The following is a 288358-nucleotide window of genomic DNA, read 5'->3' on the forward strand; positions in this document are numbered from 1 at the left end:
TTTTTGATGGTTTCACGTTGTTATCTTGTCTTCTTTGGTTGTTTTATGTACCTTTTATATCTTTTTGGGGACTAACTTATTGATTCGGTGCCAAGTGCCAGTTCCTGTTTTTTCTGTGTTTTTGACTCTTTTTAGATCTGATTTTGGAACGGAGTCCAAACGGAATAAAAACCCCGAAATGATTTTTTCCCGAACGGAAGAAGACCAGGGGGCCTTTGGGCCAAGCCAGGTGGGCTCCATGCGTTCGTTTCCGCGAGATCTCATCTGGAGACCCTTCCCGGCACCCTACCGAAGGGGACTTTGGAGTTGGAGGGCTTCTTCATCATCATCATCGCCCCTCCAATGACTCCTGAGTAGTTCACTTTAGACCTACGGGTCCGTAGTTAGTTGCTAGATGGCTTCTTCTCTCTCTTGGATCTTCAATACAAAGTTCTCCATGATCTTCATGGAGATCTATCCGATGTAATCTTCTTTGGTGGTGTGTTTGTCGAGATCCGATGAATTGTGGACTTGTGATCAGATTATCTATGATATATATTTGAGTCTTTGCTGATTTCTTATATGCATGATTCGATATCCTTGTAAGTCTCTCCGAATCTTGGGTTTTGTTTGGCCAACTAGATCTATGATTCTTGCAGTGGGAGAAGTGCTTGGTTTTGGCTTCTGCCATGTGGTGACCTTTCCGAGTGAAAGTAGGGGCAGCAAGACACACATCAAGCAGTTGCCATCAAGGGTAAAAAGATGGGGTTTTTATCATTGGTTTGAGATTATCCCTCTACATCATGTCATCTCGCTTAAGGCGTTACTCTATTCTTATGGACTTAATACACTAGATGCATGCTGGATAGCAGTCGACGTGTGGAGTAATAGTAGTAGATGCATAAAGTATCGGTCTACTTGTTTTGGACGTGATGCCTATAGAAATAATCATTGCATAGATATCGTCACGACTCTGCACAGTTCTATCAATTGCTCAACAATAATTTGTTCACCCACCGTCTACTTGCTTTCATGAGAGAAGCCAGTAGTAAACATTACGGCCCCCGTGTCTATTCGCATCCTTCGTTTACATCTCCGCTTTTACTTTGCTTTGTTACTTTGTTGCTTTCAGTTCTCACTTGGCAAACAATCTATAAGGGATTGACAACCCCTTCATAGCGTTGGGTGCAAGCTTTTGTGTTTGTGCAGGATCTTGAGATACTCTTCTACCGGATTGGTACCTTGGTTCTCAAACTGAGGGAAATACTTACCGTCATTGTGCTACATCACCCTTTCCGCTTCGAGGGAACACCAATGCAAGGCTCCAAGGCCACGGGGGAAATCATTTGCATACTTGCCTAGGAAGTCCCTTAAGGCGTAGCCGTAGCTGAAGGAATCCTGGTGCCGTCGACACAACTATTTCTCGCGCCATTGCAAGGGATACACAGCAAAACATCAGAAGTATTTCTGGCGCCGTTGCCGGGGAGGAGAAATCAAGATCTATCCAAGTAGGTCTCACAAACTCTTCTCTTGCATTTACTTTTGTTGCCAGTTGCCTCTCGTTTTCCTCTCCCCCACTTCACATTTGTCGTTTTCATTCGCCTTTCTCCTTCGTCGTTTTCTTTTGCCCTTGCCGTTTTCCTTTGCTGGTTTCTTGCTTGCTTGTGTGCTTGTTTGTTTGTTGAAGACATCATGTCTGAAAACACCAAACTTTGCGACTTCTCGAGCACTAATAATAATGATTTTATTAGTACTCCGATTGCTCGCGCCACTAGTGCGGAATCGTATGAAATCAACGCAGCTCTGATGAATCTTGTTATGAAAGAGCAATTCTCTGGCCTTCCTAGTGAAGATGCCGCATCCCATCTCAATGACTTCATTGAGCTTTGTGATATGCAAAAGAAAAGAGATGTGGATAATGACGTGATTAAGTTGAAACTTTTTCCTTTCTCGTTGGGAGATCACGCAAAAACTTGGTTTTCTTCTTTGCCTAAAAATAGTATCAATTCTTGGGATAGGTGCAAAGATACTTACATATACAAGTATTTTCCGCCGCTAAGATCATCTCCTTACGTAACGATATCATGAATTTCAAGCAACTTGATCATGAACATGTTGCACAATCTTGGGAGAGGATGAAGCTTATGATTAGAAATTGTCCTGCTCATGGCTTGAGTTTGTGGATGATTATACAAATCTTTTACGCTGGCTTGAATTTCGCTTCTCGCAATATCTTGGACTTCGCCTCAGGTGGAACCTTCATGGAAATCACGTTAGGAGACGCTACAAAACTCCTAGACAATATCATGACCAACTACTCTCAGTGGCACACTGAACGGTCGCCTGCTAGCAAAAAGGTGCACGCTATAGAAGAGATTAACTCACTTAGTGCTAAGATGGACGAGTTGATGAATTTGGTTGCTAGTAGAAACGCAACCATAGATCCTAATAACATGCCACTATCTTCTTTGATTGAGAGTAGTAACTCTAGTTTGGATGTGAATTTTGTTGGTAGGAACAATTTTGGCAACAATAATGCTTTTAGAGGAAACTATGTTCCTAGGCCTTTTCCTAGTAACTCCTCTAACAATTATGGCAACACTTATGGAAATCACAACAAATTACCCTCTGATTTAGAGAGTAATATCAAAGAGTTCATCAACTCTCAAAAGATTTTCAATGCGTCCATAGAGGAAAAACTACTCAAAATAGACGATTTGGCTAAGAGCGTTGATAGGATGTCTTGTGATATTGATGCTTTGAAAGTTATATGCGCTCCTCCCAAGATTAACTTGAATGAAACTTTGAAAGCTATGTGTATCTCCATGAATAAGAGCAAAGAAAGAAACGCCCAAATTCGCGCTAGACATCAATGGTTTAAAAGGGTGCTTTCTAGTGATGCAAATCACGAAGATCTTAAAGTGCTTGGTGTGTCTCCTCTTGAATCTTTGTTTTCGCGTGTCAAACCTACTTATGGAGGGGCTGGATATGAATCCACTTTGGTTGAAAAACGCCCCAATGATTCGGAGTCCACTTATCTTGATGATAAAGGTGTGGAGAGTGGAGTAGAAGAAGTCAAAATTTTGGGTAGTAATGAAACTCCCACTTTGGATTTCAAGGAATTCAATTATGATAATTGCTCCTTGTTTGAATGCATTTCTTTGATGCAATCCATTGCAAACTCTCCACATGCTTATAGCCAAAGCAAAGCCTTTACCGCGCATATCGTATATGCTATGGTGAAATCTCTTGAGGAGAAGCTCGAACTAGAAGTCTCTATACCTAGAAAACTTCATGATGAGTGGGAACCTACTATCAAAATCAAGATCAAAAACTATGAGTGCAATGCTTTGTGTGATTTGGGTGCTAGTGTTTCCGCGATTCCAAAGTCTTTATGTGATATTCTTGGTTTTCATGAGATTGAAGAGTGTTCTCTTAATTTGCATCTTGCGGATTCTACCGTCAAGAAGCCCATGGGGAGGATCGATGATGTTCTTACTGTTGCAAATAAGAACTATGTACCCGTGGATTTCATTGTACTTGACATAGATTGCAATCCTTCATGTCCCATTATTCTTGGTAGACCTTTCCTAAGGACTATTGGTGCTATCATCGATATGAAGGAAGGGAATATTAGATTTCAATTTCCCTAAAAAAAGGGCATGGAGCACTTTCCTAGAAAGAAAATAAGATTGACTTATGAATCTATGATGAGGGCTACCTATGGTTTGAGCACCAAAGATGACTATACGTGATTCCATCACTTTCGCCTAGCTAAGGGCGTTAAACAAAAACGCTTGTTGGGAGGCAACCCAACGAATCTATCCTTTTTATTTTTGTTTTGTGTTTTACAAAATTTCATTATTTTGTTATGATTGTGTTTTTTGTGTTTCTTTTTGCGTTTGTGCCAAACAAAACCGTTATGATTAGTCTTGAGGATGATCGTTTGGTCACGCTGGAAAAGACAGAAACTTTCTGCTCACGAAAAGAATTTTCATTTTTTTTTTCTGTAAGAGCTTTTGAGTTCATTCTTTTTGCTGCTGATTTCTACGGAAATTATTAAGACTTTCGTAATTTTTTTGAAGTTTTGAAGTACCAGAGGTATATGAAACATACAGATTGCTACAGACTTGTCTGCTGTTAACAGATTCTGTTTTTGTTGTGTTGGTTGCTTATTTTGATGAAACTATGGATAGTATCAGGGGGTATTAGCCATGGAAGATTGAAAGTACAGTAACGCAACATCAGAACAAGTAGAATTTAAGTTTTCTACAATACCTAAGGAAGTGGTGGTTTGGTTTCTTGTACTAATGTTATCACGAGTTTCTGTTTAAATTTCGTGTTGTGAAGTTTTCAAGTTTTGAGTGAAGTTCTTATGGACAAAAAGATAATGAGTGGCAAGAGCTCAAGATTGGGGATGCCCAAGGCACCCCAAGAGATTCAAGTATGCCGTAAAATCCTAAGCTTGGGGATGCCCCGGGAAGGCATCCCCTCTCTCGTCTTCAATCCATCGGTAACGTTACTTGGGGCTATATTTTTATTCACCACATGTTATGTTTTTTTGCTTGGAGCATCTTGTATCGTAGGAGTCTTTTATTTTTTGTTGTCTCACAATCATCCTTGCTGCACACATAGAGAGAGATACATGCACACACCGTGATTTTGTCGAGCTTCACTTATATCTTTTGGTAGACAATTCAGCTCACATGTGGTTCACTTATATCTTTTGAGCTAGATAATTTTGCTCTATGTGCTTCACTTATATCTTTTAGAGCACAGAGGTGCGTGGCTTGGTATTTGATCTATGCTTTGAAAGTAGTCTCAAAAGGGGTAGTTATCCAAAGGGATAGGAAAGCTTTCACCTTCATGTGTATTGAATAGTTAGAGAAGTTTGATTCATCTCAATTAGTTTTGAGTTGTGGTCATGGTAATATTGAAGTCATGCTAGTAAGGTGTTGTGGATCTAGAAATACTTGTGTTGAAGTTAGTGATTCATGTAGCATGGACGTATGGTGAACCGCTATGTGATGAAATCTTAGCATGATTAGTCTATTGATTGTCATCCTTTGCGTGGCGGTCAGGATCGCGCGATGGTTTATACCTACCAACCCTTCCCCTAGGAGTATGCGTTGAATGCTTTGTTTCGATTACTAATAAAACTTTTGCAACAATTATATGAGTTCTTCATGACTAATGTTGAGTCCATGGTTTAGATGCACTTTCACCTTCCACCATCACTATCTTCTTAGTGCAATGCAACTTTCGCCGGTGCACAAAACCCACCATTAGCCACCCTCAAAACAGCCACCATACCTACCTACTATGGCTTTTTCAAAGTCATTCCGAGATATATTGCCATGCAACTACCACCATGATATGTGCCACCACGTCTACATTTCCTTTGCACGATCGTAAGATAGCTAGCATGATGTTTCCATTGATGTCTATGCCATGCTAGATCATTGCCACGGTACACTACCGAAGGCATTCCATATAGAGTCATAATTGCTCTAAGTTTTGAGTTGAAAGTGTGATGATCATCATTATTGGAGCATTGTCCCATGTGAGTAAATAAAAGAGGCCAAAGAAGCCCACAAAAAACAGAGGCCAAAGAGCCCACCAAAAAAATGAGAGAAAAAGAGAGAAGGGACAATGCTACCACTTTTTCCACACTTGTGCATATTGAGCACCATGATCTTCATGATTGAGAGTCTCTCGTTTTGTCACCACCATATAGCTAGTGGGAAATTTTCATTTTATAACTTGGCTTGTATATTCCAATGATAGGCTTCCTCAAAATTGCCTTAGGTCTTCGTGAGCAAGCAAGTTGGATGCACACCTACTAGTTTTCTTTAAGAGCTTTCACATACTTGTAGCTCTAGTGCATCATTTGTATGGCAAGCCCTACTCATTCACATTTATATATATTGATGAGCATCTCCACAGCTCATTAATATGCCTAGTTAATGTGACTATCTTCTCCTTTTTGTCTTGTAACCTCCACCACATTCCACACCACATATAGTGTTATAACCATGGCTCACGCTCATGTATTGCGTGAGAGTTAAAAATGTTTGACAAAGTAAAGGTGTGAAACAATTACTTGGCCAATACCGGGGTTGTGCATGATTTAAATTCGTTGTGCAATGATGATAGAGCATAGCGAGACTATATGCTTTTGTAGGGATAACTTTCTTTTGGCCTTGTTATTTTGAAAGTTCATAATTACTTTGCTAGTTTGCTTGAATTATTATTGTTTCCACGTCAATAGTAAACTATTGTTTTGAATCTAAAGGATCTGAACATTCACGTTACATAAGATTCTAATGGATCTAGGTAGCATGAAAGCATCAAAAATTCATTCTTATCACTTCCCTACTCGAGAACGAGCAGGAGTTAAGCTTGGGGATGCTTGATACGTCTCAAACGTATCTACAATTTTTGATGGTTTCACGTTGTTATCTTGTCTTCTTTGGTTGTTTTATGTACCTTTTATATCTTTTTGTGACTAACTTATTGATTCAGTGCCAAGTGCCAGTTCCTGTTTTTTCCGTGTTTTTGACTCTTTTCAGATCTGATTTTGGAACGGAATCCAAACGGAATAAAAACCGCGAAATGATTTTTTCCTGAACGAAAGAAGACCAGGGGCCTTTGGGCCAAGCGAGTTGGGCTCCAGGGAGCCCACAAGCTCCCACCACGCCACGAGGGGGGAGGCGGCGGTGGGCATGCTTGTGGCTTCCCTGGCCGCCCCCTGACCTAGGTCTTTGGCCTATAAACTCCCAAACATTCCACAAAAAATTAGGGGAGCCTCGAAACTACTTTTCCGTCGCCGCAAGCTTCCGTTTCCGCGAGATCTCATCTAGAGACCCTTCCCGGCACCCTGTCGGAGGGGACTTTGGAGTTGGAGGGCTTCTTCATCATCATCATCGCCCCTCCAATGACTCGTGAGTAGTTCACTTCAGACCTACGGGTCCGTAGTTAGTAGCTAGATGGCTTCTTCTCTCTCTTGGATCTTCAATACAAAGTTCTCCATGATCTTCATGGAGATCTATCCGATGTAATCTTCTTTGGCGGTGTGTTTGTCGAGATCCGATGAATTGTGGACTTGTGATCAGATTATCTATGATATATATTTGAGTCTTTGCTGATTTCTTATATGCATGATTTGATATCCTTGTAAGTCTCTCCGAGTCTTGGGTTTTGTTTTGCCAACTAGATCTATGATTCTTGCAATGGGAGAAGTGCTTGGTTTTGGGTTCTGCCATGTGGTGACCTTTCCCAATGACAGTAGGGGTAGCAAGGCACACATCAAGCAGTTGCCATCAAGGGTAAAAAGATGGGGTTTTTATCATTGGTTTGAGATTATACCTCTACATCATGTCATCTTGCTTAAGGCGTTACTCTGTTCTTATGGACTTAATACACTAGATGCATGCTCGATAGCGGTCGACGTGTGGAGTAATAGTAGTAGATGCAGAAAGTATTGATCTACTTGTTTCGGACGTGATGCCTATAGAAATAATCATTGCATAGATATCGTCACGACTCTGTACAGTTCTATCAATTGCTCGACAATAATTTGTTAACCCACCATCTACTTGTTTTCATGAGAGAAGCCACTAGTAAACACTACGGCCCCCGGGTCTATTCACATCCATCGTTTACATCTCCGCTTTTACTTTGCTTTGTTACTTTGGTGCTTTCAGTTCTCACTTGGCAAACAATCTATAAGGGATTGACAACCCCTTCATAGCGTTGGGTGCAAGCTTTTGTGTTTGTGCGGGATCTTGAGATATTCTTCCGCCGGATTGATACCTTGGTTCACAAACTGAGGGAAATACTTACCGTCGCTATGCTACATCACCCTTTCCGCTTCGAGGGAACACCGACGCAAGGCTCCAAGGCCACGGGGGAAATCCTTTGCATACTTGCCTAGGAAGTCCCTTAAGGCGTAGCCGTAGCTGAAGGATTCCCGGTGCCGTCGACACAACTATTTCTGGCGCCATTGCAAGGGATACACGGCAAACATCACAACTCAGTTTGCACATATAACTGAAGCTCTTATTTATATCAAAAGATTGACAATCCTCATCACTATACCATCCCAATATTGGTGAAGAAAATTGAATTGTTTCAAATGTACATGCTACAATAAGATGAACTAACCAAACATGCAACATGTCATTTGACATAGAATCGTAACCAAGATTGGAGGTCATATAATGATTAAACATTGTCACAATTATTTTCAAACATATTTGATCGAAATTTGATTTATTACCTTTTGCACATGGTTCTTTCTCAACAATAGTTAATTCATTGGGTGCACTCAAAATTGTTGATATTGTAGTCGTTTGAGCACACGACAAAGTCAAATCATCAATGTAGTTCTCTAAAATAGGTGGTGTGATCAAAGTAATAGGTGGCTCATCACAGTGTACATTGCAATTGACAAGGTATTCATCATACTCATGTGGAGGTGGAAGATAGGCACGTTTTTCATTACCTCTTATGATCAACTCTGATGATGTAGGCACTCTCGATGTCACATGGTGAAGGTGATGTATACCTCACAACAATTGACGTGGATGTCATCGTACGCCCAGTAGTTGAAGGAACAACCATATCAACTCTTGGAATAAACACCTTGTGCTCGTTCTCCTTGTGGGAAATACGTCGTTTTATTTCCTGTTCAACTTTGCAAGCAAGACGAAACAAACGATCCATAGGATAACACTTTTCATGAATTAGTATCTCCTGAATATCATGGTTTAACCCTCCCCAAAATCTATCCATAAAATCTTCTTCACTTTCTTCAAATGAGGAATGCAACAAGGTTGTTGTAAATCATCATAATATTTTGTTACGGTGTCACTACCTTGTTTTAAATGTTGTAGATTTTTAATCATGCCACGAGTATAATAAGTAGGAACGAATGCGTGTCTCATGGCAAGTTTCAAATCATACCAAGTAGTAGGTCTATAATCAGGGTGTAACCGACAATATTCTCTCCACCAAACTAAAGCATAACCGGTGAAAGAACCAACCGCGACCTTAACTTTCTTATGTTCAGCAAAATTATGGGAAGAAAATATATCATTTATTTCAAATTCCCATTCAATATATAAAGCAGGTCTAAAACGGACATTAAATGGTGGTATAGAAACATTAACCTCATGAAGTGCATTTGTATCTCTCTACACCTCTCGTAACCGTTGTTGTGGTGGAACGTCTCCCACGATTGAAGAAGCCCATGAACTGACAACTCTGGATCCTGTGATGACTAGTAGAAACAAGAAACAACAATCCAAGAATATTGTTCCTATGAACTACGAGGATGTGGTGGTAAAACGCTCACAGTAAAACAAATATCAGTGTCTTACAAATTCTTACCATGCAGCAGGAGGTGACCGGCAACCGACGGTGACAATATCTCCGAAGAATGAGTAAAGCGATTACCAGGTAAACATATGTATACACGGTGTAGAAATATGTGCAGCTAGGAAGGCTTAATGTATGGTAGCAAAAGATTAGCAAGAATCAATTCAGAGATGCAATGCTGAATAAATGCTCAACGATGATACTGTGCTGGTCCTAGGCTAGACCGTACTAGAGACGCGAGCCTAGAACACTAATGGAGTCATGCTAATCACAAATAGATGCAATGGATGATATGAAGTAGCTCTGGATAGGAAGATATAAGTGAAGATCACAATGGCAGTAAAGATATTGATGATAAATGACCCCAACCAGGATAAACCAAAACTATCTCTAGAACTTCCCTCTTGAAAATATTATGTGAAACTTCTGTATTTTTTTCTCAAGAATGCTACTGACTCAAGCTTTCGAATGCCAAAAGAATCACTCAATTCCGAGATCGTATGAGGACTCAAACAATTCGAGAACGGACCTGAAAAATATTGACAAACTGTGTTCCTCACGTTCGAAGGGCAAAACGTCCTATTTAGAAGGCTATTTGGAGGTGACAATAATGAACATGCTTGATCAACTATTCAGATGTGGCTCGTCGATAGCTCGAATGTGAGTACTCACACAGCCAAAACGGACATCGTATGAGGAAGATACACCTGTTTTACTGAACGGTGCACAAAAGAGTTTTCAATGCAAATTCACATACGGTATTGACTCTAGATAGATCCAAAATTTGTATTTTTTTCTCTTCTCTCTTTTTTTTCTCTCACTTTTAATTTTTTTTCTCTCTATTTTTCTATCACTTTTTTCTCTTTTTTTTGCTCTCACTTTTTTTCTCTTGTCTCGAACAACCAATTAAGATACAGATTGGATCAAGCAGAGATACGAATGACCTCAAGTATGATAATGACAATGAACAATTGAAGCACGTGGTGAATATTGATGGATGGTGGTGGGTGACAATGGAAGGGATGACGGCGGCGTGGTGGTGGTATATGGCAGCAGCAAAGAGGATGGTGCGACGGCGACGTGACAACTTGTGAACAGAACTCGAAACTCTGAAAGACTAGACGCTAAGACCAGCAACTTGACACGACGATGCAACCGATAATTCAACTATGCAAGCACTCAAAATAAAATTGCAAAGGCTCAGACTGGCTTGGACAAAGGATGACTAGATCTAACTCTTTTTTTTGGGTTTTTTCTAGGTAATAGGTAAGAAAAATAAATCTAATCGAGGGATAACTGGAAATTCTCACCGAGCAACCTGAAAACTGATACCACTTGATAGAATCTTGATATAGGCGATGGTGTCCCGATCTTTCGATGAGAGTGGGGATATCGATTTGTTGGAGACGACTTTGACGATCCGACTACAAACGTGCACGACGTAGCGCCTTAGCAATCGATAAACCAATCTCCAAGAGGTTATTGACCATGTCGGAGCACGATCAACCTGACCACGAAGGTCTATTCCTGCAAGCAATCGAAGAACAAGCAAGAATATGATATTGCAATCTTAATATTGTGAATATAGATGAAGTATTGATAAGGATGGGGATCCGAAAGCGGTCTTAGTGTGGTCGTTGGACACAAAGGAAGTACACGAAATTGCAATGGCTAACTTTTAACTAAACAAATCTCAAGCAAAAAGCTACTAGGTTGATCTACTTATATAGGAGCAAGGGGTGGCAGCCAAGGAGGTGGTAGTACATCCCAAGGAAGCCTAAAACTAACCCTAGATCATACAAGGCCTATGGGCCCAAGTGGAGGTGGTGCAACACCTTTGGACTTGCTGTTTGACTCGGATTCTGGTGCAACTTCATTTTGTTTGGTGTAGATCTCCATTCTCCTAACGAATTTGAAGGTGATTACAATTGGTCCTCAAATCCAGTAAAATCTACTTTGCAGCCCAAAAAGAATCACGCAATTCGGAGTCTCGATGAAAAAGTTGAAGACGTTTTGATACAGGTATGTTTGTGTAGTGTGAATCTGAGTCGAGAACGTGAAATACTTGGACTCTATCTTCTCTTGGGCTAAAAGTGACGTGAGAGAACTTCTTGAACAACAACTAATTATTTTCTTTGACATGAGAGGACCTCTTGAATAGGTAGTCATGTCCTCCTCAACTAATTATTCCCTTGTCATCATACGTGATTCATACAAGTGTTCGGTCATTCTGCATTTAGGCATAAAATAAAAACAGGTGAAGTATTTTTGTTCCAGATAATATAAATAAGTTATTGCATGTGTTTTATCAGAAATCACCTCAAATAAATACGCTTATGCAATGATTATGATAATATCAAAGGTAGTCATGTCCTCATCATCTGGCATAAACATGCACATCACCAGCACGACATAAAACATAAGATGGATTAAATTTGCCGGCTGTGTTGGTAGGAATGGTTTTGTCCTTCTTGACACTACCATCCTCCACCTTGTTCCTGTTCTCCTTCTGAGTCCCTTCGCCCTCTTTGACAAAGATGTCCATGACGGTAGGAGATCGCTGGTTCCTGTTCTTCCTTTTCATTTTCGACTTGGATGTAAGTCCAAGTCCCTCCTTTCCTACAACTCCCTTTTGATTACTCAAAAGGTCGTTTAGGCTCTTCTCACCTTGGATGCATGACACATGGCTCTTCTCAAGTTGATCCTTCAACTTAGCATTTTGCTCCACAAGATGTACATGCTCACAACAAGGGTTAGTTGCACAAGCATTATCAATTATAACAAAAGGAGGATAGGTAGAGATCTCCTTGGTAAGCTTTGCTTGGAGTTGATCATGAGACTCTTTCAGGGAGAAATGAGCACCTTTCAAGACCTTGTGAGCCTTGTCAAGTGTATCAAACTCCTCCTTGAGTCTGTCATGGCGAACCCCAAGTGCAGCCTTTTCAGACTTAAGCACACGTGTAAGGACAATAGCGTGATCTAGCTCCTTTTGTAATTTAGCACAATCATCGTTGTGTGACTCCTCAAGAGCCAAACAAAGAATGCTCTCTTTTTCTAGAGAAATAGATAACTCAGCAATCTCATCGGCATAGTCATGACTATGTCCTTGCAGCTTGGAGATAGTCTCCTCATGAGACTCGATGAGGTCATTAGCCTCACCCAGTTGTTCCAAAAGAGCAACAAAGTGCTTCTTGGATTTTCCTTTGATTTTACACAGAAATTTGTCAAAATCATTCTCATTAAGTTCCACAACATCACTATCATCAACACAGTTTAACAATACAAGAGCAGTAGTGATGGTGGTCTTAATGCTGGGTGTTACCTCATCGATACCTTTGGCCATAAGGCACTTGGCGATGCGGTTATCATTAGGGGCGCCGAAGAGAGACACCTTGGGAGAGGGGGTGTCAATGGCTATAGTAGCCGTTTCCACCATATCATCATCGGGGGTACTCTTCAAGTGCCACCATACCCTTTGGATGGGGTTTCTTGACAAAGTTGTTCTTGTTTGGGAAAGACTTGGCTTTGTCTTTGCGAATGAGCTTGCCTCCGTTGTCTTCCCTCTTCTCATAGGGACACTCTGCCACGAAGTGACTCACATTGTCGCAGTTATAGCATGTCGTCACACACTGCTTGGTCTTGAACCCACTTGAGTTATTCTTGGAGAAATTGGGCCTTGAGTTTCTCTTGTTGCCCCAGAATTTCCTTGACGCAACAGCCATGTGCTCGTGATAAGCATACTTAGTGTCTTCAAGGCAGCCTTCCTCTTCCTCCTCCTCTTCTTCTTTAGAAGCATCCTTGGTTTTTAAGGCAAGGTTGGGTGAAGCTGTCTTTGACCGAACGTGAGCAAGAGCATTATCAGCGGTCTTGTTCATGATAGACATTGCAATGAATTCATCCAACACCTCACTCGAGGACAAGGAGTGGAAATCTGGCCGTTGGCGAATGACGAAAGTCATGGTTTTGTTGAATGGCATGATGGCCTTGAGAAACATGCGCTTGATCCATGTGTCATCCACATCCTTGCTTCCATGATCCTTGAGGGCAACAACAATGGCAGTCACCCTTCAATAGAGATCTCAAGGGTCCTCATCTTCCTTCATCAAAAACTCATCGGCCTCATCAAGAACCACTTCATAGTTGGACCGTTGAATGCTTCAGCTTCCGTTGTACAACACCATAATGTGCTCCCAACAGTCCTTAGCCTGAGTGAAGGGGACTGCTGACTGGAGAATGAATAACGCGGAGTGATTATATTGATTGTCCGCTTCTTCTCTTGGAGTGAGGAAGATCTTCAGGAGGCACCGCAGACTGGAGAATGAATAATGCAGAATGATTATATTGATTGTCCGCTTCTCTTGGAGTGACGTTGCTTGGGTCATGCGGATAGTAGCCTTGCTCAACGATTCTCCATAAGTTTGTTGAGATGTGATTCAAATGAGACTTAATGGAAGACACCTAGTTAGCAAAATCACCCTTAACAAGCTTAGGAGGAGGACCAACATGATTGATACGCGGTGTAGGAACCGGTCCACCATAGACTAGGGGAGGTGGAACCGAGGCATAGGTTCCAGTACCATTATTGTCGAGAGGGGAAGAATGTCGCATACCATTAGCCGCTTCCTTGGAGGAATTTTCCTCCAAATCCGTGTTGGCGGGTTTAACCACCAACGCCGGTTCGGGAGAACTTTTAATCCCCTTAATTAACTCTTTAAGCATGGCCTTGATTTCGTTCGGCAAGGACGTCCTGAGGTTGTCCATAGCCGCATTCAAGTCACCCCTTGTGACCAAAGTCAAGGCCACGGCCTCGTGTGGTCCATGGACTCCACCCTCATCGTCATCCATACTCTTCGGGTGGTGAAACCCTTAATAAAGATACATGGCTCTGTTGCCAAATGAAAGGATCGATAAGGTTGACTAGAGGGGGGTGAATAGGCAACTACCAATTTTTAGCTTTTCTTAACAAGTTAGGGTTAGCAACATAAAGGTTCTCTAAGATAATAACTAGGGGAGCAACCTATATGATACTACCAACTATAACCGCTACAGCATGTAAGAAATACTCTACAACAATAACATACACAATGTAAAGGTAAGAGATGACAACAAGTGGAACCGATGAAGACGAGGATGTGTTACCGAAGCTCCTTCCCTTTGACAAGAAGTACGTCTCCGTTGGAGCGGTGTGGAGGCACAATGCTCGCCAATAAGACACTAGGGCCACCGTATTCTCCTCACGCCCTCACACAATTCAAGGTGCCGTGATTCCACTATAGGTGCCCTTGAAGGCGGCGACCGGACCTTTACAAACAAGGTTGGGGCTATCTCCACACAAAGCTTGAAGGCTCCCAACAAGACCACGGAGCTTCACCACAATAGAATGTGGCTCCGAGGTGACCTCAAACGTCTAGGGTGCTCAAACATCCAAGAGTAACAAGATCCGCAAGGGATTAGTAGGGGGAATCAAATTTCTCTTGGTGGAAGTGTAGATCTTGGTCTTCTCAACCAATCCCTAGGAAATGAACAAGTTTGATTGGCTAGGGAGAGAGATCGGGCACATATGAGCTTAGGGAGCAACAATGGAGTCTTGGAGGGTCAAAGGTAGGGTTTGTGAGGTAGGTGAACCCTTTATATAGTGGGGGAACAAGTCCAACTGTTACCCTCAATGTTAGCACGCCCCTGGCGGTACTACCGCTTGGGAGGAGCGGTACTACCGCTGTCCCCGGAGGTACTACCGCTGTCCCCGGAGGTACTACCGTCAGGAGCAAGTGGTACTACCGCAAGCCCCAGCGGTACTATTGCCAGGACTGAGCGGTACTACCGCTAGGCTGACACAAAGCCACAGTAGTAGAAAAACTACTACCAAGCCTACCACGGCTGGAAAAGTATTTGCAAAAAGTCGGACGAAGTACACCGCTCATAGAGGTACGTACTACCGTCCCCTAGCGGTACTACCACTCGACTGTAGCGGTACTACCACTCAGCTAGCGGTACTACCGCTCATCTGGAGCGGTACTACCGCTAACGAGCAGTACTACCGCTCATCCTGAGCGATACTACCGATGGACCCTTTGCAAAAGCTCCAACAGACCTAGCGGGTGCTCCATGGCCGCAAAGATAAAGTGGTGGAAAGAAAATGTGTGTGTGGGAGAGTTGATTCCACCCAAACCTTTCCAACACGGACCCCCTCTTAATAGTATGGCTTTCCTACAACTCAACACTACCAAAGAGAGCCGTAGGAAACACCGTGCTCCAACAACACCGAGGGGCGGCGAATCATCTTGTGCCTTATGATGTATTATCTGAAATGCTCAATGCACACGATTAGTCCGCAGAGGTGTTGTCATGAATCACCAAAACTACTTAGAACAAAATATGCCGTAACAACTGGTCAAGACGAAGAGATGATTGATAATGACGGTAGAGAAGGGGCCGGACATGGCGGCGGGGAAGAGGCCAGACATGGCGTAGGGGAAGAGGCCGGACATGGCCGCAGAGAAGGGGCCGGACATGGCGGCGGGGAAGAGGGCGCCGGACATGGTGGCGTAGAAGGGGCCGGTCATGGCGGCAGAGAAAACATGGACTCCACGCCACAGAATTCGTCGGTACTAAGTTCAGTCGTGCGGGACCCTCATGTTCAAGCACTGCTTCGTAAGGAGACAAGTACTGAGAGAGCTGCTTCTAGAGAGGAGGCCAAGCTGCAGCAATTGGTGGTAGACTCGAACATTTCATTGTATCATGGTTGCAATCCCGAGGTGACCTGCTTGAGTTTCACGCTCAAACTCCTGAAGAAGAAGGCTAAAAACAAATGGACCGACACTAGTCTCGATGAGCTTCTCATGTACCTAAAGGATGTTCCTCCTGCGGGAATCTATGTCCTACTAGTGTGGATGAGGCCAAGAAGATCGTGTGCCCTCTTGATCTGTCGCACGTTAGATACCATGCAAGCATCAATGATTGCATAATTTATCAGAAGGAGCACGCGGCAAAAATAAGCTGTCTGGTGTGCAATGCTTCTCGATACAAGAAGGCCGGAAAGAAATCTCCCCAGAAAGTTGTACGGTACTTACCGATCACTCCCCGTCTCCAGCGCTATTTTGTATATCCCAAGGAAGCAAAGCTCATGCGCTGGTGATACATCCATTTTGCATCATGCTTTCATGTTGATATTTATTGCTTTTTGGGCTGTTATTACACTTCGAGATACAATACTTATGCCTTTCCTCTCTTATTTTGCAAGGTTTACATGAAGAGGGAGAATGCCGGCAGCTGGAATTCTGGCCTGAAAAAGGAGCAAGTTTGAGATGCCTATTCTGCGCAACTCCAAAAGCCATGAAAATCAACGTGGAATTTTTTGGGAATATATAAAAAATGTTGGGCGGAAGAAGTACTAGAGGGGCGCCACCTAGAGGCCACAAGCCTGCCAGGCCCGGCCTACCCCCCCTGGCCGGGGCTGGAGGGCTTGAGGGCCCCCTGTTGCCCCTCCGACGCTCATCTTTTTCTATATGAAGGGTTTCGTCTGGAAAAAAATCAGAAGGGAGCTTTTTTGTGGATTCGCTGCCACCACGAGGCGAAACTTGAGCAGAACCAATCTAGAGCTCCAGCAGGACGATCCTGCCGGGGAAACTTCCCTCCCGTAGGGGGAAATCGTCATCACCAACACTCCTCTCATCGGAGGGGACTCGTCACCATCAACATATTCATCAGCACCCTCTCATCTCCAAACCCTAGTTCATCACCTGTAACCAATCTCCATCTCACAACTCCGATTGGAACTTGTAAGGTTGCTAGTAGTGTTAATTACTCCTTGTAGTTGATGCTAGTTGGATTATTCGGTGGAACAGTTTATGTTCAGATCCTTGATGCTACTCATTACCTCTCTGATCATGAATATGATTATACTTTGTGAGTAGTTACTTTTGTTCCTGAGGACATGGGATAAGTCATGCTAATAGTAGTCATGTGAATTTGGTATTCGTTCGATATTTTCATGTGTTGTATGTTGTTTTTCCTCTGGTGGTGCTATGTGAACGTAGACTACATAACACTTCACCATTATTTGGGCCTAGAGGAAGGCATTGGGAAGTAGTAAGTAGATGACGGGTTGCTAGAGTGACATAAGCTTAAACCCTAGTTTATGTGTTGCTTCGTAAGGGGCTGATTTGGATCCACTAGTTTAATGCTATGGTTAGACTTTGTCTTAATTCTTCTTTCGTATTTGCGGATGCCTACGAGAGGGGTTAATCATAAGTGGGATTCTTGTCCAACTAAAGGCAGTACCCAAGCGCCGATCCACCCACATATCAAACTATCAAAGTAACGAACGCGAATAATATGAACATGATGAAAACTAGCATGACAGAAATTCATGTGTGTCCTCGGGAGCGTTTTTCCTCGTATAAGAATTTATCCCGGCTTGTCCCTTGCTAAAAAAGGGGTTGGGCTACTTTGCTGCACCATTGCTACTTTTGTTACTTGTTGCTCGCTACGGATCATCTCACCATACAATCACTTGTTACCGATAATTTCAGTGCTTGTAGATATTACCTTGTTGAAAACCACTTCTCAGATCCTTCTACTCCTCGTTGGGTTCGACACTCTCACTTATAGAAAGGTCTACGATTGATCCCCTATACTTGTGGGTCATCAAGACTCTTTTCTGGCGCCGTTGCCGGGGAGTGAAGCGCCTTTGGTAAGTGGAACTTGGTAAGGAAACCTTCATATAGTGTGCTGAAATTTATTGTCACTTGTCACTATGGATACTAATCCTTTGAGGGGCTTGTTCGAGGTATCTTCACCTTGAACGGAAGCACAAATAGTTTATCCTCAACCTGCTGCACCTACTAAAAATATTTACTTTGAATTTCCTTCGGGTATGCTTGAGAAACTGCTGGCTAATCCTTTTACAGAAGATGGAACATCACATATGTAGATGAGGTTTGTGGTTTATTTAAGCTTGCAGGTTTGCCCAAGGATGAGGTCAAGAAGAAGGGCTTTCCTTTATCTTTGAAGGATAAGGCGTTGACATGGTATAGTCTATGTGATGATACTGGATCATGGGACTACAATCGGTTGAAATTGGAATTTCATCAAAAGTTTTATCCTATGCATTTAGTAAATCATGATCGGAATTATAATTATAATTTTTGGCCTCGTGACAGATAAAGCATCGCTCAAGCTTGGGAGAGGCTTAAATCAATGTTATATTCATGCCCCAATCATGAGCTTTTGAGAGAAATTATCATTCAGAACTTTTATGCCCGGCTTTCTCATGATGATCGCACCATGCTTGATACTTCTTGTACCGGTTCTTTTATGAGAGAGATATTGACTTCAAATGGAATTTATTGGAGAGAATTAAACGCAACTCTGAAGATTGGGAGCTTGAAGAAGGTAAGGAGTCAGGTATGAATTTCTAGTTTGATTGTGTTAAATCCTTTGTTGAAACAAATACTTTTTTGTGACTTTAGCGCTAAGTATGGACTTGACTCTGAGATAGTAGCTTCATTGTGTGAATCATTAACTGCTCATGTTGCTATCCCCAAAGAGAAGTGGTTTAAATATCATCCTCCTTTAGAAGTCAATGTTGTTAAACCCAATCCAGTTGAAGAGAGAGTCATTGCCTATAATGATCATGTTGTTCCCAGTGCTTACATTGAGAAACCACCTTTCCCTGTTAGGATAAAGGATCATTCTAAAGCTTCAACTGTGATACATAGAGGCTACATTAGAACACCTACACCCACTGAGCAAATTAGAGTTGAACCTAGCATTGCTATTATCAAAGATCTTTTGTCCAACGATGTTGAGGGACATAGTATTCACTTCTGTGAAGATGCTGCTAGAATTGCTAAACCTCACGCTAGAGACAAACATAGGCCTGTTGTTGGCACGCCTGTTGTTTCTGTTAAGATATCAGATCATTGCTATCATGGTTTATGTGACGTGTGTGCTAGTGTTAGTGGACTACCTCAATCCTTATATGATGAAATCAAAGATGAGATTGCACCTATTGACATAGAGCCGATTGATGTCACTATTCATCTTGCCAATAGAAATACTATCTGCCCTATGGGAATTGTTAGGGATGTTGAAGTCTTGTGTGGTAAAACGAAGTATCCTGCTGATGTCCTCGTTCTTGCTACCACCCAAGATAGCTTTTGTCCCATCATATTTGGCAGACCCTTCCTCAATACCGTCAATGCTCATATTGATTGTGAGAAGCAAACTGTCACTGTTGGCTTTGAAGGTGTGTCACATGAGTTCAATTTCTCCAAGTTTGGTAGACAACCTCATGAAAAGGAGTTGCCTAGTAAGGATGAAACTATTGCCTTAACTTCTATTGTTGTGCCTCCTACTGATCCCTTAGAGCAATACTTGCTTGAGCATGAAAATGATATGCATATGGATGAAAGGGATGAGATAGATAGAGTTGTCTTAGAACAATATCCTATCCTTAAGAATAATCTGCATATTGAACTGCTTAGGGATCCACCCCCACCAAAGGGTGATCCTGTGTTCGAGCTTAAACAGTTAACTGATACTCTTAAGTATGCTTATCTTGATGAAAAAGAGATATATCATGTCATAATTAGTGCTAGCCTCTCAGAGCATGAAGAAAAGAAATTACTAAAAACTCTGAGGAAGCACCGTGCTGCTATTGGATATACTCTTGATGATCTTAAGGGCATTAGTCCCACTCTATGCTAGCACAAGATTAAAACTGTTCCTGATTCCAAACCAGTTGCTAATCATCAAAGGAGATTGAATCCTAAGATGAAAGAAGTAGTAAGAAAATAAATACTAAAGCTCCTGGAGGGAGGTATTATTTATCCTGTTGCTCATAGCGATTGGGTGAGTCCGGTGCATTGCGTCCCTAAGAAGGGAGGCATTACCGTTGTCCCTAATGATAAGGATGAATTGATCCCGCAGAGGATTATTACTGGCTATAGGATGGTGATCGATTTTAGGAAATTGAATAAAGCCACTAGGAAAGATCATTACCCTTTACCTTTTATCGACCAAATGCTAGAAAGACTGTCTAAACACACACACTTCTGCTTTCTAGACGGTTATTTTGGTTTCTCCCAAATACCAGTTGCACAATCTGATCAGGAGAAAACCACTTTCACCTGCCCTTTTGGTACCTTTGCTTATAGACGTATGCCTTTTGGCTTATGTAATGCACCTGCCACCTTTCAAAGATGTACGATGGCTATATTCTGTGACTTTTGTGAAAATATTGTTGAGGTTTTCATGGATGACTTTTCCATTTACGGGTCTTCTTTTGATGATTGCCTCAGAAACCTTGATCAAGTCTTGCAGAGATGTAAAGACACCAATCTTGTCTTGAATTGGGAGAAGTGCCAATTTATGGTCAATGAAGGCATCGTCTTAGGACATAAAATTTCTGAAACAGGTATTGAAATCGATAAGTCTAAGGTTGATGCAATCGAGAAAATGCCATACCCCACAGATATCAAAGGTATAAGAAGTTTCCTTGGTCATGCTGGTTTCTATAGAAGGTTCATTAAAGACTTCTATAAGATTTCTAGGCCTCTTACCAATCTCTTGAAAAAGGATATTCCTTTTGTTTTTGATGATGATTGTGAGGAAGCCCTCGAAATACTTAAGAGGGCTTTGATAACTGCACCTATTGTTCAACCACCTGATTGGAACTTGCCTTTTGAAATCATGTGTGACGCTAGTGATTACGTTGTTGGTGCTGTCCTAGGGCAAAGAGTTGATAAGAAGTTGAATGTTATTCACTACGCTAGTAAAACTCTAGACAGTGCCCAAAGAAACTATGCTACTAGGGAAAAGGAATTTTTAGCAGCCGTGTTTGCATGTGAAAAGTTCAGGTCTTACATAGTTGATTCCAAAGTCACTATTCACACTGATCATGCTGCTATTAAGTACCTCATGGAGAAGAAATACGCTAATTCTAGACTTATCAGATGGGTTCTCTTTCACAAGAATTTGATTTGCACGTTGTCGACAGGAAGGGTGCTGATAACCCAGTAGCAAATAACTTGTCTAGGTTGGAGAACGTTCTTGATGACCCACAACCTATTGATGATAGCTTTCCTGATGAGCAACTGAAAGTCATCAATGCTTCACGTAGTGCACCGTGGTATGCCGATTATGCAAACTATATCGTTGCCAAATATATACCACCTAGTTTCACTTACCAGCAAAAGAAGAAATTCTTCTTTGACTTGAGACATTACGTTTGGGATGATCCTCACCTTTATAAGGAAGGAGTGGATGGTGTTATTAGACGTTGTGTACCTGAACATGAACAGGGACAGATCCTACAGAAGTGTCACCCCGAGGCCTACGGAGGACACCATGCGGGAGATAGAACTGCACACAAGGTATTGCAATCAAGTTTCTATTGGCCCACTCTCTTCAAGGATGCCCGTAAGTTTGTCTTGTCTTGTGACGAATGTCAAAGAATAGGCAATATTAGTAAATGTGAGGAAATGCCTATGAACTATTCACTTGTTAGTGAACCATTTGATGTTTGGGGCTTTGATTATATGGGACCTTTTCCAAAATCCAACGGGTATACTCATATCCTAGTTGTTGTTGATTATGTCACTAAGTGGGTAGAAGCTATCCCCGCTAGTAGTGCTGATTAGAACACCTCTATCAGGATGCTTAAGGAAGTTATCTTCCCTAGATTTGGAGTCCCTAGATATCTAATGACCAACGGTGGTTCACACTTCATTCATGGTGCTTTCCGTAAAACGCTTGCTAAGTATGATGTCAACCATAAAATTGCGTCTCCCTATCACCCTCAGTCCAGTGGTCAAGTAGAGCTAAGCAATAGAGAGATTAAACTGATTCTGCAAAAGACTGTCAACAGGTCTAGAAATAATTGGTCTAAGAAGTTGGATGATGCACTGTGGGCTTATAGAACTGCCTATAAGAATCCCATGGGCATGTCTCCGTACAAAATGGTGTACGGTAAAGCATGTCATCTACCTCTTGAGTTAGAGCATAAAGCTTATTGGGCAATCGAAGAGCTTAACTTTGATTTCAAACTTGCTGGTGAGAAGAGGTTATTTGACATTAGCTCGCTTGATGAATGGAGAACTCAGGCATACCAAAATGCCAAGTTATTCAAAGAAAAGGTTAAGAGGTGGCATGATAAGAGGATACAAAAGCGTGAGTTCAATGTAGGTGATTATGTCTTGCTATACAATTCTCGTTTATGATTTTTTGCAGACAAGCTTCTCTCTAAATGCAAAGGTCCCTATATTGTTGAGGAAGTATATCGTTCCGGTGCTATCAAAATCAACAACATGGAAGGTAATTGTCCGAGAGAGGTAAACGGGCAAAGAATCAAGCATTACATCTCAGGTACTCCCATAAATGTTGAGAGCAACATTATCAATACCATAACTCCGAAGGAGTACATATGGGATACTTATCAGCCTGTTTCAGACTCCGAAAACGAGGTGGTATGTGATTCGGTAAGTAAACCGACTCCAAAACTTTTCCCGTAGCAATTTTCCTCCGTTTTGCAATATTTGAAAAAATAGAAAATTTTAAAGCAATCCGGAAAGTGCCCGAGGAGGCAACAAGCCTCCTAGGCCCGGCCTACCCCCTAGCCGGGGCTGGAGGGCTTGTGGCCACCTCGTGCGCCTCCCGGACTCCGTTTTCGTGCGGAGTACTCCTTCTGGTTAGGAAAAATCATTATATATTCTCTCGAAAGGTCTGACCTCTGTATCACGCAAATTCCCTCTGTTTTCGTTTTGAGCTTGTTTCTGCTGCACATCTAGATCGCTATGACGTCCCCAAAAGCTCCGAAGGACAAGATCTTCGAGAAGGTCATCAATCCTTACCTGGCAGGAGTGCTGCAACACCCTCAATCTATCGAGATGCGTGAGGGGATGTTGCACATCCGTGATGTTGAGGGGCCCAAGAAGACCGGAAGCATGGAGACGAGGCTCGAAGCAATGGAGCAACAAGTCTTCAAGTGCCAAGGGATGGTGGAGTGTGGACTCAACGCCAACCATATGATGATCACAGAGTTCACCAACAAGCACATGATTGGTGCCAATGACATTGGGAAGCACCTCTCCAGGCTCTATGACATGATTGATCAACTCCAGGCCCAAGTCTATGACATGCAGAACCATAACTGTGAGTATGAGTATAGATTTAAATCAATACGGTTGGTTGCAGATTTGAGGATTCCGGATACTCGTTCATCTTTCCATGATGGAGCACCTATGCCTTGGAAGACGCAAGCTCAAGACCTCTTCAACAACTCCACCACCATCACCTCCAAAGGAAGACCACTGAGCATGGGTATGGGCAATCCCCTTGGCTTGTGCCAAGCTTGGGGGAGTTGCCCCGGTATCGTATCACCATCATATATTTTTTCCTTTACCTTTGTTTTAGTTTGTTCCTTTTCAGTTTTCTCTTTCTCTAGTAGAATAAAGGTCTTAGTGTTTTAGTCTTGAGTTTTGCTTTGTGTCACCCCCGATGTATTTGAGCTCGTGAGCCATATAATAAAGAGTATCTTAGTTGAAGGGCTTTGCCTCTTGCCATGATCAAAAGATCGAGGAAGAACAAAAGCATGAAAGAATGATCGAGAAAGTAGTGATCTTATGGGAAGTGATGGCTTCACATATAAAAAGGATGATGATTGAAACTTGTTGAGGGTAGACAAACGTAGACCTTGGTCATTGTTGCAATTAACAGGAAGTGATAAAGAAGGAGAGGTTCACATATAAATATATCATCCTTGACACCATCTATGATTGTGAACACTCACTAAACTATTACATGCCTAGAAGTAGATGTTGGACAAGGAAGACAACATAATGAATTGTGTTTGCTTGGTTTCGAACAATGTTATATGATTAGAGATCCCTTAGCATGTGACGATTGCTTCCACCTCATATTAGCCAAAACTCCCGCACAAAGTAGAGATACTACTTGTGCATCCATAAACCTTCAACCTAGTTTTGCCATGAGAGTCCACCATACCTACCTATGGATTGAATAAGATCCCGCAAGTAAGTTGTCTTCGGTGCAAGCAATAAAAATTGCCCTTAATATGTATGATCTATTAGTGTGTGGAAAATAAGCTTTGTACGAACCTGTGATGATGAAGACATAAAAGCGACAGGCCGCATAATAAAGTTATTTATCACAGGAGGCAATATAAAGTGATGTTCCTCCGCACTAAGAGGACACGCATCCAAACCTCAAAAGCGCATGACAACCTCTGCTTCCCTCTACGAAGGGCCTATCTTGTAACTTTAATTTTTGCCCTTGAAAGAGTCATGGTGATCTTCACCAATTCCTTGTTTCGCCTTTATCTTGGCTAACGTCACATGCTAGGGAAAGATCTATATTTATATGTCAACTTGGAGGTAAGTATTCATGAATTATTATTGTTGACATTACCCTTGAGGGAAGCAGTTGGGAGGCAAAACTATAAGCCCCTATCTTTCTCTGTGTCGAGCTGAAACTTTGATCTCCTGAGTACCACGTGAGTACTAGAAATTGTAGAGAATGAAAAGATGATTGAATATGTGGATTTGCTTTACAAGCTCTCATTTTACTCTTTCTGATGTTGTGATAAATTGCAATTGCTTCAATGAGTAAAGGCTATCGATTGTTGATTCTCGGCAAGGTTCTTGATCCATGCTTTACTTTGTGAAGAATTTGTCACTTTAGCCTGAGAGATTATATGTTGGTATTGCTGTTCTAATCTTGGTGATGATGCATGCATGTTTGTATCTTGTTTTGTCGACACCTCTCTCCCTAAACATGTGGACATATTTATTGAGCTAGGCTTTCGCTTGAGGACAAGCGAGGTCTAAGCTTGGGGGAGTTGATACATCCATTTTGCATCATGCTTTCATGTTGATATTTATTTCTTTTTGGGCTGTTATTACACTTCGAGGTACAATACTTATGCATTTTCTCTATTATTTTGCAAGGTTTACATGAAGAGGGAGAATGCCGGCAGCTGCAATTCTGGCTTGAAAAAGGAGCAAGTTTGAGATGCCTATTCTGCGCAACTCCAAAAGCCGTGAAAATCAACATGGAATTTTTTGCGAATATATAAAAAATACTAGGCGGAAGAAGTACCAGAGGGGCGCCACCTGGAGGCCACAAGCCTGCCAGGCCCGGCCTACCCCCCTGGCCGGGGCTGGAGGGCTTGTGGGCCCCATGTTGCCCCTCCGACACTCATCTTTTGCTATATGAAGGGTTTCGTCTGGAAAAAATTCAGAAGGTAGCTTTTTCGTGTATTCGCCGCTGCCACGAGGCGGAACTTGAGCAGAACCAATCTAGAGCTCTGGCAGGACGATCCTGCCGGGGAAACTTCCCTCCCGGAGGGGGAAATCGTTGCCACGTCATCACCAACACTCCTCTCATCGGAGTGGACTCGTCACCATCAACATCTTCTTCTGCACCCTCTGATCTCCAAACCCTAGTTCATCACTTGTAACCACTCTCCGTCTCACGACTCCGATTGGTACTTGAAAGGTTGCTAGTAGTGTTAATTACTCCTTGTAGTTGATGCTAGTTGAATTATTTGGTGGAAGACTTTATGTTCAGATCCTTGATGCTACTCATTACCTCTCTGGTCATGAATATGATTATGCTTTGTGAGTAGTTACTTTTATTCCTGAGGACATGGGATAAGTCATGCTAATAGTAGTCATGTGAATTTGGTATTCGTTTGATATTTTGATGTGTTGTATGTTGTTTTTCCTCTAGTGGTGTTATGTGAACGTCGAATACATAACACTTCACCATTATTTGGGCCTAAAGGAAGGCATTGGGAAGTAGTAAGTAGATGATGGGTTGCTAGAGTGACAGAAGCTTAAACCCTAGTTTATGTGTTGCTTCGTAAGGGGCTGATTTGGATCCACTAGTTTAACGGTATGGTTAGACTTTGTCTTAATTCTTCTTTCGTAGTTGCGGATGCTTGCGAGAGGGGTTAATCGTAAGTGGGATGCTTGTCCAAGTAAGGGCAGTACCCAAGCGCCGGTCCACCCACGTATCAAACTATCAAAGTAACGAACGCGAATCATATGAACATGATGAAAACTAGCATGACAGAAATTCCCGTGTGTCCTCGGGAGCGTTTTTCCTCCTATAAGACTTTGTCCAGGCTTGTCCTTTGCTACAAAAGGGATTGGGCCACTTTGCTGCATCGTTGCTACTTTTGTTACTTGTTGCTCGCTACGAATCATCTCACCATACAATCACTTGTTACCGATAATTTTAGTGCTTGCAGATATTACCTTGCTGAAAACCACTTGTCAGATCCTTCTGCTCCTCGTTGGGTTCGACACTCTTACTTATCGAAAGGACTATGATTGATCCCCTATACTTGTGGGTCATCAGCTCGCATGCGGAGAGGAAGAAGCCCGACAATGGAGATGATCCGAAGCTAAGACACGTCGTGGATGGAAGCCAGTGGAGAGCGTTCAACGACGAATATCGGTATTTCTTGTGTGATGCAAGGAACATTGTGCTCGGTGCGTGTACCGATGGCATGAATCCGTTTGGAAACAAGAACACCAACCATAGCACATGGCCCGTGTTTGTATGGATGTACAACCTCCTCCCTGGTTGTGCATGAAGTCGAAGTACATACACATGAGCATGTTGCTTCAAGGGCCGAAACAACCGGGAAATAATATTAATCTGTATCCGGGGCTACTTCAAGAGGAGTTAGACACGTTATGGAAAACACCGGCCAAGACATGGGACGCTAGCAAAGGCGAGTATTTCTATATGAGAGCCGCGTTAATCACGACGGTGCACGACTATCTCGGTTATGGATATGTCGCAGGACAGGTGTGCCATGGATATTGCGGATGCACGCGATGCATGGATGATACAACGTCTCAGCAGCGAACGTTAAGGAAAGATGGCGGGTCTCGGAAAATCGTGTACATGGGGCATCGAAGATGGCTCGAGAAGGACGACCCGTGGAGAAACCATGGAGATCTATTCAATGGCGAGGTTGAGCATCGAGGGCCCCCATGTAAGCGGAGCAGCGCCGAAATCGATGAGTTGTTGAAAAATTGGAAACAGTGCCCCGCACCGAGAAAGACGATGAGAAAGGCGTTGGAGCCGCTACTGAATGTATGGAAGACGAGATCTGTTTTCTCGGAGTTGGAGTACTGGCACAAACTTGACACGCCTCATTGCCTTGATCAAATGCATATCTGTAAGAATGTCCTTGAGAGCTTGGTTGCGACACTGATGAACAAGCTGGATAAGACCAAGGATCGAGTGAAGGCAAGAAAAGACTTGCAAGATTTGGAGATCAGGGCAGATCTGCACATGCCGCCCCGTAAAAAGTCAGAGGAGATAGAGACGGATACAAAGGCGTGGGAGAAGAAGGGCAAAAAAGTACAGGAAGAGGATTATTTCCCCCCTTCTTGCTTCACCTTAAGTCCGGCTGAGGTCGATCAATTCTTCAAGTGCCTTACCGGAATCAAAGTTAGTTCCGGTTACTGTGGCAAGATAAGCAGATATCCGGACACGGAGAAGAAAAGGTACGGCAAGATGAAGTCACATGACTGTCATGTGATGATGACGCATATACTACCTATTGACCTTAGAGGGATAATGGACAAGCACGTCCGTGATACGCTTATTGGTCTTTGCAACATTTCCGACGTCATCTCTCGAAAGTCTATTAGTGTGAAACAGCTCTGAAGGCTACAGGAAGATATCATTGTCATACTAAAGGAGCTTGAGTTGTACTTCCCGCCCACGTTCTTTGACGTCATGGTGCATTTGTGTGTCCATATTGTGGATGACATAATAGACATGGGCTTGTCATTCCTGCACAACATGATGCCGTTTGAGAGGATGAATGGGATCATCGAAGGATTCGTTCGTAACATGTCCCGTCCGGATGGAAGCATCGTCCAGGGCTATGTGACACAAGAGTGCATCTCTTTCTGCGAGAATTTCTATATGGCATAGACCGGCCGCCTGGTGTTGGTTTGCCCATTAACAAGCACGGTGGAAGGCTCGAAGGAGAAGGTCACTCCAACGGTCATAGGGAACTGCATGTGGCCTACTCAGATCGACGCAACGACTTTGACAGAGAAAATTGGTAGTGCTACAACACCTACACCAGGTAGATCCTTTCACGACACTGCACAAAGAAACTATCGCAAAGAAGTATCGTGACCGGGGGGTATGTAGGACAGACGCCGAAGTTACTAGAGAGCACAACTCCACTTTCCTGCATTGGTTCAAAGAGTATATTATTGCTAATCCCCTAGAAGAGGGTTCTAAGGACGAATTGCTCATATACGCCTTAGCACATGGCCCCTCGCCCAACCTCCTCACCTATCAGGCATACAATATCAACGAATACACGTTCTACACGGAGGCCAAAGATATGGACACTGATGTTCAGAACTCAGGGGTGATGATGGAATGCATGACCGACATCGACAATGGCGCAACTGAGAGATTTTACTGAAGGGTCGGGGAGATCTGGGAGCTTGACTACTCTGTACTGCACAACGCGATGATGTTCCGTGTCACATGGGCTAAGAATGTTGAAAGAGAAAACTGGTATTTCACTACCAAGACTATACCCGACGCCAAGAGCGGTACCGTTAACGCTATCGCAAAAAGCGAGCCATGGGTACACGCTAAGCACGTGACACAATGCTTCTTCATAACCGACCCGTGCAATCCCAGCCGTGTTGTCGTGAGGAGAGGGAAAAGGAACATCATTCGAATGGATGGAGTCGCCAACGAGGAAGACTACGACTAGTACGGCAACCCAATGAGGGAAGATGATGATCACGATGAAGTATACGTCAAAAGAAGAATCAATACTACATTACCTAAGAAAGATCGCACTCCATGGAAAAGGAAAATTCACAATGAGGGGCTCAATTATTCTTCAACGAACAAGAAGGGAAAGAAGCTCACTAAAAAATGAAAATGTCGATGCTGAGGAATCGTTATCAGTCAAATGATGTAATATATATGTTCATATTTTGTGTACACACTTAACCGTTATGCATGGGTAAAATGATGTAATCTATATGTTCCTATTTTGTATACATACTTAATGGTCAAATGATGCAATATATATCGCCTTACTTATATACATTGTTTCACCCTCCCTTCGTTCCTGCTCTTGGAAAAAAGGAAATGAAAAAGAAGAAAAGAAAAGGAAGAGAAAATAAAGGAAAAAACAATAAAAGAAACAAACAGGAAAACTGCTATAGGTACTGGTTATAGCAGTAGCACTTTTCCGAGAAACCCACTATAGCTACCTATGGTAGTAGTAGTGCTTCTTCGATAAATGCGCTAGTGCTATGTTGACTTAACCCCCAAATCTACGTCCTGCCTCTGTGATACGTCTCAAACGTATCTATAATTTTTGATGGTTTCATGTTGTTATCTTGTCATCTTTGGATGTTTTATGTACCTTTTATATCTTTTTTGGGACTAACTTATTAATTTAGTGCCAAGTGCCAGTTCCTGTTTTTCTGTGTTTTTGGCTCTTTTCAGATGTGATTTTGGAACAGAGTCCAAACGGAATAAAATCCCCGAAATAAATTTTTCCCGAACAGAAGAAGATCATGGGACTTGAGGGCCAAGCCAGGAGAGCTACAGGGGGCCCACCAGCCCTGTAGCCGCCAGAAGGGGGCGGCTAGCAGGCTTGTGGCCTCCCTGGCGCCCCCCTGACCTAGCTCCTTCGCCTATATATTCCCTAAAATACAGAAAAAAAATCAGGGAATTCACGAAAACAATTTTTCGCCGCAGCAAGCTTCCGTTTCCACGACATCTCATCTGGAGACCCTTCCCGGTGCCCTGCCGGAGGGGACTTTGGAGTTGGAGGGCTTCTACATCAACATCATCGCCCCTCCAATGACTCGTGAGTAGTTCACTTCAGACCTACTGGTCCGTAGTTAGTAGCTAGATGGCTTCTTCTCTCTCTTGGATCTTCAATACAAAGTTCTCCATGATCTTCATGGAGATCTATCCGATGTAATCCTCTTTGGCGGTGTGTTTGTCGAGATCCGATGAATTGTGGATTTGTGATCAGATTATCTATGATATATATTTGAGTCTTTGCTGATTTCTTATATGCATGATTTGATATCCTTGTAAGTCTCTCCGAGTCTTGAGTTTTGTTTGGCCAACTAGATCTATGATTCTTGCAATGGGAGAAGTGCTTGGTTTTGGGTTCATACCGTGTGGTGACCTTTCCCAGTGACAGTAGGGGCAGCAAGGCACGCATCATGTTGTTGCCATCAAGGGTAACAATATGGGCTTTTATCGTAGATATGACATTGTCCATCTACATCATGTCATCTTGCTTAAGGCGTTACTCTGTTCTTTTGGACGTAATACACTAGATGCATGCTGGATAGCGGTCGACGTGTGGAGTAATAGTAGTAGATGCAAAAAGTATCGGTCTACTTGTTTTGGACGTGATGCCTATAGATATAATCATTGCCATAGATGACGTCATGACTTTGCGTGGTTCTATCAATTGCTCGACAGTAATTTGTTCACCCACCGTCTACTTGCTTTCATGAGAGAAGCCACTAGTGAATACTACGGCCCGCGGGTCTATTCACACCTATCGTTTCCACTTTCGCTTTTCCTTTGCTTTATTACTTTGTTGCTTTCAGTTCTCACTTGGCAAACAATCTATAAGGGATTGAAAACCCCTTCATAGCGTTGGGAGCAAGATTTTTGTGTTTGTGCAGGTACTTGTGATACTCCTTCACTGGATCGATACCTTGGTTCTCAAAACTGAGGGAAATACTTACCACCACTGCGCTACATCGCCCTTTCCGCTTCGAGGGAAGACCAACGCAAGGCTGCAAGGCCACGGGGGAAATCCTTTGCATATTTGCCTAGGAAGTCCCTTAAGGCGTAGCCATAGCAAAATAATTCCTGGTGCCATTGCTAAGGAGTATCAAGACAAGAACAGTCTCCCATCAGCACATGTTTCTGGCACCGTTGGAAGGTCTTTTGTTGCAGTAGCAGAAGTATTTCTAGCGCCGTTGCCGGGGAAGGAGAGATCAAGTCAAGATCTATCTAAGTAGGTGTCGCAAACTCACCTCTTGCATTTACTTTTTTTGCCAGTTGCCTCTCGTTTTCCTCTCCCCCACTTCACATTTGTCGTTTTCATTTGCCTTTCTCCTTTGCCTTTTTCGTTCGCCTTTTCGTTCTCCCTTTTCTCTCATTTGCCTTTCATTTGCTTGTGTGCTATGTGCCTTCAATATGCTTGCATCTTCGCTTGCTGAAAATCTAGTGATATGGATCCTCATCCACTTGCTAATCTCTTTAAGAGATCCAATTATGTTGATCCAATTGCTAGAGAGTTGAGTGCATTTGACTTTCTCTATGGAGTTTTGCTTGAGATGCGTGAATCTGAAAATCATGATAAAGAAATTTATGAAGTGATTCACGAGGGCTCCTTGAATGAAAAGCATGATTGCAATGGTTTCACTATAAATTCTATTAGTGACAATCATGCTAAAAATATGCAAAACCCTAAGCTTGGGGATGCTAGTTTTGCTTTGTCCACTACTTGTTGCAATAATCATGATTAGGGTGATGATCTTTCTTATGATCTTGAAAATTTGTTCAAACCTCATGATGAATATGATATTTGCAACAGTATTGAAAGTGGGATTCGAGAAGTCATGTCTTTATTTGATGATAATCCCACTATTTTTTAAGGGCGTCAACTTTGCATGCATGTGGATCATGAAAAGAATATCCTATGTGAAAGTTACATTGTTGAATTTGAATATGATCCCACATGTAATTGCTTTGAGAGAGGAAAATATTTTGGCAGAAACTTTCATGTTACCAAATTACCTCTCGTTATGTTTAGATTGATATTGTCTCTTTCTTCTTCCTTGCATTTGGTAACTATTGGTTGTCTTGCCAATTTGTTTCCCTATAAAATGCCTATGCATAGGAAGTATGTTAGACTTAGATTCTATCGCTTTTATGCCTAGCTAAGGGCATTAAACAATAGCGCTTGTTGGGAGGCAACCCAACGAATATATCCTTTTTATTTCTGTTTTGTGTTTTCCACACTTTCATAATTCTGTTATGATTGTGTTTTTTGTGTTTCTTTTTGCGTTTGTGCCAAGCAAAACCGTTATGATTAGTCTTGGGGATGATCGTTTGGTCATGCTGGAAAAGACAGAAACTTTCTACTCACGAAAATAATTTTCATTTTTTCTGTAAGAGCTTTTGAGTTGATTATTTTTGCTTCTGATTGCTACACAAATTCTTAAGACTGTCTTAAATTGTCAGAATTTTTGAAGTACCAGAAGTATACGACGTGTACAGATTGCTACAGACTAGTCTGCTGTTAACAGATTCTGTTTTTGTTGAGTTGGTTGCTTATTTTGATGAAACTATGGATAGTATCAGGGGGTATTATCCATGGAAGATTGGAAATACAGTAACCCAACATCAACATAAGTATAATTTAAGTTTTCTACAGTACCTAAGGAAGTGGTGGTTTTCTTTCTTATACTAATGTTATCACGAGTTTCTGTTTAAGTTTCGTGTTGTGAAGTTTTCAAGTTTTGGGTGAAGTTCTTATGGACGAAAAGATAAAGAGTGGCAAGAGCTCAAGCTTGGGGATGCCCAATCAGAACGAATTTAGGGGGGCGAGGGGGGCTAGACCCCCCTAACAAATTGGTTCTTCTATTATGATTGTGGTTATTGTAGCCAAAAAATTTCACTTCATATGAACTTTGCCCCCTCCATGAACAAACTTGCCCCCTCTATGCATGAATGTTGGCTCCGTCCCTGTGCCCAATGCACCCCAATATGATTCAAGGATGCCGTAAAAGCCTAAGCTTGGGGATGTCCCGGGAAGGCATCCCCTCTTTCGTCTTCAAATCCATCGGTAACGTTACTTGGGGCTATATTTTTATTCACCACATGTTATGTGTTTTGCTTGGAGCGTCTTGTATCGTAGGAGTCTTTTATTTTTTTTGTGTCACAATCATCCTTGCTGCACATCTAGAGAGAGAGAGACATGCACTCACCGTGATTTTGTCGAGCTTCACTTATATCCTTTGGTAGACAATTCAGATCACATGTGCTTCACTTATATCTTTTGAGCTAGTTGATTTTGCTCTATGTGCTTCACTTATATCTTTTAGAGCATAGATGTGCATGGCTTGGTAGTTGATCTATGCTTTGAAAGTAGTCTCAAAATGGGTAGTTATCCAAAGGGATATGAAAACTTCCACCTTCATGTGCATTGAATAGTTAGAGAAGTTTGATTCATCTCAATTAGTTTTGAGTTGTGGTTGTGGTAATATTGAAGTTATGCTAGTAAGGTGTTGTGGATCTAGAAATACTTGTGTTGAAGTTAGTGATTCCCGTAGCATGCACGTATGGTGAACCGCTATGTGATGAAGCCTGAGCATGATTAGTCTATTGATTGTCATCCTTTGTGTGGCGGTCGGGATCGCGCGATGGTTTATACCTACCAACCCTTCCCCTAGGAGTATGCGTTGAATGCTTTGTTTCGATTACTAATAAAAAATTTGCAACAAGTATATGAGTTCTTCATGACTAATGTTGAGTCCATGGTTTAGATGCACTTTCACCTTCCACCATCACTATCTTCTTAGTGTCGTGCAACTTTCGCCGGTACACAAAACCCACCATTAGCCTCCCTCAAAACAGCCACCATACCTACCTACTATGGCTTTTTCAAAGTCATCACGAGATATATTGCCATGAAACTACCACCATGACATGTGCCACCACTTCTACATTGCCATTGCATGATCGTAAGATAGCTAGCATGATGTTTCCATTAATGTTTATGCCATGCTAGATCATTGTCACGGTACACTACCGAAGGCATTCCATATAGAGTCATCGTTGCTCTAAGTTTTGAGTTGAAAGTGTAATGATCATCATTGATGGAGCATTGTCCCATGTGAAAAAAAAGAGGCCAAAGAGCCCACCAAAAAAATAAAAAAATGATGATGAGAGAAAAAGAGAGAAGGGACAATGCTACTATCCTTCCACACTTGTGCTTATTAAGCACCATGATCTTCATGATTGAGAGTCTCTCGTTTTATCTCCGCCATATAGCTAGTGGGAAATTTTCATTACATAACTTGGCTTGTATATTCCAATGATAGGCTTCCTCCAAATTGCCTTAGGTCTTCGTGAGCAAGCAAGTTGGATGCACACCCACTAGTTTTCTTTAAGAGCTTTCACATACTCTTAGCTCTAGTGCATCATCTGTATGGCAATCCCTACTCATTCACATTGATATCTATTGATGAGCATCTCCACAACTCATTGATATGCCTAGTTTATGTGACCATCTTCTTCTTGTTTTTCTTGCAACCTCCACCACACTACACACTACTTATAGTGCTAAAACCATGGCTCACGCTCATGTATTGCGTGAGAGTTGAAAAGGTTTGAGAAAGTAAAGGTGTGAAAACAATTACTTGGCCAATAACGGGGTTGTGCATGATTTAAATTCGTTGTGCAATGATGATAGAGCATAGCCAGACTATATGCTTTTGTAGGGATAACTTTCTTTTGGCCTTGTTATTTTGAAAGTTCATGATTACCTTGCTAGTTTGCTTGAAGTATTATTGTTTCCACGACAATAGAAAACTATTGTTTTGAATCTAATGGATCTGAGCATTCACGTCACATAAGAGGAGTTACAAAAGACATCTATGCTAGGTAGCATGAAAGCATCAAAAAATTCAATCTTTATCACTTCCCTACTCGAGGACGAGTAGGAGTTAAGCTTGGGGATGCCTGATACGTCTCAAACGTATCTATAATTTTTGATGGTTTCATGTTGTTATCTTGTCATCTTTGGATGTTTTATGTATCTTTTATATCTTTTTGCGACTAACTTATTAATTCAGTGCCAAGTGCTAGTTCCTGTTTTCTGTGTTTTTGGCTCTTTTCCGATCTAATTTTGGAACGGAGTCCAACCGGAATAAAATCCCCGAAATAAATTTTTCCCGAACGGAAGAAGATCAGGGGGCTTGAGGGCCAAGCAAGGAGAGCTACATGGGGCCCACAAGCCTTGTAGCCGCCACCAGCGGTGGGGCGGCGGCTAGCAGGCTTGTGGCCTCCCTGGCGCCCCCCTGACCTAGCTCCTTCGCCTATATATTCCCTAAAATACAGAAAAAAATCAGGGAATCCACGAAAACACTTTTCCGCCGCCGCTAGCTTCCGTTTCCGCGGGATCTCATCAGGAGACCCTTCCCGGTGCCCTGCCGGAGGGGACTTTGGAGTTGGAGGGCTTCTACATCAAAATCATCGCCCCTCCAATGACTCGTGAGTAGTTCACTTCAGACCTACGGGTCCGTAGTTAGTAGCTAGATGGCTTCTTCTCTCTCTTGGATCTTCAATACAAAGTTCTCCATGATCTTCATGGAGATCTATCCGATGTAATCCTCTTTGGCGGTGTGTTTGTTGAGATCTGATGAATTGTGGATTTGTGATCAGATTATCTATGATATATATTTGAGTCTTTGCTGATTTCTTATATGCATGATTTGATATCCTTGTAAGTCTCTCCGAGTCTTGGGTTTTGTTTGGCCAACTAGATCTATGATTCTTGCAATGGGGGAAGTGCTTGGTTTTGGGTTCATACCGGGTGGTGACCTTTCCCAGTGACAGTAGGGGCAGCAAGGCACGCATCGTGTTGTTTCCATCAAGGGTAACAAGATGGGCTTTTATCGTAGATATGACATTGTCCATCTACATCATGTCATCTAGCTTAAGGCGTTACTCTATTCTTTTGGACTTAATACACTAGATGCATGCTGGATAGCGGTCGACGTGTGGAGTAATAATAGTAGATGCAAAAAGCATCGGTCTACTTGTTTTGGATGTGATGCCTATAGATATAATCATTGCCATAGATGACGTCACGACTTTGCGCGGTTCTATCAATTGCTCGACAGTAATTTGTTCACCCACCGTCTACTTGCTTTCATGAGAGAAGCCACTAGTGAATACTACGGCCCCCGGGTCTATTCACACCTCTCATTTCCACTTTCGTTTTTCCTTTGCTTTGTTAGTTTGTTGCTTCCAGTTCTCACTTGGCAAACAATCTATAAGGGATTGACAACCCCTTCATAGCGTTGGGAGCAAGCGTTTTGTGTTTGTGCAGGTACTTGTGATACTCCTTCACTGGATCGATACCTTGGTTCTCAAAACTGAGGGAAATACTTACCACCGTTGCGCTACATCACCCTTTCCACTTCGAGGGAACACCAACGCAAGGCTCCAAGGCCATGGGGGAAATCCTTTGCATATTTGCCTAGGAAGGCCCTTAAGGCGTAGCCGTAGCAGAAGGATTCCTAGTGCCATTGGTTAGGAGTATCAAGACAAGAACAGTCTCCCGTGAGCACATGTTTCTGGCACCGTTGGAAGGTCTTTTGTTGGAGTAGCACTCTGCTTCTTCCCCCAAATCCTCACGCTCTCTTCTCCCCCTCATCGCCGTTGGAGCCCGTGCCCTCGCCCTTGACTTTGCTGCGCCCCTGCCTCAAGCGCCGGAGCCCTGCCCTCGCCCTCGACCTTTCCGGAGTCCTGCCCTCGCCCCAGACTCCAGCGCTCGCCCTCGACCCGAGCACATGCCCCCGACCCCCCACCCCGGCGACCTCGCCCTCGCCCCCGACCCCGGCCCCGGCGCGCCATGCCTCCCTCCTCTTCTTCCTCCCCTCCCAACCTCGGTAGTCGTCCGGCCTGCCTCCTCGCCCATGCACCCTGTTAATTTACTTAGGTTTTAGTTAGGGCAGTAGGTTAATTATGTTATCTATTTAGTTACGAACCCTAGTTATCAAACTAGTAGGTTAATTTGGCTATATTATGAACCCTAGTCAGTATGAACCCTAGTTAGTATGAAACCCTAGTTAGTATGAAACCTAGGACTTCTTGCATTTTTCTTCAAGTTCTATATTTTTCTTCCTTTTAAATGCAAATTTGAAGTGGATATGTGATTTGGACATGTCATATTTGGAATTTGGACATGTCATATTTGGACATGTGATGTTTTGGTCATGTCATATTTGGAAAATGATGATTATGTGAAGGGTAAATGATCCTAGTGGCCTATATTTCACCGGAATGTTGATTTATTTCCGTTCCGGTGAATTTCAGGTGCTCCATATATCCACTTCTTAGCAAAGGTCATGCCAAAAATTTTCGTGAATTTTGGCATGACTTGTGCTAGAAAGTAGGCATATCGAGTGCCGGGATTTTGCTGGGAAACGGCATTCCGGCAAACATAGATATTTTTTATGTCATTTCTCCTTCTTTTTATAGTTTTAGAATTAAACAAGGAGACTTAATCATAGGAAACATGTCGAACAACGAAGAAACTGGGCCTTCTGACCAAGATGCAGATGAGATGGATTATGAGGGTGAACAAGAGGACCTCAAATTTTTGTGTGCTAAGCACAGTCAAGGTTTGCACGTCGGCCTAGATGATGCTACTGACGCCGACATCGACACCGGCGGGGAAGGTACCGACGGGGATCATACCGGCGGGGAAGGTACCGGCGTCGATGCCGCTACCGAAAACAAGAAGCGGAAGAAGCAAAGGATACGAAAACCTAACAAACTCGGCATCGGATGACTGGTGATCACAAAGATGGCCCCTGGAAAGTTTGAGCCATTACAGCCGGAAGAACTTTGCAAGTGCTATGGGAACCAAGTAGGATGCCTCCTACGGGAATGCGCGAGTATCAAGGACGATGACATAAGGGGTAAAGAACATTTGATGCAGTTGCAACTGACGAAGTTGCATAACAGAATCAAGTTCCCCGACCGGGATGACACCGTAGAAAACCCGTGGGATGATAAGAAGATGAAAAAGATTAACAATCACACCCTGGGCCTGTTCAGCAATGATTTGGCCTCCTGGAAAGGGAGGGTGAAACAAGCTATTGAGGCTGAGGAACCCCTGTCCAAGATTCTGGTGGAAAATCCGACACTTACGGAAGAGGAGTTCAAAAAGTTCAAGGACACTTGCGCTACCGAGGCAGCCAAGACTAAGGCTGCGAAATTCAAGAGCCTTCAGCAAAGGAACATGGGGAAGCATCGCCTCGAAGCCGTGGATACCTTGGCAAAAGGCCCACATGGGATAAGGAGGACGCGGAACATGAAGCCGTGGGTCTCCCAGACACATTCGCGAAGTTCACCAACCCCTTGGAACGTGACTTCATCAGGGCCCGCTACAAGTGGGACAAGGAAAAGAAGGTTTTTTACATGGACCAGATCACGAGGAAATTGATTAGAATACTGGTAATTATTCTTTTACCACCTTACATTTAGCTACTGATCAAGTCGACTACACATTCGTAAACGGTTTACGTTCCTTCTGAAGTAGAAGCAACGTCAGCTTGCAGTCGAAAGCCCTACTTAGCCGATGAGGCCCAAGTGGGACACCCCTCACAATTGGACCTTGAACGAACTAAAGGGACTCCCTTTGGGCCAGCGGCCGCAATATGGATGTGTGCATGGCACCGAAGACGTCATCACGTGGAAGGTGTTTTACAACGAGGGGCCGGAGGCCAAGAAGCAGAAAAAGAAGTTTAGTTAGACGGACATCGATGAGAAGGTGAAGCTTGCATTCGAGAAAAAGCAGTTGAGGATGCGGAAAAAGCAGCCGAGGAGAAAAATAAGTTGCTACAACAGGCAGTCGACGCAGCTGTCCGTACCTGCAGAAATGATTTTGCTACTAACTTGATCCCGACTATCATCAACTAGACGAAGGAAAATCCAGACAAGACGGTACATGATTTCCCCATGCCCAGTTTCGTCGGGAGCAACTCGGTGAACAACACCACCACACCATCACCTGCTCACGCAACCGGGCTTGCTCCCACACCTGCACCCGCACCCGCACCCGCTCATAGCAGGCCGTCGTCAGTCTCTGGCGCGCTAGGCGGGCCTCGTCTTTGGCTGAACTCGACGACCTCGTGGTAATTACATGTCACACCAACATATATCTAGAATATTCCATTTTCGTTGCCTTTCGGATGTTTTACACCACAGACATGTGTTTGCAGGCCGACGAAACCCCGTGCACCGTACTCTACTTGATGAAAGGCCATAAGGTGGACGTGGAAAAGGGGGTGATAACGAAGCCCTTGGAACTCACGTTCCACGGCCAGCCGATGCCCGGTGTGCACTTTACGGTTACCTTGTTGAGTGTGAAATCGGGGCACGAGGATTTGCCTCCTCTATTACGGCTAGGGGGAGAGGACGACGAGACCTCGTTGTGGATTGGAAGCTGGAATGGTTGGGTGCTGCTATGGTCGAAGAATCTTCTTCGTATGGAGCTGGCCGAGAACACACCAATAACCACACATCAACAAGAAGGTATGGACACCACTACCCCGCCTACACAATTACCAGCGCCTACAGTGCCGGGTGAGAGCGGCGGACGACATGATGAAGGGGGTCCAATATTGGCTAATGTAATCGCTCCCGTATAACAAAGAATGGATGATGAGATGGAGGAGGACCCTCTTCGGTTCCTGAATACAGGCGCCGGTGACGGTGACTTAGATATGATTAGTCGGACATATGATGACACGGGCTATCAGCATGCTAATGAGGATATGGATGATCTTCCCGGGCAGGAACGTCCTAGCAGGGATTGCAAGAAGATTCTGTTCATGCAATCCTCACAGGACACACTTGAAGATGTAGGGGGTCGTATAGTAGTGCTTAGCCTGAGAACACTAGGTCAGGGGTTAAGGAAGGGTCTGGAAGGTCAGCCCAAGAAAAAGGAGAGGAAGATATCGGAGAAGATAGGCTCAACTGCCTACAAACAAGCCAGAGCACATAGCAGCCAGACGATGGCCATGATCCATGTCATGGGTGAGCCGATGCTACCGCCGAAACCACTGGAGGCAATATACGGGGATCTCAAGGGACTGCATGACCATGTGTTGTCGACCGAGAAAAGCCTACTAGCCTCGATGGATCTAGGATATCCGACATACGCGGCTCGTGTGCCTCAGGGGAAGTGATACGTCGACACACGCCCCGCGGAGGTGGTCTTCTTGCGGTTTGATCATATCTTCGAGATGTTTCTGACAAGGCGGCTCGATTGTACAATCGTTCACCTTTTTATGCTACATATGAGCTCCGTCATGAAGAGAGAAGAAGTCTCGCAAATCTATGTGGCGGATCCATACTACATGCATGAGTCCTTCTTGACTCTTAGCGACTTTGAGCGTAAAACTGCTAGGGAGTACATCAAAAACTTCATGGTATAGAACAAGGACCAGGAAATTGTCCTCCTGCCTTATCATCCAAAGTAAGTCAGTGTCGGACAACCCTTTCGTATGTTTCAATCATTACTTCTCGCTCACATGGAGAATAGTTTGAGGTGTTTTTTCCCCGCAGCAACGGTCGCCCCGTCCTTATTGTTCTTTACCCGTGAGTCTCCCATGTCGTGTATTTCGACCCTACCAGAAACAACGAGAAGAAGGACTACACCCACGTAATTAATACTCTGGATGGTGCTCTCCAAGGTTTCAGCTTCAGGGGTGGCCACATACAGATTAGGAAACAAAGGAACCGCAAGATGGGTTTCTGGCATAAAACCAACTTCTGCTGAATCCGTGTCCCGAAATCAAGTACGAACGATGGATTCTACCTCCTCCATCTCATGATGGAGTTCAGAATTGATCACCAAAAGCTTCACATGTCGGGACCCCGATCCTAAGCCATAGGAATCCAGCTTGTAACACATCGCATCCCTTTGTGGTCTCACGCACGGTTAACTCCACGGCTGCAGCCTTACCTTAGCCGGGACCGTTTGCGTCTTTTGACTCACGTATGCGATAGTGTCGCTAGCAATCCAATGTCAAAGAACCCGGATCGACATGTCTAGTCTTAAACCAAAGTGGCAGTACCGCACAAGGACAGGCATACATGACCCAACAAAGCAGGTGTCGGTCATCGGCGAATGTAGACGAGTCGTAGCAAGCTACAAGGACTCCATTACATCGCGTGACATTTCCCCAAAGGGGACAGACACGGCAGCTAAGAAGGACACATGCCGGTCAACCAATGTGTCCGGAGCAGTAGCGAACTACCAAGGCTCGTTGGATCACAAAGGGGCATTTCCTTGTAAGGAGTGCTACTAAGGTTCACGACTAGGTAATTGAACCCCATACATATCAAGTACGACACACGTACGCATGGCATACCGATATGTATAGATACATCGATGGCATCACAACATAACCATAAACATACAACCTTTATTTAAGAGGCTTGGAAGAGCCACACACATAATATTACACATTAAGGGTCTCACGACCCGTAATAGCAGTCATACAATTACAAGCCAGCGGAAGAGTTATAAACTGTCTGGGTACAGACAAGGCAACTAGAAGGCACATGGCCTGACTATACTACAGAGCCGACGTAGGGCCAGATCGTAGCTGGGACACCAGCTACTCGTCGTCGTCGATGTCTACGAAGAACCCTCCATTAGGGTCATTAGCAACCTCTGCAACATTTATTAAGCAAACATGAGTACGAAGGTACTCATCAAGACTTTAGGATGACTAACTACTCATGCAAGGTATCAAAAGGTATTGTGGGGTTTCATGCGGGAAGCCAGCATTTGACTCGTGGCTAGACAACTTGCATTTTTTAAATGATTTTGACAATTTGATTTCTCGCACACGAGTCCACTAACACCACAACAATACACTATCGTGGAATCATTCCGTCTCCGTACGGAAATGCCGTCCACGACACTCACGCTTATCTTGGCAATTTTATGAGTAGCCATTGAAGTTATCTATGAACAACATATGTCTCCAAGTAGTCCATATCCGCGGACGCGGCTATTCGAATAGATCATAACCCTGCAGGGGTGTACTTCGTCACACACGCTCTCGCCACTTATCGCCATGTGCACGTCATGCACCTCGGCAACCTTCAAGCGGAAGCCCAGCGAGGGAATCGGCCACGACCGTTAAGCACAGTAGTACCTAGTCCAGGTTTATCGCCTATTTGAGAGTAACCCGTACGGAAGTCCGGCCGAGGTTTCCCCCACGGCCTCAAAGGATGTGCACAGGGTTCCCAAGCCCACCATCCGGGTGCCACTTGGTACACCGTGCCACTGCCTACCGCATCACGGCCCACCTCTCAGGTCAGCACCATGCACGGCCTCCAGCATTACTATAAACACCAGAAACTACTTGCAACTCCTGGACCGGGTACTACGCGATTAATAGGCCGAGCGGGGTCATATTTCAGGGCCCAGCATGTGGTAGTATCTAGTCTTGGAATACATACACGGAACTCAGTTCCTAAGGACGGTTCCAATGAAACAACCCGCCATGTACTCCTACATGACCTTTCACCGGTACCTTTACCAACTCAAGTTCAACACACAACCTTTGCTCACCAAACACATTCCACAATTCTGTTCATCTCCCAGATGACAGACCATACACAACTCTAAGCATAGCATGCATAGCAGGATAAGGCACATCACAGCTCAAGCAACTACCTGGTATGCTAGGTTGCAAGGTTTGGCTATTTACTGTGACAAGGTTAAGTCATGCAAAGGAAGTGGGTTCAACTATCGTGGCAAAAGCAGTTGAAGGATTTGATCTTAAATGCAATAATTAGGTGCAGGAGCAAGAACAAGGGATTTATCGGGATGATCAAAAGGGTTGCTTGCCTTGTTGCTCAGAGGAGGAACGATATCCGTCAGACGGATATTCGGTGGAATCCGGGGGTGCGGAGCCTACCGAAATGAATGGCAACATTCAATAACAATCATATGCACTCAAAATGATGCATGAGCATGGCATGAGAATGCAAGGTGATAAGTTATTATTTTCAACATGTATTAGGTTTAGAGTTGATTTGAATCACATTCGAATAGCAATTCAAACGGGTATTCTCGGATACCGGTTTAATTGATTCGACCTGATGCTCAGATCAACTTGATGTCAACATGCATGAAATGTCATGTTATGATACTGATTTGTAATTAGGACAGTGGTGAACATTGTATATATATTGAAATTTGAACATTTTTGCAATTTCCATTTAAAAAGTGATTATAAGAATTGAATTATTCCTTATTCCACAATTTAGGGTTCTGTAACTTTTTCAAACATAGTTGAAAATAGCATAATCAGAATCCTTGAATTTTTCTGATACTTTTTCATATATAAATTATTTTCATTGGAGTTACAGATTAATTTCTATTATTTTTACAAGTTTTAGCAATTTCCTGGAATTAGTTTTATACTGGAAATTCTAATTATTGCATCAGACTGACGTCAGTAGGTCAGCCGACCTGTTCAGGTCAAACCTGACAGGGGGGCCCCACTGGTCAGCCTCTCTAGGACTAATCCCGCGCTGACCAGCCCTAATTGAGGTTTGACTTGGCCTTGGGCCCACTTGTCAGCGAGTGATTAAGTCCTGAGCTGCTGGGTTAGCTTTGCCACGTCGACCCCCACCGGAGGGTGGTCGCCAGCGACCAGGCCCGCGGCGGAGGGCTCGTCGGAGGCGACCTAAGCGGCGCTGCACAACACCAAAACGCACGCGGTTTGCAGCTACGGCACGCTGGCGAAGTGGCCGATCTGGCACGGGCATCAGGGTGGCTAGGGTCGCCGGAAGAGGCGCCGGCGACGAGCCGGAGCGGTGGCCGAAGCTCGGCCTTCTATGAGAGACGGCTCTAGGGCACGGGGAGGGCAGCTGGAGGGCTCGACACGCTCCTGAAGGCTCCAGGAGCTCGAATCCTAGCTCGAGCGCGTGGATCGGACATCACAGCGACGGCGACGACATGACCGGCGGCGAGAAGCTCTCGGCCTTGGTGGGGAACTAGGCTACGATGCACGGGAGAGCGTGGGGCGAGAGGGGAAACGACGACGAGCTCACGGTGGTTCCGATGGTGCTGAAGAGGGGCTCGGGGACGCGCCGGAGGAAGCGAATCGACGGGAGAGGTCCGGCGGCCGGAGGTGGAAGACGACGGCGTTGGGGGCGATGCAGAGCTTGTGGAAGCTCCGGCTTCTGCAGAGATGACCAGGGCGACGAGGCGGAGCTAACAGACTACTCCAAGGCGGGATCCCATGGCTAGAGGTGCTGCGGCTCGAGCTCGAGCTCGGCTCCAATGGCGGCAGCAAGGAGGAGGAAGAGATCCGGGAGGAGGGAGAGAGCCGATGCGGGGAAAGGATAGGGGAGGCCTCAGGGGGCTTATCCCCGGCCTTGCCAGCGCGAGGCGGCGGCCAGGGAGGCGCACAGGTGCGTGGCCGCGCCGGACGAGGCGGCGGCCACCTCCTGCTGCCTACTGGCGCGAGGGAGGGGACGAGCGAGGGAGATGGGCCGGGCCAGGCTAGGCGACAGGTAAGGGTTTTCCCATTTTTTCTGTTTTTGTTTTTCTGTTTTGCTAACTATTGTTTTGCTAATTATTTCAGCTCCAAAACAAAAAGAAAAAACTATTTTAGACCTCCTGAAATATTGTTATAACATTCCCAACCATTTTCAAAGTTTTCAACATTTTTGGAAATTTATAGATTCTGATTTCAAATTTAAAACTTGAAACCAGTAGCCTTTTGCATTTATTTAAAATGCTTAAAGTGTCAAGAAAATAGTTTTCTCCAATGCTCATTTAGTTTCATGATTTAACAGAAAGTTTGAACATTTCTTGAGGCCGTTTTGGGTTCATTGATTTGAACTAGTTTGAGATTTTCTTTAATTGAAATAGTGGCTAGGGTTTTGAGTTTTTCCTTTGCCACTTTGTTGTCTTTGTTGAAACTTCTTAGATGCAAATGCAAAGAAGACATGAGCACAAGACTAACTTGCTTAAGGGTTAGGGATGTGACATCGCATGACAACCAGAAACGATGATCATACCTGCAAGTGGGTAGAATCTCAAGGAGAAGCGGATTATAAACTTAAAGATGACTTCTTTCGCATCGAGAGGGACATTGGGACGATCGTCATGAAAGAAGTTGTCAAAGTGAAGGGGATGTTCCACCACGGCCCTATATCACGAGCTGACATCCGAACTTACATAGGCATGCAATGTCAGGACCTCACGCCGTTCAGGAAGCTAGGGTCCATCCTCGATGATACGGAAGGATGGAAGTTCTAGTGATTTATGATGTCGATGATGATGATATGTGTCGGTTGAACCTATATATACTTTCTATAGCGATGAAACTTTTTGATGTCCACGGTCCCTACCGAACTTGCATAATGCTACTTTGTTAGTTTGTGTATGATGACCTGCGTACCTCTAGTTAATTAGTTTGCGTACGATGAATCTGCGTTGATTATTTATGTTTACTATATGTTGCATCTTGTTGATAACCTTTCTTTTTTGTTTTGCTCAAGTATATTTTGTTGCATATGATTGTACATTCTCTTGATGGAGATGCATCTCTAACAAGGGTACCTAGATTCTTGATGGCGAAGTACCAGTGCTATGTGGTGTACAAAAGGAAAGGTTCCGAGCGTATACGGCGAGTGGTCCCACTGTCAGGCGCAAGTGGAGGGGGTCCCGGACGCCAGCCATAAAGGCTTCAAAAGCAGACAAGAAGCAGAAGCTAGTTACGTGAGGAGGCTCACGTTAGCGCGAGAGAGGGCTCATAACCGTCACCTCATGTACTACATAGTTTCGCTCTCACTCATAGTGATAGTTCTTCCCGAGTATATCATTGTTTAGATGGACGATGATGTAGTTGCAAGTATTCGAGACTTGTATTGCTATATTCGAGATGATGACAAGAGACCACTTTGTGTTGGGTGATGATTATGATAATGAAATGATTTGATGAGACTATTTGTATGTTTATGCTATGATTACATTCGTTGTCTCGCAACCATTTGTATGTGTATGATGATGACATTTGTACGTGCTAAAGATTCTTGTATAAAGCATGTTCATATACAAAACAAATATGAAGAAAAAAACAGAAACTAATAAAGTTAGCAGTAGCGCATGGAGTAAACTTAGCAGCAGTATGCCATTACCAGTAGCGTGGTCTACTACAAGGCGCTACAAATATTAGCAGCAGCGCGCTTCTTGAGCTTGCTACTACTACGCATGTATAGCAGTAGCACGGGCCAACCCACGCTACTGCTACAGGTTAGCTGTAGAGCCATATCAGTAGCGCGGTTTCCTGCACTACCGCTACACATAATACCCGCGCTACTGCTAGGCTTCTCGCTATTAGTGATTGGCTGCATGACCATTGAAGGTATTATGCATGTAAACAAAATAACCATTATTCTCTGACTTAAATGAATAAACACATTACAATAAACATGATATAATCATGTTCATGCTCAATGCAAACGCCAAATAACATTTATTTAGGTTCAACACAAATCCCAAAGGTAGAGGGAGTGTGTGATGGTGATCACATCAACCTTGGAAACACTTCCAACACACATCGTCACCTCACCCTTAGCTAGTCTCCGCTTATTCTATAGCTTTTATTTTGAGTTACCAACATTTAGCAACTGAACTGGTATCTAATACCCACGTGCTAGTAGGAGTACTATTAATATACACATCAATAACACGTATATCTAATATACTTCTGTTGATGTTGCCAACCTTCTTATCTACCAAGTATCTAGGGTAGTCCCGCCTCAGTGACTGCTATGGCAACAAAACTCCTTCCCCTGCAATGGTGCCAGCGATCCTTCTGTCGTCTCTTGAGCTTGCGTTGGTTTTTCCCTTGAAGAGGAAAGGGCGATGCAGCACACGAGTAGTAAGTATTTCCCTCAGTTTGAGAACCAAGGTATCAATCCAGTAGGAGAATCTCGTCAAGTCCAGAGTACCTGCGCAAACACAAAAGAGCTTGCACCCAACGCTATAAAGGGGTTGTCAATCCCTTCAAGATTGATTGCAAAGTGAGATCTGAAGGCGGAAAGTGCAACGAAGTAAAAGTGTAAGGCTGAAAATATGGTGTGGAGTAGACCCGGGGGCCATAGTGTTCACTAGAGGCTTCTCTCAAAATAGCAAGTATCACGGTGGGTGAACAAATTACTGTCGAGCAATTGATAGAACCACACAAAGTCATGACGATATCTAAGGCAATGATCAGACATATAGGCATCACGTCCGAGACAAGTAGACCGATACTTTCTGCATCTACTACTATTACTCCACACATCGACCGCTATCCAGCATGCATCTAGTGTATTGAGTTCATGACGAACAGAGTAACGCCTTAAGCAAGATGACATGATGTAGAGGGATAATCTCAAACCAATGATGAAAACCCCATCTTTTTACCCTTGATGGCAACAACATGATGTGTGCCTCGCTACCCCTTCTATCACTGGGTGAGGTCACCGCACGGTATGAACTCAAAACCAAGCACTTCTCCCATTGCAAGAATCATAGATCTAGTTGGCCAAACAAAACCCACAACTCGAGGAGAATTACAAGGATATGAAATCATGCATAAGAGAGATCAGAAGAAACTCAAATAAGATACATAGATAATCTAATCATAAATCCACAATTCATCGGATCTCGACAAACACACCGCAAAAGAAGATTACATCACATAGATCTCCATGAAGATCATGGAGAACTTTGTGTTGAAGATCCAAGAGAGAGAAGAAGCCATCTAGCTACTAGCTATGGACCCGTAGGTCTATGGTGAACTACTCACGCATCATCGGAGAGGTCATAGTGTTGATGAAGAAGCCCTCCATATCCGAATCCCCCTCCGGCAGGGCACCAGAACGGGCCCCAGATGGGATCTTGCGGAGACAGAAGCTTGCGGTGCCGGAAAAGTATTTTCAATGACCTCTTGATTTTTCTAGGATTTTAGGGAATATACAGGCACAAACCCTAGGGCAGAGGATGTCCACGGGGCCCACAAGCCTGTGGGCCGCGGCCTCCCCTATGGCCGCGGGGTGGGGGCTTGTGGGGCCCCTGGGGCTCCCCTGCCTTGGCTCTCAAGCCTCCTGATCTACTTCCGTTACGGAAAAAATCTTTTCAGGGATTTTCTTCCGTTTGGACTCTGTTTCAAAATCTCCTGTGAAAGGGGTCAAAAACATGGAAAAAACAGGAACTAGCACTTGGCACTGAGTTAATAACTTAGTCCCAAAAAATATATAAAAGGCATGCAAAACATCCAAAGTTTGACAAGATAATATCATGAAACCATCAAAATTTATAGATACGTTGGAGACGTATCAAGCATCCCCAAGATTAACTCCTGCTCGTCCTCGAGTAGGGAAGTGATAAAGAATGAATTTTTGATGTGGAATGCTACCTAGCATAGTTTTCCTTTGCAACTTATTTCACGTGACATGAATGTTTAGATCCGTAAGATTCAAAACAATAGTTTGCTATTGACATGAAAACAATAATACTTCAAGCAAACTAGCAAGGTAATCATGAACTTTCAAAATAACAAGGCCAAGGAAAGTTATCCCTACAAAATCATATAATCTAGCTATGCTCCATCATCCTCACACAACTAATGTAAATCATGCACAACCCCAGTATTGGCCAAGTAATTGTTTTCTCACTCTTACTTTTTCAAACTTTTTATAACTATCATGCAATACATGAGCGTGAGCCATGGATATAGCACTATAGGTGGAATAGAGTGTGGTGGTGGTTGTGAGACAAAAAGGAGGAGATGGTCACATTGACTCGGCGTATCAAAGGGCTATGGAACTGCCCATTGATAGATATCAATGTGAATGAGTAGGGATTGCCATACAAGAGATGCACTAGAGCTATAAGTATGTGAAAGCTCAAAAGGAGAACTAGTGTGTGTGCATCCAACTCGCTTGCTCACGAAGACCTAGGGAAATTTGAGGAAGCCCATCATTGGAATATACAAGCCAAGTTATATAATGAATATTCCCACTAGCATATGATAGTGACAAAGCAAGAAGCTCTCAATCATGAAGAACATGGTGCTACTATGAAGCACAAGTGTGCAAAAAGATAGTAGCATTGTCCTTCTCTCTTTTTCTCTCTTTCCTTTTTTTCATTTGGGCTCTTAGGCCTCTTTTTTTTATTTCTTTTTTATTTTTGGGCCCTTTGGCCTCTTTTTTTTATTTCCTCACATGGGACAATGCTCTAATAATGATGATCATCACACTTTTATTTACTCATAGCTTCAAAGCTCACAATGATGATGACTCTATAGGAAATGCCTCCCGCAGTGTACCGGGGTGTGCAACGATCTAGCTTGGCATATGACGTTGGAAACATCTCGCTAGCTATCTTACGATCATGCAATGAAAATATGAGAATGACGGCACAATTCATGAGACGGAACGGTGGGAGTTGCATGGCAATATATCTCGGAATAGCTATGAAAATGCCATAGTAGGTAGGTATGGTGGCTGTTTTGAGGAAGGCATATGGTGGGTTTGTGCACCGACGAGAATTGCGCGGCACTAAAGAGGCTAGCAATGGTGGAAGGTGAAAGTGCATCTATACCATGGACTCACATTAGTCATGAAGAACTCACATACTTGTTGCGAAAGTTTTTATTAGTAATCGAAACAAAGTGCTAAATGCATACTCCTAGGGGAAGGGTTGGTAGGTGTTAACCATCGCGCGATATCCCGACCTCAACACAAAGGATGACAATCAATAGATCAATTATGCTCCGACTTCCTAACATAGTGGTTCACCATACGTGCATGCTACGAGAATCACTAACTTCAACTCAAGTATTTCTAGATTCACAACACCCTACTAACATAGCTCTTAATATTACCAAATCCACGTCTCAAAACTAATTGAGAGGAATCAAAACTTCTCTTTCTACTCAATGCACATGAAGATGGAGGTTTTTGCATCCTCTTTGGGTACCTATCACATTTGCGACTTCTTTCGTAGCATAAGCCAACTACCAAGTCACGCACCGTCGTGCTCTAAATGATATAAGTGAAGAACATAGAGCGAAAGTATCTAGCTCAAAAGATATAAGTGAAGCACCATGAGCATTGTAGCAAAATCACGATGAGTGCATGTCTCTCTCTCTCAAAAAGGTGTGCAGCGAGGATGATTGTGACACAACAAAAAAAGACTCCTACGATACAAGACTCTCCAAGCAAAACACATATCATGTGGTGAATAAAAATATAGCTCCAAGTAATATTACCGATGGATTGGAGACAAAAGAGGGGATGCCTTCCCGGGGCATCCCCAAGCTTAGGCTTTTTGGTGTCCCTGAATTTGGCTTGGGATGCCTTGGGCATCCCCAAGCTTGAGCTCTTTCCACTCCTTATCTCTTTGTCCATGAGAACATCACCCAATACTTGAAAACTTCACAACACAAAACTTAAACAGAAACTTGTGATAACATTAGCACAAGAAAACAAACTACCACTTCTTTTGGTACTGTAGCAAACTTGAATTCCATCTATATTTGTGTTGGACTACTATATTCTTACTTTTACATGGCTAGTACCCCCGATACTAACCATAGTTTCATCAAAACAAGCAACCAACTCAACAAAAACAGAATCTGTCAAAAACAGACCAGTGTGTAGCAATCTGTATACTTCGTATACTTCTGGTACCTCAAACAATTTCGACTGCCTCGGAAAAAGGCACATCAACCAGCAGCAAAAAGAATCAACTCAAAAGCTCTTTCTGAATAAAAATGAAAAATCATCTCGTGAGAGAAAAGTTTCTGTCTTTTTCCAGCAGGATCGAACAACCATTACCAAGACTAGTCATAAAGGTTTTGCTTGGCTCTAACACAAAAAGAAACACAAAAAACACAATCAAAACAGAATTATGATCGTGCGGACGCTACAAAAAAGAAATAAAAAAGATAAGTTCATTGGGTTGCCTCCCAACAAGCGCTATTGTTTAACGCCCTTAGCTAGGCATTGATAGTTCAATGATGCTCACACAAAAGACAAGAATTGAAGCACAACGAGAGCATCATAAAGCATGTGAAAATCACAAATAAGTCTAACATACTTCCTATGCATAGGCATTTTATAGGAAAACAAATTATCAAGACAAGCAATAACTGCCATATGCAAGGAAGAAGAAAGAGACAAGAGCAATTTGAACATAATGAGAGGTAATTTGGTAACATGAAATTTTCTACCACAATATTTTCCTCTCTCATAGAAATTACATGTGGGATCATAATCAATTTCAACAATATAGCTATCACAAAGGATATTCTTTTCATGATCCACATGCATGCAAAGTTGACGCTCTTCAAAAATAGTGGGATTATCATCAACTAAAGTCATGACTTCTCCAAACCCACTTTCAATATTATTGCAAATATCATTGCAACAAGTAGTGGACATAGCAAAACTAGCATCCCCAAGCTTAGGGTTTTGCATATTTTTAGCATGATTGTCATTAATAGAATTTATAATGAAATCATTCGAATCATGCTTTTCATTCAAGGAGCCCTCATGAATCATTTCATAAATTTCTTCATCACAATTTTCAGATTCACGCATCTCAAGCAAAACTCCATAGAGAAAGTCAAGGGCACTCAACTCACTAGCAATTGGTTCCACATAAGTGGATCTCTTAAAGAGATTAGCAAGTGGGTGAGGATCCATATTACTAGATTTTCAGCAAGCGAAGATGCAAGCATATTGAAGGCACATAGCACTCAAGCAAAGGAAAGGCAAGCGAGAAAAAGGGCAAACAAAAAGGCAAATAGAAAAGGCAAACAAAAAAGGCAAATTGTGAAGTGGGGGAGAGGAAAACGAGAATCAACTGGCAAACAAAGTAAATGCAAGAGATGAGTTTGCGACATCTACTTGGATGAGTTCTTGACTTGATCCTCCTCCCCGGCAACGGCGCCAGATATTCTTCTACTACGGCAACAAAAGTCCTTCCCCGGCAACACCAGGAATTCTTCTTGCTACTTCTCTTGTTTGCGTCGGATTTTCCCTTAAAGAGGACAGGGTGATGCAGCACGGGAGCAGTAAGTATTTCCCTTAGTTTGAGAACCAAGGTATCGATCTAGAAGGACGGTCCCGTCAAGTCTAGACTACCTGCGCAAACAGAAACGAGCTTGCACCCAACGCTTCAAAGGGGTTGTCAATCCCTCCAAGATTTTTTGCAAAATGAGATCTGAAGGCGGAAAGTGCAACAAAGTAAAAAGTGTAAGGCTGGAAATATGGTGTGGAGTAGACCCGGGGGCCATAGTGTTCACTAGAGGCTTCTCTCAAAATAGCATATATCAAGGTGGGTGAACAAATTACTGTCGAGCAATTGATAGAACCGTGCAAAGTCATGACGATATCTAAGGCAATGATCATACATATAGGCATCACGTTCGAGACAAGTAGACCGATACTTTCTGCATCTACTACTATTACTCCACACATCGAACGCTATCCGGCATGCATCTAGTGTATTGAGTTCATGACGAACAGAGTAACACCTTAAGCAAGATGACATGATGTAGAGGGATAAATTCATGCAATAGATATAAACCCCATCTTTTTACCCTTGATGGCAACAACATGATGCGTGCCTCACTACCCCTTCTGTCACTGGGGGAGGTCACCGCACGGTATGAACCCAAAACCAAGCATGTCTCCCATTGCAAGAATCATAGATCTAGTTGGCCAAACAAAACCCACAACTCGAAGAGAATTACAAGGATATGAAATCATGCATAAGAGAGATCAGAAGAAACTTAAATAAGATTCATAGATAATCTGATCATAAATCCACAATTCATCAGATCTCGACAAACACACCGCAAAAGAAGATTACATCGGATAGATCTCCATGAAGATCATGGAGAACTTAAGATCCAAGAGAGAGAAGAGGCCATCTAGTTACTAGCTATGGACCCGTAGGTCTATGGGGAACTACTCACGCATCATCGGAGAGGTCATGGTGTTGATGAAGAAGCCCTCCGTATCCGAAGCCCCCCCTCCGGCAGGGCAGCAGAACGTGCCCCAGATGGGATCTTGCGGAGACAGAAGCTTGCGGCGGCGGAAAAGTACTTTCGATGATCTCATGATTTTTTGTGGAATTTTTGGGGATATATATGCGCAAACCCTAGGGCAGAGGACGTCCATGGGTCCCACAAGCCTGTGGGTCAAGGCCTCCCCCCTGGCCGCGGGGTGGGGGCTTGTGGGGCCCCTGGGGCTCCCCTGCCTTGGCTCTCAAGCCTCGTGATCTTCTTCCGTTAAGGAAAAAATCTTTTCGGGTATTTTCTTCCGTTTGGACTCCATTTCAAAATCTCCTCTGAAAGGGGTCAAAAACATGGAAAAAACAGGAACTGGCACTTGGCACTGAGTTAATAAGTTAGTCCCAAAAAATATATAAAAGGTATGCAAAACATCCAAAGTTTGACAAGAGAATAGCATGAAACCATAAAAAATTATAGATACGTTGGAGAGGTATCAAGGTCTCATACCTCTCAATATGGGCACGAGCCTGAAATCCTAATTTCAGCTCTTGGCACATCTCATATGTTCTGTGACGTTCAAAATATTTGGGAGCCTCAATTCTAAGGCGAAAAGCATATCGCACTGAACTATCATGTAGTCATCAAAACGTGTATGTCAGATGTTCGCAACATTCACAGATGACGCTCGATATAGCACACCGAGCAGTGTATTAAGTACATAAGCCTTTTGTCGTGGTTTTGTCACGACATATGTCCTCGTAAAATGACTTAGTGGTGAGGCCATTGTCGCTGAGTGGCGACTCAAATGGGTTGATTGGGAAATGAGAGACAGATTTACCCAGGTTCAGCCCCTCTAATGGAGGTAAAAGCGTACGTCCTACTTTGTGCTTTTATTGATGGGAATCTCGATTACAAGGGTGAGGAATCGTTAATAGATCTCGAGGGTTCCTTACTTACTCTTTCTATTGTGGGGGTTCCCCTTTATATATAGGTAGAGGCCCCAAGTTTATAGCAGAGTCCTGGTTAAATAAATACATGTATCCTATTACAAATCTACTATATCTTTGCCCCCAAGTTTAGGAAAGCTTCTTGCGTCTTCTACCTTCTTGGCCTAGAGTCATCGTCTTCCGGTGTTGGGCCACCGGGCAGCTTACTGGACGAGTCTTTGAGCCCGTCTTCTTATCTTGCTTTATGGTTTGACCCGACCTCAAGGGGCGGGTTATATTGTGGGATCGTATCCCCGACATTACGCCCCAAGTTGGCTTGAACTTCATTCACGTCAATCTTCCTTTCTTCAAACAATGAGCCATCATTTATTTGCCTTTTATCCATGAAATAAAACTGGATCCGGCTTAAGAGTAATGCCGAGTTATTTCTTCTTCTTCAAAACTTAACACATTCTTAATCTTCATTGATATGACATCATTAGGTTTAAGGTTACCATCCAGGTCATCATGGAGAATATTTTCGAAAACAACACTAAATCCGGTCTGGCGCAAAAAATCTAGGCACAAACCTAGCCGCTCATTTTTTGCGACCATTCCGTTTCAGCCCCTTTTCTTTATAAATAGGCGGACAATCCCCTAGGCTATCCTATTCTCTTTCTTCTTCCTTGTGCTCTCCCCTATTACTGCGCGCTTCAGATCTTCGACTGCGATGAACAAACTTTTCCGAGTGTGTCGCCCGTTCATCAAACTTTCTCCTTCGTCGGTTTGTACAAGGTTGCTAATCTTGGCTTCCAATAGCGGCAGCTACACATGCTCTTCTTCAAGGTTTTTGTGGATCCCTTAATGTGTTCATTGAATCACTATGAGAAGCGTCCATAGATCCATTAACCTGGAGTGGTTATAGTCATGTTGCGGCCTCATTTTGTCTTTCTTTGCATATAGATCTAGACCAAATCTTCTTTAAAACAACTTTGCACAAAGAACGCGAGCATCGATCCCTTCATCAGCTTAGAACACAGATTTTTCCTATTTTCTGCTCAATCATAGATCTGTCGCTATATAGGTCACGCATTGCAGTCTGTTCATGAAGGAATTTTCTGCTATGTCTCTCATGGATTTTTCCTTTCAAACCTTTCCCTGTTTTGCCGGCTTAAACACCCACTATACACCGGCCTGCTTAGAAAGTTCTTGATAGCAGTCCTGGCGACTTTCAGAAATCAATGAGCCTCTCAGTGTCTTATGCTTTAACTTGTGCACTTGCCTCTAGTCACAAATTGCTCCAAAAAATTCCAAGGCTTGCAACTGGGCCCTATCTCAAGAATCTAAACTTACTCTAGATAACCTGGTAAGTTAGGGGCTCCTACCTCCTAGAAAAAAGATAAGTTGGTGAGCTCCCAAAGAAGAGCCTTATCCTCAGCCTCGAGGAGACGAAGTTGTTAATTTTACTGATCACTTGCGAAGAGGTTTTCGTCATCCCGGCTCAAAATTCTTCAGGGACCTTCTGCATTGTTTCAGCCTCAGGCCCCAAGATATTGGTCCGAATTCCATGACCAATAGATGCCAGTTCCACATTTTATAAAAAGTCTATTTCCAAATCGAGCCAACAACAACCATATTGAGGGAATTCTTCTAAGCCAACCGCCAGACCGAGGTGAAAGATGGCTCATCTTGTGAACTTGGTGGAATTTCTTTGCAGAAAAGGAAAAACAATATAATTCTTAAATCAATGTCCACGAGTCATCCCAAAGAGTGGAATAAAACTTGGTTTTATTGCAAGTACACTTCCCCCGCGAATGAAAATCCCTTGCGGGGTTGTAGGCTAGGTAGGATTGACAAGCAGGTGGTGTATCTTGGATGGCCAACAGAGAAAGAAAGAGTTGAGATTTCTCCCATCCGAACAAAGTTACGGGTCTTAGTCACCCATGGCCTGATTGGCATTCATTTGATCTGTTGCTGCCTATAGTGGCGTATTCAGCCAGTTAGCATGAGTCCCAACTTGATGTGCGAGTACTCATGCCCATCATTTGATCCTAACTCTTCTCCAACGACAATATAACCAATGATGTTCTCGTCAAAGAAACGAAGAAATTCTTTTCTGACTCAAAGGAACGGTGTGGTACCTCCGGCTTGAATCCATTTTATTTGTTGAATCCTCCTCCTAGGATATTGATCTTTCCTATTTTCCTTATACACACTTTGTTTCTTTTACTAAACTTTATCTTTGACCCACTTTTTGCCATATTTCTTTGTTATGTAGGAGGGTACTAGCTTTTGGATCGTTACCCCTCAGGCCCATGCCCTTCTGCGGGTCAAGAAGATGATCCGACTCATGATGACATGGGTGCTGGTTCATCTTCAAAGGAATCGTCAAAGGTAGAACTTGACTCGCTTGGTCACTTATTTATTGAAGTTGCTCACAAGCCTCCTTCCCAGGACGAATCTGAAGCCCAGCTGGTCAGTAATGTTGAGGTAATTGCTATTTCTTCGAGTTCTTCATAACAGTTTGTTGCAAGAAAGGAAAAACAATCCGTCTGAAAGGTAAAAATGCCAAATCAAGCTTATTTAGCTACCAATTTTCTCTTGAAGAAGGCACAGTTGGTTGGTCAATCCAAACGCAAGACTCGAAGCGATGCAGATGAATTAGATGTAGGCTTGCCTCTTGTATCCCCGGCTCGTAAGCCCCGTGTTGAGGTAATAAGTTCGTTGATTGTTTTACTCAAGCTGACAATTGGTTCAATACAATCTTCAAAGCTTGAATCTCTTCAATATTTCAGGAATCTCCCCCATCTTCGGTGCCTCATCGACAACTTTACTTCCTGCTTTTGCCGTCAATTGTATGTACTTTTATTAAAGAACAATTTCAAGCTCCCAATAGCTTCGTCATTGGAAAAATCATGTGTGACGAAGCAGTAGTTGAACCATTCTTTGACCCAATATCTTCGGATCCATTGGATTCGGTTCTTGCGGTGTTGGTAACTCTCGTCAGGATCAGACTTGTATCTATCGTATAGGTCTAGTAGAATATCTTTGGTAGTATTCAGACATCGTTGTCTTCCACCTTTCTTTGGAATCTTGTCTGTGGCCATAGTCTTTGAGTTGGTCAAAGGCTTCATAGATTGATTTAGGTTAGAGCTGGCTCCAGGTGAGTGCATATTCATCTACAAGTAGTGTACAAAAAAATTCATACTATGAGATCCAAGTGATTCTGTCGTGAACATATACCTGTGAAAGAATTAGAGATGCAAGGGAATAAACAAGGTCATATGCATTCTAAGAAGATTTTTGAAAATAAAACATGGTGTGAATATATTGACCTCATTCACCGAAGACATTCACTTTCGCTGAAGACAAGGTTGTTTCACATTTCTACAAGTTAAAAAGTTTGCACAAGTGAGAAATCAACCCGGATTTTAAACATAAGTAAAAGCATTGACCAAAAAGAGATGGATTGTTGAGAACTATTGAAACTATTGTGGAAAAACAACTTTCAAAGATATATGATAACTTTTAAGTACAAAGGAGTGGTAAAAATCAGCAATTTGTTTACCACGGTGAAGAACATATGGAACTTTTCGATGAGGCGGAGAAGCCAAGAAGTTCGATCTACACACCCTAGCTTGGTGATGGCGGATGGCTACAATGGCGGCGGATGAGGATGGCCGTGGTCCGCGTGAGTATGTCGACAAAGAAGTCACGGTAGCAAAGCGCTTATTCTCCGGTGATGATGAAAACCAGCGACAACGCTAGCGTTAGGAGCTCGAGGAGGGAGGTGTGGAGGTAAGAGTAATTACTGAGTTTGGGTCTTGTATTTATAAAGTGGGTTTGGAATAGGAATATCCAAAAAAATTGTATGGATTTGCCCCGTACTCTTCTAATTAGTGGGGTGCGTGGCACGGATGCAACACATCTCACAACCCACTACCTCCGATTTGCTGCGCTAGGCGCCAAAATTTTCACGATTTGGGTGGTAAAAAGATAAAATTGAAAATATTTTAAGCGTGTGGTTGGATTTGTCTTCAGCATACAAGGATGCTGCTAAGTCAATCAACATGTGTCAATTACAATGCATAAGTGTGAAACTGAACAGTGTTATGAGAGATAAACATAGATAAGGTGTAAGGGTTCGATCACATTTGCGTAGATAAAATTCAAAGATATAGTTATAGGCAAAATGATGTTGGGGACAGAACTCCCAATTTTCTCATATGACATATTCAAATGACATGTGTTCAAGTTCGAAGACAATCATAAAATCCAAAGACAAACTCAATTTCCTGAATACATATATGAAGATACGAAGATAAAAGTGATGTTTCCAGGAGGGGTTGGTGGCGTTTCCAACCAAATAAGAATGTTTGACCCAGACACGACGCACAATTATCATGGCGCTCTCAAGTCATATTCTTCGTTAATGTATTCACACTTAGGGCGTATGTCTTCATGTGTTGAAGACATACGTTACTTCGTGTGTTGTGCATCAAAGTCATCAACATGCATAAGCATTAGGATGTGTGTCCATTCACTGGACATTTGAGGATTCTAAGATATTTAGCTCACACCTCAACTTGGAAAACCTCTTCTCATCCAGAGGCTTCGTGAAGATATCAGCCAATTGCTCTTCTGACTTCATAGGTTCGATGATGATGTCGCCCTTCAACACATGAACACGAAGAAAATGATGTTCTATATGAATGCACTTTGTCTTCGAGTGTTGTACTGGGTTGTAGGCGATCTTGAAACCACTCTCATTGTCTCAGTAGAGTGGTACTTTCTTCTCGTTGATGTCGTAGTCCTTGAGAGTTCGCTTCATCCATAGAAGTTGTGTACAGCAAGCACCAACAACAATGTATTCGTCTTCAACAGTGGAGAGTGATACACAGTTTGTAACGACCCGACTCAACGAGTCAAGCCTCTGGTGTTTCTGTACCATCCCAAGATCATGCTGGTACACACACAGTACATAATGTATATATTCAAGAGTGCAATCACACAGCTTTATTAATCGAAATCTCATAAAGAGTACTTTATTACAATAAAGGAGTACGATAAAGTGGCTGAAGGCCAACTCATGAGATTATCTAACGAAGACTAAGCGGAAGCATCAGGTAGACGAGTCCATCCGACTCCAAGGGCATGTCGCTGAGCGTAGAATTGTAGCCTCACTCCTGGTCGGAAAAGTACTCTGCAACATGATACGTTGCAGCCGTGTAGGTCAGCATATTGAATATGCTGGCAAATCATCAAGAAAGGGGGGGGGTAAAATAATAATCAACTATCTCTACATGCATATTTGGCCGGTGGAGCTAAGTTTTTGCATAAAGCCAGTTTTATCCTACAACAAAAGGGGTCGAAAGCAAAATATTACTACATAGTTTGTTGTTAACGAGATGGTTCCGCCAACCAGTTCTCGTACCCGAATAGTTGTTAACACCCACATCATTATTAAGTTGTGTCGGGAGTTCAGGGGAAATTCAATGCCTTCGGCTCAAGTTGTCCATGACCGTGGACATGGCTAATCGATTAGGTTGAGTACTCTGCAGAGTTTTGCACACGTTCCCCACAAGATTTGATCGCCTCCGGGTTTGTCCTCGCACTTCAGGGTGTTTGAAGACCGGATGATCAAAACATGGTCTTTCAACGGGATCCTCTGAATCCCTGTCGGTGCCCATCCATTCCTACCGTTCGTCTACATCTGCTAGCACCGCCTGTCCAGAGTCGCCGCGTTGTCCAACCAAGCCAGAGCCCATAATGACTTGTGGCTGTGCAGGTAAGCCTTGAGTCTTGAAGTCTCCGTCCGTCCCTTTGAGCCTGGGTGAAGCTTTCCGCAGGATGACATGGCCTCTCCAGCATCCCGGGCATCCACTGGGTTTTCCGGGGAGCCGATCAACCGTCCTTCACCCAGTGTTGCATTGCGTCCGAGGTCTTCAAAATCTTGTCTTAGTCCGGTCTTGGTTATTATATCAATCTCGCATCTCTCGTGGCATACACTCAACCGATAACCCGTCTACTTAAGCATAGCATGTATAACTTTGTCGTCCCGGGGCCAAGTATCGGGGTGTTGGTGTTCCTACCACATGATACTACACCTATGACTAAAGTTTCCTAGTACCTAGGCAGCATGCAAATAGGGCAAAGAAGGTGATCTACTATGCATTGAAAACATAGGTAAAAATAACATGATCAAAGATGACTTGCCTTGATGATAGTTGTCCTGCTCGAGCTTCTCTAAGTAACACGCTTCGCACTCCGGATGATCTACCGATACAAACACAAAGCACACCATAAGCAATTCAATCATGCCACGAGTAAAAATAACATCACATGCAATGATTTGCAAACGACTACGCAAAAGAATTTATCGCGCGTCGGTAGGACAGAAACTTGTTTCTGTTGAAAACACTAGTAAAATACTTAGAAAATTCTGAACATTATACTACAGTAAGGTTTTATCACTAGAAAACAGTAGCGAAAAGAATCAACTCAATATCATTTTTCAAACTCCTGGAATAGGCAAAACAGTGTTTAAACTAAATCTGCTCTAACTTGTATTTGAAAATTGCCAACACAGAAAAATTATATATTTTTAAAAACTACAGGAAATTTGTGAGCTACTGGATAAAGAATCAATGTCATTGGACGTAGGGATAAAAAGTTGTGATCAAAACAAGATTGAAAGTTTCTGTTTTCGAAATCTGGACAGAAAAATTACAAAACTGCTAGTGCTAAAGAGAGGCACACGTGGCAAGTTCTATTGGCTGTAGTGGCTGTGTGTTTTCTTGGTTTGGAGCAAACGTCCCATGGCTTGCAAAACCACTGGCTAAATCTTAAGTGACCAAAAGAACCGTTGGTTTTCTGGACTAAACCGAAGGTGTATAGGTGATCTAATCCTAGCCATTGCATGGTGTTGCATGGGATCTAAGGGCCGAGATTGAGTGCATGCAAATAGAGAGAGAGAGATGGATAGCTACCTGCTGGCTGTAGCTTGCACCGGCAAGAAAGGAGATGACCGGCGAGGAGGAGGGGTAGCTCCGGGCGGTGGGGCGTCGGGTGGCGGCGGTGAGGTTCCTCCTCCGCGGGGAAGAGGCGGCGGTGGAGAGAGAGTTCGGGGAGGGCTCCTCCTCCGCGGCGAGGCCGATGTGCAGCAGCTTTCGGGCTGCTACCGCTGCTCACGGCGGCGGCTAGGGCAGTGGTGAGGTGAGGCGCCGGCGGCGGCTTGTGGAGGAGGCGGTGGATGAGACGGCGGCTAGGGTTGGGGAGAGGTGACGGTGGGGGGGGGGGGGTTTATATAGGCTTAGGGGAGGAGAGTAAAAGGAAGGAGAGGGAGGACTTTGGGAAGGAGATCATGGGAGAGAAAATAGGAAAGAGAGGGAGAGGTGGCGGTGGAGACAAAAGGAAAAGGAGGGAGTAGAAATAGGAAAGAGAGAAATAAGGAAAGGGAGGGAGTACTCACGTGGGGGAATTGCATGCATGGAAGGTGCATGCGTGCAATGCATGGGGCGGCTGGGCTGAGCCCTTGTGGCTCGGCCTGGCAGTGTTCTATTTTTTTAAACAAACTAACAGCAGCAAAAAAGAAAAGAAAGAAAACCAAAACAGTAAAAAATATATATATATATATATATTCCTAGCTAACAAAAAGTAGGAACTAATATACATATATGCACTAGAACTTAGGAGAAAACAAAATAACATATACAACTAATATATATAATATATATATAGGAATCCTAGTTCCACCTAATGCAACTCAAAGAAAAGTTTTATGCAATTAGATCACACAACGCGATCGAAAAAAAAAACTCGACTAAAATAATTCGGAGTTTGGAAAAATTTGCAAAAGCCAAAAATGGTGACTTTAACTCACAGGGGAGAAGTCATATTATCTCCACTCCGATAAATTGCCCGCAGTCACATAACGATAAAATTTTCAGAGGAACGCAATGATGCATAAAATATGGAATGCAAATGAATGATCTATTAACATCCGAATTTACGAAAATTGGGATGTTACAAACCTACCCACCTTAAGATGAATCTCGCCCTCGAGATTCGGGTTGGCTAGAAAATAGGTGCGGGTGGTCTCGACGAAGGTCCTCTTCTCGTTCCGAGGTGGCTTCTTCCTCGGTGTGGTGGCTCCACAACACCTTGCAGAACTTGATGATCTTGTTGCGGGTAACTCTGTTGGCGGTCTCGAGAATCCGGACGGGTTTCTCCTCATACGTCAGATCGCTGTCAAGCTGTATGGCCTCTAGGGGCACTGTATCTCTCAACGGAACATCGGCCATCTCAGCGTGGCATTTCTTCAACTGGGAAACATGGAAGACATCATGAACTCCGGACAATCCTTCCGGCAGTTCCAGTTTGTATGCAACTTCGCCTCTACGTTCAAGAATTTTGTAGGGGCCAATGAAACGTGGTGCTGGTTTTCCTTTCACACCGAATCTCTTGATTCCTCGAAGTGGAGACACCCGAAGATATGCTCGATCTCCCACTTCGTACATTACTTCCTTGCGTTTGCTGTCAGCATAACTCTTCTCCCTGGACTTAGCTATCTTGAGTCGGTCACGAATAAGCTTGACCTTCTCTTCAGAATCTCGGATGAGGTCGGGACCAAAAAGTTGTCGGTCTCCAACTCCATCCCACATCAACGGTGTTCTGCACCTCCTTCCGTATAGAGCTTCGAAAGGGGCCATCTTCAGACTGGTCTGGTAGCTGTTGTTGTATGAGAACTCGGCATACGGTAAATTGTCATCCCAACTAGACCCATAGTCTAGTGCGCAAGCTCTCAACATGTCCTCCAGAATCTGATTAACTCTCTCGGTCTGTCCATCTGTCTGCGGGTGAAATGTTGTGCTGAACTCCAATCTTGTTCCCAAGGTTTCATGCAGTTGGTGCCAAAATTTTGATGTGAACTGAGTCCCTCTATCAGACACAATGCTCTTTGGTACTCCGTGCAGACATACGATCCTCGTCATATAAATCTTGGCCAGCTTGGCACTCGTGTAGGTAGTCTTCACCGGGATGAAGTGAGCTACCTTGGTCAACCGATCGACCACAACCCAAATAGAATCATAGCCAGAACAGGTCCGAGGTAATCCTGTGATGAAGTCCATACCAAGCTTTTCCCATTTCCATTCGGGTATCGGTAGAGGTTCGAGCAAACTTGCTGGCTTCTGAAGCTCGGCTTTTACTCGCTGACAAACATCGCATATAGCTACGAACTCGGCAATGTCTTTCTTCAATCCCGTCCACCAGAAACTTTCTTTCAGATCCAGATACATCTTGGTGTTACCGGGGTGTATCGAGTACGGGGAATCATGAGCTTCCTGAAGTATCAACTTCCTGAGTTCGGGATCATTGGGCACATAGATGCGATCCTCAAACCATAAAGTTCCGTGTTCATCCTCACGAAAACCTTTAACTTTCGCGTCTTCCATTTTCTGCTTAATCTCAGCTATCTCTTTGTCAGCCTTCTGTGCTTCACGGATCTTTTCCGTCAAAGTAAACTGAATTTCCAGTGTGGCAACAAATCCTCTTGGAACTATCTCCAATCTGAGATCTCGGAGATCATCGACTAACTCCTGGGGTAAACCTCCCGCTGTGAGCGTGTTCACATAACTCTTGCGGCTCAACGCATCGGCTACAACATTTGCCTTGCCTGGGTGATAATGCAATCTCATGTCGTAGTCCTTGATCAACTCTAGCCATCGCCTCTGTCTGAGGTTCAACTCCTTCTGCGTGAAGATATATTTCAGGCTCTTGTGATCAGTGTAAACATCACAACTATTTCCGATCAGGAAATGTCTCCAGGTCTTGAGAGCGTGCACTACGGCTGCTAGTTCCAAGTCATGTGTGGCATAATTCAACTCATGAGGTCTGAGCTGTCTGGATGCATAGGTAACAACATTGCCTTCTTGCATGAGCACTCCTCCGAGTCCTTGACGAGAAGCGTCACAGTAAACCTGGAAATCCTTCTGAATGTTCGGCAATATCAGCACTCGGGCTATAACAAGACGTTTCTTCAGCTCTTGAAAACTGGTTTCACATTCCTCAGTCCAAACATACTTGGATTCCTTCTTCAATAACTCTGTCATGGGCTTGGCAATCTTTGAGAAATTCTCAATGAACCTCCGGTAATATCCGGCAAGTCCGAGGAAACTGCGGATCTCCTTGACTGAAGTGGGTGCTACCCATTCGGTGACTGCTGCGACCTTGGCAGGGTCCACTGCTATTCCTTCTCCTGAGATGACGTGTCCGAGAAATCCGACTTCCTTCAACCAAAACTCACATTTGCTGAACTTTGCATATAGCTTATGCTCTCGAAGCTTCTCCAGAACTAGACGCAGATGTTCCATGTGTTCCTCTTCGTTCTTGGAGAATATCAGTATGTCATCGATGAACACCACGACAAACTTGTCCAAGTATTCCATAAATACTTTGTTCATCAGATTCATAAAATATGCTGGAGCATTAGTCAGTCCAAATGACATGACCGTGTACTCATACAAGCCGTACCGAGTGGTAAAGGCTGTCTTGGGTATATCCTGTTCACGAATCTTCAACTGATGATACCCGGATCGAAGATCGATCTTTGAGAATATGCGAGCTCCAACTAACTGATCAAACAGATCATTGATCATCGGCAAGGGGTACTTGTTCTTGATGGTCACATCGTTCAATGCACGATAATCGACAACCATTCTCAGGGACTTGTCCTTCTTTTCAACTAAGAGCACTAGGGCTCCCCAAGGTGAAGAACTTGGGCAAATATACCCTTTGTCCAATAACTCTTTAATTTGCTTCTTGATTTCTATCAAGTCGTTAGCGGGCATCCGATAAGGTCTCTTGGATATCGGTGCTGTTTCGGGTAATAGCTCAATCAAAAACTCAATCTCTCTATCGGGTGGCATGCTCGGCAATTCCTCCGGAAATACATCTGGATACTCCTGTACGATCGGTACCTCCTCCTGGACTACTCCCGTGAGAGAGTTTACTCGCTTACTCCGTGTCGGGCGCTGAGACACGTACTTAATCCGCTTCTGCTCGGGGGTGGTGAGCAAAATAGACTTAAGGGCACAATCGATATTCCCTTCATACTTGGCCATCCAATCCATGCCTAGGATTACATCCAATCCCTGGGACTCTAATACGATGAGGTCGGTGGGGAAATTATGGTTCCCGATGTTGAGACTCAAAGCATGGCATCCTATCCCGGCTGTCATCATGCCTCCTGGGGAACTGACCTTAATAGGTTGGCTGAGGGTTCTAGTTGGCAAACTATACTTTTCCACAACTACCCTTGATATGAATGAATGCGTTGCACCAGAATCAAAAAGTACCAATACTGGATGTGAATTTAGCAAAAACTTACCAACCATAGTATCGGGATGATCATAGACCTCTTCCACATCAATGTGGTTCACCTGAGCTCGAGGAAAAGGATTGGGCTTCTTTGTTGCAGCGTTGCCGTTGCCGTTTCCATTTCCCTGCTTGTTCTGGGGACAATCAGTGGCATAGTGTCCCTTCTTCTGACACTTGAAGCAAGTGATGTGAGTCAGATCCTTCTGAGCTGAAGCTGAATTCTGCTGAGTGCCAGTACCGCCATTCTTGAAGTTGTTGTTGTTGCGGTGATTCCCATTTCTTCCATGGTTGTGGCCTCCATGGTTGTGCACAGGGTGGTTATGCTGAACATGTCCACCAAACTTACCGGATCCAGTCCGGTATTCCCTGAGTAGGGGGTGTAACGAGGCTTCTGCTGAGTGCCGGAGTTGAACTTTCCAACCCCATACTTTCGCTTGCGGTTCTCCATCTGCTGATGTTTCCCCTCCAAGATGAGGGCCTTATCAACCAGCTCCTGGTAGTTGTTGAAGGTGGCTACCGTCAATTGAATGCTCAGCTCATCATTCAGTCCTTCCAAGAACTTTTCCTGCTTGGCCGCATCATCAACCACATCTCCAGGTGCATAACGGGCGAGCATGCTGAAATCATCAACGTACTGGGCCACAGTGCGACTCCCCTGGCGTAAGTTGCGAAACTCACGCTTCTTCAGACTCATTGCACCAGCTGAGACATGTGCGGTGCGGAAGGCTTGCTTGAATTGCTCCCAAGTGACTCCAGCAATGGGATAAGTGGTAGTGTAGTTCTCCCACCAAGCAGCTGCAGGGCCTTCAAGTTGATGCGCGGCAAAACGCACCTTCTCAGCTTCAGAACAACCAGCAGTGATAAGTTCACGCTCCATCTTGCGAAGCCAATCATCTGCCACAATGGGCTCAATGCTGCTGGAGAAAGTTGGAGGGTTCAACCTCAGAAAACGGGTAAGGTTGTCTGCCTGGGGTGGGGGACGGTTGTTGTTGTTCTGGTTCTGGATGATCAGCTGCATCAGGGTGTTTTGTTGCTGGATCAACTGGGTGAGTTCCGGCGGAAAGTTGGAGGTAGGGGCGCGTCTCGGAGGCATCTGATGTTTGTAGAGGGGTGAGATTAGCATAGAACAATGGTCTAGAGGAATTACACTACCCATATGAATGCAACACACAAGTATCACACCACACATTCCATTCAATCATCACAAAGTTTCACACGGGGATACAAAATCGATAATCCTAAACATCGGCCTAAAACGTAAAACGATAAGTAAATTTGGTGGTCTAGTCTAAGTGTCCTCCTCAGAATAGCATGGTGTCGGGTCCTTCAGTGGAGCTTTCTTCATAATCCTCGTCGTTGCTGATCACTGGGGCTACGTCTCCTTCGGGATGAAGGTTCTCGCCCATGTACAGTTCCTCCTCGAGGTATGCAACTCGAGTCTTCAGCTTCTCGATCCGCTCCAGAAAATCCTTCACTTCCAGCTCATGCTCATAGTGGGCTTCCCGGGCTGCATCTTCAAGCTCAAGCTCGCGGAGTGACAGTTGCTTGATCTTCCGGGCGTCCTTGATCGCGTGATACTCCAGAGTTCCGCTGTGCTTCTCCAAGGTCTGGGCATAAGACAAGAGAGCGTCATTGGTCTTGCTTGAGATAATGTCTCCGTCTTCATTTCTCCGGGATACAGCGAATAGGTCTGGAGAAATAGGGCAGCCTTTGTATTCATCCTTGATACGTCCGAGTGCACAATGAATCGCCATGTCCCTTCCGAGAATCCAGTTGGGTGCGATGAACTTGAAATCCATCGACTCAGTGCGCGGCTCGAATGTCCTTCCGGGAATATGCACCTCGATCCTGTAGCATGAATCCTCCGGGTAAGACGAAGTTGGCTTCCCTGTGATAGTTGGCAGAGCAATCCTCAAATCCTTGGTGATCTCCACCAGCTCTTTTCTTAACGGCATAGTGGTGTCGGGCTGGCAAAACTCCGTGAACTTAACAGGGACGAAGGTGGCCATCTAAACATTGGAAAATCGGAGAGAAGTCAGAAATGATCAGAAGAGGAAATAGAAGATATAAGAGAAAATAGTTTTCTTCCTAAGGCTTTTCCAATCCTAGAGGTTACGTCCTAAGGTCAGCGTGTGCTCTGATACCATTTCTGTAACGACCCGACTCAACGAGTCAAGCCTCTGGTGTTTCTGTACCATCCCAAGATCATGCTGGTACACACACAGTACATAATGTATATATTCAAGAGTGCAATCACACAGCTTTATTAATCGAAATCTCATAAAGAGTACTTTATTACAATAAAGGAGTACAATAAAGTGGCTGAAGGCCAACTCATGAGATTATCTAACGAAGACTAAGCGGAAGCATCAGGTAGACGAGTCCATCCGACTCCAAGGGCATGTCGCTGAGCGTAGAATCGTAGCCTCACTCCTGGTCGGAACAGTACTCTGCAACATGATACGTTGCAGTCGTGTAGGTCAGCATATTGAATATGCTGGCAAATCATCAAGAAAGGGGGGGTAAAATAATAATCAACTATCTCTACATGCATATTTGGCCGGTGGAGCTAAGTTTTTGCATAAAGCCAGTTTTATCCTACAACAAAAGGGGTCGAAAGCAAAATATTACTACATAGTTTGTTGTTAACGAGATGGTTCCGCCAACCAGTTCTCGTACCCGAATAGTTGTTAACGCCCACATCATTATTAAGTTGTGTCGAGAGTTCAGGGGAAATTCAATGCCTTCGGCTCAATTTGTCCATGACCGTGGACACGGCTAATCGATTAGGTTGAGTACTCTGCAGAGTTTTGCACACGTTCCCCACAAGATTTGATCGCCTCCGGGTTTGTCCTCGCACTTCAGGGTGTTTGAAGACCGGATGATCAAAACATGGTCTTTCAACGGGTCCCTCTGAATCCCTGTCAGTGCCCATCCATTCCTACCGTTCGTCTACATCTGCTAGCACCGCCTGTCCGGAGTCGCCGCGTTGTCCAACCAAGCCAGAGCCCATAATGACTTGTGGCTGTGCAGGTAAGCCTTGAGTCTTGAAGTCTCCGTCCGTCCCTTTGAGCCTGGGTGAAGCTTTCCGCAGGATGACATGGCCTCTCCAGCATCCCGGGCATCCACTGGGTTTTCCAGGGAGCCGATCAACCGTCCTTCACCCAGTGTTGCATTGCGTCCGAGGTCTTGAAAATCTTGTCTTAGTCCGGTCTTGGTTATTATATCAATCTCGCATCTCTCGTGGCATACACTCAACCGATAACCCGTCTACTTAAGCATAGCATGTATAACTTTGTCGTCCCGGGGCCAAGTATCGGGGTGTTGGTGTTCCTACCACATGATACTACACCTATGACTAAAGTTTCCAAGTACCTAGGCAGCATGCAAATAGGGCAAAGAAGGTGATCTAGTATGCATTGAAAACATAGGTAAAAATAACATGATCAAAGATGACTTGCCTTGATGATAGTTGTCCTGCTCGAGCGTCTCTAAGTAACACGCTTCGCACTCCGGATGATCTACCGACACAAATACAAAGCACACCATAAGCAATTCAATCATGCCACGAGTAAAAATAACATCACATGCAATGATTTGCAAACGACTACGCAAAAGAATTTATCGCGCGTCGGTAGGACAGAAACTTGTTTCTGTTGAAAACACTACTAAAATACTTGGAAAATTCTGAAAATTCTACTACAGTAAGGTTTTATCACTAGAAAACAGTAGCAAAAAGAATCAACTCAATATCATTTTTCAAACTCCTGGAATAGGCAAAACAGTGTTTAAACTAAATCTGCTCTAAGTTATATTTGAAAATTCCCAACACAGAAAAATTATATATTTTTAAAAACTACAGGAAATTTGTGAGCTACTGGAAAAATAATCAATGTCATTGGACGTAGGGATAAAAAGTTGTGATCAAAACAAGATTGAAAGTTTCTGTTTTCGAAATCTGGACAGAAAAATTACAAAACTGCTAGTGCTAAAGAGAGGCACACGTGGCAAGTTCTATTGGCTGTAGTGGCTGTGTGTTTTCTTGGTTTGGAGCAAACGTCCCATGGCTTGCAAAACCACTGGCTAAATCTTAAGTGACCAAAAGAACCGTTGGTTTTCTGGACTAAACCGAAGGGGTATAGGTGATCTAATCCTAGCCATTGCATGGTGTTGCATGGGATCTAAGGGCCGAGATTGAGTGCATGCAAATAGAGAGAGAGAGATGGATAGCTACCTGCTGGCTGTAGCTTGCACCGGCAAGAAAGGAGATGACCGGCGAGGAGGAGGGGTAGCTCCGGGCGGTGGGGCGTCGGGTGGCGGCGGTGAGGTTCCTCCTCCGCGGGGAAGAGGCGGCGGTGGAGAGAGAGTTCGGGGAGGGCTCCTCCTCCGCGGCGAGGCCGAGGTGCAGCAGCTTTCGGGCTGCTGCCGCTGCTCGCGGCGGCGGCTAGGGCGGCGGTGAGGTGAGGCGCTGGCGGCGGCTTGTGGAGGCGGCGGTGGATGAGACGGCGGCTAGGGTTGGGGAGAGGTGACGGTGGGGGGGTTTATATAGGCTTAGGGGAGGAGAGTAAAAGGAAGGAGAGGGAGGACTTTGGGAAGGAGATCATGGGAGAGAAAATAGGAAAGAGAGGGAGAGGTGGCGGTGGTGACAAAAGGAAAAGGAGGGAGTAGAAATAGGAAAGGGAGGGAGTACTCACGTGGGGGAATTGCATGCATGGAAGGTGCATGCGTGCAATGCATGGGGCGGCTGGGTTGAGCCCTTGTGGCTCGGCCTGGCAGTGTTCTATTTTTTTTTAAACAAACTAACAGCAGCAAGAAAGAAAAGAAAGAAAACCAAAACAGTAAAATATATATATATATATATTCCTAGCTAACAAAAAGTAGGAACTAATATACATATATGCACTAGAACTTAGGAGAAAACAAAATAACATATACAACTAATATATATATAATATATATATAGGAATCCTAGTTCCACCTAATGCAACTCAAAGAAAAGTTTTATGCAATTAGATCACACAACGCGATCGAAAAAAAAACTCGACAAAAATAATTCGGAGTTTGGAAAAATTTGCAAAAGCCAAAAATGGTGACTTTAACTCACAGGGGAGAAGTCATATTATCTCCACTCCGATAAATTGCCCGCAGTCACATAACGATAAAATTTTCAGAGGAATGCAATGATGCATAAAATATGGAATGCAAATGAATGATCTATTAACATCCGAATTTACGAAAATTGGGATGTTACACAGTTCTCCTTCTTCAAAGACCAACATACCAGACATCGACCAAGAAAGTTACAAGTGCCTGATGTAGAGTTGCGATCAACTCTGTCACGACCAAAATCTGAATCTGAATAGCCAATGAGATCAAACTTCAAGCCCTTTGGATATCATAATCCTACCGTTGGGGTGTGAACCAAATATTTAAGTATTCGCTTCACCGTGAGGTGGTACGATTCCTTTGGTGCCGCTTGGAATCGGGCACACATGCAAAGTCTAAGCATTATATCTCGCCTAGATGCACATAAGTATAATAAAGATCCAATCATGCAGCGATATACATTCTATTCAAAATCTTTACCATTTTCGTCAGTGCACAAGTGGCCGTTTATTGGAATTGCCATCTTGTAGCCTTTACAATCTTTCATGCCAAATTTCTTGAGGCAGTCTTCGAGGTACTTCTCTTGTGATTTGAAGATTCCATTCGGTTGCTATCCAATCTAAAGCCCAAGAGAGAACTTCATCTCTCCCATCATAGACATCTGATATTTCTCTTGCATCATGAAGCTAAACTCATCACTATATCGATTGTTAGTACATCCGAAGATAATGTCATCAACATGGACAAACAGTTCACCATCATATGATTTAGTGAAAAGAGTATTATCGAGTGAACCAAAGTTTGAAGCCTTTCTCCTTGAGAATTTCCTTGAGTGTGTCATACCCGGCCCTTGGTGCTTGTTTGAGGCCATGCAATGCCTTGTCAAGCGTGTAGACCATGTCGGGGTGTTTCCGATCTTCAGACCCTGGTGGTTGAGAAACATATACTTCTTCGTTAATCTTACCATTGGGGAATGCACTTTTGGCATCTATTTGGTATAAGCATTTATCATGTTGGTTAGCATAAGAAAGCAATATGCGTATGGATTCAGGTCTACCAACATGTGCAAATGTTTCATCAAAACTAATACCCTCAACCAGTTGTAGCCTTGAGCGACAAGTCGTGCCTTGTTTCTCACCACTTGCTTGCTGCGGTAGATCCACTTTGTGGTGATGATATTGTGCTTTCGTGGATCAAGACGCTTGACTAGCTCCCATACATTGCTGAGCTTGAATTGATGAAGCTCTTCTTGCATGGCTTGAATCCATCCAGATTCCATAAAATCTTAATCTACTTTGGTGGGCTCTAAGATAGACACAAAATCAAAGTGCCCACAAAAGTTAGCCAGTTGTTTATGTCTTGAGCGAGTAAGAGGACCTGGTGCATTGATGTTGTCGAGCATCTTCTTGATTTGAACTTCATTTTCAACTCGAGGATGAGCAGGTCGAAGACTTTGGTCCTACTACTAAGCATTTTATTTGTAACCATGTTCAAAATATCGGACGATATACCGATTTATCGGCCAATTTATTGCTTATCGGGGTCAGGCCGATAAGATAAGTGAATATCTCCGTCATTTACCGGTTTGACTGATAAATCGGTCTAACAACCGATATATCATCGATATTCGCCAATATCTGCGGGACCCAACCAATTTAGCTCTTGATTTTTTTAATTTTGGTTGACTTTTTGTAGTCTCATACATAGTTGATGCCTTCTATTTGTGTAGATGGCAACTTTCGGTACATCTTAGGTCGCTTATGTGGAATATGGATGACATGGCCTACGAGTTTGCCGTGTTGATTGATCCCGATGATACGAAAACATGAGGTTTCTTAAAACCTTGCCAATAAATAATCGACTGATAAAATCAATAAATAGGACGATAAGCCGATTTATCTCTTATCTTGGGTCAACCTATAAGTTAACGAGAAGCGATATCCCAAACATTGATTTGTAAGCAACATTGTCTTCATGAGCATTATTGAGTTCGTGATGGGAAGGTGGAGGAATGATGACTTCCTCAACTTCTGGTTCCTCGGGTATGATTTCACTAGTGCCCAGCATCCTAATAGCTTCACTAGATGCAAGTTCATCTAGCACAAGTGGCAGCTGCTCTCTTTGCGAGCCATTAGCTTCATCAAACCGCACATCTACAATCTCACCAATTTTATTTTAAAAAATGTTGAAGACCGTGTAGGTGTGTGAATCCTTTCCATAACCAAGCATGAAACCCTCATGTGATTTTGGTGCAAACCTAGATGTGTGGCGTGGATCTTGATACGTCCATTTTGCATCATGCTTTTATGTTGTTATTTATCGCTTTATGGGCTGTTATTACACTTCACGGTACAATACTTATGCCTTTTCTCTCTTATTTTGCAAGGTTTACATGAAGAGGGAGAATGCCGGCAACTGGAATTCTGGCCTGAAAAGGGAGCAAGTTTGACATACCTATTATGCACAACTCCAAAAGCTGTGAAAATCAACAAGGAATTATTTTAGAATTTATAAAAAATACTGGGCGGAAGAAGTACCAGAGGGGAGCCACCAGGAGGCCACAAGCCTACTAGGCGTGGCCTACCCCCTGGCCGTGCCTAGGGGGCTTGTGGGCTCCCTGTTGGCCCTCTGGCTCCCCTCTTTTGCTATAAGGAGGGTTTCGTTCCATAAAAAAATCAAGGGTAGGCTTTCGGGAGGAATCGCCGCCGCCACGACTCGGAACTTGAGCAGAACCAATCTAGAGCTCCAGCAGGGTCGTCCTGCCGGGGAAACTTCCCTCCCGGAGGGGGAAATCGTCGCCATCGTCATCACCAACACTCCTCTCATCCGAGGGGACTCATCACCATCAACATCTTCATCAGCACCATATCATCTCCAAACCCTAGTTCATCTCTTTTAACCAATCTCCGTCTCGCGACTCCGATTGCTACTTGTAAGGTTACTAGTAGTGTTAATTACTCTTTGTAGTTGATGCTAGTTGGATCACTTGGTGGAAGATTATATGTTCACATCTTGGATGATATTCAATACCTCTCTGGTCATGAACATAATTATGCTTTGTGAGTAGTCACTTTTGTTCCTGAGGACATGGGATAAGTCTTGCTACAAGTAGTCATGTGAATTTGGTATTCGTTCGATATTTTGATGTGTTGTATGTTGTTTTTCCTCTAGTGGTGTTATGTGAACATCGACTACATAACACTTCACCATTATTTGGGCATAGAGGAAGGCATTGGGAATTAGTAAGTACATGATGGGTTGCTAGAGTGACATAAGCTTAAACCCTAGTTTATGCGTTGCTTCGTAAGGGGCTGATTTGGATCCACTAGTTTAATGCTATGGTTAGACTTTGTCTTAATTCTTATTTCATAGTTGCGGATGCTTGCGAGAGGGGTTAATCATAAGTGGGATGTTTGTACAAGTAAGGGCAGCATCCAAGCACCGGTCCACCCACATATCAAACTATCAAAGTAGCGAACGCGAATCATATGAACATGATGAAAACTAGCTTGACAGAAATTCCCATGTGTCCTCAGAAGCGCTTTACCTCCTAGAAGGGTTTGTACAGGCTTGTCCCTTGCTACAAAAGGGATTGGGCCACTTTGCTGCACCTTTTTTACTTGCTACTTGCTACGAATCATCTTATCACACAACTATCTGTTACCGATAATTTCAGTGCTTGAAGAGAATACCTTGTTGAAAACCACTTGTCGGATCCTCCTGCTCCTCGTTGGGTTTGACACTCTTACTTATCAAAAGGACTACGATAGATCCCCTACACTTGTGGGTCATCAAGACTCTTTTCTGGCGATGTTGCCGGGGAGTGAAGCGCCATTGGTAAGTGGAATTTTGTAAGGAAACATTTATGTAGTGTGCTAAAATTTATTGTCACTTGTCACTATGGAAACTAATCCTTTGAGGAGCTTGTTTGGGGTATCTTCACCTCGAACCGAAGCACAAGGAGTTGCTCCTCAACCTGCTGCATCTACTGAAAATATTTGCTATGAATTTCCTTTTGGTATGCTTGGGAAACTGCTGGCTAATCCTTTTACACGAGATGGAACATCACATCCCAACTTGCATCTAAGCTATGTAGATGAAGTTTGTGGTTTATTTAAGCTTGCAGGTTTGCCCGAGGATGAGGTCAAGAAGAAGGTATTTCCCTTATCTTTGAGGGATAGAGCATTGACATGGTATAGGCTATGTGATGATACTGGATCATGGAACTACAACAGATTGAAATTGGAATTTCATCAATGGTTTTATCCTATGCATTTGGTACATCGTGATCGGAATTATATTTATAATTTTTGGCCTCGTGACAGAGAAAGTATAGCTGAAGCTTGGGGGAGGCTTAAATCAATGTTATATTCATGCCCCAACCATGAGCTCTCGAGAGAAATTATCATTCAGAACCTCTATGCTCGGCTTTCTCATGATAATCGCACCATGCTTGACACTTCTTGTACCAGTTCTTTTATGAAGAGAGATATTGACTTCAAATGGAATTTATTGGAAAGAATTAAACGCAACTTTGAAGATTGGGAGTTTGATGAACGTAAGGAGTCAGGTACGAATTTCAAGTTTGATTGCGTTAAATCCTTTGTCGAAACAAATACTTTTTGTGATTTTAGCGCTAAATATGGACTTGACTCTGAGATAGTAGCTTCATTGTGTGAATCATTTGCTGCTCATATTGACCTCCCTAAAGAGAAGTGGTTTAATATCATCCTCCCTTAGAAGTTAATGTAGTTAAACCCAACACAGTTGAAGAGAAAGTCATCGCTTATAATGATCCTATTGTTGCCGGTGCTTACATTCAGAAACAACCTTTCCCTGTTAGGATAAAGGATCATTCTAAAGCTTCAACTATGATACGTAGGGCTACATTAGAACACCTACACCCCTTGAGAAAATTAGAGTTGAACCTACCATTGCTATTATCAAAGATCTCCTGTCCGACAATGTTGATGGCCATGATATTCACTTCTGTGAAGATGCTACTAGAATTGCTAAACCACATGCTAGAGACAAACATAGGCTTGTTGTTGGCACGCCTGTTGTTTCTGTTAAGATAGGAGATCATTGTTATCAAGGTTTATGTGATGTGGGTGCTAGTGTTAGTGCAATACCTCAATCCTTATATGATGAAATTAAAGACGAGATTGCACCAGTTGAGATTGAACCTATTGATGTCACTATTCAGCTTGCCAATAGAGATATTATATGCCCTTTGGGAATTGTTAGAGATGTTGAAGTCTTGTGTGGTAAAACGAAGTATCCTGCTGATTTTCTCGTTCTTGCTACCACACAAGATAGCTTTTGTCCCATCATATTTGGCTGACCTTTCCTCAATACTGTCAATGCTCATATTGACTGTGAGAAGCAAACTGTCACTGTTGGCTTTGAAGGTGTGTCACATGAGTTCAATTTCTCCAAGTTTGGTAGACAACCTCATGAAAAAGAGTTGCCTAGTAAGGATGAAATTATTGCCCTAGCTTCTATTGATGTGCCTCCTACTAATCCTTTAGAGCAGTACTTGCCTGAGCATGAAAATTATATGCATATGGATGAAAGGAATGAGATAGATAGAGTTATCTTTGAATAACGTCCTATCCTTAAGAATAATTTGCATGTTGAACTGCTTGGAGATCCACCCCCACCAAAGGGTGATCCTGTGTTCGAGCATAAACAGGTGCCTAATATTCTTAAGTATGCTTATCTTGATGAAAAAGAGATATATCATGTTATTATTAGTGCTAGCCTCTCAGAGCATGAAGAAAAGAAGTTACTAAAAACTTTGAGGAAGCACCATGTTGCTATTGGATATACTCTTGATGATCTTAAGGGCATTAGTCCCACTCTATGCCAGCACAAGATTAAAACCGATCCTGATGCCAAATCAGTTGTCGATCATCAACGGAGATTAAATCCTAAGATGAAATAGGTAGTAAGAAAAGAAATACTAAAGCTCCTGGAAGTAGGTATTATCTATCTATTGCTCATAGTGATTGGGTGAGTCCGGTGCATTGCGTCCCAAGAAGGGAGGTATTACTGTTGTCCCTAATGATAAGGATGAATTGATCCCACAGAGGATTATTACTGGCTATAGGATGGTGATCGATTTTAGGAAATTGAATAAAGCGACTAGGAAAGATCATTACCCTTTGCCTTTTATTGACCAAATGATAGAAAAACTGTCTAAACACACACACTTATGCTTTCTAGATGGTTATTCTGGTTTCTCCCAAATACCTGTTGCACAATCTGATTAGGAGAAGACCACTTTCACCTGCTCTTTCGGTACCTTTGCTTACAAACGTATGCCTTTTGGATTATGTAATGCACCTTCTACCTTTCAAAGATGTATGATGGCTATATTCTCTGACTTTTGTGAAAAGATTGTTGAGGTTTTCATGGATGACTTCTCTGTTTACGGGTCTTCTTTTGATGATTTCCTTAGCAACCTTGATCGAGTTTTGCAGAGATGTAAAGATCCAATCTTGTCTTGAATTGGCAGAAGTGTCACTTTATGGTTAATGAAGGCATCGTCTTAGGACATAAAATTTCTGAAAGAGGTATTGAAGTCGATAAGGCTAAGGTCGATGCGATCGAGAAAATTCCATGCCCTACAGATATCAAAGGTATAAGAAGTTTCCTTGGTCATGTTGGTTTCTATAGAAGGTTCATTAAAGACTTCTCTAAGATTTCTAGGCCTCTTACCAATCTCTTGCAGAAGGATATTCCTTTTGTTTTTGACGATGATTGTGAGGATGCCTTCGAAATACTTAAGAAGGCCTTGATAACTGCACCTATTGCTCAACCACCTGATTGGAACTTACCTTTTGAAATTATGTGTGATGCTAGTGATTATGTTGTTGGCACTGTTCTAGGACAAAGAGTTTATAAGAAGTTGAATGTTATTCACTATGCTAGTAAAACTCTAGACAATGCCCAAAGAAACTATGCTACTACTGAAAAGGAATTTTTAGCAGTCGTGTTTGCATGTGAAAAGTTCAGATCTTACATAGTTGATTCCAAAGTCACTATTCACACTGATCACGCTGCTATTAAGTACCTCATGGAAAAGAAAGATGCTAAACCTAGAGTTATAAGATGCGTTCTCTTGCTACAAGAATTTGATTTGCATGTTACCGATAGGAAGGGTGCTGAGAACCCCATAGCAGATAGCATGTCTAGGTTGGAGAATGTTCTTGATGACCCACAACCTATTGATGATAGCTTTCCTGATCAGCAATTGAATGTCATCAATGTTTAACGTAGTACACTGTGGTATGTTGATTATGCAAATTATATCATTGCCAAATATATACCACCTAGTTTCACATACCAGCAAAAGAAGAAATTCTTCTTTGATTTGAGACATTACTTTTGGGATGATCCTCACCTTTATAAGGAAGGAGTGGATGGTGTTATTAGACAATGTGTACCTGAACATGAACAGGGACAGATCCTACAGAAGTGTCACTCCAAGGATTACGGAGGACACCTTGCGGGAGATAGAACTGCACACAAGGTATTGCAATCAGGTTTCTATTGGCCCACTCTCTTCAAGGATGCTCGTAAGTTTGTCTTGTCTTGTAACGAATGTCAAAGAATAGGTAATATCACTAAACGTCAGGAAATGCCTATGAATTATTCACTTGTCATTGAACCATTTGATGTTTAGGGCTTTGATTATATGGGACCTTTTCCAAAATCCAACGGGTATACTCATATCCTAGTTGATATTGATTACATTACTAAGTGGGTAGAAGCTATCGCAACTAGTAGTGTTGATCACAACACCTCTATCAGGATGGTTAAAGAAGTTATTTTCCCTAGATTTGGAGTCCCTAGATATCTAATGACTGATGGTGGTTCACATTTTATTCATGGTGCTTTCCGTAAAACGCTTCCTAAGTACGAGGTCAATCATAGAATTGCATCTCCCTATCATCCTGAATCCAGTGGTCAAGTAGAGTTAAGTAATAGAGAGATTAAACTAATTCTGCAAAAGACTGTGAATAGGTCTAGAAAGAGTTGGTCTACGAAGCTCGATGATGCACTGTGGGCTTATAGAACTGCTTATAAGAATCCCATGGGCATTTCTCCGTACAAAATGGTTTACGGTAAAGCATGTCATTTACCTCTTGAGCTAGAGCATAAGGCTTATTAGGCAATCAAAGAGCTCAACTGTGATTTCAAACTTGCTGGTGAGAAGAGGTTATTTCATATTAGCTCGCTTGATGAATGGAGAGCTCAGGCATATGAAAATGCCAAGTTGTTTAAAGAAAAGGTTAAGAGGTGGCATGATAAAAGGATACAAAAACGTGAGTTCAATGTAGGTGATTATGTCTTCCTATATAATTCTCGTCTAAGATTTTTTGCAGGCAAGCTTCTCTCTAAATGGGAAGGTCCTTACATTGTTGAGGAAGTATATTGTTCTGGTGCCATCAAGATCAACAACACGGAAGGTAATTTTCCGAGAGTGGTAAATGGGCAAAGAATCAAGCATTATATCTCAGGTACTCCCATAAATGTTGAAAGCAATATTATCAATACCATAACTCCGGAGGAGTACATAAGGGATATTTATCAGCCTGTTTCACACTCCGAAAATGAAGAGGTATGTGACTCGGTAAGTAAACCGACTCCAAAACTTTTCCAGTAGGAATTTTTCTCCGTTTTGGAATTTTTAGAAAAATAGAAAATTTTAAAGCAGTTCAAAAAGCGCACGAGGAGGCGACAAGCCTGCCAGGCACGGACCACCCCCTAGCCGCGCCTAGGGGGCTTGTGACCACCTCGTGTGCCTCCCGGACTCTGTTTTCTTGCAGAGTACTCCTTCTCGTTGAAAAAAATCATTATATATTCTCCCGAAAGGTCTGACCCTCGTATCGTGCAAATTTCCTTTGTTTTCGTTTCGAGCTGTTGTGCAGATAGATCTAGATCGCTATGGCGTCCCCAAAACCTCTGAAGGACAAGTTCTTCGAGAAGGTCATCAATCCCTACCTCGCGGGAGTGCTGCAACACCCTCAATCTATTGAGATGCGTGAGGGGGTGTTGCACATCCGTGATGTTGAGGGGGCCCAGAAGACCGGAAGCATGGAGGCGAGGCTCGAAGCAATGGAGCAACAAGTCTTCAAGTGCCAAGGGATGGTGGAACGCGGACTCAACGCCAACCACATGATGATCACGGAGTTCAGCAACAAGCACAAGATCGATGCCAATGACATCGGGAAGCACCTCTCCAGGCTCTATGACAGAATTGATCACCTCCAAGCCCAGATCTGTGACCTGCAGAACCAAAACTGTGAGTATGAGTATAGATTTATCAATACGGTTGGCTGCAGATTTGAGGAGTCCAGAGACTCGATCATCTTTCCATGATGGAGCAGCTATGCCTTGGAAGACGGAGGATCAAACCCAGGTTGCAACAACTCCACCACCATCACCTCCAAAGGAAGACAACCAAGCATGGGTATGGGCAATCCCATTGGCTTGTGCCAAGCTTGGGGGAGTTGCCCCGGTATCGTATCACCATCACATCTTTTACCTTTACCTTTTCTTAGTTCGATCCTTTTTGGTCTTATCTTACACTAGTAGAATAAAGTTCTTAGTGTTATAGGCTTGAGTTTTGCTTTGTGTCACTCCCGATGTATTCGAGTTCATGAGTCATATAATAAAGAGTGTTTTAGTTAAGGGCGTTGCTTCATGCCACGATCTAAAGAAATGATTGATAAAAGAACAAAAGCATGAAAGATCATGTAATAATCTTATGGGAAGTGATGGCTTCACATATAAAAATAATGTTGATTGAAACTTGTTGTGGGTGTACAAACGCATACCTTGGTCATTGCTGCAATTAGTAGGAAGTAATAAAGAAAGAGAGGTTCACATATAAATATATCATCTTGGGCACCATCTATGATTGTGAACACTCACTAAACTATTGCATGCTTAGAAGTAGATGTTGGACAAGGAAGTCAACATAATGAATTATGTTTGCTTGGTTCCGAACAATGATTATATGACTAGAGATCCTTAGCATGTGACCCTTGCTTCCACCTCATATCAGCCAAAACTTCCACACCAAGTAGAGATACTACTTGTGCATCCATAAACCTTCAACCCAGTTTTGCCACGACAGTCCACCATACCCTATGGATTGAATAAGATTCCTCAAGTAAGTTGTCATTGGTGCAAGCAATAAAAATTGCTCCCTAAATATGTATGATCTATTAGTGTGTGGAAAATAAGCTTTGTACGAACTTGTGATGAGGAAGACATAAAAGCGACAGACTGCATAATAAAGTTTTTTATCACATGAGGCAATATAAAGTGACGTTCCTTCACACTAAGAGGTCACATATCCAAACCTCAAAAGCGCATGACAACCTCTGCTTCCCTCTGCGAAGGGCCTATCTTGTACCTTTACTTTTTGTCCTTAAAAGTGTCATGGTGATCTACACCAATTCCTTATTTCGCCTTTATCTTGGCTAACGTCATATGCTAGGGAAAGATCTATATTCATATGTCAACTTGGAAGTAAGTATTCATGAATTATTATTTTTAACATTACCCTTGAGGTAAATGGTTGGGAGGCAAAACTATAAGCCCCTATCTTTCGCTGTGTCCGACTGAAACTTTGATCTCCTGAGTACCATGTGAGTTGTAGCAATTGTAGAAGACGAAAGGATGATTGAGTATGTGGATTTTCTTTACAAGCTCTGATTTGACTCTTTCTGATGTTATGATAAATTGCAGTTGCTTCAACGACTAAAGGCTATTGGTTGCTAATTCTCAATAAGGTTCTTGATCCATAGTTTACTTTGTGAAGGAATTATCACTTTAGCATAAGAGATTATATGATGTATTGTTGTTCTCATTATGATCATGATGCCTGCATGTCCATATCTTATTTTGTCGACACCTCTCTCTCTAAACATGTGGGCATATTTATTGATCTCGGTTTCTGCTTGAGGACAAGCGAAGTTTAAGCTTGGGGGAGTTGATAAGTCCATTTTTCATCATGCTTTTATGTTGTTATTTATCGCTTTATGGGCTGTTATTACACTTCACGGTACAATACTTATGCCTTTTCTCTCTTCTTTTGCAAGGTTTACATGAAGAGGGAGAATCCCGGCAGCTGGAATTCTGGCCTGAAAAGGGAGCAAGTTTGATATACCTATTCTGCGCAATTATTTTGATATTTATAAAAAATACTGGGCGTGAGAAGTACCAGAGGGGAGCCACCAGGAGGCCACAAGCCTGCTAGGCGCGGCCTACCCCCTGGCCGCGCCTAGGGGGCTTGTGGGCTCCCTGTTGGCCCTCTGGCTCCCCTCTTTTGCTATAAGGAGGGTTTCCTTCCAAAAAAATCAAGGGGAGGCTTTTGGGAGGAATCGCCGCCGCCACGAGGCGGAACTTGAGCAGAACCAATCTAGAGCTCCGGCAAGGTCGTCCTGCCGGGGAAACTTCCCTCCCGGAGGGGGAAATCGTCGCCATCGCCATCACCAACACTCCTCTCATCGGAGGGGACTCATCACCATCAACATCTTCATTAGCACCATCTCATCTCCAAACCCTAGTTCATCTCTTGTAACCAATCTCCGTCTTGCGACTCCGATTGGTACTTGTAAGATTACTAGTAGTGTTAATTACTCTTTGTAGTTGATGCTAGTTGGATCACTTGGTGGAAGATTATATGTTCAGATCTTTGATGTTATTCAATACCTCTCTGGTCATGAACATAATTATTCTTTGTGAGTTGTCACTTTTGTTCCTGAGGACATGGGATAAGTCTTGCTATAAGTAGTCATGTGAATTTGGTATTCGTTCGATATTTTGATATGTTGTATGTTGTTTTTCCTCTAGTGGTGTTATGTGAACGTCGACTACATAACAGTTCACCATTATTTTGGCCTTGAGGAAGGCATTGTGAAGTAGTCAGTAGATGATGGGTTGCTAGAGTGACACAAGCTTAAACCCTTGTTTATGCGTTGCTTCATAAGGGGCTGATTTGGATCCACTAGTTTAATGCTATGGTTAGACTTTGTCTTAATTCTTCTTTCGTAGTTGAGGATGCTTGCGAGAGGGGTTAATCATAAGTGGGATGTTTGTCCAAGTAAGGGAAGCACCCAAGCACCGGTCCACCCACATATCAAACTATCAAAGTAGCGAACGCGAATGATATGAACATGATGAAAACTAGCTTGACAGAAATTCCCATGTGTCCTCGGGAGCGCTTTACCTCCTATAAGAGTTTGTCCAGGCTTGTCCGTTGCTACAAAAGGGATTGGGACACTTTTCTGCACCTTTGTTACTTGCTACTTCTTACGAATCATCTTATCACACAACTATCTGTTACCGATAATTTCAGTGCTTGCGGAGAATACCTTGCTGAAAACCACTTGTGAGATCCTTCTGCTCCTCATTGGGTTCGACACTCTTACTTATCGAAAGGACTACGATAGATCCCCTACACTTGTGGGTCATCGTATCTCTAATCCAACATGTTGCATCGAAGACTTTAAATAACTTAAATTGGGTTTCTTAGCAACAATTAGCTCATATGAGGTTTTCTTGAAGAACTTATGAAGATATAATCTATTGATGATATGGCATGCAGTGTTAATGGATTCAGGCTAGTACTTTCGTGGAGTCGTGTACTCATCAATCATGGTGTGAGCCATCTCTATGAGTGTCCTATTCTTGCGCTCTACAACATCATTCTGATGTGGTGTGTATGGAGTAGATAACTCGTGAGTGACACCAACGGAGTCAAGATGGTTACCGAGACTCGTGTTCTTGAACTTTGTTCCATTGTCAATCCTGAAATACTTGATCTTGACGTTGTAGTTGCTCATGCATCTTTTTGCAAATCGCATGAAGACATACTTCACTTCAATCTTATAAAGTAAGATGTGCACCCAGGTATATCTGGAGTAATCGTCAATAATTACGAAGCCAAATAAGATTTGAAGTGATAGAGAAAGTGAAGTAATGAGTAGGGCCGAATAAGTCCATGTAGAGCAGCTCGAAGGGATTGGAAGTCGCCATGATAGTCTTCAAGGGGTGTTTTCCCTAGTCATCTTCCTGGCTTCACACGCACCACGCAAACGATCCTTACCAATCTAGGATGCACAACCCTCAAAAAGGAAATAAATGCGGTAGAACGATGAACTCCTTACTCTTGTGCTTCAAAATATGGTCTCATCAACACTCAATCACTCTCTCATAGATTTGGCATGGGTAGAAGAGATTGATTGAGTGGAAAGAAACTTGGGGGCTAGAGAACAAGTTTCAAATGGATGGAGATCTTAATGTCAAGACATGAGTAGGTGGCTCTCTCTTAGAAAAATGGATATGGCAAGTGTCTGTGTGTTCTCAATGCTTCCTGTGCCAGTGGGAGGTGGTGGAGGGGTATATATAGGCATCTCGAAAAATCCAACCATTACAACATTATTGCCCAACTCGATGAAACCAAAGTTAATCTCGGTGGCACCGATTTGCACAAAATGTGGGAACTTTTGAATTCTCGGTGACACCGATATGGTGACCTAGGGAAGTTTCCATATCTTGGTGAGACCGATTCCAAGACTCGGAAATTCGAATTCTTGGAAATAACACACCAGAAAGTTGGTCACTAATTTTCGGTAGCACCAAAATGGAATTTGGTAGTACCGAGATTCTAGGGTTTCGCAAAGGTTCTGTCTCTGGAAAATCGGAAGGACCGAGTGGAAAATATTGGCGGCACCGATTTTGTTGTTTAGCCTTTTGGACACAGAACTTTGTGGGAGAATGGATCGGTATTTTTGGTGGCTATCTCTAAGTACTTGAGAACCAATTCCTCATAGATACCTCACCCCCTTTTAATACTATTGTCTTTCCTACGGACCCAAATCTGATTTCTCACAAATATAAAATGTAGAGCCTTGTAGCTTGAAGCTTGGCCAATCCTATTGCTTTCCTTGCATCACAGAGTTCTATTGACAATCCTTTAACCAATACATTTTTGAACGTTTTTGAAATATACATGGATAGAACCATTAGTTTAATGACACATATGATATTATTAATTACCAAAACCACCTAAGGCAGCAATTGTGCTTTCAATATCCCCCTTTTTGGTAATTGATGACAACATATAGATCAAAGCTTCGACAAAAGAGATAATCAATGATTAGCATCGTCGCTTTGAGAAGTATGTGAAAAACAAGAGCTCCCCCTAAATTTGTGCATTATTTTAAATTTTCATTTGAATGCAAATGCACAATCGATAAGGATCATGGGTCACTCTTCCATGTCGCATACATCTTGGTGGTGCGCATAAATGATATGAATGAATAGTAATACACATAACACGAACCAAATGAATGAATGATCATCATGTAGATAGTTGAGGGATATAACATAGTATCATCAACAATCAAAGTTTACGATCAAGTACAACGAAGTTTAAGACATCCAAAATACGAAGTGTTTTGAAAAAACAAAAGAGAGGAATAAAAGGCAAAACTCTCTCCCTCGAAGCCCTAATGATCTATACACTTCACCCCCTTTGGAAATAAGTTACCAAAAATTTCAAAGATCTAGAGCTAACCATCGCTTTGGGATTGACCTCCTTCTGTAGAAGTTGATGAAGTCGACAGGAGAGCATTGGCGAAGGCTTCAGCGAATGTCCTCTCAGGTGGAGGTGTTGACACTAGAGGTGTAGGAGCTGGTGGAGGTGAAGGAGCTGAAGGTGTTGATGCTTGGGCTGAGGAAGATGGTCTACCTTCCGGAACTGGCATAGTTGCAGACCTTGTGTGGGTCCGGAACTGGGAAGTTTCAGGAAGAGACGAATCATCATCATCACTCATGGAGCTAGGTGTATGCACTGCATTAAGTTCATGATTTAGCTGGTCAATAGTGGTAGAAAACTCCGTTACTTTGATATCCATGTCATGGAATTTAGTTTCAACGATCCTGTGAAGGATCTTCTGGTTCAGCAAAATTTTAGAGATATTCTTATCCATCCCCTAGATGCGCTGACAAGAAATGACATATGCTCCTCTCTGGTTCTCGGCTTTGGTGTTGGAGCTACTGTGCCTGCCTTTGCCTTTGTTGCTCCCTCTACTTGTTGGCGATCTGTAGCTTAGCTGGATGGCTAAAATCCATCATTACCATATTATCTTTGAACTCTGGTTGAAGGGAAGGGTGTGGACGATCAAGTTGATATGCATACTTCCCAATCTTGCATTGATGAGCATCTGAATGTATGGAGAATATCCACATGATCTCTTCTGACCAGCAGTTGTCCCCCTGACTGTCTCAACTATCAGATCCATCACTCTAATGTCACATCCCTGACACCTTAAACAAGATAGTCTTGTGCTCATGTCTTCTTTGCATTGCATCTAAGAAATTTTCAACAAGAACAAAGAAAGAGGTGAAGGAAAAACTCAAACCCTAGCTACTTCTTTAAATAAAGGAAATCTCAAACTAGTTAAAATCAATGAACCCAAAATGGCCTCAAGAAAAGTTCAAACTTTCTGATAAATCATGAAAGTAAATGAGCAATGAAGAAACCCATTTTCTTGGCACTTTAAGCATTTTAAATAAATGCAAAAAGCTACTGGTTTCAAGTTTTAAATTTGAAATCAGAAACTTTAAACTTTCAAAAATGTTGAAAACTTTAGGAATGGTTGGAAATATTCCAACAAATATTCTAGGGTGCTTAACATAGTTTTTACAATTTATTTGGGAGCTGAACTAAATAGCAAGTTATTGAAATAGTCAAAACAGAAACAAATCAACAAAAATGGAAAACCCTTACCTGTCGCTCACCTCAGCCCGGCCCAGCAACTCCTGTCGTCTTCCTCCCCGCCAGTGGGCAGCAGGAGGTGGCCGCCACGTACTCCGGTGCGGCCACGCACCTGTGCGCCTGCCTGGCCGCTGCTTCGCTCTGGCAAACTCGGGGATAAGCTCCCCGAGGCCGACCCTATCCATTCCCAGCGCCAGTTCCCCCCCCCCCTCCTCTCGGACCTCTCCTCCCTCCTTCTGCCGCCATTGGAGCCCGAGCAGAGCTCGAGCTCGCCGTCGTTCTAGCCTCCCCTCTTTCCTTCTGAGCCACGCATTAGCTCCGCCGCAACTCCCTGAAGCTCCCTAGCCACGAGCCCAACGCCCTGATGCAGTGAAACGACGAGAAGCAGTCGTCTTCTTCCTCGGGTCACCGAAGATCGTCGCCGGCGTTCTCCCTCTCCAGGCCGTCCCCGAGCAAACTAGCGTCACCACTGCACTCCTCGTGAGCTTGCGTGTATTTCCCCTAAGATCTCCCCGTCGATCCCCTCCTCTAGGCCTAGTTCCACCGGAGCCCGACAAGATCTGCCACTGCAGCTCGTCGCCGGTAACCCTCCGGTGATCAGCTCGTCCTTCTGAGGGCACCAGCAGCTTCAGGCCGTCGCGTAGATGTCGTAGGAGCTAAGTCCCATGCGCAACTCCCTCTGTATCGATGACATCGATGACGCCCGAACCTTGGCCACCGCCAAGCTCGTCGCCGGCGTCATCTCCGGCCAGATCAGCCCCGGCTAAGTGCAGAAATGGAACCGCGGGAGAAGTGTCGTTCTTCTGGTGCTCTCCGCGCAGCGTTTGGCCCTCTATGCGCCGTTTCCGAGCCCCCCCCCCCCCCCCGATGTTCTGGTGCTCGCCGGAGGCTCCCCGCCGGCGAGGATGACCTCGCCGCCGGTGGATCTCAGCTGGCCTGAGCCACTGACATGTGGGGCCAGCCTCTGGACAGTTTAGAAATAATAAAAATAAATCAGATAAGTTAATAAGTCACTGACATGTGGGTCCAGTAAGATTAATCAGCTAATTAAGTTTAATCTTAATCTAAAACTGACCAGAGACACTGACCAGTGGGTCCCACTGGTCAGGTTTGACTTTCAACGGCTAGTTGGACCTGCTGATGCAGTAAAAGTATTTTCTAGTATAAAAATAATTCCAGAAATGTTTAAAACTTCAAAAATTCATAGAAATTAAGCTGTAACTCCAATGAAAATAATTTATATATGGAAAAGTATCAGAAAAATTCAAGGAATCTGAATATGCTATTTTCAATCATGTTTGAAAAAGTTACAGAACCCAAACATGTAGATTAATGAATAAGTCAATTCTTATAAATACTTTATAAATGGAATATGAAAAGTATTTAAATTTCTTTTTGTTTGACATGATCAAACATTGTTCTAATAACAAACCAGTACCTTAACATGACATCTCATGCATGCTAACATCAAGTTGATCTGAGCATCAGGTCGAATCAATTAAATCGGTATCCGAGAATGCCTCGTTTGAATTGATATTTGAATGTGATTCAAATCAACTTCAAACCTAATACATGTTGATTATAATAGTATATCACCTTGCATTCTCATGCCATGCTCATGCATCATCTTGATTGCATATGTTTGTTATTGTTTGTTGTCATTCCTTCGGTAGGCTCCCCCCCCGGATTCCACCGAATATCCGTGTGACGGATATTGTCCCTCCTCTGAGCAACAAGGCAAGCAACCCTTTTGATCATCCCGATAAATCCCATGTTCTTGCTCCTGCACTTATTTATTGCATTAGGATCAAATGCTTCAAATGCTTTTGCCATGTTAGTTGAACCCACTTCCTTTGCATGACCTAACCTTGTCACAGTAAATAGCCGAACCTTGCAACCTAGCAAACCTGATAGTTGCTTGAGCTATGTTGTGCCTTATCCTGCTATGCATGCTATGCTTAGAGTTGTGTATGGTCTGTCATCTGGGAGATGAACAGAATTGTGAGAATGTGTTCGGTAAGCAAAGGTTGTGTGTTGAACCTGATTTGGTAAAGGTACCGGTGAAAGGCTGTGTAGGAGTACATGGCGGGTTGTTTCATTGGAACCGTCCTTAGGAACTGAGCTCCGTGTATGTAATCCAAGACTAGATACTACCACATGATGGGCCCTGAAATATGACCCCGCTCGGCCTATTAATCGCTTAGTACTCGTTCCAGGAGTTGCAAGTAGTTTCTGGTGTTTGTAGTAATGCTGGAGGCCGTGCATGGTGCTGACCTGAGAGGTGGGCCGTGATGCGGTAGGCAGTGGCACGGTGTACCAAGTGGCACCCGGATGGCGGGCTTGGGAACCCTGCGCACATCGTTTGAGACCGTGGCGGAAACCTCGGCCGGACTTCCGTACGGGTTACTCTCAGATAGGCGATAAACCTGGACTAGGTACTAGTGTGGTTAACGGTCGTGGCCGACTCCCTCGCTGGGATTCCGCTTGAAGGTTGCTGAGGTGCATGACGTGCACATGGCGATAAGTGGCGAGAGCGTGTGTGACGAAGTACACCCCTGCAGGGTTATGATCTATTTGAATAGCCGCGTCCGCGGATATGGACTACTTGGAGACATATGTTGTTCATAGATAACTTCAATGGCTACTCATAAAATTGTCAAGATAAGCGTGAGTGTCGTGGACGGCAATTCCGAATGGAGACGGAATGATTCCACGATGGTGTATTGTTGTGGTGTTAGTGGACTCGTGTGCGAGAAATCAAGTTGTCAAAATTATTTAAAAATGCAAGTTGTCTAGCCACGAGTCAAATGTTGGCTTCCGCATGAAACCCCACAATACCTTATTGATACCTTGCATGAGTAGTTAGTTATCCTAAAGTCTTGCTGAGTACCTTCGTACTCATGTTTGCTTAATAAATGTTGCAGAGGTTGCTAATGACCCTAATGGAGGGTTCTTCGTAGACATCGACGACGACGAGTAGCTGGTGTCCCAGCTACGATCTGGCCCTACGTTGGGTATGTAGTATAGTCAGGCCATGTGCCTTCTAGTTGCCCTATCTGTACTCAGACAGTTTAAACTCTTCCGCTGGCTTGTAACTGAATGACTGCTATTATGGGTCGTGAGACCTTTAATGTGTAATATTATGTGTGTGGCTCTTCCGAGCCTCTTAAATAAAGCTTGTATGTTTATGGTTATGTTGTGATGCCATCGATGTATCTATACATATCGGTATGCCATGCGTACGTGTGTCATACTTGATATGTATGGGGTTCGATTACCTAGTCGTGAACTTTAGTAGCACTCCTTACAAGGAAATGCCCCTTTGTGATCCAACGAGCCTTGGTAGTTCGCTACTGCTCCGGACACATTGGTTGACCGGCATGTGTCCTTCTTAGCTGCTGTGTCTGTCCCCTTTGGGGAAATATCACGCGATGTAATGGAGTCCTTGTAGCTTGCTACGACTCGTCTACACTCGCTGGTGACCGACACCTGCTTTGTTGGGTCATGTATGCATGTCCTTGTGCGGTACTGCCACTTTGGTTTGTGCCTAGACTTGTCGATCCGGGTTCTTTGACATTGGAATGCTAGCGACACTATTGCATACGTGAGTCAAAAGACGCAAACGGTCCCGGCTAAGGTAAGGCTGCAGCCGTGGAGTTAACCGTGCGTGAGACCGCAAAGAGATGTGATGTGTTACAGGCTGGATTCCTATGACTTAGGATCGGGGTCCCGACATCTAATCCTTGTGCGAGTGTCATGTAACCCCCCAAAAATTGGGTTATCGATTTTTGTGCTATTATTCCTTCCTAGCTTTTCTCTCCCAAATGTTTCCTCTTGAATTTGGTAAATGACCAGGTGAATCCAGTCTATCCTCAACCTCTCAGTGCTTTTCCCATGTCCTTGTGATAGCATGCCCTTGTTGAGTGAACCCCGAACCTCTTTCAAACCCTAGCTCTGAAATATAGGAACTGGGAGTCCTGCCTTTGTGTTTACAAAGGAACTATCATTTCCCTTGCTCTGATAATCCTCCAAAAATTCCCAGAGATCATTCTTCCCTCATAAACCCTAGATATGCAAAAATATTGCCAAGTCCTATGCAATATTTCTCCTCTAGAATTAATTCCTGTTTATGCCTTTCTGAGGAATTAAATCCAACAAAATATCTATCCATCTCCCAAGGTCATGGAGATATTCTTTGTGATCATATGAAGCTCTCATAAAATATTGGCCATCATAACTGGGGAAAATTGACTTTTTCCTATTTAAAGCCAATATTCCATTTTGGGGCCTTTCCAAAGGAACTGCCATTTTGGTAGCTTGGAAATATCCCAAATAATTTGTGGATCTTATCATATCCATAGATTCATCATTTCCATCAAAATATCAAGTTCCCCAATTCATATTTTCTGTTTGCAAAGGAAGTGCTTGATTCCTTGACTCCCTTGAGCTGAAATTTTGCAGGGTAGTTCATTAGGATGAATTATCCTTGTCCACCAAAATTGAGCCAATTCCATCAATCCAATAGTCCTGAGCAATTTATCTAAGTTTGTGCCCAGATTGGAGCACTGTGAAGGAAGTACCATTTATATTTATGCAAATGGTACGAAACTTTTACAGTGACTCCATATGCCTAAATCATCTAGCCAATTGACCCCAACATCAGTTTCTTCATTTCTGGTCAGATTGCCAAGTTACAAAGGAAGTGCTAGTTAGGCATGCTCATTTGAGCTAAAATTTTGCCAGGATAGTGACCTTAGTGAGTGGTCAACCTCACCCAAAGATCAGGCCAAGAGGTGCACTGTGGTGGCCACACCACAGCACAAACACCTTGTTGTTGAATCCTTGTTAGCAAGGAGAGGTCACACCAGAGCTGTAGCATGGAGTTTGATGGGTCAGCTCATCTCAGGGAAGCTTGGAGAACACCCTAGACATGTGTTGGCTGCGTGTGGTGCATGGCAATGCCATGGCCACGTGGTGACCATGGGTAGAGCATGCCAAATGGGAGCTCTGTGCCTTGAGGTCGACGGGACCGCGTCTCCAGCGGGTTCCAGCTTGTCCTCGAGTGCGTGCAAACTCCCCACTGCACTCTTGCACCCTCTAGAGCCCTCTCCCCCTTGGTCCCTAGTTGTGGAAGCACCTACTGCATCCCGAAGCTCCAACCGTCGTCATGGAGCTTCGGCCATCGCCGCAAAGCTTCCTCCCGAACCTATTCAAATGTGCCCCGAGCCTTTACCATGAACCAGCAACCTCCTCGCCCCCTCCCAAGCCCTCGGAGCTCCCCAATGCTCCCATGACTGAAGGCCGCCGCCGTTTCCTCGGGCCAACCCCGCGCACTGACCCTTCCCCCTCCTCCTACTCTGCCCCTGCCCTCACCTAGGTGCGTGTGCACCGCCGCCCCCTCCAATTTCGGGCAGGAGTCGTCATGGCTGCAACCGGCGTTGAGCTTCGTCGTTTCTCTCTGCCTTGCCGAGTCGCCACGTCCCTGGTCCTCCTCATCGTCTGTGCTTGTCTAGGATGGAGGCGGCGCTCTGCCACGATCCCGCCGGTGCCTCCCCCTTGGCCCAAGGTGGCCGAAGCCGTCCTGGCGGATCCCAGCATCGGCGCCCTCTCTCTGCCTCGCGAGCACGAGCACGAGGTAGAAGAAGGTAGGAGGAGGAGAGTGAGATGGGGCAGGGCCCGCCCGCCACAGAGAGAGAGAGAGAGAGCAAGTGGATAAGGCGGGCCGCCCGTCAAAGAGAGAGAGAGGTCAACCCCCGGGCCTGCGCAGTTTAAGTGGAGACGCACTTCGCCAAAAGGCGCTTTCCAGTGCTGAAAGTGTACTCCGCCGGAATACGCTTTCTGTTTTAGCTCCAAAGACATGTTTGTAGTAATTCTTTTTACAGATTGGTCCCTGGTGCTCTAACAAGCGTATCTCCGCAACCGTAGCTCCGATTGAGGTAAAACCAGTGCCCACGCTTTCGTCTCGTCGAGCCCGTTTTGATAGTACAATTTCTATAATGTGTCTGTACAGTTGAAATGACTGTTTTGTCCTTGCCCTCTGATTGAGCCTTTCGAGAGGGAAACCTCTCCCACAAATCTTCCCGACATTTTATCGCGCTTCTTCCTGGAGTATTCATCGACCCCCACGTAAGCCAACCTCTTATCATTAGCTCTCGACTTGCGTGATGACTTTGCTTGCACCTAGTGTGTTTATCTGTATCACCTGTTAGCATGTATTTGCATACACCTAAGATGATATCGGTAGTATCTTCTAGCATTACTTTTTATCTAATGCACTGTCTTGTTTACATATTACCATGCTAACAACAATGTTGATAATAAGTATGTTGACATGATATTACTAGGGTTTGATCTCATGCCATGATTATCAGCACTATTGTTTTGCTACACTATTGTTCAGCATTTATACTCATCAAAGTAATGGTAAAGTGATGGATAAGTTGAGTGAGTTAACAAATGCAACCTAGTTGATTTATCTTGAGTCACCTGTCCGGGCTTACCCGTGCAACCACATTTGTCATTCTGGGATGGCCTTGACTTGGTCTGATCGCGTGCTCTTTCACCGGTACCTCCAAAGAGGAAGGGTTATGCACGCGTGCTACCCTCATCAGGTAGGCAGTGATAACCTTGTGAGCCAGTTGAGTTGTTTGTGTCGGTGTCCCCGTTTGGGACAGTTTAGTTTGGCCACGATGGTGGCAGGTGTCATGAGGACACAGGGCCACCCAGGGCAGGACTCTGGGGGAGGATTTATGTCGGTGGTACGATGGAAGAGTCACGGGTTAGACGAGTTTTGTTGGAGCAACACTGGTCCACCCGAATGGGATCACGAGGTCAGTGCTCCATAGTGTGGGTAAAGTGTGCAACCTCTGCAGAGTGTAAGAATCTATTCGAATAGTCGCGTCCACGGTATTGGACAGCCCGACCAGACCTTAGTAGGTGGTCAACCATATGAGTGTTAGTAATGATGGAAGAACTCATCTTGTGTCGATATAGGAGGATGTCAGGAACATGATATGTTAGCCAAGAGATGGCTATATGATGAGTGGTCGAATGACCATGTGATGAGATTTGAATTCGTTCTGGTTGTATCACGAGTATATCGATAGTTGTGGGATAACCCAGAAGAGAGTAAGTTGATTCGGTAATAGTAAGTAATTTGAGCACTTGTTGTGATCTTGGCCATGCTAGTTAGGTAGCTTACATGCTTGATCCATGTTATGTTGTTTTCCTGTTAATTCCATGCCATGCTTAGAATAATCAGTATATAATTATAGAGCTAGCTTTGTTATCTGCTTGTTTGGATGCTATGTATTTGGTTGTCTTGCGAGTACATTCAAAGTACTCACCTGGCCTTGCACGTGGCCAGTTGCAGGAGAAGACTCGTCGTGTTAGATCGTAACCCAGCCAGTCCTGTGCGTTATGGAGCCCGGCCAGAGACGTCGAGACCGCTGAATCAAGACCTCTGCTCCCATTTAGTTAGCTTTGGAGTTATGTAATATTGTTGTAAGAAACAGTATTGTAATACTTGATTTAATAATAAAGCCATTTATGCCTGGAATTGATGTATCATGTCTTTGGCGTGCGTCCGGTCTTATCCTAGGGACGGGCATACGTCGGCCCTCTATCGGGGTGCGAGAAGACGTGGTAACAAAGCTAGGTTGGTCGTAGGTTACCCTAGCACCATGACCACCTTAGGATCAACCGTTAGCGAGCCCGATATATTTGACCCGTCTCTCGCATCCGATATGGCCAATATTGACCAATAGGCGGTGCAGTCGGAATGGACGTGTCCCTACCCAGTTGTCCGCCCACCCAGCTGATACGTCTCCAACGTATCTATAATTTTTGATGGTTCCATGCTATTATCTTGTCAAACTTTGGATGTTTTGTATGCCTTTTATATCTTTTTGGGGACTAACTTATTAACTCAGTGTCAAGTGCAAGTTCCTGTTTTTCCGTGTTTTTGACCCTTTCCAGAGGAGAATATTAAACGGAGTCCAAACGGAATAAAACTTCCGAAAAGATTTTTTTCCGGAACAGAAGATATGCAGGGGGCGTGACAAGCAAGGCAGAGGCCACCAGGGGAGGCCACAAGCCCCCTAGGCGCAGCCAGGGGGCCGTGCGCCTAGCAGGCTTGTGGGCCTCGTGTGGCTCGTCTGCCCTACTTCTTCCGCCTATAAATCCCCGAAAAATCCAAAACCACGGGGAGATCCACGAAAATACTTTTCCGCCGCCGCAAGCTTCTGTCTCCGCAAGATCCCATCTGGGGCACGTTCAGGTGCCCTCCCGGAGGGGGGATTCGGATACAGAGGGCTTCTTCATCAACACCATTGCCTCTCCGATGATGCGTGAGTAGTTCACCATAGACCTTCGGGTCCATAGCTAGTAGCTAGATGGCTTCTCCTCTCTCTTGGATCTTCAATACAAAGTTCTCCATGATCTTCATGGAGATCTATCCGATGTAATCTTCTTTTGCGGTGTGCTTGTTGAGATCCGATGAAATGTGGATTTATGATCAGATTATCTATGAATCTTATTTGAGTTTCTTCTGATCTCTTATATGCATGATTTCATATCCTTGTAATTCTCTTCGAGTTGTGGGTTTTGTTTGGCCAACTTGATCTATGATTCTTCCAATGGGAGAAGTGCTTCGTTTTGGGTTCATACCGTGCGGTGACCTCACCCAGTGACAGAAGGGGTAGCGAGGCACACATCGTGTTGTTGCCATCAAGGGTAAAAATATGGGGTTTATATCTATTGCATGAATTTATCCCTCTACATCATGTCATCTTGCTTAAGGCGTTACTCTATTCGTCATGAACTCAATACACTATATGCATGCTGGATAGCGGTCGGTGTGTGGAGTAATAGTAGTAGATGCAGAAAGTATCGGTCTACTTGTCTCGGACGTGATGCATATATGTATGATCATGGCCTTGTATATCGTCATGAATTTGCACGGTTCTATCAATTGCTCGACAGTAATTCGTTCACCCACCGTAATATTTGCTATCTTGAGAGAAGCTTCTAGTGAACACTATGACCCCCGGGTCTACTTCACATCATATTTTCAGCCCTATACTCTTACTTTGTTGCACTTTCTGCGTTGAGATATCACCTTGAAATCAATCATGAAGGGATTGACAACCCCTTTGTAGCGCTGGGTGCAAGTTTGCTGTTTTTGCGCAGGTACATCGGTGCTTCATCTTGATACTCCTATTGGATTGATACCTTGGTTCTCAAAACTGAGGGAAATACTTACTGCTACTGTGCTGCATCACCCTTTCCTCTTCAAGGGAAAAATCCAACGCAAGCTCAAGAGGTAGCAAGAAGAATTTCTGGTGCCGTTGCCGGGGAGTATCAAGTTAAGAATAGTCTCCCATCAACGTGCCAATTTCTGGCGCCGTTGCCGCGGAGTATCAGGTCAAGAATAGTCTCCCATCAACGTGCCAATTTCTGGCGCCGTTGCCGGGGACCATCAAGTGAAGCTTATCCAAGTAAGTGTCGCAAACTCATCTCTTGCATTTACTTTTTTGCCTCTCGTTTTCCTCTCCCCCACTTCTGAAAAACAAAAATTTACAAATTTTTTTTGCCTTTTTCGTTCGCCCTTTTCTTTCGCTTGCTTTCTGTTCGCTTGTGTGCTTGTGTGCTTGCTGAAGTCACCATGACTGAAAACACCAAACTTTGTGACTTCTCGAATACTAATAATAATGGTTTTATTAGTACTCCGATTGCTCCCGCCACTAGTGCGGAATCATACGAAATCAATGCTGTTTTGCTGAATCTTGTTATGAAAGACCAATTCTCCGGCCTTCCTAGTGAAGATGCCACATCCCATCTTAATACCTTCATTGAGCTTTGCGATATGCAAAAGAAGAAAGATGTGGATAATGATGTGATTAAATTGAAGCTATTTCCGTTCTCGTTCCGAGATCGAGCAAAAACTTGGTTTTCATCTTTCCCCAAAAATAGTATTGATTCTTGGAACAAGTGCAAAGATGCTTATATATCCAAGTATTTTCCGCCGGCTAAGATTATCTCTCTCTGTAATGATATCATGAATTTTAAGCAACTTGATCATGAACATGTTGCACAATCTTGGGAGAGAATGAAATTGATGATTAGAAATTGTTCCACTCATGGCTTGAGTCTTTGGAGGATTATACAAATCTTCTACGCTGGTTTGAATTTTGCTTCTAGAAATATCTTGGGCTCCGCCTTCGGTGGAACCTTCATGGAAATCACATTAGGAGAAGCCACAAAATTCCTAGACAATATCATGACAAACTATTCTCAGTGGCACACTGAAAGGTCAACTACTAGTAAAAAGGTACACGCTATAGAAGAAATTAACTCGTTGAGTGCTAAGATGGATGAGTTCATGAAATTGTTTGCTAGTAAAGGTGCTCCTTTAGATCCAAATGATATGCCCTTGTCTTACTTGATTGAGAGTAGCAATGAGAGCCTAGACGTTAATTTTGTTGGTAGGAATAATTTTGGCCACAACAATGCTTTTAGAGGAAACTATGTTCCTAGGCCTTTTCCTAGTAATCCCTCTAATAACTTTGGTAAATCCTACAACAATGCTCATGGAAATTATAATAAATTACCCTCTGATCTAGAGAGTAATATCAAAGAGTTTATCAACTCGCAAAATATTTTCAATGCGTCCATAGAAGAAAAAAATACTCAAAATTGATGATTTGGCTAGGAGCGTTGATAGAATGTCTATTGATATTGATGCTTTGAAAGTTAGATGTGCTCCTCCCAAGATCAATATGGATGAAACTTTGAAAGCTATGCGTGTTTCCATGAATGAGAGTAAAGAAAGAACCGCCCAAATTCGTGCTAGACATGAATGGCTTAAAAAGGCGTGTTCTCGTGATGAGAATCACGAAGATCTTAAAGTGCTTGGGGTGACTCCCATTGAATCCCTGTTTTCTAGTGTCAAACCTAATGATGATGGGGCTGGATATGAATCCACCTTGGTTGAAAAAGACCCCAATGATTCGGAGTCTATCTATCTTGATGCTAAAAGCATTGCAAGTGGAGTAGAGGATATCAAAACTTTGAGTAGTAATGAAACTACTACTATGGATTTCAAGTAATTCAATTATGATAGTTGCTCTTTGATTGAATGTATTTCCTTGATGCAATCCATGCTAAACTCTCCACACGCTTATAGCCAAAACAAGGCCTTTACCGATCATATCGTCGATGCTATGATGAAATCTCTTGAAGAGAAACTTGAGTTGGAAGTTTCTATTCCTAGAAAGCTTCATGATGAGTGGGAACCTACTACCAAAATCAAGATCAAAAAGTATGAATGCAATGCTTTGTGTGATTTGGGTGCTAGTGTTTCCGCGATTCCGAAGTCTTTATCTGATGTTCTAGGCTTTAATGAGATTGATGAGTGCTCTCTTAATTTGCATCTTGCGGATTCTACTATCAAGAAACCCAAGGGAAGGATCAATGATGTTCTTATTATTGCAAATAGGAACTATGTACCTGTGGATTTCATTGTGCTTGATATTGATTGCAATCCTACATGTCATATCATTCTTGGTAGACCTTTCCTAAGGACTATCGGTGTTGTCATCGACATGAAGGAAGGGAATATTAGATTTCAATTTCCATTAAAGAAGGGCATGGAACATTTTCCTAGAAAGAAAATAATATTTCCTTATGAATCCATGATGAGGGCTACTTATGGTTTGAGCACCAAAGACGACGATATGTGATTCTATCACCTTATGCCTAGCTAAGGGCGTTAAACAATAGCACTTGTTGGGAGGCAACCCAATGAATTTATCTTTGATTTTTGCTTTATGTTTTTTGCGTCCACACCACCATAATTATGTTATGATTTTATCTTTTGTGTTTCTTTTTGTGTTTGAGCCAAGTAAAACCTTTATGACTAGTTTGGTGATGGTTGTTTGATCCTGCTGGAAAAAGACAGAAACTGTTTGCTCACGAAATTATTTTTCATTTTCGTCCAGAAAGAGCTTTTGAGTTGAATCTTTTTGCTACTGGTTGATATGCCAATTTCCCAAACTGTCGTAATCTTTCAGAATTTTTGAGATACCAGAAGTATACGAAGTATACACATTCCTAGAGACTGGTCTGTTTTTGACAGATTCTGTTTTTGTTGTGTTGATTGCTTATTTTGATGAAACTATGGATAGTATCGGGGGGTATTAGCCATGGAAAAGTGAGAATACAGTAATCTAACACCAATATAAATAGAAATCAAGTTTTCTACAGTAACTAAAGAGGTGGTAGTTTGTTTTCTTGTGCTAATGATACCACGAGTTTCTGTTTAAGTTTTGTGTTGTGAAGTTTTCACGTTTTGGTTGATGTTCTCATGGACAAAGGGATAAAGAGTGGAAAGATCTCAAGCTTGGGCATCCCAAGCCAAATTCAAGGACACCAAAAAGCCTAAGCTTGGGGATGCCCCGCCAAGGCATCCCCTCTTTCGTCTTCAATCCATCGGTAACATTACTTGGAGCTATATTTTTATTCACCACATGATATGTGTTTTGCTTGGAGAGTCTTGTATCGTAGGAGTCTTTTATTTTTGTTGTGTCACAATCATCCTTTCTGCACACATTTTGAGAGAGACATGCACTCATCATGATATTTCTAGGATACTCTTTGAGCTTCGCTTATATCTTTTGAGTTAGGAAATTTAGCTCACATGTGCTTCATTTAGATATTTTAGAGCACAGCAGCATCATATTTTGGAGAAATAAGAACTCTCAATCTTCATTATATCTTTTTGAGAGTGGTCTCTCTGAGTAACTTGGTAGTTGGCTTGTGCTATGAAAGTAGTCCCAAAGGTGATAGGCACCCAAAGAGGATACCATGAAACTTCCATCTTCTTGTGCATTGATTAGAAAGAGAAGTTTGATTCCTCTCAATTAGTTTTGAGACATGGATTTGGTAATATTAAGAGTTATGTTAGTAGGGTGTTGCGAATATAGAAATACTTGTGTTGAAGTTAGTGATTCCCGTAACATGCACGTATGGTGAATTGCTATGTTAGGAAGTCGGAGCATAATTGATCTATTGATTGTCATCCTTTGTGTTGCGGTCGGGATCGTGCGATGGTTAACACCTACTAACCCTTCCCCTAGGAATATGCATTTAGCACTTTGTTTCAATTACTAATAAAAACTTCCGCAATAAGTATGTGAGTTCTTCATGACTAATGTGAGTCCATGGTATAGATGCACTTTCACCTTCCACCTTTGCTAGCCTCTCTAGTGTCGCGCAAGTTTCGCCGGTGCAAAACCCACCATATACCTTCCTCAAAACATCCACCATACCTACCTACTATGGCATTTTCATAGCAATTCCGAGATATATTGCCATGCAACTCAAACCGTTCCGTCTCATGACTTTTGTCATCACTCTCATATTGCCATTGCATGATCGTAAGATAGCTAGCGAGTCATACACCAAGCTAGATCGTTGCACATCCCGGTACACTGCCGGAGGCATTTCCTATAAGAGTCATCATTGTTCTAAGCTTTGAGCTGTGAGTAAATAAAAGTGTGATGATCATCATTATTAGAGCATTGTCCCATGTGAGGAAAAAAATAGGCCAAAGTTTCCTACAAAAAAAAGAGAGAGAGAGATATGGAAAGAGGCCAAAGTGCCCAAAAAAGAGAGAGAAAAAGAGAGAAGGGACAATGCTACTATCTTTTTCCACACTTGTGCTTCATAATAGCACCATGTTCTTCATGATTGAGAGTTTCTTGTTTTGTCACCACCATATTCTAGTGGGAATCTTCATTATATAACTTGGCTTGTATATTCCAATGATGGGCTTCCTCAAAATTGCCCTAGGTCTTCGTGAGCAAGCAAGTTGGATGCACACCCACTAGTTCTCCTTTTGAGCTTTCACATACTTATAGCTCTAAGTGCATCCATTGCATGGTAATCCCTACTCTTTCACATTGATATCTATTAATGGGCATCTCCATAGCCCTTTGATACGCCGAGTTAATGTGACCATCTCCTCCTTTTTGTCTCACAACCTCCACCACACTCTATTCCACCTATAGTGCTATATCCATGGCTCACGCTCATGTATTGCGTGAGCGTTGAAAAAGGTTTGAGAAAGTAAGAGTGCGAAAACAATTACTTGGCCAATACCGGGGTTGTGCATGATTTAAATTAGTTGTGTGGGGATGATGGAGCATAGCCAGACTATATGATTTTGTAGGGATAACTTTCTTTGCCCTTGTTATTTCGAAAGTTCATGATTACCTTGCTAGTTTGCTTGAAGTATTATTGTTTTCATCTCAATAGCAAACTATTGTTTTGAATCTTACGGATCTGAACATTCATGTCACATGAAAGAAGTTAAAAAGGACAAATATGATAGGTAGCATTCCACATCAAAAATTGAGTCTTTATCACTTCCCTACTCGAGGACGAGCAGGAGTTAAGCTTGGGGATGCTTGATACATCTCCAACGTATCTATAATTTTTGATGGTTCCATGCTATTATCTTGTCAAACTTTGGATGTTTTGTATGCCTTTTATATCTTTTTTGGGATTAACTTATTAACGCAGTGCCACTTCCTGTTTTTTCCGTGTTATTTAACCCTTTTCAGAGGAGATTATTAAACGGAGTCCAAACGGAATAAAACTTCCAAAAAGATTTTTTCCGGAACATAAGATACGCATGGGGCGTGAGAACCAAGGCAGAGGCCACCAGGGGAGGCCACAAGCCCCCTAGGCGCGACCAGTGGGGTCTCCGCCTAGCAGGCTTGTGGGCCCCCTGTGGCTCGTCTGCCCTACTTCTTCCGCCTATAAATCCCCGAAAAATCCCAAACCACGAGGGAGATCCATGAAAATACTTTTCCGCCGCCGCAAGCTTCTGTCTCCGCAAGATCCCATCTGGGGCACATTCTGGTGCCCTCCCGGAGGGGGGATTCGGATACAGAGGGCTTCTTCATCAACACCATTGCCTCTCCGATGATGCGTGAGTAGTTCACCATAGACCTTCAGGTCCATAGCTAGTAGCTAGATGGCTTCTCCTCTCTCTTGGATCTTCAATACAAAATTCTCCATGATCTTCATGGAGATCTATCCGATGTAATCTTCTTTTGCGGTGTGTTTGTAGAGATCCAATGAATTGTGGATTTATGATCAGATTATCTACGAATCTTATTTGAGTTTCTTATGATCTCTTATATGCATGATTTCATATCCTTGTAATTCTCTTCGAGTTGTGGGTTTTGTTTGCCAACTTGATCTATGATTCTTGCAATGGGAGAAGTGCTTGGTTTTGGGTTCATACCGTGCGGTGACCTCACCGAGTGACAGAAGAGGTAGCGAGGCACGCATCGTGTTGTTGCCATCAAGGGTAAAAATATGGGGTTTATATCTATTGCATGAATTTATCCCTCTACATCATGCCATCTTGCTTAAGGCGTTACTCTATTCGTCATGAACTCAATACACTAGATGCATGCTGGATACCGGTCGATGTGTGGAGTAATAGTAGTAGATGCAGAATGTATCGGTCTACTTGTCTCGGACGTGATGCCTATATGTATGATCATTGCCTTAGATATCATCATGACTTTGCGCGGTTCTATCAATCGCTCGACAGTAATTCGTTCACCCACCATAATATTTGCTATCTTGAGAGAAGCCTCTAGTGAACACTATTGCCCCGGGTCTACTTCACATCATATTTTCAGCCCTACACTTTTACTTTGTTGCACTTTCCGCCTTCAGATCTCACCTTGCAATCAATCGTCAAGGGATTGACAACCCCTTTGTAGCGTTGGGTGCAAGTTTGTTGTTTTTGTGCAGGTACATCGGTGCTTCATCTTGATACTCCTACTGGATTGATACCTTGGTTCTCAAAATTGAGGGAAATACTTACTGCTACTATGCTGCATCACCCTTTCCTCTTCAAGGGAAAAATCCAACGCAAGCTCAAGAGGTAGCACCAGCCACTCTAGATTGGACACTGACCCTACCCAGTTGTCGGCCGTGCCGGCGTATCTTCTACCCGGCACGAGAAGGATCTACGCCATCCTAATGTGTTCTTGCCCAACTGCCTATTTAAACCCTTCCCACTTGTGAGCCGCAGCCCTCTCCATCCAGTAAGCTAGAACCCTGCAAGAGAACCCAGGCTAGTATCCCCAAACCAGCATGCCTGACCAGTTCTTCCAAAACGCCCACTCTCCGTAGCCGAACCTCAGCCAATGGTTATCCTGGCTTTCCGCCCATCCTTTCGATTATGCTCACCCGAGCCCTTGGCCGTAGTAAGCCCCCAGTTTATTTTGTGTTTCAGTCGGAACCCGTTCCCCATCTTTGCCGATTCTATGCAAAGGTGCATATCAACCCAGGACCAGCAGCGGATGGGAAGCCCATGAATTTTTGGGGCAAACCCATGCCCACCCCTGTGTTCGCTGTCCAGATAGCTGCTACTGAACCCATCACCCGTCTTCGTTTCTAGTTTCCGCAAGTGGCGGAAATGCAGGAGTTTCGCTATTTTCCCTCTGCGTCAGACGCGGGTTGTTATTTCTCCGACATAGTCGAAGACGCTGACCCAACAATAGCTCGAATGATCCAGTATGTTGCTGCCGAGGGATTATTGCTCTCCGGCATTCTTAGAGAGTTTAAAGCCGTGGACCATGACACCACACGGGTTGTTATGGAAGCATACCGTGTGGCCCGTCAAGTTGCTCCCCAGTCCACCCGTTCCCTGTCGCCAAACCCACTGCCACCTTCGCAGCTAGTACCGCCCTTGCAGTCTATGGACCCATATCAACCCGGGAACATCCACCGGAACTCCATTCTAGGAGCTATCAGGCGACTTCGTCGTCAGGATGTGTTCCGTCAAGTTCCCCTTGCAGCTCCAGCAGTTGAGCCCCAACCCATAGAGGTTCCCGATGATCAAGACGGAAGTTGGCTTAGCCTTCGTCCCCAGGAGAGCCCCAGTAAGAGTAGGCCCATTTGTGGCTTCGACAGTGAGGGAAGCCAAGAGATGCTGCGAGCATGTGTGTTGCGAAGACTGTTTCTTTGCCAGCGTCTAGGATTAGGACGATATGACTTGTTGTTATTAGCCGCCCAGTAGGGCTGCGTGTTGTTGTACTGCTTGCATTGCTTGTACCTGGATGCTGTTGTAATGTCATGTATGCCTATTTTCCCTGTGTGCTTGGTTCATCTATCACCCTGTTAAGCAGAAATGTTTAACAGAGCTCGCAGTGGATTCTTAACAAGATCCTAGTCAGTAGAGCACTTACACCTAATAACAACGGACTCGTCTAGAGTTCCTAATAAAATGCGAGCTGGTGTAGGCGTATGTATGCCAGGAGTACATACACCCACTAGCATTAAAACACCTTAGCGTAATCTGCTTGATATGATTCTTTCTTCTGCCTGCATTTTGCCACCATATGCATTTTGCATCAGATTGCATATTAGTTTGAATAAATGGCTTGTGTATCCTATGAGCAATGTCTGCATACTGGTTGCAATCTCGGAGAAATTCTAAGAAATTTTATTGCAGCATACACCGTTACAACCCTTCCAAACCAAGACTTAAACCATAATTTTACCTCCATTACCCACTGTTTGTGGATTCCATTCAGCGAGGAGCAACCAGCGGCATGGTCTCCACACTGATAGATCTCCGCTGACCGCACCACACTAACCCCAGACCCAGCAGCGCCTCTATCACCATCTTGTGTGATGTTGACAGGTCGCCCCTCGCGGCCATCGCTAGCACTTATTCCGCCTGCCTGAGATGGCTTAGTTGACCCCCACCCATCCCTCTAGCAGCAGCATCGCGATGATCATCAAGGATCATCGCGCACAGTAGCAGCGAACCGCCAACCAACATCGCTAGTAGACCATCCAAGAGGATCATCAGGAGCTCCGACCCCACACCCGCCATTAGTGCCTTGCCTCACTCTCCTGCAACCGAAAAGAGAAGAAAGAAGTGAGGTAGGATGCGAGGTAGAAGAGAGAGGAAACCGCGGTCGTTTTATAGCCCCGGCCCGGTGTACGGTGAGCGAGGTCCAGGAGGTCGCGCGCTGCTCGATCACCGGCGTCCGGGAGCGAATCCACGAGCAGTGCCGAGCGGCGTTGGCTCGCGATGGGAATGCTCTCTCCGTCGGCCTTGTGCACGCCGCGCACTACCGTCGTAGGGTGCTTTACGCCTTAGGAGCTAGGTGTGCGCAGTGCCTAGCCGCACTCCGGACGGCGCAAGAGCGAGAGAGAGTGAGAGTCGTTGGCCTAAGAAGAAGAAGAAGTCTGCCAGTGGGCCCTGGTCCCACTTGCCAGTGATAGAGGCCACTGTTCATTGTGGTGCCCCAAGCATTTTCAAGAAAAAGAAAAAAAATATTTTTCTAAAATGAAAGGGCTACCAAGTGACCCCGCGTGTGGAGTAAATCCCATGATATTTGTTTCTCGATCCGGGTGTACCAGTTCTCGTACACTTAACTCGGTTCCTTTCGACCACACGGTTAAGATCCAAGCCCACAGGTTTCCATAGGAGGTGTAGTAGTTTTGTTCTAAGCTAACCCTAGGAATCTAGAGGACGAGATTCTTCTAAGGGGGGAAGGTTTGTAACACCCCAAAAATCGGGTTATAGATTTTTGTGTTGTTATTCCTTCCTAGCTTTTCTCTCCCAAATTTTACCTCTAGAATTTGGCAAATGACCAGGTGAATTCAGTCTATCCTCAACCTCTGAGTGCTTTTCCCATGTCATTGTGCTAGCATGCCCTTGTTGAGTGAACCCCGAACCTCTTTCAAACCCTAGCTCTGAAATATTAGAACTAGGAATCCTCCCTTTGTGTTTACAAAGGAGCTATCATTTCCCTTGCTCTGATAATCCTCCATAAATTCCCAGATATCATTCTTCCCTCATAAACCCTAGATATGCAAAAAATATTGCCAAGTCCTATGCAATATTTCTCCTCTAGAATTAATTCATGTTTATGCCTTTCTTAGGAATTAAATCCAAGAAAATATCCATCCATCTCCCAAGGTCATGAAATCTTGTGGAGATATTCTTTGTGATCATATGAAGCTCTCATAAAATATTGGCCATCACTAAGTGGGGAAAATTGCATTTTTCCTATTTAAAGCCAATATTGCATTTTGGGGCCTTTCCAAAGGAACTACCAATTTGGTACCTAGGAAAAATCCCAAATAATTTGTGGAGCTTCTCATATCCATATATTCATCATTTCCATCAAAATATCAAGTTCCCCAATTCAAAAGTTGAGCACAGCATCCCTTTGCAAATTATGTTCAAATTTTCTGTTTGCAAAGGAAGTGCTTGATTCCTTGATTCCCTTGAGCTGAAATTTTGCAGGGTAGTTCATTAGGATGAATTATCCTGGTCCATCAAAATTGAGCCAATTCCATCAATCCAACATTCCTCATCAATTTACAAAGGAGCTATCATTTCCCTTGCTCTGATAATCCTCCATAAATTCCCAGATATCATTCTTCCCTCATAAACCCTAGATATGCAAAAATATTGCCAAGTCCTATGCAATATTTCTCCTCTAGAATTAATTCCTGTTTATGCCTTTCTTAGGAATTAAATCCAAGAAAATATCTATCCATCTCCCAAGCTCATGAAAACTTGTGGAGATGTTATTTGTTATCATATGAAGCTCTCATAAAATATTGGCCATCACTAAGTGGGGAAAATTGCATTTTTCCTATTTAAAGCCAATATTGCATTTTGGGGCCTTTCCAAAGGAACTACCAATTTGGTAGCTAGGAAAAATCCCAAATAATTTTTGGAGCTTCTCATATCCATATATTCATCATTTCCATCAAAATATCAAGTTCCCCAATTCAAAAGTTGAGCACAACATCCCTTTGCAAATTCTGTTCAAATTTCTGTTTGCAAAGGAAGTGCTTGATTCCTTGATTCCCTTGAGCTGAAATTTTGCACGGTAGTTCATTATGATGAATTATCCTGGTACACCAAAATTGAGCCAATTCTATCAATCCAATATTCCTCGGCAATTTATCTAAGTTTCTGCACAGATTGGAGCACTGTGAAGGAAGTACCATTTATATTTATGCAAATAGTATGAAACTTTTACACTTACTCCATATGCCTAAATCATTGGTCTCCTCCAAGTTTGAGCCATTTTCATATAGCCAATTGACCCCAGCATCAGTTTCTTCATTTCTGGTCATATTGCCAAGTTACAAAGGAAGTACTAGTTAGGCATGCTCATTTGAGCTAAAATTTTGCCACGATAGTGACCTTAGTGAGTGGTCAACCTCAGCCAAAGATCAGGCGAAGAGGTGCACTGGGGTGGCCACACCACAGCACAAACACCTTGCTGTTGAATCCTTGTTGAGCAAGGAGAGGTCACACCAGAGCTGTAGCATGGAGTTTGATGGGTCAGCTCATCTCAGGGAAGCTTGGAGAACACCCTGGACATGTGTTGGCTGCGTGTGTCACGTGGCAATGCCATGGCCTCCTGGTGACCATGAGCAGAGCGTGCCAAATGGGAGCTCTGTGCCTTGAGGTCGACGGGAGTGCGTCTCGAGCGGGTTCCAACTTGTCCTCTAGTGCCTGCAAACTCCCCACTGCACTCTCGCACACTCTAGAGCCCTCTCCCCCTTGTTCCCTAGCCGTGGAAGCACCTGCCGCATCCGCAAGCTCCGGCCGTCGTCATGGAGCTTCAGCCATCGCCGCGAAGCTTCCTCGCCAGCCTATTGAAGCGTGCCCCAAGCCTCTGTCGTGAACCAGCAACCTCCTCGCCCCCTCCCCAAGCCCTCGGAGCTCCCCAATGCTCCCATGGCCGAAGGCCGCCGCCGTTTCCTCGGGCCAACCCCATGCCCTGACCCTTCCCCTCCTCCTACTCTGCCCCTGCCCTCCCCTAGGTGACTGTGCACCATCGCCCCCTCCAATTTCGGGTCGGAGTCGCCGAGGCTGTCACCGGCGTCACGCTCCGCCATTGCACTCTGCCTCGCCGAGCCGTCGCGTCCCTGGTCCTCCTCGGCGTCCGTGCTTGTCTAGGATGGAGGCGGCGCTCTCCCCCGATCCCGCCGGTGCCTTCCCCTCGGCCCAAGGTGGCGGGAGCCGTCCTGGCGGATCCCAGCAACGGCGCCCTCTCTCTGCCTCGCGGGCACGAGCAGGAGCTAGAAGAAGGTAGGAGGAGGAGAGAGAGATGGGGCAAGGCCCACCCGTCAGAGAAAGAGAGAGAGAGAGAGATAGGAAGAGGATAAGGCGGGCCCCGCCCGTCAGAGAAAGAGAGAGGTCAACCCTCGGGACCGCGCAGTTTAAGTGGAGACACACTTTGCCAAAAGGAGATTTCCAATGTTGAAAACGTACTCCGACGGAATACGCTTTCTGTTTTAGCTCCAGGGACTTGTTTGCAGTAATTCATTTTACATATTGGTCCCTCGTGCTATAACAAGTGTATCTCCGCAACCGTAGCTCCGATTGAGGTAAAACCTGTGCCCACGCTTTCGTATCATCGAGCCCGTTTCGATAGTACAATTTCCATAATGTGTTTGCACAGTAGAAATGACTGTTTTGCTCTTGCCCACTGATTGAGCCTTCCGAGAGGGAAACCTCTCCAGCAAATCTTCCTGGCATTTTATTGCGCTTCTTCCCGGAGTATTCGTCGACCCCTAGGCAAGGCAACCTCTTATCATTAGGTCCGGACTTGCGTGACGACTTTGCTTGCACCTTGTGTGCTTATTTGTATCACGTGTTAGCCTGTATTTGCATGCACGTGTGATGATATCGGTAGTAGCTTCTAGCATTACTGTTTATCTAATTCCCTGTCTTGTTTACATATTACCATGCTAACAACAATATTGATAATAAGTATGTTGACATGATAGTACTAGGGTTTGATCTCATGCCATGATTATCAGCACTATTGTTTTGCTACACTATTGTTCAGCACTTATACTCGTCAAAGTAATGGTAAAGTGATGAATAAGTTGAGTGAGTTAACAAATGCAACCTTGTTGATTGATCTTGAGTCACCTGTTCGGGCTTACCCGTGCAACCACATTTGTTGTTGTGGGACGGCCTTGACTTGGTCTAATCGCGTGCTCTCTCACCGGTACCTCCAAAGAGGGAGGGTTAGGCATGCGTGCTACCCTGATCAGGTAGGCAGTGATAACCCCCTGAGCCAGTTGAGTTGTTTGTGACGACGTCCCCGTTTGGGATAGTTTAGTTTGGCCCCGACGGTGGTAGGTGTCATGAGGACACACGACCACCCACGGCAGGACTCCGGGGGAGGATGAATGTCGGTGGTACGATGGAAGAGTCACGGGTTAGACGAGTTTCGTTGGAGCAACACTGGTCCACCTGAATGGGATCACGAGGTCAGTGCTCCATAGTGTGGGTAAAGTGTGCAACCTCTGCAGAGTGTAAGAATCTATTGCAATAGCCGCGTCCACGGTATTAGACAGCCCGACCAGACGTGAGTAGGTGGTCAACCATATGAGTGTTAGTAATGATGGAAGAACTCATCTTGTGTGGATATCACAGGATGTCAGGAACATGATATGTTAGCCAAGAGATGGTTATATGATGAGTGGTCGAATGACCATGTGATGAGATTTCAATTCGTTCAGGTTGTATCACGAGTATATCGATAGTTGTGGGATAACCGAGAAGAGAGTAAGTTGACATTCCATAATAGTAAGTAATTTAAGTACTTGTTGCGATCTTTGCCATGCTAGTTAGGTAGCTTACATGCTTAATCCATGTTATGTTGTTTTTCTGTTAATTCCATGCCATGCTTAGAATAATCAGTATATAATTATAGAGCTAGCTTTGTTATGTGCTTGTTTGGATGTTATGTATTTGGTTGTCTTGAGAGTACATTCAAAGTACTCACGTGGCCTTGCACGTGGCCAGTTGCAGGAGAAGACTCGTCGTGCTAGATCATAACCCAGCTAGTCATGTGCGTTATGGAGCCCAGCCAGGGGCGTCGAGACCGTTGAATCAAGACCTTTGCTGCCATTTATTTAGCTTTGGATTTATGTAATATTGTTGAAAGCGATAGTATTGTAATACTCCATTATATTAATAAATCCCACTATAAGAAATATGTCAATACACGACGCTATATTTTCGTCGCTACATCGTCACGGTTTTTAATTTACGATGATCTTACGACAAAAAACCAAACGTCGAAAACGAAGCGTCAAAAACTGACAGCAACGACGTTTTGATCGAAATCGTCGTATATTTTACGACGATTCCTGGATCGTCGTAATCTTTACGACGATCATAAATCGTCGTTGACAATCTAACCTAGTCCTATGTGGCAGTCCTACGTGACAAAATTACGACGAAATCAAAACTTCATGGTTAAAATTAGCCCAACCCATTTCAATTATTTGTCTTATTGGGCTGGTTTTTATTTTTTGGGGCTTCTTCTTATTGGGCTTATTTTCGAGCCTTATCTTATTTACAAGCACTTCTAGTATTTCTTCAAAAAAATTTTATATCATTATAATTTGAGCCCTGACATTTTAGTGCCCAAATACATTTGATCCAGTTTCAGTTTTGACCTTTTTCATTTTTGAATTCAACAACATTTTGTTCCAAAACTTGGTTTCATTTCTATTTGTTGGGCTTTTTCAACCCAATTATTTGTCTAATATTTAATGCAACACTATTTCATATTCAAATCAAGAAAACTCCAAGTCAAATTAAAATCATTCATCATATAACATCACATAATACATCGCCCAGGTTTACATAACACAATAACTCATCTCATGAATACATTTTCTTACACATGAATATAGCAAGAACAGACAGAATTGCACAATAGAACAATGACACATCTGCTACTATCCCAACAGTATAATGGACTTCATTCTAGTTTTCTACGAGACATGCTCGAGATGCGACAACTTGTCATCCTACAAGAACATTGCACTGCACATGAATCAATCAAAAAAAATATAAAAAATATTAGAAATAAAAAAGATTTGTATTCATCCTGAAGATGATGTTCAAAGAAATGCGAACAAAAGTGAGAGAGACATGCACTTAGTTTTTTTTAGAGGAAGTTGTGCGCGCATAGACACGGTACCACACCATTCAAGATAATTAACGGAAACTAGACATAAACATAGGCCAAGTTCAAATCAAAATATGTAACTGTGAAGCCAAATCAAACAAACGAATATGTTTAGCCAACCAAGCAGGAGAGCACTAACCAAACAATGCTTCCCAGCTAGCTAGTACACTAGAACGTGACCATCCAACACGCATACACGCATCATGCAGGAATATATATGAACATTTTTCTGTAAGGGGGAAATCAAGACCTTATTAACCAAACAATGCTTCCTAGCTAGCTAGTACACTAGAACGTGACCATCCAACACGCATACACGCATCATGCAGGAATATATATGAACATTTTTCTGTAAGGGGGAAATCAAGACCTTATTTTGGAAGGACTAAAGAGCTCTTGAACGAGTTCTAGTCATCAAGTATATAAATCAAGCAATGCTCCACTTCTAATTTATTCCAGTATTTTTACTTCTAATATATTCCAGTATTTTTCGACATGTGTGATGCTTTTCTGGAAACATGGAGTAGAAGTATTTTTGGAAACATGAAAAAGCATGATTTATTATCCTGGAGTCTAGACAAGAGTTGTTCTGAGCATTGTTACTCGAGCGAAGAGGATGACTAAAAGCGTTCAATGGTTGAGAATATACCAACAGCTTCAAACTCTCCTAACGAAAGATTCAAGTGCTGGAAATCTAGAAGCGGGACAGATTATACAGTTACCTGAGTGGAGTAAGGGACAGTTTCCAACATAGAAATTTCAAACAAATGAGTCCATTTCCTGCATGAACATAAATTAAAGTTAGTGTTCAAAACTTAGCAAGTTTGTGTTAAGAACTTAAGCTCCTTACTGAAAACATAATGTACAACAGTTTGGCCACACCAAATCATATATTATTTTTTATTACTACTACTATATGGTTAGATTCAACTACTACGTCTCGTCTGGCAAGCTGACAATTAAATTGAGTGTACTGGAGTATACTGATGCAACTAGATTTGCATCCGTCACCTTCAAAAATCACATGGAAGGATATGCCACCGGAGTCCAGTACCCAACAACCAATGATGCGGTTCACACTGACAGTAAGAGAAAACAAATTAAACTTGTATAAATATGGACATGTGGGGGGCTGGTGGCTCAGTCTGCCGTCCAAGTGACCATGTTTAACCGATATAAGTTTAAGGTTTGTCTCCATGTTGCCAATAATGCAGCTTTTAAAGAATTGATTCACATACTGCAGAATAATTCAATTATAGTAAGAGTAAAACATGTTGCTATAGTTAATAAGGTAAGATGCCAGGCTGACCAGTCAAGAAATCTGCAGAAAAAACAAGATTTCCAGCCGAAAAAGAAAAAAGCTAAGGCATTCCCATCAACGTTTGGCCTTAATCAACATGCCATTCTTTTTAAGAAGACAAATATATAAGCAATAAGCAATACTCACTGCTAAATTCAGTGTGTTGTGGATTTCGATTGACAAGCAAATAAGCAATACTCACTCTAAGCTACCAGGACTAGCTAAACCAAGCATCAGTTTTAAAAAGCTCGGTTTAAGATACTTCAATGATGGGTGACATCTCAGTAGCATCTCCTTGTAACATCATATGCTTAGCTAACAAACTCCATTGTGCACCACAATAACAGAACCACCTCAAGCATCTCTACAACAATATATATATAGTGATGGCATGCCTAGCATCAGTTTTAAAAAGCTCGATTTTAGATACATCAAAGACCAAAAAAGGTCTCAGTGGTCTAAATGTTTCACATCCTGTGCTCAGCACACCATCATCATAACAACAACATCAATTCATCCTTACTCACATCACGGAACCGAAGAATGCAGTTGAAGAAAAACTCTAAAAGCGACAGGCTGCCTGCCACTGTCTACTACAGTAGCTCTGAACCACGACGTCCAGTAGTAGCGAGAGTGGCACCTACCAGATCTGCGCCGCCGTGGCTGCCGCTGTTGGTTCCATTGAACCTCCACGCCAGTGCCGCCGCCATCTTAGCCGTAGGTGACCGCCTGGAGCCGAGCAGATCAAGCTACCCGCTTCTTCCTCACTGCATCCGAGCTCTCAATCTGAAACCGACAGTAAAAGTGGAAAAAGGAAGAAACAACTCTTAGTGTAAATAAGCAAGAAATGAAAACCGACCAACCAGCCACAGAAATGGATCAAACTTACACAGCTTTTATTCCTGCTTCAAGCAATCTTACAGTCCCGTTCAACATGCCTTGCAGATGAGTGCAATTTAGAAATAAAAAATCATATGAGCTACGTAATAAACATCATGAGTTCAATAACATTTCTGATAAACAAATTGATGGGCAAACAATTTCCGCTTGCCTTGTGACTTCACCGGCCTCATTGGTCAGAACTTCTGTTCCTTTCCTTCCCACCACAACCTAGAGAAATGGGAAACAGTATTATACAGCAGATAAGGCAATCAGATGGCCTAACCACATGGCTTGGCAGATGCTCCTACAATACAATAAACATATAAGTAACGCGAATGGAATTGTTTACCAGCGAACTCTATAAGTTTTACTAATAAGAAACCCCTTTTGTCAACACAAGGAGAGCTTGCACATGCTAACAGTAACAGTATTATAAGCAACCCCTTTTGTCTGACATATGGAAAGCTTGCACATGGTGACAGCATTGCATATAAGATTTTATTTTTTTACCGTATTTTTTAATTTACACTCTCAACATTGCAATTTTGCTACTAGCTCATCAAGAGGCTTCCCGCAATCAAGTGCCTCTAGCCTAGCCAGATCAGATTTCCGCTCAATCATCTGAAGTAAAAGGATATCAAATGCATGAAACACTGACTAATATGTGAAAAAGAACCAGGTTTTACAAATTTAAGATCAAAAGCAGATTTAATTACATTTACTCATCTAGTATAAAAAGGCTATCATCCATATAGAAACAGGTCTTATAGAAGACTAAACGCGACACATATTTCCTCCATGCGATTCTTAATTGCTATTTTTTGAATCACTTTCTGGGTTACATACACAGAGTGTACTACTATGGCACACCATTACACTCTTCAAGAGGGAATCCCTGGGTGCTCGCTGGTAATGCCCACGTCGACGCAAGGTAATCCCTGGGCGCTCGCTGCGGCAAACGTGTTGAATGAATTTGGATCCATAAATGTGATTGATAAAGAAAGACTATGAAGAAAAGTAGTTTGACATTTTTCGTATTATAAATCTATGCCAAATGTTGAGACTAAAAATAAAAACAGTACATGAAGGCACCTGGAGGGTGGAGCAGGAGCTCACTTGGAGCTTAGGTGCTTTGCCCCCCATCTACGTTCTAAATAATATGGATGGCGGATGAGCAAGGGGAGGGTCAAGAGGGTGAGGACAAGCAAAGTAGCACGCACAAGGGATGAGACATGCTGTGATGTTTTAGAAAATAGTATTCGTCAAAATTGCACTTCTATATATTGATTTATGCCATTTTTTCGTTTTGCTGATTTCAGTGGGACAGTTTTGATCAAAATTTCTGCAGTCGACTATTTCACTGTGCTTTTTGACTTTGGTGGAAGGCCATTCAATCAAGATGAATAATAACATTGTTGTATTTCGAAATTAGTTATACTCTAATTCTATCTTCCCACTACCAAATCCAAATGGTATCCAAATGGTAGCTACCTCGATGAATTCGCACTGCTCTCACTCCACTGTAAGCCTGACCGCGATTCAGAAAATGGACCATGGACCAAATTTCATTCAAAATACCAGTGAATTTAATACAAATTAAATTAGTCAAATTAAATTAGTCAGTCGCTCTCATTGTCTAATTGATGATTACAAATTGTTGAGCACATGACTTGTAATTGATGGCTACAAGATGTTTCCTCATCAACTAGCAAACATGTTTCCCCAAACCCCATATATATGCTCGAACAGGTGGGGTGCATGTACAGTCTATATCAGGGTCAGCTCCTGGACCCTACACAATCCTCAACAACTGCAGCAGCACATTGCTAAAAATGTGATACCCAATCATGGAAAGCTACTATGTATGGATCGAGACAATGCCAAATCTAATCTTAGCATTCAGTGAAGCATTTCAGTCAAACACAGCAGCGTATGCTACGCTACTGAAGGATCGCCGACAAGAAGGGGTGATGAGATCCACATGCCACACCGGCTGCTGTAACGATGAATGGATCTAGGGGTTGGTTGGATGGGGGGATGGGTACCTATCCTGGTCGGCGGTGTCCCAGATCTGGGCCTTGAAGACCTTGTCGTCGACGTGGATGTTGCGGGTGGCGAACTCGACGCCGATGGTGGACTTGGACTCGAGGCTGAACTCGTTGCGGGTGAAGCGGGTGAGCAGGTTGGACTTGCCCAGCCCGGAGTCCCCGATCAGCACCACCTTGAACAGGTAATCGTAGTCGTCCTCCGTCCTGTACGTCATCTCCCTCTCAACTCCGGCCGCCTTCTTCCTCGTCGTCGGTGGATGGCTCCGGCCGCCTCCTTCCTCCTCCTGGAGGCCGGCGAGGCGCAGCGGCGTGGCCTGGGGCGCGCGCGCTGGCATGAGGTGGCGAGCGGGAGGGAGCTGGTCTCGTGCGGGATGGAGAGGGCCGGTGCAGCCGCTGGGGGAGGAGCGACGGGAGAGGTTGGAGGTGAGGAGCGGGGCGTGGGAGGCAGAGGGAGGCGGTGGCTGACTGGCGCCCGTGGGGAGGGGCCACGAGGGCCTGGGGAGCGGGGCAAGGCAATGGGATCGAGCGGCGGGGCGAGAGAGGCAGCGCAGGAGCGGGAAGGAGTGGGGCGCTAGCGAGAGAGAGATGCGCGGGGGGGGGGGGGAGCGGGAGGGGTGCGCTCGGGGCCAGGGGGTGGCGGCGCGTGGGAATGGGAACTCGGAGTGGGGCGGTTAGGGTTTCCTGGGGGTCTTATACCCCCACGAGAAATGGGCTTGTGGGTAGAATAGGTGGGCCGACGGCCCAGTTGGTGGGTGTTGTTCTTTTCCTTTTTTGTTTTATTTCTTTTTTATTATTATAGTTTTAGATTCATTTTATTTCAGTGCAATAAATACCTCTCACATTTAATAACTTTTAAAGGACAATCCCCCACGTAATTTTGACAAACATCGAACAGTTTTATTTTTATACTTGAAAACTTTCATCGTGTGTCTTTATTTTAAACTTGAATTCGAACCATTTTGAACTAACGCGAGATTGACGATAGCAATTACAGTGACGTGGCATCCTGTGCATAGTTTTACTATTGTTTAATCCGGGGATTCACCCATGTCTCGTGGGTTGGACAATCCCTCGGTAGGTATTTGGAAGAAGAATACAATAGAAGAATCTCACGAGGAGACTGAACTAAGCTCAAACATGAATTAGCACTCAAGTGTTTGATTAGCGGTGCTGGAAATGAACATAGAAAATGGGCCTAAAATTTGGCTGAGGGTGATCATCTACTAAGGAGACTCTCTTGGCAAATTTTTAGCTCAAATGGATGAATCTAAGTGGCACTTGCTTTGCAAAGTAACACACTGTGCATAAATATGGATGGTGAAGCTGCGATCAAATGAATCGATGGATTGAGATGAAATTTGGTGTATGATGTTAATTTGAGCATATGAAGGCACTGTAAAACAATTATACCATTTGGACATGCCAAAGTGACACTTTCTTCACAATGTGCCAATCTGGACAGAAAATGGTAATTGAAACTGGGCTCACATAGATAATTGGATTGAGATAAAATTTGGAGGAGGATGATAATTTGGGAAAATTAAGACAGTGTAAAAATTTCATAAAATTTGGATAAACAAAAATTGTACTTCCTTCACAATGCTCTCTACTGAATAGAATATTGGGAAAAATATTGAGGGAAACTGGCTGAATTAAATGAGCTAAAATTTGGTGGAGTGAGATTATATGGTCAGTTTCTTCCCGTGGTAAATTTCCATCAACTATAAAACAATATAAAATGTGGTTGCTTCACAAAATGAAAATATTACCAGAAACAAAGATTGGATGATGAGCTCACATGGATTGTTAGATGGGGCTAAAATTTTGTGGAGAGCTATGTTTTGGGCACATAGAGATGTGAAAAAAATTCAATTCATGAGGATATTCCTATCTACTACTTCTTTCACAAAGGTGTTAGCTAAACACAAACTTTGCAAATTTGTTGAGAAAGATTTACTAGGCAAATCGTTACGAAAGTTTTCATGAGGCAATGATTTGGATAGGAAAGAGTGCCCCAAAAATACGAGGGTAATCAAAGAAATAGAAATAACACTTCCTTCACAAAGTGCTATTCTGAATAGAATAGCAAAATGAACATTGCTGAATTATTTTTGAACTATGGAAGGAAGGGTTTTCACATATTTGAGGAATATATGATCCAAAGTATTTATGAGAATTTTTCAAGAATTTTTGGAATGACATAATAGTAGGTTGCTTCACAAACTAGGATGAGGTTGGATAGAATGGACCCACAAATGACATGTCAACATAGTTAGAACATGTTACGACATTTTTATAATCGTCGTAAAAGTTATGACGATCTCATCTTATGCGGTTATGACGTTTTTGACTCACATCGTCGTAATTTATATGTAGATTTGATCCCCTCAAACGGCTTACAACAATCTCGGAGGAAATCATCCGGTCTTATCCTAGGGACGGCCGTACGTCGGCCCTCTATCGGGGTGCCACATGTCAACATGGTGCAACATGTTGATGGAATACCCTCGGATCATCTTATCATCTCCTGATTTGGGCATGAGGGTGTACCTCGTAGTGGTGTTTCTAGTGGGTATCCTAGCTTGCTTGAAATACACGGAACCAAGCTTGTGCCTTCAAGTACTGGTGGGGCACTGTATTGTGCATACTAGTCATAGTGTTGTGATTCATTTTTCGCTCAGAGTACACTTCCAAATCACCCTCTTGTACCTTTGGGGTACCAATGATTGTATCCCACTCCTCCACAGTTAACTCATACATGTGACCTTCACTCATCCATACAATTCTACCAGCTCGATAAAATTGTGCGCTGGAGTAGAATTGCATGATCAATTCATCAATGCAGACAGATATCTCTTTTCCAACAAAATCTTCGATATCAATTGCCCTGAAATTTTCTTTCACATGAGGAAAGAAGTCTTCATATTCCTTGATGTATTCCCAGTCTACATATCTCATATCACTTAAAGAAGGACTCTTGTCTAATAACACTGTCTCATGGAAATCTTGTTGTTCCTTGTTGTGAAAGCAAGGACCAATGATTATCCTCCTCCTAACAGCATATGGATCTCCTACTCTCCAGTGTCTTAGACCTTGATCCCTTCTCTTCTTCGTATCCTGAGCATCTGGATGAGAATCATTGTGCATTGGTAGGTGAGCTCTCAATTTCCTCAACACAAAAGACCTTATTCCTCCTCTACAACAGTATCACCGGATGCAGAGCCCTTGTTCTTCTCTTGTGCAGATATATCCCTAGTAGTCGTCTTGGACTTAGGATCTACTAGCTTTTTGGACTTGCGAGCAGAAGGTTTAGTCTTGGGTGCAGACTTGCTTGGCATAGCATCTGCCATAAGCTTCTTCTTCTTGGAAGGAGGTGGATTAGCAGTTTTCCTCTTCCTCTTCTTCCTCAGCAGCTTCTTCTGGATCTTCATACATGGAGGTTGGCCTCCCGACAACATGCACTGTCCTCTCCTGATCCTCTTCTGCCCTGGCTTCTTTGCTTGCTTGGAAGACGGGTTCTCAAGGGTGAGCTGCACCCCTTTCCAAGTTGTCTGTGGAGCTCTCATAGATTCAGTCATGGCATGCTCCTTTCTCACAGTTTTCTTGATTGTAACCCTCTCCTTTTGCTTTTGGGCAGTGCTTTCTTCTGGAATGAAGTCAGCATCCTCCTCATATGAATCCAACTCCTTTCTGGACGTGGTAGCTGCCTTGGGCAAATCATGGGAGCTATGAGTATCTGGGTTAGAAGCAGTCCTCTGAGGAGTAGTGCCTAAGTCCAATTTCATACTAGGCTCTCTCGAATCATTCTCGCTATCGTCAGAGGCTGAGATACTGACCAGCAACGAAGCAAACAAGATGACCCTATGAATAGATGTAGAAGAGCTAGAGTGTAAGGTTCCCAATTTTAGTTGTGGGTGAGTTTTAGCAGTTGTAGTAAGTCAAGCGCACCCTAGACATGCACCCCTACACATATCACTAGAAATGCATGATCATCTCATCATTCGAGGCAGTCATCTCTTTTCCAACTAAATCTTCAATATCAATTGCCCTGAAATTCTCACTCACACGAGGGAAGAAATCATCATGTTCCTTGATGTATTCCGAGTCCACATATCTCATGTCACTAATTGCGAGACTCTTGTCAAATAACACTACCTCATAGAAATCTTGTTGCTCCTTGGTGTGAATACGTGGATCAATAGATGTTCTCCTCCCAACAGCATAGGGATCTGCAGTTCTCCAGTGTCTCACACCTTGATCACTTCTCTTTTCCATATCCTCAGCAACTGGATGAGCATCATTGTGTAATGGCAAATTAACTCTCAACTTCCTCAGCATAGAAATATCTTCTTCCTCCTCTGCAGCAGCATCTCTGGATGCAGAGCCCTTGTTATTCGTTGCTGCAGGTATATACCTAGTAGTCTTGTTGGGAGCTAGTAGCCTCTTAGATTTAGGAGTAAAAGGCTTTGTCTTGGGTGCATACCTGCTTGGCATGGCATCTGTCATAAGCTTCTTCTTCTTGGAAGGAGGTGGATTTGCAGTTTCCTCTTCCTCTTCCTCCTAAACAGCCTCTGCTGGATCTTCATACATGGAGGTTGGCTTTCTTCTGCCCCGGCTTCTTAGCGTGCTTGGAAGAGGGGTTCTCAAGGGTGAGTTTCATCCCTTCCTGAGGTGTCCCCGGAGCTCTCATAGAATCTGTCCTAGCATACTCCTTTTTCATAGTTTTCTTGATTGTGATCCTCTCTGTTTGCTTTTGGGGAATTCTTTATTCTAGAATGAAGTCAGCATCCTCCTCATCAGAATTAAGTTTCTTCCTAGACCTGGTAGCTGCCTTTGGCAAATCATGTGATCTTGGAGTACCTGGGTCAAAAGCTGTCCTCTGTGGACTTGTGCCTGAGTGCATTTCTACACTGGGCTCTCTCGAAACATTCTGGCTATCGTGTCAACCTGACATACTGACAAGCAACCAAGAAAACAAGCTGACCTTCTGAATAGAAGTAGAAGAGCAGAAGTGGATGAGCATCACAAAATTCAGAAGTTTTCAAGAAATTTGAACTCGAAGTCTTAAGTTCAATTTCAGCTAAAAGGATTTCGGTTCCACCAAGTCAAAGTTTGCGGAGCCACCAAGCCAAACAACCTCCTTAACAGAAACTTGGTAGGATTTTCGGTTTCATCGAAAAGAGGAACTCAATTTCACCGAGATTGTTCTTTGTAGCCCTAAAACGTATATCGGTATCAGTCAGACTGATTTTTCCGACTCGGTGACAAAAAGATTCATGTTGCGAACGGCTAAACCTAAAAACTTCTTGTTCTCTAATCTAATTGGCATTTCTTCCGGATAGGAATATTACAATCATGGATTGTAGATGGATTAATCCTATTTGCGCAAGATTCGGATAAAGGAGCTCAAAAAGGGGCGAAGTATTTACCCTACTTTCGGTGAAGACCTCCTACGGCGGCGGCGGCGGGTGAGATTGCCGACAAAGACGAGGACTCCTGCGGTGACGGGGCACGGGAGATGAACGTCGATGTCTTGGAGACGAGAGCACGACAGCAAGGGGGTTGCAGAAGTGACGATTGACGATTGAATTTCAAAAGTCAGTCCCGCTGGATATATATATCCCTTATTGTCGGTGACATCAAGTTGGAAATATCGGTGCCACCAAGCTCCATAATTGTCTCGTGATAGTGAAACTCGGTGAGGCTGAGAATTTCCTATCGATGGTACCGAGATCATAAAACCTGATCAACCCTAGTGCTTCGGTGTGATCGAGATTTTGGGGTTGGTCACACCGAGTGGCACATGGGAGGTTTTGGAAGTTAGCTCTTATCGAGACGGATCTCCGTGTGCTCCTGACACAGAGTGTGCCTAAAGTGCTTGCTCAAATTTTGTGATGTAGTATGAATAGAATTTGAGACGGGAAAGCATAGATATCTAGACAGGGGTACTAGGCATTCTTGTATATCCAATTGGCCAAATAAAGTACAAAGACAAATAATAATAATTGGATATCCTTGAATGTGCAAAAATATGCATACCAACATGCTCACACAATAAGATATCAAATAAAACATGGAAAACATGCACAACCACTCTAGTATCTACGAAGCACTTTGGTGGAGATAAAGTCATCTATATATGAGTATATTGACATAGGATCCAAGCAAGAATACTTGATCATAGGTCATACTCATCGTTTAAGCACAAGTGGGGTTGCCACTTTTACGTAAAGCTTTCAATGCGTTCACACCTTAAGAGATGCTTATACTCAAGTCTTAGAGTAAAGCTCCCCTTTATGTGACATCTCCCCTAAGAATGATAAACTAACCTTGGGTTTTGTCGTAGAAGACTTCATTTATGTGTAGGAGTGGTGGATTCTCATTGTTGATGAAGTTCATCTTGAGTTAGGAGCAATCTTGTGGTTTCTTACTCTTCTCACCTACATTGGTTAGTCCATAACAAGGAACAAATACAAGGATATCTATGGACATGGAGTCAAGTACATGCGAGATAATCTCCAAAGATACAATAATTACCATGTCCCTTTCTTACCTTTGATGGAATGTGTGACTCCTTGAACTAATGCATATGGTTGGAGCTGATTGCATATAGTTCTTTCCGAAATGAATGTGAGCGAATTTCATTGGCAGAGTCACCCCTAAGAACTTCCCTAGTTCTTCTTCCAGGGGACCCACATCAACTTGATGGGGATCCTTGGAGTTGTGGTAGCACTAGATGAGAGCTAGTGGTGGCCTTGGGAATCTACTTGACCATGGCTTGGGGTTCTTCCTCAAATGAATCAATCTCCTCTTGAAGTTTGTCCTTGCCCTTGTGGTCTTGTGGTGGAAGGTAATCTTGAGAGCTTGTTTCCTTGGGGAGAGTAGGATCATACGTCTCGTATTGGGGAACAAACTTCGGGATGGGATATTGACATACTTCAGATTCAACTCCGTTGCCATTGAAGTAGCCAACACCTTGCTTCTTCCTATGTCCTCCTTGCTTGTGTACAATTTTCTAAAATTGCTTAATTCCAGCAAGACTCCTGAAGACACCTCTCTCTATAATTCCTTTCAATAAATTGTTTTATTGTTCAACTGTAACTTGGCTAAGAGAATCATTAGTAGGCTTAATCTCTTGGACCCAATAGTCCAAACATTACTCAAATCAATACCTCAAAACTATTTCAAGTTACTACTATACTTAAATAGTAATCTTAATTACCTACTCATGCAAGACACACAACTCAGTGCAACAAGCCAACTCTCTAAACAAGATAACCATGATAACTCTAGATAGTTCCAAAAGCACCTTGTCGTGGTTTCATCGCGACATATGTCCTCGTGCAAGGACTTAGGCGTGAGGCCATCGCAACCATGTGGCGGCTTGAGAGGGGTTGGTCAGAATCGAGAGACGCGAATTTACCCAGGTTCGGCCCCTCTGAAGGAGGTAAAAGCCTACGTCCTGCTTGTGTTTCATTGATGAATATGATGATCTCGATTACAAGTGTGCAGACTCGGCACCTCTAATCTCATGGGTGTCTAATCTGTCTATCTCATGATTTTTCTTGTCTAGACCTAAGTTGTGAATCTGTCCCTCTTGGGGCGCCTTACCCCTCCTTATATAGGTGGAACGGGTAAGTTTACATGTAGAGTCCTACCAGGAGTAGGAATATGACTAGTCTCTCTTGAATCCTAATCCGGGTCTTGTTTCCTTCTTGTGGGAGTCTATCCTCTTCTTGGACCTTCTCTGTGAGTCGGCCCTCCTGGCCTCTCTATGAGTTGCCTTATGCCACAGTGTACGCCGGGCCTTGGGCCTTCGTCATTTGCCTGAGTCACCTACAGGGTAATCTATGAGCTGCCCGCTAGGTCACTGCTCAGTCGCCGGTGAGTCGCCAAGTCCTTGGCGGGTGATACTTCTCCAACGTATCTACTTTTCCAAACTCTTTTGCCCTTGTTTTGGACTATAATTTGCATGATTTGAATGGAACTAACCTGGACTGACACTGTTTTCATCAGAATTGCCTTGGTGTTATTTTTGTGCAGAAATCAAAGTTCTCCAAACGTCCTGAAAATTTAAGGGGAGCAGTTTTGGAAAATATCAAAAATATCTGCGCCAAGTTCCACCTCACGGGGTGGGCTAGTGGGCCACAAGCCCATGCTCCGCCACCACCCCCTGGTGGCGGTGGGTACGCTTGTGGGGCCCACAGGCACCTGCCGCCCCCAACTCGAGCTCTATAAGTTGTCTTTCGTCCCAGAAAAAAGTAAAAAGAGAAGTTTTCATCGCGTTTTCGATACGGAGGTGCCGCCACCTCCTGTTCTTCATCTGGAGGGCAGATCTAGAGTCCGTCTTGGGCTCCAGAGAGGGGAAATCGTCGCCATTGTCATCATCAACCTTGTTCCCTCTCCAATTCCATGAAGCTCTTCGTCGTCCGTGAGTAATCTATTCGTAGGCTCGCTAGGCGGTGATGAGTAGGATGAGATCTATCATGTAATCGAGTTAGTTTTGATGGGGATTGATCCCTAGTATCCACTATGTTCTGAGATTTGATGTTGCTACTACTTTGCCATGCTTAATGCTTGTCACTAGGGCCCGAGTGCCATGATTTCAGATCTAAAATTATTATGTTGTCACCAATATATGTGTGTTTTAGATCCGATCTTGCAAGTTGTAGTTACCTACTATGTGTTATGATCCGGCAACCCCGGAGTGACAATAACCAGAACCACTCCCGGTGATGATCATAGTTTTAGGAGTTCATGTGTTCACCAAGTGCTAATGCGTTGGTCCGGTTCTTTATTAAAAGGAGAACCTTAATATCCCGTAGTTTCCTTTTGGACCCCGCTGGCACGGGAGGGGCGGACAATAGATGTCATGCATGTTCTTTTCCCTAAGAACGTATGACGACACACGGAAAGCATGCCTACATCACATTGACGAACGGGAGCTAGCCACATATCTCTCCGTGTTATAGCTGTTGCATGATGAATATCATCCAAACAAATCACCGACCCATTGCCTACGAGTTTGTCCTACTGTTGCTATTGCTGTTACTTGTCTTGCTCTGCTGCTGCTACTACTGTTGCTACTGCTGTTACTTGTCTTACTCTGCTGATGCTACTACTGTTGCTACTACCGTCGCTTGCTACTGTTGCTACTTGCTACTGTTGTCACTACTGTTGTTCCTTGCCACTGTTATTGCTCGTTACACTATCGTTACTCGCTACTTTGCTGTTACTATTGTGCTTGCAGATACTAATCTTTCAGGTCTGGTTGAATCTGATAAATTCAACTGCTAATACTTGAGAGTATACTCTCACCTCCCGACTGGTAAACCAACAAATTGGGTCGAATACTCTACCCTCGAAAACTGCTGCGAACCCACGCGCTGGTAGGCCATCAACAACATTCTTCCAGTCTCATTGCCGGGGAGTGCTATCAGCATTCTTCTGGTGCCGTTGCAGGAGAAGGTTTGTTGTTATAAGCATTCGTCTAGCTAACGCCAGAGATTGCAGGATCAACCCTTTTCCGGAGCCATTGCCAGGGAAGCACAGCTGACATCAGCATTTTTCTGGCACCGTTGCCGGGGACGTATTGCGATATTCTCTGAGTTACTTGGGATTTATATCTGCTGATCACTATGAAGAATCTGAAGGATCCGAAGACCAAAGTCTTGCCCTCAACTACGAGGGGAGGTAAGGAATTGCCATCTAGCTCTGCACTTGATTCACCTTCAGTTATGAGTAAGTTTGCGACATCACCTCCTGCTAGAAATCTTGATATGTCGCATGTGCTTGATGATGCTTGTGATACTACTGCTAGAGATTCTATGCTTGATACTATGCCTGATGATACTATGCTTGATACTATGCTTGATACTACTGCTAGAGATGCTATGCTTGATACTGTGCCTGATACTGCTAGAGATGCTATGCTTGATATTGCTTTGCCTGATGATGCTAGAGATGCTGCTTTGGCTGATGATGTTATGCTTCATACTGCTAGAGATGCTCCTTTGTCTGTTCCACTAGGAGTGTTCCTTGATGCTCATATTGCTAGAGTTACTGCCAATGCTCGTGATTCTTCTGAAACTACCGATGCTATTGAGATAGAACCTGCTTTTGCTCCTGCTAGATCTAGCTCTCCTAGATATGAATTGCCTGATATACCTGAGGGTTACGTTATGGAGGGAGAGATAGCTGAGGATTTTCTTGCGTGTAAGGATGCCTATGACGCTGAGAAATTAATTCTCAAGTGGAAGGAAAAATCTCGTGAAGTCGGGATGAAAAATGACCCGAAGTTTGCCACTTCGCCTATCTTTGTCACCGATAAGGATTATGAATTCTCTGTCGACCCTGAGATAATCTCTCTAGTCGAATCTGATCCTTTTCACGGTTATGAGTCTGAGACGGTCATAGCCCATCTTGCCAAACTATCCGAAATAGCCAACCTTTTCACTAATGAGGAGAAGATCCGCCACTACTATATCCTTAAGTTGTTTCCTTTCTCTCTAAAGGATGATGCTAAAGCCTGGTTCACCTCTCTTGCTCTTGGATGTGTGCGTAGTCCCCAGGAGATGGTCTATTACTTTTGTGAGAAATATTTCCCTGCCCATAAGAAGCAAGCTGCCTTGCAGGAAATATACAACTTTGCTCAACTCCAAGAAGAGAGTCTTCCACAAGCTTGGGGGAGGCTCGTCTAGATACAGAATGCTTTGCCTGATCACCCTCTTAAAAAGAACGAGATACTTGATATCCTATATAACGGACTTACCGATGCCCCTAGAGACCACCTGGATAGTTGTGTCGGTTGTGTTTTTAGGGAACGGACTGTAGAACAAGCTGTGACTTTACTGAATAACCTCTTGATCAACGATAATGCTTGGACTATTCCCGAACCACCTCCTAAGCCAACTCCTAAGAAAAGAGGTATTCTATTCCTCAGTCCCGAAGATATGCAAGAAGCCAAGAAATCTATGCAAGAGAAAGGCATTAAATCTGAAGATGTCAAAAATCTACCACCTATCGAAGAGATCCACGGTCTCGATAACCCGATACAGGTAGTAGAAGTGAATTCTCTGCATAGGTTTGACGAGAGTGATATTCCTTTTGATAAACCTACTAGCCTATGCTTTGATGAATTTGACAACTTTGTTGCCAAACAACAGAGTTTCAATGATTATGTTAGCAGACATTTGGAACAAAGTGCTCGTATGCTTAGCCATCCAAGTGCTTGTGTAGACAGAAATGTCAATGCTCTGAAGCTTCTGAGTAAACATGCCTCTATGATTACTACTCAGGTAGAACAAGTACTTAAAGCTCAGAATGACCTGCTCAATGAATTAAATGACAACTCTGTCAGAGTCATTACTAGAGGAGGCAAAATGACTCAGGAACCTTTGTATCCTAAAGCTCATCCTAAGAGAATTGATCAAGATTCTCAAGGAATCAATGCTGATACACCTAGTCATCCTAAGGAGAAGAAGAAGGATGATAGAAACCTCCACGCCAGTTCACCAAATACTGTCACACCTGAAGAACCTAATGATATTTCTGCGTCTGATGCAGAAACACAATCAGGTGATGAACATGAACCTGGTGAAAATATGGACAGTGATGTTCATAATAATGCTCAACCTAGCCAGGACGAGGATGTGGAGATTGAACCTATGGTTAATCTTGATAATCCACAACCTAAGAGATACGACAAGAATGACTTCACTGCTAGGAAGCATGGTAAAGAAAGTGAGCCATGGGTTCAGAGACCTATGCCCTTTCCTCCTAAGCCATCCAAGAAAAAGGATGATGAGGATTTTGAGCACTTCGTTGAGATGATAAGACCCGTCTTTCTGCAGATGCGGTTAACTGATATGCTCAAGATGTCTCCGTATGCCAAGTACATGAAAGATATCGTGACTAATAAACGGAAGATACCAGATCTTGAGATCTCCACCATTCTTGCCAATTACACTTTTAAAGGTGGAACTCCTAAGAAACTTGGTGATCCCGGAATGCCCACTATACCTTGCTCCATTAAAGGAAACTACGTAAGAACTGCCTTATGTGACCTTAGAGCCGGTGTTAGTGTTATGACACTCTCTCTTTATCGTAGACTTGAGTTGGATAAGTTGACACCCACTGAAATTTCTCTGCAAATGGCCGATAAATCAACTGCTTTTCCTATCGGCATTTGCGAGGATGTGCAGTTGCTAACACCACTATCTTAACAGACTTTGTTATCTTGGATATTCCCGAGGACGATGCCATGGCTATCATCCTCGGAAGACCCTTTTTAAACACCACAAGGGCTGTTATAAATTGCAACAAAGGCAATTCACTTTCCATGTCAACGGTAATGAGCACACAGTGCACTTTCCGAAGAAACGATATCCAGTACATTGCATCAATGCTATCGAAAAGACTTCATCGATTCTCATTGGGAGCTTTGAATGCCCTATTACTCGTGTCAAGATGAAGTATGATTTTCTTGTTGGGGAGATACATATCCCCATTGAGGTGACTTAGTGGTTATTCGAAAATTCTCCGTTCTCTCTTTCGATTCGAGAAGGTTTTGTCATAAGGACTTGATCAACCCCATTGACGGATTTCTTCCGATGACCATGAAACAGATGAATCAGAGAGTCACATACCTCTGTTTTGAGTCTTCATTTTCTGTTGCTTAGAAGAAAAATGATGGAATTAGTTTAGCTTTTCCTGTTTTATGTTTTAGCGTCCCGGAGAAAAATACCTCGAAAATAAAAGTTCCCCGATGGTCCTGAAAATTTAGTATGATTTTTCTGGAATTTTTGAAAAACTCTAGACCTGAGAGCCGGTCAGGAGGCCTGACCAGTGGGCCAGAAGCCCCCCCCCACCCCCACCTACCCCCCTGGTGGCGGGGTGCAAGCTATTGGGGCCCACAGGCACCCCCTCCACTCACTCCAGCCCTCAGCCTCTTCTTCCACCTCGAGAAACAAAATTGTTTCGCAACTCAAACCCGTGTTCTTGCTCATTTGGCTGTGATTTTCGATCTCCTTGCTCAAAGCACCATTCTCCGAACTGTTTTGGGGAAATTGCTCCTTGGTAAGCGACTCCTCCATTGGTCCAATTAGTTTTTGCTCTAGTACTTTATCCTTCGCGAATTCTTGCTACCTTGGTGACCCTGTTCTTGAGCTTGAAAAGTTGATTTTAGCTGGTCCCAAGTAGTTTTAGCGCGTGATACGGTCTCTAGGCACTAGTAGGAGTAGTTGCTACAAGGTGTGGTGGGTCTTTATTTACTTTTCTCTTGAACTTCAAAAATTTTAGCAAAGGAAATTATGTTCAGGAGGAAGTTTCATGGTGGTTCCTCAAGTAAGAAGGGTCCTCATCTCTCCTTTCGGGAGCACGAACCTTTTCAACTAAGGGACGCACCGGTTCAACCATGTGAATGGCCTTCCAATGAGTTCATGATCGAAGCAGGCTTCAAGGATGAGTTCGATGCACTTGTCCGCAATGCCGGGTTAGAAGAATTCCTCTCAGATAAATGTGAACAGTATGCTATGCTCACTGCCTCTTTCGTGCGTAGATTTAAATTTTTAGTTGGGCATGAATCATCCATACTGTTTGATCTGTACGATAAATCCTATACCATGGATCTGGGGGATTTCAATAGGATTTGCAAGATACCCGATGGAGGTAGTGTTATCGATCCTCCTAAGTCTTCGATCAGAGACTTTGTCTCTAGTATAACTGTTGGAGAAACCAGAGATATCACGCAAGCCACCATAGGAAGCATCCATTTCCCTGCCTCGCACTACCTTGCCCTCTTCATAGGTAGGTGCATTAACGACAAGGGTGCACATTGTCACCTATGCGCTTCCGACCTTAGTATCCTTAAGAGCGCAGTAACAGGTGAGAGGAGCTTAAATATGGGAGCTATTATAGCAAGGAGGCTGAATAAAAATGCCAATGAGGGGGATTTCTTTGGTGGAGTTTATGCTACACGCTTAGCAAATTTTCTTGGAGTACCCATCCGTCCAGAACACCCTCCTCTCCATACAACCTACCTTGATCGTGTCGCTCTAACACGCTACCAGTTCCTTGAGAGAGATCATGGATCCCTCCTATGCCGCTTGATATTTAACCGGAAACGTGTTTTCCATATTACCCTTCCTGCTCCTGCTTTCTTTGACTTTGAGGTTAAACGAAGATACTACATAACCATAGGAGAGGTAGAGGAGTATGAGAGGGAGGCGACTGCTGCTCGACTTCGTGAGGCAGCTATTCAGGCAGTGGCTGCAGCGCTCCCGTATAAAACCCATTATGACTTTGGGTTTCGCCTGGATCATCCATGGGAGTAGATCAAGCTAGGCCAAAAGCCTAAGCTTTGGGGGAGTATGTGTTCTCACCGACTTTACATTCATGCTTATGCTTTCGCTTTCTTAGCCGGTGTTTACACTTTGCCACTGTATTATCCATGCTAGTTTCTTTTTGTTTTCTTGTTTTCTTGTTTTGTGTCCTTCTGAGAAAACCCAAAAAGATTTTTCTTTCTTCTTTTGCTTGTTGGGAGCTTTCCCGTGTAAATAGTTTTCTTTTTCTTTGTGTCAAGGTAGAAGATATTGGTTACAATGCTTAGTGGTTCTTACATGCTTACCTGTTTAGCTTTCAAAGAGCCATATTATTTTGTCTTCTCCTTTGTGTTTGCCTGCAGATTCAGCTTAGTCCAATGTGCATATTATTGTTCACATTGTTCGATCGTGCAAATGAAAGGCAACAATGATGAAGTGACCGAGACTGAAAAGCTGGTATGAACTCTATCTATGTTGTTTTTTTGAATATGACTAGCTTGTCGAACCAGATTTAGCTTTGTTGTGAGAGAACCATGTTTGCAATGACAACTTAGAGATCATAGTTTCTGATGCCATGCTTATTCAGCTGAGAGCTTATAATGGTTTGTCTTGATTGCCAACATAGATTTTGAGATGACTATGATGTAGTATGATATGATGGTATTCTCCTTTGAATGTTTCAAGTGGATTGACTTGGCGCATGTTCATGCATGTAGTTGAAACAAAATCAACATAGCCTCTATGATGTTCGTATTCATGGTGATTTATATCCTGTTCATGCTTGCATTCAATGTTAGTCAAACTCATTGCATCTTGATGACTGTTGTCGCTCTCTAGTTGGTTGCTTCCCAGTCTTTTGCTAGCCTTCACTTGTACTAAGCGAGAATGCTGCTTGTGCATCCACTTCCATGAACCCAAAAGTTTTTCCATGAGAGTCCACCATACCTACCTTTTTGCGGTATCTACCTGCCGTTCCAAGTAAATTTGCATGTGCCATTCTCTAAACCTTCAAGAAATAAATCTGTTTTGCATGCCCGAACCGCTCATGTGGTGACAGAGGGCTATTGGTATCTTCCATGCTAGGAGTGTTATCCTCGACATGTGTTTATTCACAGTCATTCACGAGAAAGGGGCCGGTATTTGGGATGCCCAGTTCCATGCTTAAATCGAAAACATAACTGTAAAACAAGACTCCCCCCGGATTTATGTTAGTATGGACGGTACCCGAGGATTCGGCTAGCCGTGGAGTGTGATTGATTGGTGGTGGGGGAGTTAAAACTTTACTTTTCTGTTTGGGAACCGCCTATAGCATGAGTAGCATGCAAGATATTGAGAACTCTTGGTCATTGCGTTGACAATGAAAGCATGCCACCCAAAATTATTATCTCTGTTTTCAAAGCTTGAGCTGTAGCACCTCTGCAAATCAATGCTTCCCTCTGCGAAGGGCCTGTCTATTTATTTTCCTGTCGAGTCATCCTCCTCTCATATAAGCACCAATTAGAGAGCACCTGTGTCATTTTTATGCTTTGCTTTTAATTGATATTGAGTATGACTATGACTGGATCTTCGTTGCTACGAATTACAATGTTTAGTCAGCCCTAGATCTTTGAAAGTGCTTTGCATTTATGTTTTGCGGTCTCAGAAAGAGCTAGCGAGATACCACCTATTCATATTGCTTCATGCTTGTTTTGATTGAAGTGTTGGTATTTGAAACTCATTATTATTTGCTCGTTAGCTGATTATGCTATTGATATTAGTTTACCGTGAGACCTTTGTGTCATTTGCTTCTGTGGTTAACTTGTGATCTTGCTGAAATTCTGGTTATGAGTTAGACATAGTTGCAACAACAAGATCAAACAGAGTTTGTCAAAGTTTTTCTTTCTCTCTCAGTTTCTCAACTGAGTTGCTTGAGGACAAGCAATGTTTTAAGCTTGGGGGAGTTGATACGTCTCCAATGTATCTACTTTCCCAAACTCTTTGCCCTTGTTTTGGACTATAATTTGCATGATTTGAATGGAACTAACCTGGACTGACGCTGTTTTCAGCAGAATTGCCTTGGTGTTATTTTTGTGCAGAAATCAAAGTTCTCCAAACGTCCTGAAAATTTAAGGGGAGCAGTTTTGGAAAATATCAAAAATATCTGCGCCAAGTTCCACTTCAGGGGGTGGGCCAGTGGGCCACAAGCCCCTGCTCTGCCACCACCCCCCTGGTGGCGGTGGGCAGGCTTGTGGGGCCCACAGGCACCTGCCGCCCCCAACTCCAGCTCTATAAGTTGTCTTTCGTCCCAGAAATAAAAAGAGAAGTTTTCGTCGCGTTTTCGATACGGATGCGCCGCCACCTCCTGTTCTTCATCTGGAGGGCAGATCTGGAATCCGTCTTTGGCTCCAGAGAGGGGAAATCGTTGCCATCGTCATCATCAACCTTCTTACCTCTCCAATTCCATGGAGCTCTTCGTCGTTTGTGAGTAATCTATTCATAGGCTCACTTGGCGTTGATGAGTAGGATGAGATCTATCATGTAATCGAGTTAGTTTTGATGGGGATTGATCCCTAGTATCCACTATGTTCTGAGATTTGATGTTGCTACTACTTTGCCATGCTTAATGCTTGTCACTAGGGCCCGAGTGCCATGATTTCAGATCTGAAATTATTATGTTGTCACCAATATATGTGTGTTTTAGATCCGATCTTCCAAGTTGTAGTTACCTACTATGTGTTATGATCCGGCAACCCCGGAGTGACAATAACCGGAACCACTCCCGGTGATGATCATAGTTTGAGGAGTTCATGTGTTCACCAAGTGCTAATGCGTTGGTCCGGTTCTTTATTAAAAGGAGAACCTTAATATCCCGTAGTTTCCTTTTGGACCCCGCTGGCACGGGAGGGATGGACAATAGATGTCATGCAAGTTCTTTTCACTAAGCACGTATGACGACACACGGAATGCATGCCTACATCACATTGACGTACGGGAGCTAACCACATATCTCTTCGTGTTATAGCTGTTGCATGATGAATATCATCCAAACAAATCACCAACCCATTGCCTACGAGTTTGTCCTACTGTTGCTACTGCTGTTACTTGTCTTTATCTGCTGCTGCTACTACTGTTGCTACTGTTGTTACTTGTCTTGCTCTGCTGCTGCTACTACTGTTGCTACTACTGTCGCTTGCTACTGTTGCTACTTGCTACTGCTGTCACTACTGCTGTTCCTTGTCACTCCTATTGCTCGTTACACTGCCGTTACTCGCTACTTTGCTGTTACTACTGTGCTTGCAGATACTAATCTTTCAGGTGTGGTTGAGTCTGACAAATCAGGTGCTAATACTTGAGAGTATACTCTTACCTCCCGACTGGTAAACCAACAAATTGGGTCGAATACTCTACCCTCGAAAACTGCTGCGAACCCATGCGCTGGTGGGCCATCAACAACATTCTTCCAGTCTCATTGCCAGGGAGTGCTATCAGCATTCTTCTGGTGCCGTTGCAGGAGAATGTTTGTTGTTATAAGCATTTGTCTAGATAACGCCAGAGATTGCAGGATCAGCCCTTTTCTGGATCCATTGCCAGGGAAGCACAACTGACGTCAGCGGGTCATACTTCAAGCCGGGTTACACTACGGGGTATATCCCCGACATTGGCCCCCAGGTTAGCTTGAATTTATTCATGGTAAGCTCCTGAAATCAGAATAATAAATATGTTAAGGGACCGGCTTGCTCCTCTGGAAAAATTCGGGTTTCTTCTTCATATTAATGAGACGTCTTCACAATCATCTTGTTGGTACGTGTCCTTTGCAATAAAATACATATGCCATTGAGTCGGCCTCCAATGCTTTGGCTTGATGAAAATTTGGGTTATGATTCTCTTCTTCATATTAAGAAATCCACACAATGTTCAACCAGATTCTCTTGCTTCGGTGGTTATGATTTACAATGGTGGGTCATGATTATTGGTAGTGTCCTGTCAAACAACTAAACTCCAATTGACTATATCTAATTATTGGGTATAAAGAAATCTGTGTGATGTTGAGCCGATCTTTCAATGCTTCAACTAGATAAAAATATGCTGAATCGGTCTCCCAATACTTCACCTCCATGATGAAATGAAATGTGCTCTTCAATTTTTTGATATATCCATATTACCCATAATCCGTGAAACAACTTAGCGCTGTAGCCCCCAAGGGCCGGGTTGTCTTGCCTGCGGCAACCAGGGACTTTAGAAATTATGATCTGAATAGTGTAGCCCCCAAGTGACGAGTTGATTGCTTGCAGCGACTCGGGACTTCCACATTCTTCTCCTTTGAAAATAAAACATCATATGATGTAGCCCCCAAGGGTCGGGTTATTATGCAATATTGAGCAGTGACTTTGTAGATCTGACTATGTAAACTTGAGCGGCAATGTGTAGCCCCCAAGGGCCGGGTCATTATAAAAATAATGAACCAGTTCTTCCTTGAATCCATACTTGAATAAAGAGCGACATGTAGCCCCCCAGGGTCGGCTTATCTCATTGAAATAGCCGAGTCTGTTGATGATGTGATGATTTGAAAGAGCAGTTCACATTAGCCCCCAAGTGTCATGGTGCATGCTTGCAGCGACATGAGACTTTCATACTTTGATGTAATCTTGATTTTGAATAATGTAGCCCCCAAGTGCTGGGTTGTGTGCGTGCAGTGACTCGGGACTATTCCTTCCATTGTAGAATAAAATCATATCCACTATGTGGGCTGATGATGCCTTTTGTGATAAAAGAAATCCTTGACCGTGGTTTGCAATGTAACCCGACAAATATATCCTTGAGAAATTTATATGTTTGAGAAATCCATAAGTGTTGTAGTTTATCACAGAGCACACGTTGAAGAAATCCAAGGGCCGGTCAATTAGATGACTCGACATTATATGTGTTAGGGCGGCTCTTCGACAATAGTCACTTCTTCCGAGCTGGCTTAAAAACCCCAATCATTTAACACTGGTTATGATAAACCATGATGAAAATCCAGCCATATCGGCTATCAAAGATTTATTTGCTCCTGCAGAAGTTTATGCTTTGACCCGGTTTGAAGACTGACATTATATGTATGTATGATGCATGATTCAATGCAAGATGATGCATGTATATGATAGAATAATGTTGTCAACACCATAGTATGTCATCAAGTTATTATGAATAAGCTGACTCAGTGAGTCACGGCGGGTAGGACGAGCTCTCTTGGTTTTTTTTCCTTTTGTTTTAAAAGGTCCTTTTATTAAATGTGGGGGCAACCCTTGGTTTTTTTTCCTTTTGTTTTATTTTAAAACCGTCTCATTTTCTTGTCTCTTTTAAAAGGCTTTTATTTTATTCTTTAAATAAAAGAGGTTTTATTTTATTCTCTTGTCAAAAGGAGCTTAGATTTTATTCTTTTGTGAAAGGGTTTTATTTTAATTCTAAAAGAAGGTTTCGTTTTTTATTTGTTTTAAAATTCCCAATCTATTTTATAGTTGGGGTTTGTTTTAAAGGATTCAAAAGTATTTTTGTATTTTATTTCGTTTAAATCTTTTTTTCCTTTGTGTGCGTTTTCTGGTTTTAAAAAAAGCAAAGAGGAAACTAGGGAGAGGAGCCCAGCATGTGGCCACTTGGGCCACAGCCCAGCTCCTCAACCCTAGCGTCGCTCCAGGAGCCCGAGACCCCATCTCCCTCGTGTCTCCTTCCTCCCCCCGATACCCCTCTCCTCCCGTTATGTCCTCCCTCTCCCGAGCAGCGCCGCCGCCTGCGCTCCTGCCGCGCCGCCCCTCTCTGTGCCCCGTCTCCCGTGCCCCGCGACCTCCTCTGTTTTGCCCACCGCGCCAGCAATAGCAACAGCAACCCCGAACCCCAACCGGCGCTCCCGATCTGGATCGGAGGGAGCGAGCTCCCGAGGCCAACCTCACCGGCAGCCGCACCGGCGAGCGATGCCGCCGGAGCAGCACCACGCCCAGGCCAGTGCCCCACCTCCCCGTGCTCTTTCCCCTCCTCACTTCTTGATCTTCTCTTACCATAGCCTCCCTCCCTCTCTGTTGCTGCCAGGAGACCATGAATGGCTGCCCGAGCTTAAGAGGAGCAGCCACCGGAGCCCCGTCCGAACCCCGATCCGACAAGCCCGCGCCGCCTCAGATCCATTCCGACATCCCCCTGCTGTCGACTCGTTCGGATCAGGCCGGCCCGGCGAGGTCTCCTAGTGCCACCGCAGTTCAGGTGGAAGGAACGCACGAGCCCTGCATGACTGAACCTTGATGTTTTAGCTAGATATGTTCTGGTTGCAAAGTTAAATAGCATGGGCACCAGTTTTATTCACAAAACATGATAGTAATCCGAGTGGTTGCCATCCAACTCGTGTCCAGGAGGTCCTGGGTTCAATCCCTGGCGCCTCCAACCCTTTTCTTTGATTTTAGCACATTTTTCAGTGTCATCAACCTGATGGAATGGTTATATAGGTCCATAGCTATCTTTTGCCAGCATTCTATTGTAGTCTAGCCGGTTATTTAGGTGTGGGCTTATGTATGAGGTCTTGGGATCAAATCCTAGAGAGTTCTCAATTATTTTTGCTTATGTTAGTTAGTTAATTTTTTCCCTTTCGAGCACACACTCAGCCCCTCGGGCTTGATCCAATTCAGGGCCCATGCACTATGTTGTAATTCGGCCATGCTTATATTTTTCCTGCTGCGATTTTATTAATTTCGAGGCATGCATTGTTGTATGAGTTGTGCTGTCGTCCGTTTCATATATGCCATGTTAGCTGCACGTTGTTTCCCTTTTGTCGTGCCCCCGACACGTGGGAACCCGGTAACCGGGATCACCCCATCATTATTTGGCATGTCACGCACGCGCTCCCTAATCGTTGACACCGGTATCTCCTCGAGTTATCGGGACCGGAACGTTGCCGTGACATCGTTTCCGTTTTGCCGCCATGGTTCCCTTTCGTTCGCCATGGCGACACAAGTCTCTTTCTCTTCTTGCCCGTGATGTTTGAACTTGCATGCATGACGCATTCATGACATATATATTGTGTTGCATGTTTCTTGAGCCGTAGCTCCGTTCTATGCTCCGCGTGTTAACGGACTAGGATGACTTGTAGGATCACCGCTTCACCCCTTGCCATGTTAACCACATTTAATATTGCCGTGTAAATTAACGGGAGTGAACTAATAATTAATCGTGGAGTTTCGTCGATATGCAACCCGTTGCATATCGAGCTTCATTTAATGTGTAGTGTTTGCGTGAGGTGGATTGCCATGCCATCCCTTGCATGTTGAACTGATCATGCATCATAGTAGGTTGTGCATCGTGTGGTGAATATCTGTGTTGATGTTTGTTTACGGTTTGCTTCGTCTCGATAGAGCTCCGCAAGCGTGTCGAAATGTGAGGACCCGTTCGACCACGTTGGTTCGACTGCTTCCCGGAGTTGCTCTTCTTCCAAGCGGGATCTCAGGCAAGATGACCATTTCCCCAGATACCATTACTATCATTGCCATGCTAGTTTCACCGCTTCTATCGTTTATGTCTCGTTGCCTACCACATGTTAAATATCAGCCTCTCAACAATGCCATGATAACCTTCAACCTGCTCGACCTAGCAAACCACTAATTGGCTATGTTACTGCTTGCTTAACCCTGTTGATAGCGTTGCTAGTTGCAGGTGCAGTTGCTTCCATGTGATTACATGGGTTCCTTGTCATATCACCATATTAATGCTATATACTTGGTAAAAGGTGGAAGGCTCGGCCTTTCTAGCCTGGTGTTTTGTTCCACCTTTGCCCCCTTAGTTTCGGCTATCGGTGTTATGTTCCATAAATGAGTGCTCCTAACACGATCGGGGTTGTTATGGGGACCCCCTTGATAATTCGTTTTAGATTAAAGCTGGTCTGGCAGGGCCCAGCATTGGTACTACATTTGCCCAACATAATAATTCTGATAATACCGAAATGCATAGGGAGTTAGCGCTACCCGAGGAGTAATTCTACATGATACAGGGGGGCCAGTGCTGTTGGTGCTGGTCCAAAACTAGAGCCGTTTGCGGAGCCAACCCGGGGCAACTCGGGAGATTTCTATCAGGCCACCGTACGCTGTGCTTATCCGTCGTGTCCTGAGAACGAGATACGCGGCTCCTATCGGGATCGTTGACACGCCGGGCGGCCTTGCTGGATTAGTTTTACCTTTGACAAGATATCTTGTGCATCGGGATTCCGGTGATGCTTTGGGTAATCTCAGAGTTGAGGTTTTCCACTAGGGAATCCGACGAGATCGCGAGCTTCGTGATTGAGGATTTCTATGCGGCTTGTGGTAATTTGTGATGGACTAGTTGGAGCACCCCTGCAGGGTTAAATCTTTTTCGAAAGCCGTGTCCGCGGTGATGTGGCAACGTGGAAAATTTATTTAACACTGGTTCTAGATAACTTGAAGTTAACTTCATTAAAATATGTCAACTGTGTGTGTAACCGTGACTGTCTCTTTCGTGAGTTCCTTCTCCGATCGAGGACACAGTGGGGTTACGTCTGACATAGGTAGGTGTTCAGGATCATTCATTTGATCATCAGTAGTCACGTCCGTTATGCGTAGATCTTCCCTCTCTTATTTTTCTTGTACTCGTAAGTTAGCCACCAAATATATGCTTAGCCGCTGCTGCAACCTCACCACTTAACCTTACCTCACCCATTAAGCTTTGCTAGTCTTGATACCTTTGGAAATGAGATTGCTGAGTCCCCTGTGGCTCACAGATTACTACAACACCAGTTGCAGGTACAGGTAAAGGTTACTTGACGCGAGCGCGTTGATTGTTCATTTGGAGTTGCTTCTTCTTCTTCTTCTTCATCGATCTAGGATGGGTTCCAGGCCGGCAGCCTGGGATAGCAAGGATGGACGTCGTTCTTTTTTTTTCTCGTTTGTTTTCGTCCGTAGTCGGACCCTGCTCTTCTTCATGATGATTATGTACTGTACTTTTGTGACTCTGATGTAACTTGTGGCGAGTGTAAGCCAACTCTATTTATATATCTCTTCTTTTCAATACATGTACTTGTAACGATATCCATTCTCGCGACACGACGTGATGCGTTTCTATCCCTGACGAGGCCCTCGTGCCAAATTGAGGATAGGGTCACATCTTGGGCGTGACAAGTTGGTATCAGAGCAGTACCGACCTAGGAGCCCCCTTGATTGATCGAACTTGGCCGAGTCGAGTCTAGTGGAAAACTGTTTTGAGTCTAGTTATATATCGGAGAGTAGGATTCTTTTTTCTCCTCTTCTATGCTCTACTGAGGAATCTTGACGTAATAATTTATTCTACTCCTCTTCTCACTCAATTTTTTTGGGATCACGCGGATATTCTTGAAATCTATATGATGCCGATGTGACGGAGTTCTGTCTTGGTGCCTCCTATGTGCTTTAAGTTTCAGGGGAGTTGAGCTCCAGGGGATTCTTGAGCACATCGTTATCATTCAGATTTCTTAGTATCTCAGAATGAAGGATGTTCGTAATTGCTTCAATACTAGTAGTGGCGAGATAACCCCGATGTCCCCAGTACTGGTGCAGATTGTCCGGGAGTACTACCATACTTTCTATCGTTGTGATCACGAGGGTCTGTTGTAGATGAAGGTCCGAGATTCTGGTTGTGTGTTGACGGATGTGATACAGGTGACGAGTTAGTATAGGAGTTGTGTGAATATTACTCCTTGTATCCGTGTACCAGATTGCATGACCAGATATTTCGGGAATTCATAGGTGGGAATTCAAGTAGTTGCTTATAGGACAATCTTCCGACAAATGCATGATGTTAGGTTGGGGTTCGACATCTAGTGGGTTCGTTTGTTCACGGTCGACTTATAGTGGTACACGTTGTGTCTTACAGAGTCCTTGTAGCTTGCTACGACTCGGGGACGCTTCGTATGTTGGGTGCACTGCCTTGCACTTGATGGCTACTGTAAAATCGAGCCCGTGCGATCCTGTCCACGAAAATATCGGACGAAATCTTTCTCATGAGTTTGTTCTGGCTAATTGCAAGCCGCACCCTTTGTTTTGTTGAATATGGTAATTTGTGTTGCTTCGATGTCAAGTGGTGATTTCAGATCTTTCCTAAGTGGTGTTCTCATATTTTTCATGAGAGTATTAATTCTGTTGCTCAAATCAATTGTCTTATCAATTCTTGTCAACCAGAGTCGTCATGTTAATTCTTTTCCAACCGGTGTGCTTCTCTTCAGTGATTTCAATCCTCTCAAATTTTTGCAGATCATTCTCTCAATTCTTTCCGGAGTTGTCTCATCTGTCTCAAGTTGTCTTTGTTTTTCCCCGCCCTCCCGCCCTTTTTCTCAGTGGTTCAATTTTCATCCAGGAGTTTTCTTTTCATTGTGCTTCCACTGTCTGTTCTTTTCTCTCTTATCCGGTGATTCTTGTGAAGATTCTCAGGAGCTTCGTGTTCATCTTTATTCAGTCTTGTTATCTTTTCCGGTGAATTCAATACAATTGTCCGTGTACATCATATCCTTTTCGTCCTTGTAATTCTTTCCCATGTTGGAAATTCTAATCAGTCTTCTTGTTATTCATTCCTCTCTTCTCTATCCGGAGTGTTAAAGATATTTCAGTAGTTTCTCGTTTTCAATTCTTTTAATTATTTCGAGGTGCTAACCTCATCTATTTCTCTTCATACCGGTGCAATATCAATCTTTCTAGCAATCTGTTCTAACGGTGGTTTCGTTGAGTGGGCCCATAACGCACAGGTTCTTTACGAGGATCTTTCCTGGCTCTTCTAATTTTCCCCCGAAGATCTCTAATTCTTTTCAACTATGACGTAAGAATGATTTCCATCAGTCATATCCCTTCTCCAAGATCTATTCGAATTAATTCTCATATTTGGCTCAACCTTGCGTTCTTCATTATTCCGGAGTTCTCAGTAATTCTTGGTGTTGTTCTCAATCGTTCTCAGCTTGCTATCCGACGGAGTGTTTCTCTCGAATCTTGGTCCATTCTCTTGGAGATTCATCATTTCAGCTTGTGTTATCATCTTGATTTGTTGTCAATCATTAGTATCCCTTTCTTTCTATCCGGTGCATTTCTGAATTGTTTTCATTCTCGATCCTCCGAAAGCCATCATTTCAGAAGATTCTTCGTTCTCAGCTTTCAGCTTCATCCTCAGTTCTTCTTAATTGTTGTCTCTTCGTTCGTCTCTCAATTATTCCGGTGCCTTGTTCTAGTTTTCTCTCAGGTGGCTCATCATCTCTTCATTCTCATGTATCTCCAGTCATTCATCGTTGCCTCATTCGTTTCAATTCTTACCGGTGCTTCCTTAAATTTTGTTTCAAGTGGTGCTTACGTATCTCTCTCTTCAAGTTTTATTTCAAGAAGATTAAGTGGTTTGCTAAATCCGTGGTTTGTCATCAATTAAACTTGATGAAGGATACGCATAACATAATTCTTATTCTTGTTCATAGTAATTTGAATTCTTCTTCCGGAGCGGCTCATGATATCTATTCATTCTCAAGTGTTCTTCAAGATTCTTGTTGGAGAACCTCAAGTATCCTTTCTCTTGCATTTCTATGTGCAATTGTTCTACCTTTATCCTTTGAGGTGGTATTATAGCATTCTTGTTAGTGTAGGAGTCTCGAAGAGATTTCCTTTCAAGGATGAGATAATTAAACCCACCGATTCTATGGTGTTGAGATATTTCAACCCATGATTTCTTCATTGAGCTATCTTGGTTTCGATTTCACCTAAAGATTTTCCTATAGATTGTGCTATCATGGTGCTTATCTTTAATCAAAGTTCTCAATGTATCCTCTTGGTGTAAGAATTGTTCATATCTTGTTTCTCCCAAACAATCCTTGTTTTTGTTAGTGACTGGTTGTCACTTCATTAGTTTGAAAGGTTTCCATAAGCCCACTACCATCTTGTTCTTTTCGTTGTTGTTTTTCAAACAACTCCGTGCAATTCTTCTTGCAAGGATGCTTGCCAAGTTCATTTGCGATAATAGTTGTCATTCTCTCTTCATTCTCTTCTTCCGTATGAGCTAGTTCCTATTCTATTGTTCCGGAGGCTTTGTGATATCGCTCTTTTGGGTCAATCTTGTTGTTCTACCAAGATCATGGTGTTCCCTTGCTCTATTTAGTTGTTTGTCATGAATATTGTCTATTTCTTCCATCTTATCGAATTTTTTGTCCCATTTTCCTACCGAAGTGCTGTCGAAATTTTCCGTGAATTCTTGCTTCTTTCTCATATCATTCCTCATCTCTTTGCAACCTTCAAGGATCGTTGGTTTCACTCGTTTGTCAAGAAGCGACTAAATTTTACCTCTTGCATTCTCATCCTCCCCCCCTTTGATTCTTGGATCTCAGGGCGAGATCCTCTTGTAGTGTAGGAGAGTTGTGACAGCCCAAGACCGACGTTCCAGAAGATTCCCCCTTTTTTCCATTTCCGTCGTGTGGTTAGTTTTATTTGGTGGCATCGTCATTTAGTTTGCATCGTCGCATCATGCATGGCATCTTGAATCGTCTGTCACGTGTGGGGTTTTGAGTGTCGTGCTTCGAGTGCTCTCCGAGTCGTAGCACGATAGAAGTTCCCCCTCTCTCTCCTCTTATTTCATTTTGTGATTTTGCTAAGTTTCCGTTTTAACCCCTTTAAAAAAAGGTGTCTTCTTTTAAAAGGTCCTTTTATTAAATGTGGGGGCAACCCTTGGTTTTTTTCCTTTTGTTTTATTTTAAAACTGTCTCATTTTCTTGTCTCTTTTAAAAGGCTTTTATTTTATTCTTTAAATAAAAGAGGTTTTATTTTATTCTCTTGTCAAAAGGAGCTTAGATTTTATTCTTTTGTGAAAGGGTTTTATTTTAATTCTAAAAGAAGGTTTCGTTTTTTATTTGTTTTAAAATTCCCAATCTATTTTATAGTTGGGGTTTGTTTTAAAGGATTCAAAAGTATTTTTGTATTTTATTTCGTTTAAATCTTTTTTTCCTTTGTGTGCGTTTTCTGGTTTTAAAAAAAGCAAAGAGGAAACTAGGGAGAGGAGCCCAGCATGTGGCCACTTGGGCCACAGCCCAGCTCCTCAACCCTAGCGTAGCTCCACGAGCCCGAGACCCCATCTCCCTCGTGTCTCCTTCCTCCCCCCGATACCCCTCTCCTCCCATTCCGTCCTCCCTCTCCCGAGCAGCCCCGCTGCCTGCGCTCCCGCCGCGCCGCCCCGTCTCCCGTGCCCCGCGACCTCCTCTGTTTTGCCCACCGCGCCAGCAATAGAAACAGCAGCCCCTAACCCCAACCGGCGCTCCCGACCTGGATCGGAGGGAGTGAGCTCCCGAGGCCAACCTCACCGGCGAGCGATGCCGCCGGAGAAACACCACGCCCAGGCGAGTGCCCCACCTCCCCGTGCTCTTTCCCCTCCTCTATTCTCGATCTTCTCTTACCATAGCCTCTCTCCCTCTCTGTTGCTGCCACAAGACCATGAATGGCTGCCCGAGCTGAAGAGGAGCAGCCACCGGAGCCCCGTCCGAACCCCGATCCGACAAGCCCGCGCCGCCTCAGATCCATTCCGACATCCCCCTGCTGTCGACTCGTTCGGATCAGGCCGGCCCGGTGAGGTCTCCTAGTGCCACCGCAGTTCAGGTGGAAGGAACGCACGAGCCCTGCATGACTGAACCTTGATGTTTTAGCTAGATATGTTCTGGTTGCAAAGTTAAATAGCATGGGCACCAGTTTTATTCACAAAACATGATAGTAATCCGAGTGGTTGCCATCCAACTCGTGTCCAGGAGGTCCTGGGTTCAATCCCTGGCGCCTCCAACCTTTTTCTTTGTTTTTAGCACATTTTTTCAGTGTCATCAACCTGATGGAATGGTTATATAGGTCCATACCTATATTTTGCTAGCGTTCTATTGTAGTCTAGCCGGTTATTTAGGTGTGGGCTTATGTATGAGGTCTTGGGATCAAATCCTAGAGAGTTCTCAATTATTTTTGCTTATGTTAGTTAGTTAATTTTTTCCCTTTCGAGCACACACTCAGCCCCTCGGGCTTGATCCAATTCAGGGCCCATGCACTATGTTGTAATTCGGCCATGCTTATATTTTTCCTGCTGCGATTTTATTAATTTCGAGGCATGCATTGTTGTATGAGTTGTGCTGTCGTCCGTTTCATATATGCCATGTTAGCTGCACGTTGTTTCCCTTTTGTCGTGCCCCCGACACGTGGGAACCCGGTAACCGGGATCACCCCATCATTATTTGGCATGTCACGCACGCGCTCCCTAATCGTTGACACCGGTATCTCCTCGAGTTATCGGGACCGGAACGTTGCCGTGACATCGTTTCCGTTTTGCCGCCATGGTTCCCTTTCATTCGCCATGGCGACACAAGTCTCTTTCTCTTCTTGCCCGTGATGTTTGAACTTGCATGCATGACGCATTCATGACATATATATTGTGTTGCATGTTTCTTGAGCCGTAGCTCCGTTCTATGCTCCGCGTGTTAACCGACTAGGATGACTTGTAGGATCACCGCTTCACCCCTTGCCATGTTAACCACATTTAATATTGCCGTGTAAATTAACGGGAGTGAACTAATAATTAATCGTGGAGTTTCATCCATATGCAACCCGTTGCATATCGAGCTTCATTTAATGTCTAGTGTTTGCGTGAGGTGGATTGCCATGCCATCCCTTGCATGTTGAACTCATCATGCATCATAGTAGGTTGTGCATCGTGTGGTGAATATCCGTGTTGATGTTTGTTTCCGGTTTGCTTCGTCTCGATAGAGCTCCGCAAGCGTGTCGGAATGTGAGGACCCATTCGACTACGTTGGTTCGACTGCTTCCCGGAGTTGCTCTTCTTCCAAGCGGGATCTCAAGCAAGATGACCATTTTTCCAGATACCATTACTATAATTGCCATGCTAGTTTCACCGCTTCTATCATTTATGTCTCATTAGCTACCACTTGTTAAATATCAGCCTCTCAACAATGCCATGATAACCTTCAACCTGTTCGACCTAGCAAACCACTAATTGGCTATGTTACTGCTTGCTTAACCCTGTTGATAGCGTTGCTAGTTGCAGGTGCAGTTGCTTCCATGTGATTACATGGGTTCCTTGTCATATCACCATATTAATGCTATTTAATTTAATGCACCTATATACTTGGTAAAAGGTGGAAGGCTCGGCCTTTCTAGCCTGGTGTTTTTCTCCACCTTTGCCCCCTTAGTTTCGGCTACCGGTGTTATGTTCCATAAATGAGCGCTCCTAACACGATCGGGGTTGTTATGGGGACCCCCTTGATAATTTGTTTTAGATTAAAGCTGGTCTGGCAGGGCCCAACATTGGTACTACATTTGCCCAACATAATAATTCTGATAATACTGAAATGCATAGGGAGTTAGCGCTACCCGAGGAGTAATTCTACATAATACAGGGGGGCCAGTGCTGTTGGTGCTGGTCCAAAACTAGAGCCGTTTGCGGGGCCAACCCGGGGCAACTCGGGAGATTTCTATCAGGCCACCGTACGCTGTGCTTATCCGTCGTGTCCTGAGAACGAGATACGCGGCTCCTATCGGGATCGTCGACACGCCGGGCGGCCTTGCTGGATTAATTTTACCTTTGACGAGATATCTTGTGCATCGGGATTCCGGTGATGCTTTGGGTAATCTCAGAGTTGAGGTTTTCCACTAGGGAATCCGACGAGATCGCGAGCTTCGTGATTGAGGATTTCTATGCGGCTTGTGGTAATTTGTGATGGACTAGTTGGAGCACCCCTGCAGGGTTAAATCTTTTCGTAAAGCCGTGCCCGCGGTTATGTGGCAACGTGGAAACTTTGTTTAACACTGGTTCTAGATAACTTGAAGTTAACTTAATTAAAATATGTCAACTGTGTGCGTAACCGTGACTGTCTCTTTCGTGAGTTCCTTCTCCGATCGAGGACACGGTGGGGTTATGTATGACGTAGGTAGGTGTTCAGGATCATTCATTTGATCATCAATAGTCACGTCCGTTATGCGTAGATCTTCCCCCTCTTATTTTTCTTGTACTCGTAAGTTAGCCACCAAATATATGCTTAGCCGCTGCTGCAACCTCACCACTTAACCTTACCTCACCCATTAAGCTTTGCTAGTCTTGATACCTTTGGAAATGAGATTGCTGAGTCCCCTGTGGCTCACAAATTACTACAACACCAGTTGCAGGTACAGGTAAAGGATACTTGACGCGAGCGCGTTGATTGTTCATTTGGAGTTGCTTCTTCTTCTTCTTCTTCTTCATCGATCTAGGATGGGTTCCACGCCGGCAGCCTGGGATAGCAATGATGGACGTCGTTTTTTTTCTCGTTTTTTTTCGTCCGTAGTCGGACCCTGCTCTTCTTCATGATGATTATGTATTGTACTGTTGTGACTCTGATGTAACTTGTGGCGAGTGTAAGCCAACTCTATTTATATATCTCTTCTTTTCAGTACATGTACTTGTAACGATATCCATTCTTGCGACACGACGAGATGCGTTTCTATCTCTGACGAGGCCCTCGTGCCAAATTGAGGATAGGGTCGCATCTTGGGCGTGACAAGCAGGTTCAGTGAACCAATGGTTTCTCTATTTTCCATGTGTGGCTCTAGCCGGTACCTTTCATGTTTTAACCAAGGCGAGTTCAGGGTCCATAAAATGGATTGACTCACCAAGAGTACATGGGTCCATTGGGCGACTCCTCCAACACATAGTCCAGTATAACCATTTGTAATGCGGTAATTTTGCGCTAGCCAAGAGGGTATTCAGGCTGAACTCAGTGAGTGGATGCCCCCAAGTGACCTATGATTAAGGAAAAACCAGACATAGGATTACAGAAGCGTATCCTCTCTTACCGCAAAACGACTTGGGAGCTAGTAGCCCCCAAGTAAGCCGGCTTAGTTCTCAAAACCATATAGGGCGCCCATGTTTGAACCGTGCAACGTGGCAACTTTGGTCCTCTTTGGCTTACCAGCATCCAGTTTTGAAATAAGTGCAGCATGTCGACTTATGCTCTTTAATACTGATAGCGTCCATGCTTGGACGGCTTATGAATCATCCGCCAATAAGGTCGGGCACCCATGTTTGGGCGGTCGCATCATGGCGACTTGTCTTCTTAGGCGATCTTTAAATCTTCTTGTCAATGAAGCATCAGCCCTCGAGACCGGCTTAATTTCCCTGTAATGACCCGGGGTTCTTGAATTATTCAGCCATGTTGAATCTGCCAATTCTATGCCTGTGTAGCCCGTGAGTCTTAAGTCGACTCAAGGAGGCGGCTTGAGAGTCTCCATACTTGATTGTGACATGAGCTAGCATAGGATTGATGGTGAATAATGGACCTTTGACCCGTGCTTAATTCTCAGGTAGTCCGGCTCTCGTGGTTCCTCCAGGGCCACTTTCCTTTTCTTTTGCTGCTTGCTATGAATAGCTTTCTCAATGATGGCCGGCTCAATTTGCAGCTTCACCAGGTATGTTTCCTTGACAAACTCTCGTGTTTCGTTCAATATGTTGATGGATAACAGACTGCGGGGACGACGGCTTGCACGTGTCTGTCGGGCGGCTCATATAAGCAAGCACTACACCGAGATGTTGATGTCGTCCGGACCGCGAGGGCGACGTCCTGCATCTATCTCTTGGGTGGCGTCTTGTGCACATCCATTGGGCGCCTTGCATAGGCTAGCACTGCACCGACGAGTTGAGTTGAATTTGAGAGTTGTCTAGTGATTTGGCACGGACTCGAGAATCAGTCACGGAATTTTAAGCCGCCTTGATCGTGCGAACATGAGAGTTGGCCGCATCATTGTAATCTGTCTTGGTCGCGCGGACATGTGAGTTGGCCGCGTCATTCTAAGCTAGCGCAGCACGACACAGACGAACGCTGGCCCAGATTGATGTTGGCACGCCTCCATCTTCGTGGTATCGTGCCACTTTGGCCAAGAATAAATGCCCTACATAAAAACATCACATATCAAAATAACTGTTCTTACAGAAAATAATATGTGTCATATAAAATAAATGAAACAGATAGCACCTGGTTTTTTGTTATCGAATGAGTATGGAGAAAAAACCATCCAAACACGAGGTGTCTGGGAGAGACGTGCTCCAATTCAAACAGGTCGATCTTCTATCACCCTATGCGGGGTATGGTTGTGGGCTTCTTTTGTCCAAAGCCAAGTAACGAGCAGTGGCCAGCAGTTGGGGCGGCTCGGTCAGCGCGGCTTGCGGAGTAGAGCGGGAGCCACGATGCGGAGACGGGTGCAGCTCTACCGCAGTGGCATTAGAGTCGCCCGTAGCGCAACAGCTCGAGGTAATAGGGGTGGCTCATGGCATTGGCAAAGGAGCAGCCTGGCGGCTCGATCGGGAAGAATCGTCGGTGGCAACCCGTGGGAGAGGCGAAAGCGCAGCCTGGCGGCTTGGTGAACGCGGTGGCGGTGCCTCGCCAAGTCGGCATGGGCGTGGATGCGAGGTGAGGCTAGATGTGGTCAGCTCGGATGAGTGGCGGTGGAGGTAGTTATGGTGGGACGATACCGGCTCGGACGCGCGACAGAAAAGCAAGGTGACTCGAAGCGACGCGACGGCTGGCTCAGGCCTGCGGCAGCAAAGCGAGGCCGAGTCGGAGTGACACAACGGCCGGCTCGGACGTGCGGTGAAGCCAGCAAGGTGCAGCGGATCGCGTGGAGGCGAGAGCTGCCCGGGGTAGTGGCGTGTGGAGGCGGCGCGTGCATATCTAGCTATGAAAAACGCGAGCGCGGAGGGCCGATGCGTGGAGGCTGTTAGAGTTTAATTAACATGTGTTAATTATGGGGTAATCTCCCCTTGTAACTGCCATCTCTTCCGAATAGATGCCTCTTCATTGTATCTCTTCTCCTTGTATATATATCCATATTCATCTAATGAAAGAGGAGAGGATTCATTCTAACACGTTATCAACACGCTCTCCATCTCAGCGATTTCGAGATCGAGAAGAACACGAGGGAAGAAACAGTTAAAAGTAAGAAGAAAACCCGTCGCCGACGCCCGAGCAAGCCCATGGCTACAAGGGATCGCTGCGTCTGGATCGAGGCCTCCCACATCGCGGCCACGGGCGTCGCCTCCGCGTGGCTGGCCCGCAGAAGCCCCTGGCGTCCTGCAGAAGCCTCTCCTTCTCGGACGAAGCCACTCCTGCGGTGTGGCTACCGATGGCGCTGGATGCGGCCTTCGCGCCGCAGGACGCGGCCACCTGCACCGCGCCGAGCGCCCGTCCGCCCGGCCGCCTCCCTGCGCCGCGCCCGTCCAGGCCGCCTCCCTGCGCCGCGCCCCACGCCCGGCCGCCTCCCTGTGGCGTGCCCCACGCCCGGCCGCTGCCCGCGCCAGGACGTGGCTGCATTCGCTCGCGCTTGAGCGCGCCCGCTCGCGCCAAGCCGTGGTCAGCCCCGCCCGTCCCGCCATGGCCTCGCTGCCCGCCCTTGGTCGTGGTCGCGCAGGACCACGCCGTGGCTGCCTGGCCTTCTCGGTGGTTCCTCCTTAGAGGAAGACGAGGGTCCCTCCCCCCGTCGCCGGTGAAGCACCTGCCTTGATAGGGTCAGGACGGAGCAGCGGCGCTTCGAGCACTCCCATGTCGTCCGACAGAAGCAGACAGGGGAGGTTCAGATCGAAGCCATGGGCGGCTGTGGTTGGTAAAGCATCTGCCATGACGACCTCCGCGTGTGTTGGTCTCGGCCGCATCACATTCCCGGGGATGGATGCTACTGGTGATTTCTCTGGTCGCTCTCTCTCTCTCTCTTACGTGACTTGTTCACTAGGCTAGTGCTATCGATGGTGCCTTAATTGGCCCATGTGCAAGCAAGGGTACTATGCCACCAACACTCCGTTTATTTGCTTAATTGCTTGGAATATTCAATCTTTTAGCAAATCAGTGTTCTAGCAGCACTTCTAGCAGTGATTTATTCCTGTTTTAGACTTCTTAAATTCGGTACATTTATTTTAGTAATGTTTTCTGTTGACTATTAATGTATTCCAGATCTCAAGTTGACGTAATATATGTCCACGTTTATCACGTGTCGAGATTAATTACGTCCATTTGCAATTGAAATTTTAATCTCTTGCAAAGATAATATGAGTACCTATGCAGTACTATTATTTCGTTGAATACGAGATATTCCGGAATATTTCTATGATGTATCTAATTTCATGTTAAACACATGTTGAGATTAATACGTCTTTTTGCAATTGAGATTTTCAATTTCTTGCAAATAGGTCGTGTCCGGCGGCATACGCACACACAACCCTAGCTCTCGTCTCAAAGTCGTATATCCTGTTTTGATTGCTCCATTGCAATTTTCTCTGGCATTGTTCGTCTAAATCGATCTTGAAATCGGAGTTGATGTAGATCTTGGTGCCGGCTCTTACGGATCCGGTTGGTCATAAGCTTCTCGATCCCTAGGAGAGATCCCTTCAAGAACACAATACCACCGTCCAATCGGCCCCACGATGGGCGCCAAATGTCGTGGTTTCGTCACGACATATGTCCTCGTGCAAGGACTTAGGTGTGAGGCAATCGCAACCATGTGGCGGCTTGAGAGGGGTTGGTCGGAATCGAGAGACGCGAATTTACCAAGGTTCGGCCCCTCCGAAGGAGGTAAAAGCCTACGTCCTTCTTGTGTTTCATTGATGAAGATGATGATCTCGATTACAAGTGTGCAGACTCGCCACCTCTAATCTCGTGGGTGTCTAATTTGTCTATCTCATAATTTGTCTTGTCTAGACCTAAGTTGTGAATCTGTCCCTCTTGGAGCGCCTTACCCCTCCTTATATAGGTGGAAGGGGTAAGTTTACATGTAGAGTCCTACTAGGAGTAGGAATAGGACTAGTCTCTCTTGAATCCTAATCCGGGTCTTGTTTCCTTCTTGTGGGGGTCTTTCCTCTTCTTTGGCCTTCTCTGTGAGTCGGCCCTCCTGGCCTCTCTATGAGTCGCCTTATGCCAGAGTGTACGCCGGGCCTTGGGCCTTCGTCATTTGACTGAGTCGCCTACGGGGTAATCTATGAGCCGCCCGCTAGGCCACTACTCAGTCGCCGGTGAGTCGCCAAGTCTTTGGCGGGTCATACTTGAAGCCGGGTTACACTATGGGGTATATCCCCGACACTACCTAAATAAAATCTCTTGAAAATATAAGCATGAGAACTAAGAGCTAAGCATGACAATAGCTATGTAAAGATAAAGAACACACAAAAAAGATAAGCATGAAAACCTATGTTGTGTTCTAGAGTGGAATGGAGCATGTTTCTATCCCAAACAAGGTAGGCTAGGTTCCGACTTGTTATGAACAACAAGCAAAACTAAAACAAACTAAAAAGTAAATAGCGGGACGCTCCAAGCATATCACATAACATATGAAGTGATAAAAATATAGCATGGAGATGGACGAACTGATGATTGTTGATAGAGAAGGGGATGCACGGGGGCATCCCCAATCTTAGACGCTTGAGTCTCCTTGAATATTTATTGGGGTGCATGGGTGCATCCCGAAGCTTGAGCGCTTGACACTCCTGTATCTTCTTTCATCATCTCCCATCACATACTTGAAAACTCTCTTCATACGAAACTCATCATAAGCTGATTAGAGTGGTTAGTACCCTTAATAAAATAATTCATTACCTACTGGAAATAAAGATTTTCATGAAAAGCTACTGTTTCTCATTATTGCCAAAAGGTTTTCGCAAATAAAAAGTAAGCTTAGGATTTGCAAAACAACGAAAACGCAAAACATGGCAGAATCTGTGAAAAACAGAACAACATGTAGTAAATAATTTATTCGGGGAAATTATGCAACTGAAATCAAAAAACTCAAAGAACTGCAAGAAAGGCAATTATGGCGAAGTTTGACTGATTCCTTAACCAGGAAGTGTGGCAGGGTGTCTGACGAGAGACTAAAGTAGGTTTGAAACCTTAGTGGCATCCCATCCTCCGTGGCCGGGGTGCGTGTCCAACTCCCATCCACTCCTTCCTTAATGAAAGGTAGATGACGGGTGAAAGGCTCATTAGCCATCTCAGGGAGGATGCTGCGGAGTTGCACGAGCGCCTCTCGTGCAGCCGTCTCCACTGCCAACATCAGCTCTCCCATCTGTGGTCCTTCGAAAAACCAACTAGACGGGGAGTCATTAGCCTTCACTATCACGTCCACGTGATATTCCTTGGTGTCGGCATTGACCCAGTGCTCGTGGTAGAGGAAGATGGGCATGCATTGTACGTGGCACTTCTCGAGACAATCCACCAAAAGTAGTGGAAAGCCGGTCTCCAGAAGCGTCTCACGTACGGCAGCCATCTAGAAGGCATAGGAGAGAAGTGAGGAGGCTGGCGTTCTAACGTTCTCGATTAACGTCCACGCTATCTAAGGCATTCTATAGTCAGGATGGCTCTGATACCAGTTCTGTGGGGACCCCGACTGGCAAGTCGAGTTCGCCGTGCCCAGTGACCCCAAGGATCAATGATCACTGAACACAGATACTGAATAATAGAGTCTTACATCCAAGTACCGAATTATTACATCAAACGACCAGATGGTCGGGTTCAAGAGCAAGGCCTAAAGCCAAATTAAACGGATACATCGAGTAGCGGAAACTCGTAAGGGCTAAGCGGTGCCCATGCCATCAAGCCTACACCGACAGGCATTTTGACTTGGAAGCGTCCTAGATCGCGGGTCCGTCTCCGACGGCGTACTCATCGCCAAAGTCCGGTCCTTCCATGTCTGGTCAATAACATAACCAGTGGCAAGCCAATGAGTACTTTGAATGTACTCACAAACAGCCCATGATATGTATATGGTAATGAATAACAGTAACAGTTATCTTGAGTGGAATATGATGTGGTGGTATGATCAAGTATGTGCAAGAAGTTAAAGAATTACTTTTGAAGAACAGGTTACAGATATTAACATATCTGTCAAGGGTTGAACACACCGGGTTCACCCTATATACCAAGTCATCGGACTTGTTGTAACCTCAAGATTTTAATGAGGGCTAAACCATCCGGGTTTACCCTATATGTCAAGTCACCGAACATGATCATATTATTGTGATTATCATAACAACACCTTTTTAACACCACGCACACACACTTGGTTTATGCGGAAACACTGGACGTAGTTTAAGCAGCACCACCCAACTGTCCTTGACCGTGGACACGGCTATTCGAATAGTTTACACTATGCAGAGGTAGTACGTTGGACCCACGAGAAACGGAATACTTCCGTGTCATCCAAGACTCGCGGTATATCACATATACCCGAGGTAAGTACCCGATCATCATCTTTCCCCTGACGATACTAGACAAAGAGATCCACTCGATTGGTACCCAGCCCACATGTTGTACGTCTTACGAGCACCGACTCTGGACTGTATCAACCATGCAGGGACCAACGATGTGCCTGGAACTCATAATAATGGCATAGTTGTCCTACCTGGCACGACCCCATCACGAGAGTGACACCGATCACTCCTGCCACTAGTAATGTGGCTCTTTACTAGTACCGACCAGAGTAATCAACAAAGCCCTGTCCCATAAAGGGATATCATGGTCGTACTGGTAAGGTTGGGACGGTCGACACATCATAAATCTAATCCTTTTCCGGAACCATACTCACAACAAAATCACTGGTGCATCACTTCACCAGAAGTGATCACCAACTCATCATCACCCTCGGGCATTAGTGGCACCCGACGGGGTTTTCGTAAATTCTTTATTTAACTCATCATCATGCTCATGATAATATGCTCTATTATTATTACTTGTTCACATGGTATGACATGACCCTCACGGGGTAGGGTCAAGCTCAATGCAGTGATTAGACTCTACTAGCCCACATGACAGTAGCATGATCCTCGTAGATGGTAGGGTCAGCTCATGATGTTTGTGATCCGAGGAGCCATGTGAATATTATTATCATCATGCAAGTGCTTCGAAGAAGCCTTCGGTACCATCACATCAATGATGAACCGACACTGTGATCACATGCAATCGGAAAAATACTTGCTATACTAGCATGCATCATTTTATTTACTCAAGTCATGGCAAAAGGGCTGCTTGCCTTGGTCAGCTAGGTATCCGGGGTCTTCGAGGTCTTCCGCTCCGGATCCTCCGTCACTCGGTAACTCTACCGCCGAGAAAGGAATAAATAAATACCAGCTCTCACTAAAACAGATCACAATGTGCTTTTAAAAATGTTGCAAGGCTTGAATAAATTCAAGTTATTATTATGAAAAATGTTTCCAATTGTTTTATTAGCTAAGCATATTTATTTAAAGGTAAACAGAAGCAAACAAATGCTCTTTAATATCATTTTATTATACCAAAATAGTTTCTATTTTTGAAAATGTGAACTATTACAGAATCAAATACTACTCATTTTTAGAAAATTACTGGTGGAAGAATTATATTTTTCTATTGGCTAAATCTTTTTTATAAAAATCATTTAGTTTGCTGGATTAAAACAAAAGAAAAAGGCCAGGGAAACAGATCCAGCCGGCCCAGCCAGCAGGCCTAGCCTCCAGGCACGCGCGGGCCAGGTTCAAACCTGACCTGCGGGCCCTTGGGGTCAGCGTCAGCGGCTGCGCGCGTTGCCTGCCCCAGGACACCGACAGGTGGGCTCCACCTGTCGGGTCCTTCTCCTACCTCCAGCCAGAGAGGTGGAGATGGATGCCGGCGAGGCTGCCGTTGTCCTCAGGCCTAGCTAGGAACGGGATCGGGTTCCTCGTGCCTCCGCCTACCTGCTCGTGGTCGGGACGTCAACGGAGGTGGTCTGGGTCGCCGACGACCAGGTGCTCGTGGCGGAAGGGTTTCGGGTTCGTGTTGAACTAGGGGCTAGGGGTATGGATTCGCTCGGGCGAGTTAGGGGAAACGTTCCTGGTGTCAAGGGGAGTGTAATGAGAGGTCGGGCAGCGCAGGAGCCGGCGTGTAGCCGGAGATCGACCGGAGCTCCGAGGCAGAGGGGCCTCGGTCGATCTCGAGCAGCGGGGCTCTGCGAGCTTGATTGGGCGACTAGGGAGTATTTACTAGTTGTGCTAAAGCTGCTTGGAGGGTGCTGGAGTGCCGGGGGAGCTATTTATAGGCGAAGGATGGTGACCTGACTCGGGCATGCCGGTGACTCACCGTGGCACGCGTAAAAGCACAGTGAGGTGCTGGCCGCGAAACCACGGGTTCGGGACGTGGTTTAGGGCCTCCTGGTGCAACGGCCGCAGAGGGAAAGCGAGTGGGGACGAGCTGCAGCGACCGCGCATGCTTGGCCGCGTCGGGCGCGCACGGGCACGCGTCGCCTAAGCTCTTGCGCGAGGGGGAGAGGGTCCCTAGGGTAGCTTTGCACTGAATGGTTGTCGGGGGAGCGCTTGGACATAACTAGGGAGGCTGGGACCGGCCGGAGCGGCGGCCCCTTGTGGGTGGCTCTCTGCAGCGCGCCTAGAGCGCAGTTTTGGCATGCCACGGCATGCTGGCTCGCTCTGGGGCACTTGGGACGTGTCCTACATGTCCTGAGTGTTGCTGGGAGTGTGCCTAGCCATTGTGGTTTAGTGGGACCTCGAGCTGGTCAAGGGAGCAAGGAACACTAGTGTTGCCAGTACTGCCCTGCAGCTCAAATTGGAGTTCTTGTCACTTGTGCTTGGAGTTGGGGAGGGGCTGATTGACTGGGTGCTCAGGGTGTTCTGGTGCTCTAACCCACCAAGTTTGGGGCCTTGACATTGGGTAAAACAGTGGCTAGGAGGGTTTTTACCTTCCTGCCAGTAGGTGTTCGACAGTGACTTGGGGTGCTTCCACTCCACCACTGTAAATGAAACTTAACAGGTTTGGTCTTGGGGTAAAAACACGGGGTTCTACCAAATCTGAGCTCCATTGAACAAGTTTGGCTTTGCAAACTTGAAAATGTCTCAAAATGACCAGTACTGTCCTTTACAAAGGAAGTGTGGTCAAACAGAGTCTCACAAATCCCTTTTTTGGTGTGGAGTCCTCATTTGGGGTGTTAAACACCTCTGCGAAGTTTCAGCTCTATTGGAGAAACTTTCCAATGTAGAGTTGTTCCAACTCTACTCTGGACAAAGAGAGTTTTGGGCTCTTTAAGTGCACTTCCCCACCTTGGATCAAGATGAGATTTTAGGTGAGCACTTAATATGGTTTGGGAGGGCTCCTGTAATTTTATGGGAATTTACTGAGATAATTTCCTTTGGAAACATCTCAAAAAGTAAAACAGACAGAAATGGTTTTAAGGGTTTTACTAAATTAATATTAATATAAAATAGGGTTAAAAGTCTTATGTATGGAAAATATATGTCCTTCTGAGCTTCCATGAATTTACTCAGAATTTTCTAAGGCAGGAAAGTAATTTTCCTTGTGGGAATATCATTACTGGCCTTACAAATAGACATAGATATAAAATAGGAAAATAATATTTTAAATCACCAATTTATGTTTTTAATGAATGAAAGTAATATTAGGATCAGATCACCAACTTTGGTTGGAAGTGCCACTTGGCTTCATGAGTTAGTAGTGCATCCCAACATGATGAAGGTGATCTTGATATAAAGGAAAAAGGGTTTTTGAAGACAGCAAAATAATAAGTTTTTCATGGGTTTGAGTCGTCAAACAAGCAAGCATACACTCAAACAAGGGCTGACATTGCACTCACAACATTATTTGAGAAAGTTTTAACAAGCTCTGATTTTTGCAACACAGAAAACTTGGGGTGAAAAACAGGGTGTGACAGGAGCACTCAGAGGACAGCTTGCTGTCGCATACACAGAAGGAATACCACCACATAACGTCACCCCTATTCAGAGTCGCCGCATGACCGCCGAGGAGAACACATAAATCCTCACCGCTTCTCCGACGAAGCGCCATCGTGATGGACTTTTTCTTTCCCCCACACCCTTGCCGAGAGGTGATTCCCACATAGTTGATGACGAGGACGAAGACCCCGAGGAGTGTGAGTATGAGACCAAGCAATCCGCCACTTAGGATGGATGTCTTAGGGCAAGCTAGGAGTTCCCATGCAAAGTCGAGTCCGTGTAATGGTTCATATGAAACCATGTATGCTAGTAGTGTGTGCTTTTTGTTTGTGTCTCGATGCAAACCGTGCCTTTGCCCTAGGCAACATGTAAGTGGCTACATCTCTTATCATAATTAATGTATTTGCATGGGGTTCTTCGACCATTCTTGTTTGACACACTTGCACCATACCAAAACCCCCTTATGTAGGCATGTTTCTCCCTTATGCTTTGCTCTCAACCATTTTCGTATATTGACCTGACTACTCCAAATAGGATGGTGATTGCTACTCGCACCAGTACCATCGGCCACCCAACACTGACAAATCTACTAAGCAGCCAGGAGCCGGTGGGTCTGCACAAGCCGGAGTCCACAGAACCCCACCACCGGGAGCAGCCACAAGATGAAAGTCCCCCGCCACCTTCTTCCTCCACAAAACCTGACCGTGGCTCAGTTCCTCCAGGCTCTTCCAGAGGAACGCCAAGCGAACAACACTGCTATCCATTAGATAGCTCAGGCCTTAGTAAACAACCTGCCGCAGGGCGGAAATGGCACTGGTCGCTCCACTCTGTCGGAGTTCATGAGGACTAGGCCTCCAATATTCCCTTGCACAACTTAGGCCCTCGATGCCGATGAATGGAAGATCTCCCCGCGCTGGTTAAGTGCACCGACGACCGTGAAAAGGTTCACTATGCCTCTTTATGTCTCGAAGGCACTGCCAGAGCTTGCTGGGACGCGGTCCAGATCATGCAAGCACGGGTTATTGTAACACCCTGTGTTTAGCTTTCCTGACTAATTAACTTATTTCAAAAATTAGGACCAATTAATTTTTTTTGTGAATGCTTGTGATGCTTGAAGTGACTATTGTTTGCTTGCTTGCTGGTATGCTTGTGTTGATTCACAATAATTCTTGCTACACTCCAGACTCACCTCCTTAGCCCATGTTCTCCTGCCTAATGATCATGCCATGTGTTTAGGACCAAAAACTATTTCTACCAAATATTATTTTTACCAAAATGCATTTCTTTGAATTAAGCCTTCAAAACCCGTGAGATGAGGTTTGTACTACAGGTCCTCAAATTAGTGAATATATTTTACACCAGTTATTTTAGTTAAAATCTACTCCCTCCGTTCCTAAATATAAGTCTTTGTAAAGATTTCACTAGTGGACTACATACAGATGTATATAGACATACTTTACAATGTATATTCAATCATTTTGCTCCGCATGTAGACACCTATTGAAATTCCTTAAAAGACTTATATTTAGGAGCGGAGGGAGTATTATCAAAATGTCTTCCACAAACCACAATATTAATATTTTAAAAGTTATTTTATTATTTTATTTAAATGTCTTTCTGTGAGGCCAGAAATGGTCTCTTATTAACGAAAGATATTTTTATTGCTTTCAAAATATTTCAGAAAATTTAAGGAAACTCAGTGGATATAGTTATTTCATATATATGAGTTTCAACACATGGTCATGTTCAAATTATTGGGCAAACCCCTCCAAAACCCTTCCTGCCCATTTCAAGCTTTTGAAATATTTTTATAAGAAATGTTCTCAATAAATTCCTGTAAAAATTCCAGCATATCAACTATGATATGTTTGATGATCTTGCCAAGTTTCATCTCAACCCAAGTTTATTTGACTCCCCTAATTATTCTAAAACCCTATTTGTCCAGATTCAAATTTGAGCAACTCTACATTTTCAAGTGTCTCCAATTGTGCTCAAACTTTGTGGACATGTTCTAATACTCCAATAATGCTTCCACACCAACTGTTGCTTCAAGGAGAATAGAAGAACTTGTCCCAAGCCCCTCAAAACCCCCTCTGTTGATATCTGACTTTGAGAAACATTACATTATATAGTTTCTCCAATTGGCACCAAACTTTTTGTGCATGCCTTAATGCTCAAATAATGTCCCCACACCAAATATTGGATTTGTTGGAATTGATTTGAATAAGATTGTAAGCAGAAAGCCATTTCTGCCCATTTGAAGGGTTTTACAAGTCTACATTGGAAACCTTCTCCACCAAATCCCAAATTTGGTGTCCAAGCTTATTTGTATCTATTATTTGATCCTGTTAAGTTTCATATCCATTGAAGTCCATGTGGTTGCTCTTCCACTCATCAAACACCTTGTGTGCATTCACTTTATTGGCTTCTTTGGCCCCTTCCACTTTAATCCTTCAGCTCAACTTTCTACCACACCTTCATATAGTTACATTTTACCTCCAGTAACATTTCCATGGCCACTCGTGAATTATTGGAGAGAGGCTTCATGTAACTATTCCTCATTTCACCCTTGGAATCACTATTTTTACCCGCTTGCCTCACTTATGTTTAAGCCAAAGCCCCCACCTCTTGCCAGAGGGTTCCTAGCAACCCAAAGCATTGTTTAAAGCCAAGAGATGGCATGGTCACGTGGAGAAAATGAGCAACACATCCTCAAGTGGAATTGTGGCTGAAATGTAGCTTTGTACAACAAGTGCTAGCGACACTTTCTTGCTTGAGCTGAAACTTTGCAGAAATGTAGTCCTTCCATGCCTAAGGCTACTACACATGTCTTTTCCCCATTATCTCCCGTGTGAGTGCCCTCATTAGTATGCCTAAGTTTGTTGCTGCAAGCTTAACACTAGTTAAAACATATTCAAACCACCTCCACTAGCTACCAAACTCTAGAGTTACTCTCCTGCATGTGTGCCTTGCGTGCTAGACATGTTTGACTGGTTATTGGAAAACTATGGACACGAGTGGCCATGGTGACCATGCTGGCAGCATGCAATGGTAGTGCTCTGCATCCTCTTCTCTTTCTGCAGCTCAGGTCCCTCCATGGCAGCATGTCCCAGCGCGCCAGGACGCTCCCTTTGACTAGTCCAACCCATCCTGACTCCTAGAAGCAGCCAAGCTTTCCCAAGGGCGCATGTATCCTCCGTGCCCTCGGAGCTCCGGGATATCTCGATCTGTTCCTGTAGCTTACCCTCCATCTATTCCCTTCCCCCAAGCTCTTTCTGCCACATATTCCTCTCTCCCTCTCCTTGAAGCTCCCCGGAGCCTCCTTTGCCTTCTCCCTCTAGGCAAACGCGGTGATGGCCGAATCTCCCGTCAGTCTCTGCGCACATCCGCGCCTAGCCGGACCCTCCCAGTTCCCCTTGAAGCCTAACCAACATGCCTCGGTGCCTGGGAGCCCTCCCCGCGCTCCCTGCTGTCCTTTGGCGCCCTGGGTGCCAGCTTCCGCAACCGACATCGCCGGCATTAGCTGTGGCCAAGACCCTCCTCCCGCAGGGACTCCCTGGCGGAGCTAGGGCTCATGGAAGGCGTCGCACCTCGCGCCGAGGGCACCGCTGGCCGGAGCACAACCGCGCATGGCTGGAGGGACCGGAAAGGGCACTGGCAGCTAACGGGATCAGCCTCCCCTGCTCCTTCCTGGGCGAGCGGGAGGAAGAAGAAGGGACTGACAGCCAGGGCCCCGTGTCAGCCTCCCAAAGACCGGGCCGTGTGAGGTAAGTGGAGCTGGGATCCCATCTAGGCGCTTGCTCGCGCGAGAGGCAGAAAGGCAAAATACGCCTTCGGCGTGGCCACATCCCTGGCCAGACCAAGCCTCTGGGACGGCCCAATTCCTCTCCTCCGCCCCGGGCGTAAGATAACCCCGAAGGCTAAGCTCCTTTTCTGATTTTCCCTTTTTGAAGAACTTCAAAACTCCATTCAAAAATCATTCTAACTCCAAATTGTTTGATTCAAATTCCAACACGTTCTTAAAATTCACGGCTATCCAAATATGTGCCATGCACATTTTTCCAAGCAATATTTCTGTTGTGTTTTTATTTAAATCCAATTCTAGATAATTTAAACCCCACATTGTGAAATTCCTAGAGGATTCAAATCAACCCCAATTGGAGTGATTCCAATTTCCAGAGACTTATTATATCATGCCCAATTTTTAAAGCCTTGGTCAACCTTTTTGTCAGGCTTTATTCTGTTGCATTAAATAAATAGCTTCCTATTCCTATTTATTCCATATTAGAAAATTCCTAGAATATTCATTTCAACTCCAAATCCAGTGAAACAACTTCCTAAATGTTTCTAAAGTTGTTCTCTGTTAAATGAGTGCCTCCACTCATTTTGATCATAATATTTTTTGTGGGCTTCATAAAGAATTCCCTACTCCCCCTTTCCTCCATTCAGAAATCCCTGATGATCCAAACCTCCTATGGCAAGCTTCAGGTATTTTTCTTATGACCAGAGAGGTCCAAGAAAAATATAACTTCTATTTATGTAGCACTTTTATTTCTGCCTGCTGTGTGGCTTATGGTGGTTGTTTCCGATGGTAGTTGACTGGTAGACGGAGTACTCGGAGTTGGAGCGGAAGACCTCGAAGACTGATACGTCTTCGTCGTATCTACTTTTCCGAACTCTTTTGCCCTTGTTTTGGACTCTAATTTGCATGATTTGAATGGAACTAACCCGGACTAACGCTGCTTTTAGCAGAATTGCCATGGTGTTATTTTTGTGCAGAAATAAAAGTTTTCGGAATGACTTGAAAATTTACAGAGAATTTTTGTGGAATTTATGAAAAATACTGGCGCAAGAATCAGCGTAGGAAGTGGAGCTGTGCCCCCACAAGCCCACCAGGCACGAGGCCCCCCTTGGCCACGCCTGGCAGGCTTGTGGGGCCCACAACGCTCCACCGCCTCCAAATCCAGGTCTATTTAGTCCGTTTCGTCCAGAAAAAAATCAGAGTGAAGAGTTCATCACGTTTTATGATACGGAGGCGCCGCCACCTCCTGTTCTTCATCTGGACGGCAGATCTGGACTCCGTTCTGGGCTCCGGAGAGGGGAGATCGTCGCCATCGTCATCATCAACCTTCCTTCATCGCCAATTCCATGATGCTATTCACCGTTCATGAGTAATCTCATCGTAGGCTTGCTGGACGGTGATAGGTTGGATGAGATCTATCATGTAATCGAGTTAGTTTTGACGGGGATTGATCCCTAGTATCCACTATGTTTTGAGATTGATGTTGCTACTACTTTGCCATGCTTAATGCTTGTCACTAGGGCCCGAGTGCCATGATTTTAGATTTGAACCTATTATGTTGTCGCCAATATATGTGCATTCTTGATCCTATCTTGCAAGTTGTAGTCACCTACTATGTGTTATGACCCGGCAACCCCGGGGTGACAATAGCCGGAACCACTCCCGGAGATGACCATAGTATGAGGTGTTCATGTACTCACCAAGTGTTAATGCGTTGGTCCTGTTCTTTATTAAAAGGAGAACCTTAATATCCAATAGTTTCCATTTGGACCCCGCTGCCACGGGAGGGATGGACAATAGATGTCATGCAAGGTCTTTTCCCTAAGCACATATGACTACATACGGAATACATGCCTACATTAGATTGACAAACTGGAGCTAGTTACATATCTCTCCGTGTTATAATTGTTGCATGATGAATAGCATCCGGCATAATCATCCATCACCGATCCAATGCCTACGAGTCTTTTCCTACTGGTCCTTGCTACCTTACTTTGCTGCTACTGCTGTCACTGCTGCTACTTTTACTCTGTTGCTACTGCTGTTATCTTGCTGCTACTGCTGTCACTTTGCTGCTACTGGTTACTATTTCTACTGCTGCTATCATACTACTTTGCTATTGATACTTTGCTGCAGATACTAAGTCTTTCAGGTGTCGTTGAATTGACAACTCAACTGCTAATACTTGAGAATATTCTTTGACTTCCCCTTGAGTTGAATCAATAAATTTTGGCTTGAATACTCTACCATCGAAAACTGTTGTGATCCCCTATACTTGTGGGTTATCAAGACCTTTTTCTGGCGCCGTTGCTGGGGAGGCACAACTATATTCTCTGAGTCACTTGGGATTTACGTCTGCTAATCACTATGAGGAATCCGATAGATCCAAGAACTAAAGTCTTGCCCTCAACTACGAGGACAAGTAAGGAACTGCCATCTAGCTCTGCACTTGATTCACCTTCAGTTATGAGTAAGTTTGCGACACCACCTCCTGCTAGAAATCTTGATATGTCGCCTGTTCTTGATGCTGCTACTTCTGCTGGCCATGATGCTTATGATGATGCTATGCTTGATACTGCTTTGCCACTAGGTGCATTCCTTGATGCACAAATTTCTAGAATTGTTGCTAGATGTGATGATACTTCTGAAACTGCTGATACTATTGAAGTAGAACCTGCTATTTTGCCCGCTAGAACTAGTTCTCCTAGACATGAATTGCATGATATGCCTGAGTGTTATGTTATGGAGGGAGAGATAGCTGAGGACTTTCTTCCTTGTAAGGATAACTATGATGTTGAGAAATTACTGCTCAAGTGGAAAGAAATTTTTTTGAACGCTAGGATGAAATACGACCCGAAGTTTTCTACTTCGCCTATCTTTGTGACCGATAAGGATTATGAATTCTCTGTCGACCCTGAGTTAATCACTCTGGTCGAATTTGATCCTTTTCACGGTTATGAGTCTGAAACGGTTATAGTCCATCTTACCAAACTGCACGATATAGTCACCCTATTCACTAGTGAGGAAAAGATCCGCCACTACTATATCCTCAAGCTGTTTCCTTTCTCGCTAAAGGATGATGCTAAGACTTGTTTCACTTCTCTTGCTCCTGGATGTGTGCGTAGCCCCCAGGATATGGTCTACTACTTCTCTGAAAAATATTTCCCTGCCCATAAGAAGCAAGCTGCCTTGTAGGAAATATACAACTTTGCTCAAGCTGAAGAAGAGAGTCTCCCACAAGCTCGGGGGAGGCTAGTCCAGCTGCTGAATGCTTTGCCTGATCACCCTCTTGAGAAGAATGAAATACTTGATATCTTCTACAATGGACTTACCGATGCTTCTAAAGACCACCTACATAGTTGTGCCGGTTGTGTTTTTACGGAACGAACTGTAGAACAAGCTGAGATCCTATTGAATAATATCTTGTGCAATGAGAATGATTGGACTATTCCCGAACCACCTCCTAAGCCAACTCCTAAGAAAAGATGTATTCTATTCCTCATTCCTGAGGATATGCAAGAAGCTAAGAAATCTATGAAAGAGAAAGGCATAAAATCTAAAGATATCAAAAACCTGCCACCTATCGAAGAGATCCATGGTCTTGATAACCCGATACATGTAGTAGAAGTAAATTCTCTGCGTAGGTTTGATGAGAGTGATATTCCTTTTGATAAACCTGCTAGCCTTTCCCTGGATGAATTTGATAACTTTGTTGCCAAATAACAGAGTTTCAATGATTATGTTAGCACACAATTGGAACAGAATGTTCGTATGCTTAGTCATTTAAGTGCTTGTGTGGACAGAAATGTCAATGATCTTAAGATTTTGAGTAAAAATGCCTCCATGGTTACTACTCAGGTAGAACAAGTTCTTAAGGCGCAAAATGACTTGCTCAATGAGTTGAATGACAACTCTGTCAGAGACGTCACTAGAGGCGGTAGAATGACCCAGGAACCTCTGTATCCTGAGGGTCATCCTAAGAGAATTGAACAAGATTCTCAAGGAGTTAGCACTGATGCTCCTAGTCATCCTAGGAAGAAGAAGAAAGATGATAGGAACCTGCACGCTAGCAACACTGTTGCTGCTACACCTGAGAGTCCAAACGATGTCTTTGTCTGTGATGCCGAAACACAATCTGGTGATGAACATGAGCCTAATGATAATATCAATAGTGATGTTCATGATGATGGTCAACCTAGCAATGATAAGGATGTGGAGATTGAACCTGTTGATCTTGATAACCCACAGCCTAAGGCTAGGAGATACGATAAGAATGCATGACTTCGCTGCTAGGAAGCATGGTAAAGAAAGGGAACCATGGGTTCAGAAACCCATGCCCTTTCCTCCCAAACCATCCAAGAAAAAGGATGATGAGGATTTTGAGCGCTTTGTTGAAATGATTAGACCTGTCTTCCTGCAAATGCGTTTGACAGATATGCTCAAAATGTCTCCGTATGCTAAGTACATGAAGGATATTGTGACTAATAAGAGGAGGATACGTGAGGTTGAGATTTCCACCATGCTTTCGAACTATACCTTCAAGGGTGGAACTCCTAAGAAACTAGGTGATCCCGGTGTGCCCACTATACCTTGCTCTATTAAAGGTAACTACGTTAGAACTGCTTTATGCGACCTTGGAGCCAGTGTTAGTGTTATGCCTCTCTCTCTTTATCATAGACTTGAACTAGATAAGTTGACACCCACTGAAATCTCTCTGTAAATGGCCGACAAATCAACTGCTTTCCCTATCGACATTTGCGAGGATGTGCCTATTGTGGTTGCCAATGTTACTATCTTAACTGACTTTGTTATCCTGGATATTCCCGAGGATGATGCCATGGCGGTTATCCATGGAAGACCCTTTCTTAACACTGCAGGGGCTGTTATAGATTGCAACAAAGGCAATGTCACTTTCCATGATAACGGTAATGAGCATACAGTGCACTTTCCGAAGAAACAATATCGAGTACATTGCATCAGTGCTATCGAAAAACTTCATCGATTCTTATTGGGAGCGTTGAATGCCCTATACCTCCTGTCAAGATGAAGTATGATTTTGATTGTCGGGGATATGCACATCCCCATTGAGGTGACCTAGTAACTATTCGAAAATTCTCGGTTCTCTTTTGCGATTCGAAATTTTTTGTCAGGGAGACTTGATCAACCTCATTAATAGATTTCTTTCGATGACCATGAGATGGATGAATCGAGGAGTCACAAACCTCTGTTCCAAGCTTTCACCTTCGGTTGCTTAGAAGAAAAATGATAAGTTTAGTTTAGTTTTCCCTGTTTTCTGTTTTAGCGTCCCGTAGAAAAGTACCCCGAAAATAAAAGTTCTCCGAACGCCGTGAAAATCAAGTATGATTTTTTCTGGAATTTTTGAAAAATACTGAGACGAAGAGCTAGTCTCGGGGCTGCACTAGTGGGCCACAAGCCCTAGAGGCGCGGGCACCCCCCTGACCGCGCCTACCAGGCTTGTGGGGCCCACGTGCACCCCCTCTACTCATTCTAGCTCCCATCTGCTTCTCCTACCTCCAGAAAAAATCGTTTCGCAGCTGAAACCCGTGTTCTTGCTCTTTTTGCTGGGATTTTCGATCTCCTTGCTCAAAGCACCATTCTCTAAACTGTTTTGGGGAAATTGCTCCTTGGTAAGTTACTCTTCCATTGGTCCAATTAGCTTTTGCTCTAGTGCCTTATACTTCGCGTATATTTGCTGCCTTGATGACCATGTTCTTGAGCTTTGCATGCTAATTTTAGTTGGTCCCAAGTAGTTTTGATGCGTAATATGGCCTCTAGGCACTTGTGAGAGTAGTTGGGATGAGTTTCGCTGGACCTTGTTCACTTTTCCTTAGAGTCACTGAAAATTTCAGAAAAGGAAGATCTTCAGGAGGAACTATCATGGTGGTTCCACAAGCAAGAGAGGTCCCCGTCTCGTGATTCGGGAGCCTAATCCTTACCAACCAAGGAACGCACAGGTATAACCATGTGAATGGCCTTCCGATGAATTCATGATTGAGGCAGGTTTCAAAGACGAGTTTGATACACCTATTCACACCATCGGACTCGAAGAATTCATCTCCGATAAATGTGAACAGTATGTTGCTCTCACTGCCTCTTTTGTTCGTAGATTCAAATTTTTAGTTGGCCGTGATACATATGTACTGTTTGATCTCTATGATAAATCGTATACCATGGATTTAGAGGATTTCAATAGAATTTGCAAGATACCTATTTGGGGTAGTCTCAATGATCCTCCTCAATCCTCGGTTAGAGATTTTTTCTCTGGTATAACTGTTGGAGAAACTAGAGATATTACGCAGGCTACCATGGGGAGCATTCATTTTCTTGCGTTGCATTACCTTGCCCTCTTCGTATGTAGATGCATTAACGTCAAGATTGAGCATTGTCACCTCTGTGCACCAGACCTTAGTATTCTTAAGAGCGCAGTAACGGGTGATAGAAGTTTCAACATAGGAGCTATAATAGCAAGGAGGCTGAATAATAATGCTAATGAAGGGGATTTCTTTGGTGGGATCTATGCCACTCGCATAGCAAATTTTCTTGGAGTACCCATCCACGAAGGAGATCCCCCGCTCCATACAGCTTTCCTTGACCGCGTCGCTTTGACACGCCACCAGTTCGTTTAATATTTAACCGGCAGCGTGTTTTCCATATTACCCTTCCTGCTCCTGCCTTCTTTGACTTTCAGGTAAAACGGAGATATTACATTACCAGAGGAGAGGCAGAGGGGTACGAGAGGGAGGCAAAGGCTGCTTGTCTTCGTGAGGCAGCTATTCAGGCAATGGATGCAGCGCTCTCGTATAACCCCCATTATGATTTTGGGTGTCACCCGGATCATCCAAGGGAGTAGACGAACTTAGGCCAAAAGCCTAATGTGGGAACCCCGACTAGCAAGTCGAGTTTGCCGTGCCTAGTGACCCCAAGGATCAATGTTCACTGAACACAGATACTGAATAATAGAGTCTTACATCCAAGTACCAAAATTATTACATCAAACGACCAAAAGGTCGGGTTCAAGAGCGAGGCCTAAAGCAAAATTAAACACATACATCGGGTAGCGGAAACTCGTAAGGGCTAAGCGGTGCCCATGCCATCAAGCCTACATCGACAGGCATTCTGACTTGGAAGCGTCCTAGATCGCAGGTTCGTCTCCGCAGGCGTACTCGTCGCCAAACTCCGGTCCTTCCATGTCTGGTCAATAATATAACCAGTGGAAAGCCAATGAGTACTTTGAATGTACTCGCTAACAGCCCATGATATGAACATTGATAGTGAAGAATAACAGTAACATGTATCTTTGGTGGAATGCAATTTGGTGGAATGATCAGGTATATGCAACAAGTTAAAGTACTACACTTGAAGAACAGGTTACAGATATCGACATATCTGACAAGGGTTGAACACACCGGGTTCACCCTATATGCCAAGTCACCGAACTTGGGCTTATCAATTCCTCAAGTAACTCCGGTTATTAACACCATTCACCGAACTCACACACACACTTGGTTTATGCGGAAACGCTGGACGTAGTTTAAGCGGCACCACCCAACTGTCCTTGACCGTGGACACGACTATTCGAGTAGTTTGACACTCTGCAGAGGTAGCACGCTGGACCCACGAGAACCGGGAAACTTCCGTGTCATCCACGACTCGTGGTATATCACATATACCAGAGGTAAGTACCCGATCATCATCTTTCCCCTGACGATACGAGACAAAGAGGTCCACTCGATTGGTACCCAGCCCACATGTTGTATGTCTTACGAGCACCGACTCTGGATAGTATCAACCATGCGGGGACCAACGGTGTGCCTGGAACTCATAATAATGGCATAGTCGTCCTACCTGGCACGACCCCATCACGAGAGTGACGACAATCACTCCCGCCACTAGTAATGTGGCTCTTTGCTAGCACCGACCAGAGTAATCAACAAAGCCCCTTCCCATAAAGGGGTAACGTGGTCGTACAGGTAAGGTTGGGACGGTCGACACATCATAAATCTAATCCCATTTCCGAAACCATACTCACACAAAACACCGGTGCATCACTTCACCAAAAGTGATCACCAACTCATCATCACCCTCGGGCATTAGTGGCACCCGACGGGGTTTTCATAAACTCTTGATTTAACTCATCATCATGCTCATGATAATATGCTCTATCTTTACTTGTCAACATGGTATTAACATGACCCTCAAGGGGTAGGGTCAAGATCAATGCAATGATCTTACTCTACTAGTCAACATGACAGTAGCATGATCCTCATAGATGGTAGGGTCAAGCTCATCATGTTTATGCTCCGAGGAGCCATATGAATAACATCATCAACATGCAAGGGCTTTGAAGAAGCCTCCAGTGCCATCACCACAATGATGAACCGCTATCGTGATCACATGCAACGGGAAAATACCAACTATACTAGCATGCAACAATGTTTATGATCAAGTCATGGTCAAAGGGATGCTTGCCTTGGTCAGCTAGGTATCCGGGGTCTTCGAGGTCTTCCGCTCCGGATCCTCCGTCACTCGGTAACTCTACCGTCGAGAAAGGAATAAATAAATAATAGCTGAGACCAAAACAGATCACAAGGTGCTTTTAAAAATGTTGCAAAGCTTGAATAAATTCAGTTTTTTATTTTGGTAAATGTTTCCTATGGTTTTTATTAGCTAAGCATATTTATTTAAAAGCAAACAGGAGCAAACAAATGCTTTTAATATTATTTTATTATACCAAAATAGATTCTGTTTTTGAAAAATGCCAAACTCTACAGAATCAATTACTACACATTTTTAGAAAATTGTTGGTGGAAGAATCATATTTTCCTACTGGCTAAATATTTTTATAAAAATCATTTAAGCTTGCAGGTTAAAAATAAAAGAAAAGGCCAGGTTCAAACCTGACATGCGGGCCCATGGGGTCAGCGTGAGCGGCTGCGCGCGCTGGCTGCCCCAGGACACTGACAGGTGGGCTCCACCTGTCGGGTCCTTCTCCTACCTCCAGCCAGAGAGGTGGAGACGGACGCCGGCGAGGCTACCGTTGCCCTCAGGCCAAACTAGGAGCGGGAATGGGTCCCTTGTTCCTCTGCCTACCTGCTCGTGGTCGGGACGTCACTGGAGGTGGTCTGGGTCGCCGGCGACGCGGTGACCGTGGCGGAAAGGTTTCGGGATGGCGTCGAGCTAGTGGCTAGGGGCACGGATTCGCTCGGGGAAGTTGGGGGAAATGATCCTGGCGTCAAGGGAAGTGCAATGGGAGGTCGGGCGGCGCAGGAGCCGGCGTGTAGCCGGAGATCGACCGGAGCTCCGAGGCAGAGGGGCCTCGATCGATCTCGAGCACCGGGGCTCTGCGAGCTCGATTGGGCGGCTAGGGGGAGTCTAGTGGTTGTGCTGAAGCTGCCTGGGGGGTGCTCGGGTGCCAGGGGGACTTATTTATAGGCCAGCGACGGTGAGCCGACTCGGGCGCGCCGGTGACTCACCGTGGCGCGCGTGCGTGCGAAGTGAGGTGCTGGCCGCAAAACCACGGGTTCGGGACGTGGTTTAGGACCTACTGGTGCATCGGTCGCAGAGGGAGAGCGAGTGGGGTCGAGCCGCAGCGACCGTGCATGCTCGGCCGCGTCGGGCGTGCGCGGGCACGCGTCGCCTGAGCTCTTGCGCGAGGAGAGGGGGCCCCTGATGGAAGCTTTGCACAGAGTGGCTATTGGGAGAGCGTTTGGACATTACTGCGGAGGTTGGAACTGGCCGGGGCGACGTCCCCTTGCTGGAGGTTCTCTGTAGCGCGCCCAGAGCACAGTTGTGGCATGCCACGGCATGCTGGCGCGCTCTGGGGCACTTGGGACGTGTCCTCCATGTCCTGAGTGTTGTTGGGAGTGTGCCTAGCCGTTGTGTGCTAGTGGGAGCACGAGCTGGTCAAAGGAGGCAAGGAACACGAGTGTTGCCAGACCTGGCCTGCGGCTCAAATTGAAGATCTTGTCACTAGTGCTTGGAGTTGGGGAGGGGCTGGTTGACAGAGTGCTCAGGGTGCTCTGGGGCTCTAACTCACCAAGTTTGGGGCTTTGCCATTGGGTAAAACAGTGGCTAGGAGGGTTTTTACCTTCCTGTCAGAAGGTGTTCGACAGTGATTTGGGGTGCTTTCACTCCACCACTGGAACCGACACTTAACAGGTTTGGTCTTCGGGTAAAAACCTGGGGTTTCACCAAATTTGAGCTCCATTGAACAAGTTTAGCTTTGTAAGCTTGGAAATGCTTCAAAATGACCAGTACTGTCCTTTACAAAGGAAGTGTGGCCAAACAGAGTCTCACAAATCCCATCTTTGGTGTGGAGTCCTCATTTGGGGTGTCAAACACGTCTTCAAAAGTTTCAGCTCCATTGGAGAAACTTTGCAATGTAGAGTTGTTCCAACTCTTCTCTGGACAAAGAGGGTTTTGGGCTCATTAGGTGCACTTCCCCATGTTGGATCAAGGTGAGATTTTATGTGAGCACCTAATATGGCTTGGGAGGGCTCCTGTAATTTTATGGCAATTTATTGAGATTATTTCCTTTGGAAAAATCTCAAAAAGCTAAAACAGACAGAAATGGTTTTTAGGCTTTTACTCAAGTAATATTAATATAAAATAGGGTTTGAAATCTTATATATGGAAAATATATGTCCTTCTGAGCTTCCATGAATTTACTTAGAGTTTTCTAAGCCAGGAAAGCAATTTTCCTTGTGGGAATATCATTCCTGGCCTTAGAAACAGACATAAATATAAAATAGGAAAATAATATTTTAAATCACCAATTAATGTTTTTAATGAATGAAAGTTATATTTGGATCAGATCACCAACTTTGGTTGGAAGTGCCACTGGGCTTCATGAGCTAGTAGTGTATCCCAACATGATGAAGGTGATCTTGATATAAAGGAAAAAGGGTTTTTAAAGAGAGCAAAATAATAAGTTTTTCATGGGTTTGAGTCATCAAGCAAGCAAGCATTCACTCATACAAGGGTTTACATTGCACTCACAACGTTATTTGAAAAAGTTATAACAAGCTCTGATTTTGCAACATAAAATACTTGTGGTGAAAAACAGGGTGTGACAGACCTATCCCTCTTACAAGAATCTCGTCCCCGAGATTCCTAAGCTAAGCGTTAAATAGCTTGGGAAATTCTGATCGGAGATAGTCTTCACGTTCCCACGTGGCTTCTGCTTCGGTATGGTTGCTCCACTGAACCTTGAAAAACTTGATGGTGCGGCTTCTGGTGCAACGTTCGGCTTCATCAAAAATGCGGATCGGTTTCTCGCGGGAGGTAAGGTCCGGTTGAAGGTCAATAGCTTGTTGATCGGTCCTTGTAAAGATCGGGACAGTTCGGCACTTGCAAACACTTCTGGAGCTGCGACACGTGAAACACGTTGTGCACACCCAAAAGCTCAGGAGGTAGCTCCAATTGATAAGCTACTTCCCCGCGCCTTGCCGTGATCTTGAAGGGTCCAATGAACCTTGGAGCTAGCTTCCCCTTGACATGGAAACGCTTGGTCCGCTTGAGAGGCGTGACTCGCAAGTACACCTGGTCTCTGGGAACAAACTCCACATCTCTGCGGCGAGGGTCCGCATAGCTCTTCTGCCTTGACTTAGCTGCCTTCAAGTTCTCTCGGACAAGCTGAACCTTGTCCCCTGCTTCCTGCAGTGCTTCTGGTCCGAAAACTAGTCCTTCACCGGTTTCGGACCAATTGAGCAGGGTGCGGCACTTCCGCCCATATAATGCTTCGAATGGGGCCATCTAAAGACTGGACTGGTAGCTGTTGTTGTAAGAAAACTCAGCAAACGGCAGGCAATCTTCCCACTTGGCACCATGAGCCAAAACACACGCGCGGAGCATGTCCTCAAGAATCTGGTTTACCCTCTCGGTTTGTCCGCCCGCCTGCGGGTGGAAAGCCGTACTGAAGGAGAGTTTGGTTCCGAGAGCTTCTTGAAACTTCTTCCAGAATCTAGAGGTGAGTTGCGTGCCGCGGTCGGACACGATCTCCTTGGGAACTCCATGGAGACTCACCACTCGATGAATGTATAGACTGGCCAGCTGGCTGCCATCGTAGGTGGTGTTAACGGGGATGAAATGGGCCACCTTGGTCAAATGATCGACTATGACCCACATGGAGTTATGACCCTTATTCGACCGGGGCAACCCGGTGATGAAGTCCATGCTGACTTTATCCCACTTCCATTCCGGCACTTGAAGAGGTTGCAACAATCCAGCAGGTCGGTCGTGTTCAGCCTTGACTCACTGGCATACATCGCATTTAGCGACATAGGAGCCAATTTCTCTCTTCATGCCATGCCACCAGAATCGTTCTCGGAGGTCTTGGTACATCTTGGTACCACCTGGATGGATAGAGTACGGTGTGTCATGAGCCTCTTGGAGGATCAAGTCCTTAAGTTCGGCCTTGTTAGGTACGCATAAGCGCTTCCCGTACCACAGTACTCCTTGCTCATCAATCGAGAATCCTGGGGCTTTGCCTTCTCGCACCTTCCTCTTCAGGCCTTCGATACTCTTGTGTCCCTTCTGGGCTTCCTTGATGTCGTCTGCAAGAGTAGGCTTGATTTCGAGGTTGGCCAGGTATCCTGGTTCGACTATCTCAAGCCCGAAGCCCTCCATCTCTTCATATAAGACGGGTAACCTTTCCTTGAGCGTGACGTTCAATGAGCCTGCCTTCCGGCTTAAGGCATCGGCTACCACGTGCGCCTTGCCGGGATGATACTGAATGCTGAGGTCGTAATCCTTGATTAACTCAAGCCATCTCCGCTGCCTCATATTCAGCTCCCTTTGAGTGAAGATATATTTCAGACCTTTGTGGTCTGTATATATCTCACATTGCTTCTCCAGAAGGTAATGTTTCCACGTCTTCAGAGCCTGCACTACGGCTGCTAGCTCAAGATCATGGGTGGCGTCGTTCTCCTCATGCGGTCGAAGTTGCCGTGACAAGTACGCCACGACCCTGCCATCTTGCATCAGGACTCCACGAGCTTGGTTTCAGAGGCATCACAATATATCATGAATTCCTTGTTGATGTCTGGGGTAGCCAATACCGGGGCGGTAGTTAGCCTCTTCTTCAACTCCTGGAAACTTGCTTCACACGCCGGTGTCCACTCGAACTTTCGGCCTTTCTTCAAGAGCTGATTCATAGGTCGAGCGATGCTGGAGAATCCTTCTACAAACTTGCGGTAGTATCCCGCGAGCCCAAGGAAATTCCTGACATCCTTCACGTCCTTTGGTGATTCCCAGTTGGTCACTGTAGTAATCCTGGACTGATCTATGGCCAAACCGCTTGCCGTCAGGGTATGACCCAGAAATCCAACTTCGTTCAGCCATAACTGACACTTGCTGAATTTGGCATAAAGTTGGTGCTCTTGAAGCTTTCCCAGGACTAACCTCAGGTGTTGCTCATGCTGCTCTTCGGACTTGGAGAAGATTAATATGTCATCGATGAACACGACGACAAACTTGTCCAAATATTCCATGAAGACCTTGTTCATGAGGTCCATGAAGTAGGCTGGGGCATTTGTCAAACCGAAGGGCATGACAGTGCATTCATATATACCGTATCGGGTCACAAATGCAGTCTTGTGTATATTTTCGGGTCGAATCTTCAACTGGTAATATCCTGGCCCCGTTTAACTGGTCAAACAGGGCTTCGATCTTGGGGAGCGGGTACTTGTTCTTAATTGTGACTTCATTAAGAGAACAGTAATCGACGCAGAGTCGAATGGTACCATCCTTCTTTGAAACAAATAGAACAGGTGATCCCCTAGGTGATGCACTCGGACGGATGAACCCTTTCCTGAGTTGCTCATCCAGCTGCTTCTTCAGCTCTGCCAGCTCTTCGGAACCCATCCTGTAAGGCTTTTTATATATAGGCCTTGATCCGGGCATGAGCTCAATGATGAACTCGATGTCTCGGTCAGGAGGCATTCAGGGTAGCTCGTCAGGAAAGACGTCCGGGTATTCACAGAATACACGCACTTGATCAAGCTCTACCTCGGATAGACTGTTGACTCGAGGCACTTGAGCCGATACTGGCTCGGAGACAAACTTGACCTTGACCCCTTGGTTGCTTGTCATGGTAATGGCCCTGTTGGCACAGTCCAAAAGACTCTGGTGCTTGGCCAACCAATCCATGCCGAGGATTACTTCTAAACCTTTCGATTTAAGCACAATGAGGTCTGCCAAGAAACTCGTTCCATTGTTAACTATCTCGACCCTTCTACACCCTAGGCTGGTCCTCAATACTGCTCCCAGGGTTTGGATTGCCATCTATCCACGGAGTAGAGTGGGTTTTAAACCACACTACTCCGCAAACCTTTGAGTAACAAAAGAATGCGAGGCACCACAATCAAACAACACTGTTGCTGGAGTTGAGTTGACGAGGAACGTACCCAGAATGTAGTCCGGGTCTTCCTGCGCCTCTTCTGAAGTGATGTGATTGATCCGGCCCCTGCCATTGAACTGCTAGTTGCGGGGAGCCTGGTACCTTCCTGGTGCACCTTGACCGGGGTTGGGTGCATTGGGACGCGGTGCGGTGCGTCGGGCTTCTTGTTGGGGCACTGCCTGGAATAGTGCCCGGTCTGACCACACCCAAAGCAGGTGACCTGCCCCAGAGGGTTGGTCTTGACTCCCCCGTTGTTCGGCGGGTTGACTACTAGCATGGCTTGCTGCTGAGGCTGATAATTCTGGCGGAACACCGGGTGCTTGTACTGCTGCTGCTGAAAGTTGGGTCTCGTAGGTGCTGACTGCCATGGTCTTGGTCTTGCGCTACTGTGTCCTCCATTGCCTATCAGTTTGCGCTTGCGGGTGTCGTCCATCGCACGACGCTTGTCTTCCAGCATCAGCGCCTTGTTAACCAACTCGCTGAAGGTCTTGCAATCGCAAACCACCAGCTGCTATTGCAGGGACTGCTGTAACCCTTCCATGAAGCGTTTCACCTTAGCGGCCTCAGTGTTAACATCTTCGGGCGCGTACCTCGACAAGAGGTTAAACTTCTGCAGGTACTCCTTAACAGTTCCACTGCCCTGCCTCAAGGCTCGGAATTCCCGCTTCTGAATGGTCATCATTCCAGGTGGAATGTGAGCCGCGCGAAATCCTTCCTTGAACATCACCCAAGTGATAACTTGCCCTATCCGCATGATCTGGAATCCATCCCACCAAGCCCTGGCAGTGCCTCCGAGACAGTGAGAAGCATAAAGGACCTTCTCACGATCGTCAGTGCACTTGACTAGCGCAAGGAGGTCTTCGATGGTGCGGATCCAGTCATCGGCGTCCAGTGGTTCAATCGTCTCCGTGAATATGGGGGGCGTAATCCGCATGAACTCAGAAAGAGTAGAGCGGCCACCGCCATTCCCATTCTGCGGCGGGTTGTCCACCAAGACTTGAGTCAGCTGCTGAATAGCGGCATTGCTGGCTTGACGCTCCTCCCGAAGAGCTTGAAGGAACTGAGCCATCGTCAAGTTCTTAGGAGGAGGTGGTGGCGGAATGTCGCTAGGCTGCTCGTGGTGACCTCCAGCGTGAGCTTTTCCATCGATTCCAAGCGGCGTTCCTCAGGAGCCGGCGCCGGGGTTGCCGAAGGTGCTGTTGAGGGTTGCGTCACCATCCTGTCATAGAAACAGACATGTCAAAATGCCACCTTGCTCGGAAATATAAGGATTCGCTCCTAGTAAGAGTGGGTCCAATGCGTGCAAGTGCCGAGTTTTCAAAACCAAAGTTTTTGACAAACGGAAATTGCATTCATGAAAACTAGGTGATGTAGTCACTTACAGGCTGCCTAAGGCAATATGTGACTTACATCATACACACATACGTAAATTAAAAACGGATACATGGATACCCTATGCTCGGGGTATTCCTAATTCCCTATGCTAAATCCTACGCGGAGGACTGCTCAGTCTCAAAGGCGGGTTCAATAGAATCCTCATCTTCGTCTTCACCAACATCTTCTTCCTTTATAGGAGTGGAAGAAAGAATCCGCACATCACGGCGTCTCTTAGGCGAGGCGGCAAAAATCTCAGTGTACTCTTCCGCTGTCAGGCGGCGACTCCGAAGAGGGACTACCTGGATGGGTAACACACCACCCCTAGTGGAAACAACTGTCCTTCCTTCAGGTGCGCCTGCCTTCTTTACCTTGCGATTCTGCATCTTTTCAGTGTGGAGGAGGCCCTTGACTAGGTGCAGCTCTTTGCGAAGCTTGGCTGATTCCTTAACCAGGAAGTGCATCAGGGTATCCGATGTGAGGCTGAAGTAGGTCTGAAACCTTAATGGCATCCCATCCTCCATGGCTGGGATGAGTGTCCAACTCCCATCCACTCCTTCCTTAATGAAAGGTAGGTGACGAGTGACAGGCTCGTTAGCCATCTCAGGGAGGATGCTGCGGAGACGCACGAGCGCCTCTCGTGCGGCAGTCTCCACTGCCAACATCAGCTCTCCCATCTGTGGTCCTTCGAAGAACCAACTAGACGGTGAGTCATTAGCCTTCACTATCACGTCCACGTGATACTCCTTAGTGTCGGCGTTGACCCAGTGCTCGTGGTAGAGGAAGATGGGCGTGCGACGTACGAGACACTTCTCGAGACAATCCACCAGGAGTAGTGGAAAGCCGGTCTCCAGAAGCATTTCAGGTACGGCAGCCATCTACAAGGTATATGAGAGAAGTCAGAAGGTTGTATGTCCAAAAGTTTGTGCAAGGCTGGCGTTCTAACGTTCCCGGCTAACGTCCATGCTATCTAAGGCTTCCTATAGTCAGGATGGCTCTGATACCATCTCTGTGGGGACCCTGACTAGCAAGTCGAGTTTGCCGTGGCCAGTGACCCCAAGGATCAATGTTCACTGAACACATATACTGAATAATAGAGTCTTACATCCAAGTACCGAAATTATTACATCAAACGACCAGAAGGTCGGGTTCAAGAGCGAGGCCTAAAGCCAAATTAAACAGATACATCAGGTAGCGGAAACTCGTAAGGGCTAAGCGGTGCCCATGCCATCAAGCCTACATCGACAGGCATTCTGACTTGGAAGCGTCCTAGATCGCAGGTTCGTCTCCGCAGGCGTACTCGTCGCCAAACTCCGGTCCTTCCATGTTTGGTCAATAATATAACCAGTGGCAAGCCAATGAGTACTTTGAATGTACTCGCAAACAGCCCATGATATGAACATTGATAGTGAAGAATAAAAGTAACATGTATCTTTGGTGGAATGCAATTTGGTGGAATGATCAGGTATATGCAACCAGTTAAAGTACTACACTTGTAGAACAGGTTACAGATATCGACATATCTGACAAGGGTTCAACACACCGGGTTCACCCCATATGCCAAGTCACCGAACTTGGTCATATAAATTCCTCAAGTAACTCCGGTTATTAACACCATTCACCGAACTCACACACACACACACACTTGGTTCATGTGGAAACGCTGGACGTAGTTTAAGCAGCACCACCCAACTGTCCTTGACCGTGGACACGACTATTCGAGTAGTTTGACACTCTGCAGAGGTAGCACGCTGGACCCACGAGAACCGGGAAACTTCCGTGTCATCCACGACTCGTGGTATATCACATATACCAGAGGTAAGTACCCGATCATCATCTTTCCCCTGACGATACTAGACAAAGAGGTCCACTCGATTGGTACCCAGCCCACATGTTGTACGTCTTACGAGCACCGACTCTGGATAGTATCAACCATGCGGGGACCAACGGTGTGCCTGGAACTCATAATAATGGCATAGTCGTCCTACCTGGCACGACCCCATCACGAGAGTGACGACAATCACTCCCGCCACTAGTAATGTGGCTCTTTGCTAGCACCGACCAGAGTAATCAACAAAGCCCCTTCCCATAAAGGGGTAACGTGGTCGTACAAGTAAGGTTGGGACGGTCGACACATCATAAATCTAATCCCATTTCCGAAACCATACTCACACAAAACACCGGTGCATCACTTCACCAAAAGTGATCACCAACTCATCATCACCCTCGGGCATTAGTGGCACCCGACGAGGTTTTCATAAACTCTTGATTTAACTCATCATCATGCTCATGATAATATGCTCTATCTTTACTTGTCAACATGGTATTAACATGACCCTCAAGGGGTAGGGTCAAGCTCAATGCAATGATCTTACTCTACTAGTCAACATGACAGTAGCATGATCCTCATAGATGGTAGGGTCAAGCTCATCATGTTTATGCTCCGAGGAGCCATATGAATAACATCATCAACATGCAAGGGCTTTGAAGAAGCCTCCAGTGCCATCACCACAATGATGAACCGCTATCGTGATCACATGCAACGGGAAAATACCAACTATACTAGCATGCAACAATGTTTATGATCAAGTCATGGTCAAAGGGCTGCTTGCCTTGGTCAGCTAGGTATCCGGGGTCTTCGAGGTCTTCCGCTCTGGATCCTCCGTCACTCGGTAACTCTACCGTCAAGAATAAATAATAGCTGACACCAAAACAGATCACAAGGTGCTTTTAAAAATGTTGCAAAGCTTGAATAAATTCAGTTTATTATTTTGGAAAATGTTTCCTATGGTTTTTATTAGCTAAGCATATTTATTTAAAAGCAAGCAGGAGCAAACAAATGCTTTTAATATCATTTTATTATACCAAAACAGATTCTGTTTTAGAAAATTTTTGGTGGAAGAATCATATTTTTCTACTGGCTAAATATTTTGATAAAAATCATTTAAGCTTGCAGGTTAAAAATAAAAGAAAAGGCCAGGGGGGACCCAGGCGGCCCAGCCAGCAGACCGGCCACCAGGTGCGCGCGGGACAGGTTCAAACCTAACATGCGGGCCCCTGGGGTCAGCGTCAGCGGCTGCGTGCGTTGGCTGCCCCAGGACACCGACAGGTGGGCTCCACCTGTCGGGTCCTTCTCCTACCTCAAGCCAGAGAGGTGGAGACGGACGCCGGCGAGGCTACCGTTGCCCTCAGGCCAAATTAGGAGCGGGAATGGGCCCTTTGTTCCTCCGCCTACCTGCTCGTGGTCGGGACGTCACCGGAGGTGGTCTGGGTCGCCGGCGACGAGGTGACCGTGGCGGAAAGGTTTCGGGATGGTGTCGAGCTAGTGGCCTGGGGCACGGATTCGCTCAGGGAAGTTGGGGGAAATGATCCTCGCGTCAAGGGAAGTGCAATGGGAGGTCGGGCGGCGCAGGAGCCGGCGTGTAGTCGGAGATTGACCGGAGCTCCGAGGCAGAGGGGCCTCGGTCGATTTCGAGCACCGGGGCTCTGCGAGCTTGATTGGGCGGCTAGGGGGAGTCTAGTGGTTGTGCTGAAGCTGCCTGGGGGGTGCCGGGGTGCTGGGGGGACATATTTATAGGCCAGGGACGGTGAGCCGACTCGGGCACGCCGGTGATTCACCGTGGCGGGCATGCGTGCGCAGTGAGGTGCTGGCCGCGAAACCACGGGTTCGGGACGTGGTTTAGGACCTACTGGTGCATCGTTCACTGAGGGAGAGCGAGTGGGGTCGAGCCGCAGCGACCGTGCATGCTCGGCCGCGTGGGGCATGCGCACGCACGCGACGCCTGAGCTCTTGTACGTGGAGAGGGGGCCCCTGATGGTAGCTTTGCACAGAGTGGCTGTCGGGGGAGCGTTTGGACTTTACTGGGGAGGTTCGAACTGGCCGGGGCCAAGTCCCCTTGCTTGAGGTTCTCTGTAGCGCGCCCAGAGCACAGTTTTGGCATGCCACGGCATGCTGGCGCGCTCTAGGGCACTTGGGACGTGTCCTCCATGTCCTGAGTGTTGCTGGGAGTGTGCCTAGCCGTTGTGTGCTAGTGGGAGCACAAGCTGGTCAAAGGAGGCAAGGAACACCAGTGTTGCCAGCCCTGGCCTGCGGCTCAAATTGAAGATCTTGTCACTAGTGCTTGGAGTTTGGGAGGGGCTGGTTGACTGAGTGCTCAGGGTGCTCTGTGCTTTAACTCACCAAGTTTGGGGCTTTGCCATTGGGTAAAATAGTGGCTAGGAGGGTTTTTACCTTCCTGTCAGAAGGTGTTCGACAGTGATTTGGGGTGCTTTCACTCCACCACTGGAACTGACACTTAACAGGTTTTTTCTTGGGGTAAAAACATGGGGTTTCACCAAATTTGAGCTCCATTGAACAAGTTTAGCTTTGTAAACTTGCAAATGCTCCAAAATGACCAGTACTGTCCTTTACAAAGGAAGTGTGGCCAAACAGAGTCTCACAAATCCCATCTTTGGTGTGGAGTCCTCATTTGGGGTGTCAGACACCTCTGCAAAGTTTCAGCTGCATTGGAGAAACTTTGCAATGTAGAGTTGTTCCAACTCTTCTCTAGACAGAGAGGGTTTTGGGTTCATTAGGTGCACTTCCCCACCTTGGATCAAGGTGAGATTTTATGTGAGCACCTAATATGGCTTGGGAGGGATCCTATAATTTTATGGGAATTTATTGAGATTATTTCCTTTGGAAACATCTCAAAAAGCTAAAATAGACAGAAATGGTTTTCAGGGTTTTACTCAAATAATATTAATATAAAATAGGGTTGAAAATCTTATATATGGAAAATATATGTCCTTCTGAGCTTTCATGAATTTACTCAGAATTGTCTAAAGCAGGAAAGCAATTTTCCTTGTGGGAATATCATTCCTGGCCTTAGAAACAGACATAAATATAAAATAGGAAAATAATATTTTAAATCACCAACTAATGTTTTTAATGAATGAAAATAATATTTGGATCAGATCACCAACTTTGGTTGGAAGTGCCACTGGGCTTCATGAGCTAGTAGTGTATCCCAACATGATGAAGGTGATCTTGATATAAACGAAAAAGGGTTTTTGAAGAGAGCAAAATAATAAGTTTTTCATGGGTTTGAGTCATCAAGCAAGCAAGCATTCACTCATACAAGGGTTTACAAGCTCTGATTTTGCAACATAAAATACTTGTGGTGAAAAACAGGGTGTGACATACCTATCCCTCTTAGAAGAATCTCGTCCCCGAGATTCCTAAGCTAAGTGTTAAATAGCTCGGGAAATTCTGATCGGAGATAGTCTTCACGTTCCCACGTGGCTTCTGCTTCGGTATGGTTGCTCCACTGAACCTTGAAAAACTTGATGGTGCGGCTTCTGGTGCAACGTTCGGCTTAATCCAGAATGCGGATCGGTTTCTCGCGGTAGGTAAGGTCCGGTTGAAGGTCAATAGCTTGATGATCAATGACCTTGTAAAGACCGGGACGGTTCGGCACTTGCAAACACTTCCGGAGCTGTGACACGTGAAACACGTTGTGCACACCCGAAAGCTCAGGAGGTAGCTCCAACTGATAAGCTACTTCCCCGCGCCTTGCCGTGATCTTGAAGGGTCCAATGAACCTTGGAGCTAGCTTCCCCTTGACATGGAAACACTTGGTCCCCTTGAGAGGCGTGACTCGCAAGTACACCTGGTCTCCGGGAACAAACTCCACATCTCTGCGGCGAGGGTCCGCATAGCTCTTCTGCCTTGACTTAGTTGCCTTCAAGTTCTCTCGGACAAGCTGAACCTTGTCCCCTGCTTCCTGCAGTGCTTCCGGTCCGAAAACTAGTCTTTCACCGGTTTCAGACCAATTGAGCAGGGTGCGGCACTTCCACCCATATAACGCTTCGAATGGGGCCATCTGAAGACTGGACTGGTAGCTGTTGTTGTAAGAAAACTCAGCAAACGGCAGGTGTCATTGGTATAAGCCTGACAGTAGATTTGTAGGGTACGAAAAGGATGGGCAGAGTCCTAGCTACGGCGAGGATGTATGAGTTCAGGCCCCTCTGCGGTGGAGGTAATAGCCCTACGTCTTAGTGCTCAGGGAGCTTATTGTCGAGTGGAATAGGGAATAGAAAGAGTTGCTAACCCCTTTACCAGTGGGGGAGGGTGGCTTATATAGAGTGCGCTGCCCTCCACAACGGTTCCGTTACAGGGGTGGAGTAGTGGCGATTTAATGTGTACGTTACAGGTAACGTACGCCCTAAATGCTAATAAATGCACCTGGAAACGTACGACCGTTTCCCTCCGGGGGGGTTACGATGTACCGAGTGGTATACAGTCGGTAAGCCTGATATGCTCCGAATGCTAGTCTCCGACTAGAGGTCGAGGGTATGTTACCGACTGGACGACAGGGATTCCTTAATTCAGTCGGAGCTGACTAAGGGTCTAGTCCTTTGCGAGGGGTAGTCCTTGGGTAGGACCTACAGGGCAGGCCTATGACCCTACCCTAGGACTATAACCCCATCATTAGTCCCTGAATGGATTGGGGTTGGAACGACGAAGCGATGTTTGAAGTTGGATCCGACTGGAACAGACTTGGCTTGGGCGTTGCTTGCCTCGGTCCATTTTGACTTTTCTGATCGACGATCCGAGTGGAACTACTCGCGAAACAGACTGTCGGGAGCCGAGTGCTTCCGCGGCATCTTCTGACGCGACCAGTCAACTGACAGCGGCGGATTTTCCGGGATCCTCAAATTTCGGTTTCCGCGCCCTCAGCGGGGATGACGCTAGCGCGCTCGAGTAGCGCCTGACGCCTCGATTCTCGCGCCTTCAACCTCTCCACTAATATCGCCGCGGTGGGTCGGGAGGATAAGGTTTCGGGGCCACCTGCCAGTGACCCAGTCGGAACCCTATTTAAATATCGGTGGCGAGGCTTCTTCGTTACGCTCGCCGAATCTTTCGCTCTCGCCTGCTCCATCCTTCTCGCCACCTCCAGCGCTCCTACGCTCCTTCCTTCTCCTTCGTCCCGAGGGCTCGCAGTTGCCGCCATGACTAAGGGTCAGACCAGCAAGATGGAGGCGAGGAAGAAGAAAGGGAAGGCGGCGACGCCTGCTCAGCGGCGGCAGCGGCCGCTGCCGGCGGGGTGGATTCAGGGCGACTTCCTCCCCTCCACAGTGACGGAGGGGGATCTGCTGCAGCTGGTGGAGCACGAGATGATCGTGCACAAGTCCTGGAGGCTGCCGGCGGAGAACGAGGTCGAGCCGGCGCCCCGGGAGGGGGAGCGCGTCTTGCTGCTCAGCCACGTCCACCGAGGTTTCTCCTTGCCCCCGGATCCTTTCTTCAAAGGCATCATGAATCACTTTGGAGCTCAACTTCATCACTTTCGCCCGAACGCCATTGCCCATCTCTCTGCCTTTATAGTTTTGTGCGAGTGTTTCATCGGCTGCCCTCCCCATTGGGGTTTGTTCAAACACATCTTTTCCGCCAGATCCCAAACCATCAAACGACTTAGCCAGTCGGATGATAAGACGCATCTCCTCCAGCTCTGCGGGGGCTTAGGTTTCCAGAAAAAGAGTCGGAGTAGTTATCCTTCTCTTCAGTTAAGTTAGTCGGTCAGGAACTGGCAGTCGACGTGGTTCTACTGCCAGGATATCGCCTGTCCGAATGCGTTGACTGGGCTGCCTCCCTTTAGTTTAGATAGGCCCGCCCCGCCTAAGCAGCTCGCGCTCTCGAAGGTGGAGAAGAACGACATCCAGCCTTTGATTGAGGCACTCGTGGATGTCGTCAGGAGGGGGGTCATCGGCATACACTTGCTGGAGGTCTTCCTCGGTCGGCATATCCAGCCTCTGCAGGCTCGCGACCATGCAATGTGGCATTACACGGGGCCCGAAGACTCCACTCGGACAAACGTGGTGGGCGTGACTGAGGAGAGGGTGACCTCGTGGGCGCTCCAGATCACGGCCCCCTGTGAGAATCCCAAAGGATTTCGGCGAGTGAAGCCTTACAGCGCGGATCATCCTCCACCGAATCAGGTGAGTAACACTTGTCGAGTGCACTTAACTGTCTTAATTCCTGTCGTTTGTTTGAATCTCTGTGTGATGTCTGATGTTGCCGACTGAAATTTATGCAGGCGTGGACCAACTGGTTCTCCCCCGTCTCGAATGGGAATCCGGCCGAGGAAGAGGAGGAAGGCAGCCAGGAGGGCAGCGTGGTGAGCGCCGAGTACGTCTCCGACAGTGGGGAATCCGAGGAGGAGACCAGCGAGGAGGAGGAAGAAGACGAAGAGCAGGACTCGCCGCCTCCGCAACTAGAGCATCGGACCAAGCGCTGACACGAGCCCGCCGTCCCCTCGGCTCCTCCCGCGTCTTCGAGTGCTCCGCCCACTGCTCTGGTGGTTCCGAGTGTTCGAAGCGCTAAGAGGGCTAGGGATGCCGCCGTTGAGCCTGCGGGTCAGTCTTCTAAGGCGGTCAAACCGAGTGGGCCTAAGCCTCTGAAGGCTCTGCTGCGAATGAGGGTTGTTGTCCCTGTTACCTCCACGTAAGTGTATCCAGCTTTCAATTCTTTCTGATATCCGAGTGAACTTCTATTTACTGGTCAAATGGATTTCACTCGACAGAGTCGCTACTTCTTCCGCCTCTCCGGCGCGCCAGGAAGATGATCCCATGGACACGGACAACGTTGTCTCTTCCCAGCCAGGTGCATTGTAGGGACGCCGAGTGTTTTATACTATCGTGTCTCGAATTCTATCATAGGTCCTGCTTCTTTCTTTTTCTGAGACCTCGTGTCATTCGGCCTGTGAGGGGCGATTTGCCTGGACGAGGGCGACTAGGGGAGAGAGGAACCAGCTGTGGAGCCTGTTCTTGAGGCTCCTCCTCCTGCTGCTGCTCTCGCCGCCGACGTGCTGCCGACTGAGGCGCTGCCACAGACTGAACCGGTGCTGGTGGATGAGGAGCCGACTGGGCGGACCTTGGGATGCCTCAGGAACTTCCGACGATTCCAGGCTCGTCGAATGCTGAATTCAGCATCTAGCGTCTTCCGGAGGAGCAGGTGGGAGCGGCCAAGGGAGCTATGGTGCAGGCGGAGCTGATGGTTGGAGAAGCCAAGAGGGCCTACGACTCCGTTGCGTCCTTGTACCAGCGGAGCTTGGAGCTGCGGGACGATATACGAGTAAGTGGTCTAGTAAGTATTTACTTTTCTCTTGTAACACACTGGGTGTTCTTGAATAGCAGCTGTTGTTTGCAATGGGTTCACTCTGAGTGAACCCAGTGGGTGTAGTCCCCGAGACTTCTGTCGAGTGCTTGCACCGACAGTTGTCTTTATACATATTGTCTTTACAGTGGTCGTGTCTGTAAAGAATATGACCGACTGCGAGCAGTTGTTGCACTCGGAGTGCACTTACTATAAGAGTCCCCGAGAGTAAGTTGAACTCAGGTCGGGTAGTATTGGCCTCGTAGGCGTAGGTGATAACATGCATCTCAATAGGGCAGGCCTGCTTGAGTTGCATGCTAGTGGGGTCACTCTTAGTGAATCCACTGGGTGTAGTCCCCGAGACCGCTGTCGACTACTTGCGTCGGCAGGGGTCTGAAGAACTTAGACTTTTAGTTGTTGAACTTTCTGATTGTCCCTTGGTTTTTGTTGGCAGAAAACCTGTGAAATGGGGACGGCCTATGAGGCTCTCAGGGCGGAGAGGAATCAGTTCGCTGGTGAGCTTGATGCAGCCATGCTCGCAATGGCTGGCATGAAGGATGCTCTGGAGGGACGAGAGAAGGCCTTGGAGGAGGCTCTTGAAGCGAACAAGGTGTTGACTGAGGAAGTAGAAAAGATGAAGAAACAGAGGACTGCTCTCACGGATCAGATGGTCGTCCTGAATAAACGATGCATAGCTCAGGAGAAGTATGTCAGCGACTGGGCTGGGCAGATGATGACGCATCTGGCTGGTAAGTCCTGTTTTTTGCCGAGTGCTTGTACTGTGTGCATGACAATCGACGCTTATTGGTTGCTTGCCCTTCTGTTGCAGATTTTTGCATTGACGCTGAAGTTGAAGCAGCGGACATGGAGCGGTCCACTCGCGATAACGTGCCACTTGGCGAGGATGCCAATCGGGATCTGCTCCGGGCGCACATCCGCCTAGGCAAAGTGGGTCCTTTCATCGGTCGACTGAGAGAAGTCATCGGCCGAATTGACAAGGAGCTTTGGCCAGAAGATGAGTCGCGGTAGGAGATGGAGAACCTGATGGCGCGACTGGAGGAGATTCCTAACCGAGTGCAATCGTGGAAGAAATCTGCAGCTCGTTGCGGTGCAGATGTTGCTCTGTCCTTGGTTCGAGTCCATTGCAAGGAGGTGCGGGAGGAGAAGCTGAAGACATTGAAGGTTGCCAACACGAAGAAGCTTCGATTCAAAGACTTCATGGAGACATTCCTTGAGAGTGCTACCCGCATCGCCGACGGAATCGACTTGGACACCTTCGTGGAGCCCTCCAATCCTGGCGCCGATCCAGCTGACGCGTAAGAAAACTTTATCCTCGGTATGCCGAGTGTTTATCTGTAAGGTACTTTGGCCACTGGTGTTGGCTGTCACATTCTTAAATCGGTGAGGGTAAGCTTGATCCGCACCGAGTGAGCTATCTTTGCTAGAATTTTTGGAATCCGAATCAAAGCGTTTACTCTTGTGTTTGAATGTTGTTTCGAGTGCGACGTTTAGTGCACACTCGGAGAAAGCGATTACTTGGGTGATTCTTGATCACAACAAAGTCCCTGAGTGCGACGTTTAGTGCACACTCGGAGGAACTTATTACTTAGGTGATTCTTGATCACAACTAAGTCCCCGAGGGCGACGCTCAATGCACACTCGGAGGAGGTTATTACTTAGGTGATTCTTGATAACAGCTAAGTCCCCGAGTGCGGCGCTTAGTGCACACTTGGAGGAGGTTATTACTTAGGTGATTCTTGATCACAGCTAAGTCCCCGAGTGCGACGCTCAATGCACACTCGGAGGAGGTTATTACTTAGGTGATTCTTGATCACAGCTAAGTCCCCGAGTGCGACGCTTAGTGCACACTCAGAGGAGGTTATTACTTAGGTGATTCGTGATCACACCTAAGTCCCCGAGTGCGACGCTTAGTGCACACTCGGAGAAATTTATTACTTAGGTGATTCGTGATCACAGCTAAGTCTCCGAGTGCGACGCTTAGTGCACACTCGGAGAAAGTTATTACTTAGGTGATTCTTGATCACAGCTAAGTCCCCGAGTGCGACGCTTAGTGCACACTCGGAGGAGGTTATTACTTAGGTGATTCTTGATCACAGCTAAGTCCCCGAGTGCGACGCTTAGTGCATACTCGGAGAAAGTTATTACTTAGGTGATTCTTGATCACAGCTAAGTCCCGAGTGCGACACTTAGTGCACACTCGGAGAAAGTTATTACTTAGGTGATTCGTGATCACAGCTAAATCCCCGAGTGTGACGCTTAGTGCACACTCGGAGAAAGTTATTACTTAGGTGATTCTTGATCACAGCTAAGTCCCCGAGTGCGACGCTTAGTGCACACTCGGAGAAAGTTAGAACTTAGGCGATTCTGGATTGCAACTAAGTTTTTTTTTGTGTGTGACCGGAGTCTGCGACCGCTGAAGAATTCTGAATCTGCGAAAACTGAATCTGCTTTATATTATTTCATCAATACTTGTTCTTTACACTGCTTCAGTCGACGATCACGTGTAGAAGCGCTTCAGGAGGTCTCCATTCCATGCACGCGGCTCGTCTGTCCCTCTCTCGATGTTGTAGAGTCTGTATGCTCCGTTGTTCAGCACCTTGGAGATGATGAAGGGTCCTTCCCAGGCCGGGGCTAACTTGTGAGGTCTTTGCTGATCCACTCGGAGCACCAGGTCGCCTGCTTGGAACATGCGACTCCTGACGTGGCGTGCATGAAACCGCCGCAGATTTTGTTGATAAATGGTCGAGCGAGTCAGTGCCATTTCGCGCTCCTCCTCTAGAAGGTCCACTCCATCTTGCCTTGCTTGTTCTGCTTCAGCTTCGGAGAACAGTTCGACTCGTGGTGCATTATGAAGCAAGTCACTCGGAAGGACCGCTTCTGCTCCATAAACGAGGAAGAATGGTGACTGACTTGTAGATCTGTTCGGGGTCGTGCGGAGACCCCAAAGTACCAAAGGTAACTCGGTGACCCATGCGCCAGCGACATGGCCCACCTCTCGCAGGAGTCGGGGCTTCAAACCCTGAAGAATAAGTCCATTCGCCCGCTCTGCTTGTCCATTGGATTGAGGATGTGCTACGGAAGCAAAATCCACTCGGATACCTTGGCTTGTACAAAAACCATTGAATCTGTCCGAGTCAAAGTTTGTCCCGTTATCCGTGATTATGCTATGAGGTACACCGAATCTGGAAATGATGTCCCTGACAAACTTGACGGCTGTTGAGGCATCGAGTTTCTTGATGGGCTTGGCTTCTATCCATTTCATGAACTTGTCGACTGCCACCAACAGATGAGTGTATCCTCCTTGGCCTGTCTTGAATGGTCCGACTAGATCTAATCCCCAAACTGCAAACGGCCACACAAGCGGGATTGTCTTCAACGCAGAAGTTGGCTTGTGGGACTTGTTGGAGTAGAACTGACAGCCCTCACATCGGTCGACCATATCTTTAGCCATCTCATTCGCCTGCAGCCAGAAAAAACCAGCCCTGAACGCCTTGGCGACGATTGCTCTCGAAGAGGCATGATGACCGCAGGTTCCCGAGTGAATATCTTCCAGGATCAGCTGCCCCTCCTCTGGGGAGATGCAACGTTGGAGAACGCCTGAAACACTCTCCTTGTACAACTGGCCATCAACGACAGTGAACGACTTCAATCTGCGGACTATCTGCCTCGCCTGGACCTCGTCTTCTGGTAGTTCCTGTCTCGGGAGATACGCAATGATCGACACTGTCCAATCGGGGAAGACAGCAAGAATCTCCAAGACCAGATCAACCACAGAAGGTACATTGACTTCAGTCGGATCTGTTGAACTCTTTGGTTGTACTGGCTCTTCTGTAAAAGGATCTTCTTTGACTGAAGGGAGGTGAAGGTGCTCGAGGCAGACATCACTCGGGACTGGTCTCCGAGTGGATCCGAGTTTTGCCAACTCATCAGCTGCTTGATTCTTCAGTCTCGGAACATGGTGAAGTTCTAGACCTTCAAACTTCTTCTCGAGCTTCCTTACTGCATTGTAGTATGTGGTCATGGTGGGGTTCCTGACGTACCACTCTTTCATCACTTGATTGACTACCAAATCTGAATTGCCATAGACCATCAGGCGACGGACGCCGAGTGAGACGGCCATGCACAATCGGTAGAGGAGAGCTTCATACTCCGCCTCGTTGTTGGAGGAATCGAAGTGTATCTGCAGCACGTACTTGAGTTTGTCGCCTTTTGGTGATATGATCACAACACCACAGCCGGAGCCATTCAACATCCTGGACCCATCAAAGAACATTGTCCAATGGGCCGAGTAGATGTGAGTCGGTTGCTGTTGTTCTACCCATTCTGCTATGAAGTCAACCAGGGCTTGAGACTTAATAGCTTTCTTGGCCTCGAACTTGATATCGCAGTACAGCATCTCCATTGCCCACTTCGCCACTCGGCCTGACGCATCTCGATTGTGGAGAATTTCCGACAATGGAGCATCAGAAACGACAGACACCGAGTGGTCTTGGAAATAATGAGCCACCTTCTTCGCAGTCATGTAAATCCCGTAGATAAGTTTTTGATAGTGGGGATACCTCTGCTTGGAAGGAGTCAGGACCTCGGAGACGTAGTACACTGGCCACTTGTATGCTTTGCCTTCTTCTTCTCGTTTTGCCTTCTTCTTCTCGTTCGACTGTAAGAACAGTACTGACGACTTGATTTGTAGCCGCGATGTATAGAAGAAGGGGCTCTTTACTGAGCGGAGCAGTAAGAACCGGCTGGGTGGAAAGTAGGACTTTGAGGTCGTCGAATGCGACTTGGGCTTCGTCTGTCCACTCGAAAGCATCTGATTTCTTCATGAGTCGGTACAGAGGAAGTGCTTTCTCGCCGAGTCGACTGATGAACCTGCTCAAAGCCGCTAGGCAACCTGTGAGCCGTTGAACGTCATGTATTCTGACCGGCCTCTCCATTCGAACGATGGTCCCGATCTTTTCGGGGTTGACATCGATCCCTCGTTCGGAAATGAAGAAACCGAGTAACTTCCCGCTGGGAACGCCGAATGAACATTTGGCGGGGTTGAGCTTGATATCGTACCTACGAAGGTTGGCGAATGTTTCTGCCAAGTCAGTGAGCAGGTCGGAACCTTTGCGTGACTTGACTACGATATCATCCATATATGCCTCCACATTCCGACCGATCTGATCGAGAAGGCATTTTTGGATCAGGCGCATAAAGGTAGCTCCTGCATTCTTCAAACTGAATGGCATAGTGATGTAGCAGAAGCACCCGAATGGAGTGATAAAGGCTGTCTTTAATTCATCGGGACCATACAGACGGATCTGATGATAGCCCGAGTAGGCATCAAGAAATGACAAACGCTCGCACCCCGCAGTCGAATAAACAATTTGATCTATGCGGGGGAGCGGAAAATGATCCTCCGGGCAGACCTTATTGAGGTGCTTGAAGTTGATGCACATCCGGAGTGACTTGTCCTTCTTGGGCACCATGACAACATTGGCGAGCCACTCGGAGTGGTGAACCTTGCGAATGAAGTTGGCTGCCAGCAGCTTGGCCACCTCCTCCCCGATTGCTTTCCTCTTGTGCACGGCGGACCGGCGCAAGCGCTCTCGGACAGGCCGAGCGATGGGATCTACATGCAGTCGGTGCTCAGCCAGCTCCCTGGGTACACCTGGCATGTCAAAGGGTTTCCATGGGAAGATGTCCCAGTTCTCACGGAGGAATTGGGTGAGCTCGGCTTCCTATTTAGGATCGAGGGTGATGGAGATGTTCGTCGGGGCAGCAGTGTCCTCCGTTGGGTGGATGCTGACCTTCTTCGTCTCTCCTGCCGACTGGAATGCGGATTCTGAAGCTGGCTTCTTTGAGCGCATCAGGTCGGCGGGGTCGACTATTTTCTTGTACTCGTCGAGCTTGAGGATTGCCATCTGCTGGTCGGCGATTCTTGATCCTTGCTGCAAGCACTCTTCGGCTCGCTTCCGATTGCCCGTGATGGTGATCACGCCCTTTTGGCCTGGCATCTTCAGCTTCAAGTATACATAGCATGGACGGGCCATGAAGCTCACATACGCTGGGGGCCCAGGATTGCGTGGTAAGCGCTATGGAAATCCACCACCTCAAATATGAGCTTTTCCTTGCGAAAGTTCTTGTCGGAGCCGAAAACGACATCCAACGCGATCTGGCCGAGTGACTTGGCCTTCCGTCCAGGGATGACTCCGTGGAACTGCATACTGCTCTCGCTGAGTTTGGACATCGGAATGCCCATTCCCTTGAGAGTGTCAGCGTACATGATGTTCAAACCGCTGCCGCCGTCCATGAGGACTTTGCGCAGTCGGACTCCTTCCACCACCGGGTCGACGACCAGAGCCTCTCTTCCTGGGGTGGGAACATGCGCTGGATGATCCGACTGGTCAAAGTTGATCGCAGTCTGAGACCATTTAAGGAACTTGGGGCTGGTCGGAACGGCCATGTTGACCTCCCTGTTCACCAGCTTCAGTCGACTCTTGCTTGCGATGTCAGCAAAAATCATGAGTGTCGCATGGACTTGGGGGAACGGATCCTCCTTATCCTCCTCATCTTGTTCATTGACCTTCTCACTCGGTTGCCCTTCGCCGAATCCCTGGATCAGGAGGCGGCACTGCCGAGTGGTATGCTTTGGATATATGGGGTTGCCCTCTTCGTCCATCTTCGTATGAACCGGGCATGGTTGGTCCAGGATGGGATTATTGAACGGCTTCTTCTTGGGGGTATACTGCGCCTTCCCTTTGCCTTTGAACTTGGCATTGGTCACGACTGCAGCTTCTGCCTGCGGAGTGGATGGAGCTTTTTGCTTTTGCTTCCCAGTATTGCTTCCTTCTCCGTCGCCGACTGTCTTGTGCTTGCCGCTTCGGATGCGGTCCTCTTCTTCGATTTGCGTCGAGAGCTGCTATCTCCATCATCTTGCTCATGGAGATGTCGCCTGTTCGGCCAAACTTCAGGTACAACTCCCTGTACCGCACGCCTGCCTTGAAGGCGCATACTGCTTGATGCTCGGTGACGTTCTCCACCGTGTGGTAGAGAGCCGTCCAACGTTGGATGAAGTCGCGCAGGGGCTCATTCGGCTTCTGGACGCAATGCTGGAGCTCCACGAGGCCCGCAGGGCGTTTGCACGTCCCTTCGAAGGCCCGGATGAACACTCGGGCCAGATCCGCCCAACTGTAGATGCTCGAGGGGGCTAACTGATTCAGCCACGCTCGCGCCGAGCCGTCGAGCATCATAGGGAGGTGCTTCATGGCGACGTGGTCGTCCCCTCCTCCGATCTGGACTGCCACTCGGTAGTCGTCTAGCCATGTTTCTGGCTTGGACTCTCGTGTAAATTTACTGATTCCCGCCGCCAATCGGAAGTTGGGCGGGATGTCAGCCGAGCGGATGGCTCGACTAAAACACTCGGGACCAGACACGATGGTCCTGCTTCCACTTAGACGGTCCATATCGTGCCCATCACGGTGGGCTCGGCCCCTGTCGACTCTTCGTTGGGCGATACGCCCTCTTGCGTCGGGTCTTGGGTCATAAGTGTCGCCGACTGAACGCCGATCATCATGATGTCGGGACCCATAGGGCCCACCCCGCGGAGGGGTGCGTGAGCGGTAGCGATCTTCACTAATAACGGAACGGCTGCCTCCCCTGTGGCGCTGATGGGAACCAGGGCTGTGAACCGACCGATGCGTATTCGCATGAACGGAACTATTATAGATCCGGTTGTGTGACTGGGAGACCGCCGAATTCTGCTGCTGCGCCGTGTGCAACAGGGCTCGGATCTGCTCGATCCCCCTTCCTGCCTCTGAATCAGTTGGCTGGAGGGAATCGGCTATCTTCGCAGCCGCAGCCAAGTTGAGAAGGGGCGTGCGGAACAACTCCATGTTGCTCCGCCGAGTGTGCCGACTGGCAGAACGGCGAGGTGGACGGCGTGCACCGGATGCTTCGCCGACCTCGCGCTTGCTTCGTCCAGCTTGACGGGGATCTTCATGGGAGTTGGCCATGTGTACTTCTGCTACGGGCCCGCGACCCGCATACTCGGAAGGAAACTCAGTCGGAACCGAGTCCGAGTGTTGGGAAAGCGGGCCAACCACAACGGACTCTAGAACCGCCACTTGCAAAGACACGTTCTGGCGCACCTGGGCATGTTGCACCCAACGTTGGAGCCGCGGACGGCGGGACCACTTGCTGCGGCGCGTGACGGCGGTGCAGGTCGACATCGGAGTCGACTGTTGGAGAAGAAGAATGCCGCGAGCGCCGGCACGGAAGTGCGTAGCCCCACGACGGGGAAGCGCCTCGACGTCGAGAGGAGCATCCCGAAGCCACGCCGAATCTTCGACGATGGAGAGAGCTTCGACGATGAAGGACAGAGCACCGAAGAAGATCTGGTGACCCATGATCGAACCTCCACTGGACGACATGACGAAAGGAAGTAGTCGCAAACTCGCCGGAAGTCGCTTAGACGCCTGCCCCATGGTGGGCGCCAACTCTCGTGGGTATAAGCCTGACAGTAGATGTGTAGGGTACGAAAAGGATGGGCAAAGTCCTAGCTACGGCGAGGATGTATGAGTTCAGGCCCCTCTGCGGTGGAGGTAATAGCCCTACGTCTCAGTGCTCAGGGAGCTTGTTGTCGAGTGGAATAGGGAATACAAAGAGTTTTTAACCCCTTTACCAGTGGGGGAGGGTGGCTTATATAGAGTGCGCTGCCCTCCACAACGTTTCCGTTACAGGGGTGGAGTAGTGGCGATTTAATGTGTACGTTACAGGTAACGTACGCCCTAAATGCTAATAAATGCACCTGGAAACGTACGACCGTTTCCCTCCGGGGGGGTTACGATGTACCGAGTGGTATACAGTCGGTAAGCCTGATATGCTCCGAATGCTAGTCTCCGACTAGAGGTCGAGGGTATGTTACCGACTGGACGACAGGGATTCCTTAATTCAGTCGGAGCTGACTAAGGGTCTAGTCCTTTGCGAGGGGTAGTACTTGGGTAGGACCTACAGGGCAGGCCTATGACCCTACCCTAGGACTATAGCCCCACCAGCAGGCAATCTTCCCACTTGGAACCATGAGCCAAAACACAGGCGCGGAGCATGTCCTCAAGTATCTGGTTTACCCTCTCGGTCTGTCCGCCCATCTGCGGGTGGAAAGCCGTACTGAAGGAGAGTTTTGTTCCGAGAGCTTCTTGAAACTTCTTCCAGAATCTTGAGGTGAATTGTGTGTCGCGGTCGAACATGATCTCCTTGGGAACTCCATGGAGACTCACCACTTGATGAATGTATAGACTGGCCAGCTGGCTGCCATCGTAGGTGGTGTTAACGGGGATGAAATGGGCCACCTTGGTCAAATGATCGACTATGACCCAAATGGAGTTATGACCCTTATTCGACCGGGGCAACCTGGTGATGAAGTCCATGCCGACTTTATCCCACTTCTATTCCGGCACTTGAAGAGGTTGCAGCAATCCAGCAGGTCGCTGGTGTTCAGCCTTGACTCGCTGGCATACATCACATTTAGCGACATAGGAGCCAATTTCTCTCTTCATGCCATGCCACCAGAATCGTTCTCGGAGGTCTTGGTACATCTTGGTACCACCTGGATAGATAGAGTACGGGGTGTCATGAGCCTCTTGCAGGATCAAGTCCTTAAGTTCGGCCTTGTTAGGTACGCATAAGCGCTTCCCGTACCACAGTACTCCTTGCTCATCAATCGAGAATCCTCGGGCTTTTCCTTCTCGCACCTTCCTCTTCAGGCCTTCGATACTCTTGTGTCCCTTCTGGGCTTCCTTGATGTCGTCTGCCAGAGTAGGCTTGATTTCGAGGTTGGCCAGGTATCCTGGTTCGACTATCTCAAGCCCAAAGCCCTCCATCTCTTCATACAAGACGGGTAACCTTTCGTTGAGCGTGACGTTCAAGGAGCCTGCCTTCCGGCTTAAGGCATCGGCTACCACGTTCGCCTTGCCGGGATGATACTGAATGCTGAGGCCGTAATCCTTCATTAACTCAAGCCATCTCCGCTGCCTCATATTCAGCTCCCTTTGAGTGAAGATATATTTCAGACTTTTGTGGTCTGTATATATCTCACATCGCTTCCCCAGAAGGTAATGTCGCCACGTCTTCAGAGCATGCACTACGGCTGCTAGCTCGAGATCATGGGTGGCGTAGTTCTCCTCATGCGGTCGCAATTGCCGTGACAAGTACGCCACGACCCTGCCATCTTGCATCAGGACTCCACCGAGCCCGGTTTCAGAGGCATCACAATATATCACGAATTCCTTGTTAATGTCTGGGGTAGCCAATACCGGGGCGGTAGTTAGCCTCTTCTTCACCTCCTGGAAACTTGCTTCACATGTCGATGTCCACTCGAACTTTCGGCCTTTCTTCAAGAGCTGAGTCATAGGTCGAGCGATGCTGGAGAATCCTTCTACAAACTTGCGGTAGTATCCCGCGAGCCCAAGGAAACTCCTGACATCCTTCACGTCCTTTGGTGATTCCCAGTTGGTCACTGTAGTAATCTTGGACTGATCTACGGCCAAACCGCTTGCCGTCACGGTATGACCTAGAAATCCAACTTCGTTCAGCCAGAACTGACACTTGCTGAATTTGGCATAAAGTTGGTGCTCTCAAAGCTTTCCCAGGACTAACCTCAGGTGTTTCTCATGCTCCTCTTCAGACATGGAGAAGATTGATATGTCATCGATGAACACGACGACAAACTTGTCCAAATATTCCATTAAGACCTTTTTCATGAGGTACATGAAGTAGGCTGGGGCATTTGTCAAACCGAAGGGCATGACAGTGCATTCATATAGACCGTATGGGGTCACGAATGCAGTCTTGGGTATATCTTCGGGTCGAATCTTCAACTGGTAATATCCCGATCGAAGATCGATCTTGGAAAATACCCTCGCCTCGTTTAACTGGTCAAACAGGTCTTCGATCTTGGGGAGCGGGTACTTGTTCTTAATTGTGACTTCATTAAGAGAACGGTAATCGACGCAGAGTCGAATCGTACCATCCTTCTTTGAAACAAATAGAACAGGTGATCCCCAAGGTGATGCACTCGGACGGATGAACCCTTTCCTGAGTTGCTCATCCAACTGCTTCTTCAGCTCTGCCAGCTCTTCGGAACCCATCCTGTAAGGCATTTTATATATAGGCCTTGATCCGGGCATGAGCTCAATGATGAACTCGATGTCTCGGTCAGGAGGCATTCAGGGTAGCTCGTCAGGAAAGACGTCCGGGTATTCACAGAATACACGCACTTGATCAAGCTGTACCTCGGATAGACTGTTGACTCGAGGCACTTGAGCCGATACTGGCTCGGAGACAAACTTGACCTTGACCCCTTGGTTGCCTGTCATGGTAATGGCCCTGTTGGCACAGTCCACAAGACTCTGGTGCTTGGCCAACCAATCCATGCCGAGGATTACTTCTAAACCTTGCGATTTAAGCACAATGAGGTCTGCCAAGAAACTCGTTCCATTGATAACTATCTCGACCCTTCTACACCCTAGGCTGGTCCTCAATACTGCTCCCAGGGTTTGGATTGCCATCTGTCCACGGAGTAGAGTGGGTTTGAAACCACACTTCTCTGCAAACCTTTGAGGAACGAAAGAATGCGAGGCACCACAATCAAACAACACTGTTGCTGAAGTTGAGTTGACGAGGAACGTACCCAGAATGCAGTCTGGGTCTTCCTGCGCCTCTTCTCAAGTGATGTGATTGATCCGGCCCCTGCCATTGAACTGCTGGTTGCGCGGAGCCTAGTTCCTTCCTGGTGCACCTTGACCTGGGTTGGGTGCATTGGGATGCGGTGCGTCGGGCTTCTTGTTGGGGCACTGCTTGGAATAGTGCCCGGTCTGACCACACCCAAAGCAGGCGACCTACCCCAGAGGGTTGGTCTTGACTCCACCGTTGTTCGGCGGGTTGACTACTGGCTTGGCTTGCTGCTGAGGCTGCTAATTCTGGCGGAACACCGGGTGCTTGTACTGCTGCTGCTGAAAGTTGGGTCTCGCAGGTGCTGACTGCCATGGTCTTGGTCTTGCGCTACTGGGTCCTCCACTGCCTATCAGTTTGCGCTTGCGGGTGTCGTCCATCGCACGACGCTTGTCTTCCAGCATCAGCGCCTTGTTAACCAACTCGCTGAAGGTCTTGCAGTCGCACACCACCAGCTGGTATTGCAGGGACTGCTGTAACCCTTCCATGAAGCGTTCCACCTTAGCGGCCTCAGTGTTAACATCTTTGGGCGCGTACCTCGACAAGAGGTTAAACTTCTCCAGGTACTCCTTAACAGTTCCACTGCCCTGCCTCAAGGCTCGGAATTCCCGCTTCTTAATGGTCATCATTCCAGGTGGAATGTGTGTCGCGCGAAATCCTTCCTTGAACATCAACCAAGTGATAACTTGCCCTATCCGCATGATCTGGAATCCATCCCACCATGCCCTGGCGGTGCCTCCGAGACAATTAGGAGCATAAAGGACCTTCTCACGATCGTTGGTGCACTTGACCAGCGCAAGGAGGTCTTCGATGGTGCGGATTCAGTCATCGGCGTCCAGTAGTTCAGTCGTCTCCGTGAATATGGGGGGCGTAGTCCCCATGAACTCAGAAAGGGTAGAGCGGCCACCACCATACTCATTCCGCGGCGGGTTGTCCACCAGGACTTGAGTCAGCTGCTGAATAGCGGCATTACTGGCTTGAGGCTCCTCCCGAAGAGCTTGAAGGAACTGAGCCATCGTCAAGTTCTCAGGAGGAGGTGGTGGCGGAATGTCGCTAGGCTGCTCGTGGTGACCTCCAGCGTGAGCTTCTCCTTCGGTTCCCTGCGGCATTCCTGAGGAGCCGACGTCGGGGTTGCCGAAGGTGTTGTTGCAGGCTGCGTTCACCATCTTGTCATAGAAACAGACAGGTCAAAATGCCACCTTGCTCGGACATACAAGGATTCGCTCCTAGTAAGAGGGGGTCCAATGCGTGCAAGTGCCGAGTTTTCAAAACCAAAGTTTTTGACAAACAGAAATTGCATTCATAAAAACTAGGTGATGTAGTCACTTACAGGCTGCCTAAGGTAATATGTGACTTACATCATACACACATACGTAAATTAAAAACGAATACATCGATACCCTATGCTCGGGGTATTCCTAATTGCCTACGCTAAATCCTACGCGGCGGACTGCTCGGTCTCAAAGGCGGGTTCAACAGAATCCTCATCTTCGTCTTCACCAACATCTTCTTCCTTTATAGGAGTGGAAGAAAGAATCCGCACATCACGGCGTCTCTTAGGCGAGGCGGCAAAAATCTCAGTGTACTCTTCCGCTGTAAGGCGGCGACTCCGAAGTGGGACTACCTGGATGGGTAACACACCACCCCTAGTGGCAACAACTGTCCTTCCTTCAGGTGCGCATGCCTTCTTTACCTTGCGATTCTGCATCTTTTCAGTGTGGAGCAGGCCCTTGACTAGGTGTAGCTCTTGGTGAAGCTTGGCTGATTCCTTAACAAGGAAGTGCGTCAGGGTATCCGACGAGAGGCTGAAGTAGGTCTGAAACCTTAATGGCATCCCATCCTCCGTGGCTGGGGTGAGTGTCCAACTCCAATCCACTCCTTCCTTAATGAAAGTTAGGTGACGAGTGACAGGCTCGTTAGCCATCTCATCGAGGATGCTGCGGAGACGCACGAGCACCTCTCATGCGGCAGTCTCCACTGCCAACATCAGCTCTCCCATCTGTGGTCCTTCGAAGAACCAACTAGACGGTGAGTCATTAGCCTTCACTATCACGTCCACGTGATACTCCTTAGTGTCGGCGTTGACCTAGTGCTCGTGGTAGAGGAAGATGGGCGTGCGAAGTACGAGGCACTTCTCGAGACAATCCACCAAGAGTAGTGGAAAGCCGGTCTCCAGAAGCGTTTCAGGTACGGCAGCCATTTACAAGGTATAGGAGAGAAGTCAGAAGGTTGTATGTGCAAAAGTTTGTGCAAGGCTGGCATTCTAACGTTCCCGGCTAACGTCCATGCTATCTAAGGCTTCCTATAGTCAGGATGGCTCTGATACCATCTCTGTGGGGACCCCGACTAGGAAGTCGAGTTCGCCGTGCCCAGTGACCCCAAGGATCAATGTTCACTGAACACAGATACTGAATAATAGAGTCTTACATCCAAGTACCGAAATTATTACATCAAACGACCAGAAGGTCGGGTTCAAGAGCGAGGCCTAAAGCCAAATTAAACAGATACATCGGGTAGCGGAAACTCGTAAGGGTTAAGCGGTGCCCATGCGGTCAAGCCTACACCGACAGATATTCTGACTTGGAAGCGTCCTAGATCGCAGGTTCGTCTCCGCACGCGTACTCGTCGCCAAACTCCGGTCCTTCCATGTCTGGTCAATAATATAACCAGTGGCAAGCCAATGAGTACTTCGAATGTACTCGCAAACAACCCATGATATGAACATTGATAGTGAAGAATAACAGTAACATGTATCTTTGGTGGAATGCAATTTGGTGGAATGATCAGGTATATGCAACAAGTTAAAGTACTACACTTGAAGAACAGGTTACCGATATCGACATATCTGACAAGGGTTGAACACACCGGGTTCACCCTATATGCCAAGTCACCGAACTTGGTCATATCAATTCCTCAAGTAACTCCGGTTATTAACACCATTCACCGAACTCACACACACACACTTGGTTTATGCGGAAACGCTGGACGTAGTTTAAGCAGCACCACCCAACTGTCCTTGACCGTGGACACGACTATTCGAATAGTTTGACACTCTGCAGAGGTAGTACGCTGGACCCACGAGAACCGGGAAACTTCCGTGTCATCCACGACTCGCGGTATATCACATATACCCAAGGTAAGTACCCGATCATCATCTTTCCCCTGACGATACTAGACAAAGAGGTCCACTCGATTGGTACCCAGCCCACATGTTGTGCGTCTTTCGAGCACCGACTCTGGACAGTATCAACCATGCGGGGACCAACGGTGTGCCTGGAACTCATAATAATGGCATAGTCATCCTACCTGGCACGACCCCATCACGAGAGTGACGACAATCACTCCCGCCACTAGTAATGTGGCTCTTTGCTAGCACCGACCAGAGTAATCAACAAAGCCCCTTCCCATAAAGGGGTAACGTGGTCGTACAGGTAAGGTTGGGACGGCCGACACATCATAAATCTAATCCCATTTCCGAAACCATACTCACACAAAACACCGGTGCATCACTTCACCAAAAGCGATCACCAACTCATCATCACCCTCGGGCATTAGTGGCACCCGACGGGGTTTTCATAAACTCTTGATTTAACTCATCATCATGATCATGATAATATGCTCTATCTTTACTTGTCAACATGGTATTAACATGACCCTCAAGGGGTAGGGTCAAGCTCAATGCAATGATCTTACTCTACTAGTCAACATGACAGTAGCATGATCCTCATAGATGGTAGGGTCAAGCTCATCATGTTTATGCTCCGAGGAGCCATATGAATAACATCATCAACATGCAAGGGCTTTGAAGAAGCCTCCGGAGCCATCACCACAATGATGAACCGGCATCGTGATCACATGCAACGGGAAAATACCAACTATACTAGCATGCAACAATGTTTATGATCAAGTCATGGTCAAAGGGCTGCTTGCCTTGGTCACCTAGGTATCCGAGGTCTTTGAGGTCTTCTGCTCCAGATCCTCCGTCATTCGGTAACTCCACCGTCGCAAAAGGAATAAATAAATAATAGCTGACACTAAAACAGATCACAAGGTGCTTTTAAAAATGTTGCAAAGCTTGAATAAATTCAGTTTATAATTTTGGAAAATGTTTCCTATGGTTTTTATTAGCTAAGCATATTTATTTAAAAGCAAACAGGAGCAAACAAATGCTTTTAATATCATTTTATTATACCAAAACAGATTCTGTTTTTGAAAAATGTCAAACTCTACAGAATAAATTACTACACATTTTTAGAAAATTGTTGGTGGAAGAATCATATTTTTCTACTGGCTAATTTTTTTTATAAAAATCATTTAAGCTTCCAGGTTAAAAATAAAAGAAAAGGCCAGGGGGGACCTAGCCGGCCCAGCCAGCAGACCGACCACCAGGTGCGCGCGGGCCAGTTTCAAACCTGACATGCGGGCCCTTGGGGTCAGCGTGAGCGGCTGTGTGCGCTGGCTGCCCCAGGACACCAACAGGTGGGCTCCACCTGTCGGTTCCTTCAACTACCTGCAGCCAGAGAGGTGGAGACGGACGCCGGCGAGGCTACCGTTGCCCTCAGGCCAAACTAGGAGCGGGAATGCGTCCCTTGTTCCTGCGCCTACCTGCTCGTGGTCGGGACGTCACCGGAGGTGGTCTGGGTCGCCGGCGACGAGTTGACCGTGGCGGAAAAGTTTCAGGATGGCGTCGAGCTAGTGGCTAGGGGCATGGATTCGCTCGGGGAAGTTGGGGGAAATGATCCTGGCGTCATGGGAAGTGCAATGGGAGGTCGGGCGGCGCAGGAGCCGGCGTGTAGCCGGAGACCGACCAGAGCTCCGAGGCGGAGGGGCCTCGGTCGATCTCGAGCACCGGGGCTCTGCGAGCTCGATTGGGCCGCTAGGGGGAGTCTAGTGCTTGTGCTGAAGCTGCCTGGGGGGTGCTGGGGTGTCGGGGGGGACCTATTTATAGGCCAGCGACGGTGAGCCGACTCGGGCGCGCCGGTGACTCACCGTGGCGCGCGTGCGTGCGCAGTGAGGTGCTGGCCACGAAACCACGGGTTCGGGATGTGGTTTAGGACCTACTGGTGCATCGGCCGCTGAGGGAGAGCGAGTGGGGTTGAGCCGCAGTGACCGTGCATGCTAGGCCGCGTCGGGCATGCGTGGGCACGCGTCGCCTGAGCACTTGCGCCAGGAGAGGGGGCCCCTGATGGTAGCTTTGCACAGAGTGGCTGTCGGGGGAGCGTTTGGAGATTACTGGGGAGGTTGGAACTGGCCGGGGCGATGTCCCCTTGCTGGAGGTTCTCTGTAGCACGCCCAGAGCGCAGTTTTGGCATGCCACGGCATGCTGGCGCGCTCTGGGGCACTTGGGACGTGTCCTCCATGTCCTGAGTGTTGCTGGGAGTGTGCCTAGCCGTTGTGTGCTAGTGGGAGTACGAGCTGGTCAAAAGAGGCAAGGAACACAAGTGTTGCCAGCCCTGGCCTGCGGCTCAAATTGAAGAACTTGTCACTAGTGCTTGGAGTTGGGGAGGGGATGGTTGACTGAGTGGTCAGGGTGCTCTGGGGCTCTAACTCACCAAGTTTGGGGCTTTGCCATTGGGTAAAACAGTGGCTAGGAGGGTTTTTACCTTCCTGTCAGAAGGTGTTCGACAGTGATTTGGGGTGCTTTCACTCCACCACTGGAACTGACACTTAACAGGTTTGGTCTTGGGGTAAAAACATGGGGTTTCACCAAATTTGAGCTCCATTGAACAAGTTTAGCTTTGTAAACTTGGAAATGCTTCAAAATGACCAGTACTGTCCTTTACAAAGGAAGTGTGGCCAAACAGAGTCTCACAAATCCAATCTTTGGTGTGGAGTCCTCAGTTGGGGTGTCAAACACCTCTGCAAAGTTTCAGCTCCATTGGAGAAACTTTGCAATGTAGAGTTGTTCCAACTCTTCTCTAGACAAAGAGGGTTTTGGGCTCATTAGGGGCACTTCCCCACCTTGGATCAAGGTGAGATTTTATGTGAGCACCTAATATGGCTTGGGAGGGCTCCTGTAATTTTATGGGAATTTATTGAGATTATTTCCTTTGGAAACATCTCGAAAAGCTAAAACAGACAGAAATGGTTTTCAGGGTTTTACTCAAATAATATTAATATAAAATAGTCTTGAAAATCTTATATATGGAAAATATATGTCCTTCTGAGCTTCCATGAATTTACTCAGAATTTTCTAAGGCAGGAAAGCAATTTCCCTTGTGGGAATATCATTCATGGCCTTAGAAACAGACATAAATATAAAATAGGAAAATAATATTTTAAATCAGCAATTAATGTTTTTACTGAATGAAAATAATATTTGGATCAGATCACCAACTTTGATTGTAAGTGCCACTGGGCTTCATGAGCTAGTAGTGTATCCCAACATGATGAAGGTGATCTTGATATAAAGGAAAAAGGGTTTTTGAAGAGAGCAAAATAATAAGTTTACATTGCACTCATGGGTTTGAGTCATCAAGCAAGCAAGCATTCACTCATACAAGGGTTTACATTGCACTCACAACATTATTTGAAAAAGTTTTAACCAGCTCTGATTTTGCAACCTAAAATACTTGTGGTGAAAATCAGGGTGTGACACCTAAGCTTGGGGGAGTACGTGTTTCTCACCGACTTTATATTCTTGCTTATGCATTCACTTTGTTTGTCGGTGTTCACACTTTGCCACTGTATCATCTATGCTAGTTTATTTGTTTTTCTCCATTTCTTTTCGTGTGTCTATCTAGTTTGAGAAAACCTAAAAATATTTTCTTGTTTTTCTTTTGCTTGTTGGGAGCTTTCCCGTGTAAATAGTTTTCTTTTTCTTTGGGTCAAGGTAGAAGACCATGTTTACAATGTTTAGTGGCTCTCGCATGCATATCTGTTTGTCTGTTAAAGAGCCATATTACTTTGTCTTCTCCTTTGTGTTTGCTTGCAGATTCCATCTTAGTCCAATGCACAACCACGCTTATTATTGTTCACATCATTCGGTCGTGCAAGTGAAAGGCAATAATGACCATATATGATGAAGTGACTGAGCCTGGAAAAGCTGGTATGAACTCGATCTATTTTGTTTTTGTAAGTATGACTAGCTCATCGTTCCTGATTCAGCATTGTTGTGAGAGAAACATGTTTGCAATGACAACTTAGAGATCATAGTTTCTAATGCCATGCTTAATTACCTAGGAGCTTATAATGGTTCGCCTTGGATGCCAACATGAATTTTGATATGACTATGATGTAGTATGATAGGATGGTATCCTCCTTTGAATGATTCAAGTGGTTTGACTTGGCGCATGTTTATGCATGTAGTTGAAACAAAATCAACATAGCCTCTATGATGTTCATGTTCATGGTGATTTATGTCCTACTCATGCTTGCACTCAATGTTAGTTAATCTCAATGCATTTTGATGACTGTTGTCGCTCTCTAGTTGGTCGCTTCCCAGCTTTTGCTAGCCTTCACTTGTACTAAGCGGGAATACTGCTTGTGCACCCACTTCCATAAACCCAAAGTTGTTCCATATGAGTCCACCATACCTACCTATATGCGGTATCTACCTGCCGTTCCAAGTAAATTTGCATGTGCAACTCTCTAAACCTTCAAGAAATAATCTGTTTTGCATGGCCGAACCGCTCATGCGGTGACAGGAGGCTGTCAGTATCTTCCATGCTAGGCGTGTTATCCTCGATATGTGTTTATTCACTATCATTCATGAGAAAGGGGCTGTTAATTGGAATGCCCAGTTCCATGCTCAAATCGAAAAGATAATTGCAAACAAAACTCCCCCTGGATTGATGTTGCTATGGACGGCACCCGAGTATTTGGCTAGTCGTGGAGTGTGATTGATCGGTGGTGGGGGAGTCAAAACTTTATTTTTCTGTTTCGGAACCACCTATATCATGTGTAGCGTGGAAGATGATGAGAACTCTTAGTCATTGGGTTGACAATGAAAGCATGCCACCCAAAATTATTATCTCTATTTTCAAAGCTTGAGCTCTGGCACCTTTGCAAATAAATGCTTCCCTCTACGAAGGGCCTGTCTATTTATGTTCCTATTGAGTCATCCTCCTCTGATCAAAGCACCAATTAGAGAGCACCTCTGCCATTTTTATGCTTTGCTTTTAACTGTGTTGAGTATGACTGTGACTGGATCTTCTTTTCCATGAATTACAATGTTTAGTCAGCCCTTGGTCTTTGAAGGTGCTGTGCATTTATGTTTTGCGGTCTTAGAAAGAGATAGCGACATACCATCTCTTTGTACTGCTTCATGATTGTTTTGATTGAAGTGTTGACGTTGGAGACTTATTATTATTTGCTCGTTAGTTGATTATGCCATTGATATGAGTTTACCGTGAGATCTAGATGTCATTTGCTTATGTAGTTAGTTTATGATCTTGCTTAAATTCTGGTTATGAGTTAGACATAGTTGCAACAACAAGATCAAACAGAGTTCGTAAAAGTTTTTCTTTTGTCTCTTTCAGTTTGTCAACTGAATTGCTTGAGGACAAGCAAGGCTTTAAGCTTGGGGGAGTTGATACGTCTCCGTCATATCTACTTTTCCGAACCCTTTTGCCCTTGTATTGGACTCTAATTTTCATGATTTGAATGGAACTAACCCGGACTAACGCTGTTTTCAGCAGAATTGCCATGGTTTTGTTTTTGCGCAGAAATAAAAGTTCTCGGAATGACGTGAAATTTTACGGAGAATTTTTGGGGAATTTATGAAAATTACTGGCGCAAGAATCGGCGGAGGAAGTGGAGTTGTGAGCCCACAAGCCCACCAAGCGCGCCCCCCTGGCCGCGCCTGGCAGGCTTGTGGGGCCCACAACGCTCCACCGCCTCCAAATCCAGCTCTATTTAGTCCGTTTTGTCAAGAAAAAATCAGAGAGAAGAGTTCATCATATTTTACGTTACGGAGGCGCCGCCACCTGCTGTTCTTCATCTGGAGGGCAGATCTGGAGTCCATTCTGGGCTCCGGAGAGGGGAGATCATCGCCATCGTCATCATCAACCTTCCTTCATCGCCAATTCCATGATGCTCTTCACCGTTCGTGAGTAATCTCATCATAGGCTTGCTGGACGGTGATGGGTTGGATGAGATCTATCATGTAATCGAGTTAGTTTTGACGGGGATTGATCCCTAGTATCCACTATGTTTTGAGATTGATGTTGCTACTACTTTGCCATGCTTAATGCTTGTCACTAGGGCCCGAGTGCCATGATTTCAGATCTGAACCTATTATGTTTTCGCCAATATATGTGTGTTCTTGATCCTATCTTGCATGTTGTAGTCACCTACTATGTGTTATGACCAGGCAACCCCGGAGTGACAATAGCCGGAACCACTCCCGGAGATCACCATAGTATGAGGTGTTCATGTATTCACCAAGTGTTAATGCGTTGGTACGGTTCTTTATTAAAAGGAGAACCTTAATATCCCGTAGTTTCCATTAGGACCCCGTTACCACCGGAGGGATGGACAATAGATGGCATGCAAGTTCTTTTCCCTAAGCACGTATGATTACACATGGAATACATGCCTACATTAGATTGACTAACTGGAGCTAGTTACACATCTCTCCATGTTATAACTGTTGCATGATGAATAGCATCCGGCATAATCATCCATCAACGATCCAATGCCTACGAGTCTTTTCCTACTAGTCCTTGCTTCATTACTTTGTTGCTACTGTTGTCACTGCTGCTACTGTTACTCTGTTGCTACTGCTGTTACCTTGCTGCTACTCCTGTCACTTTGCTGCTACTGGTTACTGTTGCTACTACTGCTATCATACTAGTTGCTACTGATACATTGCTACAGATACTAAATCTTTCAGGTGTGGTTGAATTCAAAACTCAACTGCTAATACTTGAGAATATTCTTTGCCTTCCCCTTGAGTCGAATCAATAAATTTGGGTTGAATACTCTACCCTCGAAAACTGTTGCGATTCCCTATACTTGTGGGTTATCAAAGACCCAGAGGACTTATGTGAGGAAATACAAGCAACCCTGTGAACATGACTGAGCATATGTTATATTCCATGTTAAGATAGCAAGTATTTCCGTGGCATATGATCGTAAGTGCTGGAAAATCACTAAGGTGATGTTACCGATGACTCCTCTGGAGCACATGCATTGAGCTTGATCCTACCCTTTGAGGATCATGCTAGTATCATGTTGACAAGTAATGCTAAAGTAAATAGCATGAGCATGTTGTTGGTATAAAACAAAGATTTATGAAAACCCCGTCGGGTGCCACTAATGCCCGAGGGTGATGATGAGTTAGGTGGCCACTTTTGGTGAAGTGGTGCACGAGGTATTTGTGTGAGTATGGTATCGGAAATGGGATTAGATTATGATATGTCGACCGTCCCAACCTTACCAGTACGACCACGTTACCGCTTATGGGATGGGGCTATGCTGATTACTCTGGTCGGTGCTAGCAAAGAGCCACATTACTAGTGGCGGGAGTGATGTGTGGTCATTCTCGTGATGGGGTCATGCCAGGTCGGACGACTATGCCATTTTTATGAGTTCCAGGCACACCGTTGGTCCCCGCATGGTTGTTACTGTCTAGAGTCGGTGCTCCTAAGACGTACAACATGTGGGCTGGGTACCAATCGAGTGGACCTCTTTGTCTAGTATCGTGAGGGGAAAGGCATTGATCGGGTACTTACCTCGGGTATGTTATATACCGCGAGTCGTGGATGACATAGAAGTTTCCCGGATCTTGTGGGTCCAGCGTGCTACCTCTGTAGAGTGCAAAACTAATCGAATAGTCGTGTCCATGGTCAAGGACAGTTGGGTAATCCTGCTTAAACTACGTCCAGTCATTTCCCCATAAACCAAGTATGTGTGAGTGGTGAAAAAAAAGAGTTATTATGGAAGTAATGATATGACCAAGTTTGGTGACTTGGCATATAAGGTGAACCTGGATGGTTCAGCCCTCAACAGATATATTGATATTTGTAACCTGATCTCCAAAAGTAGTTCTTAACTTATGATGCATACCTGTGATCATGTTTATTTACCACCGAGAGATATCCACCAAAGATGCATGTTATTGTTATCCTTCACTTTCATTATTCATATCATGGGCTGTTTGCGAGTACAATCAAAAGTACTCATTAGCTTGCCACTGGTTATTTCATTGACTAGGTATGAAAGAACAGAATATGGTCAAGAGCAACTCGGTGACGTTCTTGCGAGCTAGGACGCTTCCCAGTAATAATGCCTGGAGGTGAAGGCTGATGGCATGGGTTCACGCTTTTGACCAATAATTCCGCTTTTGGTCCAGTGTGGAGTGTTGGCCCTCAAGGCCCTATATATGTAAGACTTGACTGGAATGGTCATTTGTTGTATCAAACGGTATGTATGGATGTAAGACTCTTAATATTCAGTATTTGTGTGTTCGGTGAGCATTGATCTCTGGGATCACTGAGCCCGTTCATTCGGCGATCTCGACTCGTAAGTCGGGGTCCCCATAGTTATCACTTTGGCTTTCTTCAAGGACGGCTTTTGCGCTACTCACATTCCCTCGAGAATAATGATTATCAAGAAGCGGGAGTTCCGTGCACTGAAGCAAGGTAGCAACACTGTCAAGGAGTACCTGTAGAAATTTAACCATTTGTCGAGGTATGCACCTATTGATGTCAGCACTGAAGCCTCCAAGGTGGAACCCTTCATGGAAGGGCTTGGGCAGTCACTGCAATATCAGCTTTTTGTGTGTGACTGTTTGCCTTCTGTGACCTGGTGAATAAAGCTCTGATGCTTGAACACAAACGCCGTGCTATGGATGATACTCGCAAGCGCAAGCTTATGGGCAATGTTATTTCTAGCAACCAGAAGGCTCATCTGTGGTAGACAACCTCGACAAGACCGAACTATCAGCAACATCAGTACAAGACACCTGCACCTCGCCCAAGCTTTCAGCCTCAGCAGTATGCCAACCCCAAGCCGGCGTACAACCCGCCCAACAACAGTGGTGGCAAGCCCAACAACCCGGGGCAGATCACTTGCTTTGGGTGTGGACAGCGTGGACACTACTCCAGGCAATGCCCTAACAAGAAGCCTGATACACCACGCCCCAATGCGCCGAATCAAGGACAAGGTCATGGAGCACCAAACAAGAATTAGACTACTCGCAACCAGCAATACCACAGCCGGGGACGAGTGAACCACATATCCGCAGAGGAAGCCTAGGAAGACCCGGACTGCATACTGGGTACGTTCCTCGTTACCTCCACTCCAGCAACAGTATTTTTTGATTGTGGTGCTTTGCATTCTTTTGTCAACCAAAAGTTTGCTACAAAGAGTGTTTTGAAACCTACATTCCTAAATGGTCAAATGGCGGTACAGACCTCACATGCAGTATTGAGGACAAACATAGGATGTAGGGGAGTTGAGATCAGCATTAACGGATTAGACTTCATGGCAGATCTCATCATTCTTAAGTCGCAAGGCTTGAACCTGATCCTAGGCATGAACTAGTTGGCCAAGCACCAGAGCATACTGGACTACACCAATAGGGCTATCACCATGACCAGTGACCAAGGAATCAAAGTCAAATATGTTCATGAGCCTACCTCCGCTCAAGTCCCTCACGTTAATTGCCTTCTAGGAAATGAGTTGGACCGAGTGTCACTGGTATGTGAATATTCAGACATCTTTCCTGATGAACTGCCTGGGATGCCTCCCAACCGAGACATTGAGTTCATCATTAAACTCATGCCCGGATCAAGGCCTATCTATAACAAGCCCTATAGGATGGGATGCAAGGAATTGGCAGAGTTGAAGAAGCAGCTAGCCGAGCAGCTAAGGAAGGAATTCAATCGTCCTAGTGACTCTCCTTGGGGATCACATATTCTATTCATGTCCAAGAAGGATCGGACTATCATGCTCTGTGTTGATTATCGTTCCCTCAATGAAGTCACGATAAAGAACAAGTATCCACTCCCCAAGATTAAATACCTATTCGACGAGTTGAATGGTGCCAAGGTATTCTCCAAGATCGATCTCAGATCTGGGTATTACCAATTAAAGATTCAGCCCGAAGACATACCAAAGACAACATTCGGGACCAGGTATGGCGTGTACGAGTGCACGGTCATGTCATTTGGGTTGACCAAGGCCCCACCCGACTTCATGTACCTCATGGACAAAGTCTTCGCGAAATACCTGGACAAGTTTGTCGTCTTCATCGACGACATACTCATCTTCTCCATGTCTGAATAAGAGCATGAGAAACACTTGAGGATGGTGTTGGAAAAACTTCGAGAGCACCAACATTATGCCAAATTCAGCAAGTGCGAATTTTGGGTCCGCGAAGTTGGATTCTTTTGTGCTACCATGACGGCAGATGGATTGGCAGTCGATCCCGCCAAGATTACTAGAGTAAGAAACTGGGAGTCACCAATCGATGTGAAGGAAGTTAGAAGCTTCCTCGGACTCGCGGGATATTACCGCATATTCGTGGAAGGATTCTCCCGCATCGCCCGACCAATGACTCGGCTCCTGAAGAAGGGAAAAAATTCGAATGAACGCCGAAGTGCAAAGAATGCTTCCAAGAACTGAAGAATAGGTTAACCACCACCCCGGTACTAACCACTTCATATATCAACAAAGAGTTTGTGATATACTATGATGCATCAAGAATCGGGCTCGATGGCGTTCTCATGCAAGATGGCAGGGTCGTTGCTTATATGTCACGACAACTGCATCCTCTTGAAGAGAACTACGTCACTCATGACCTCGAGGTAGCGGCCGTAGTTCATGCCTTCAAGACAAGGCGACATTACCTTTTGGGGAAGCGATGCGAAATATACACCGACCACAAGATATTGAAGTATATTTTTACCAGGAAGGAATTTAATATGAAGCAGTGAAGATGGTTGGAGTTGATTAAAGACTACGACCTGAGCATTCAATACCATCCCGGTAAGGCCAACATGGTAGCAGACGCCTTGAGCCGAAAGGCTTGCACCTTGAATGCTATGATCAAGGAAAGGATACCCGCTCTATATGAGGAGTTGGAAAGCTTCAGGTTGGAGCTAGTTGAACAAGGATTCCTGGCGAACGTCGAAGCTAAAACCATGCTGATGGACGGCATTAAAGAGTCCTAGAAGGGACACGAGAGCATCGAAGGCATTAAGAGGAAGATCAAGGAAGGAAAAGCTCTAGGATTCTCAATGGATGAACAAGGAGTTGTGTGGTTTGGGAATCGCATATGCGTACCCAACAAGGCTGAACTCAAGAACTTAATCTTGCAAGAAGCCCACCACATCCGATACTCAATTCACCCTGGTGATACCAAGAGGTATCAAGACTTTAGAGAAAGATTCTGGTGGCATGGCATGAAGAGGGAAATAGTTTCATATGTTGCCAAATGCGACGTACACCAGCGACGTGCTGGGCACCAGCGACCTGCTGGGCTGCTACAACCTCTCTAGGTGCCTGGATGGAAGTGGGATAAAGTCGGTATGGACTTCATCACCAGTCTGCCTAAGTGAGGAAAGGGACACGACTCCATATGGGTCATTGTAGACAATCTCACCAAGGTGGCCCACTTCATTCCTGTCAACACCACGTACGATGGTAGCCAACTGGCCAATCTATACATCCATCATATGGTGAGTCTCCATCGGGTTCCCAAAGAGATTTTGTCCGAACGAGGCACGCAATTCACCTCAAGATTCTGGAAGAAGTTTCAAGAAGCTCTGGGAACTAAGCTCTCCTTCAACACCGCCTTCCACCCACAGACCGGTGGGTAGACGGAACGAGTAAATCAGATACTTGAGGATATGCTCCGCGCTTGTGTCTAGGCACACGGAACCAAATGGGAAGACTGTCTGCCTTTCGCTGAGTTCTATTACAACAACAACTATCAGTCCAGTCTCCAGATGGCCCCATTTAAGGTGTTTTGCGGACGTAAGTGCCGCACTCCCCTTAACTGGTTCGAGATTGGTGAGGGACTGATTTTCACCCAGATGTCCTCCGTGAAGCTGTGGAGAAGTTGCAACTCGTTAGGGAGCACCTAAAGGCTGTCAAGTCGCGACAAAAGAGCTACATGGATTCACACCGTCGAGAAGTGGAGCTCAACCCTGCAGATCACATGTAGCTCCATGTCGCGCATCTCAAGGGAACAAAGCATTTCCATGTCAAGGTAAAGCTTGCTCCAAGGTACATTGGACCTTTTAAGACCACTGCAAGGCGTGGAGAAGTTGCTTACCAGTTGGAGCTCCCTCCATAACTTTCAGGTGTGCACATAATCTTCCACGTGTCACAACTCTGGGAGTGCCTTCAAGCGCTAAGTCGTCCAGATCTTTATAAGAACATCGATCATCAAGCTATTGAACTTCATTCAGACCTCACTTATCGCGAGAGACCGATCCGCATTCTTGACGAAGCCGAGCGTACCCGAAGTAGTACCATCAAGTACTTCAAGGTCCACTGGAGCAACCACACCGGGCGAGAGGCAACATGGGAATGCGGAGACAATCTTAGATCCGAGTTTCCGTACCATTTTAGCACCTATCTTAGGAATCTCGGGGATGAGATTCTTCTAAGGGGGATAGGTCTATCACACCCTGTTTTCACATCACTTTGTCTCTCCTGTGTTTCTTTCAAAATTAGGTATAAATTAGAACTTTTTAAGTAAATTCCATGAGTGCCTTGATTGTCATTGTTTGTATGTGTGCTTCTGAATAGAACTCTAAGAACAACTTTATAAAATATTATTTCCATAAAAATCTTTTTTTTAATTATTTTAGTAACCAAAACCTTGCTTTGGGGTTTGTACTACAAGTCCGTGAATTTAAGGGAGTGCCTTCACCAAAAGATTGTATTTTGATTATAATATGAATATAACTTTTCAAAACCATAAAATGATTATTTTTAAAGCCATTTTTCTATTTTATTTATCGGTCCTTTTCTAAGGCTAGAAACGATATTTCTAGGTGAAAATTATTTTTCTACCTTAGAAAAATCTGAGAAAAATCGGGAATACTCACAGGACATATATTTTCCATACATAAGAGTTTCAACTCCTAGGCCTGTTCAAAATATTAGAGCAAACCTTTGAAAACCAATTATGTCTATTTTGACCTTTTGAAAATTTTCCAAAGGAAATATTCTCAATAAATTCACAGAAAATTCTAGCATGTCCCACATGCTATAGTTGGTGATCATGCTAAGTTTCACCTTCACCAAATAATTCAGAAACCCTTTGTGTCCAGAATCAAGTTGGACCAACTCTACTTTGCCAAGTTTGTCCATCTGGTCTGAAACTTTGCAGGACTGCTCAATACCCCAACTAAGGAGATCGTGCCAATATTTGGATTTGTGGAAATTGATTTTCTCACATCTTCTCACAGGATGGCAGATCCGCTCATTTGTGGGTATTTTCAAGTTTACATTATTAAACATGAACAATGGATCTTAAATTTGGTAGAACCTCGGTGGCACCCCGGCTCAGAGAACCGGATTACTAGTGTTTCCAGCCCAGAGATCATGTCTTCTGGAAACACACAACAACTTGGAACATAACTGAACTCACTTTGTTGATAGCATACGGGTACAAGTACATATCTTACAATGATAGCGAGGCCAAAGGCACCCTCGGTGCTGCGGCAGTATCTACATTCTTAATCAAACATAGCTCGACCTCGAGACCACTAAGTACTACTACGGTGTAGCGGAACAAAGCGGCCACTCCATCCACAGGGACACTGCTGTGGACACATCCTAGTACGGACCATCAGGACCTCCATCCCCGGCTTCTCCTACATCTGCCATGATACGCCAGGTGAGTACTTTCAGTGTACTCGCAAGCTTGAAACAACCAAGTAATGCAGCAAAGAATAGCATGGCAATTAATATGATGATTATTAAGCAACATTACTAACTAAACCAGTTATCAACTTACTCATATCTGGGTTGTCTCACAACACCGAGAATACTCATCGAGCACCTCCGATCATGCGAAGAGTTCTTCCATTATTACTAACACTGATATGGTTGACCACCTACGGAGGTCTGGATGGGCAGTACAATACCATGGACACAACTATTCGAATAGGTTTGACACTCTGCAGAGGTTGCACACTTTACCCACATCATGGAGGACTCACCTCGTGATCCCATTCGGGTGGACCAGTGTTGCTCCAACGAAACCTGCTTTACCCGTGACTCTCCCATCGTACCATCGACATTCATTCCCCCCGGAGTCCTGCCCTGGGTGGCCCTTGTGTCCTGATGACACCTACCACCGTCGTGGCCAAACTAAACTGTCCCAAACGGGGACGGCCCCAAACAACTCAACTGGGCTCACAGGGTTATCACCGCCTACCTGATCTGGGCAGCACGCATTCATAACCCTCCCTCTTTGGAGGTTCTGGTGAAAGGTCACGCGATCATCCCAAGCCACGTCCATCCCATACCGGCAAATGTGGTTGCACGGTTAAGCCCAGACAGGTGACTCTAGATCAACCACTAAGCCATTTCAAATATAGTGGTTTATAATAATGAGCAAATAATTACTCTAAATAATTTAATATGAACTTGTCCTATAGCAAATAAGTAAGCATAAGGTGTGGAAATATGCAATGCTATGGAAATGCTACACAACATAGGCATCATGGCTTGCCTTTCTTAGTTGGGTTGTTCAAACACCCCCGGTCTTCATATTCACCAAAGTCTCCTTCTGAAACATTTTGAATTTCCAAAAAGAAAATGTCACATAATACCTTTTTGTTAACTAGAAATTCTGTGAGTATAGGAAAAATACCGAACATTATCAAAAATGAAGGGGTTCGGTACCAATTCAATGCAAAAAGAATCAACTGATTTAGACTTATAAATAAAAAGTTATAGATGGTCAAAGGTACTCGTCAAACCTGGATTTTAAATAAAAATTAGAAAACCTAAACAGGGGCCATGTCGAAAGCGTAAAGTGGAGGGGCGCCTCCAGTTATACTCCTTCGGTGCGGGCCTGGGTCGCCGACAGGTAGGGCGTGCTGGTTTAAAACAAAGGGAGAGGGAGAGAGAAAGAGACGGGGCGGCTCTCCGACGATGGTCGCCGACGATAGAGACGACATCGATGCTCGGAGAATGGAGGAATGGATCGACCAATCCGAGACGATCACTTACGTACCCGCAGTGTCACGAGAGGTGGGCGGATAGAGTCGTCCCCTTCCTCTCCGACGACGGCGGTTTCGCGTGGTCGTCGGAGACATCGATCCGGCAATGATTGGCTTGGGCGAGAGGTCAGGGAGCACCAGAGGGATTCTTTGAGTTCGAAGGCGGGTTCAATTGAGCTGTGGGGAGAGGGGTTGATGCTGGTGATGGGTGGCTGCAGGCGACGGGGCTCCGGTGATTTTACCAGGCCAGAGGGCCTCTCGGCCGTGGCTCGTTACTCGGGAGGCAGATTGGAGGTGACTGGGGCTGGTTGATGAGCTCGGAGAGGCTGGGCAAGCCTTTAGATAGGCCAGCGACGAGCTCGACCGATCTCTCCCGAAGCGGCAAGGCTAGGTCCAGCCACTGGAGTAGGGGAGGTGAGCTGGTCATCGCCGAGTGCTTTGAGGTGTTGGAGGAGGGCAGAGAGCCGATGAGACGCCTCCTGAGCCATTAAGAGCTCGCGGACGACAATAGTGGCCAAAGCCGACTGTTCGGTCCGTGGCGGAGCTTGACTCGGAGCGGCGGCGGCCTTGTATGTCGACCGGAGGCTTCGGGAGGTGCCATGCGGCTGCCAAGAACGTCGTCGGCACCAAGGGCAAGGGGAAGCTGCAAAAGATCACTCGGGTGAGTAGATCTGACACTAGTGTCGCGCAGAGCGCGCGCTCTGGCGCCAGCACCATGTTTACCACGTTTGCGGCCACCACGAGGAAACGCACGGGTGTCAAACCTTGTCCATTGCGTCGACTAGCCTCCAATTAGTCACCCTAGACCACTCGCTCGACCAGGTTCACTCACCTGTGAAGTGTAGCTTCAGCTACAACTTCTGCCCACAAACTTGAGGAGCTTCTGAAGAGAACACAAGATAGGGATGGAGCTAGATGAGGTGTCTGGGGTTATCAACACTGGAAGGACTTCAATCTGGCAATGTTTGAGAAAGTTTGAAGAAGAAATGAGCATAGCTCCTTTGGAAACCATCATACTGGTCCAGAATTGAAATGTGCTTGAGGCACTCACATGCATGCTCTATAGAGGGTGAAACTTGGCGGAAAGAAGTTATTTGGTAGTGTACACATGCCCAAAAAGTTATAGATGATTTGTGCACCCTAGCTGGTACTTCCTTCAGAAAGGTTCAGAATCAACAAAAACTTAACAAAGTTTTCCTGCTCAAAATTTGTACGGGACCAACTCATGTTTTTGAATATTATGTCTAGATAGGATCCCTAGGAACTTGGGGAATTTATTGGGAATTTTCTGGGATATGAAAATGGGGTTGCTTCATAATGGGGCAATTCTGTTCAGAACAGGAATAATTATTATGTCCAAATTTTTGCATTGGGCAATGGAATATTCTTGTATATTTTGGAATCATATGATAATCAGAAGGCGGGGAAAAAGTTTGGGGTTTTATTGATCATCCAAACTATAGGTTGCTTCACAACCAATGGTGATGCCATAATTCCCCAAATAAAGAAAATAATTATTGGAAAGGATTTACATATTGAAAAATAATCCAAGAGAGGTGTAGTAAGATTTTGGCAAGAGGAGAAGTGTTTTGGGTTACTTGAAAAAATTCAGAGATTTACAAATCCACCTGAATTTGAATTTTTCTGAAAATCAACCAGGTTTGCAAGTAAAAGCTCAAATGGTTTTGGAAAGAAAAAGTTCATAAAAAATCAGGGTGTCACAAACCTACCCCCTTAGGATGAATCTCGTCCTCGAGATTCGGTTGCTCAGGGAACAAGTATGGATATGTGGATCTCAAGAAATCTTCTCTTTCCCAGGTAGCCTCTTCCTTGGTATGGTGTTCCCATAGTAGCTTATAAAACTTAAGTACCTTACTCCTGGCAGTCCTTTCCATCAAGTCCAAAATCCTACGGGTTTCTCTTAATAGGTCAAATCCTTAGCTAGTTCTAGCTCACTCATATCTGCTTGCTTGATTGGTGGTGCAATGCACTTCCTTAACTGTGAGATGTGGAAGACATCATGCACATCTGATAACTCTGACGGTAACTCCAACTGGTATGCCACTCTGCCTCTTCTAGCGATCACTGGTAAGGGACCAATGTATCTTGGTGTGAGCTTTCCATGTGTGCGAAACATCTTTACTCCTTTCATGGGGGTTACTCGGAGGTAAGCATATTCTCCGGGCTCAAAAGTCACTTCCCGGTGCTTTGGGTCATAATAACTCTTTTGACGGGACTTGGCTGCTCGAAGGCGCTCCTGAATGTCCTTGACTTGTTTCTCAGCCTCCAGCATCAAATCCGTGCCAAAGATGCGACTATCTCCTTTTCGGGACCAGTTCAATGGGGTGCGACACTTCCGCCCGTATAACGCCTCAAACGGTGACATCTTCAGGCTTGTTTGATAGCTCTTGATGTAGGAGAATTCCACATAGGGTATGCTATCTTCCCATTTGGGTCCATGGGTGAGGGCACATGACCGAAACATATCCTCCAATATCAGGTTCACTCTCTCTGTTTGTCCATCAGTCTGCGGATGGTACGCTGTTCTATGCTTCAGCATGGTTCCCAAAGATTGATGTAGTCGTAGCCAGAATGATGACGTGAATAGGGAGACTCTATCTGAGGTGATCAACTTGGGTACTCCATGAAGGCTGACTTTTCGGGACATGTAAAGCTGTGCTAGCTGATTTGCGTTGAAAGTGGTCTTTACCGGGATAAAGTGGGCTACTTTCATGAGTATATGCACAATGACCCAGATAGCATCATTGCCTCTTGTTGACTTAGGTAGTCCAACAATGAAGTCCATGCATATGTCGTCTCACTTCCAGTGGGGAACCGGTAACTGTTGTAGCAGCCCAGAGGGTTTCTGGTGTTCCGCCTTAACCTTTTTGCATATGTCACAACATGCGACATAGTAGGCTATATCCCTTCACATTCCTGACGACAAAAATGTCTCTTTCAGATTCTGGTACATCTTTGTACCTCATGGATAGATTGAATATGCGGAATCATGGGCTTCCCTGAGTATTTGCTGCCTCAGGTTATTTTGGTCGGGCACACATATCTGCTTCTCAAACCATAAGATGCCTTGGTCATCCACTCGGAAGGACTTGGCCTTCCCTTTTGGAATCAACTCCTTGATATTTTTGATTCTTTCATCTGGCTCTTGAGCTTTCTTGATCCCCTCCATGAGAGTGGGGGTAATTTCCAGCGTATCCGGGGTAGTCGGACCGCATAACACCATGTTGAGGCTAGCGAATTCTTCTTGTAACCTTGGATGCATGCTTCCCATCAATGCATTCACCATGATTGGCTCTCTCGTGAGAGCGTCCGCGACCACATTAGCTTTTCCCAAATGATAATTAATCCCAAGTTCATAGTCCTTGACCAGTTAAAGCCATCGTCACTGTCTGAGATTCACATCAGGCTGGGTGAAAATATATTTGAGACTTTTATGGTCCGTGTATATTTCGCATCGTTGTCCGATAAGGTAATGCCTCCAAATTTTCAAGGCATGAACCACGGGTGCCAATTCCAAGTCATGTGTGTGGTAGTTCTCTTCATGCGGTCGTAGCTGTCGGGATGCATATTCTACAACCCTTCCTTCCTGCATTAGTACACAGCCGATTCCTCATCGGGAAGCATCACAGTAAATATCAAGACTCTTGTGGATGTCTGGAAGGACTAGGACAGTTGCCGTCATTAGCCTTGTCTTTAGCTCCAGAAAACTGTTGTCACACTTTGTTGTCGAGACGAATCTCTGATTTTTCTTGAGCAATTCCGTCAGCGGCTTAGCTATCTTGGAGAAACCTTCTATAAATCGATGGTCTAGCCTGCCAATCCAAGGAAGCTATGCACTTAGCTCACCGAGACTAGTGTCTTCCAGTTTAATACTGCTGCTACCTTGCTGGGGTTGATGGGTACACCTTGTTCGGACACGATGTGCCCCAGAAATCCTACTTCTTTTGGCCAAAATTCGCATTTGCTAAACTTGGCATACAATGGATGGGATTTCAACCTTTCCAAGACAGCTCGGAGGTGTTGCTTGTGCTCTTCTTCGTCCTTGGAATAGATCAGGATATCGTCAATGAACACCACCAGAAACTTGTCCAGCAAATCTATGAAAACCTTGTTCATCATGATCATGAAATAGGATGGAGCATTTGTCAGTCTGAATCACATGACCGTAAAGTCATACAGGCCATATCGGGTGGTGAACGCTGTCTTGGGTATATTATTTTATGATTTTCAGTTGATGATACCCCATGCGGAAGTCTATCTTGGAGAATACCCATGCTCCATTCAACTCGTCGAATAAATCATCAGTCCGAGGGAGCGGGTACTTGTTTTTGATGGTGACCTCATTCAGTTGACGATAGTCTATGCACATTCGCAAACTTCCCTCCTTCTTCTTTACAAATAGTACTGCTGATCCCCATGGTGAGATGCTTGGACGGATATATCCTTTCTGCAACAATTCATCCAACTGCTTCTTTAGTTCTGCCAACTCTGGACCTGGCATACGGTAGTATTTCTTGTAAATTGGGATAGTTCCGGGAAACAACTCAATTGCGAAATCCAACTCCCGGTCAGGTGGCATTCTAGGTAATTCCTCGGGGAATACGTCCGGAAATTCGTATACTACCGGAATCAAGTTCATATCTGTGACGTTAGCCTGGTATGTCATTCCTTTCCTTGACATCATCTTATTGGCAAGAAATTGGACGTTTGTCCTGCAGGGTTGACCAGTGTCACGGTTCTGGTGGCACAGTTGATGCATACCTGATGGGGTGTCAACCAATCCATTCCCAGTATTACATCCAATCCCGAAGAGTCAATAGCAATTAGTGCAGCTGGGAACTTAACTCCATGTATCAGGATTTCCAGATCTCTGTATATGAGATTTGTTCCGAGCACAGAGCCAAGGGATTGTACCACCATGATCTTGTCCAAAATCGAAGGAGAGAACTTGTGCAAGGTGGCAAAACTCCACGAAATAAACGAGTGGGAAGCCCCAGAATCAAATAAAATTACTGCGGGTAGGTCGTTGATACGTCTCCGTCGTATCTACTTTTCCGAACTCTTTTGCCCTTGTTTTGGACTCTAATTTGCATGATTTGAATGGAACTAACCCGGACTAACGCTATTTTCAGCAGAATTGCCATGGTGTTGTTTTTGTGTAGAAATAAAAGTTCTTGGAATGACCTGAAAATTTACAGAGAATTTTTCTGGAATTAATGAAAAATACCTGCGCAAAGATCCACCGGAGGAGGTGAGCCAGTGGGCCACAAGCCCACGGGCCGCGGCCACCCCCCACGCCGCGCCGTGAGGCCTTGTGGGGCCCACGAGGCTCCACCGCCTCCAAACTCAACTCTATATATTCCGTTTTTCCCGGAAAAATCAGGGAGAAGGATTCATCGCGTTTTACGATACGGAGGTGCCGCCACCTCCTGTTCTTCATCTGGAGGGCAGATCTGGAGTCCGTTCGGGCTTCGGAGAGGGGAAATCATCGGCATCGTCATCATCAACCTTCTTCCATCGCCAATTCCATGATGCTCTTCACCATTCATGAGTAATCTCATCGTAGGCTTGCTGGATGGTGATGAGTTGGATGAGATCTATTATGTAATCGAGTTAGTTTTGACGGGGATTGATCCCTAGTATCCACTATGTTCTCAGATTGATGTTGCTACTACTTTGCAATGCTTAATGCTTGTCACTAGGGCCCGAGTGCCATGATTTCAGATCTGAACCTATTATGTTGTCGCCAATATATGTGTGTTTTAGATCCTATCTTGCAAGTTCTAGTCACCTACTATGTGTTATCACCCGGCAACCCCGGAGTGATAATAGCTGAAACCACTCCCGGAGATGACCATAGTATGAGGAGTTCATGTATTCACCACACGTTAACGCGTTGGTCCGGTTCTTTATTGAAAGGAGAACCTTAATATCCCATAGTTTCCATTAGGACACCGCTGCCACGGGAGGGATGGACAATAGATGTCATGCAAGTTCTTTTCCCTAAGCACGTATGACTACATGCGGAATACAAGCCTACATTAGATTGACGAAGGGGAGCTAGTTACTTATCTCTCCGTGTTATAGCTGTTACATGATGAATCACATCCGGCATAATCATCCATCACTGATCCACTGCTTACAAGTATTTTACTACTGGTCCTTGATATGTTACTTTGTTGCTACTGCTGTCACTGATGTTACTGTTGCTCTGCTGCTACTGATGTTACTTTGCTGCTACTGACGTCACTACTGTTGTTCCTTGCTACTGCTGTCACTACTGCTATTACTTGTTACTTTGCTATTACCTGCCGCAGCACTTTACTGGCGCCATTGATACAACAAGTCAGGGATAGTCTGCCGTCAACATACCCTTTTCTGGCACCGTTGCTATCATACCACTTTGCTACTGATACTTTGCTTGCAGACACTAATATTTCAGGTGTGGTTGAATTGACAACTCAGCTGCTAATACTTGAGAATATTCTTTCGCTTCCCCTTGAGTCGAATCAATAAATTTGGTTTGAATGCTCTACCTCGAAAACTGTTGCGATCCCCTACACTTGTGGGTTATCAATACTATTTTCTGGCGTCGTTGTCGGGGATGCACACCTATATTCTCTGAGTCACTTGGGATTGACGTCTGTTGGTCACTATGAGGAATCCGAAAGATCCAAGAACTGGAATCTTGCCCTCAACTACGAGGACAGGTAAGGAACTGCCATCTAGCTCTGCACTTGATTCACCTTCAGTTATGAGTAAGTTTGCGACATCGCTGATACGTCTCAAATGTATCTATAATTTTTGATGATTTCACGCTGTAATCTTGCCTTCTTTGTATGTTTTATGTACCTTTTATATCTTTTTTGGGACTAACTTATTAATTCAGTGCCAAGTGCCAGTTCCTGTTTTTCCGTGTTTTTGACTCTTTTCACATCTGATTTTGGAACGGAGTCCAAACAGAAGAAAAACCCCGAAATGATTTTTTCCCAAACGGAAGAAGTCTAGGGGGATTTTGGGCCAAGCTAGGTTGGCTCCAGCGAGCCCACAAGCCCCCACTCCGCCACCAGGGGGGAGGCGGCGGTGGGCAGGCTTATGGCCTCCCTGGCCGCCCACTGACCTAGGTCTTTGGCCTATAAATTGCCAAATATTCCGCAGAAAATCAGGGGAGCCTCGAAAATAGTTTTCCTCCGCCCCAAGCTTCCGTTTCCGCAAGATCTCATCTGGAGACCCTTCCCGGCGCCCTGCCGGAGGGGACTTTGGAGTTGGAGGGCTTCTTCATCATCATCATCGCCCCTCCAATGACTCGTGAGTAGTTCACTTCAGACCTACGGGTCCGCAGTTAGTATCTAGATGGCTTCTTCTCTCTCTTGGATCTTCAATACAAAGTTCTCCATGATCTTCATGGAGATCTATCCGATGTAACCTTCTTTGGCGGTGTGTTTGTCGAGATCCGATGAATTGTGGACTTGTGATCAGATTATCTATGATATATATTTGAGTCTTTCTTGATTTCTTATATGCATGATTTGATATCCTTGTAAGTCTCTCCGAGTCTTGGGTTTTGTTTGGCCAACTAGATCTATGATTCTTGCAATGAGAGAAGTGCTTGGTTTTGGGTTCTGCCATGTGGTGACCTTTCCCAGTGATAGTAGGGGCAGCAAGGCGCACATCAAGCAGTTGCCATCAAGGGTAAAAAGATGGGGTTTTTATCATTGGTTTGAGATTATCCCTCTACATCATGTCATCTTGCTTAAGGCGTTACTCTGTTGTTATGGACTTAATACACTAGATGCATGCTGGATAGCGGTCGACGTGTGGAGTAATAGTAGTAGATGCAGAAAGTATCGGTCTACTTGTTTCGGATGTGATGCCTATATAAATAATCATTGCATAGATATCGTCACGACTCTGCACAGTTCTATCAATTGCTCGACAGTAATTTGTTCACCCACCGTATACTTGCTTTCATGAGAGAAGCCACTAGTAAACACTACGGCCCCCGGGTCTATTCACATCCATCGTTTACAAATCTGCTCTTACTTTGCTTTGTTACTTTGTTGCTTTCAGTTCTCATTTGGCAAACAATCTATAAGGGATTGACAACCCCTTCATAGCGTTGGGCGCAAGCTTTTGTGTTTGTGCAGGATCTTGAGATACTCCTCCGCCGGATTGATACCTTGGTTCTCAAACTGATGGAAATATTAACCTCCGCTGTGCTACATCATGCTCTCCGCTTCGAGGGAACACCAACGCAGAAAGATTCCTGGTGTCGTCAACGTTCCCATTTCTGGCGCCAGTTGAAGGTCTTTTGTGCAGTAGCATAACGGACATCAATCGCCTCCTGCTTGAAATCTTGATATGTCGCCTGTGCTTGATGATGCTACTTCTGCTGCCCATGATGCTTATGATGATGCTATGCTTGATACTACTTTGCCTGATGTAGCTATGCCTGATACTACTTTGCCTGATGATGCTATGCCTGATACTGCTTTGCCACTAGGTGCATTCCTTGATGCACAAATTGCTAGAGTTGCTGTTAGATGTGATGATACTTCTGAAACTGCTGATACTATTCAAGTAGAACCTGCTACTATGCCTGAATTGCCTATTATGCCTGAGCGCTATGTTATGGAGGGAGAGATAGCCGAGGACTTTCTTGCGTGTAAGGATAGCTATGATGTTGAGAAATTACTGCTTAAGTGGAAATAAAAATCTTTGAACGCTAGGATGAAATACGACCCGAAGTTTGCTACTTCGCCTATCTTTGTGACCGATAAGGATTATGAATTCTCTGTCGACCCCGAGTTAATCACTTTGGTTGAATATGATCCTTTTCACGGTTATGAGTCTGAAACGGTTGTAGCCCATCTTACCAAACTGCACGATATAGCCACCCTATTCACTAGTGAGGAAAAGATCCGCCACTACTATATCCTCAAGCTGTTTCCTTTCTCGCTAAAGGATGATGCTAAGACTTGGTTCACTTCTCTTGCTCCTGGATGTGTGCGTAGCCCCTAGAATATGGTGTACTACTTCTTTGAAAAATATTTCCCTGCCCATAAGAAGCAAGCTGCCTTGCAGGAAATATACAACTTTGCTCAAGCTGAAGAAGAGAGTCTCCCACAAGCTTGGGGGAGGCTCATCCAGCTACTGAATGCTTTGCCTAATCACCCTCTTGAGAAGAATGAAATACTTGATATCTTCTATAATGGACTTATCGATGCTTCGAAGGACCACCTAGATAGTTGTGCTGGTTGTGTTTTTAGGGAACGAACCATAGAGCAAGCTGAGATTCTACTGAATAACATCTTGTGCAATGAGAATGCTTGGCCTATCCCCGAACCACCTCCTAAGCCAACTCCGAAGAAAAGAGGTATTCTATTCCTTAGTCTTGAAGATATGCAAGAATCTAGGAAATCTATGCGAGAGAAAGGCATTAAATTTGAAGATGTCAAAAATCTACCACCTATCGAAGAGATACATGGTCTCGATAACCCGATACAGGTAGTAGAAGTAAATTCTCTGCGTAGGTTTGATGAGAGTGATATTCCTTTTGATAAACCTGCTAGGTTATGCCTGGATGAATTTGATAACTTTGTTGCCAAACAACAGAGTTTCAATGATTATGTTAGCAGACAATTGAAACAGAATGTCGGTATGCTTAGTTTTTTAAGTGCTTGTGTGGACAGAAATGTCAATGATCTTAAGCTTCTGAGTAAACATGCCTCTATGGTTACTACTCAAGCAGAAGAAGTACTTAAAGCTCAGAATGACTTGCTCAACGAGTTGAATGACAATTCCGTCAGAGTCGTTACTAGAGGCGGTAGAATGACCCAGGAACCTTTGTATCCTGAGGGTCATCCGAAGATAATTGAACAAGATTCTCAAGGAGTTAGCGCTGATGCACCTAGTCATCCTAGAAAGAAGAAGAAAGATGATAGGGATTCGCACGCCAGCAACCCTGTTGCTGCTACACCTGAGAGTCCAAATGATGCCTCTGTCTCTGATGCTGAAACACAATCTGGTGATGAACATGAGCCTAATGACGATATCAATAGTGATGTTCATGTTGATGCTCAACCTAGCAATGATAAGGATGTGGAGATTGAACCTGTTGATCTTGATAACCCACAGCCTAAGAATAAGAGATACGATAAGAATGACTTCTCTGCTAGGAAGCATGGTAAATAAAGGGAACCATGGGTTCAGAAACCCATGCCCTTTCCTCCCAAACCATCCAAGAAAAAGGATGATGAGGATTTTGAGTGATTCATTGCAATGATCAGACCTGTCTTTCTACAAATGTGTTTGATAGATATGCTAAAAATGTCTCCGTATGCTAAGTACATGAAGGATATTGTGTATAATGAGAGGAGGATACCTGAGGTTGAGATTTCCACCATGCTTGCTAATTATACCTTCAAGGGTGGAACTCCTAATAAACTAGGTGATCCCGGTGTGCCCACTATACCTTGCTCCATTAAAGGTAACTATGTTAGAACTGCTTTATGCGACCTTGGAGCCGATGTTAGTGTTATGCCTCTCTCTCTTTATCATAGACTTGAGCTGGATAAGTTGACACCCACTAAAATCTCTCTGCAAATGGCCGACAAATCAACTGCTTTCCCTATCGGCATTTGCAAGGATGTGCCTGTTGTGGTTGCTAATGTCACTATCTTAACAGACTTTGTTATCTTGGATATTCCCGAGGACGATGCCATGGCGGTCATCCTCGGAAGACCCTATTATAACACTACAGGGGCTGTTATAGATTGCAACAAAGGCAATGTCACTTTCCATGTCAACGGTAATGAGCACACGGTGCACTTTCCGAAGAAACAATATCGAGTACATTGCATCAATGCTATCGAAAAAACTTCATCGTTACTTATTGGGAGCTTTGAATGCCATATTCCTCATGTCAAGATGAAGTATGATTTGCTTGTTGGGGACATACACATCCCCATTGAGGTGACCTAGTGACTATTCGGAAGTTCTCCGTTCTCTTTTGCGATTCAAAAAAGTTTGTCAAAGAGACTTGATCAACCTCACTGGCGGATTTCTTCCAATGACCATGAGATGGATGAATCGAGGAGTCACAAACCTCTGTTCCAAGCTTTCACCTTCGGTTGCTTAGAAGAAAAATGATAGATTTCGTTTAGTTTTCCTTGTTTTCTGATTTAGCATCTGGTAGAAAAGTACCCTAAAAATAAAATTTCTCCGAACGTCCTGAAAATCAAGTATGATTTTTTCTAGATTTTCTGAAAAATTCTGAGACGAAGAGGTTCTCTGGGGGCTGCACCAGTGGGCCACAAGCCCTGACGGTGCGACCACCCCCTGGCCGCACCACCCAAGCTTGTGGGGCCCACAGGAAACCCCCTCCACTCATTCTTGCTCTCATCTGCTTCTCCTACCTTCAGAAAAAATCGTTTCGCAGCTCAAACCCGTGTTCTTGCTCCTCTTGCTAGGATTTCCGATCTCTTTGCTCAAATCACCATTCTCCGAACTATTTTGGGGAAATTACTCCTTGGTAAGTGACTCCTCCATTGGTCCAATTAGTTTTTTCTCTAGTGCCTTATACTCCGCGTATTTTTGCTGCCTTGGTGACCATATTCTTGAGCTTTGCATGCTGATTTTAGCTGGTCCCAAGTAGTTTTGATTCGTAATATGGCCTCTAGGCACTTGTTGGAGTAGTTGCTACGAGTCTTGTTGAGCCTTGTTCAGTTTTCCTTTCGGTCACTGAAAATTTCAGAAAAGAAAGATGTTCAGGAGAAACTTTCATGGTGGTTCCTCAAGCAAGAGAGGTCCCCGTCTTGCGATTCAGGAGCCTGATCCTTACCAACCAAGGGACGCGCAGGTACAACCATGTGAATGGCCTTCTGATGAATTTATGATTGAGGAAGGTTTCAAAGATGAGATTGATGCACTTGTTCGCAACGTCGGACTCGAAGAATTCATATCCAATAAATGCGAACAATATGTTGCTCTCACTGCCTCTTTTGTTCGTAGATTCAAATTTTCAGTTGGCTGTGACACATCAGTACTGTTTGATCTCTATGAAAATTGTATACCATGGATTTAGAGGATTTCAATAGAATTTGCAAGATACCTATTTGGGATAGTCTCAATGATGCTCCTAAATCTTCGGTTAGAGATTTTTTTCTCTGGTATAACTGTTGGAGAAACTAGAGATATTACGCAAGCTACCATGGGGAGTATTCATTTTCCTACCTTGCATTACTTTGCCCTCTTCATAGGCCGACACATTAATGGCAAGATTGAGCATTGTCACCTGTGCGCGCCCGACCTTAGTATCCTTAAGAGCACAGTAACGGGTGATAAAAGTTTCAACATGGGAGCTATTATAGCAAGGAGGCTGAATAAGAATGCTAATGAAGGGGATTTCTTTGGTGGGATCTATGCCACTCGCGTAGCAAATTTTCTTGGAGTACCCATCCGCGATGGAGATCCCTCGCTCCATACAGCTTTCCTTGACAGCGTCGCTTTGACACGCTACCAGTTCCTTGAGAGGGATGATGAATCCCTCCTATATCGTTTGATATTTAACCGGCAGCGTGTTTTTCATATTACCCTTCCTGCTCCTGCCTTCTTTGACTTTTAGGTAAAACCGAGATATTACATAACCAGAGGAGAGGCAGAGGAGTATGAGAGGGAGGCCAAGGCCGCTCGTCTCCGTGAGGCAGCTATTCAGGCAGTGGCTGCAACGCTCCCGTATAACCCCCATTATGATTTTGGGTTTCGCTAGGACCATCCTTGGGAGTAGACGAACTTAGGCCAAAAGCCTAAGCTTGGGGGAGTACGTGTTCTCACCGACTTTACATTGTTGCTTATGCTTTCACTTTGTTAGCCGGTGTTCACACTTTGCCACTATATCATCCATGCTAGTTTATTTCTTTTTCTCATTTTCTTTTCGTGTGTCTGTCTAGTTTGAAAAAACCAAAAAGATTTTCTTGTTCTTATTTTGCTTGTTGGGAGCTTTCCCATGAAAATAGTTTTCTTTTTCTTTGGGTCAAGGTAGAAGACCATGGTTACAATGTTTAGTGGCTCTCGGATGCATAACTGTTTAGCTGTCATAGAGACATATTACTTTGTCTTCTCCTTTGTGTTTGCCTGTAGATTCCAGCTTTAGTCCAATGCACGAGCACTCTTATTATTGTTCACAACGTTCGGTCGTGCAAGTGAAAGGCAATAATGACGATATATGATGAAGTGACTGAGCCTGGAAAAGCTGGTGTGAACTCGATCTATTATGTTTTCGTAAATATGACTGCTCATCATGCGTGATTCAGCTTTGTTGTGAGAGAAACATGTTTGCAATGACAACTTAGAGATCATAGTTGCTTATGCCATGCTTACTTAGCTAGGAGCTTATAATGGTTTGTCTTTGATGCCCACAGGAATGATGAGATGACTGTGTTGTAGTATGATAGGATAGTATCCTCCTTTGAATAATTCAAGTGGCTTGACTTGGCGCATGTTTACGCATGTAGTTGAAACAAAATCAACATAGCCTCTATGATATTTACGTTCATGGTGATTTATATCCTACTCATGCTTGCACTCAATGTTGGTTAATCTCAATGCATTTTTATGACTGTTGTCGCTCTCTAGTTGGTCGCTTCCGAGTCTTTTTCTAGCCTTCACTTGTACTAAGCGGGAATATTGCTTGTGCATCCACTTCAATAAACCCAAAGTTGTTCCATATGAGTCCACCATACCTATCTATATGCAGTATCTACCTGCCGTTCCAAGTAAATTTGCATGTGCCACTCTCTAAACCTTCAAGAAATTATTATTTTTTGCATGCCCGAACCGCTCATGTGGTGACAGGGGGCTATCAGTATCTTCCATGCTAGGCGTGTTATCCTCGATATGTGTTTATTCACTATCATTCACGAGAAAGGGGCCAGTTATTGGAATTCCCAGTTCCATGCTCAAATTGAAAAAATAATTGCAAACAAAACTCCCCCAGGATTGATGTTGGTATGGACGGTACCCGAGGATTCGTCTAGGGTGGAAGATGTTGAGAACTCTTAGTCATACCATGTTTGACTGATTGGTGGTGGGGGAGTCAAAACTTTACTTTTCTGTTTGGGAACCGCCTATAGCATGTGTAGCGTGGAAGATGTTGAGAACTCTTAGTCATTGCGTTGACAATGAAAGCATGCCACCCAAAATTATTATCTCTGTTTTCAAAGCTTGAGCTCTGGCACCTCTGCAAATCAATGCTTCCCTCTGCGAAGGGCCTGACTATTTATGTTCCTGTTGAGTCATCCTCCTCTTATAAAAGCATCAATTAGAGAGCACCTTTGTCATTTTTATGCTTTGCTTTTAACTATGTTGAGTATGACTGTGACTAGATCTTCTTTGCCTTGAGTTACAATGCTTAGGCAACCCTTGGTCTTTGAAGGTGCTCTGCATTTATGTTTTGCGGTCTTAGAAAGATCTAGCGAGATACCGTATGTTCGTACTGCTTCATGTTGTTTTGATTGAAGTGTTGACATTTGAGGCTTATTATTATTTTCTCGCTAGTTGATTATGCCATTGATATGAGTTTACCGTGAGACCTAGATGTCATTTGCTTTTCTGGTTTGCTTCTGATCTTGCTGAAATTCTGGTTATGAGCTAGACATAGTTGCAACAACAAGATCAAACAGAGTTCGTCAAAGTTTTTCTTTTGTCTCTTTCAGTTTGTCAACTGAATTGCTTGAGGACAAGCAAGGCTTTAAGCTTGGGGGAGTTGATACGTCTCCGTCGTATCTACTTTGCCGAACTCTTTTGCCCTTGTTTTGGACTTTAATTTGCATGATTTGAATGGAACTAACCTGTACTAACGCTGTTTTCAGCAGAATTGCCATGGTGTTGTTTTTGTGCAAAAATAAAAGTTCTCGGAATGACCTAAAAATTTACGGAGAATTTTTCTGGAATTAATGAAAAATACCTGCGCAAAGATCCACCAGAGGAGGTGAGCCAGTGGGCCACAAGGCTAGGGGCCGCGGCCACCCCCAGGTGCGTCGTGAGGACTTGTGGGTCCCATGAGGCTCCACCGCCTCCAAACTCAGCTCTATATATTCTGTTTCGCCCGGAATAAACCAGGGAGAAGGATTCATCACGTTTTACGATATGGAGGCACCGCCACCTCCTGTTCTTCATCTGGAGGGCAGATTTGGAGTCCGTTCTGGGCTCCGGAGAGGGGAAATCGTCGCCATCGTCATCATCAACCTTCCTCCATCGCCAATTACATGATGCTCTTCACCGTTCATGAGTAATCTCATCGTAGGCTTGCTGGACGGTGCTGAGTTGGATGAGATCTATTATGTAATCGAGTTAGTTTTGTCGGGGATTGATCCCTAGTATCCACTATGTTCTGAGATTGATGTTGATACTACTTTGCCATGCTTAATGCTTGTCACTAGGGCCCAATTGCCATGATTTCAGATCTGAACCTATTATGTTGTCGCCAATATATGTGTGTTTTAGATCCTATCTTGCAAGTTGTAGTCACCTACTATGTGTTATGACCCGGCAACCCCGGAGTGACAATAGCCGGAACCACTCCCGGAGATGACCGTAGTATGAGGAGTTCATGTATTCACCACGTGTTACTGCTTTGGTCCGGTTCTTTATTAAAAGGAGAACCTTAATATCCCGTAGTTTCCATTAGGACCCCGCTGCCACGGGAGGGATGGACAATAGATGTCATGCAAGTTCTTTTCCCTAAGGACGTATGACTACATACGGAATACATGCCTACATTAGATTGACGAACGGGAGCTAGTTACTTATATCTCCGTGTTATAGCTGTTACATGATGAATCACATCCGGCATAATCATCAATCACCGATCCACTGCCTACGAGTCTTTTACTACTGGTCCTTGCTACGTTACTTTACTGCTACTGGTTTCACTGATGTTACTGTTGCTCTGCTGCTACTGGTGTTCTTTGCTGTTACTGCTGTCACTACTGTCGTTCCTTGCTACTGCTGTCACTAGTGTTGTTACTTGTAACTTTGTTTTTACCTGCTGCAACACTTTACTGGCGCCATTGATACAACAAGTCAGGGATAGTCTGTCGTCAACAGACCCTTTTCTGGCACCATTGCTATCATACCACTTTGCTACTAATACTTTGCTTGCAGGCACTAATCTTTCAGGTGTGGTTGAATTGACAACTCAGCTGCTAATACTTGAGAATATTCTTCAGCTTCCCCTTGAGTCGAATCAATAAATTTGGGTTGAATACTCTACCCTCGAAAACTGTTGCGATCCCCTACACTTGTGGGTTATCAGTCATTGATAGAGATCATACTAGGGACGACTTTTGGAGATTCGCAGGCTTCCTTGGTGGAGACATGATAGATGCGTCCTTGGCTATATTTGGGGTTAGGGCGGCGTCCAATGGTGTTGACCTGCAACTTGACGTCAGAGGATGGCTTCCCGTTGTTTTGCGGGGCACTGCTAGGAGTAGTGTCCACTTTCGCCGCAAGTGAAGCAAGTGTTGTTGCGGCGGCAATCCTCTAGCACTGGCTGTTTGCCGAAGGTCTTGTTCTAGCTCACTATCTTATTGTTGTTGTTGCCATTGCTCCAGGTAGGCATGTACACGGATGGACCTGACTGCCATGTAAGTGGCTTCTGCGCAATCTGTTCTTTGTTGTCCTTCTTGGGTTCAAACTTCCTCTTGCGGTCATCATACCCGGTCTTATGCTCCCGTTCGGCTATGAAAGCCTTGTTCACTAGAGTTTGAAAGTCTGGAAAATCCAGCATACAAAGCTGACAATAGAGGGTATGATTCAGTCCTCCTAGGAACTGGTCTATCTTCCTTTCCTCAGTGGATACGTCGTGGGCAGAGTACTGTGCCAGATTGTTAAACTTATTCAGATACTCAGCCACTGACATACCTCCTTGTGTAAGAGCAAGGAATTCTCTTTGCTTCACCTTCATTATGCCAGTAGGGACATGATATTTGCGGAATGCTTCCTTGATTTTTCCCAAGTAATCTCTTCTTCACAGGGCCATGTTGCCTTTGTGTTATCCCACCATATAGCTGTTGGCCCTTCAAAGTAGTGAGTGGCGAAAGGAACCTTGTCTACTTCTTCGCAACGGGCTATGTCTAGCTTCTTTTCAATGGCCCTTAGCGAGTTGTCAGCTTTTATAGGATCCACGGCTTGACCAAAGTTGGGTGGCTTAGTGCGCTGGAAGTCTGACAGCTTGGAACGTGACCCATTATTGTTGTGATTCTGACCTACCATAGCCTGCATGCTTCTCAGGAATTCCATAAGAACCTGATTCCTCTTTTCTTCAAACATCCTCATATTCTGGTCAGTAGTCGGTGCTTAGCGTGGTGGAGGCGGTAAGTCTTCTGGTTGCTGTCCTGCCTGTCTGGCGGATCGACGGATAGGGGTTCCATCGCTGCCTTGGCTACAACTTCTCTTCATCCTAAATTGTTGTTCCCATTGCAAAATACCGAATCGATGAGCAACATCCATAAGGGAAGCATAGTCATAAAACACAAAAAGAGGGTACACAAGAAAAGTGAATAAGCAAGCAACATAATTATACAAGATAAGCCAACATTATTCATGGCAAGCTAGTAGGGGAAATATCATGACTAGAGTTCTCATACGGCAGTTGACATATGCAAAGATGCATGCTTAGCAACTCTAACCTCTACTCTAGTGGCGCGGATGGCACGAACACTGATAGAATGAAGACTCCTCGTCATCTGATCCTTAGTCGGAGTCGGAACTGATGATATGGATCTCATCCTCCGAATCAAAGGGAACACGACGACGTTGCTAGGACGGTCCTGCTTCCGAGGAAGAAGGAGCACGATGCCTCAGCATCGGACCAGCAGGAGTGGCTAGGAGTGAGGCCCACTCAAAGGGAGTATCACGGCGGCTGCCAGACAAAGAGCCTGGCGGCACTAAAGAGCTAGAAGGAATATCGAATCCCGGTGGGGGTGGAACTGGTGGTGGATATGTGGGTGGAATGGTAGGCTGGGGTGAAGGTGGCACTGCAGTTGCAGGAAGAAGTGTCGTCTAGACACTGGACATCTTCTCGACCAGGGATACAATCATGCGATAGCTGGCGTTCACGTAGCGAGACAACACAATAGTGGCACGGTCACATGCCGGGTCAAAAGGAGCAAAAATGACTCGCCGTGTCAAAGGCGACAGGGTGGGATAGTGGAATAAACCTGGATGAGTCTGCATCTCGACCTCATGGAAGCGCAAGTCAGTGAGAGCCTCCATCGCAGCAAACTGGATTGCCAACTCCAAAGTAGAAGTCGTTCCGCCCTTAGTAGAGCGAGAGTAGCTACCAATGTCCGAGCTTGCAACCAGGTAAGCCTCTGCGTGGTACTCATACACGGACTCAGCAAGCTGCTCCCGAAACACCTGGTACACTGGATCTTTCCCATGGGGGTACAACCGAAGCTAGACGTTCCAAAGCAGTACTTGAAAGGTGGATGGTGCAGGCTCAAACTGGAAATGGTATGGAACTGGTGCCATCTACACTCACAAGGCCAAATGTTAGTAAAACAATTAATCATGATGCATGCCATGCAGCAATCAAATGCAGCAATGAAAATGCAGCAAGCAAATGCATACTCAAGACCCTATACTACTCGTTGTGCTAGCACGGGCTAACTAGGGTGTCTTACAGTCAGCGTGGCTTTTATACCAAGCGTTGTGGCACCCCGTCTCAGAGAACAAGATTACCAGTGTTCCCAGCCAAGAGATCATGTCTTCTAGGAACACACAACAACTTGGAACAGAACTGAACTGACTTTATTGATAGCATATGGGTACAAGTACATATCTTCCAATGATAGCGAGGCCAAAGGCAACCTCGGTGCTGCGACAGTATCTACATTATTTATCAAACATAGCTGGGCCTCGAGACCACTAAGTACTACTACGGCGTAGCGGAACAAAGTGGCAACTCCATCCAGAGGGAAACTACTGTGGACACATCCTAGTACGGACTATCAGGACCTCTGTCCTCGGCTTCTCCTGCATCTGGCATGATACGCCAGGTGAGTACTTTGAATGTACTCGCAAGCTCACAAGAACCAAGTACTGCAGCAAACAATAGCATGGCAACCAATATGATGATTATTAAGCAATATTACTAACTGTACCGGTTATCAACTTACTCATATCTGGGATGTCTCACAACACCCAGAATAATCATCGAGCATCGCCGATCATGCGAAGAGTTCTTCCATCATTGCTAACACTGATATGGTTGACCACCTACAGAGGTTTGGACGGGCTGTCCAATACCATGGACACGGCTATTTGAATAGGTTAGACACTCTGCAGAGGTTGCACAATTTACCCACATCATGGAGCACTGACCTCATGATCCCATTCGGGTGGTCCAATGTTGCTCCAATGAAACCTGTGTGACCCGTGACTCTCCCATTGTACCACCGGCATTCATTCTCCCTCGGAGTCCTGCCCTGGCCGGCCCCTTTGTCCTCATGACACCTGCCACCGTCGTGGCCAAACTAAGCTGTCTCAAACGGGGACGGGCCCAAATAACTCAACTGGGCTCACAGGGTTATCACCGCCTACCTGATCAAGGTAGCACGTGTGCATAACCCTCCCTCTTTGGAGGTTCCGACGAAAGGTCACATGATCAGCCCAAGCCACGGTCGTCCCATACTGGCAAATATGGTTGCACGGTTAAGCCTGGACAGGTGACTCTATATCAACCACTAAGCCATTTCAAATATAGTGGTTTCTAATAATGAGCAACTAATTACTTTAAATAATTTAATACGAATTTATCCTATAGCAAATAACTAAGCATAAGGTGTGCAAATATGCAATGCTATGGAAATGCTACACAACATAGGTATCATGGCTTGCCTTGCTGAGTTGGGTTGTTCAAACACCTCTGGTCTTCAAATTCACCAAAGTCTCCTTCGGAGACATATTGAATTCGCAAAAAGAAAAATGTCACATAATACCTTTTTTTAACCATAAATTCTGGGTGTATAGGAAAAATACCAAAATTTATCAAAAATTAAGGGGGGCCCGGTACCAATTCAATGCAAAAAGAATCAAATGATTTGGACTTATAAATAAAAAGTTATAGCTGGTCAAAGTTACTGGTCAAACCTAGATTTAAATAAAATTTAGAAAACCTAAACAGGGGCCACGTCAAAAGCGTAAAGTGGAGGGGCGCCTCCACTTATACCGCTTCGGTGCAGGCCTGGCTCGCCGACAGGTGGGGCCTGCTGGTTTAAAACAGAGGGAGAGGGAGAGAGACACAGACGGGGCGGCTCTCCGACGATGGTCGCGAGCGATAGAGACGACGACGATGCTCGGAGAATGGAGGAATGGATCGGCCGCTCCGATACAATCACTTACGTACCCGCAACGTGATGAGAGGTGGCCGGACAGAGTCATCCCCTTCCTGTCCAACGGCAGCGGTTTCGGGTGGTCGTCGGAGACGTCGATCCCGACGATGATTGGCTTGGGCGAGAGGTCAGGGAGCACCAGAGGGATGCTCTGAGTTCGAATGCGGGTTCAATTGAGGTTTGGGGAGAGGGGTTGATGCTGGCGATGGGTGGCTGCAGGTGGCAGGTCTCTATTGAGCTTCCGAGGACAAAGGGCCTCTCGGCGTGGCTTGCTACTCGGGAGGCAGATTGGAGGTGATTGGGGTTGGTTGATGAGCTCGGAGAGGCTGGAAAAGCCTTTAAATAGGCCAGCGACGAGCTCAGCTGATCTCTCCCGAATCGGCAAGGCTAGGTCCGGCCACTGGAGCAGGGGAGATGAGCGGGTCATCGCAGAGTGCTTTGAGGTGATGGAGGAGGGCAAAGAGCCGACGAGACGCCTCGTGAGACATTAAGAGCTCGCGGACGACAACAGTGGCCGAAGCCGATTGTTTGGTCCGTGGCGGAGCTTGGCTGGGAGTGGCGGCGGCCTTCTCCGGCGACCGGGAGGCTTCGGGAGGTGCCACACAACTACTAGGAACGTCGTCGGCGCCAAGGACAAGGGGAAGCAACGAAAGACCACTCGGGTGAGTAGATCTGACACTGGTGCCGTGCAGAGCGCGCGCTCTGGCATGCCAGCACGATGCTCACCACGGTTGCATCCACCAGGAGGCCACGCACGCCTGTCAAACCTTGTCCATTGCGTCGACTAGCCTCGAATTAGTCACCCTAGATCGCTGGCTCGACTAGGTTCACTCACCTGTGAAGTGTAGCTTCAGCTACAGCTTCTGCGTGCAAACTTGAGGAGCTACTGGAGAGAAAATAGGATAGGGATGGAGCTAGATGAGGTGTCTCGGGTTCTCAGCACTGGAAGGACTTCAATCTGGCAAAGTTTGAGAAAGCTTGAAGAAGAAATGAGCATAGCTCCATTGGTAACCATCATTCTGGTCGAGAATAGAAATAAGCTTGAGGCCCTCACATGCATGAACTACTGAGGGTGAAACTTGGTGGAAATAAGTTATTTGGTAGTGCACACATGCCAAAAAAAATTATAGATCATTTGTAAACCCCTAGCTGGTACTTCGTTCACAAAGGTTCAGAATTAGTAGAAACTTAACAGAGTTTCCCTGCTCAAAATTTGTACTGGACCAACTGATGTTTTTGATTATTGTGGCTAGATAGGATCCCTAGGAGCTTGGGAAATTTATTTGGGAATTTGCTGGGATAGGAAAAATGGGTTGCTTCACAATGGGGCAATTCTGGTCAAAAAAGGAATAATTATTATGGCCAAAAAATTTCATTGGGCAATGGAATATTCTTGGATATTTTGGAATCATATGATAATCAGAAGGTGGGGAAAAAGTTTGGGGTTTTATTGATCATCCAAACTATTGGTTGCTTCAAAACCCATGGGTGATGCCATAATCCCCCAAATAAAGAAAAGAATTATTGGAAAGGATTTACATATTGAAAAATAATCCAAGAGAGGTGTAGAAAGGTTTTGGCAAGAGGAGAAGGGTTTTGGGTTACATGAAAAATTCAGAGATTCACAAATCCAACTCAATTTGAATTTTTTGAAAATCAACCACGTTGGCAAGTAAAAGCTCAAATGGTTTTGGAAAGAAAAGTTGCAAAAAAAATCAGGGTGTCACAACCTCCTAATTATATCCAAAACCAAATCTTGTTAACTCTCAATGCATTTGGAGGAGGTTAACTTCCCCAAACATGCATCAAACACCTTGTGCCAGATTTGAAAAATAGCATATAGCACCCTCCACAGTTACTCCCTCCGGTTCAAACTCTTGCCACAGACTGCTTGTGCCTCTCCACAACTGCACACGAGAGGCCTAGCACTGGTTCAATGAGAGGGAGCCAAAATCTCCATGTTAGCTCCTGAAACAAGACATACAACATCACTTTACCTCTCTCCCCCTTCCAGCATGATTCCTCTTGGCCCCTAGCATCCAAGCAGCATCTACCCCATCTCGTAGACACCCCACGCATGGCCAAGACGCGCCAGAGCGCGCTAGCATGCCGTGGCATGCCAAAGCTGCGCTCTGGACGCCCTACAGGCTGCACCTAAGCCCAAGGGGCCAGCGCCGGCCAGTTCCTGCCTCCACTTGTTGCCCCTCTTTGACCACACTGACGACCGAGTCCACTACAGCATCAGGCCGCTCTTCATCCTCTCTCCCCTGCCAATAGTGATGCGTGACCGTGAACGGATGAAGCGGCTAGAAGAATCCCGCCACGTTGACGCACCAAGTGTGGGGACGCCGACTAGCAAGTCGAGTTCGCCGTGCCCAGTGACCCCAAGGATCAATGTTCACTGAACACAGATACTGAATAATAGAGTCTTACATCCAAGTACCGAAATTATTACATCAAGCGACCAGAAGGCCATGTTCAAGAGCAAGGCCTACAGCCAATGAAACAGATTCATCGAGTAGCGGAAACTCGTAAGGGATAAGCGATGCCCATGCCATCAAGCCTACACCGATAGGCATTCTGACTTGGAAGCGTCCTAGATCGCAGGTTCGTCTCTGACAATGTACTCGTCGCCAAACTCCGGTACTTCCATGTCTGGTCAATAATATAACCAGTGGCAAGCCAATGAGTACTTTGAATGTACTCGCAAACAGCCCATGATATGAACATTTATCGTGAAGAATAACAGTAACATGTATCTTTGGTGGAATGCAATTTGGTGGAATGCAGGCATATGCAACAAGTTAAAGAACTACTCTTGAAAAATAGGTTACAGATATCAACATATCTGCTAAGGGTTGAACCATCCGGGTTCACCCTATATGCCAAGTCATCGGACTTGTCATAACCTCAATGTATTAATGAGGGCTAAACCATCCGGGTTTACCCTATATGCCAAGTCACCGAACTTGGTCATATTATTACTCTCATGACAACACCTTTTTAACACCACACACACACTTGGTTTATGCGGAAACGCTGGACGTAGTTTAAGCAGCACCACCCAACTGTCCTTGACCGTGGACACGGCTATTCGAATAGTTTGACACTCTGTAGAGGTAGTACGCTGGACCCATGAGAAACGGGAAACTTCCGTGTCATCCACGACTCGCGGTATATCACATATACCCGAGGTAAGTACCCGATCATCATCTTTCCCTTGACAATACTAGACAAAGAGGTCCACTCGATTGGTACCCAGCCCACATGTTGTACGTCTTACGAGCACCGACTCTAGACTGTATCAACCATGCAGGGACCAACGGTGTGCCTGGAACTCATAATAATGGCAGAGTCGTCCTACCTGGCACGACCCCATCATGAGAGTGACACCGATCACTCCCTCCACTAGTAATGTGGCTCTTTGCTAGTACCGACCAGAGTAATCAACAAAGCCCCGTCCCATAAAGGGGTAACGTGGTCGTACTGGTAAGGTTGGGACGGTCGACACATCATAAATCTAATCCCATTTCTGAAACCACACACGCAAAATACCCAGTGCACCACTTCTCCAAAAGTGGCCACCAACTCATCATCAACCTCGGGCATTAGTGGCACCCGACGGGGTTTTCATAAACTCTTTATTTGAAGTCATCATTATGCTCATGATAACATGCTCTATCTTTACTTGTCAACATGGTATTAACATGACCCTCAAGGGGTAGGGTCAACCTCAATGCAATGATCTTACTCTACTAGTCAACATGACAGTAGCATGATCCTCATAGATGGTAGGGTCAAGCTCATCATGCTTGTGCTCCTAGGAGCCATATGTATAACATCACTATCATGCAAGTGCTTCGAAGAAGCCTTCGGTACCATCACATCAATGATGAACCGACACTGTGATTTCATGCAACGGAAAAATACTAACTATACTAGTATGCAACAATGTTTATGATCAAGTCATGGTCAAAGGGCTGCTTGCCTTGGTCAGCTAGGTATCCGGGGTCTTCGAGGTCTTCCGCTCTGGATCCTCCGTCACTCGGTAACTCTACCATCTAGAAAGGAATAAATAAATAATAGCTCACACCAAAACAGATCACAAGGTGTTTTTTTAAAATGTTGCAAAGCTTGAATAAATTCAGTTTATTATTTTGAAAATGTTTCCTATGGTTTTAATTAGCTAAGCATATTTATTTAAAAGCAAACAGGAGCAATGAAATGCTTTTAATATCATTTTATTATACCAAAACAGATTCTGTTTTTGAAAAATGTCAAACTTTACAGAATCAATTACTACACATTTTTAGAAAATTGTTGATGGAAGAATCATATTTTTCTACTGGCTAAATATTTTTATAAAAATCATTTAAGCTGCAGGTTAAAAATAAAAGAAAAAGCCCAGGGGGAAGACCCAGCAGGCCAAGCCAGCAGACTGGCCACCAAGCGCGCGCGGGCCAGGTTCAAACCTGACCTGCGGGCCCCTGGGGTCAGCGTCAGCGGCTGCGCGCGCTGGCTGCCCCAGGACAGCGACATGTGGGCTCCACCTGTCGGGTCCTTCTCCTACCTCCAACCAGAGAGGTGGAGACGGACGCCGGCGAGGCTACCGTTGCCCTCAAGCCAATCTAGGAGCGGGAATGGGTCCCTCGTTCCTCCGCCTACCTGCTCGTGGTCGGGACGTCACCGGAGGTGGTGTGGGACGCCGGCGACGAGGTGACCGTGGTGGAAAGGTTTCGGGTTGGCGTCGAGCTAGTGGCTAGGGGCACGGATTCACTCGGGGAAGTTGGGGGAAATGATCCTGGCGTCAAGGGGAGTGCAATGGGAGGTCGGGCGGCGCAGGAGCCGGCGTGTAGCCGGAGCTCGACCGGAGCTCTGAGGCGGAGGGGCCTCGGTCGATCTCGAGCACCGGGGCTCTGCGAGCTCGATTGGGCGGCTAGGGGGAGTCTAGTGGTTGTGCTGAAGCTGCCTGGGGGGGTGCTGGTGTGTCGGGGGGACCTATTTATAGGCCAGCAACGGTGAGCCGACTCGGGCGCGCCGGTGACTCACCGTGGCGCGCGTGCATGCACAGTGAGGTGCTGGCCGCGAAACCATGGGTTTGGGACGTGGTTTAGGACCTCTTGGTGCATCGTCCGCAGAGGGAAAGCGAGTGGGGTCGAGCCGCAGAGACCGTGCATGCTCGACCGCGTAGGGCGCGTGCAGGCATGCGTCGCCCGAGCTCTTGCGCGAGGAGAGCGGGTCCCTGATGGTGGCTTTGCACAGTGTGGCTATCGGGGGAGCGTTTGGACATTACTGGGGAGGTTGGAACTGGCCGGGGCGACGTCCCCTTGCTGGAGGCTCTCTGTAGCGCGCCCAGAGCGCAGTTTTGGCATGCCACGGCATGCTGGCGCGCTCTGGGGCACTTGGGACGTGTCCTCCATGTCCTGAGTGTTACTGGGAGTGTGCCTAGCTGTTGTGTGTTAGTGGGAGCACGAGCTGGTCAAAGGAGGCAAGGAACACCAGTGTTGCCAGTACTGGCCTACAACTCAAATTGAAGATCTTGTCACTTGTGCTTGGAGTTGGGGAGGGGCTGGTTGACTGGGTGCTCAGGGTGTTCTGGGGCTCTAACTCACCAAGTTTGGGGCTTTGCCATTGGGTAAAACAGTGGCTAGGAGGGTTTTTACCTGCCTGTCAGAAGGTGTTCGACAGTGATTTGGGGTGCTTGCACTCCACCACTGGAACTGAAACATAACAGGTTTGGTCTGGGGGTAAAAACATGCGGCTTCACCAAATTTGAGCTCCATTGAACAAGTTTAGCTTTGTAAACTTGAAAATGCTTCAAAATGACCAGTACTGTCCTTTACAAAGGAAGTGTGGCCAAACAGAGTCTCACAAATCCCATCTTTGGTGTGGAGTCCTCATTTGAGGTGTCAAAAACCTCTACAAAGTTTCAGCTCCATTGGAGAAACTTTGCAATGTAGATTTGTTCCAACTCTTCTCTGGACAGAGAGGGTTTTGGGCTCATTAGGTGCACTTCCCCACCTTGGATCAAGGTGTGATTTTATGTGAGCACCTACTATGGTTTGGGAGGGCTCCTGTAATTTTATGGGAATTTATGGAGATCATTTCCTTTGGAAACATCTCAAAAAGCTAAAACAGACAGAAATGGTTTTCAGGGTTTTACGCAATTAATATTAATATAAAGTAGGGTTGAAAATCTTATATATGGAAAATATATGTCCTTCTGAGCTTCCATGAATTTACTCAGAATTTTCAAGGGCAGGAAAGCAATTTTCCTTGTGGGAATATCACCTGGCCTTAGAAACAGACATAAATATAAAATAGGAAAATAATATTTTAAATCACCAATTAATGTTTTTAATGAATGAAAATAATATTTGGATCAGATCACCAACTTTGGTTGGAAGTGCCATTTGGCTTCATGAGCTAGTAGTGTACCCCAACATGATGAAGGTGATCTTGATATAAAGGGAAAAGGGTTTTTGAAGAGAGCAAAATAATAAGTTTTTCATGGGTTTGAGTCATCAAGCAAGCAAGCATTCACTCACACAAGGGCTTACGTTGCACTCACAACATTATTTGAAAAAGTTTTAACAAGCTCTGATTTTTGCAACATAAAATACTTGTGGTGAAAAACACGGTGTGACAGACCTATCCCTCTTACCAAAATCTCGTCCTCGAGATTCCTAAGCTAAGCGTTAAATAGCTCGGGAAATTCTGATCGGAGATAGTCTTCACGTTTCCACGTGGCTTCTGCTTCGGTATGGTTGCTCCACTGAACCTTGGAAAACTTGATGGTGCGGCTTCTGGTGCAATGTTCGGCTTAATCCAAAATGCGGATTGGCTTCTCGCGGTAGGTAAGGTCCGGTTGAAGGTCAATAGCTTGATGATCAATGTCCTTGTAAAGATCGGGACGGTTCGGCACTTGTAAACACTTTCGGAGCTGTGACACGTGAAACACGTTGTGCACACCCGAAAGCCTAGGAGGTAGCTCCAACTGATAAGCTACTTCCCCGCGCCTTGCCATGATCTTGAAGGGTCCAATGAACCTTGGAGCTAGTTTCCCCTTGACGTGGAAATGCTTGGTCCCCTTGAGAGGCGTGACTTGCAAGTACACCTGGTCTCCGGGAACAAACTCCACATCTCTGTGGCGAGGGTCCGCATAGCTCTTCTGCCTTGATTTAGCTGCCTTCAAGTTCTCTCGGACAAGCTGAACCTTGTCCCCTGCTTCCTGTAGTGCTTCTGGTCCGAAAACTAGTCCTTCACCGGTTTCGGACCAATTGAGCGGGGTGCGACACTTCCGCCCATATAACGCTTCGAATGGGGCCATCTGAAGACTGGACTGGTAGCTGTTGTTGTAAGAAAACTCAGCAAACGACAGGCAATCTTCCCACTTGCCACCATGAGCCAAAACACAGGCGCGGAGCATGTCCTCAAGTATCTGGTTTACCCTCTCGGTCTGTCCGCCCGTTTGCGGGTGGAAAGCCGTACTAAAGGGGAGTTTGGTTCCGAGAGCTTCTTGAAACTTCTTCCAGAATCTTGAGGTGAATTGCGTGCCGCGGTCGGGCACGATCTCCTTGGGAACTCCATGGAGACTCACCACTCGATGGATGTATAGACTGGCCAGCGCCATTGTAGGTGGTGTTAACGGGGATGAAATGGGCCACCTTGGTCAAATGATCGACTATGACCCAAATGGAGTTATGACCCTTATTCGACCGGGGCAACCCGGTGATGAAGTCCATGCCGACTTTATCCCATTTCCATTCCGGCACTTGAAGAGGTTGCAGCAATCCAGCAGGTCGCTGATGTTCAGCCTTGACTCGCTGGCATACATCGCATTTAGAGACATAGGAGCCAATTTCTCACTTCATGCCATGCCACCAGAATCGTTCTCAGAGGTCTTGGTACATCTTTTTACCACCTGGATGGATAGAGTACGGTGTGTCATGAGCCTTTTGCAGGATCAAGTCCTTAAGTTCAGCCTTGTTAGGTACGCATAAGCGCTTCCCGTACCAAAGTACTCCTTGCTCATCAATCGAGAATCCTAGGGCTTTGCCTTCTCACACCTTCCTCTTGAGGCCTTCCATACTCTTGTGCCCCTTCTGGGCTTCCTTGATGTCGTCTGCTAGAGTAGGCTTGAGTTCGAGGTTGGCCAGGTATCCTGGTTCGACTATCTCAAGCCCGAAGCTCTCCATCTCTTCATACAAGACGGGTAACCTTTCCTTGAGCGTGACATTCAAGGAGCCTGCCTTCCGGCTTAAGGCATCGGCTACCACGTTCGCCTTGCCGGGATGATACTGAATGCTGAGGTCGTAATCCTTGATTATCTCAAGCTATCTCTGCTGCCTCATATTCAGGTCCCATTGAGTGAAGATATATTTCAGACTTTTGTGGTCTGTATATATCTCACATCGCTTCCCCAGAAGGTAATGTCGCCACGTACTCAGAGCATGCACTACGGCTACTAGCTGGAGATCATGGATGGCGTAGTTCTCCTCATGCGGTCGCAGTTGCCGTGACAAGTACGCCACGACCCTGCCATCTTGCATCAGGACTCCACCGAGCCCGGTTCCAGAGGCATCACAATACATCACGAATACCTTGTTGATGTCTGGGGTAGCCAATACCGGGGTGGTAGTTAGCCTCTTCTTCAACTCCTGGAAGCTTGCTTCACACGCCGGTGTCCACTCGAACTTTCGACCTTTCTTCAAGAGCTGAGTCATAGGTCGAGCGATGCTGGAGAATCCTTCTACAAACATGCGGTAGTATCCCGCGAGCCCGAGGAAACTCCTGACATCCTTCACGTCCTTTGGTGATTCCCAGTTGGTCACTGTAGTAATCTTGGACTGATCTACGGCCAAACCGCTTGCCGTCAGGATATGACCCAGAAATCCAACTTCGTTCAGCCATAACTGACACTTGCTGAATTTGACATAAAGTTGGTGCTCTCGAAGCTTTCCCAGAACTAACCTCAGGTGATGCTCATGCTCCTCTTCGGAAATGGAGAACATTAATATGTCATCGATGAACACGACGACAAACTTGTCCAAATATTCCATGAAGACCTTGTTCATGAGGTACATCAAGTAGGCTGGGGCATTTGTCAAACTGAAGGGCATGACAGTGCATTCATATAGACCGTATCGGGTCACGAATGCAGTCTTGGGTATATCTTCGGGTCTAATCTTCAACTGGTAATATCCTAATCGAAGATCGATCTTGGAAAATACCCTGGCCTCGTTTAACTGGTCAAACAGGTCTTTGATCTTGGGGAGCGGGTACTTGTTCTTAATTGTGACTTCATTAAGAGAATAGTAATCAACGCAGAGTCGAATTGTACCATCCTTCTTTGAAACAAATAGAACAGGTGATCCCCAAGGTGATGCACTCGGACGGATGAACCCTTTCCTGAGTTGCTCATCGAGCTGGTTCTTCAGCTCTGCCAGCTCTTCGGAACCCATCCTGTAAGGCTTTTTATATATAGGCCTTGATCCGGGCATGAGCTCGATGATGAACTCGATGTCTCGGCCAGGAGGCATTCCGGGTAGCTCGTCAGGAAAGACGTCCGGGTATTCACAGACTACAGGCACTTGATCAAGCTCTACCTCGGATAGATTGTTGACTCGAGGCACTTGAGCCGATACTGGCTCGGAGACAAACTTGACCTTGACCCCTTGGTTGCTTGTCATGGTAATGGCTCTGTTGGCACAGTCCAAAAGACTCTGGTGCTTGGCCAACCAATCCATGCCGAGGATTACTTCTACACCTTGCGATTTAAGCACAATGAGGTCTGCCAAGAAACTCGTTCCATTGATAACTATCTCGACCCTTCTACACCCTAGGTTGGTCCTCAATACTGCTCCCGGGGTTTGGATTGCCATCTGCCCACGGAGTAGAGTTGGTTTTAAACCACACTTCTCCGCAAACCTTTGAGTAACAAAAGAATGTGAGGCACCACAATCAAACAACACTGTTGCTGGAGTTGAGTTGACGAGGAACGTACCCAGAATGCAGTCCGGGTCTTCCTACGCCTCTTCTGCAGTGATGTGATTGATCCGGCCCCTGCCATTGAACTGCTGGTTGTGGGGGGCCTGGTTCCTTCCTGGTGCACCTTGACCCGGGTTGGGTACATTGGGACGTGGTGCGTCGGGCTTCTTGTTGGGGCACTGCCTGGAATAGTTCCCGGTCTGACCACACCCAAAGCAGGTGACCTGCCTCGGAGGGTTGGTCTTGACTTCACCGTTGTTCGTCGGGTTGACTACTGGCTTGGCTTGCTGCTGAGGCTGATAATTCTGGCGGAACACCGGGTGCTTGTACTGCTGCTGCTGAAAGTTGGGTCTCGCAGGTGTTGACTGCCATGGTCTTGGTCTTGCGCTACTGGGTCCTCCATTGCCTATCAGTTTGCGCTTGCGGGTGTCGTCCATCGCACGAGGCTTGTCTTCCAACATAACCGCATTGTTAACCAACTCACTGAAAGTCTTGCAGTCGCAAACCACCAGCTGATATTGCAGGGACTGCTGTAACCCTTCCATGAAGCGTTCCACCTTAGCGGCCTCAGTGTTAACATCTTCGGGTGCGTACCTCGACAAGATGTTAAACTTCTGCAGGTACTCCTTAACAGTTCCACTGCCCTGCCTCAAGGTTCGGAATTCCCGCTTCTTAATGGTCATCAGTCCAGGTGGAATGTGAGCCGTGCGAAATCCTTCCTTGAACATCACCCAAGTGATGACTTGCCCTATCCGCATGATCTGGAATCCATCCCACCATGCCCTGGCGGTGCCTCCGAGACAGTGAGAAGCATAAAGGACCTTCTCATGATCATCGGTGCACTTGACCAGCGCAAGGAGGTCTTCAATGCTGCGGACCCAGTCATCGGCGTCCAGTGGTTCAGTCGTCTCCGTGAATATGGGGGCGTAGTCCGCATGAACTCAGAAAGAGTAGAGCGGCCACCGCCATTCCCATTCCGCGGCGGGTTGTCCACCAGGACTTGGGTCAGCTGCTGAATAGCGGCATTGCTGGCTTGACGCTCCTCCCGAAGATCTTGATGGAACTGAGCCATCGTGAAGTTCTCAGGAGGAGGTGGTGGCGGAATGTCTCTAGGTTGCTTGTGGTGACCTCCAGCGTGAGCTTCTCCTTCGGTTACCTGCGGCGTTCCTGAGGAGCCGGCACCGGGGTTGCCGAAGGTGCTGTTGCGGGTTGCGTGCACCATCTTGTCATAGAAACAGACAGGTCAAAATGCCACCTTGCTCGGGAATACAAGGATTCGTTCGTAGTAACACGGGGTCCAATGCGTGCAAGTGCCGAGTTTTCAAAACCAAAGTTTTTGACAAACGGAAATTGCATTCATAAAAACTAGGTGATGTAGTCACTTACAGGCTGCCTAAGGCAATATGTGACTTACATCATACACACATACGTAAATTAAAAACGGATACATGGATACCCTATGCTCGGGGTACTCCTAATTGCCTACGCTAAATCCTACGCGGCGGACTGCTCGGTCTCAAAGGCGGGTTCAACAGAATCTTCATCTTTGTCCTCCTCTTCATCAACATCTTCTTCCTTTATAGGAGTGGAAGTGAAAATCCCCACATCACGACGCCTCTTAGGCGAGGCGGCAAAGATCTCAGTGTACTCTTCCGCTGTCAGGCGGCGGCTCCGAAGAGGGACTGCCTGGATGGGTAACACACCACCCCTAGTAGCAACAGTTGTCCTTCCTTTAGGTGCGCCTGCCTTCTTTACCTTGCGGTTCTGCATCTTCTCAGTGTGGAGCAAGCCCTTGACTAGGTGCAACTCTTGGCGAAGCTTGGCTGATTCCTTAACCAGGAAGTGCGTCAGGGTGTCCGACGAGAGGCTGAAGTAGGTCTGAAACCTTAATGGCATCCCATCCTCTGTGGCTGGGGTGAGTGTCCAACTCCCATCCACTCCTTCCTTAATGAAAGGTAGGTGGAGAGTGACAGGCTCATTAGCCATCTCAGGGAGGATGCCTCGGAGACGCACGAGCGCCTCTCGTGCGGCCGCCTCCACTGCCAACATCAGCTCTCCCATCTGTGGTCCTTCGAAGAACCAACTAGACGGGGAGTCATTAGCCTTCACTATCACGTCCACGTGATATTCCTTAGTGTCGGTGTTGACCCAGTGCTCGTGGTAGAGGAAGATGGGCGTGCGACGTACGTGGCACTTCTTGAGACAATCCACCAGGAGTAGTGGAAAGCCGGTCTCGAGAAGCGTCTCAGGTACGGCAGCCATCTACAAGGCATAGGAGAGAGGTCAGAAGGTTGTATGTGCAAAAGTCTTGTGCAAGGCTGGCGTTCTAACGTTCTCGGCTAATGTCCATGCCATCTAAGGCTTCCTATAGTCAGGATGGCTCTGATACCAGCTCGGTGGGGACCCCGACTAGCAAGTCGAGTTCGCCGTGCCCAGTGACCCCAAGGATCAATGTTCACTAAACACAGATACTGAATAATAGAGTCTTACATCCAAGTACCGAAATTATTACATCAAACGACCAGAAGGTTGGGTTCAAGAGCGAGGCCTAAAGCCAATTAAACAGATACATCGAGTAGCGGAAACTCGTAAGGGCTAAGCGGTGCCCATGCCATCAAGCCTACACCGACAGGCATTCTGACTTGGAAGCGTCCTAGATCGCAGGTTCGTCTCCGACAGCATACTCGTCGCCAAACTCCGGTCCTTCCATGTCTGGTCAATAATATAACCAGTGGCAAGCCAATGAGTACTTTGAATGTACTCGCAAACAGCCCATGATATAAACATTTATAGTTAAGAATAACAGTAACATGTATCTTTGGTGGAATGCAATTTGGTGGAATGCAGGCATATGCAACAAGTTAAAGAACTACTCTAGAAAAACAGGTTACAGATATCAACATATCTACTAAGGGTTGAACCATCCGAGTTCACCCTATATGCCAAGTCATCGGACTTGTCATAACCTCAGTGTATTAATGAGGGCTAAACCATCCGGGTTTACCCTATATGCCAAGTCACCGAACTTGGTCATATTATTACTCTCATAACAACACCTTTTTAACACCACACACACACTTGGTTTATGCGGAAACGCTGGACGTAGTTCAAGCAGCACCACCCAACTGTCCTCGACCGTGCACACGGCTATTCGAATAGTTTGACACTCTGTAGAGGAAGTACGCTGGACCCATGAGAAACGGGAAACTTCCGTGTCATCCACGAGTTGCGGTATATCACGTATACCCGAGGTAATTATCCGATCATCATCTTTCCCCTGACGATACTAGACAAAGAGGTCCACTCGATTGGTACCCAGCCCACATGTTGTACGTCTGAGGAGCACCGACTCTGGACTGTATCACCCATGCAAGAACCAACGGTGTGCCTGGAACTCATAATATTGGCACAGTCGTCCTACCTGGCACGACCCCATCACGAGAGTGACACCGATCACTCCCGCCACTAGTAATGTGGCTCTTTGCTAGTACCGACCAGAGTAATCAACAAAGCCATGTCCCATAAAGGGGTAACATGGTCGTACTGGTAAGGTTGGGACGGTCGACACATCATAAATCTAATCCCATTTCCGAAACCACACACGCAAAATACCCGGTGCACCACTTCTCCCAAAGTGGCCACCAACTCATCATCACCCTCGGGCATTAGTGGCATCCGACGGGGATTTCATAAACTCTTTATCTGAACTCATCATTATTCTCATGATAATATGCTCTATCTTTACTTGTCAACATGGTATTAACATGACCCTCAAGTGGTAGGGTCAAGCTCAATGCAATGATCTTACTCTACTAGTCAACATGACAGTAGCATGATCCTCATAGATGGTAGGGTCAAGCTCATCATGCTTGTGCTCCGAGGAGCCATATGTATAACATCACTTTCATGCAAGTGCTTCGAAGAAGCCTTCGGTACCATCACATCAATGATGAACCGGCACTGTGATTTCATGCAACGGAAAAATACTAACTATACTAGCATGCAACAATGTTTATGATCAAGTCATGGTCAAAGGGCTGCTTGCCTTGGTCAGCTAGGTATCCGGGGTCTTCGAGGTCTTCCGCTCCAGATCCTCCGTCACTCGGTAACTCTACCGTCGAGAAAGGAATAAATAAATAATAGCTCACACCAAAACAGATCACAAGGTGCTTTTTAAAAATGTTGCAAAGCTTGAATAAATTCAGTTTATTATTTTGAAAACGTTTCCAATGGTTTTTATTAGCTAAGCATATTTATTTAAAAGCAAACAGGAGCAAAAAAATCCTTTTAATAGCATTTTATTGTACCAAAACAGATTCCGTTTTTGAAAAATGTCAAACTTTACAAAATCAATTACTACACATATTTAGAAAATTGTTGGTGGAAGAATCATATTTTTCTACTGGCTAAATATTTTTATAAAAATCATTTAAGCTGCAGGTTAAAAATAAAAGAAAAAGGCCGGGGGGAAGACCAAGCCGGCCCAGGCAGCAGACTGGCCACCAGGCGCGCGCGGGCCAGGTTCAAACCTGACCTGCGGGCCCCTGGGGTCAGCGTCAGCGGCTACGCGCGCTGGCTGCCCCAGGACACCGACAGGTGGGCTCCACCTGTCGGGTCCTTCTCCTACCTCCAGCCAGAGAGGTGGAGACGGACGCGAGCAAGGCTACCGTTGCCCTCAGGCCAATCTAGGAGCGAGAATGGGTCCCTCGATCCTCCGCCTACTTGCTCGTGGTCGGGACGTCACCGGAGGTGGTCTCGGTCGCCGCCGATGAGGTGACCGTGGCGGAAAGGTTTCGGGTTGGCGTCGAGCTATTGGCTAGGGACACGGATTCGCTCGGGGAAGTTGGGGGAAATGATCCTGGCGTCAAGGGGAGTGCAATGGGAGGTCGGGCGACGTAGGAGCCGGTGTGTAGCCGGAGATCGACCGGAGCTCCGAGGCCGAGGGGCCTCGGTCGATCTCGAGCACCGGGGCTCTGCGAGCTCGATTGGGCGGCTAGGGGGAGTCTAGTGGTTGTGCTGAAGCTGCCTCGGGGGTGCTGGTGTGCCGGGGGGACCTATTTATAGGCCAACAACGGTGAGCCGACTCGGGCGCGCCGGTGACTCACCGTGGCGCGCTTGCGTGCACAGTGAGGTGCTGGCTGCGAAACCATGGGTTCGGGACGTGGTTTAGGACCTCCTGGTGCATCGGCCGCAGAGGGAAAGCGAGTGGGGTCGAGCCGCAGCGACCGTGCATGCTCGGCCGTGTCGGGCGCGCGCGGGCACGCGTCGCCCGAGCTCTTGCGCGAGGAGAGGGGGTCCCCGATGGTGGCTTTGCACAGAGTGGCTGTCGGGGGAGCGTTTGGACATTACTGGGGAGGTTGGAACTGGCCGGGGCGACGTCCCCTTGCTGGAGGCTCTCTGTAGCGCGCCCAGAGCGCAGTTTTGGCATGCCACGGCATGCTGGAGCGCTCTGGGGCACTTGGGACGTGTCCTCCATGTCCCGAGTGTTGCTGGGAGTGTGCCTAGCCGTTGTGTGTTAGTGGGAGCACGAGCTGGTCAAAGGAGGCAAGGAACACCAGTGTTGCCAGTACTGGCCTGCGGCTCAAATTGAAGATCTTGTCACTTGTGCTTGGAGTTGGGGAGGGGCTGGTTGACTGGGTGCTCAGGGTATTATGGGGCTCTAACTCACCAAGTTTGGGGCTTTGCCATTCGGTAAAACAGTGGCTAGGAGGATTTTTATCTTCCTGTCAGAAGGTGTTCGACAGTGATTTGGGGTGCTTGCACTCCACCACTCGAACTGAAACTTAACAGGTTTGGTCTTGGGGTAAAAACATGGGATTTCACCAAATTTGAGCTCCATTGAACAAGTTTAGCTTTGTAAACTTGAAAATGCTTCAAAATGACCAGTACTGTACTTTACAAAGGAAGTGTGGCCAAACAGAGTCTCACAAATCCCATCTTTGGTGTGGAGTCCTCATTTGGGGTGTCAAACACCTCTGCAAAGTTTCAGCTCCATTGGAGAAACTTTGCAATGTAGAGTTGTTCCAACTCTTCTCTGGACAAAGAGGGTTTTGGGCTCATTAGGTGTACTTCCCCACCTTGGATCTAGGTGATATTTCATGTGAGGAGCTAATATGGTTTGGGAGGGCTCCTGTAATTTTATGGGAATTTATTGAGATCATTTCCTTTGGAAACATCTCAAAAAGCTAAAACAGACAGAAATGGTTTTCAGGGTTTTACTCAATTAATATTAATATATGGAAAATATATGTCCTTCTCAGCTTCCATGAATTTACTCAGAATTTTCTAAGGCAGGAAAGCAATTTTCCTTGTGGGAATACCATTCCTGGCCTTAGAAACAGACATAAATACAAAATAGGAAAATAATATTTTAAATCACCAATTAATGTTTTTAATGAATGAAAATAAGATTTGGATCAGATCACCAACTTTGGTTGGAAGTGCCACTTGGCTTCATGAGCTAGTAGTGTACCCCAACATGATGAACGTGATCTTGATATAAAAGAAAAAGGGGTTTTGAAGAGAGCAAAATAATAAGTTTTTAATGGGTTTGAGTCATCAAGCAAGCAAGCATTCACTCACACAAGGGTTTACATTGAACTCACAACATTATTTGAAAAAGTTTTAACAAGCTCTGATTTTTGCAACATAAAATATTTGTGGTGAAAAACAGAGTGTGACACCAAGAGACTGCCCCATCTCCTCCTGAAGATGTCGCGCGGTCCCAAACCGTGTCAAAAATACCATGGGTTCGCTCCCGAGCCCTCTCTCCCTCTCCTCCCACCGCAACAAAACCACTGGCGCACCGCCGTTCAGTGACTCATTGCCCACCTATTTAAAGGGTCCCCCGCACCCCCCGCACCACCAAAACCTCCCTCTCCTCTCCAATCGACCACCCTGAGCACCCCTTGAGCTAAGAGAGCTGCGGTACTCGAGATCGACCAAGGTGCCGCCGCGTCGGGGCTCCGTCGTTCTCAGTCTACATGCATGCTCCAGAGCACATTTCACTCACCCTGTGACCGGAAAGACCTCCCAAACCTTCTCCACCACTCCCCCGTCCTTCTCCCCACTCGGAACATCGTTCCCAGCACCTTGTCGAAAGGCCTCCGCCGTGGCTTCATCATCATCGGCAACACAAGCCACCTTTGTCGTTCCCTCAACTCCCTTCTAGTAGGCGGAAGTGCGAGGAGCCCATTCCCGTGCTCACTTCGCCTCGAGAACCCCGGAGATGCCGCCGGTGAGCCACCCCTCCGCTCTGTCCAGATGTAGGAGACGACCCCGCCAGGAGGCCCCTACCTGATGGCACCCACTCCCTCCTCTCTGTCACTGGCTGTAAGGGCCCGCGCGTCAGGTTTGAATCTGACAACGCGACGCGCGCGCCTCTGCTGGCTGACTAGCTGGCTGGCCGGTTGGACAACTCGGGCGGCCCAAGTGTTGGCCGAGCCACGCGAGTGATCTGGTTCCTTTTGTTTAATTTCTATTTCTGGTTTTTAAAAATAAATCCACAGGATTAATTACTTATTCAAACTTAAATATTTTCCACCATAATTCGTGTAAAATTATGTAGTATTTAACATTACTTTTTGTGGAATTTTTATGGGAAATTTTATGCACACGTTTATTTAAAACCTAGTTTAAGTATTTTTAACTTCTCTTAAAAATACTATAAAAAAATTTCATTCCAAAACTAGAAACGAATATTTTGACAAATAATAGGATTTTGCAGAATAGGGTAACATTTTTTATGTGAGTTTGTACTCTGTTTTTGATTGTGGTCCTTATTATTATTATTGCTATTACGACGATAGATCACGCGTTTGACGAAGAACTTGGACCCGAAGACCCCGGATACCTAGCTGATCAAGGCAAGTAGCCATTTGACCATGTTTGAGAAAATATTTTATGCATGCCATGTTGATTACTTTACTATGATGCATATGAGCATAATTAATTGGTAAACCTTCGATATGGTGTTACCGATGGCTCCACTAGAGCATTTGCATTTGAGCATGACCTTACCATCTATGAGGGTCACGCTGCTAAAAGTTGACAAGTAGTTAGTAGTGCTACGCGTAGGATGAGAATATGCATGGTGATGGTAACATAGACGTAACATCAAAGGTTTTAGAAAACCCAATCGGGTGCCACTAATGGACGAGGGTGATGGTGATGAGGTGGATGAGCACTTGAGAAAGAAGTGGTGTACTAGAAAGGTTTGTGTGAGTGGTTTCGGAAATGGGATTAGATTTAAGATTTGTCGACTGTCCCAACCTTACATGTTTGACCACGATACCCTTTTATGGGATGGGGCCTTGTTGATTACTCTGGTCGTGCTAGCAAACATTCCACATTCCTAGTGGCGGGAGTAATATGGTCACTCTCGTGACTGAGTCGTGCCAGGTAGGGTGACTATGTCGTTTTTACATTTTCCGGGCACACCGTTGGTCCCTAAATGGATGATACGGTCTAGAGTTGGTGCTCGTAAGACATACATCATGTGGGCTGGGTACCAATCGAGTGGACTCTTTGTCTAGTGTCGTCAGGGGAAAGGCAATGATTGGCTACTTACCTCGGGTATGTTATATACCGCGAGTCGTGGATGACACAAAAGTTTCCCGGATCTCATGGGTATAACACGCAACCTCTACAGAGTGTAAAACTATTCGAATAGCCATGTCCACGCAATCTCGTGTTCGGGCTGCTTAAACTACGTCAAGTCGTTTCCGCATAAACCAAGTGTGCGTGTGTATATAGGTGTTACATGAGAAAGTGATTACTTGGGTCAAGTCTGGTGACTTGACATGAAGGGTGAGAATGAGATGTTCAACCCTCAAAATATTTATGTTGATATCTGTAACCTGTTCTTACGGTTACTATTTACCTAGTGATGCATGACCATCTAAATACTTGACCATGTTTATGCATTAATAAAACCTGCTTTCCACAAAGGGTGCAATATACATCATATTGCACTCCATTATATAATATGCATCATGGGCTGTTTGCGAGTACATTCAAAGTACTCATTGGCTTGCCACTGGTTATTTTATTTACCAGACATTGAGGAACCAGAATATGGAGAAGAATTCATCATTGGAGACGGACACGCGAACTAGGACGCTTCCTAGTCAGAATGCTGGTTGGTTAAGGCTGATGGCACGTGTTCATGTTTACTAACAAGATTTCGCTAGTAGTTAAGTTGGTGTGTTGGCCTTCATGGCCCTATCTATGTAAGACTTGACCATAATGGTCATTATTTGTATCAAACGTTATTCATGGATGTAAGACTCTTGTTATTCAGTATCTGTGTGTTTAGTGAGCATTGATCCCTGCGATCACTGCACGCGTTCATTCGGTGGTCTCGACTCGTAAGTCGGGGTCCCCACATTTCCTCCAGTATTTTATATTTATTACAAAATGAATGTCTATGAAGTTTCTTCCCATTTGGAGATGTGTAGAAAAGGTATCTTTGACGTAGCTTTTTCATGTCCAGAATTCCGTGTGTCCACATTCTCCCTGTTGACCTAAACCTTGCATAGTATGAGAGAAAAGACATTAGGATTACTCCATAAAGTGGTATAATGCATTAAATACTAAAAATAAAAATGCAAAACATGATGCAAAATGGACATATCAACTGCCCCAAGCTTAGATCTCGCTTGTCCTCATGCATTGAGAGAAAGGTGTCAATAAAAATAAAATACATACATAGTAGCATCATGCTTGTTATTATAAATTCAAGTAAAACTTTATAAAATACTTCATCACATCATTTTCATCATAAGGCTTCTTATAAACAAGTAACAATTCATTGCAACATCGAAGTATGAAGCATAAGCTCTATTGAAAACTAACAAACTATGTTTTCAATAAGCTATATAACACAATTCATCACACTTTCAGGAAGGGTCACATGAGAGCTTTTAAGCAAGTCTACATCCCTAACCATCAGTTATTCTTCTATGATTGCTAACACTCACCGCATACATATGAGCAAAATGTTTCAACCACACACATAGAAAGATAGTGGCTTAAAGTGTCACCATCCAACGTATTCACCTCAAGGGTGATGTCAACAATAATAACTCATGACCACCCACATTCAGTTGGATATATATGTCTAGATCTTTCCCCACCACAAGATGCTTTACAAAGAGAATATAAAGGGGAGTAGAGGAGAATAATTTGACTCTTGCATAATAATAGTTACATAAAAGTAAAAGACATGCCCTTCGCAGAGGGAAGCAGAGGTTGTCATGCGCTTTTTGGTTGTATGCCAAATCTCTTAGTGTAAAAGAACGTTACGTTATATTGCCCCTTCTGATGGCAGCCATTATTAGGCGGTCCGTCGCTTTTACTATCGCCATCACAAGTTTGTACAACGCTTAATTTCCCTTACACTAAATGATCAAACAAGTTTGGAAGCAATTTTTATTGCTTTGTGCACCGATGACAACTTACTTGAATGATCTTACTCAATCCATAGGTAGGTATGGTGGACTCTTAAAACATCGATTTATGTTTAAGGTTTTGGATGCAAAAGTAGTATCTCTACTTAGTGCGGAGTTTTGGCTACCAAAGATATTGGGAAAGCACCGCATGTTAGAGGATCTATAAGAATATAACATCTATGTCAATGTGAACAAACATAAATCATTACGTTGTTTTCCTTGTCCAATGTTAATGTTTTGGCATCTTATAATTAATGGGGCCTCACAATCATAAAATATGTCAAGGATAGTGTATTTTCATGTAAATCTTCTATTCCCTAATTAATTATTTCATGTGTTGCATCGCCAACCAATGCTATGTTTGTAAAGCTTCAACAAATATACCACTTATACTTTTCCTTATGTGATGTCACTACTTACTATAAGATTAGCATATGATCTTTTTCATTATTTTCATTTATTTTCATTGCAGCAAGAAAGTAACGAAGCAAAACTCAAAATAAACTTTATTATATAACTCTCACTCGATTACATAGATAGATAGATAGACCATGAAACTAGCACTCGAAAATATGGATAAACTTTTATTGGACTAAATCATGAAATAGCTAAAGATCAAACTAAGATGTATAAAGATAAATAGAGTGATTGTGAAACGATACCGAGGCACCTCCCCCAAGCTTGGCACAAGACAAGGGGAGTACACATGCCCGTGTACTCAAGTCTCCTTCTTTGCTGATGAAGATGGAGGTGGTGATGGTGTAGATGATGAAGTAGCGTCACAGTGTAGCCTCAAGAGGTTCTTGTCTTCATGGGCCCTTGAACATACTGGATGTGAAGCACCCTCTCACTCAATGGTTTGAGGGTGCTTTATCACCTTCGACAAGTAGGGGTTGATGACCCTGATATGTCCCAAACGTATCTATAATTTTTGATGGCTTCATGTTGTTATCTTGTCAACTTTGGATGTTTTATATACCTTTTATATCTTTTTTGGGACTAACTTATTAATTCAGTGCCAAGTGCCAATTCCTGTTTTTCTGTGTTTTTGACTCTTTTCAGATCTGATTTTCGAACGGAGTCTTAACGGAATAAAATCCCCGAAATGAATTTTTCTAGAACATAAGAAGATTGGGGGACTTGAGGGCCAAGGCAGGAGGCCCACACGGAGCCCACAAGCCCTGTAGCTACGGCCAGGGGGCCCGCAGCTACCAGGCTTGTGGCCTCCCTGGAGCTCCCCTGCCCTAGCTCTTTCGCCTATATATTCCCTAAAATCCCAGAAAAATAAGGGCGTCCACGAAACCACTTTTCCATTGCCGCAAGCTTCCGTTTCCGCGAGATCTCATCTGGAGACCCTTCCCGGTGCCCTGCCAGAGGGGACTTTGGAGCTAGAGGGCTTCTACATCAACATCATTGCCTCTCCAATGACTCGTGAGTAGTCTACTTCAGACCTACGGGTCCGTAGTTAGTACCTAGATGGCTTCTTGGATCTTCAATACAAAGTTCTCTATGATCTTCATGGAGATCTATCCGATGTAATCCTCTTTGGCAGTGTGTTTGTCGAGATCCGATGAATTGTGGATTTGTGATCAGATTATCTATGAATTATATTTGAGTCTTTGCTGATTTCTTATATGCATGATTTGATATCCTTGTAAGTCTCTCCGAGTCTTGGGCTTTGTTTGGCCAACTAGATCTATGATTCTTGGCATGGGAGAAGTGCTTCGTTTTGGGTTCATACCATGCGGTGACCTTTCCCAGTGACAGTAGGGGCAACACGGCACGCATCGTGTTGTTGCCATCAAGGGTAACAAGATGGGCTTTCATCATAGATTTGAGATTGTCCATCTACATCATGTCATCAAGCTTAAGGCGTTACTCTGTTCTTATGAACTCAATACACTAGATGCATGCTGGATAGCGGTCGACGTGTGGAGTAATAGTAGTAGATGCAGAAAGTATCAGTCTACTTCTTTTGGACGTGATGCCTATATGTACCATCATTGCCATAGATAACTTCATAACTTTGCGTGGTTCTATCAATTGCTCGACAGTAATTCGTTCACCCACCGTCTACTTGCTTTCATGAGAGAAGCGAGTAGTGAACACTATGGCCCCTAGGTCTGCTCACAACTATCATCTCCACTTTTACTTTTACTCTACTTTGTTTACTTTTTGCTTTCAGTTCTCACTTTGCAAACAATCTATAAGGTATTGACAACCCCTTCATAGCGTTGGGTGGAAGCTCTTTGTGTTTGTGCATGTACTTGTGACTTAACGCGATCCTCCTACTGGATTGATACCTGGGTTCTCAAACTGAGGGAAATACTTACCGCCGTTGTTCTACATCACCCTTTCCCCTTCAAGGGAACACCAACGCAAGGCTCCAAGGCCGCGGGGGAATCCTTTGCATATTTGCCAAGGAAATCCCTATAGGCGTAGATAGCAGCAGACCCTCTCGAAGAACTTGTCCTTGGAGGAGCTTGATGAAGCCATGATGATCTAGATCTGTCACAAAAATAGCACAAAATAAGAACAAAGGATTTCTCTATGGTACGGGTGTCAAATCATCAGGAGATATATACAAAAAAAGTTTATACAAGGAAAACGTGTCCCACAAGAAAACGGAGCCAGGAAGGTGCCCGAGGGGCCCACTAGCCACCAGGCAGCACTAGGGGGGATGGCGTGCCCTCGTGCCTAGTGGGCATGTGGGTTGCCTTCCTAGGTGTTAATAAATTTCCTATTTTTTATAATATTCCAAAACTAACAGAAAATATTTTCCCAGCTTTTTCAGAGTCCATTTACTTACCGTATCACATACCTCTTCCTTTTAAGGGTTCTCGAGTGTTCTGGAAGTCTCCTTAATGTGCTCCTCGGGTGTCATGGTTTGGATAATATTGGTTTCAACATTAATTGGCGTAACTGAAATATAATGCTTTATTCTATGTCCATTGACTAACTTCGTGTTAGTGCTTTCGGGATTATTGATCTTAATAGCTCCAGACCGGTAAACTTCTTTGATGATATATGGTCCTTCCCATTTGGAGAGAAGTTTTCATGCAAAAAATCTAAGACGACTATTGTACAACTGAACATATTCACAAACTTTCAATTCTTGTTGTTGGATTCTTTTGTCATGCCGTCTTTTAACTTTCTCTTTGAATAGTTTGGCATTTTCATAAGCTTGGGTTCTCCATTCATCTAATGAGATAATATCAAATAACCACTTTTCACCAGAAAGTTTGAAATCATAGTTGAGTTATTTAATTGCCCAATAAGCTTTATCTTATAACTCAAGAGGTAAATGACATGCTTTCCCATAAACCATTTTATAAGGAGACATACCCATAGGATTTTTATAAGCTATTCTGTAGGCCCACAATGGATCATCTAATTTCTTAGACCAAATCTTTCGAGACCTATTGAGAGTCTTTTGCAATATTAACTTTATTTGTGTTTTGGTTAATTCTACTTGACCACTAGAATGAGGATGATAGGGAGATGCAATTCTATGGTTAACATCATATCTATCAAGCAACTTACGAAAATCACCATGAATAAAATGTGGACCACGATTAGTCATTAAGTATCTAGGGACTCCAAAATGTGGGGAAATAACTTCCTTAAGAATTTTAATAGAGGTGTTGTGATTAGCACTATTGGTTGGAATAGCTTCTACCCATTTAGTGACATAATCAACAACAACCAAAATATGTGTTAACACATTAGAGGAAGGAAAAGGTCCCATATGGTCAAATCCCCAAACATCAAATGGTCCAATAACAAGTGAATAATTCATAGACATTTCCTGATGTCTACTAATATTACCAATTATTTGACATTCATCACAAGAAAGGACAAACTTATGAGCATCTTTGAAAAGAGTAGGCCAATAAAATCCAGACTATAATACCTTGTGTGCAGTTCTATCTCCCGCATGGTATCCTCCATAAGCCTCCGAGTGACACTTTCGAAGGATTTTTCCCTATTCGTGCTCATGTATACAATGTCTAATAATACCATCTACTCCCTCTTTATAAAGATGTGGGTCATCCGAAAAGTAATGTCTAAAATCAAAGAAGATTTTTTTCTTTTGCTGATAGGTGAATCTAGGTGGTATGTAGTTAGCAACATTGTAATTAGCATAATCAGCAAACCACGGTGTGTTATGAGAAATATTGACTGTAGCTAGTTGTTCATCACGGAAGCTATCATCAATAGGTAGTGGGTCATCAAGAATATTTTCTAACCTAGACAAGTTATCAGCTATGGGATTCTCAGCTCCTTTTCTATTAATGATATGCAAATTAAGTTCTTGTGCAAAAAGAACCCACCTAATAAGTCTAGGATTAACATCTTTTTTTCCATTAGATATTTAATAGCAGCATGATCAGTGTGAACAATTACTTTAGAATCAACAATGTAAGATCTAAGTTTACCACACGCAAATACAACTGCTAAATATTATTTTTCACTGGTAGCATAATTTCTCACAACACTATATAGAGTTTTACTAGCATAATGAATAACATTTAATTTCTCATCAACTCTTTGTCCTATAACAACGCCAACAACATAATCTCTAGCATCACACATGATTTAGAAAGGCAAGTTCCAATCAGGTGGTTGAACAATATGTGCAGAAGTTAAGGCTTTCTTAAGTGTTTCAAAGGTTTGTACACAGCCATCATCAAAGAAGAAAGGAAGATCCTGTTGTAATAAATTAATAATAGGCCTAGAAATTACAAAGAAGTCTTTAATAAACCTTCTATAGAAACCAACATGACCTAGGAAACTACGGATACCTTTAATATCTTAGGGCATGGTATCTTCACAATTGCATCAAATTTATACTTATCCACCTCAAGACCTCGTTCGGGAATTTTATGACCCAAGACAATACCTTCATTTACCATAATGTCGCACTTCTCCCAATTTAAGGCCAGGTTAGTTTGCTCACATCTGTGCACAAATCGGTCAAGGTTGCTTAAGCAATCATCAAAAGAAGTTCCATAAATAGAAAAATCATCCATGAGAACCTCAACAATCTTTTCACAAAAATTAGAGAATATAGCAGTCATACATCTTTGAACGGTAGCAGGTGCATTGCATAATCCAAAAGGCATACGTCTATAAGCATAGGTTCTGAAAAGAGAAGTAAAGGTATTTGAGAGAAACGAGAATAACCATATAGAAATAAATAATGTGTGTTCTTCGATAATCTTTTTAGCATTTGGTCTATGAAAGGTAAAGAATAATGATCTTTTCTATTTTCTTTGTTTAATTTTCTAAATTAAATTATCATTCTATAGCCATTCGCAATTCTTTGTGGAATGAGTTCATTTTTATCATTAGGAACAACAGTAATACCTCCTTTCTTAGAAACACAATGAACCTGCTTACGGAAGGTTTAGTATTTCATTTCTTACCACTCATTTGATTTTGGGATTCAGTCTCCGTTGGCGATCAACAACGAGTTTAGCATCTGGTTCCACATTAATCTTGTGCTGACAAAGAGTGGGACTAATGCGCTTAAGATCACAAATAGTATACCCAATATGAACTTCGTGCTTCCTTAAAGTTTATAACAATCTTTATTCTTCATGCTCTTTAAGGTTAGCACTAATAATAACATGATATATCTTTTTTTCATCAAGATAAGCATATTTCAAAGTGTCAGGTAATTGCTTTAATTCAAACACAGGATCACCCTTGGTTGGAGGGGGGCCTCCTAGAGTTTCGACATGCAAGTTGTCTTTAAGGATAGGCTTTTCCTCAAAGAACGTATTATCGATTTCATTTCTTTCACGCATATGCATATTATTTTCATGGTCTGGCAAATATTGTTGTAGTGTATCAGTAGGAGGAATGTCAATAGAAGCAAGAACAATTACTTCATCTCTGATAGGAAATTCTTTATCATGCTTTTGCTTACTAAACTTGGAGAAATGAAACTAATGAGACATACCACCAAATTTAATATTGTGAATTTCCTTTTTGCAATCTATTTGAGCATTGACAGTGCTCAAGAAGGGTCTACCAAATATTATGGGACAAAAATCATCTTGTGGTGAGCCAAGTACTAGGAAATCAATAGTGTATTTTACTTTTCCACACCATACTTCAACATCTCTAACAATCCCAAGTGGTGTGATGGTGTGTCTATTAGCAAGTTTAATAGTAACACCTATGTCTTCTATTTCAGCAGGTGCTATGTCATGCATAATTTCTTGATATAAAGTATAATGAATAGCACTAACACTAGAACCCATATCACATAAACCATGATAGCAATTATCTCTTATTTTGAATCAAATGACAGGCATGCGAACAACGAGTCTATTTTTATCTTTAGTATCAGGTTTGGAAATTATAGGAGCTTCATCACAAAAATAAATAACATGCCCAATTATATTATTGACCATGAGAATTTAACCATAGCAATACTAGGTTCTACCTTGATTTTCTCAGAGGGTTTGGTTGTTCTAACATAACTTTTGTTAACCATGGTTGAAGCTTTAGCATGTTCTTTTATCCTAAAAGGGAAAGTTGGTTTCTCAATATAAGCAGTAGGTACAACTGGGTTAACATTGTAAATGATAGTTTCATCTTCAACTTTAATTGGTTCTACAACTTTTTCTTTAATAGGTGGATGATATTTAAACCATTTATCTCAAGGGAGATCAACATGAGCAGCAAAGGTTTCACAGAATGAAGCTACTATCTCAGAGTCAAGTCCACATTTAGTGCTAAAATCATTGAAAGCATCGGTATTCATAAAACATTTAACACAATCAAACTTAAGATTTATACCTAACTCTTTACCTTCGTCGAGTTCCCAATCTTAAGATTCGCGTTTAATTATTTACAAAATACCCCACCTAAATTCAATAGTCTTCTTCATAAAAGAACCAGAACAAGAAGTATCGAGCATGGTTTGATCATTATGAGAAAGTCCAGCATAAAAATTCTGAATAATAATTTCCCTCGAGAGCTCGTGATTGGGGCATGAGTATAACGTTGACTTCAGCATGCCTCAAGCTAGATAGATACTTTCTCCTTCATGAGGCCAAAAATTATAGATGAAATTCAGATCACGAAGAACAAGATACATATGATAAAAAGTTTCGTGAAACTCCAATTGAAATTGATTCTAGTCCCAAGATCATGTATCATCACATAGCCTATACCATGTCAATGGTTTTCCCCCCAAAGATAAAGGGAAAAGCTTCTTCTTGACTTTATCTCCGGATAAACCTGCAAGCTTAAATAATTGACAAACTTCATCCACATAGATTAGGTGCATATTTGCATGTTTTGTTTCGTCTCCTGCATAAGGATTAGCTAGCAGTTTTTCTATCATACCCGAAGGAACTTCATAATAAACATTTTTCAATAGGTTCAGAAGGTTGATGGATAAATCTTGGTGTTTCCCGTCGAGGTGAAGATACCCCAAACAAACCCCTCAAAGGATTACTTTCCATAGTGACAAGTAAGAGTAAATTTCAGCACATAGTACAAATTGTCCCTTACCAAATTACGCTTACCAAAGGCGCTTCACTCCCCGGAAACGGCGCCACAAAAGAGTCTTGATGACCTACGAGTATACGGGATCAATCATAGTCCTTTCGATAAGTAAGGGTTTCAAACCCAACGAGGAGCGGAAGGAAATTACAAGCAGTTTAGAGCAAGGTAATTTCTGCAAGCATTGAAATAGCAGTAACAATTTGTTTGATAGAAAGATAATTGTAACAAGTGGCAATTAGCAATAGTAAGAATAGGTGTAGAAAGGTAGCCCAATCCATTTGTGGCAAAGGATAGGCCGGAATAGTTTCTTTTAATAGGCAAAGCCTTCTTGAGGGCACACTGGAATTTCATCTAGTCACTTTCGTCATGTTGGTAATTCACGTTCGGTGCTTGATGTTGTTCTTACTTGAACCAACCTCCCAATAATGATTAACGCTCCCTCATGCATCCTACACTACGAGAAAAGTATTAAGAATAAATTATAACTATAGCATTAAACATAGGGATCCAAATTAGGCCCTTACGGAATAGCGCATAAATTGGGTTTTAAGTTTCTGTCACTCTCCCAACCCACCATCTAATTACTACTCCATAATGCATTCCCTTAGGCCCAAAGATGGTGAAGTGTTATGCAGTCCACATTCACATAACACAACTAAGGGAATCACAACATTCACATCATCAAAATATCGAACAAAATATCAACTTCACCTGACTAATTGCAACATGACTTCTCCCGTGGCCTCAAGAACAAAAGTAATTACTCACAAGTGATAAACATGCTCATGATTAGAGAGGTATGAAATAACATATTTGATCTAAACATATGACCTTCCACCAAATAAACCATGAAGGATCAAATACAAGATGTAATCAACACTACTAGTCACACCACATGTACCAATGTGAGGTTCTGATACAAGATTAAGCACAAGAGATGCCCTAGGGTTTTGAGAGGAGATGGTGCTAATGAAGATGTTGATGAAGATTGGCCTCCCCAAGATGAGAGGGATGCTCGTGATTATGATGGCTTCGATTTCCCCCTTCAGGAGGGAAGATCCACTCACGAAATCGCTCTGCTGGAGGGCAAAAGTCCTCCTGCCCAGGTTCCCCTCAAGGCGGCGGCGCTTCATCCTGAAGGTCCATTCCTGATTTTGTTCAGGTTAAAAGAGAATTTATTCTATAAGATGGTCTCCAGAGGTAGGCCAGGGGACCCACTAACCACGAGGATGCGCCACGGGGCTGGCGCGCCCTGGTGCCTAGTGGGAACCTAGTAGCCCCCCTCTGGTATTTATTTCCTCCAGTATTTTTCATTTGTTCCAAAATAAATCTTCGTGTAGTTTTAGCCCATTTGGAGATGTGTAGAATAGGTGTCTTTGATGTAGCTTCTTCACGTCTAGAATTCCATCTGCCGAGATTCTCCCTCTTGATGTAAACCTTGCATGTTGTGAGAGAAAAGACATTAGAATTACTCCATAAAGTGGTGTAATGCATAAAACACTAAAAATAACAATGGCAAAACATGATGCAAAATGGACGTATCAGCTACGCCCTCGAGTGGGGCGGTGCTGCTTGCGCATGTGGGTGCGAGGCCCGATCGGTCGAGAACTTGTCGAGACGAGTGGCTGCCGCCTTCCACTGTCCCAGCCAGGAGCTCCAAGCCCCTCGCCCCCATGATCGGGGGTCACCAGGAGGGGGTTGTCCCGTTTCCCCTCGTGGCCTGCTGGGACCGCCCCCCATTAATCAAAGCGACGCATCCCCTCGACAAAGAACGTCCAAGTTTTGGAGTTATATAGGGGGGCACCATTTCGGGAAGCGTGCTGGCTTCTTTGCCAGTCAGGGTTTTAAGCACCCTGCTTAGTATGGGGGTGGCAAGCGAGCCATGTGGAGCCGCATGGGGTCAGCCTGACCTGTGTAGGCCCACATCAAGCGATAATGGCGCTGGATGAGAGCGCTCCGTCGGTCGAGGAACTCCCTCATGACCATGGGCTCTGTTACCTTCAATGCCCTCAAGGCGACCAGTCTCGTCATCAGTCGCGACAGTCCCGAGTCGTCAAGCCTCTTATGTCCTCATCCAGAGCTCAACAATGCTGGAGATGACGGAATCAACTATAGGTGGTTGTACCAAGCTGCATCCACGTACACCCACTGTCGCCTGAAGCCCTCTGTTTTTGGACTAAGCTCCATGTCTATGCATTCACCCGCTGTCATGCCCACGACAAGGAGTGACACAGAGTCGGAGCAATACTTGGGCGCGGTCGGCCGGAGGTAGAAGAAGTGTCAGAGAAGTGCCATCGAGGGGGATACACCCAGGAAGTCCTCACATAAGAAGGTGAAGGCAGAAAGGAGGAGGATGGATTTCGGCTCCAAGTGCAAAGCATGAATCTCCTAGTGCGAGAGCACAACAGTGAAGAAGCCTGAGAATGGGGACAGTAATCCAGAGACGAGTGCTCGAAGATGGATGGCGATTGTAGTGGCATCCAGCTCAAGGGTGGGCCGTGAAGCCAGCCTGATCTTGGTCGACCCCCACTCATTGGGAGCGGGGACGACAACTAGAAGGACCTTACCGAGTCCATCCAGATTGAGCACCGTGGACTTGCCCACGGATGGTCCCAGTGCTGGTGGGTCCTCCACCGCCACCATCACCCTTTTTCTCACGCCATGAGGCACCATGGTGGTGCGGCAAAGCGGAAGTCAGCAAGGGTTCAATAGCTAGCGGGCAATCTAGCACGGGAAGGAAGGTGCAAGAGAACATGTGCCCGACAAGGAGGGTGGCGGCAGCCTCGCGCCGCGCGTAGGATTTATGTTGAACCTAGGAACTTGGTCGGGCGTCGTGTGTGTGTGGGGGGGTGTCCCGCACCCCGTCGTGCATAGCATGTCATGCCTAGATCACAAGAAGTTGGGGCCCTTGCCGTCTCACCCACCCATTGGCGGGGTTGCCCATGTCGCGGGTCCAAGGGCTACTGTCGTGCCTATGGGACTAGGGGTACCTAGGTCCATCTGTCTGCGGACGAAGACACGGCGCACAACATGGGCTCTGGACAGCCCGTTGATGTCTACTACACAAGTTTATTATTATAGACTATGTTGGGCCTCCAAGCACAGAGTTTGTTAGGAAAGTAGCAATTTTCCCTCAAATGGGTGACCTAAGGTTTATCAATCCATGGGAGGTGTAGGATGAAAATCGTCTGTCTCAAACAACCCTGCAACCAAATACAAAAAAACCTCTTGTGTCCCCAACACACCCAATACAATAGCAAATTGTAGAGGTGCACTACTTCGGCGAAGAGATGGTGATACAAGTGTAGTATGGATAGTAGATATAGGTTTTGTAAACTGAAAATATAAAAATAGCAAGGTAGCACGTGTAAAAGACCGAGCAAAACATTGTACAAATTCTTGGAAATAAGGCCTATGGTTCATAATTTCACTAGTGCAATCTCTCAACAATGCTAACATAGTAGAATCATATGATCATCCCTCAACGTGCAACAAAGAACCACTCCATAGTTCCTATCAAGCGGGGAACAATAAGATGAAATTGGTGTAGGTAGTAGAACCACCTCAAAGTTATTCTTTCTCGCCAATCTTTTGAGCTATTCCTATAAGTGTCAAAAACAGCCCTAGAGCTCATACTATAATAACACCCACGAAACATATCAATCAACCCTAATGTCACCTAGATACTCCAATGTCACACCCTATTTTCACTTTGCCTCAACTATAGTCTTTTCAAATTTGAAGTTTATTAAAACTTTTTAAGCAAATGTTGTGAGTGCCATGATTGTAATTGATTGGACGTATGCTTGAGTGTGTGGATCTAAAAATAATTTTTATAACATAATATTTCTATCAAAATTCTTTTTTTCTCATTTTTGTTAATTCAAAACCTTGCTTTGGGGTTTGCACTACAAGTCCCTCATTTCAAGACGGTACCTTCACCCAAAGATTGTATTTTGATTCTAGCACTATTATAACTCTCCAAAATAATAAAATCATTATTTTATAAAATATTTTTATTTTAGTTGCATGTCCTTTTCTGAGGTGAGAAATGATATTTCTGAGTGGAAAATTCTTTTTCTACCTTAGAGAAATGTGAGAAAATTTGGAGATACTCAGAAGACATATATTTTCCATACATAAGATTTTCAACCTTTGAAAACCAATTCTGTCTATTTTGATCTTTTGAAATATTTCCTAGAAAATTATTCTCAATAAATTCCCAGAAAATTCTAGCATGTTTCCCAAGCTATATTTGGTGATAATGCCAAGTTTCACCTCATTCCAAGCTGGTTTGGTTCACCAAATAATCCTAAAACCCTTCCTGTCCAGAATGAAATTGAATCAACTCTACATAGAAAAGTTTGTCCAAATAATCTAAAACTTTGCAGGAGTGCTCAATACCCCAAATGAGGACACCCTGCAAAGAATTGGATATGTGGGGATTAATTTGCTCACATTTCCTTTTAATAAGGTAGAACTGCCCATTTGGGTGTGTTTTCAAGTTTAAAGTGCCAAACTTGTCCAATGGAGCTCAAATTTGGTAGAACATCCTAATCTTGCCTAAAACTCAATCCTGTTAACTTTCAACCCTATTGGTAAAGGTCAACTGCCCCAAACCCAGATCAAACACCTTCAGCCAGATTGGTCAAACAACATCTAGCACTCTCTACACCCACTCCCTTCTATCCAAACTCCTAACACAGACTGTCAGCACCACTCCTCAACTGCATACGAGTGGCCCCTCCTTGGTTCCGAGTAAGTAAGCCAAAAACCCCAATTTAGCTCCTCGTTCAATGCTGGCAGAACCTCTTTAACCTCCTCCCTTTGACCATCATTGCTCTTCTCGGTTCCGAGCAACCGAGGGGCATCTAAACCACCCCTGAGACACGCCAGACAAGGCCAAAGCATGCCAGAGCGCGCCAGCATGCCGTGGCATGCCAAAGCTGTGCTCTAGACGCGCTACAGGGCACACCCGAGGCTAAGGAGGCCATCTCCCGCCAGTTCTCACCTCCCTTGATGTCTCTTCTCGCCCCCGACAACAACCCGACTCAACGAAGCCTCAGGGCCCCCTTCTCCCCCTCTCCACTGACTCAGCCGATGCGTGTCCACGCGCGTTTGATTCGGTCAAGAGGGCGCAGCCTTGCAACACGCCTGCACAACTACCCCCGTTCCACCTATTGCATCCGCAGAAGTCCTAAACCACGTCCGCAAACTGTGGTTTCGGCCCCGAGCCCTCTCTCCCTCTCCTGCAGCCGTGGCAAAACGCATCAGCCCACCCCCGCTCGATGCCCCGTCGCTAGCCTATAAATCGGCTTCCCTATCGATCTAGCACCTCACTCCTCTCCTCCCAACATCCAATCGAGCCCCAAGCATCCCCACTTGAGCAAGAAGAGCGTTGCTGCTCGAGATCGACCGAGGCACCGCCGCGTCGGAGCTCCTTCGATCTCGGGCTACAGGCTCGCTCTCAAGATCCTCTCACCTTCCCCGTGACCACAGGAAGCTCAGGAACCTTCTCCACCTCTCCCCCGAGCTTCTCTCCGCTCGGGAGACCCTTCTCCTCCACAACCCGAATCTCCTCTGCCAGGGTCTCATTGTCGCCGGTGACACACGAGCTCCCCGTCGGAACCTCAACCCCTACCAGGTAGGTGAAGACGCCATGTGCCCGTTTCTATGCTCGCTTGGCCACAAGGACGTCGGAGTCGCCGCTATCATGCCTCCCATCCTTTCTGTTTGGATGTGGAAAAAGAACCCGACAGGCGGGTCCCACCTGTCGGTGGCCAGTCTCTCCCCCTCTCTCCCTCTGTGCCGCTGACCGCAGGGGCCCGCGCGTCAGGTTTAAACCTGACGGCGTGCGCACATGGGCTAGCTGGTTGGCTAGCTGTCCGGTTGTCCAGTTGGGCCGGCCCAGCTGCTGGCCGAGCCAGGGCATGGGCTGAGCCCTTTTTCTTTTTCTTTAAACCAGATTCTTAGATTATTTCTATAGGATAAAATATTTATATTAGTTTAGATATTTTTCCACCATAACTCTTCTAAAAATGAGTAGAATTTATTAGTGTTGTTGTACAAATTTTTGATAGACTTTTATGCACAACTTTAAATAAATACCTAGTTTGGATATTTTTAGCTTGTGTCAATAAGACTTTAAAAATACATTTTTACTTCAAAAACAGAAACAAACATTTTTAAAATTAAATATATAATTTCTTAGAATAGGTTCACATTTTTAAAATGAGTTTGTGCTCTGTTTTTAGTGTGCTTCTTATTATTGTAATTACAATGATAGATCACGCGTTTGATGAAGCACTTGGACTCGAAGACCTCGAAGACCCCGGATACCTAGATGATCAAGGCTGTCGGATTTCGGGCTCTCCTAAACCCTAAGGATTCGAACATTGGGGTGTGTACGAAGGTCTCTCCTTGCATTGCCTCACCTAGTGCACTACTCGATGGAAACGATGAAGGACTCACTCGATGGCGAGGGTGGGACAGGACACAACAGTTTACCAGGTTCGGGCCGCTTTGAAGCGTAAAACCCTACTCATGCTTTTGGTGGATTGCCTCTTCGGGAGGTACTGGATGAATTAGTACAGTGTTCTTGAGTCTCTGGAGGCCGAGTGGCTAGGTGTGTTGTTCTGCCATTTCGATCCCCCTCTCAAGTATCCTACCTTCTCTAATTATAGCGGAGACCCGTGTCCTCTTCCTTCATAGCTTCGGCGGGAAGGCATCCCACAGAGGCCAAATTTGAAGGGGGGCAGGGGAACATGCTCCCCTGCCCAAAGGCGGTCTTCGGTTGCAAAGTAACTGTCAGTGCTTCAGAGACGGGCTCGTGGGTGATGTTTGCCCTACTAGCGGGCGGCTGCGGCTTCATTGCCGTAGAAGGGAAACCTTTGGAAGATGCCTTTGGAACCCTTGTACGCTCCCGCCTCCTTTGCACCAAAGGGGAAACCGCCCCGTCCTACCAGGTGCTACTCGCTTGTCCTTTCCTGGAGTCACCCTTGACTCCTGAAGCCAGGCCTTGCCTCGGAATATCCGTCGCTCCGGAGGGGCCATGAGGAGGCCCCCATCGGGTCTTGACGCTGCTCCTCCTCGTGAGGCTTGGTCCCTCACGAGTGTCTTCCCTTGAACGGTGTCGGGCCCGTTGGTTTGTTCCACTGAGGCGGGGCTGCCCGGGGCCAGAGGTAGGCAGGTCTGGGTACCCCCATTCCCAAAACCCTGACATTAGACCCCGGGCCCGGGTGTGCTCGGGTTGGCTTCACGGAGGAGCCTCGGGGGTGACATGAGACGCCATGGGCCCTCAAATGCATGTGGGCCACCCCGGCGCACGTCACGTGACTGGTGTCGGGTCCCCCTTGTCCACTATTTGTGCCCCCTTATTAGGTGCCCTGCCTGTAGCTTCGGTGCCTTATTGCTTTCCTTCTCCCGTACTCGTCTTTGACTCCGACCGGCGCCTCCCATATCCAATGCCGCGTAGTTACTTGCAAGTTCAGCAATGGTGCCCGCCGGCAAGCAGAAGCCAGAGGGTCACGGTCAGGCCCCGGCTTCTCCGCTCCTGGACTGCGCCCTCTCCAAGGATGTGGATCTTGTCCCCGTGCTGCCATGGACCATGGGTGAGTCCAGCGAGCACGGGCAAACTCTAATCTAGCCTGGTGTTGTAGAGGAGTGGCATGCGCCCGGGGCAGTATACCCCTTCTTCCTTCATAGTATTCATGCTGGGCTGTTGGCGCCTTTCTCTCGGTTCTTCACTGCTATCTTGGACCACTATGCGATCCAAGCCCTTCATCTCCAACCCAACTCCATCTTGCTTCTGTCCATCATTGCCTTCAATTGCGTGGCTTTTGTTGACGTGCAGTCTTCGGTCGCCCTCCTTCCCCACTTCTTCAGCCTGCACCTACACGATGGCGCTCATTTGTCGGCGTGTGTTTCCTTCGTGGCGGCCCAGAGTGGCAACGTGCTCTAGAAGGCCGGAAGAAGGTCGAGAACTTCAGGCACCGCTGGGTCCTTATGTGCCTCAAGGACGCCAACCCTTGGCTAGAGAAGCCGAAGGAGTTGCCGGACAAGACCTTCGCGTGGAGCTCGGTGAGGTTCACTGACCCTCGGGCTATACCCATGATGGAGCACTTTTCCCACGACATCAGCACGAAGAGGCTGTTCGGGGGAATGATAGTAAAGGAGTTCCTGGCACAGCGCTTGGTGACTCTCTAGGCGCACTCCAAGCCTTTGTGGGAGTACCGGGCTGGCGACGACGAGCTCCGACTCCGGTCTCGGAACCTCCCCACAAAGGACCCGAGTAGGGTTGTGGGGATCTTGCTGGACGGCGAACCCAGCGACCTCCCCGAGGCCTTGGGTCCAATGTACCGCCGCGACAACCGGGCCGACCTGGTCGCTGCGATGCCCGTCTTCAACGAGTGGGGGCTCCTCCCGGCAGAGGGCTCTTGTCCGGTGGAGGTGTCTTCCGGCGACACTTCCGGTGGGGGAAACTCGGAGAAGACCGTCGATGACCGTGCGACGAGTGTTCCCCTCCTGTCGCAATCCGTCCTTCTGCGCGAGCTTGAGAATGATGACGCCACCGGTGGTACCTCCGTCGGGACCCCCTCGTGTCCGTCCAGGGCCTCTAGGGGGCCCGTGCCGACTCCGCGCGCCACACGTTCTGCATGCGTACTTGCTTCTCGGAAGCTCGGGCTTGATCCGTCCCTGGCGCACCCCGCCTCCGCCGGCGGGAGATCCAAGGCGTCGAGCCCACCTTCTTCCATGGGGGGCTTCGTTACCTCTGCCGTCACCGGGGCGGAGAGAAGAAAGAGGTGGCGTGATGTCGAAGAGTAAGTTACCCGCTTCGGTACGCCTTGTGCGTCTATCGTCCATGCTTGGCTGATTTACTCCTTTTACTTGACGTCTAGGGATGTCGTCTTGCCAGGGGAAAAGATGAAGAAGATGGGATGAGGAGACTCGTGGGGCGACCCCTCTGGCCTTGGTCGACGAGCCCCCGAGCACCCAATACATCCTAAAGCGACCACATGGATGCCACTGCCCCGGGGGCAGGCCTGCGAGGGTCCTCAGGCTCCTGAGGTTTTGATGCCCGCAAATACTGAGCAGTCATCAGGGCCCCTAGTTCTTCGTGGCACTGCTCCTGCAGCAGCGCCACCCGTGCTAGCATTGGAGCTCTTCAGGTGGGGGTCCGAAAGACCTCGAAGCTCACCCCAAGCGCCTTGGATGCGCCCTTCACCGCCCAGGTTGGAGTCGCAGCCGAGATGAGGAAGGTCAAGGAAGTGGCCAACACGGTTGTCAAGTGATGTGAGGAGGTGGAAGCTCGCCTGAGCGACCTCCATGGGGAACAAGCCAAGCTGGACGAGCAGCAGCGCTTGAAGAAGGAGGAACTTAAGGTTCGCGAGGCTGAACTCGCAGCCCGGGAGGAAGAACTGTCCCGTGAGGCGAGCCACCTGGGCATGGAGCAGGCGCGCTCGGAGGAGCGTGAGAAGGATGTCAACATGAGGAAGGCTCTCCTTGAGGTCTAAGAGAAAGCTCTCGCCGTGGCCGAGAAGAGGAAGGCCGCTGAGCTGGCTTGCTTCCGCGACGTCGAGCTCGGTCTTCGCAAGGCGCTCCGCTCCCTCTGTCGGGGCAAGTTCGATGAGCCTCTGGCCACCACAGAGGATGGCTTCACCGTGCTTGCAAAGGAGCTCGTCACGGCACTAGAGGTTGCCGTCGCGTGATATGTCTCCAACGTATCTATAATTTGTGATGGTTTCATGCTATTATCTTGTCGAACTTTGGATGTTTTGCATGCCTTTTATATATTTTTGGGACTAACTTATAAACTCAGTGCCAGGTGCCAGTTCCTGTTTTTTCCATGTTTTTGACCCCTTTCGGAGGAGGATTTTGAAAGGAGTCCAAACGGAATGAAACTGCCAAAAAGATTTTTTTCCGGAACACAAAAAGATCGGAGAGCTGGAGAATCAGGGTAGGGGCCACCAGGGACCCCACAAGCCCTCATGTCCTGTCCAGGGGGGCCCGCGGCCCCCTGGCTTGTGGGCTACCTGAGGCTCCGTTGCCCTAGGTTTTGCGCCTATGTTCCCTAAAAATCCATAAAAAAATCAGGGGATCATCGGAAGTACTTTTCCGCCGCCGCAAGCTTCTGTCTCCGCAAGATCCCATCTGGGGCACGTTCTGGTGCCCTGCGGGAGGGGGATTCGGATACGGAGGGCTTCTTCATCAACACCATGACCTCTCCGATGATTAGACCTACGGGTCCATAGCTAGTAACTAGATGGCTTCTTCTCTCTCTTGGACCTTCAATACAAAGTTCTCCATGATCTTCATGGAGATCTATCCGATGTAATCTTCTTTTGCGGTGTGTTTGGTCAAGATCCGATGAATTGTGGATTTATGATCAGATTATCTCTGAATCTTATTTGACTTTCTCCTAATCTCTCTTATGCATGATTTCATATCCTTGTAATTCTCTTCGAGTTGTGGGTTTTGTTTGGCCAACTAGATCTATGATTCTTACAATGGGAGAAGTGCTTGGTTTAGGGTTCATACCGTGTGGTGACCTCACCCAGTGACAGAAGGGGTAGCAAGGCATGCATCGGGTTGTTGCCATCAAGGGTAAAAAGATGGGGTTTTCATCATTGGTTTGAGTTTATCCCTCTACACCATGTTATCTTGCTTAAGGCGTTACTCTGTTCTTCATGAACTCAATACACTAGATGCATGCTGGTAGCGATCGATGTGTGAAGTAATAGTAGTAGATGCAGAAAGTATCGGTCTACTTGTCTCGGACGTGATGCCTAGATGTATGATCATTGCCTTAGATATCGTCATGACTTTGCGCGGTTCTATCAATTGCTCGACAGTAGTTTGTTCACCCACCGTGATATTTGCTATTTTGAGAGAAGCCTCTAGTGAACACTATGGCCCCCGGGTCTACTCCACACCATATTTTCAGCCTTACACTTTTTACTTCGTTGCACTTTTCGCCTTCAGACCTCACTTTGCAAACAATCTTGAAGGCATTGACAACCCCTTTAAAGCGTTGGGTGCAAGCTCGTTTGTGTTTGCGCAGGTACTGTGGACTTGACGAGATTCTCCTACTGGATTGATACCTTGGTTCTCAAACTGAGGGAAATACTTACTGCTCCTGTGCTGCATCACCCTTTCCTCTTCAAGGGAAAAACCAACGCAAGCTCAAGAGACGACAGAAGGATCTCTAGCACCACTGCCGGGGAAGGTCTTTTGTTGCCGTAGCAGAAGAATTTCTGGCGCCGTTGCCGGGGCGGATCAAGTCAAGAACTCATCCAAGTAGGTGTAGCAAACTCATCTCTTGCATTTACTTTGTTTGCCAGTTGCCTCTTGTTTTCCTCTCCCCCACTTCTGAAAAAACAAAAAATTACAAAAAATATTTGCCTTTTTCTTTGTTTGCCCTTTTCTTCATTTGCCTTTTTCGTTTGCCTTTTTAATTTGCCCTTTTTCGTTTGCCTTTCCTTTGCTTGTGTGCTATGTGCCTTCAATATGCTTGCATCTTCGCTTGCTGAAAATATATTGATATGGATCCTCATCCACTTGCTAATCTCTTTAAGAGATCCAAATATGTTGATCCAATTGATAGTGAGTTCAGTGCACTTGACTATCTTTATGGAGTTTTGCTTGAGATGCGTGAATCTGAAAATCGTGATGAAGAAATTTATGAAATGATTCACGAGGGCTCCTCGAATGAAAAGCATGATTGCAATGATTTCATTATAAATTCTATTAATGACAATCATGCTAAAAATATGCAAACCCCTAAGCTTGGGGATGCTAGTTTTTATATGTCCACTAGTTGTTGCAATGAAATTTTCAATAATATTGAAAGTGGGTTTGGAGAAGTCATGACTTTAGTTGACGATAATCCCACTATTTTTGAAGAGCATCAGCTTTGCATGCATGTGGATCATGAAACGAATATCCTTTGTGATAGCTATTTTGTTGAATTTGATTATGGTCCCACATGTAATTGCTATGAGAGAGGAAAATATTGTGGTAGAAACTTTCATGTTACCAAATTACCTCTCGTTATGTGGAGATTCTATTGTCTCTTTCTTCTTCCTTGCATATGGCAACTATTGGTTCTCTTGACAATCTGTTTTCCTATAAAATGCCTATGCATAGGAAGTATGTTACACTTAGATGTGATTTTCACATGTTTCATGATGCTCTCGTTGTGCTGCAATTCTTGTCTTTTGTGTGAGCATCATTGATTTATCAATGCCTAGCTAAGGGCGTTAAACAATAGCGCTTCTTGGGAGGCAACCCAATGAATTTATCTTCTTCTTTATGTTTTGTTGCGTCCACACCATCACAATTCTGTTGTGATTGTGTTCTTTGTGTTTCTTTTTGTGTTTGAGCCAAACAAAACCTTTATGACTAGTCTTGGTAATGGTTGTTTGATCCTGCTGGAAAAAGTCAGAAACTTTTCGCTCACGAGATGATTTTTCATTTTTATTTAGAAAGATATTTTGAGTTTACTCTTTTTCCTGCTGGTTTATATGCCTTTTTCCCAGGCAGTCGTAATTTTTTAGATTTTTGAGGTACCAGAAGTATACAAAGTATACAGATTGCTACAGACTGGTTTGTTTTTGACAGATTCTGTTTTTGTTGAGTTGGTTTCTTGTTTTGATGAAACTATGGTTAGTATCGGGGGGTACTAGCCATGGAAAAGTGAGAATATAGTATCCCAACACCAATATAGATAGAATTCAAGTTTTCTACAGTACCAAAAGAGGTGGTAGTTTGTTTTCTTGTGCTAATTTTATCACAAGTTTTTGTTTAAGTTTTGTGTTGTGAAGTTTTGAAGTTTTGGGTGATGTTCTCACGGACAAAGAGATAAGGAGTGGAAAGAGCTCAATCTTGGGGATGTCCAAGGCATCCCAAGCCAAATTCAAGGACACCAAAAAGCCTAAGCTTGGGGATGCCCGGGGAAGGCATCCCCTCTTTTGTCTTTAATCCATCGATAACATTACTTAGGGCTGTATTTTTATTGACCACATGATATGTCTTTTGCTTGGAGCGTCTTGTATCGTAGGAGTCTTCTCTTTTTGTTGTGTCACAATCATCCTTGTTGCACACCTTTTTGAGAGAGAGAGACATGCACTCATCGTGATTTTGCTAGAATGCTCATAGTGCTTCACTTATATCTTTTGAGCTAGATACTTTTGCTCTATGTGCTTCACTTATATCTTTTAGAGCACGGCGGTGCGTGACTTGGTATTTGGCTTATGCTATGAAAGTAGTCCCAAAGGTGATAGGTACCCAAAGAGGATACAAAAACCTCCATCTCCATGTGCATTGAGTAGAAAGAGAAGTCTTGATTCCTCTCAATTAGTTTTGAGACGTGGATTTGGTAATATTAAGAGCTATGTTAGTAGGGTGTTGTGAATCTAGAAATACTTGTGTTGAAGTTAGTGATTCCCGTAGCATGCACGTATGGTGAACCGCTATCTTAGGAAGTCGGAGCATAATTGATCTATTGATTGTCATCCTTTGTGTTGAGGTCGGGATCGCGCGATGGTTAACACCTACCAACCCTTCCCCTAGGAGTATGCGTTTAGCACTTTGTTTCGATTACTAATAAAAAATTTCGCAACAAGTATGTGAGTTCTTCATGACTAATGTGAGTCCATGGTATAGATTCACTTTCACCTTTCACCATTGCTAGCCTCTCTAGTGCCGCGCAATTCTCTCCGGTACACAAAACCCACCATATGCCTTCCTCAAAACAGCCACCATACCTACCTACTATGGCATTTTCATAGGCATTCCGAGATATATAGCCATGCAACTCCCACCGTTCTGTCTCATGACTTGTCCCGTCACTCTCATATAGCCATTTCATGATCGTAAGATAGCTAGCGAGATGTTTCAACGTCATACACCATGCTAGATCATTGCACATCCCAGTACACTGCAGGAGGCATTTCCTATAGAGTCATCATTGTTCTAAGCTTTGAGCTGTGAGCAAATAAAAGTGTGATGATCATCATTATTAGAGCATTGTCCCATGTGAGGAAAAATTAGAGCCCAAAGAGCCCAAATAAAAAAGAGGCCAAGAGCCCAAACAAAAAAAAAGAGAAAAGGAGAGAAGGGACAATGCCACTTTTTTTGCCACACTTGTGCTTCATAATAGCACCATGTTCTTCATGATTGAGAGCTTCTTGCTTTGCCACCACCATATGCTAGTGGGAATCTTCATTATATAACTTGGCTTGTATATTCCAATGATGGGCTTCCTCAAAATTGCCCTGGATCTTCGTGAGCAAGCAAGTTGGATGCACACCCACTAGTTTTCCTTTGAGCTTTCACATACTTATAGCTCTAGTGCATCCCTTGTATGGCAATCCCTACTCATTCACATTGATATCTATTAATGGGCATACCCATAGCCCTTTGATACGCCGATTCAATGTGACCATCTCCTCCTTTTTTCTCACAACTACCACCACACTCTATTCCACCTATAGTGCTATATCCATGGATCACACTCATGTATTGCGTGATAGTTATAAAAAGTTTGAGAAAGTAAGAGTGCAAAAACAATTACTTGGCCAATACCGGGGTTGTGCATGATTTACATTAGTTGTGTGAGGATGATGGAGCATAGCCAGACTATATGATTTTGTAGGGATAACTTTCCTTGGCCTTGTTATTTTGAAAGTTCATGATTACTTTGCTAGTTTCCTTGAACTATTATTGTTTTCATGTCCATAGCAAACTATTGTTTCGAACCTTATGGATCTGAAAATTCATGTCACGTGAAAGAAGTTGCAAAGGACAACGATGCTAGGTAGCATTCCACATCAAAAATTCATTCTTTATCACTTCCCTACTCGAGGACGAGAAGGTTTTAAGCTTGGGGATACTTGATACGTCTCCAACGTATCTATAATTTTTGATGGTTTCATGCTATTATCTTGTCAAACTTTGAATTTTTGCATGCCTTTTATATATTTTTTGGGACTAACTTATTAACTCAGTGCCAAGTGCTAGTTCCTGTTTTTTCCATGTTTTTGACCCTTTCAGAGGAGGATTTTGAATGGAGTCCAAACGGAATGAAACTGCCAAAAAGATTTTTTCCGGAACAAAAAAAGATCGGAGAGCCGAAGAATCAGGGCAGGGGCCACCAGGGACCCCACAAGTCCTCATGGCGCGGCCAGGGGGCCCGCGGCCCCCTGGCTTGTGGGCTCCCTGAGGCTCCATTGCCCAAGGTTTTGCGCCTATATATTCCCTTAAAATCCATAAAAAATCAGGGGATCATCGAAAGTACTTTTCCGCCGCCGCAAGCTTCTTTCTCCGCAAGATCCCATGTGGGGCACGTTCTGGTGCCCTGCCGGAGGTGGGATTCGGATACGGAGGGCTTCTTCATCAACACCATGACCTCTCCGATGATGCGTGAGTAGTTCACCATAGACCTATGGGTCCGTAGCTAGTAACTAGATGGCTTCTTCTCTCTCTTGGATCTTCAATACAAAGTTCTCCATGATATTCATGGAGATCTATCTAACGTAATCTTCTTTTACGGTGTGTTTGTCGAGATCCGATGAATTGTGGATTTATGATCAGATTATATATGAATCTTATTTGAGTTTCTTCTTATCTCTCTTATGCATGACTTCATACCCTTGTAATTCTCTTCGAGTTATGGGTTTTGTTTGGCCAACTAGATCTATGATTCTTGCAATGGGAGAAGTGCTTGGTTTTGGGTTCATACCATGCGGTGACCTCACCCAGTGACAGAAGGGGTAGTGAGGCACGCATCGTGTTGTTCCCATCAAGGGTAAAAATATGGGGTTTTCATCATTGGTTTGAGATTATCCCTCTACATCATGTCATCTTGCTTAAGGCGTTACTCTGTTCGTCATGAACTCAATACACTAGATGCATGCTGGATAGCGGTAGATGTGTGGAGTAATAGTGGTAGATGCAGAAAGTATCGGTCTACTTGTCTCGGACGTGATGCCTATATGTATGATCATTGCCTTAAATATCGTCATGACTTTGTGCGGTTCTATCAATTGCTCGACAGTAATTTATTCACCCACCGTGATATTTTCTATTTTGAGAGAAGCCTCTTGTGAACACTATGGCCCCCGGGTCTACTCCACACCATATTTTCAGCCTTACACTTTTTACTTCGTTGCACTTTCCGCCTTCAGATCTCACTTTGCAAACAATCTTGAAGGGATTGACAACCCCTTTAAAGCGTTGGGTGCAAGCTCCTTTGTGTTTGCGCAGGTACTCTGGACTTGACGAGATTCTCCTACTGGATTGATACCTTGGTTCTCAAACTGAGGGAAATACTTATTGCTCCTGTGTTGCATCACCCTGTCCTCTTCAAGGAAAAAACCAACGCAAGCTCAAGAGACGACAGAAGGATCTCTGGCACCACGGCCGGGGAAGTACTTTTGTTGCCGTAGCATCGCGCAGGTGAACAAGATCTTGGACAGCGAGTATTGCGACCTCTTCTTCGCGGTCGCGACTCACATCTTCAGTCACCTTCATCTCCGTGAATTCGGGTTCGATCTGAGCTCCGTGATCATATCGATTCTTTCTGAGGCCCGCGACCGTGCCACGGAGGCAGTGTAGGGTCCTGTGGAGGCGCTTGTAAGGAGGCTCGCTCGCGTCGCGGCTCCTTCGTCCCTAGGTGCTGCTAGAGGTGATGATGGGGATGACGACACCTCTGACGTCGACGACCAGCCCCCTGCGGAGGGGATGACCGGAGGTGCTCCTCCTGATTCCTTACACCTATTATTTTCCTGCAATGCACATCGTGCCTTGTGGAGGCGTTAAACTTATTTGCGTTTCATGAACTTACTCGTGGTCTGTAATAATTGAATGCTTGAATGTTTTTCCCGCCTTGTTCATGTCATGTTTGGTGTGTTACTCTGTGTCGGCAGGGCCCGCCTCGCGCATACCTTCCCGTGATTGAACCGACCGGAAACCAAGGACGGCCCAAAGGGGAAGGGGCTACGAGCGCAGTTAGGATCCTGAGTCGCGATGCTCAGGAGTCCCCCTTAACGCGTGAGTTTCCCTCATGAGAAGAACGCGACGAAGATTTCAAAACTTGGAACACCTTCATCCCTCCGCGTCGGCAAGGCCGGCCCCGCGTGTACCTCCCCGTGATTGAACCGACCGGAAACCAAGGATGGCCCAAAGGGGAGAGGGTCTACAGGCGCAATTAGGCCCGTGAGTTGCGATGCTCAGAGGTCCCCCTTAACGTGCAAGCAAGTCTGATGGTCCTCCTAAGAAACCGGTGATATAAGACTCTCGAACCACTTTAGCGCTCTGCATTTGCAGGGGCTACCCCGCACATAACTCCCCATGGTTGAAACGACCGAAATGGACGGCTCAAAAGGGAAAGGGGCTACGGGCGCAGTTCGGGCTCCTGAGTCACCATGCTCAGGAGTCCCCCTTGACGTACGAGCCACTCTAGTGTTCTTCCTAAGGGACCCAAAGCGATTTGTCGAGCACACCGGGATCTGCGTCGGCAGGGCCCGCCCCGCGCGTACGTTACCACGATTGAACCGTCCAAGGACGGTCAAAAGGGGAACGGGGCTACGAGCACAGTTAGGCCCCTGAGTTACGATGCTCAGGGGTCCCTCTAGACGTGCGAGCGGATCCGTACCTTCAGTTGTTTTCCCCATGTTCTGGGCATGGGCGAAGTCACGGGTGGACTGCGTTGATCTCCCTGCTTGCCGAGGGTGTAGCCATTGACGACTTGTGTTGGTGCCAGCTGAGGGCGTGGTCATTGGCGGACTATGTTGATTGTCCCTATCTGTACCCAGCGGGGAGCATAGGTCTTCCACTAGGCATGGGATGGACCCCTTCGCGTCCTCGGGGGGCCCTGGGCATATACAGCCTCGACTCGTTATTACGTGAGAGTGTCATAGTGGGGGTGTGTCTGGGAGGTCGCGAGGATGCTTTGTCTTTGCAAGTGTCCCTACCCCCGAGGCATTGGGGCTTGATATTCTCCCCAGCGTGGAGCATATGGCAGACACAAGGCATGGGCTGGACCCCTCCATGTCCTCGGGGGGCCCTGGACGTATACAACCTCAGCTCGTTATTACGTGAGAGTGTTACGGTGGGGGTGTATATGGGAGGTGGCGAGGACGCTATGGCCTCGCGAGTGTCCCTACCCCCGAGTCATTGGTGGACTGAGTTGATTTTGTTTGCGTCATTGGCAAACCCTGCTGACTTCTTCTTCTTTGGGAGCGAGGTTGTATATCTCCATGAGCAAACTTCGACCGAATCCCCCATGCGGGGGCGACTACCCGACAATATAACCAAGACAAAACGTTAGGATGCCAACAGGCAAAACCGAACAACCAAACAATGCATAAACAAAAGTAGCAGCTGGGGGACTGTCCTAAGCTCGGGGAAGCCGCATGGCCCAGGAGGTGCCCTTAGACGGGGTGAACCAAAAAATTACCTGAGAGCGGCCAATGAAAAGTCACCTCGCGGCCATGTCGCTGAAGTGCCGGAGGGGTCGTCGTCGCTCGGTCTCTTGTCTCCGCGGCCGCGGCCCTCACGGATCCGCCACCTCCCGAGGCTCGGGACCTTCGCTCGGCCCGAGCATCTGCTGCTCTTCCTTGCGGCACCCGAGCAGGCGAGGCCCGAGCATGGTCTGCTAGAGCCTCTGGTAGGTGGCAGCTGCGTTCCCCAGCCCGAAGGGCATGAAAGTGTTGGCGTTCGGGTACTCCAATCGGTAGCCAGCCAACGTAGACTAGCAGGGACCATGCGTCGCGACCATGTTTGTTGCGGACGCGCTAATCGAGATGCAGGATCGGTCAACCATGCCGACAACGGCGAATGCGATTGGTAGTGCAGGGTAGTCACTGTGTCGCACGTCTTAGGCTTCTCGAAGTTCTTGGCTTGCTCTGACGACGAATTCGCTGGAGCTGGGTGGGCGTGCTCCGTTGCGCGTTCCGGGGATGTGCTCGGACGCCACCCGTGCCTCACTGATCAGGTCAGGGGCCTCCCCTGTGGGATCCCCTGCCCTGACCCAAGGGGGACACCGAGTGCGCACCCCTATGCGATGGGGGGCATGGCCCCATCCTCGGGCGCGAAGGCCGAAGCCTCGAGGCACTCTGTAGGGACGAGCTCCTTCTTCTTCTTCCGTGGGTCCTCGCGAGGCATCTCATCTTCTTCATCGTCCGAGCATTCTGCCACCACCGCGCGGTAAGCTCGCTCCAGTGCGCAGACGACATCCTTCTCGTGATAGGGGATGGTGATGATGCCGCCGCTCCCAGGCATCTTGAGGACATTGTAACCATGGTGGACCAATACCATGAACTTGGAGAGCGTCGGGTACCCGAGGATTGCATTGTATGGCAAGTGAATGTGTGCGACGTCGAAGACGATGACCTCAATGTGGTAGTTCTTGCGCTCGCCGGAGGTGACACACAGATGCACTTGCCCAATGGGCACGGTGGATCCTTCTATTACTCATGAGAAGGTCTTGGTCGGCATGAGCTGCTCATACGGCAGCTGGATTTTTTGGAAGGTCTCAACTGAGAGAACGTTCAGCCCTGCTCCGCTATCAATGACTGTCTTGGTGGCGAGAACATTACTGATGGTTGGGGTGCACATCATCGGGAGCTTGCGGACCATGAACGAGCACCTAAGCTAGTCGCTTGGGTCGAAGGCGATGGTGGTCTGGGACTAGTTGAGGGGATGCACTGCTTCTGGCCTCGGGAGGGCGGTGTTCACTTCTTGGGCAAACTGCTTGAAGGCGCGGTTGGAGGCTGGGGTCTAGGCGCCGTCCAAGATGGAGGCCACAGCCCTGGCCTCTGATACGTCTCAAGCGTATCTATAATTTTTCATGGTTTCATGTTGTTATCTTGTCAACTTTCGATGTTTTATATACCTTTTATGTCTTTTTTGGGACTAACTTATTAATTCAGTGCCAAGTGCCAGTTCCTGTTTTTTCTGTGTTTTTGACTCTTTCAGATCTGATTTTGGAACGGAGTCCAAACGGAATAAAATCCCCGAAATGAATTTTTCCAGAACAAAAGAAGCTCGGGGGACTTTAGGGCCAAGGCAGGAGGCCCACAGGGAGCCCACAAGCCCTGTAGCCGCGGCCAGGGGGGCCCGCGCCTACCAGGCTTGTGGCCTCCCTGGAGCTCCCCTACCCAAGCTCTTTGGCCTATATATTCCCTAAAATCCCAGAAAAAATAAGGGCGTCCACGAAACCACTTTTCTGCCGCCACAAGCTTCCGTTTCCGCGAGATCTCATCCGGAGACCCTTCCCGGTGCCCTGCCGGAGGGGACTTTGGAGCTGGAGGGCTTCTACATCAACATCATTGCCTCTCCAATGACTCGTGAGTAGTCTACTTCAGACCTACGGCTCCGTAGTTACTAGCTAGATGGCTTCTTCTCTCTCTTGGATTTTCAATACAAAGTTCTCCATGATCTTCATGGGGATCTATCCGATGTAATCATCTTTGGTGGTGTGTTTGTCGAGATCCGATGAATTGTGGATTTGTGATCAGATTATCTATGAACTATATTGGAGTCTTTGCTAATTTCTTAGACGCATGATTTGATATCCTTTTAAGTCTCTCCGAGTCTTGGGTTTTGTTTGGCCAACTAGATCTATGATTCTTGCAATGGGAGAACTGCTTGGTTTTGGGTTCATACCATGCGGTGACCTTTCCCAGTAACAGAAGGGGCAGCAAGGCACGCATCGTGTTGTTGCCATCAAGGGTTACAAGATGGGATTTCATCATAGATTTGAGATTGTCCATCTACATCATGTCATCTTGCTTAAGGCATTACTCTGTTCTTATGAACTCAATACACTAGATGCATGCTGGATAGCTATCGATGTATGGAGTAATAGTAGTAGGTGCACAAAGTATCGGTCTACTTGTTTTGGACGTGACGCCTATATGTATGATCATTTCCATAGATAACGTCATGACTTTGCGCGGTTCTATCAATTGCTCGACAGTAATTCGTTCACCCACCGTCTACTTGCTTTCATGAGAGAAGCCACTAGGGAACACTACGGCCCCCGGGTCTACTCACAACTATCATCTTCGCTTTTACTTTTACTTTGCTTTGTTTACTTTTTGCTTTCAGTTCTCACTTTGCAAACAATCTATAAGGGATTGACAACCCCTTCATTGCGTTGGGTGCAAGCTCTTTGTGTTTCTGCAGGTACTTGTGACTTGATGCGATCCTCCGACTCGATTGATACCTTGGTTCTCAAACTGAGGGAAATACTTACCGCCGCTGTGCTACATAACCCTTTCATCTTCATGGGAACACCAATGCAAGGCTCCAAGGCCGCGGGGGAATCCTTTGCATATTTGCCAAGGAAATCCCTATAGGCGTAGCTAGTAGCAGCCTCCTGGAACCCCCATCCCTGTTGTCCTGCTTGTCTTCATCCCTCCTCCTGGGTGGTGGAGGCAACGGGGGCAGCCCGCCCTCCCGAGGGCGAACCCCACGAGGCTGGCCATGTCGGTGCCCCTCATGAGGGTTATCACGCGAGCAATCCTTCTAAGGCTAGTCACGCCACCCCTGACGCGGTTCACGGTCATCCCAACGCCCCTATTCCGGCCTCCTCCGCATGCGGGGCTTCTTTCGAACCGTCCGGGGTGCCTGTTGAAGTGCTCGGCCCGGACCAGACGGAGTTCTTGACATTCAGAGGTATCATGGCCGCTGGTGCCATGGAAGATGCACGTTGGCCCGCTCGGGACTTGCGCTCTCCCCCTAGGGTATGCTTTGCCTCGGGCTCGGCGGCGAGCACCACCGGGGCCTTGCGCTTCATCTCCATGGCTTTGGCTTTCTTCTCTTCTGGGTCCGCCACCTGGGGCCCGAGGAGCGACAGGCGTCCTTCTTCAGCCTTGGCGCATTTTCTTGCCAAGTTGAACATCTCCAGGGCGTTGTTCATTTCATCATTCATGGCGAGCTCCTCCTTCACCTTGAGGTCGGTGACTCCATCGGAGAAAGCTGAGATGACGGCTTCGTCCGACACCTTGGGGATCTTGAGGCGCATGACTGTGAAGCGTTGTATGAACTTGTGTACGGTCTCTCCTTCCTTCTACTTGATGCACCGCAAGTTGTTCAAGGTGGGGGCATGGTCGCGGGTGCCTTGGAAGTTGGCGATGAAGCACTAGTGCAGGCCATCCCAGAAAGTGATGGACGACTTCGGGAGGTTGAGGAGCCACGAGAGTGCACCGCCCTTGAGTGCCATTGGGAACAAACACGCCATGACCTTGTCACCTCCTCCTGCAGCCCTGATGCTCATCGTGTTGAGCTGCAGGAACTCAGTTGGGTCTTGGGAGCCATCGTAATGCGAGGGCAGGTCGGGCTTGAAATTGAAGGGCCACGCAGCGGGGTAGAGCTCGTGGGCGATAACGAAGCACCCCACCAATCCAACGGGTACGGTACACGCGGGGCCGCCGGGCCTTGTTGTCCCATGAGGTTTGCTTCGAGCGGGGCGCGCTCATGAACTGGAATTTGCAGCGCCAGGGGCGCTCATACATTGGTCGGGTCCTAGGGATCATCTGACAGCTCGCTTCATCCCCGGGCCCCGCCCTATGTTCATGAGGCCGGGCACGGGGTCGCTCCTCCTGCCCGGGCTCAGGGTCTGCGACACGCCACGGGGGTGGGGGTGGCGCGTCTTGTTCTACGTTGTTCGCCAAGAACAGCGAGGGTCGGAGCGAGCAGGAGGGCGTCGTTGAGTCACCGGCGGCGGTGATGAGCTCCTCGATGCGACGGAGCCAGTCGTCATGGCGGTCAGGAGCAGACCGGTAACGAAGTAGCTCTGTGGCCTGGTACCTCTTGAGCTTGCGTTGGTTTTTCCCTTGAAGAGGAAAGGGTGATGCAGCACAGTAGCAGTAAGTATTTCCTTCATTTTGAGAACCAAGGTATCAATCCAGTAGGAGTATCAAGGCAAGTCTCCAAAGTACCTGCGCAAAAACAGCAAACTAGCACCCAACGCTACCAAGGGGTTGTCAATCCCTTCACGATTGATTGCAAGGTAAGATCTGAAGGCGTAAAGTGCAACAAAGTAAAAGTGTAGGGCTGAAAATATGATGTGAAGTAGACCCAGGGGCCACAGTGTTCACTAGAGGCTTCTCTCAAGATAGCAAATATTACGGTGGGTGAACGAATTACTGTCGATTAATTCATAGAACCGCGCAAAGTCATGACGATATCTAAGGCAATGATCATACATATATGCATCACATCCGAGACAAGTAGACCGATACTTTCTGCATCAACTACTATTACTCGACACATCAACCGCTATCCAGCATGCATCTAGTGTATTGAGTTCATAACAAACAGTGTAACGCCTTAAGCAAGATGACATGATGTAGAGGGATAAATTCATGCAATAGATATAAACCACATCTTTTTACCCTTGATGGCAACAACACGATGCATGCCTCACTACCCCTTCTATCACTGGGTGAGGACACCGCACAGTATGAACCCAAAAACAAGCACTTCTCCCATTGCAAGAATTATAGATCAAGTTGGCCAAACGAAACACACAACTCGAAGAGAATTACAAGGATATGAAATCATGCATATAAGAGATCAGAAGAAACTCGTATAAGATTCACAGATAATCTGATCATAAATCCACAATTCATCGGATCTCGACAAACACACTATAAAAGAGGATTACATCGGATAGATCTCCATGAAGATCATGGAGAACTTTGTACTGAAGATCCAAGAGAGAGAAGAGGCCATCTAGCTACTAGCTATGGACCCGAAGGTGTGGTGTGAACTACTGACGCATCATCAGAGAGGCAATGGTGTTGATGAAGAAGCCCTCCATGTCCGGATCCCCCCTCCGGCAGGGCACCAGAACGTGCCCCAGATGGGATCTTGCGGAGACAGAAGCTTGCGGTGGCGGAAAAGTATTTTCGTGGCTCTCTGCCGTAGTTTCAGATTTTTCAGGGATTTATAGGCGGAAGAAGTAGGGAAAAGGAGCCATGGGGGGCCCACAAATCTGCTAGGCGCCCCCAGGCCACGGCTAGTGGGATTGTGGCCTCCCCTGGGACCCTTTTACCCTGGTTCTCAAGCTCCCTGCATATCTTCTGTTCCGGAAAAAATCTTTTCGAAGGTTTTATTTCGTTTGGACTCCGTTTGATATTCTCCTCTGAAAAAGGTCAAAAACACGAAAATAACTGGAACAGGCACTTGGCACTGAGTTAATAAGTTAGTCCCAAAAAATATATAAAATGCATACAAAACATCCAAAGTTTGACAAGATAATAGCATGGAACCATCAAAAATTATAGATACGTTAGAGACTGCTACGGCAACAAAAGTACTTCCCCGCAGTGGTGCTAGAGATCCTTTTGTCGTCTCTTGAGCTTGCATTGGTTTTTCCCTTGAAGAGAAAGGGTGATGCAGCACAGAAGCAGTAAGTATTTCCCTCAGTTTGAGAACCAAGGTATCAATCGAGTAGGAGAATCTCCTCAAGTCCAGACTACCTACGCAAACACAAACGAGCTTGCACCCAACGCTTTAAAGGGGTCGTCAATCCCTTCAAGATTGTTTGCAAAGTGATATCTGAAGGCGGAAAGTGCAACGAAGTAAAAAGTATAAGGCTGAAAATATGTTGTGGAGTAGACCCGAGGGCCACAGTTTTCACTAGAGGCTTCTCTCAAAATAGCAAATATCACGGTGGGTGAACAAATTACTGTCGAGCAATTGATAGAACCGCGCAAAGTCATGACGATATCTAAGGCAATGATCATACATATAGGCATCACGTCCGAGACAAGTAGATCGGTACTTTTTGCATCTACTACAATTACTCCAAACATCGACCGCTATCCAGCCTGCATCTAGTGTATTGAGTTCATGACGAACAGAGTAACGCCTTAAGCAAGATGACATGATGTAGAGGGATAATCTCAAACCAATGATGAAAACCCCATCTTTTTACCCTTGATGGCAACAACACGATGCGTGCCTCGCTACCACTTCTGTCATTGGGTGAGGTCACCGCACGGTATGAACCCAAAACCAAGCACTTCTCTCATTGCAAGAATCATAGATCTAGTTGGCCAAACAAAACTCACAACTCGAAGAGAATTATAAGGATATGAAATCATGCATAAGAGAGATCAGAAGAAACTCAAATAAGATTCATAGATAATCTGATCATAAATCCACAATTCATTGGATCTCGACAAACACACCACAAAAGAAGATTACATCGGATAGATCTGCATGAAGATCATGGAGAACTTTGTATTGAAGATCCAAGAGAGAGAAGACGACATCTAGTTACTAGCTATGGACCCGTAGGTCTATGGTGAACTACTCACGCATCATCGGAGAGGTCATGGTGTTGATGAAGAAGCCCTCCGTATCCGAGTCCCCCCTCCGGCAGGGCACGAGAATGTGCCTGAGATGGGATCTTGCGGAGACAGAAGCTTTCGGCGGCGGAAAAGTACTTCCGATGATCCCCTGATTTTTTATGGATTTTTAGGGAATATATAGGCGCAAAACCTAGGGCAACGGAGCCTCTGGGAGCCCA

At 45.5% G+C, this 288358-nt stretch overlaps 1 protein-coding gene and 2 pseudogenes across 4 annotated transcripts; all 3 read right to left on the bottom strand.

Annotated features, from left to right (window-relative positions):
* Positions 1–110266: 110266 nt before the first annotated feature.
* Positions 110267–115415, bottom strand: LOC123444052 (ras-related protein Rab-11C-like). 4 transcript variants are annotated; one of them, XM_045120657.1, is made up of 8 exons: positions 114806–115414; positions 113631–113709; positions 112930–112988; positions 112768–112827; positions 112579–112664; positions 112523–112529; positions 111301–111358; positions 110267–110433 (listed from the first exon to the last, which is right to left on the bottom strand). In XM_045120657.1, exons 1-5 carry the CDS (start codon positions 115141–115143, stop codon positions 112643–112645), a joined length of 558 nt encoding a protein of 185 aa, XP_044976592.1. In that variant the 5' UTR covers positions 115144–115414; the 3' UTR covers positions 110267–110433; positions 111301–111358; positions 112523–112529; positions 112579–112642. The 4 variants fall into 4 exon arrangements, with proteins under 4 accessions (XP_044976592.1, XP_044976589.1, XP_044976588.1 ...); XM_045120654.1 differs by having other exon boundaries at positions 110267–110417; positions 113607–113709; XM_045120653.1 differs by having other exon boundaries at positions 113607–113709.
* Positions 112106–112191, bottom strand: LOC123445908 (annotated as a pseudogene).
* Positions 112274–112360, bottom strand: LOC123445773 (annotated as a pseudogene).
* Positions 115416–288358: the final 172943 nt, after the last annotated feature.

This window comes from Hordeum vulgare, chromosome 3H, assembly GCF_904849725.1.
Source record: "Hordeum vulgare subsp. vulgare chromosome 3H, MorexV3_pseudomolecules_assembly, whole genome shotgun sequence".
NCBI classification, from domain to species: domain Eukaryota; kingdom Viridiplantae; phylum Streptophyta; class Magnoliopsida; order Poales; family Poaceae; genus Hordeum; species Hordeum vulgare.

Bases quoted from the DNA above. Each gene is read 5' to 3' on its own strand.
- LOC123444052 (XM_045120654.1), bottom strand. From the start codon at position 115,143: ATGCCAGCGCGCGCGCCCCAGGCCACGCCGCTGCGCCTCGCCGGCCTC. The intron at 113,710-114,805 runs GTACCCATCCCC...CGTTTGCCGCAG, and splicing joins GACACCGCCGACCAGGATAG to CGAGCGCCCAGGGATTACCT. The intron at 112,665-112,767 runs GTAAGTTTGATC...TGTCGGTTTCAG, and splicing joins GAAGCAGGAATAAAAGCTGT to ATTGAGAGCTCGGATGCAGT.